This window comes from Trichomycterus rosablanca, chromosome 1 (genome assembly GCF_030014385.1).
Source record: "Trichomycterus rosablanca isolate fTriRos1 chromosome 1, fTriRos1.hap1, whole genome shotgun sequence".
Lineage (NCBI taxonomy): Eukaryota > Metazoa > Chordata > Actinopteri > Siluriformes > Trichomycteridae > Trichomycterus > Trichomycterus rosablanca.
This window is the reverse complement of record NC_085988.1, coordinates 63,483,005-63,729,356: the sequence shown is the minus strand read 5'-3', so window position 1 is coordinate 63,729,356 and position 246,352 is coordinate 63,483,005. Positions and strand designations below refer to the sequence as shown.

General features: G+C 40.3%; 3 protein-coding genes across 6 annotated transcripts; 1 reads left to right on the top strand and 2 right to left on the bottom strand.

Annotated features, from left to right (window-relative positions):
• Window positions 1-11,188: 11,188 nt before the first annotated feature.
• parp12b (poly (ADP-ribose) polymerase family, member 12b) lies at window positions 11,189-27,727 on the bottom strand. Its single transcript, XM_062994757.1, has 8 exons — window positions 27,267-27,727; window positions 22,335-22,470; window positions 16,809-17,070; window positions 15,843-15,938; window positions 15,610-15,736; window positions 14,361-14,535; window positions 14,092-14,212; window positions 11,189-11,774 (listed from the first exon to the last, which is right to left on the bottom strand). Exons 1-8 carry the CDS (start codon window positions 27,593-27,595, stop codon window positions 11,635-11,637), a joined length of 1,386 nt encoding a protein of 461 aa, XP_062850827.1. The 5' UTR covers window positions 27,596-27,727; the 3' UTR covers window positions 11,189-11,634.
• Window positions 27,728-32,831: 5,104 nt separating this feature from the next.
• Window positions 32,832-159,630, bottom strand: sbf1 (SET binding factor 1). Of its 4 annotated transcripts, none has more exons than XM_062994732.1 (43): window positions 159,377-159,630; window positions 106,888-106,973; window positions 99,357-99,494; window positions 97,884-98,003; window positions 97,679-97,789; window positions 93,043-93,096; window positions 86,976-87,081; window positions 83,817-83,949; window positions 82,155-82,263; window positions 78,350-78,463; window positions 72,676-72,753; window positions 72,414-72,527; window positions 70,953-71,081; window positions 70,751-70,849; window positions 68,647-68,851; window positions 67,318-67,430; window positions 67,033-67,182; window positions 66,326-66,394; window positions 64,788-64,940; window positions 64,125-64,381; window positions 63,228-63,400; window positions 61,164-61,237; window positions 58,843-59,035; window positions 58,551-58,678; window positions 58,269-58,444; window positions 57,312-57,448; window positions 56,818-57,025; window positions 56,526-56,722; window positions 56,154-56,291; window positions 55,624-55,719; window positions 54,050-54,124; window positions 52,514-52,683; window positions 51,191-51,367; window positions 49,697-49,798; window positions 49,423-49,608; window positions 48,947-49,073; window positions 41,743-41,873; window positions 41,415-41,645; window positions 41,220-41,327; window positions 39,559-39,764; window positions 39,350-39,437; window positions 37,258-37,389; window positions 32,832-37,164 (listed from the first exon to the last, which is right to left on the bottom strand). In XM_062994732.1, the coding sequence occupies exons 1-43, from the start codon at window positions 159,429-159,431 to the stop codon at window positions 37,066-37,068; spliced, it is 5,745 nt and encodes a 1,914-aa protein (XP_062850802.1). In that variant the 5' UTR covers window positions 159,432-159,630; the 3' UTR covers window positions 32,832-37,065. The 4 variants fall into 4 exon arrangements, with proteins under 4 accessions (XP_062850802.1, XP_062850803.1, XP_062850815.1 ...); XM_062994733.1 differs by lacking the exon at window positions 93,043-93,096 and adding an exon at window positions 89,781-89,810; XM_062994745.1 differs by lacking the exon at window positions 54,050-54,124.
• Window positions 159,631-193,711: 34,081 nt separating this feature from the next.
• On the top strand, window positions 193,712-201,999 carry adm2a (adrenomedullin 2a). Its single transcript, XM_063007837.1, has 2 exons — window positions 193,712-193,734; window positions 201,573-201,999. Exons 1-2 carry the CDS (start codon window positions 193,712-193,714, stop codon window positions 201,997-201,999), a joined length of 450 nt encoding a protein of 149 aa, XP_062863907.1.
• The last annotated feature ends 44,353 nt before the right edge of the window (window positions 202,000-246,352 follow it).

Sequence of the window (246,352 nt, the reverse complement as noted above, 5' to 3'; positions counted from 1 at the left end):
ATGAATGATTCAGTATAAAGAAACATGGTTTTGTTTACTCTCACAAACTCTACAAAAGATTTTTAGGAAGCTATTTGTTTTAGTCTTTTTGTAATAAGAAAAATGTATTAGCACACCCTCTCAATTGAGTGTCATATGCCAAGACCAATTACTGTGTTAGATTGATCTCTATTTATTAAAAGCAACTAGCTGCAGTTTGTTGCTGCTAGCAATAGCACAATGACTTTCACACTGGAAAATGGGACATTAAAATGGTTGAGTTTTGTTATGTTTTTCCTGCCTTGATTAAAAATCAAGATATCATCAAATACAGCATGCTATATTAAAACAAAGTTTACACCCTTATGTCAAATGTAGAGATGCATGAGAAACAAAAAAATATCCACACAGGCTTTATAAAGATCTGGGTGATGCCTCACAGCAAGAAGGTCCTGGATTTGGCAGGCTTTCTCATCCAACATTAGTACCTGATCTTACAAATGCTCTTTTAACTGAATGGGCACAAATTCACACAGACACACTTTACACTCTTGTGAAAAACCTTACTCAGAATACTAAAGGCTGTAATAACGTTAAAGGAGGGGGAAGGAAATCTGTGTAAATACATATAGTTTTGACATGGAATGTCCAACAACCTCAAAGTGTCCACATACTTTTGCACATATTATGAATTTCAGTGTAAGCAAAACATTAAGTATGTTTTAAGAAACATTTTAAAGCTATGTTTGTATGTAAAAGAAAAAGAAAAGATACATTTAAAAAATATGATGTGTGTATTCTCAATTCAATAAGAAAAGTCACCAGTTTAATGAACTAAAACTTGGGTCTGTGTAACACAGTCATAAGCATTTCAAGTCTTTAACAAAGCAAAGCTGTAGGATTTATAACAACCTAATGTTCAATATTGTGAAACTACGTTTTCTGTTGAATATGGCATAATGTTGGAAAAATTAAGCTGTTGTTCTTATGTTGAGTACATGGAAATTATTGAAAACATTAAAGCAGTCTGACTGAATTATGATGCACTTTTTCACTGTTACAGCTTTACACATGACTGAATGATTTTGATCCCCTTAAACTAAAGTAACCGTCATTACCTGCAAAACAAACTGTTGCTGTCAGTTAGCAGTCGTTTTTGTCAAATATTGTGTTATTATTAAAACAGTGCTTCAATGCATTTTGGTGGACCTGTGAGTTGAGGAATCTCATCTTATCTTTTTAACCACTACATACCATTAATGGCAAACTAGGCCTATTTAGCATGTTTTATAGTTTATATTTTAGAATGTGTGAGGATCATGCAATTAAGAATAATGGAGAAATCAGTAAAATCCCAAGAAAGAAAATCCCATATATCTACTATATAAGTGTATTTAGGTAAACTTTTAATTTTACCTGAATATGCTTTTATGTATTGCTTATAAATGCCCTGTTAAGCCCTGATCTGGGTTCCCATTATACAAAATGTTAATGAATGCAGCTCAGGTGGCACAGCAGAGCTGACATTTCAAACTCGTTGGATCGAAACTCGAAGCTCTGCCACCTGGCTGGGCTGGGTGGCTCCATGACCAATGATTGGCTTGTTGTTCATACAGGGGGACCTCATAACTGATGCAATTACGACCTCTGGTGGCTGATTGATGGCGCCTGCAGTCGAGGAATAATGCATTGATCAGCATATGAACTCGCCTCGTGCAGGTGAAAAGATGCAGTCGGCTACTGCACACGTGTCGGAGGGGGTGTGTGTCTCGCTCACCTCAATCAGAAGTGGGGATCAGCATCAGCAGAGAGGAAGCGTAATGCAATTGGGTAATTGCATTATTATTATTAATATTATTATTATTGTTATTATATTAGTAGTAATAGTAGTAGTGATTTGTACAACGGGTCAAATAAATTCTACAGAACAGGGCCAAACGTAGTTATATGAGCTGATTTTTTAATGTATGAAAGAACTCGAGCAGCAAGGCAGCAAAGACCAGTACATGATCCCATTTTCTAAAATAATTCAAATACAGATGCAAAACAAGTCATAGTAATCTACCAGTCTGGAAAGGTTTACAAAGCTATTGCTAATGCTAAAGTCGAGGAATAATGCGTTGATCAGCATATGAACTCGCCTCGTGCAGGTGAAAAGATGCAGTCAGCTACTGCACACGTGTCGGAGGGGGCGTGTGTCTTGCTCACCTCAACCTGAAGTGGGGATCAGCATCAGTAGAGAGGAGGCGTAATGCAATCGGGTAATTGGATACGACTAGATTGGGAAGAAAACTGGGGGGAAAATGCAAAAACATTGAATTAATTATAATAACAATAATTATTATTATTATCATTATTATTGTTGTTATCATATTAGTAGTAGTAGTAGTAGTAGTAGTAGTGATTTGGACAACGGGTCAAATAAATTCTACAGAACCGGGCCAAACGTAGTGATCAGGAGGTCTTAATTATGGTTGTTATCTCCATTTAGGTTGGGGTAGGATTAGAAATTATTGGTCAGACCTCGAGGCCACATCCCTCTCAGCAGAAATTTGGATTACTATAAGATGCAGGGTATGGACAGAAAAAAAGGGTGGAGAAGATGCTGATCCGCATACAGACAGACTGGATCAGAGACGCCTTTCATCAATGAATAAATCAGTAGCACAAAGCATGCACTGTGGAGCACCAGTGGGTAATAAAATCATTAGAAATAAACCAGTAGAGACCACCATAGTATTTCCGTTACCTGTCATTTGGAGATGCAGCTCATCACACACCCCTCATCACACCCCTCTCCTGGTCCATTCCCTCCACAGCGGAGGCCAGTGCATGTGTGAAAGCGGGTCGACGTAGATTTTACATCGAGCACACACAAATGAACAAAAATATATTAAATACACACTCCCCCAGCAGAAGAGTGAATAAATCCCAGTCTCTGTACACACGCGCTGTTGATTATTTTTGGAATCCGGGGACTGGCGCGCGCCGCTGTGATATATAAATAGATATATATATGCCGGTTCCAAATAAAAAACACATAACCACTTCCAAAATATTCAAACTCTCTCAGTCCGGTCCATTTTATCATCCGATCACAGCAAATTAAGAGCTGGCATCAATATTCCACCGCCTAGCTGTTTGACCCTGCCTCTCCATCTCATTCATAAGCCTGGCTATGATAAAGCTCGGCTTTGATTGGCTCACAGGAGCATCACTCAAAAATCCACTACATGCGTCCTGATTATTTTACGCTCATCCTTGGGGGGGAAACACAGCAATGTAGTACATTTTTAAGAGACCTTGCTTAATAAATAACAGATCTGATTGCTTTAACAGCGGATTCTCTCTAAATCTCTAAATCTCAGACTAGAATGCTGCTAGGAGCAGAGGTAGTAATGTACAGACAGCACTCTGTAAAGGTAGGTTACTATGCCAGTCACGGAATTCTTAACCCTTTCATTCATGCTCTTCAGGCTTTTTTTAAGATAACAGAAAACAAAATAAAAACAACCATATATTAATATCAAGGAGTTAAAAAAAAGTGGCAGCATACAAAGTTTTGTAGCAATTATTTTAGCAGGGCAGTTGTAGCCAAGTGGTTAAGGTACTGGTTCAGTAATCAGAAGGTTGCCGGTTCAAGCCCCATTACTGCCAGGTTGCCACTGTTGAACCCTTGAGCAAGGCCCTTAACCCTCAATTGCTTAGACTGTATACTGTCACAGTACTGTAAGTCGCTTTGGATAAAAGTGTCTGCTACTGTTTTTAAAATGCCACTTTGATGCGCATTTTTAAAACATTTATTGTCAACTTTTCTGACAAGTGTTTGGAAGAAAATATTCATTCACTCATTCATTGTCTATTTTACCACTGCTTTATCTGGGTCAGGGTCACGGTGGGTCTGATTCAATGGGCGAAAGGCAGGAAACACCCTGGACAGATCGCCAGTCCATCACAGGGCAGTAACTCAAAGCACCTTACCAAAGTAAGTCTGGCAGGTTTTACAAAAATTAACAAATTTATGTCATAAAGAGGTCCAGTCAGAGTTCTGATCCATCAAACATGTAAAAATACACTGCCTGGCCAAAAAAAAGGTCACCACCTGGATTTAACTAAGCAAATAGGTAAGAGCCTCCCATTGGATAATTACTGCATGGGTGACAAGTTATTTAACCCTAACTGATGCAGTGAGTAGCTTCTCATTTGTTAAACAACCATGTGGAAAGACACATCCTGTGGTCGTGGAAAAGATGTTAATCTGTTTCAGAAGGGTGAAATTATTGGCATGCATCAAGCAGAGAAAACATCTAAGGAGATTCTGAAACTACTAAAATCGGGTTAAGAACTGTCCAACGCATTATTAAAAAGTGGAAGGACAGTGGGGGAAACATCATCTTCGAGGAAGGAATGTGGTCGGAAAAAAATCTTAAACGTTTGGTGAAATCAAATGGTAGAAAAACTACAGTAGAACTCAGGGATATGTTTAATAGTGAAAGTAAGAGCATTTCCACACGCACAATGTGAAGGGAACTCAAGGGATTGGGACTAAACAGCTGTGTAGCCTTAAGAAAACCACTTGTCAGTGAGGCTAACCGGCAAAAACGGCTTCAATTTGCTAGGGAGCATAAAGAATGGACTCCGAAGCAATGGAAGAAGGTCATGTGGTCTGATGAGTCCAGATTTACCCTGTTCCAGAGTGATGGGCGCATCATGCCTAGTGCCTACCGTACAAGCCTGTGGGGGCAGTGCTATGATCTGGGGTTGCTGCAGTTGGTCAGGTCTAGGTTCAGCAACGTTATGTGCCCAAAGAATGAGGTCAGCTGACTACCTTAATATACTAAACGACCAGGTTATTCCATCAATGGATTTTTTCTTCCCTGATGGCACGGGCATATTCCAAAATGACAATTCCAGGATTCATCGGGCTCAAATTGTGAAAGAGTGGTTCAGGGAGCATGAGACATCATTTTCACACATGGATTGGCCACCACAGAGTCCAGACCTGAACCCCATTGAGAATCTTTGGGATGTGCTGGAGAAGATTTTGCGCAGTGGTCCAAATCTCCCATCATCAATACAAGATCTTGGGGAAAAATTAATGCAACTCTGGACAGAAATAAATGTTGTGACATTGCAGAAGCTTGTGGAAGCGAATGCGTGCCGTAATCAAAGCTAAAGGCGGTCCAACAAAATATTAGTGTGTGACCTTTTTTTTTGGACAGGCAGTGTAGTAACTACTAAATCAAATTAACTGAATTCAGTTCAATTTCACCAGCCACACTCAGGCATGATTACTGCCAAACCTGCTTAACCTAGAAAACACTTGAATAGGCAATGTAAAGCAAGCTAGAAGGTCTTAAATAATAATACGTTTTATTTACATAGCGCCTTTCTTACACCCAAGGTCACTTTACATGCATATCATATTACATATTCAATTAAGGAAAAACACTTAGGACAGATGTGAGAGAGGAAATATATTAAAAAGGTAGGTTTTAGCTGAGTTTTTAAAGAAGAAAATGAAGAGCAGAGGGTTTGTGGTAAGGCGTTCCATAGTTTTGGGGCCATGACATCGAATGATCTACCACCTCTTCTTCTTGTTCATCAGCCTTTGTCCCGTTTTTCGGTTACGGGGTCGGCATTTCCGGCTTCTTCCCGTTAGGGGTCGCCGGCGGGATTTGGCACAGTTTTACGCCGGATGCCCTTCCTGACACAACCCTCCCTATTTTATCCAGGCTTGGTCTGTGCATCCCAGTGGCTAGGTAACTATGTGACAATTCAGTGTCTCCAATTAACCTAGTGGCATGTCTTTGGACTGTGGGAGGAAACCGGAGCACCCGGAGGAAACCCAGGTAGACACAGGGAGAACATGCAAACTCCACACAGAAAGTACCCGGACCGCCCCACCTGGGGATCGAAGCCCAGGACCTTCTTGCTGTGAGGCGACAGTGCTACCCACTTAGCCACCGACTTGTCATAACTAATGGAATCATGAATTCTGCTCTCTATCAGAAAGTCCTGAAGGAGAATGTCCAAATGTTAGTTAGTATCCTGAAGCTCAAGTGCAGTTGGGTTATTCAGCAGGACAATAATCACAGGCGAGTACACAGGCAAGTCCTGAGCTGAATCTCATTGAGATGTCGTGGCATAACCTTAAATGGGCAGAGCTTTCAATGAAGCTGATTTAAAACAATTCTGAAAAATTTATTTACAGCGATGTCAAGGACATCACAAGTTATCGCAAACGTTTGATTGCACTTGTATCACATGGATGATATACACTGATCAGCCATAACATTAAAAGCACCTCCTTGTTTCTACACTCACATTTTATCAGCTCCACTTACCATATAGAAGCACTTTGTAGTTCTACAATTACTGACTGTAGTCCATCTATTTCTCTACATACTGTTTTAGCCTGCTTTCACCCTGTTCTTCAATGGTCAGGACCCCCACATGACCACCACAGAGTAGGTATTATTTAGGTGGTGGATCATTCTCAGCACTGCAGTGACACTGACATGATGGTGGTGTGTTAGTGTGTGTTGTGCTGGTATGGGTGGATGAGACACAGCAGCGCTGCTGGAGTTTTTAAATACCGTGTCCACTCACTGTCCACTCTATTAGACTCTCCTACCTAGTTGGTTCACCTTGTAGATGTCAAGTCAGAGACGATCGCTTATCTATTGCTGCTGTTTGAGTTGGTCATCTTCTAGACCTTCATCAGTGGTCACGTTGGCTGGATGTTTTTACTTGGACTATTCTCAGTCCAGCAGTGACAGTGAGGTGTTTAAAAACTCCATCAGCATTGCTGTGTCTGATCCACTCATACCAGCACAACACACACTAACACACCACCACCATGTCAGTGTCACTGCAGTGCTGAGAATGATCCACCACCTAAATAATACCTGCTCTGTAGTGGTCCTGGGAAAGTCCTAACCATTGAAGAACAGCATGAAAGGGGGCTAACAAAGCATGCAAAGAAACAGATGGACTACAGTCAGTAATTGTAGAACTACTAAGTGCTTGACAGTGAGTGTAGAAACAAGGAGGTGGTTTTAATGTTATGGCTGATCAGTGTAAGTTTTGAATAAATCTATAAATTTGAATAAATATAATGTGTCATAAATAACAACCGTTACAATATTTAAAGGGGTTATTATTGTCATTTTATTTAAATAAATATAACAGAAAATTAGAAAAGCAATATAACAGCAATATATTCAAAACAGAAGCAATATAAACATCAGAAAATAATCATGTACTAGCTTATGCTTAACAATGAAATTAAATATAAATAAGGTTTTCTAGGTTTAGTCATAAACAACAGGTGCAGCATATCTCCTTCTGATCATCAGTAACTGAATGTACTGAATGAATTGATGTTCCTTCACACTGCTGACCATTTCGTTTACACTGTACACTATTAAGACCATTAAGGAAATTTTCAAAATCTAGGTCAGGGTCACAGCAGGTCTAGTTTCACCAGAAAACACTGGGTGCAAAGCAAAAATACAACGGACAGGATGCCAATCTATCGTAGTGCTTCAGTCACCCACCCCCAGACATAGCCAATCAATGGCTGTGTATACCTGGCTTATTAATAGCACTGCTGAGAACATGAAACCCACTTGTGGTGGGCTAGTATAATAAACCACTGTGCCACCCGAGTGCCTCTCTTTCAATATTATTTTCCAAATAATTACATACCCAAAGATAAAATTACAATCTGGCATGTTTGACATTTTATGTTCTACTTTCAGATGCTTAACTCTATCATAACACATTTCTGGAACTAAATTACTCTTAGACCATAAACAATCTAAAATAATTCATGTCATTCAATGTATAATTCATTTTATGCATTTACTTTAGATGGGTTCAGCAGCCAGCTGGAAATGCTGAGGGCAAGACAGGAATACACCTTGGATAAAGCACCAATCAATTGCAGGTCACACACTCGCCCATTTGCTTTTTTTAATCACACCAAGAGGTCAGAGCTGGAACCCAGGTACTCAAAGAATGCCATGCGGACACTAAACTGTTCACAGACTGTGCACAGAAGGGAAGGTTAAAACCCCGGTCCCCAGGACTCCCACAAGGCCCTACAGTGCCACACCTCCCCCTTATTTAATTAATCTTGACATAATCCTTACTGTTTATGGGTCAATAATGTTATTAAATATTAATGAATAAAGGACTGTTCGTGGCAAAATCTTAAACACCAGAGCTACAGAGCACCGGTGTGTTCTATTTAATGTACTGGATGCTTAAAATGAAGAGAAAATCAATTGTGGCTTTAATGTAAGGATTTGTTTTACATGGATAGCTTGTGTTCGAACCAATGGAGAATCACCAACAAAGTGTTAACATGAAGAAATGCATATCAACAATATGTGGAACATGTTTAGGATCAAATTATTATATGGTTTCCTCTTTTTGGCTATCTGTGGTTAATAAACAGACAATTTACAACTAGGGCAGAACGGTGGCTCAGTAAGTAGTGCTGACGCCTCACAAATAGAAGGGCCTGGGTGTTCGATTCCCCACACAGGCTGACAGGGTCCGTTCTATGTGGAGATTGCATGTTCTCTCTGTGTCTGTGTGGGTTTTCTCCGGGTACTCTGGTTTCCTTTTAAAGACATCCAGTAATGCCAACTGGAGCTACTAAATATTGCCATAGGTGTGTGTGAATGTGTGTGCGCTGGTGTGTCTGCCCCTTGTTGTACTGGCAACCTGTCTGGGGTGTTTCCTGTCTTTCACACTATAAATTAGACCCACCACAACTCTGACCAAGACAAAGCGGTGGTAAAACAGACAATGAATAAATAAATGAATGTAGAATTACAGGTAATATTCACTGTGTTTAATTATTACTTAGGATGTGTACATGATTTAGTGCCACATGTAGAAGTTGCCCAGATCGTAATTATGCGATGCAAAGTTGGGCATGATTTTGGCCATTCACATTTGAATAAAGTCAAATCCATGCCACATCTAAGCAGCTTGTTTACTAATATAGACTTAGACATATATACATGCTCAATAATCAGTGCTTAAAAGCAAAACAGGAAGAATGTACAGACTGTAAGATTAGAGTCTACATAATTGACTTTAGTTAATTAAGACTTTCATAATAGCTCATGATAAGTTAATTTAACTGTACATATCCATAACCATTAAACCCCCCTACTAACTTATACTCAACCAGCACTTGTATCAGGTACAGCTGTTATGTACTGTACATTCATATATTACTTAATAAGCTACACCAATCATACAGATAAACTTTGTGTATATATAATTACTGACTGTAGGCCATATGTTGTTCATTAACCAATAAACCTTTGTAGGATCTTCCTACTGACCAGGTTCTGCTTGGGTGGTGGAGCATTCTCAGCACTGCAATAACACTAACATAATAACAACATGCTAGTGTGTGTTGTACTGGTAGGAGTGTATTAGGTGCAGCAGAGTTTTTAGGATTTTAAACCACCTGATCATCACTGTGCCCCAATGAAAAATGTGTTATTAGAAAGTATCCAGACTATCAAAAGACTAAAATAAATTAACACACAGTCAGTGGTGGTCCCTTTTAATTGATAAATTATGCTACAAGGGTTATAAAGTGTAAAGAGCAACACATGCGCTACAGCAGAGGTGTCTAAACTATGGCTTGCTACCATTTTTAAACGGCTATTTTAAAAATAAAATTAAAGTTGGCCCGCTATTAAACAGGTTTTAAAAACTGCTTAAACTCTGGGTGTCGTTATCGTATAAAACAAATTTAAAACGCTCCCCATATTTCCCTCAATTCAAAACATTAACGTTACACCTACCTTAATGTCTTTGAGTTTTTAGATAAACATGGCGGCTCCAAAGAAACGAAAACAAGACAGCGAATAGGAAAATTTCTACGACGGCGTATTAGGGCCACTGTAAAAAATATATATTTTTAATTTTAAGTTTTGATTTTGAGAACAAAGTCGTATAAGTTTCGATTTCGAGATTAAAGTCAAAATATTATGAGAATAAAGTCAAAATATTATGAGAATAAAGTCAAAATTATTATGAGAATAAAGTTAAAATATGAGAATAAAGTCAAAATGATTATGAGAATAAAGTCAAAATATTATGAGAATAAAGTCAAAATGATTATGAGAATAAAGTCGAAATATTATGAGAATAAAGTCGAAATGATTATGAGAATAAAGTCGAAATGATTATGAGAATAAAGTCAAAATATTATGAGAATAAAGTCAAAATGATTATGAGAATAAAGTCAAAATATTATGAGAATAAAGTCAAAATGATTATGAGAATAAAGTCGAAATATTATGAGAATAAAGTCGAAATGGTTATGAGAATAAAGTCAAAATATTATGAGAATAAAGTCAAAATGATTATGAGAATAAAGTCGAAATATTATGAGAATAAAGTCGAAATGATTATGAGAATAAAGTCAAAATGATTATGAGAATAAAGTCTAAATATTATGAGAATAAAGTCGAAATGATTATGAGAATAAAGTCAAAATATTATGAGAATAAAGTCAAAATGTTTATGAGAATAAAGTCGAAATATTATTGCCAAAGAATGTGCAGCTGTCGTAGGCTTGACAGTTCAGAGAAGCACGGGTCTCATTACCTGGATCGGCACACTTCGAGTGCTTACAATGAGTGCTATTGTGGTTATCCAATAACACAATTATTTTTGGGTGGCTGTTTGTATTGTACACTTCCATCCACATGACATGAAGACTATACATGTCAATGCAATCATTTATAGCGATGCCACACGGCTTTAGTTTATTGTACGAGTCCATAAGGCTCGGTTGAAGCACTGGCGAATAAACCCAGTTTATTGCAAAGCCGTTTCAGCATCCTTATACTAATAACAAACTGGTGCTGATGTGCAGGAGATTGGGGATTTCTTTATTTGTGAAACTGATATGAAAGTATAACAAATCATGAACATCCCTCATTTTAACACAAGGAGGTTGCTATAATATTTCGACTTTAATCTCGTAATTATTTTGACTTTAATTTCATAATTATTTCGGCTTTAATCTTGTAATTATTTCGACTTTAATCTCATAATATTTCGACTTTATTCTCATAATATTTTGACTTTAATCTCGAAATCGAAACTTATACGACTTTATTCTCAAATGTTTTTCTTTAAAGTGGCCCTAATACGCCGTCGTACGATTTTTAGTGCTGGGAAAACAAATATTCTCTCACCGAGTTCAGAGAAGTGTGTACGTTTAATGTAAAGAAATATAATAATCTTCCCATTAGGATTATAAACTGGTGAGTGAAATTGGCAAAATCTTAGTTTACACAACACTATCAAAGATAGATAATTAGTCACTAAAATGAAAAGGAAGTGTAATTGTTAGTAATCAAGTAGATCTATTATATTTTTATTGGCTTACAAAAGATTCTGTGGCTTGTGTTTTGTGTGCACATTTTTACTCCATCTGGCCCCCAACAAGAAAAGTTTGGACACCCCTTCTAAACCCCACAAAGTTTGTCTGTTTGGTAGGTGTAAATTATGAAAATAAATGAATGATAAGTGTGCTTGGTAAGTGTACAAGGACACACCATTCACTGTCAGTGCAATATTTAAATCTTCTGCTTTGTACAAAGCTCATCCGTGTGTAATTGTGTTTGTGTGTGTGTACATTTTCACTGCTTCTATTTTGCTTTCCACCTCCTGGACTGAAACGAACTGTGGTCGTCTGCGTACTTTTCTCTTAGTGTTGTGTTTGGGATTTCGCTGATACATATCTGGAAGAGAAGGTAGACATTGATTAGAAAGAATTGAATAATGAATAAAAACATCAAGACGATGCTGTTAGTGGTGATTGCTGTAAGAATGAAGCAAAGGGTATCGCCATATTTAGAGAATTGTTTTTTTCTTGTTTTTTTTCTTTAGCTATATGGAGCCTGTAGTTGTGTAATCCATAAACACATTACCTTACATTCAGATTTCGACATCAGATTTTTTGAAGACTTTACATGGAATTTAAGACAAAATTTATTATTTGGAAAATTACAACAATAATAGGTATAAAAATAATAATAATATTAATAATAATTGTCTGACAAAAATGATCTATTCTTGATTTTACACTAGTCTGTAAAAATCTTTCTTTAAAATAAGCATATTGCCACTCAGGTGGCGCAGCGGTAAAAAACACACGCTGTTCACCAGAGCTGAGATCTCGAATACATCATATCGAATCTCGGCTCTGCCTGCCGGCTGAGCAGCCACATGAACAACGATTGGCCTGTTGTTCAGATAGGGGCGGAATTAAGCCGGATTGGGACTTTCTCTCAGACTAGTGCGATTACGACCTCTGCAGGCTGGTTGGTGGCACATGCACGGAGATGGGGAAGGAGTGCGGTAGAGGGTGTGGCTCTCCGTACACAGCGCTGTACTGCACTGCACTCATCAAGTGTAGGTGATAAGATGTTCGATTGCTGTGCACGTGTCGGAGGGGGCGTGGAGCAGCCTCGTCCTCCCCAATCAGGAGCAGGGACCAGCATTAGTGAGAGGATGGGGCAAAGGGGGGCAAAATTAAATAAAAAAAAAAATAATAAATAAAAAATAAGCATATTAAAGACAGAAACAAACAAAAACAAAGAAAGCAAAAAACAAACTATTAGTACACCAAAGAATAAAATTTAAAAAAAGGAAAAAATGTACAAAAAAAAAGACAGAAAGAAAAGAATAAAATGTAGAGTGTAATGCTGGTAATCCTGTATTATGAAGTGGATCTGATGGAAAATAATACTAAATATTTTTCAAAATCAATTTATTTGTGTACGGAAAAATGTTACCAGCTAAAAACTGAGCCATAGCACCCAGGTGGCGCAGCGGGATATTCCACTAGCACACCAGCGCCGACATTCTGAACACCTCAGTTCGAAACTCAACTTACGACATCAAGTGGGCATAATTGGCAGTGCCTGCAGGGAGGGCTGGCCGGAATATGTGGGCGGGGTCTTCAAACCCCTGATTGGCGGATAGAGGTGCATGTGCAGAGTGCATGAGTGGAAAAGGGTTCCGTTAAGGGCTGCATGCGGGTCGGAGGAGGCATGAGCAGCAATATACCCTCCTCGACTGCAAAAAATCGGGGCTCCCCAGCAGCAGAAGACAAATTGACTACGTTAAATTGGGAGAAAGTGGGAGAAAAATGCATAATATATATATATATATATATATATATATATATATATATATATATATATATATATATATATATATATTAAAAAAACTTATATAGAATCATAAACCTTCAAGTTTATATGTTAGAATTTTATATTAAATTATAAGTCCTAAAATGCCACCATGGGTGGGGAAAAGATTTGGGATAAATGTTCTAAGGGGTTTCTGGGTTATTATTCTCAAGTTTTGAGCTTCCCATGTAGAAATATAGGCTACTGGTTTTGTTAAATTTACTTCTGCTAAAAAGAAATGTCAAGGTTTGGGGTAACGCCTCTAAATTATGGAACATCCTACTTAAGTGGGCTCTAAACCTTTATCTAATTACAGTTACAAAAAGAACTCATTTCAAACTGGTTGATGAAACACTGGGTGCAAGGCAGGAATACCCTGGACAGGATGCCAATTCATCTCAGGCCTCGATCACTGCCCCTCTTCAATCAAAGTCAATCATGTCTCTGTAGATGCCTGGTTGGCCAATAGCACTACTAATATTTGAACCTCAAGGTGGTGGACTAAAGTAATAGAATACTGCATAACCTGACTGGCAGCTAAAATGATATTAATAGTTTGTGACTGTGTTAGTATTTTGTTTGTTTTATTTTGTACATTTAAAAATACACATAGTCTAATACTGCCTCCTACATTATATTGCAACAGCAGTAAGAGTGTCATGCAGAATTCGGTGAACCAAAATTAATATTTTATTACTTTACTTTACTATAAACTTAAAGGTGATTTAAATGTAGTCGATGGTGGGAGGAGGGCTATCAGTTCAAAACAAATTACCAAAAAAAAAAAAAAGAACCCCAGCTACTGCACTGATGGAGTTCATTTCCATAAGTATATCAACACAAAGCCACTATATATATTTACCTCCAAAACTGACATAGTACTGTCGGTTGCCCTTGCTGACCATCACCTCTGATGTGCTGCCCAACAGATAAGCATTTTCAACGTCACAGGAATTCACAGACGTCACACGATGCTTATCATCCTGACAAACACACACACACACACACAGATTCATAAACACATGCCCACCTTGCACAACACTAGAACATCTGCATAGAACAAAATCACCACAAAATAAATTATGATTCCATTCATTAATTTTGTACAGCAGTACCGCTGTCTGATTTTACCGGCAGGCCGTACTCTATCCAGTTAGCATGATCTCCTTTGTAGTACCAAAGCCAGTGTGTTGTCAAGTTATAGTGACCGTAAAGAGGCTTGGTGACAGATGAGGCTGTGGAGAGACGACGCACTGGATGCCCTTGCCGAGTCATCGTCTCAAAGTCTACTGCTCGCGAGCCAGGACTGAACCAGTAGGGACAGAAAAACAGACAAAAGGAAGAGAGTTCAATAATTACAAAATTTCAGGCCAATTTCAGACTTGCGACTTTAAATAGCATGACACGAAAGTGGACAGTAATGCGGCCTTCAGATTTCTCCATAGACGTTTGATAGGTTTAAGTCTGAGCTGTGGCTTAGACTTGTACCAAAGCTCCAGTGTTAGTTTGGCTGTCTGATTCTTAACGCCATGTCAGCTTATCATGGCTGAATAATAGGTTCAGGCTTTAAACATTAAAGTAGGGAGTCAATTTGCTTACTTTACTTGTGTGTATAGTGGTTAGAGCGTTTGTGTGACTATGAGGGTGTACAGTTTGTTAAAGGTGAGGTAAAGATTTCTTTATAGTTGTTTGTATGGTAGAATTTTGCTCTGGTGGTGTTCATCATAGTGGGACAGTGGTAGCCTAGTGGGTAGGGTATTGGGCTATCAACCAAAAGGTTGGGGGTCCGAATGCCAGCTCTGCCATGCAGCTGCCATGAATAGAGGATGTGTTTGACAGAGGTTCTTGATCCACAGAGGGGGCAAATGGGGACCTGCCCTCCTTTTAGCAGGTAGGTATGACTGAGTTTGTCATGCTGAAAGGTGATCTGTAGGACAAATTTGCATGCTCTCTAAGGAAGGGTTGTTCCTGTATTTGGCTACATTAACCCATCCATCATTTTTTGTCCTTGCCACTCAGAAACATTATTTATGAGACTGGGTTTGTCTGTCTGACAGAAAAAAAATGCTAGCCATCACCTCTCAGGCTGTTAGCCTAATGGTTGAAATTGGCAACCAGCAAATTTGGAGAAATAGTAATGCATTGCTGTAATTTCACTGTCCCATTGTGCCATGTCCAATTTTGTGTGAAGTGTGTTTCCTTAACATCGTTTCACTTGTGGGCAGTAAATAAAAAGTCAAAGCAGGATTGTTTTTGAGAGACAGACATGTATAAATGCATAAATAATAAATTTGAAACCAACATGACAAAAAATGGTAATAATAAACAGTCCCATTCACCGAAAAGAAAAACCCAAAGATCATAATATCTATTCACTGACCCATGTGAGTTCTTGGGGTCACAGTAGGCTCTTTCAATGTTCTCCATACCTTGCAGCACCCTCCAGCCGTTGCCCTCATTCACCTCCCATTTATACGGCAGATTAAAATGAATCAGTTTGCACTGCCCTAAACACATGAGCATATTGGCAACTCACAACACATGACCGAAATATGACTTAAGGTCTTAATGACTGGACTAAACAAGGAATAAGATAGGAAGTCAGAGACAAACCTGAAAACTTGCAGGTCCTCCTGATGAAGTGAACACAGATCTCATTGTTCTCCTCTTCCTGTGTGTAGGCTTGGTTTACAGGCTCGGAGATCCTTTCTGAAATGAACACAAACATACTGTATATGGAGGCAGCTACAAGAATGAAACATGTTTGAGTAATTAATTAGTGGGAACTTATTATGATTATATATAAAAAGAAGACTATCTGAACTTTAACTAAATATAAGCTTCCTTCTAGTTTTGGAAAGATCATTTTATTGATCTGCATTTTAGACTCAAACTACTAATACAAAGTAGGGCTGGGCGGTGTGACAAAAATTTGTACCACAGTATTTTTTAAGATTCTGACGGTTTCACAGTATATCACAGCATGTTTTTTGTTTTGATTTTTTTTGTATGACTGGGACTTTTTATATGGCTGTGGCTTATTCTACTGTCATAAGTACATAGAATATAAAAACATATTTTACCATGTTTATACCAATTTCACCATGTATATAATGAAGGTTTTGAGTACTATAAGCTTTGCTTGGCCCCACAAAATGACACAATATATGATGGAATCAGTACGTGTGAAACTGTTGCAATAAATAACATTTTCATTGTTTATTTAATATTTAAGTTTTGTACAATTACCCATAGCTTTCTCTTTAACAATAAATCAATAAATTTAACAATAAAATGACATTTGCAAACTCCACTGTTGTAAAAAAGTGGACGACTTTAAATATCTCCACTTCCAGTTCCCTTATAATGTTGGTTTAGCAACTGACCTGAAATATTTTCTCCCTGTAAGACAGACCTGGAATCCAGTGTTTTAACTATTACTCTGAAAGCTTCTTTCTCGACTGTCTATAGAGGAATATTATATGATTTGCTGCCTACTAAACCCTACAGCTGTTGTATTAACTATGCTACGGTTTGGCGGTATATGAAAAATCCATATGGTATGAGGAATCAAATCACCTCTTTCCATGTCTTCTCTGCTGGACTTGATACGGTAGATATTTTGGTAGATGTAGGGCAGGTCCTGGATAAGGTCACCACTTAGACCCCGCTCCTCCAGCTTTCTGCGATTGCACTCATCTATGAAGTGTAACCGCTTACACTTGCTGCCGAAGATGCAGTCGTCCTGCACAAAGTGCTGACACAGGTGCAGTTTGATGCAGCTGCCCTCAAAGGTGCAGGACCCATAAACCCCTGCACCCTTATTGTAGTACGAGCACACCTGCACGTGGACATACCAAAGCAGCGTCATGATGTGAATAGAGAAAGACAGCAGAAAAGAAAATACGGACGGCGCATGCATAAATATGCACATACAACACACACAAGCACAATAATTGTGTATTTATTACACAGTTCTTTCCAAACCTCAAGTGTTTTACTTTACCTTAAAACTTACAGGCCTTTCTTCTTAAATACAGGAATTTTTGGTTCCATTTTTTCTTTTTTTTTTTCTTTCTTTCTTTTTTTTTTTTTTTTATTGCTTGGTGTGACATCTACACCTTGCCCAGGATAAGACTTTCCTTTACTTTCAAACATCCACCAACATCCGTACAGCTGCAACTCTTCATCCAAGTGGACAAGACATTTCACTTTTTTTTTTTTTTTTTTTAATGTATATTAATATAACACCATACTGTCACTTGATGCGATTGTAACTGGAACTGGAACCTTTCTAGTTCGTTGGAATAACTTCACCGGGTTGTACATCAGCACTCCAGGTCTCCAGAACACAGACAATGTACTAATTACTTTACTTTCATTCTAAACTGGCTAAATTTCTTCCTGAATTAAAACATTTTCTTATTTGAGAGTATTGACTTAAAATGCAGAGGCGTTTCAAACAGCAGGAGCGGTAACCTAGAATGCAGAAACACGTCTTAAAATAAATCCTAAATAATGTCCAAAGATGAGTCACACAGAAATCCACAGTCAATATTATTTAAATGTCTGGTGCACAGTCTTATGCAAAAGGTTGGACCAATTCCAACAACAAAAACAACTGTGCACATTTTTTATTCAACTGCTAAATTTAATGTGTCAGGGGATTAGATGATCAGTAGGACGAAAAAGTTTCTAGTTTATTAGGAGTAGGGATGGCTCGATACCACTTTTTTATGTCCGATACCGATACTGCAAATTGAGTATCTGCTGATACCGATACCAATCCGATACTGTCATTTCTCCTCTCAAACAACTAAGCAGTAATTATACATGTCTCTATGCACCATAGTTAAACTAGCTATCTAAATAACAATGCTCAGACTGTGAAACAAATATTCTAAAGGAATAAATACAGAACCTACAACAAGATATGGATGTTAATCAATCACGATGGACCAATTAGAATTGAGGCAGAGTTGACAAACCCAAGTATTAACAAACCCTGCTGGATTTTGAAGAAGATGTCTGTGGAAGCGGTGTAGTTTGTTTTATTTATATATACTAATGGATTAATTGTTGACGATGTGAGAGACGATGTGACGTTGACGATGTGAGAGATCTCCAAGTGTTATTTACATTAAGCAACTGTATCAGATCAGATTACACTTTTTTTTTTCTTCCGATATCCGATCCAGTGATTTGGGCCAATATCGGACCGATATCGATACAGAGTATCGGATCGGTGCCAGCCCTAATTAGGAGTATTCTTTTTCCAGTGTCAGTATCACCATTTACAGGAGATGACAGGTCACTAAATGGTTGATCTCAACCCAGCTGATCATGCAGAGTAGATTTTTAAGTCACATGATAAGATCGCACTTTTCACAATGTGTACAGTCACATAGCGCTTTTCCACCAAAAGAACCATGGTTCTTGAACCAGTTCTGTTCAGGTTTCTTCGAACCTTGGTGTTTTGTAGAGAACCGACCCGCGATTGCACCAGTTTTTGGGAACCAAGACTGCGTCATCAATGGTGGGCGTTACACAACGAAAGTAAAGAGTAGTAACATGATGACAGAGCGTGTAGATTACCTGTGAGCATTTGTGCTGTTGTTACAGATGTTCGTTTTTATGCTTATGTGTTTGTCACAGTTGTTGTTTTCTTTAGTTCATGGACGTCTCACGGCGCAAATAGCCGCTCTGCTCAGCGCTCGGCTTGAGCGATAAAACATCACTAAAGTTCCACAATATAGACATCCATTTGTGTGAAATAAGCATCAAATCCAGTCTACAAGCTCCACATGTATCTGTGTTTAGCTGGATTTACTTCACGTGTGGTGTTTATGCAGCTCGGGTTCTGAATCTGCACAAAGCTTTAACTAAATAAAGCATAACGTGGCTTAATGTACTAAAAGTACTACACATTAGGGTTGGGCGGTATGACGGTATACCACGGTATTTAAAAATGGTGACGGTATTCAAAAATGGTGACGGTGTTTTAAAAATGTGAAGCGCCAAATTTCTGCTTCAGGTCTACCTTGAAAACTGAGACTTTAGGACATTCGCGCATCCACAGTAAGGGAGGGGTGGGAGTGGTAGGCGTTTGGAGCTCACTTATTGGTTGTGGGGTGCTCACTGTGTAAGGTGATAACACAGAGAGACAAGTGAAGAGCCACACTGGCTAGCGTTAGCTGTGAGGTAACAAGCAGAAACTGAAAAACGGCTCGTATTTTAATTTTGAATCAGTTCAACCGGAAATTAACACAAGCGCGTGCATGCGCGGACATGTACGTACTTACTTAATATATATTCAGTGTAAATCGAGCACAAGTGTTGAGAATAAGGAGCAAACGGTAATAATAACGTTACGCCCGATCCCCTGTTCTGACTTTTGTGTCTGCCGTAGTTTTTCCTGCCCGTGTAAGAACTATTTTTCCTAAATAAAAGCGCTATTTTAAGAAAAAAGAATGTTGTTTTCTAACGTCTCACCTGTTGTGTAATGTGAATTATAAATATATTGTCTGGCCCTTTAAGAATGTTAAGTGTACTATGCTATGGCGTAGGGAGCAAGTGTGTAGGGAAGATATCGGAATTGACCATTTCCGGCTGTGCTTATGTTGTTTTGCACTGAGCTTGTGTGACTTTTAAAGTAGCGTTCTCGTTAAACCACTCGAATGTTTGGACTTTGAATTATTTTACATTATTTTACATTACAATTCTGTATTACAGGCATAACTAATCGTACACGTTCATACACTTTTAAGAAATAGCTATAACTGTAAATTAACTATATTGAACTGTTTAACCTGCGATTATTCTGTTTTGTGTGGGCAGTGGGAGATTACAATGGCTAATATTAGGGCTGTCGTTAATCGCGTTAATTAATGCGATTAACGCGTTAAAATTTTTATAGCGGTTAAAAAAATTAATCAAGATTAAAATTTTTAATCTAACTATTTGTATTTGGCTGTTTGTGCCACATACATGTGTGTCTCTGTGGTAATTAACTGTATTTCAGATGAATTAGGATGTAAAGCGCATGAACTGTCCGATGATAAACTACTTTTAGCAGTTTTCACTTTTTTACGTGTTGATGAAAAGATGAATGAAATCACACAAGCTTTGTAACGAGTATCTCCATTGGCTGCTAGAGCTGTCCATCAAAACCGTGTAGCTCCGCCTCCTCCCCCTCCGGTAAAAAGTGAAACTCTGCGTGATGTTTCATCTCTACAGTTTATTCAGCTTATTCTATCACATGGTTATAAACATGATTTGTATTTGTGATGTTTGTAGTTGTTTAAAAACACATTCGTATCTGATATTTATATGGACTAAGCGTTTACATGGACTGTTTTAATTAACACTTTTTTTTTATAGCTACAGTCAATTACTTATAGATAATGTCTGCTAACTTGACTGTTTCAGGTATTTATAGATGTTTAAATGGTCATTTAGAACAATATTTCCCAGTATTCTTTCTGCACAAACACAGTATTAAAAGGTTTTCTTAATAGATTTATGAAATAATCATATCTGTGTTTTGATGCTTTATTGATGCCTTATATTAGATCAAAACATTATGATTGGTGCACCTGTTTTCAGTGTCAGGGTCATGAACAGGAAAAGATCCTCACTTTTGTCAGATAATGTGCTTTCTACAATGAATTTAGATTTCATAATTTTATCATATCATGGTAAACACGTTCTTGCAATAACAATGTGCAAATTTTGCTTAATGATTAGTTTGCGATTAATTGAGATGAATACATATATATTAGGGCTGTCACACGATTAAAAATTTTAATCGAGATTAATCTCGATTAATTTTGTTCTTTAATCGCGATTAATCTCGATTACAATTTTTAATCGTGTGACAGCCCTAGTTAATATGTTTAAAAGTGTAATTGATACAAATGCATTTACACTTATTTATTATAGATCAGATAGGATAAGCAATATTTGACGTTCTGATTGTTTAATTTTTTTGTAATAAAACATTGAAATATTGTGATTACACTCTAAAGTGTGTACACTGTAAAGTTTGTTCCCCCCCCCCCCCCTCCCCCCGGCGCGGTAATACCGTATACCGCAGTATTTTCTGAAGACGGTATGACGATATGAAAATCGGCAATACCGCCCAACCCTACTACACATGAACACTAAATTTCTCTCAGTTATTACTGGTTATAAGGTACCTCTTTTTTCGGTACCGGTTCAAAATGAAGTTCGCAAACCGGAACGGAGACAGATCCGCGTCGGTGGAAAAGGGGTAACAGAGTCCTGTAGAATCTCTTTATCTCTGCGTGGCCCAACACCCTACTAAGATGCTTAATGGGGGTTTTCCATTAATGTGTCAACTGCCTACTTAGCATCACTGTTGAACTCAGCAGTTGCCTAGTTGTTGTTAGTCAAGCATAATGGGATGGCCTATTTATGGCAGAAACAACTCCCTTTCTGCACACACCTTTAAGAACTGAACTGGAACATTGTGTCCTCCTTGAGTCATTTTTTCCAAATGAAAGGCCACACATTTTCAAGGACACACTCCAAAATTGAGTATAATGGAACCTGCTACTAAAAGAAATGCTTGCCAATAACTATTATTTATTTTCTCATCTTAGGACTCCACACACCTAGTCACCTAGTCTGTTTTGTTTTAAGATTTTAAGACTAAGAAAAAAGGGTTCAAAACTTACCCTTCACACATTTACAAGCATCTTACTCCTATTTTACAACCACTTTATCTAATCTTACTCTTAATCAGTTGATGACCCCCTTTTCAGGACTAAAACATGTGGTTACATTTACAAAGTAAAGTAATGGGGACCAATAATCAGCTGGACATGCTAAACCAAGATCCCCAGTTGACACTTTTGCATTACACTAAATGTGGAATTTTATATTCTTTTCATATGCTTTTTTAGTCCCCTAAACACAGAGTCTGACCAGAAGAGTCCAGTCCTTTGCATAAGACTGTACATATTCTAATCTCCTCTTTCAGGTATGAATAAATACATGAGTTCCATGCATACTTAATTGAATCATCTAATTTCAACAGTAAACCTCAAAACGTATGAAGATTTGTGTCATGTATGTCCTCACCTTAGGCAGAAGTAAGGGGTCGTTCTGTAGCAGAAGGAGGAAGAGTTCATCCTCCTGAAGCAAATGAAGAGTGCACTCCCGGAGCAGCTTTTCGTTATGCTTTGAATGAATATCATGAGATAATCTGCACTGATTCCTGCAAAGCACCCCCCCACACACATAAAGAGAAATAATTCAACATGCTAAAAAACTAACAGGTTGTTAGGTGTAGCATAAAATGCTGTATTAAACACAGACTAGACAAATAGGTCAGATCAGGTGATGCTGGAGTATTTGTTTATTTCGGTGGTCTGCTCACAGTGTTTATGATCATCTTACTGTTTTACGTTACTACTACGTTTAAAGCAGTCGTAGCAGAGTGGTCAAGGTAATCAGAAGGTTGCCAGTTCAAGCCCCTCCACTGCCAAGTTGCCAATGTTGGGCCCCCATGCAAGACCCTTAACCCTCACTTGCTCAAATTGTTTTTAGTCATAATTGTAAGTCAATTTGAATAAAAGTGTCTGCTAAATGCTGCGAATGTAAATGTATGTTAATTTTTAATGTATTTTCTCCCTTTTTCTGCTGATTTTTTTAGCGCAATTGTGTTATGCTTCCTCTTTACTAATGCTGACCCCCGCCCCTGATTGAGGAGAGCAAACTGACACACGCCCCCTCCGACACGTGAGCAATAGCCGACTGCAATTTTTTTACCTGCATAAGGCGAGTTCATATGCAGATTAGATTTGTGTAAGGAGAGACACACCCTGATCAACGCATTATTCCACGACTCTGTGTAGACACCATCAACCAGCCAGCAGAGGTCGTAATTGCATCAGTTATGAGGTCCCTATCCGTCTCCATAACCCTGGGCCAAACGTTGTTCATATAGCCGCCCAGCCCAGACAGATGGCAGAGATGAGATTAGATACTATGTATTCGAAATCCCAGCTCTGATGTGTTAGCGTATTTTACCGCTGCGCCACCTGAGTGGCATGTTACACTATTTTTATTGAATAAATACGTTTTCTTTAAAAAATAATAATAATAATTTGATGAGCGTGTTTTATCAGTGAGTCCGCTAAGAGTTTTGCTTTAAACATGTGATCACCAGTGTGTCAATGAAATCATTTTTATTTTGCTTATTTATGTTGTGATTTTATGACAGGAATAACATTCTGCGGTTTAAAAGAAAGCAAATGTTTTTCTGTTGAAAATATTTCAAGGTAAGTAAAAATGTCAAAAAAACATTTAATGATGTTTTGTAGTGATTATTTGTAATTTCATAAGAATTTAAAGTGATTAAAGCTCATAAAAACAGCAAATACAAATAAGGTGCTTAAATGTGTTTAAAATGAATATAACTAAAAAAACATTGAGACAAAATCTTTGAGATCAACATAACTTTATTAATTTATTAATTAGACCTAAGGCCCTAACGGTGGATACACTCCTCGGCCAGAACTCCAGTAAAACAGGTTATTAGACACTCCAGAAACATGGAGAGAACATGCCAACTCTGTACAGTAACCGGGGGAGAGAATTAAGCCTGGCTCTCAAAAGCTGTACAGCATCAACACAACCACTAGACTGGTTTTAACTGGTAATATAAAATTGCTGTTTAGTTTCTAAAATGTCAAAATTGTTAACGATCAGGTAGTCATACCCACAACACCATTTTTGGCACAGGCACGCCCAGTCTCTTGAATTTCCACTAAATTGACGTATTTGGCAGAAGCTGTTTTTAAAACATTTAAAACTCTATGTAAAGCCCATGTAATCGTAAGTAGCCTACCAGGAAATACTATTAAGAGAAACTTATGTTCTGTTATTGCATAGAACAGAAGACACATTTAAAGTTACTCCAACCATTTGCAGCTATAACAGCTACCACTCTTCTGGGAAAGCCTTCCACAAGATAGTAAAGTGTATCTGTGGGTAGTTTTAGCCCATTTAGTTAAAAGAGCATTGATGGTGGACAAGAACAGCTGACAATGGAAGATCCACTTTGTCCTAAATGTGTTAAATGAAGCTGAGGTGAAAACATATTGCTAATGTATGGTCACAGTGTTTCACAGTTTTGTTCTACCTATTCTGTGCATACTTTGCAACTACACATCATGCACCATCTCAAGGTAAATATCCACTGGCTGTCTTTGTGACAAAAACTTTAGTGTTTTTAAGAAAATGTACATCATCATTATTCTTTACCCTTAACTAATAAGTGAAAAATAATTAATTCCTACCTATCCCGACTGCCACTTAATAACAATCCATTGCATTTGCATTGATGCTCATTTGATTTGTTAACCCACATAACATTAATTAAAATGTATCTATGAAGGTCAGTTGTTGGAACACGGAGACTGGCTGTCTAAAATACAGTAGACCCTTGAGTTACGAACCGTTTACCATACGAACATTTTGGGTTACGAGCGATCTTTTTCAACTTAACATACAAACAAATTTCGGATTACGAACCGAAATTCGCGAAACACGTGACGTCACGAACAAGTTGACTCTGACCGTCTCTCTCTCTCTATATATACACTGCCTGGCCAAAAAGAAAACAAGCTGAAACATGGACTCATCTGATCACAGCACATATGTTTAGTCTTTCAGTCCATCTGAGACGAGCTTGGGCCAAAGTAGACAGTATTTCAAGTAGCATTTCTTGATGCAGCGGTGGAGTGTGTTAAGTGAGAATGGTTTTCCAAAGTATTTTACATTCATCACAGTGCCATGACAGTTTCTCATGAAATGCTGTCTGAGAGCTCAAGGGTCACGCATGTTCAACAGTGGTTTCAAACTTTACCATGCACAGACTAAGATTTTTCCAGATTTCCAGAAATTTTTTACATTATGTACAGTAGATGGTGAAAGATCTAAATGATTGCAAATGCTCTATTTTTCTCCTGAAGTTTGGAACAAAATGGTAAGCCACTACCCATCATTGCTTATAAATACTGAGCCTTTGGTGGATCCTTTTTTTATACCCAAACATGATTCCTTCACCTGTTACTAATTCACCTGCTTATTGTGGAACTTTTCAAAACTACTTGAATATTCTATTAACGTTTTTGAACTTTTTTGAATGTTACAGCCATCAAATTGTTTATATTTCCAAAATACAATCAATTGACAATAAAAGTCATTTCTTTAAGAACTTTAAGAAAATTAGCAAATCGTGGAAACAAAAGAGATTTAGTCATGCATGTCATTTAATTCCATTACAGATATACATATTTAGGTATACAAAATACATGTTTTCTGTCTTTAGCTTTGATTACGGCACGCATTCGCTGTGGCATCGTTTCCACAAGCTTCTGCAATGTCACAACATTTATTTCTGTCCAGAGTTGCATTAATTTTTCCCCAAGATCTTGTATTGATGATGGGAGATTTGGACCACTGCACAAAATCTTCTCCAGCATATCCCAAAGATTCTCAATGGGGTTCAGGTCTGGACTCTTTTTTTCAATTTATGTGTGAAAATGATGTCTCATGCTCCCTGAACCACTCTTTCACAATTTGAGCCCGATGAATCCTGGAATTGTCATCTTGGAATATGCCCGTGCCATCAGGGAAGAAAAAATCCATTGATGGAATAACCTGGTGGTTCAGTATATTCGGGTAGTCAGCTGACCTCATTCTTTGGGCACATAACGTTGCTGAACCTAGACCTGACCAGAGAAGGTCAGTAACGCGTTACTTAGTAACGTGTTACTCTAATCTGACCGCATTTTTCAGTAACGAGTAATCTAACGAGTTACTATTTCCAATCCAGTAATCAGATTAAAGTTACTTATCCAAGTTACTGTGCGTTACTATTTTTGTCATTTTCCTTAGTAAAAAGATATATATTTGCTTTCTTCTTGCGTCTCGGGGAGTGACGTCTGGCCTATGCGACAGTTAAGTCACGGGCTGCGTCCGGAATCGGTTACTTACAGAGTGTGCACTAGATTGGAGGAAGTGTGCACTACTCGGCCAACGCCGAGTGATGACGTGGGGACGTGATGACGTAATATCACCATGGTTACAGACTCATTACAAATCCCACTCGCCAAAATGTAGGATATTTATCGTCTTTTTGTTATTTATTTGTCTTTAAAAAATTTTTATTTTATTTATCTTACTTACACTTGTGAACAGAGGACTCCGTTTTCCGCGTCTTTCTTGTTTCTTATTCCACTTCAATTGCAGCTCCAGTTGCATTATGGGATACATTAGCGGACCGCATTATATAACTAATAAAGTAACTTGTAATCTAACTAAGTTACTTTTTAAAGGAGTAATCAGTAATCAGATTACTTTTTCAAGGTAACTATGCCATCACTGGACCTGACCAACTGCAGCAACCCCAGATCATAGCACTGCCCCCACAGGCTTGTACGGTAGGCACTAGGCATGATGGGTGCATCACTTCAGCCTCTCTTCTTACCCTGATGCGCCTATCACTCTGGAACAGGGTAAATCTATACTCATCAGACCACATGACCTTCTTCCATTAGAGTCCAATCTTTATGTTCCCTAGAAAATTGAAGCCGTTTTTGCCGGTTAGCCTCACTGACAAGTGGTTTTCTTAAGGCTACACAGCTGTTTAGTCCCAATCCCTTGAGTTCCCTTCGCATTGTGCGTGTGGAAATGCTCTTACTGTCACTATTAAACATATCCCTGAGTTCTACTCACTGCATCAGTTAGGGTTGAATAACTTGTTGCCAGCTAAAACATAATCACCCATGCAGTAATTATCCAATGAGAGGCTCTTACCTATTTGCTTAGTTAAATCCAGGTGGTGTATATGAATGTATACTAATTGTTCCGCTCTATTCATGGTTGCATTGTTGTGGTTGTATGCTGAAATTCCTTCTGTGGGTGTGTTTAGTTACTATGTCATGACTAAACCCAGTTTGACAGGGATTTCTCGTCTCATGCTCATTACATGTCATGTCTTACCTTCTCTTCCCATAGCGGCAGTTTCCATACACGAAGAATTTACACAGATGCAGGTCCTGACAGCGAGAACATTCCTGTTCAGCGTAGTTCTTACACAAGCGCAGAGATGTTTTAGCCACCACTATGTAGTCGTCCTCTGCTCGTCCTGCACTGGGCTGCCTTGTGACTAAAGCGAATCGAGGACATTCCTTCAGGATGAACCAGAACTGTTCATCGCTGATCCTACAGCTCTCCTGCACCTTCATGTGCAGCCCCCATAACTCCATAGAGCCTTTATTCTCACACAACACACGCGTCGCATAATGGATAACCTCAGCGTTACTGCACATCTTCTCCTCAACTCACAACCGGAAATCACGACTGACTGACTTTCGTTTCACCCAAAACTAAAAAGAAACCTATGGCTGTGAAAGAGAAGACGGTGAATACATGGAAACATGGCCGCCAGCAGCGCCGTCATCTCTCCGCCTCTTCTAAACACTGTAGTACTGAACAGCTCAGGACTTTTCAATCCAAATTTTGGAGTCGACTCTGATGCTCACTGTGGGTGTATAGGGATTCAGGAGTCGATTCAAAGAGTCGATTGGACACATTTAATAATAATAATAATAATAATAATAGTTAGCAATGTTATCGTAGCTGTAGTTGTTACCATTTCATTTTCATAATTTACAGCTGCGCCATCCTGGTCAGGGTCGCAATGGGTCCAATCCTATTGAGATAAGACTTTGTTTTTTCAATCTTGTTACTGTCCAGTTTTGTTAAGCATGTGCTCACTGTAACTTTTGATTCCTGTTAATGTAGAGTGACCATATTTTGGTTTTTATTATATTTTGGGGTAGAGGTTTAAATAGTTGACAAATTAGTCAATAACCATCCAGCTGTGTTACTGAACTTTAATAAATGTACAGCTGCTCTTTAACAAGGGCCTTTATGGTCAGATATTCGTATTCCTTCACATTCAGCGTTAAGCCCTAAACAATAATAACAACAAATTAAAAAACAGTTGTCACCTATAAATAAAAATCCTTTTATTTTTTAGTTTCTTTGATGTATTGTACAATCGTATCAGCCGACTTATTAGGAGTGTTTTTAACTTTAATTTGATTGACTTTAATTACTTGCTCCCATCAGTAGAAACCCAGCAGTTAAGGTGTGTCTTCTAGTGCTTGCTGAGCAATTTCCACAGAATGCGGTGCCATCACGGTGTTGACAAGAGCCTCTGTGTTAGTACGTGCACGTGAAAATCAGGCTTATTTTAACAAAACAGATGCACTCCTAAAAAGACCTAATAACAAACCAATGCAAACCAATTCAAAAACATACACACAGAATAGCGAGTGCAGACTAGAAAAGCCGAATCCCGGGCATTTTTGGTGATTTAAAAATCTCGGCCGGACGCATTTTTTAGGTCTCAAAAAGAGGACACGTCCAGGAAAAAAAGGACGTATGGTCACCCTAGTTAATGTAGAAAAATCAGAATCTATAGGCCTGTGACTGACACCACACACCTCACCACCATCATGTATTTCACTGTGACATGGTCCGAAGTGTTGGAAAGAGCAGGAATCCAATGTGATATATTTAAAAAACGATAAAAAACCCACCTTTTTACTAAGTACTTAAGCTGACTTGTACTTATTTACTAACATTTTTCTTCAATTTCCAAAAAACAAAACAAAAAAAACCCACTTTGGTTCTAATAGGTTTCAGCAGATTTGTGTTCTTCGACTGTTGTTTACTAAAACTTGAGAAATGAAATATTTACTATGGAAGCACTTCTGTAAGTCACTCTGGATAAGTGCGTCTGCTAAATGCAGAAAATGTAAATATCTGGCAGCAACCCTGCCACAGTCAAAAAAGCTGTTACATGACTAGCTGATTGAATAATTCAATGCCCAAGTGAACAATTGTTTTAATAAAGTGATCAGTGAATGTTATGTCAAATTAAACATCTTTTGAAAATACAGTGTCCTATCCTAGGACAGTTGTGGCCTAGCGGTTAAGGTATTGGACTAGTAATCCAAAGGTTGCTGGTTCAAGCCCCACCACTGCCAGGCTGCCACTGTTGGGCGCTTGAGCAAGGCCCTTAACCCTCAATTGCTCAGACAACATACTGTAACTGTAATGTAAGTCTCTTTGGATAAAAGCGTCTGCTAAATGCTGAAAATGTAAATGTAAATATCCTTCTGAGACCCAGCAATTCATTTTTGTCCTCTGTGGTGGACATTTGTCTGAGATCTCTAACTCAAGCACTGTTTATGCAATCCATTTGAGTACTACTGTTCTATATAGAGTACCTTCTGGGCTTTTCAGTAATGTCACATTTGTGGGGGTGTGGCAAACATACTGCAGCACATGAACTTTCTTTTCAAAGTGGCTACAATTTCATATTCCACATTTTATGGCAACAAGCAAGCAGTTTTTTGCTGATATTATGTTTGTGTTGCTAATAATCTAATTGTTTCATCAGTATGAGAGTCTTAACTTCAATTTAGAAAGATTTCAGAAAAGTACAGCAATTTTACACCTTTAAAAACGCAATGTCCTTTGTAGTGGACAGTAGGACTTACTATCTCCTGTTTTTAGCCTATTTCTATACAAGAGGCAAAGGGCTGAGTAAGACATTTTTATTTAGAAATTATGCAGATTTAGAGCTGTCAGGAGATGTCATCAAACAAGACCTGATGTCCACTGCAAAGGACAGATGATAAAAAAAAAAAAGACCAAGTAAATAACATTGAAAAATAATTTTTTGTTCAATGTTTCTTTCATCCACAATACTTAAATTATCAACCAAAAAAAAAAAAAGTCAAAATATCTAAACCTTTTTTTTGTTTGGGTCTCAGGAGGATATTGCAGAATAGCAAACGCTGCACTACAACAATCAGACTTAGTGATAATTCCTAAATGGATTATGAGAATAGCTGGTTTAAATCTTTATGAGAGATTTATGAAAAGAACTAAAGGATCAAACTTGTTTTGTAGTTTCATCAATAGTATATAATATAGTGGTTTTCCCCCATTACTGGTAATTGGTACAGAAGACTGGAAATAACCTAAAATTATCAATGCAAACTATAGTCAAATATACTATGTTTCAATATGTACTTGTATATAGCTGAAATGACAATAAAACCTCTTTTGACTCTTGATCTGAGATGATCTTGACTGATGGTCAAATTGTTCATTTGTATGCCAGGTTTGTAGGCCAAACAGAAAAATGACAATTCTTACTTTCTGACAAATGCAATGTTCGAAAGGTGTGTAAATGCCAATGACATTTACAAGTGAACTTGTTTCAGCAAGAAAATGCCAAGCCACATTCAGCATGTATAACAACAGTATAGCTTTGTAGTAAGAGAGTGCAGGTGCTACACTGGTCTGCCTGCAACTGCCTACACTTGAGTCCTGAGAAGATGAGCATGTAGTGCAATATCAGTAAATATGGAGCCAAGACTGTTTAGCAGATTAAATGTTATATCACAGTTACGGAGTAGTAAACACACCCCTGTTGAAACTATTTCATTTAGAATGAGCATATATCTTTAAAAATACAATTACATTAGTAAGGTTAGCTAAATATTATAAATATTATGGTTTTGTAATACTTCTTAATAATTGCTGGTCAACAATTATTTGTGAATCATTCTTGTCTGCTTTTATTTACATTTTCGTATGGTCTTAGGTTTTTCAGCAATGGCTTTGTAACTGGATGGCTTTTGTTAGATAAAATATCAAGGTGTCTACAAATCTTTGGTAACTTGTACTTCTTTTCTGACCTCTGTGTTACAAACAACAGAGGTGCTCATTTCAGTAATAGTTAATTACAGAACCTGTCTCCCACATTAAATGTTAAACAACCCCAACACCCCAACAATTTCTTTAAGATCTCTTGCTGTTCTAACATATTTGAAGTCATATTGCGAGTTACAAAGGACATTTAAACTTACATATGCATGATGTGCAGGACTGTAGCTAGTGGGATAACAGGAGAGGGTGATACCAGGGGTCTTCAGATGGAGAAAGGCCCACCGACATCCATCTACTTTATTTTAGAAGTGGCAAATGGCATAATTCGAAGCAATGACAAATAGAAATTACAACCCCAAATCAGAAAAAGTTGGGACAGTATGGAAAATACAAATAAAATAAAAATACAGTGTTCCTTACATTTACTTGATTTTATTTGATTGCAGACAGTTTGAACTCAAGATATTTCATGTTTTGTCTGCTCAACTTCATTTCATTTGTTAATATACCTCCATTTCTGCATTTCAGGCCTGCAAAACATTTTTAAAAAAAGTTGGGACGGGGGCAATTTAGGGCTAGTAATGAGGTAAAAAAACTAAATAATGATGTGATTCCAAACAGGTGAAGTTAACAGGTGATTGTAATCATGGTTTGGTACAAAAGCAGCATCCAGAAAAGTCTTTGATAAGCAAAGATGATCAGAGGATCTCCAGTTTGTCAACAAATGTGTGAGAAAATGATTGAAATATTTAAAAACAATAAACCTCAATGAAAGATTGGAAGGGATTTGCATATTTCTCCCTCTACAGTGCATAATATCATTAAACCATTTAAGGAATCAGGAGGAATCTCAGTGCGTAAAGGTCAAGGGTGCAAGCTTAAGCTTCGATCCCTCAGACGGCACTACATCAGGAACCGCCACTCATCAATAGCTGATATTACCACATGGGTGAGGGATTACTTTGCCAAACCTTTGTTAAGCACTACAATACACAAATACAGTTACATGCACAAATGCCACTTAAAACTTTACTGTGCAAAAAAGAAGCCTTATGTTAACCATGTCCAGAAGCGGCGTCGACTTCTCTGGGCTCACAGGCATCTAGGATGGACCATCACACAGTGGAAACGTTTATTGTGGTCAAATGAATCAGCATTCCAGGTCTTCTTTTTTTTTTTTTTAAATGGACGCTGTGTGCTCCGGACCAAAGATGAAAAGGACCATCTAGACTGTTATCAGTAAAGCCAGGGTCTGTCATGGTATGGGGATGTGTCAGTGCCCTTGGCAAAGGTCATTTACACTTCGTGAATTTTAAAACAAAAAATGCGACAAAGACGACCCCGTACTGTTGCACATCTTAAGACGTGTTTGCAGGAAGAATGGGACAAAAAAAAAGCTGAAACACTAAATCACTTGGTATCATCGGTGCAAAACGTCTTTTAAGTGTGGTGAAAAGGAATGGCAACATTACAAAGTAGTAAATGCTTTACTGTCCCAACTTCTTTGGAATGTGTTGCAGGCCTGAAATGCAAGAATGGATTTTTATTAATAAATGAAAAGACGTTGACCAAATAAAACATGAAATATATCAGGTTCATACTGTCTGCAATCAAATAAAAGTCAAAGTAAATGTAAGAAACTCTGGCTCAGGATGAAAGGTTATAAAAAATAAACACTGTCGATAGCCTGCAAGTACTGTGCACTTCAAAAATGACATTTTTTGATCTGATTATGCACTAATCTGTCTCTGTAGAAACACACATTTCTCACTCAGTTCTCACACTTACACACATAATGCAAGGACCAGAATGTTAGAAAAAAAGACATTGAGGATTTATTTGTAGTTAAAAAAAAAAAAAAAAAAAAAATATCAGCATTAGTCACATTAATACAGAATTAAACAATGGCACGTATTGGAATTTCTAATTCAAGAGTTAAGTGGTGCTTGGAGGACTGTCTTATTCAGGAGACGACGTTAAATAAATAACTAACTAACATAGAAATCTGAAAATTATATACAAAGGGAGTTATCAGAACAAAATAAATCTACAATTCAAATTTGATGTTCAACAAGACAGCAAGCAGGATTACCCTATTTTACACTGTATGTGTGCGTGTGTGCGTGTGTGTTAGTTTGTGTATCCGGGGGAAAAAAAAGACTGAAGAGAAAAAAAGTGATACATCCAACGGAATAGACTTCCTCTTTCTTTCTCTCTCGCTGTCTCGCTAAAGAAATCTGACAAATATAAACTCCGCTATGTACAGAATTCAGAACACAAAGTAACAGAATCTAGCTAAAAACACTGCTTCTGATGACGATCAGTGTCCTAGGACCAGACTGGCAGTGACCCCGATCCTCCTAAAAGCAATTCTTAAAAAAGAGAAGCTATTTTATCTACACTAAAATACGGACACAAAGGTTGGAGTTTTTACACACCGAACCATCATGAGAACAAGAATGAAGGGTTAAATTGTCCTGTATAGTACATTTACTTAAAAATGCTATTTTATTCTTGGAGAGCCAGGTGTGATCGAAATGGGAATACACATCTGGAGAACCAGACATCCTTCTGTGTTCCGTTTTCAGTTTATAAGCAAATCCACTGTCTGTCATAAAAGTCACACTATACCAAAGTATGTTTTTTTTTTTATATATATATATGTATATATTTTTGTTTTATGCATTTTCTCCCTTTTTAGCGCGTCCAATTGCCCGATTGTGTCATGCTTCCTCTTCACCAATGCCGATCCCCGTTCTGATTGAAGAGAACGAAGCTAACACACGCCCCCTCCGACTCGTGGGCAGCTCAGCGTTGTGTACGGAGAGACACACCCTGAGAGCACTCCTTTCTCATCTCTGTGCAGGCTCCATCAATCAGCCAGCAGATTGGGAGAGAGACCCCATCCGGCTTAGTCCCGCCCATATCTGAACAACAGGCCAATCGTTGTTCATGTGGCCGCTCAGCCTTAGCCGGCAGGCAGAGCGGCCCAGTTGGGAAGGTTTTAATATAGCAATATTATAGCAAATCTAGGAAATTTAACGTTTGATTTTTAAAATACATTGGGCGCACAATGGATGCACAGATGTAAAGAAATCCAGCCAATTCACTTTGTGTAAATTGTAAAAACATTAAGTTCCATAACCTTTAAAAACCATCTGATTTACTGCATCACTGACTTCGACAGAAAGAGATATTGCCTGGTGTGTCCCATAGCATGTTCTATAGTACTAAACAGTGTGTCAAATTAGCACACCAACATCAGCTTCCTTACATACCATTTGGTATGTTGTATGCGATTTGGGACACAGCAAGTACATAGCTTGCATGCATTTGTGAATATTCACTGACCGACAACAAGCCTGTTACAATGGATATTATCTAGCATGCCTCAAAAGTCACAGACTAAGATGTAATTCAACATGTAGGTGTGCGGTTGGGACAGAGAACACATCACATGCAGTACAAGTGGTCTGGTGCAGGGTTACTCGGGTGGCACCAATGCTGAGATCTCAAGCTCTCAAGTTTGAATCTCAGCCGTGCTATCAACCTGGTTGGGTGTCCAACAGGCACGATTGGCTGTGTCTGAGGGAGGGAGGTCGATGGGGTTTCTCACTGCGAATTGCTGCCAATGCTTGTTGGACACCAAGCAAATCAGCGTGTGTGAGTGCTTCTGCTTCAGTGTGAAAAGAAGTAGATGGTGTCAGAGATAATTTCCTAAATTGGGAGGAATAATATAAAGATTCCTGGTGCCCAGGTGGAGCAGCAGGATATTCCGCTAGCACACCAGCGATGAGATTCTGAACTCCTGGGTTTGAAACTCTCTGAAACCATTTAGCGGGCATAATTGGCAGTGCCTGCAGGGAGGGATGACCGGATGAATATGTGGGTGGGGTCTTCAAACGCTGTGTAAGGACCCAGATTGGCGGATAGAGGCGTCTGTGCAGAGTGCATGGGTGGAAAAGGGTTCCCTTGGGAGTTACGCATGGGTCAGAGAAGGCGTGGGCAGCAATATACCCTCCTCAAGGGTATCGGGGATCCCCAGCAGCGGAAGACAGACTGACTACACTAAATTGGGAGAAATGGATTTAAAAATATATCTAAAAAATATATATATATAGATTTCTTGGTCCAGACTTTATTGGAGGATAATCAATTTCGTTGCTCTACAACAACATGGAGTTATACTGTACATTAATGTAGCCGGAACAGCAATGAATGTCATAATTCACACATTATTGTACATAGACTAAGCACCCAACTTCTAATCAAAACTGTGGTGAGGGCCGCTCAGGTGGCGCAACGGTAAAAACACACACTGTTCACCAGAGCTGAGATCTCGAATACATCGTATCGAACCTCGGCTCTGCCTGCCGGCTGAGGCTGAGAAACCACATGAAGAACGATTGGCCCGTTGTTCAGATAGGGGCGGGATTAAGCCGGATGGGGACTCTCTTTCAGGCTAGTGCGATTACGACCTCTGCTGGCTGGTTGGTGGCGCCTGCACGGAGATGGGAAAGGAGCGCGGTACAGGGTGTGGCTCTCCGTACACAGCGCTGTACTGCACTGCACTCGTCAAGTGTAGGTGATAAGATGTTCGATTGCTGTGCACGTGTCGGAGGGGGCGTGGAGCAGCCTCGTCCTTCCCAATCAGGAGCAGGGACCAGCATTAGTGAGAGGATGATTGAGGGTTATATTTATTTTAAATAAACTATGTTTAACAAGGCAATTCTGGAAACGACCACACCAAGCTACGCTTAAGTCCTAGACAACATATTTGTCATAAAATGTCTTCAGGACCACTAGCTGAACCATCATTTTAAAATATTCGTCCTCGGTTCTCCTTTGGAATGTACAAGCGCACAGACTAGTTTGCATTTGGCCTTGTTTACCTGCATTTCCTACCTACTCCAGATGTGTTTTCTCATTACGGGATCACAGGGTCTGACTCAGCACAATTTAGACCATTTAAAAAACGGCTACCATCTGAGATTCTCTTCATCTTGTGATCAGAATTTTGTTCATGTGGAAAGAATCATACAGGACTCAGAGCCAGCCTGGCGTAAACAGACACCCTCGTGTAAAATATCCACTAGTTTATGTAGATCTCGTTTAAAAATATGCATTTTGTATGCATAATATAACTGCTGCAAAATCTAGCCTTCCTTCCTTCAGCATCTCTTAACTTCAGAGGGTTCATAGTGGTTCTCATGAGTCGTATAGTTCTGTTTGTAAACAAGCTATTCTGAGAATGTTATTCCAACTGGCAGGGCGATTAACTGAAGGGATTAATAATAAACAATAAATCAAATTTAAAAACAAAAGGAAATGAGCGGCAAGTACTGATATTTCTTACTGTCCATGAAAGCAGTAAACAAAAGCAACAAAAGATCCTTCATGAACCATTGAAAAGACGTCTAGCTTCTGCATGCTCGTTGCTCGGAAAGTTCAAGTCAGAAGTTAAATGGCAGGGAAGTGGACGTGTAGTAAACAAAGCAAGGTCTCTAATTTGGTGACAGTGTCCAGCTGATTTGGTAGTAATGGTGTTTGATGATGTTTGAAAATGAAGCGTAAGCGCCTGCTTCGCTGTGGCTTTACTGGGCATGCTCCCCACACCCCATGCATAGCATTTTTTAACCTGGCAGTATTTTTGGAGGGATAGTGGGTGCCTTGCTCATGACTTATGAGAAGAGATGCAATCCATTAAAACTAGTACACGTTGCCATGTATCCACAAAACAACCATGTCTGTATAGTGGTATGACTACTGACGCTGATTCATGTCTTTGCGTGGATTCTCTGCTTGGATTTTCTTTTTTTTGCTTTTTAAACATTTTTTTAAACAAAAACACTGAAATGTGGTGAGGTGCAACATTTTCCATCAACATTAGACCATCAACGCCACCGACGCTTTCCTTACTCCGATTTCCTCACTCCTACAACCAGTAGGGAAGTCGTGCCACCGGTTGAGAGCTCAGTCCGCTGAAAGCCCAGCACACAACTTTTCAATCACAGTAGTTTTTTTTTGTAATCAGGTCCTCTTTCTTTTATGCGTCAGATAGGCAACTTTGAATACTATCCATCCACACTTGTGCATTATTGCTGTCCTGTGCACAGAAGTTGTACACTCTTTTGGTTGTTTTCAGCTACAAAAAGAAAAAGAAAAAAGGAGTCATTAAGTTCATTATGTAAAACTAAACAATGTTATTAATCACAGACATTAAAGTAGGGGTACTTACATCAAAGAAGGCTTTCTCCTCTGCAGCTTTTGGAGCTCCCATTGCAGGTGTGCCTGGAATGACGGACTCCACCTCGGCTAATTCGATAACCCCTTTGCATTCTTTATCCTGCCTTGAGTCGTAGTATCTCAACTGAGAACAAGAAAAAAAAATTACAAGATTCAAATAAACATGAGGCAGTCAAATTTCTACATTATCTTTTTCGCTTACAGTGGGGCCAAAAAGTATTTAGTCAGCCACTGATTGTGCAAGTTCTCCTACTTAGAAAGATGAGAGAGGTCTGTAATTTTCATCATAGGTACACTTCAACTATGAGAGACAAAATGAGAAAAAAAAATCCAGGAAATCACATTGTAGGATTTTTAAAGAATTTATTTGTAAATTATGGTGGAACATAAGTATTTGGTCACCCACAAACAAGCAAGATTTCTGGCTCTCACAGACCTGTAACTTCTTCTTTAAGAAGCTCTTCTGTCCTCCACTCGTTACCTGTATTAATGGCACCTGTTTGACCTCGTTATCTGTATAAAAGACACCTGTCCACAGCCTCAAACAGTCCGACTCCAAACTCAACCATGGCCAAGACCAAAGAGCTGTCGAAGAAAATTGTAGACCTGCACCAGGCTGGGAAGAGTGTTTGGAAGAAGAAAAATGCTGAGTTGCATCCCAAGAACACCATACCTACTGTGAAGCATGGGGGTGGAAACATCATGCTTTGGGGCTGTTTTTCTGCAAAGGGGACAGGACGACTGATCCGTGTTAAGGGAAGAATGAACGGGGCCATGTATCGTGAGATTTTAAGCCAAAACCTCCTTCCATCAGTGAGAGCATTGAAGATGGAACGTGGCTGGGTCTTCCAGCATGACAATGATCCCAAACACACCGCTCGGGCAACGAAGGAGTGGCTCCGTAAAAAGCATTTCAAGGTCCTGGAGTGGCCTAGCCAGTCTCCAGACCTCAACCCCATAGAAAATTTGTGGAGGGAGTTGAAAGTCCGTGTTGCCCAGCGACAGCCCCAAAACATCACTGCTCTAGAGGAGATCTGCATGGAGGAATGGGCCAAAATACCAGCTACAGTGTGTGCAAACCTGGTGAAGACTTACAGGAAACGTTTGACCTCTGTCATTGCCAACAAAGGTTATGTTACAAAGTATTGAGTTGAACTTTTGTTATTGACCAAATACTTATTTTCCACCATAATTTACAAATAAATTCTTTAAAAATCCTACAATGTGATTTCCTGGATTTTTTTTTCTCATTTTGTCTCTCATAGTTGAAGTGTACCTATGATGAAAATTACAGACCTCTCTCATCTTTCTAAGTAGGAGAACCTGCACAATCAGTGGCTGACTAAATACTTTTTGGCCCCACTGTACATTTTAAAAACTGATCTTAGCTTTTTGCTGTTCCCACATGTAGACATTTACCTCATTATATTTATTTTCTATTTATTTATGAATTTTTCTACCATTTTCTCCCGGTTTTAGCGTAGTCAATTTGTCTTCCACTACCGGTGACCCCTGATTGCCTTCGAGGAGGGTATGTTACTGCTCATGCCTCCACCGACACATGTGCAGTCCTAGCAGACCCCTTCTTTTCACCCATGCATTCTGCACAGACGCCTCTATCTGCTAATCAGGGTCCTTGCACAGCGTTTGAAGACCCCACCCACATAGTCCGGTCATCCCCCTAGCCAATTAGAGTCGCTGCAGGCACTGTCAATTATGTCCGCTAGATGGCGCCCAGCCGACCGGTGGCAAAGGAGTTCAGAATCTCGCCACTGGTGTGCTAGCGAAAAATCTTGCTGCGTCACCTGGGTGCTTATTAGGATTTTAACATCATGTTTTACACACTGGTTTTCTGTGGTTGTAGCCCAACCACTCTACAAGTTTGATGTAATCAACCGCCTCTAGTGCAGGCACCTCCACTAGCCAGCAGAGCATCAATATGGAACTCCCAGTGCAACCATTCCCTCTCCTACAAAAATTCAAACTTGGATCTCAGAGGTGCCCTGAAAGTACTAGCGTCCGTCAGCCAATTTTTGTTTTGGCTGTTTGTCTCAGAAGAATCTGGGTTTAGATGATTTACATACCTGGTGTTTGGTCTTGTCTAGCACAACCCAGCGTGGCTTCCAAGGTTTCAGCAATGCTCCTTTCTTAAATAAGATCCCTTCAAAGCTCCTAAAAACCAGTAAATGAAAAACATTAAACATACACATAATTTATACAACGAATGAGATAATGTTAACTAATAGGCAGGCCTTTCAGTGTGCTTATGCATTGAGGCCAGTGGGTTACATACCGGTTCTCGCTCTCTGTGCTCCTGAACTGGGAGTAGAGAGTGCTGGTGCTGGTGTGGCCAACGGAGGGAGTGGAGGTGGCACTGGCCTCGTGCTCCAGGGCCAGGTTGATGGAGGAGCCGACCCTACTTTCCTGCAGGTACACACCCTGAGAACGCCGGTGGTGGCTCAGGTTGGATGACATAAGCAGGGAGCTGGAGAACGAGGGCTGTTGGGAGATAAAAGATGATTTAGGATAAAGGCTGATTTAGGCTTTATTACTGCCACACGTGAACTAGAATTTTGTCTATAACAAAAAACTGAATAAATGCATTTCGAATGCGTTTCGTTTTTTCTTGTTTTTAACACTTGAGTTCTTATTTATTTATTTATTAGGATTTTAATGTCATGTTTTACACACTTTGGTTACATTCATGACAGAAATGGTAGTTACTCATTAACAAGGTTCATCAGTTCACAAGTTTTAATGTCAGACAGTTATGGATAATTTTGTATCTCCAATTCATCTCACTTGCATGTTTTTGGACACCCACACAGACACAGGCAGAACATGCAAACTCAAACACACAAAAAAGTCTAATCTAGTATAAACAAATGTGGAAATTACAAAGCAATTTCTTATCTTTAAAAAAACTACAAAAACATGACAGTTTTAATTTGTCATTGTTTTTTATATGTAAGCAATACAGCCACTTTAAGTGCTGTGTGCAAGAATGTTATCATAATTAACAGCATCTAAAAAGGAAACCTGCCGATTCTAATTATTTATAGAAATGCAAAGCATGCTGTAAAACAAGTCCAGACACGTCAGTGCTTATTTTTAAATATTACAGCCTTTGCTGAGAGAAAAGATTATGTTTAGATTAGGGCTGTCGTTAATTAACTGGCTTAAAGATGAGTAACTGTTAACAACTCTATATAGGCATTGGCTGGCCTTCTAAAAATAATTTAGATTTAATAATTATCATAATTTTATGAATTTTTTTATTGGTAAACATTTTCTGGCAGTAAAAATGTGCATAGCTGTTTAAATGTAAAAGTTGTTTTTACAGTCGATTTATCGTGATTAATTTGGTTCTTTAATCGCAATTAATCACGATTAAAATTTTTTATCATGTGACAGTCCTAGTTTAGATGTGATATACACAGGAGGTCTGATCATGGACACACTGAAGAAACCTCTAAATGATTTCAGTTTGTTTTTCAATTGAATTGAATTGAATTAAAAAAAATTTAATTATTATATCAACAGCCAATCTTTTGAGTCGGCTTCTCACAACACTTTAAAGTATGTCTGTGGGAATTTGTCTCCATTCAGTAAACAGTAAAATGAACATTTGTATTACCAGATACTGATGTTGGTCAAGAAAGCCTCAATTGATGTTCCAGTTCTGAGGTCAGGGCCACTGAAATTTCTTTAAACCAATCTAATCTTTATGTTTTTTTTATAGATCTTGCTTTATGCATAGGGCCAGAGTCATGCTGGAATAGAAAAGGGCCTTCCCTAAATGGTTGCTGCAAAGTTTGAGGCATATCATTTTCTTTATATATTGAATCTATTATACCTGTTAGCTATTGCTTTGGCTAAACAAACATCAATTTTAAAAAAAGAAGGGTTGTCCCAATACTTTTGTCTATATAGTGTATGCGTTTGTGTCTCTACCCGGCTCTCGAGTTTGGTCTCAGTGCGCTGTGTTGTTTTGATCTTGTCCCATGTGTCCTTCCATCTTTCAGAAACATGTCCCAGCTCAGCCTCAAGGTTCTGTACATCCTAAATATACACACATGCACAAAATGCATCAGTATATGAGTGCAGAAACATAGCATCCGTGAACACCTCCCTAACACCAACAGTCACCTGAAGCAGTTTGGTGATGGCGTCAGGTACCACTTTGCTCAGTCTGTCGTAGCAAGGCCAGACCACCCGCCTCTGAGATTTGGGTGCAGTCGTTTCTGCTCTCTCTTCCTCTGGTCCCTCTGTTTTCCCCCGCACCAGCTCCCAGTCAAACGACGGCCCCTCTGATAGCGTCTCCTCTGTGTAAAAGTCCCACACCTTCAGATTGGAAATGTTGCTGTAGGGTTTCAGGACCTTGTTAAAAAGGTAGGTGGAGATAGAGGGGGTTAGATCTGCTACCTAAAACACTCACAGTAATACACACAGCAAACATTTTAAGTGCCACACATACCTCGTCCTCTTCTGGAGAGAACATGTAGTTGTAGAAGGTGGGGGTCTTCTTGTGCAAACGGTCAATGTAATCCCACACAGACTTGCACACTTGAGGGTTCCGCCTCTCTCCCTTTTCCTCATATAGAACACCTACACAGATGCACAACATTTAAAAAAAAAAGAAGTTTTAAGTTCCCCTTTAGTAAAAAAAAAAAGACATTTAAAGACATGTGTGGATGTTACATATTTGATGAGACTTGTTAGAGCAGGGGTGGGCAATTCAATTTTCCAAAGGGCCACGTAAGAAACTGTTACTGTTGTGGAGGGCCGGACCAATAGGGTGAACTTCATTCTGCTCAATAATAATAAGATTTCTCTTTATTGCCTAAATTTTACAGTTCTGATAAGCTGTTACTGATAAGAGTAAGTGTTACAATCAGAAAATGAAAAGCAGGCAGAGTAAAAACATTATTTCACTATTTAATCAACTTTCTTAAAAACAAATGTGAACAAAATGTGCATTAATTTTACACAAATTGCTATTGCTATTTGGATATTCCAAAACTGATCTTAACTGCTCCAGTCCTGGATGTGTAAAACTTTATAAAAAGTCTGTGTTGGTTTGCAGTTTAGTTAGCGAAGCTTTAGATGTGACGCCAGGGCTCTAGAGTGCGACCAATTTGGTCGCACATGCGACCTAATTTCTCAATGGTGCGACTAAAAAAAATCTGAGGTCGCACCGGTGCGACCAGCCGTTAGAGGGGAAAAAAGTCTCCGCTACTCTGAAAGTCTCCCTGTGGTACAACAGACACACATCAGGCCCATATCATGGTCTAAATCAGGGGTGTCAAACTCATTTTCACCGAGGGCCACATCGGCATTATTGTGGCCCTCAAAGGGCCGATTGTAACGTATCCTGCTGTGATTGCAGTCTGTTGTTTTTCTTGGAGGCTAAATTCTGCATTTGTATTGTCCTACTTTACCACAGACACAGCCTCATAACATAAGAGACGCACCGGTTTCTCTTCCTGAAGCACAAATGTTTTTATTTTCATTAAATTTCCTCCTTCTGCTTAATTTTCTTACTTATCTTCTTGTACATTTTGGGATTATGTGTAAATATTTCTTAACATCATCTACTGGCGGGATGTGTCACTTTGCAGGTCACAAAATCAGCATGCATTTTGAGAGATGCAGTTAATGTAGGCTTTTACAGTGTATTTTAAGACAATTGTTCTGCCCTTACTAATAGTTTATCCCCCTTGCTCAGCTAGACAGACAGACAGACAGACAGACAGACAGCTCCCTTCAGAATACAGTCGGTTTATTTGCTTCCCAGCTGTGTGATACACTGTGTGCACCAGAATGAAGTAAAAATACAAACAATAAAAACAATAAAGAACTTAATACAGTAAAAGCACACAGCTGTAGTCAAGTGTTACATCTGGTACAATATGAGATTTAACCAAACGTAAAATAGCGCTAAGGAGTTAGCATTTTGTGTAAAGATACTAATTGCTATAGTAATGGTAACAATTGTATTTATTTACGGTAAATTTGTAACTAAAACGCTGTGATATACTCACTAAACATTTACAAACAACTGAGAATATAAACGCCACTACTTACAGACGATGCTTTGGTATTATACTGCAAGATAATTATTTATATTTATTATTATTGTTTACATTACTACCCCGCGTTCTTTTGCCGTAAAAGTCACATGGCTTCTCAGCGAAGGTCAAAGTTAGTTGCCATGACTACGATGTCACCGGTTGCCGTTTAAAGGTGCAGGACTCCCATTAAATTATAAGCGCGTCTCTGTAACGACTCGAACCATCACAACAATCGTACAGTCGCTTAAGCTCTCGCGGGCCACATGAAATGACGTGGCGAGTTTGACACCCCTGGGCTGCGTCCGGAATCGCATACTTCCATACTCAATAGTACGCGAAATGAGGACGCGAGAGCGGTTAGTATGTCCGAATACACAGTATACACAAATTATTGGGCAGCCATGTTTGAGTATGCAAGCGATGCACACTTGTGTGCCGCTAATGTATCCCATAATGCAACTGGAGCTGTGTAGGCGTTCAAAGCGGAATAAGAAACAAGAAAGATAGCGAAAAACGGAGAGTCCTTTGTTTACAGGTGTAAGTAAGATAAATAAAATACATTTTTTAAAGACGAATAAATAACAAAAAGACGATAAATATCCAAAATATTGATGAGTGGAGTTTGTAATGAGTCTGTAACTATGGTGATATACGTCATCACGTTCCCACGTCATCACTTGACGTTGGTAAGATGGCGGATGTAGTACGTAGCGGTGTTGTGTGCATACTGCACACTTCTGTACTGAAAGTATGTACTTTTTTTACCGGCCGAGTAGTGCATACTTCCTCCAGTCTAGTACATACTCTGTAAGTATGCGATTCCGGACGCAGCTCTGGTCTAAACCAATCAGAGACAGTGAAGGGCGGGACAATATTGTAGCGGCGATATGTGAGCGACATTCAGCTCAGCCAATCAGAATGCAGCACCAGGTTTATACATGTGCGTTTGGACGTTCAGTTGGTTTAGTTTTGTATATAAGACTCGCCGGACGGCCCCAGCATTAAAGTTCGGTTTCTGGAGCTAGACAGTGAAGTCTGCCTTGTCGTGTGCTTTTATTCCCACACCCATCACCACACAGCAAGAGACCTGTAACATCCCGGACAGTGGTGAGCCGACCCTCTAGTAGCAATAGGCTAATGCTAGCGGTAAAGTGCGGCGATAGCGAAAGTAAAAACACCACAATATTTTCGTTAAGTAAAATATAAAAATAACTAAAAGACAGTAAGACAGTGAAATATTAGAATACATGTAATCAAAATACACAGTAAGTGCACCGCAAGTGATTTTGGGAATCTGTGTAAAAGATCCAGTAAAGCCGATAATATAATGCACTGTATTTAAGATTACACTCTAACACTCTAGAGCCCCATACACACACACACACACACACACACACACACACACACACACACACACAAATATATATATATATATATATATATATTAGGGCTGTCAAACGATTAAAATTTTTAATCGCGATTAATCTCAGAATTTCATATAGTTAATCGCGATTAATCGCATTAAAAAAAATCTGTGTAAATGTTATAGAAAACAAGGATTTTTAAGTGAAATGTTACAATTAAAATGGTGAACACATTTTATGCTAAATGTACTGATGTTAAAAACTGCTGGGACAAGAGAAAACTGTAAGGGAGTTTTATTCACTCACATACTAGGCAGTAAATGTCAGATTGTAGGTTAGAATTTCTCCATCAGCAAACATTGTAGATCAGCGGTGCTTTAGGTGGGATAAGGCGTAGTTATTGTATCAGACTTGTCTGTGGTTGTATCGTGACGATGGTTTGATGGACGTTTCGACACGAAGTGAGTGTGTTTTGACCCTTTGGGGCTTCCATAGTGCATGAACTAACGTGCTCGACTCAGCTTTCCGGTATTCGGTACAGAAGAAGAAGTTAATTAAGTGTAATAAAGTGTTCTGCTCCCGACAACTTGTGAATATAGCGTGTATTTATTTCTTTATTATGCAAGTGCATCACTACCACGATCGGTTACATTATGTTAACAAACCGCAAATGAAAAACGGTGGCAAGTCCGACATTAAAACGTTTGTTCTACCAGTCAAGTGTCAACATGAACTAGAATTTGCGTTAATGGCACTAATTTTTTTAATCGCGTTAAATTGAGGTCGCGTTAATGCGTTATTATCGCGTTAACTTCGACAGCCCTAATATATATATATATATATATATATATATATATATATATATATATATATATATATATATATATATATATGTAATTTTAAATATACACACATATAAATAGATAGACACATACATACACACATTTAGTCTATTATTATTGTTAGAATTTTTATAATAGTGTACTATAATTAGATTATAATACTATAATTAACTGTAAAGAGCATGGGAAGACCATGGCCGGCAATAGTATATTTGTGACTGGTTCTAATACATTTCGAATTGAAAGGCTGAAAAGCACAATGCATGTATAAAACACATTACGTGCCCCAATAAATGCACTGCCCAAGTGTCCCCTCTCCCCACAGCCTTTCAGCGGCAGGCAGCAGCAAACAGATCATCAGACGAGGCCATGTTGACCATATTGTTAGTTAATCATTTACAAGTCAATATTGCCTATATGGACAGCGGGGAAAAAAAAGTGAACCTGTAAAACTGCGGTGTTAAATGCGATGCAGTCGAAAATTTAGGGTGCACCTAACTTTTGTGCTGGTGCACCTAAGAAAAAAAGTTAGGCGCACCAGTGCAAAAAGTTAGTCTAGAGCCCTGGACGCTCTGCTTCGATCACGTTCTTGCATTTCTCTGTGTTTAGTACCATAGCGGCGATATAAACCCTAGATTTAGATTGTGATCCTTAAACAGCTTTACATCTGACTTTTGAAGTACGTCTTGTTAAAAAACTCTATCGTCTCTGTCAGTCGCGCTCAGTTCTGTTCGCCGCCACATTATGGTGAAGCTGGATACACTTGTCTCGCACACACGTAAATCCAAACTTGCGGAAATGTAAAGAAATAAAAACAATCCTGTTATATGGCATGTGTGATGTACATTTATTTACGTCTGATTTTTAATTGCCACTGACCTCATATACTTTTTTGGATTTGTTTGCTGAATTTTAGATATTTGTGGGGAAAAATATTACAGTAAGAGCTCAAATATCTGAGTTTTTCTGGATGTTTTCCTTTTTATCTCCCAGTCTAATCCTTTCCAGTTCCCAATCAAGGAGAGCTGATCGTCAAATGCCTCCTCCAACACATGTCGAATCTGCTGCTATTTCTTATTACCCGCTAGTGTTGGGTTCCCACACAGAGCTCTATCACGTATGGATTGCCACACTAAACTCCTCCCCCCCCCCTTCATTTGCACAGGTGCCCAGACCAGTCCTGAAAATTGCATACTGCAGCGGCAGAGGGAAGAGACCTAGTCTGACCTTCTCTTCCTTAACTAGGACAATTGTGTTTGTGTCAATACCCAACAAGTATATGGCCCCCTTATGTTGAACTCATTAAAACCATGAACAATTAATATGAAGTTGGTCCTCCCACTGAGGTAGAATTTGGAACAGGAGTGCTTGGATTTCCACCAAACCAAAGCTGAGCATAAACCATCGGATACAAGTCTAGCCTCTTTTCTTCTGTCAGACTTTACTCTTGGTGCTATACATGTGACACACAGGTAACATTTCTCTAGGTAGGTAGTTTTGTCCAACTGGCAGGTAGAAAAACATGATTTATCGTTGCTTATAATAAAGAGCTCATTCCCATTGCTCCAGAGTCCAACAGTGATGGGTTTTTCACTTTTCCAGTGCTTGGCATTGCACTATCTAAAAAACATCATCTTAAAAAAGATACAATCCTATGATGCTGTCATGCTGAAAAGGACTGACCTTTGCAGTATAACCCAATCTGTTGCCTATGTGTCTACAGGGATTAATTAGTGGTCTCCACATATTTATGTGTATTGATTTTTATGTAGTATCTAGTATACCTTGTCCCGATTACTCAGACCCATTCTGAGTAAAATTGTATCATTCAGCCTTGTGAAAAGGACGAATAGGAGAGACCATGTAAAATCTTAGCAGCTTGTGCTAGTAAGGATGTGGTAGCATAGTTGTGCTAGTATAGTACCAATATAGCACAGAAACAAAATCAATATACATGTAATACTACAGTTGTAGTCTAATGTAGCATAGTTGTACTAGTATAGTGGATGGCACAGTGGCTGGGTGGGTAGCGCTGTCGCCTCACAGCAAGAAGGTCCTGGGTTTGATTCCCAGGTAAAGCGGTCCGGGTCTTTTCTGTGTGGATTTTGCATGTTCTCCCAGTGTCTGCATGGGTTTCCTCTGAAAGCTCTGGTTTCCTCCCACAGTCCAAAGACTTTCAAGTGAGGTGAACTGGTGAGGTGAACTGGAGATACAAAATTGTCCATGACTTGAGCTAATGAATCTTGAGTGACCAGTAACTACGTTTCCTGTCATGAATGTAACCAAAGTGTGTAAAACATGACGTTCAAATCCTAATAAATAAATGAATACTAGTAAAGTACCAATCTAACTGGAATAGTAGTCTAACGTAGCATAGTTGTACCAGTATAGTACCAGAGACAAACTGATGTACTAGTATACTACTAATAGCGTATTTGTACTAGTATAAGTACTTAAGTACAATTGTTTGTCGTGTTCGCTTATAGTACTAGAGTATTTGTACCCAATAAGTAGTTTCAGCATAGCTATGCTAGCCTATGTGCTGACAGTAATATTTCTTTATTCTCTGGCCCTAGCACTGGGTCAGAGGGCGAAAGTCATCTCCCTCTCTCAGCGTAAGGTTTCAGGCCAGGCCCGCAGTTCGACCAGAGGTACAGTAGAGTCTGCCCCACCCCCTCTTGAATCTAACCAATCAGATCTTTTTAACAGTGATGTGATGCTAGCCTGTCTGAGCTGGCGCCCGCCCAGCGTCGCTGTCCATTTTCCCGGGCTAACTGTACATGATTACCACATTTGTCGCTTATTGACTGTCTCTTTGTTGTTTGTCTAGCCCAGGGGTTTTCAACCTTTTTGGACATGCGCCCCCCTTCGTGTGCCAACCGTTAGAGCGTTAGTTCATACATTTGCAGTCATGGTTTATCTATTACAAATATATCCAACAAAATTCTAAAAATCACATAAATTCCTCAATTATTTACTCAAATTGTTAAATGCTGATATGATTTGTATGGAAAACCATATTTAACTGAAGACAAATGCAGAATCGAAGCCTTTTCACTGATGATGTATGACTTTTAATTGTCACTGTAAATAAAACATGCAAAATTTTTAAATTCTTATCACCTGAATAACATAACACATAAAGACCATATATAAAAGTCCATCAAAAACGTTTGACCTTCATATAGTCATAGAACATCCTATAATATTTAATAGTAAAGAAAAGGCCATGCATAAAAATGCTTGTAGTAATGCAATATCACATATAACATACAGTATGTATAGTCTGAAATTAAAAGGCTGCCTTATTGTGCCTTATTATGTGACCATGTGGTTTCTGCCCTTCTTTGACCAAATTCCTAGAAAATGTAAAGGGTTTATGATCTGGAAATTTCACTTACCCAATTCTATGCGTTCATAGTCGGAGTCCAGCAGGAAGGTCCGGAAGCGGTTGGACACATAATGATAGGCTAGGAACTTCAGATAGTACTGACTGAACTCAAACTCCATGGGGAACTGATGATGGATCTGTTCAGAAAAAAGAAGAATCCCATCCAGTACATATGAGGCATACAAAGCAAGGTGAAAACCATGTGGTAGCTGAATTAATCTGAAAGTGTCTGCAGTAACTTCTTATGATAATTTATTTAAAATGTTAACAAATCATGCTGAAATAATCATGATTTTGGCATGACCATCCCTGTCCCTTGACCTAAACCCTATAGAAAAGCTGTGGGTTCAGCTGAGAGGGAGAATCAACAAGCGTCTGAATGATCTGAAGATATTCTGTATGGAAAAATGCTCTCAGATGTTCTCTAGTCTCATTATATAGCTTTTCTCTTTAAGGTAACATGACAACATAAGGTTGACAACATACCTGGTGCACACAGTCGAGAAACTGCAGAAAGACAGGTGTGAAGCCGCTGCTTTGGCTTGCCAGCGTCTGGGCACCACGGTGGCTGAAACGATGACCAAATGACAGCCACTCTTTCTCTACGAGCAACCGGAAGCCGTCAAATGTGCGGTAGTATGGATCTGACAGCAGCTGCACCAGAGATACCACCTGTACACAGCAACAGACACAGCCATCAAGCTTGGATACAGCACTGATATCTGAAAATGCCAAGCTAGATGAAAACGTCCCACCATACCTGAGTTGTAACGTCCCAGCCGTCCTCCAGGCTGACCATGACTGAGGAGCCGTTGTCTAAAAGCTCCACCACCAGGACTGACACCTGCAGAAGCCTGTTCAGCTACAAGATAGATAAAAGCATTAAATCAGGCTATAGAAATGTAGATGCTTTGAAATAACATAAACACTGCTTTTTACACAAAATATGAGTCAGAGTCAAGTCACGAGTCTTTAGGCTAGAGTCCAAGTCAAGTCACGAGTCTTTAGGCTAGAGTCCAAGTCAGGTCACAAGTCTTTAGACTAGAGTCCGAGTCAAGTCACGAGTCAATATAATATACACAAAACATGTATTGGAAATGTAGCGTAGAAATAAACAAATAATATATAAGTTCAGATAAAAAAAACCAACAGATTAACAACTGTATTTTGCCGTTTTACTTAGTGCCTTTACTTTCCTAGTCATTGTGCAAATGAATGTAATTTCCGTAACAAGAAGGTACCAGTTAAAAGCTTAAACTGATACGTTTTGTTTTCATTGCAAAACAAAAGCGCGCAATAAATCACGGCACAGCGGCCAAAATCCAAAACACAGCAAAAAAATCATAACCTTTGCTTACCTTAGCTTATGTTCTTCTAGATGCTATTAAATTTATAACCGTGTGTTTTCCCATTGGGAGTATAATCCGTTATTTTGTAAATGTGTGCTTATAATTAAAAACCTGCAAACTTTTAAGTAAAACACTAACTCGTTATAAAGCCAATCAAGCGTTTCATTGACTCATCTGTGTGACGCAAACTGAATAAATGCAAATAACAGCATTTCTTACTAAAAAGTGGTCTTCCAACTATTAGCGCCAATTCTGTAGGAATGTTCCATTCACCCCAGTTGTTCCTGTGAAGTGCACTACGTAGGGTATATATATATATATATATATATATATGTCACACGTATCTAATGTTAACACATGCTGATACTAGGGACTCTTGTTGTTTATGAGTCATTTTTGTGCGAGTCATGAGTCATTTGAAACGAGTCCGAGTCGAGTCTGAAGTCGCTGTGTGTGCATATACCTCCTAGTCTATAGTTTCTATAGCTTCCTTATTTTTTTATTTTATTCTACTTATTTTATTTACTCTATTTACTGTACTTACACTGTACTGGAGCTGCTGTAACACTCGAATTTCCCCCATGGGGATCAATAAAGGAATCTTATCTTAGTCAGAGATGAAGCCAGCTCTATTTAAAACAAAGCTGTGCTCTGTGGTTCGTGTATGGACCACATCCGATACTGGTATAATTAATCATTACATTTTATAGAGAGATTCAGTAAACATTATGGACTGGTATCGCCAATGAAGGTGAATTCCTTGTCTCATCATTTTCATTTTTTTCTTCCCCTAAAGGGTTTATATGTTACAATTTTGTGCACTGACAGTATTCTGGCAACCTGTGTTTTTTTTTTCCTTTAATTTGACACACTTCATATTTCCCTTAAAGGAAAAAGTGGCCTACCAAATTCATCCATTCAGACTCCTCCAGGCAGCGATGGAAGGACATGTTTGGCTCGTTGGAGGCAGAGGAGGGTACGCAGGCCTTCATCAGCTTCTTGAAGCTGTTCTTGACTTGCCGCATGTCAAACATCTCGATGGGCACAACCTCCCACTGCTGGAACGCGTCCTGCTTTCCCCCCTGGACACAAACGGTCAAGCTCACAGTTACATTTACAGGGTTTATATGATAGAGGCACACACAGCAATAATACAGCAATGTTCACAACAGAATGACATGTGAGGAGGAAATATACGATCAGCCACAATAGTCTGGTGGTTATACTTTGGTAACATTCATGTAAGTCTTTAATATCAAACACTTTGATGTTTGTATCTCCAATTAACCTAACTGCATGCCTTTGGACTATGAGAGGACACCCACGCAGACACAGGGAGGACACGCAAACTCTAAATCAACCCCAGGACCTTCTTGCTGTGCTACCCACCGAGCCGCCCCCTATTTACTGTAGTCTCAGTGCATATAGTCACTTTAAATTCATGCACACACTACTACTTTTTTTCTATTACCTATCCCGTAAAGAAAACAGTTCTAATAACATGTATGGGTGCTAAGTCCACTTTCATTTCCTTTCATTTTCATCAATCGCTTTATTCAGGTCAGGGTCATGGCTGGTCCACTGGAAAACAAGGCAGGAATACCCTAGACAGGGCGCCATTCATTGCAGGGCATTGGACATCTCTCTACCCCTCAGACATAGCCAATTATGTCTGTGTAGACACCTGGCGGGCAAATACCACCCCTTATATTTGCCACTTATATTAGTCCATAATAGACCACAGAGCCACCCAAGTGCTTTTCTTTTTTTTATGCATTTTTTCTCCCAATTTAGAGTAGCCAATCTGCTGCTGGGGACCCCGATGGCACCTATGGAGGGTGTATATTCGCCTGATACACCCTTCGATGTGTGCAAAGTCCACCGATCTCTTCTTATTCTCCCATACTTTGGTGGATTTGCGTATGAACAGTCACGCCCGGATCTCTGCGCTCTTCCACTTTCTGTACTTACACAGCGTTGATAACCCCACCCCTTAATCCGGTCTTTCCCAACCAGCAGACTGGAGGCCAATTTTGTCTGCTGCAGCCACTAGCCAATTGTGCCTGCTAGAGGGCGCCCAGCCGACCAGTCCAAGTGCATTTCTAAGAAGTGTTAAAAGCTAAAATTTTCACTAAAAGTGGTTGAACCTGTATTCTCCCCTGCTAAATTTTAGAACTTGAGCAAAACCTGCTACTGAGTTCAGGCCAGAATTCATTCTTTTACAGTACCTTGAGCTGGTTCTTGTCTCCAATGATGTAGAGATATGCACGCTGCTGGCGGAGGAAGTATTGTTCGTTTGGGCCTCCATTGGTCTGAGGGGAGTCCTTCCCTGCCAGTCGGTTCCCCACATCTGGATTATAGCTGACACGCCCGCTGCCTCGAATGCTGCCCCACTTGCCTGAATTACACAAAGACACAAGGGTAGCACAATTCTTAATTCCATCGCTCATTCTCCATAAAAGTGAAAATTAATTCAAACAGAAGACCGACTAAAGATATCTGGAAAGAGTGGACATACATTTCAGCAACAAATAATTAATTTATCTTAAAGCAATCAAAGCATATGCACTCAATCAAACAAAAAACAGCAAGTCAGACAACGATGCACTGCCAGAATTCTAGAACTTGAGATGACGTGCAAAGAGATGGCAGGCTAGACCAGGGGTTTTCAACCTGTGGGGCGAGTACTTGTCTGGGGGAAGGCGAGTGCCTGACCGGGGGGCGTGGCATTACGAGATTTTTTTACTTCTAAAACTAAAGCAATTCATTTTTCACCCATGGGAGACATATTTCATTACTCTAACTGACCACGCTCACACGCACGTTTAATGTTATTCAGTTCCGTCTGAAAAAAATCTTCAAAATAGGGCTCACAGCGAAGATAACCGGTGTCAAAAGCAACGACCGCTGTTATAGGACGTGTTTGTGTCTTTAAGAGAGACGCTCTGTTCACAGTATCGATTATAAGTGGCTCGGGAGTCAATTCATTTTAAGCGCAGCGTAAGTTTCTTTTCTCAGTCATCTCTCCATGTTAACTGTTATAATGAATGTTGCGATTGTAAATAAACACCAACTACTACAGAACATTTTGTGTGACTCGCTTACCTTAAAAAGCTCAGGCTTAATTATACTGAGTATTACCTCAGAGTCGTTGAGCTGTGGAGCTAAACGTTTTCAGTCAGAGCAGATGATCCCGAACTAACCAACTTAGTAATTGATGAACTTTTGTCTATGCTCTGTGAAGTAACGTTTTCTGCTCTCATCTACATCAAAAAGCAAGAACCGCTTATGATTTACCAAAGTGAACCACGAATTTATATAATGTGCTGATAGAATCGGCTCAGATGGGGTTGGACTGTATTATCTTTTTAAAATAATATTTTCAATCAGCAAAATTATATAATGTGCACAACATTAATTACGTTCTTTTAGCTTGTCAGAAGCTTTTTCAATGATTTCTGTGCGGTGGTTGACGAAGGGGAGGGGGTGTGGCGCAAGTTGGGGGGGGGGGGGGGGGGGGGGGCGCAAGTTCACGGTTGGCACACGAAGGGGGGCACATGTCCAAAAAGGTTGAAAACCCCTGGGCTAGACAAACAACAAAGAGACAGTCAATAAGCGACAAATGTGGTAATCATGTACAGTTAGCCCGGGAAAATGGACAGCGACGCTGGGCGGGCGCCAGCTTAGACAGGCTAGCATCACATCACTGTTAAAAAGATCTGATTGGTTAGATTCAAGAGGGGGTGGGGCAGACTCTACTGTACCTCTGGTCGAACTGCGGGCCTGGCCTGAAACCTTACGCTGAGAGAGGGAGATGACTTTCGCCCTCTGACCCAGTGCTAGGGCCAGAGAATAAAGAAATATTACTGTCAGCACATAGGCTAGCATAGCTATGCTGAAACTACTTATTGGGTACAAATACTCTAGTACTATAAGCGAACACGACAATTGTGCTTAAGTACTTATACTAGTACAACTACGCTATTAGTAGTATACTAGTACATCAGTTTGTCTCTGGTACTATACTGGTACAACTATGCTACGTTAGACTACTATTCCAGTTAGATTGGTTCTTTACTAGTATTCATTTATTTATTAGGATTTGAACGTAATTTTTACACACTTTGGTTACATTCATGACAGGAAACATAGTTACTGGTCACTCAAGATTCATTAGCTCAAGTCATGGACAATTTTGTATCTCCAGTTCACCTCACTTGAAAGTCTTTGGACTGTGGGAGGAAACCAGAGCTTTCAGAGGAAACCCATGCAGACACTGGGAGAACATGCAAAATCCACACAGAAAAGACCCGGACCGCTTTACCTGGGAATCAAACCCAGGACCTTCTTGCTGTGAGGCGACAGCGCTACCCACCCAGCCACTGTGCCATCCACTATACTAGTACAACTATGCTACATTAGACTACAACTGTAGTATTACATGTATATTTATTTTGTTTCTGTGCTAGATTGGTACTATACTAGCACAACTATGCTACCACATCCTTACTAGCACAGGCTGCTAAGATTTTACATGGTCTCTCCTATTCGTCCTTTTCACAAGGCTGAATGATACAATTTTACTCAGAATGGGTCTGAGTAATCGGGACAAGGTATACTAGATACTACATAAAAATCAATACACATAAATATGTGGAGACCACTAATTAATCCCTGTAGACACATAGGCAACAGATTGGGTTATACTGCAAAGGTCAGTCCTTTTCAGCATGACAGCATCATAGGATTGTATCTTTTTTAAGATGTCAGTGTGTCCGATTTTTGCCCTGCCAATGCTTGGATGATTTATGCATTAAAATGCCTTTACTTGGTTGCAACGTCCGAAAGCAACGTCAGTATAGGAACTGTTATCTGGAGCTCAATGATTGATTCTCATAACCTAGCAGCCACATTTAAGGTTGGCTGGAGTAGTGAAAAACCCATCACTGTTGGACTCTGGAGCAATGGGAATGAGCTCTTTATTATAAGCAACGATAAATCATGTTTTTCTACCTGCCAGTTGGACAAAACTACCTACCTAGAGAAATGTTACCTGTGTGTCACATGTATAGCACCAAGAGTAAAGTCTGACAGAAGAAAAGAGGCTAGACTTGTATCCGATGGTTTATGCTCAGCTTTGGTTTGGTGGAAATCCAAGCACTCCTGTTCCAAATTCTACCTCAGTGGGAGGACCAACTTGATATTAATTGTTCATGGTTTTAATGAGTTCAACATAAGGGGGCCATATACTTTTGGCCATACAGAGTAATTTGAGAGGGCTGTAATAAGTGATGCAGGATTGAATACAGGTGTGCACATTTAGACAAAGCTTGCTTACCTCCTCGACTGAAGGTACCAGGCACATCCTCTTTGGTCCCCATGACTTGCTTCATAAGAGCACCAATTTTAGGTTGTCTCAGCTTGTCTGATGAGTCTAAAACACACAAACACATCAGTCTGATTAATTGTGACGGATAATAATCATTCAGATTGATATCTGGAGTTAGTTTTTTGTCTGCCAAGAACACGCTGTTAATTCTGAATTCATTTGGGGACAGAAATCATCACTGCAGGTTTGTCCTTTGAATGTTTGGCCTTCTGGGGTGAAACTGAACCTCGGTGGTAATTGGACTTTCCAGCAAGACACTGACTCCAAACACACTTCCAAGTCAACCAAAGCTTGGTTGGTTAAGTAAACAGTTATGGGTTCTGTACTTTACATATAACGGGTAGCTGGATAACAAGTCTCTACGGTGTAGTTATAAGAAATGAATGAATGAATGAATGAATGTGCAGAAGGTGTAGTTTCAAATGCAAAGATTCAAAGCTGGGTGTAGTTGGATCACAATACAGTAAGATGTTTCTGACCCGAGGTGCTCATCTGAGCAGATGTGAAGCCGCTGAGAGTGTTTCTTCCGCTGGCCTCGCTGTAGGAGGGCATGGAGCTGATGATGGCCTGCAGGTACTTCTCCTGCTCCAAACTGGCAGAGTCAGCCTGAGATGGACCTGAAACAAAGACAAAGTCAGATTGGGATGAGTTCTTCATTTCAACACAATGCCTCCACCAATTTGTCACTGCTTCATTGTTAGCTGTGTTAAAATAAACAAATGGTTAAATTCATGTATAGCATTTGAAATGCTTTTGGACCCCCATGGCTAGAGCAGCATGTGAGCAGTGGTTAAAGCACTGGACTTTTGATCAGAAGATAATTTGATATGGTGATCAAGAGTAGTTCAGACCTGCGCTGGGGGCATTGGGTGACTTGAAGAAGCCCACCACACCCTTGGTGTGCAGGCCGGCTGAGCGCAGGAGCACGGCTTTGGTGCGCGAATTCCTCCAACACACGACAGGAAATCGGCTCTGCCTGTAGCAGCGTGAGATGCGGTGAAGGGTGGTGTCTGGAATGCTCTGAGGCACAATCAGCAAGCCTGGGTAACTGCAACACCAACAAGAAAAAAAAACCATTAACAAGCCCAAATCAAGACAAATAACGTTAAGAAGCAGAGCACTGTTGTTTCATCTGGAACTTGCCTCCTACAGATGGTGTACATGCGGTTGACAGTGGAGATGCGGAATGGCTCGTTTTTGGAGCGCGTCAGGCTGTTACTCAGCGTGCCCAGGCCCATGCGCTGGTAGTCCCGACAACATGCACGCTCCACTACGTTGCTCATGGTCTGGCGGTCGGATGAGCGGATGGTGGAGGAAAGCGTGAGTGAGCTCTGCTCCACCTCCTCAGACACTGGCAATTAGAAAAGCACAGACAGGGGTCATTTTAAATGGGAAGGGGGGATGCAAAACAAGTAAACACAAATAATAAAAATAAAGTTTTATGGGTGGTGCCCAGGTTTAAATCCCACGGTTTTTTACATTTTTTCCACATAGGTGTGAATTTCCTCCAGGTCATTCGGTTACCTTCCAGCTTCCAAAAACATGTAGAAGGTGTACTGGCTGTTTAAATCACCCCTAGGTGTGAGCAAGTATTAGTGAATCATGTTATTATCTTCATGTGTAGGTGTGTGTGGCACCTGAGATCTCGTCCTCGTCTATTTCCGACTGCAGACTGCTGCGATTCTCCCAGGTCGGAGGAGTGTACTTCTTCCGGGTCACATACTGCCGCCCAATTGTCTTCTTAGCACTCTTTACCAGGTTTTTAGAGAGTGTTCTGAAAAAAAAAGATCAAATATTATTAGACAAAGATATTGATCTGATTTCATATTTTCCATCTGGCCCTATGTGAAAATGCATTGTCCTTTAACTACTAAATTCAATTAACAATTGGGTTCAATTTCAATAGCCAAACCCAGGCATGATTACTGCCAGATCTGTCCTCCGACACGTGTGCAGTAGCCGACTGCATCTTTTCACCTGCACGAGGCCAGTTCATATGCGGATCAGCCTTGTGTACGGAGAGCCACACCCTGATCAACACATTTTCCCCCGACTCTATGCAGGCGCCATCAATCAGCCAGCAGAGGTCGTAATTGCATCAGTTTATGAGGTCCCTCTCTGGCTTCCCACACTGTATAAACAACAAGCCAATCGTTGTTCATGTAGCCGCCCATGAATGTCTGCTCAAAGTGTCAGCTCTGATGCGCTAGCGTTTTTTACCGCTGCGCCACCTAAGCCGCGGCAGATCTGTTGATTCTAAACATCACTTAAGTAGAACCTGTCTGGCAATGTGAAAAAGGCTAGAAGGTCTCAAAAAGCAGCACACAATGCCACCTTTTAAAGAGAGTAAAATACAGACGCTGAACAAAATAATTGAAAACTACCAGTTTGGAAAGGGTTGCAAAACCATTGCTAATGCTCTGGGACTCCACAGTGGAGTAAATTAGAAACAGTGGGCCCTTGGACAGATGGTTAAACCAGTAAGGAACTACTAACAACATAGTCAACTCAAATTTGCATTGTTACTCTGTGTGAATGCAAATGTATTTTCTTTCTGCAATAGATGTGAATGTGTGTGGGTGCAAGAGACTTACTTTAAAGACTGGTTCTTGTCCTTGGTCTTGTGCTCCACCACCAGCTTGGCCGATTGACCCACGGTGAAAGCGAAGGTGCCATGTACATGCTGAGGGAAGCGAAGTTTATGTACATGTTTCCTAAAAACCTCAGCCAGGTCAGATGCCACCTCCTCATCGAATGCTACCTTCATCAGCTACAGTATTTGAAAGAGAGAGGAAGGAGAACATGAGCTAGTTAAGGCATACATAAAAAAAAAAAAAGAACAACAGTAGCATTGAGGCTTGGCTGATACTGGGTACCTGAAAGGTGCAGGAGCGGAGCTGCAGACCCTCCTGGATGAACTGGTCCATGGGTAAATTGACTGAAATCTTCTTCTCTTTAGTGAGGGAGGCGATGGGGAAGGAGCGAGTCACGATCTGCTCGGCAACTGCATACACAGAACAACATTATGAGGTGATGACTTTCACCTAATAATGCAATATTTTGGATAACCAATGAAATTTGGCTAAAACAAATGAATGGTCATGACCCATTTTAGGTCATATAGACAAGCACATGTTAGTATTAACAAAATAAGCACAGCTCTCATACCCAGGGGGTCGGTGGGGGTGCCCTTGAAAATGATGCGATAGGTGGTGAGAAAGATGGCACCCTCAGCAGGCAGGAGGGGCGGGCCGCCCATCACACCTGTGGCCTCTTCTCGCCCATCTGACATGAGGTGTACCCGCATGCCATCCATTACAAACTCCTCACCCGCTAACAGCGTCGGTCTCAGAAGCTTGGGCTGCACAGAAAGAGGAAAAAATAGATTTAGAATTTCTGAATATGACAGTGTTACATTAGCTTAATCCAAGCAAAGACGTGCACATAATTACCAACATCAACACCAGAAAAGCACTTCAAGTTTTGGGGCATTGAAGTGTGGCACAACATTAGTTACACTGTCAACAACTCTGTACCAGTGCTTGCTGGTGATTAAACATGCTATTTTGGGAAATAGCTATTTTGGGGAATTTATTAAGCATCATTAGTCTAATAACCTCTTAGTGAACCTCTCAGCCTTTCTTAATTCATTACATCCTGGTCAGGGTGGGTCCGGTTTACCCAGAATCATTGGGCACAATGCAGTAACACACACTGGACAAGAAGGCAATACATCATGGGCCCTCAGCCATCGCCTCTCAGACATAGGCAATCATGTCTGTATGTAGACGCCTGAATGGCCGATATGATTTGATATGATTTTGAAACCAGCGATAGTAAGCTAGCATAATTTACTGCTGCACTATCCAAGCGACCTCTTGTCAAATGGTTTAATCATGTTGTGACCCACTTTAGGTCATACAGACAAGCAGTAGTTTTTTTATATATATTTATTTTGTTTCTGCATTTTCGTGTTCAGTGGCCCGATTGCGCCATACTTCCTCTCCACTAATGCCGACCCCCGCTCTGATTTGAGGAGAACGAAGCTAACCCACGCCCCCTCCGACACGTGGGCAGCAGCCGTATGCATTTTGTCACCCACACTAGGCGAGTACATATATGCGAATCAGCCTTGTGTTCGGAGAGACACACCCTGATCCGCACACTTTCCCCGCCTCTGTGCTGGCGCCATCAATCAGCCAGCAGAGGTCGTAGTGCAACAGTTACGAGGAGTCCTTATACGGCTTAATACCTCCCCATATGAACAACAGGACAATCGTTGTTCATGTGGTCTCTCAGCACAGCCGGCAGAGCTGAGATTCGATACGATGTATTCGAAATCCCAGCTCTGGTCCGAGCCGACAAGCAATGATCATTTTAATGATCATAAATATTATGTAAACATGGCAGTATTAACAAAATGAGTACAGCTCTCATACCCAGGATGTAGATGGGGATTTGAACCCTGGATCCCAGCGATAGTGAGCTAGCATAATTTACTGCTGCTTCATCTGAGTGACATTTTGCTTTGTAGATAAACATTATACTGCATATTATTCATAAATAAAGTGTTAGTGAGGTACAATACATGCTAGATTTTTCTCTCCAGCTCTGGTTTCTCCAACAGTGCTGAGGGTTCTGTTATATATTATGTCCAATTAATTAATAACAGAACTATTGAGGGTATTCTATTCCATCTGGTCATTAGCTCATGATCTAAAGTGCAAGAATTATGCAAAAACACAAGCACAAGCATTCATGAGTACAAAAGCAGGTCCACCAAATTTATTTTCAGTAAAATGCACTTTTTGGCAGGGTTTATGCTTCAGGGTGAAGAAATTTTGAATTTAAATGCTGCTGATTTCATTAGTATATGAAATCAAACACAACATTTATAGCATTTATTAGATGTTTTTTATCCGAAGAGACTCACAGCTGTAAACAATACAATCTAAGCAACTTAGGGTTACGTGCCTTGCTTAAGAACCCATCAATAAAACTTGAACCAGCAACCTTCCAATTGCCAGTCCAGTACCTTAACCTCTGAGCTACCACTGCCCAGAATGAGGTGTATCATTACATCCCTAACACATACGAAAGCTACACTGTAGAGAATTCAGTCTACTGAGAGAGTGAGTTACAAACCAAGACCATGAGGTTATCTTATAATATGGAAAATATGGAGACGGACAAAAACAGAATCGGTTAGGAAAGTGTGCAAACAGGCTTCCATTACCATTAGTCAGATCAGAGCTCTTTAAAACGGTTCAATTCGGCAAGGTCCAATAGAGAGAAGGGAAACACCACGACACACAGCATGCACGCCTTAGAGTGCCCATCTGACAGACGTACCTGGCGTGACACTCTGTGGTAGTGGGGGTTCAATAGGTGGAGGTGGGTGTGGGCATGGGCGAGGGTGTAAGTTGGCTTGTCTGGGTTTCTAGCTTGCCTTCATAGTCCAACCCAGTGTAAAATATTGAGTTGGTTACCTTTTGGATGGGAGGCAGTCTCTTGCTCTCTCTGTGGACTGCGTCCAATGTCTCAATGTGCATCTGAACAATGTCTATAGAGAAACGCAGAGCAGAAGAAGAATGAAAGAGCAGCAATACACAAATTCATAAGCTATAAAAAGAGTCTCTGCTGCTAACAATTATCCAGGCTCCTACACACTTACTGGACATGCATTTGTGTCTTAAATCTTGTAATTTTCCTTATAAAAATGAATAATTGACATGCCGGTGGTTAGGCAGTTGGGCTGAAGAGTACTTTCTGAGAACCCTTGTCAACACAGTCCATCGCTGCAACAAGAACTACAATCTAAAACTTCATTCCCAAAGAGAAACATACAACTCAATGCAGAAATGCAAAGAATGTTTTCTCTGGCCTGGAGCTTATGGACTGAATGGACTAGATCATGGTTTTTCAAACACTGGGTTGCGACCCCTAGGTGGGCAAGTCAAAAGAAAACAGGTCACAGAGGGAAAAAAGAATAATTAAGTAAACAAATTTTAACAGCACAGAAACATGAAATGAACTGCCCCCTTGTGGAGGCTTCACTCTACATCTTGTAAACCACAGTGGGACCTGATTGTACAGACCATAACAGAGAGAGTAAGATGTATTGTTAGTGTTGCCTGGGTCATGTAAAAATCTAAGGACATAATGTGGGTCAACCCAGGACTAGATGAACTGAAAGACAGTGGAAACATGTGCTGTGGTCAGATGAGTCCACATTTCTTTTCAGGAAAAACAGACATTGAATCCTCCATGCCAAACATGCAAAACACCTTTGTTATTAACGAAAGGTGCAAAATCCAACATTGGGTCTTGGGTCCACCAGAGTCCACGCCATGAGTGACTTCATTATGTGTCAGGATCCCACTGATGCGGTAAGACAAAGCCAGTCCTCGTTCTGCACATGCATCAACAGTCTCCTACTGAATTTATGACTCATCAGACAATTGCGACCACAGACTGTTGAGCAGCTGAAGCCTTGTATCAAGAAAGAATGAGCTAAAAAATTCCACTTGTAAAACTGGAAGCATTAAAAAGTGTAATTACAGTCGACCCTTGAGTTACGAACGGTTTACCATACGAACATTTTGGGTTACGAACGATCTTTTTCAACTTAACGTACGAACAAATTTTGGGTTACGAACCGAAATTTGCGAAACACGTGACGTCACGAACGAGTTGACTCTGACCGTCTCTCTCTCTATATATATACAGTGAGCGGACGGTGTTTTTTCTGTGTTTTCTTAATATTTTGTAAAATTCTATATGAAAATGGCCTTCAAGAATGTGCAGAGAAAGCGTAGTGGTGAGAAAATAAAACAATCTATTACTATTCGTTGTTGTATAATTACTCCTGCCAGTAGCTGTCACTGTGTATCAGACAGCAGGGACAGTGAGTGAGAGAGAAGAAGGAAATCGCTGAGTAAAGTATTCTTTCTTTCGTGCAATTACACTTACAAAATACAACACTATTGAAATAAAGAAGGAAATAATAGAGAAATATGAGAGTTATTGTTGTTTCTGGTAGATACATTTTATAAAAAAAGAAGGAAATGTATTATGGTGTATGATACAGCACATGTACTGTACTGAATGTGTGTTTTTTATGTACTGTACTACTGTGTATTGTGGTTTATTATTGTTTATTACAGGAATGTCTATTCTATTATTTAAGATTTAAGGCAAAATAAACTTGTATTTATAACAAAAAAAGAGCATTTAAGACATTAGAGAGGTTAGGTAAGGGGGTGGTTTGGGAGGTCTGGCACGAATGAATTCTATTTACATTATTTCTTATGGGAAAAATAGGTTTAACTAACGAACATTTTGACTTAAGAGCAGCCCTTCGGAACCAATTAAATTCGTAAGTCAAGGGTCTACTGTAATAGGAAAGCTAATGTAACACTGTAGTAAACATACTGTCCTATTTTTGACTGTATTGCAGGCATCAAAAGCTAAATAAAAGAGTTTGTTGGTTTAGTTTATCTAGCTAAAATTCGACATATCTTGCAATGTGAAAGACCTGGTGCCATTTCTACCTGGTATCATAATGTGAAGAGCCTTCAAGTGTTCGTTGGTCACTCCACTTTCATTGCACACTTTGTCCACAAAGCGGTTGATGAAGCGAACCACCGAGTTGGCCACATCCGAGCTCTCAGCATCCTCAAAGCCACTTTCTGTATCGTAGCTTTCCGCCATACTGCCTGCGATACTTCATACAAACAGAAGACATGTCAGTAACAAAGGCTTATTAGGGGTTCTGTCCACAAGATGATTTTTTTTCTATTTATTTAAGCATTTTGCCCAATTTTTCTTCCAATTTATCGTAGCCAATTTGTCTTCCACTGCTGGGGATCCCCGATTGCATTCAAGGAGGGTATATTTCCTGCTCACGCCTCCTCTGACCCATGTCTTTTTATACCTATGCTTACTGCACAGGCGCATCTATCTGCTAATCGTGGTCCTTACACAGCATTAGAAGACCCCACCCACATAGTCCGGTCATCCCGCCCTAGCAGACATGGTAGCCATTAGTCTCTTCTGCAGGCACTGCCAATTATGCCCACTAGATGGCGCCCAGCCGACTGGATGCGACGCAGAGTTTCAAACCGAGAAGTTCAGAATCTCGGTGCGGGTGTGCTAGCAGAATATCCCGCTGTGCCACCTGGGCGCCACAAGATGATTTTTATGTTTAAATTGTTTTAAACTATTTATTAAACAATTATAATATTTTCTTCAATTTTGTTTATTAACAACAGCCACAACAAGTAATAAGTATTATTTTTCCCATTTCCCACCTCCATGCTACTATTAAATAGGTTTAACCCAGACGAAAGAATCACACAAACCACAGGAGTGCAGATCGTAACATCTAACCTACCAGTACACCATCTGTACCATTTTTACAGTTTCAACCCCCGTTCCTATGTGGATACCTGTTAGTGACAAAGCTGTTGCTGACACTCTCCACCTCTGCCAGGCCAGTGGTGCGCAGTAGTCGGTTCTTGCTGGTATCGAGCGGCAGCAGCAGGTAGCTCATGCGGTTGGCATAATGGATGGCTTGGCTGAACACGGTACTCTCCTCCTTCTGAACACGCTCCTGCTGGCCGTCCTTGCTTAGTGTGGGCCATAACCGAGTCTGCTCTGATGCTAGCTCCAGAGCACTCAACTGTCTACTCACCCCATCCTCATCCTCAAAAAAATAAAAATAATAATAGTCAAGACACGATAGAAAACACCAGTAATGAGTGGTGTCAAAAAAGTGGTGTAATCACTTCTGCTGCCTTAAAAGTACAAGCTCTTATAGACAGCATATGTATCGATGCCTGCAGTGCATTTATTTCAAGCTGAATTTTGCCGTCTTTTTTCTTCAAATTGCTTAATAAAATCTAGAATTGTGTCTGTCTTCTGAAAGTAAACACACCAGATTTTATGGTAATATGACCTTCTGACCAGAAGATACCACCACCCATTTTTTATTGAATAATGTTGGATTTGTACAGACAGTCCACTACCAGACAAGATGGCACAGTGTTGCATGAAGGTGATTACTGATGTGTGTATGAGTGAGAGGTTTATTAGTTTTAGTGGCCTCTTACAAGCGTGGCTTGGTCCTCTGTCTCCAGATAGAGCGCTCGGATATGATTCTGCACGTCGCTGTAAAACATGGCCTCCCAGAACTGCATGTTAGTCCACACCATGTGCTCCTGTACACAGCTGTAAGCAAACTGAGTGATCCCCCCACCGAGTTTCTGTAACACACAACACACACACTTCATTAGAAACAGATGCTTATGAGCCGTGAGAACATTTGCTGAGTTAAAAGTTATTAGACTGAAAAAGGCAGACAGTGCAATGGTGCTGTTTAGTAACAGCAAATACTATCCTGACCTGTGACTGTTTAAAACATATAAAAAAAACCTTTATAAATACTAATATTTGAATAAAGAGCTGGCTAGAAAGCCAAAATGCTGCCTAATTCAAGAACTGTGAGCTTTAATCACATTGATTACAAGACTTCATTTTGCTTGATTTGATCTTTGTGGCTGCACAGTTTGTTGTGTTTAAGACAGACCGACAGACAGACAGACAGAAAGAAAGAAACCCTCCTAGACAAGGTTCATGTTTAGCTGATTGTTTTAAAAAGAAATATTGTAACATTTTATACAGGGAATGTAATTATGAACAGGACGTTGAATTTCTCTCAAGGTTTCTTTCTTGTTATACACAGATCAGCCATAACATTAAAACCACCTCCTTGTTTCTACACTCACTGTCCATTTTATCAGCTCCACTTACCATATAGAAGCCCTTTGTAGTTCTACAATTACTGACTGTAGTCCATACTTTTTTTAGACTGCTTTCACCCTGTTCTTCAGTGGTCAGGACCCCCACAGGACCACCACAGAGCAGGTCTTATTTAGGTGGTGGGTCATTCTCAGCACTGCAGTGACACTGACATGGTGGTGGTGTGTTAGTGTGTGTTGTGCTGGTATGAGTGGATCAGACACAGCAGCGCTGCTGGAGTTTTAAAACACCTCACTGTCAATGCTGGACTGAAAATAGTCCACCAACCAAAAATATATCCAGCCAACAGCACCCCATTGCCAGCGTCCTGTGACCACTGATGAAGGTCTAGAAGATGACCAACTCAAACAGCAGCAATAGATGAGCGATCATCTCTGACTTTACATCTACAAGGTGGACCAACTAGGTAGGAGTGTCTAACAGAGTGGACAGTGAGTGGACATGGTATTTAAAAACTCCAGCAGCGCTGCTGTGTCTGATCCACTCATACCAGCACAACACACACTAACACACCACCACCATGTCAGTGTCACTGCAGTGCTGAGAATCATCCACCACCTAAATAATACCTGCTCTGTAGTGGTCCTGTGGGGGTCCTGACCATTGAAGAACAGGGTGAAAACAGGCTAAAAATGTATGTAGAGTAACAGATGGACTACAGTCAGTAATTGTAGAACTACAAAATGCTTCTATATAGTAAGTGGAGCTGATAAAATGGACCGTGAGTGTAGAAACAAGAAGGTGGTTTTAATGTTATGGCTGATCAGTGTATAACCAGCTGAGGTACAGTATTTACCATGACGTGCTGTGGTTGGTGTGCTTTACATACCCGACAGTAGGCAGTAACCAGGGGCAGAAGAGCTGCTGCAATGCCATGTTCATCCATGTGAGAGCAATCCTGTTCACATACACACATATTAACATTTACAGCACTATTATCAGTAAGTAACCTACAATTGTGTCTGTATACAATTTAAGCAACTAAGAGTTAAGAGCCACACTCAAGACCCCCACAATGGCAACCTGGCTGCAGTGAGGCTTGAACCAGCAACCTTCTAATTACTAATTTCATTTAATTTCAATTGCATGTTTTACCACTGCTTTATCCTGGTCCCCGGTATCACTGGGTGCAATGCAGTAACACACACCAATCCAGTGCAGGGCCTCCGCCATCCCCCTTCAGACACAGCCAAATGTCTGTATGTAGACGCCCAACGAGTTGATAGCACTGCTGGGGATTCGAACCCTGGATCCCAGTTTTAGTGGGCTAGTATGATTTACCACTGTGTCACTTGAGTGCTTCTTATGAAAGAAGTATGAATAAAAAATACAGCAGTTTTATCAGTTATTTGAAAAAGACAACAGACAAAAGGCTACATGCTGGTCACTAGTAGGCACTCTTGAGCTCAAGTTTACTGCTGGATGCTTGGCTTCATGAATAGGGTTGCCAGATAACAGCTAATGTTGTATCCTTCTGACTGGTTTGTCACATGGGTTCATTGCCGGTGTGAGCACAGTGTACGATTTGAGCAGTACCTGTAGAGTGCAGTTCATCATGCGGACGATGTAGTCAAACTGCTGGTCGTCCAGCACGGCTCTGTTCTGCAGCACATGCTGGTTCAGCTCCTGAGTCAAACACACACGTGCTGCCCGCCCTTTCAGCGCCCGTAATACTGCTGGCATCAACTAGGACAAACCAGCACAAACACAGACGTTAAAATGGTAAGACAGAGTAATCAGGGGTGCACTGAAACTATTGGTGTGCACACGTAGTCAGGTGGATTAGAATCAGGATTTGTAGGGTGGTGAAGCTTCACGTACCTTCTTAGCCTCCAGCATCTTGTTGTCGAAGATGTAAGTGATACAATTCCGGACCACCTCCAGTCTCCGAGCACTGTTAGCCAGGACGCTGCCGTTCTTGTCAATGATGTCAGCTGCAGGTAAAATGAGAATGGTTACTGAAGGGTAATGAACAGAAAGAGCATGACATTTAAACCATCGGTATAAGCAGGGCCCTACTAAATTCATGATAAAATGTGTTTAATTTCACAAACCTTGATTTCACGGATTCATTGATTAACACTTATAGATTTTATGGTAGAATCAATGGAAGCTACAATACACAGCACAGCCTACCTTAATGGTTAACTGTAAACCTAGAACACCCAGCAAACCCTCCCAGCCTCCATAAAATTGGTTGGGAGTTTTCCGAACTCAGTTACCTGAGTAAGCTGCATTACACTTCAACATCTCAGACAATTTGACTAAATCAATTGCTGGAGAATCGCTAGACTCGCCTCATAGTGCAGATTAACCAGTAAACATGAGGCATTTGAACTCTACGCAAATTAAAAATGTTAAATAGGAAATAAGATAAATGAAAAATATTCAGGCTACTTGGTACTATTTTTCTTGTAGTCAATAAGTACTGATACCAGTACCAACTCTCCTTTCTAATCTCTTGATACAGGAATAAGTCCATATATGGAAACCATTTCACTGCCCTATATATTTTCCTTTTCAAATGCCCAAGGTAAATTCTACATAAGGAGTAGGCTGCGTGTAGGATGTGCATCACAAATGATCACCTATTAGCTAGGCTAACATACTCTAAGTTTTTTAAACAGTTGGAGGAGATAAGGACATATGCTGCGAAATCACATACTTCCATACTGAACAGTATGTGAGAGCAGTTTGCGAGAGTGGGTAGTGTGTGTGAATATGTAGTATTCATCAAACAGTAAGCAAGAAGTACCCGGATGACCTAGCGGTCCGATAATCTATCCCATAATTCAACTGGAGCTGCAAAGGCGTTCGAAGCGGAAAAAGACATAAAGCGGAGAGCCGGCTGTTTACAGGTGTAAGTATAACGAAAATTACATATGTTATGATTGTGTACATCCCTGAATAACATTATGAATAGCCTTGAGGAGAACTAATTTATTTTGTCAGAATAGTGGGGCTTTTATTGTGGCGATGTGACGTCATGCATCATGTGACAATGGTAGGATGGCGGGCGTAGTACGTCTGAGGTTGCATGCATACTGCATACTAAAAAAGCGTACTGCGATTTCAGACACAACCAGAGTTTTGTCCTAGTGTAGCTCTAGTTCACATATTAGTTATTGTGGCTGGTGCACACACACTTACCCAGTGGGGGTCCTGAGGGCACCATCTCCTTAAGCTCAGATTTGACCACAGGTGGGGCTGTTTTGAGCTTGGCAGCTGCATGATCAACAAACAGCTGGACGGTCACCTCATCCAAGACTGGAAACTGAGCCCGAGAGACAGGAGCCTGAGAGCTGTTTGGTGAGCGCTGTGTTTTGTGCATAGCCACAGCTGGGTATGGGTTTTCCTGTCAGAGACAATCAAACAACAATGAGTTAGGAGAAAAGAAAGTCTGTTATATTCTGAGTTTCTCAAATGTTACAGCTGTGGTTACATTATTGGCAACATTGATTCTTTAGTATAAAATGTCAATATCTTCAGAAAAAAGTGGATATTTACAGACTTTGACATTTAACAAAACACTGACAGATGCCCTTCCCTTGGTTGCACACTTTTTGGCAGTAAAGACAGCCATCTGTGAGTTTCTTGCACGTCTCTGCTAATAATTTCTTTAACTGCAGTACTCGCAAGCTCTTGAATGTCTGCAGGATTATTTTCCCCAATAGCAGATCTTAGCTCTCTCCAAAGATTTTAACTGGACTGAGAGCAGGACTTATTGCTGGCCAGTTTAAAACACTCTTGGCAGCACACTTTGCCTTAAAATGCTCTGACAGTCCTCTGATTAAATTCTTCTTGTAACACATTCAAGGCCTTCAGTCCCAGAGGCAGCAAAGCAACCCCAAAACATTATGGTTTCTCCACCATGTTTCACTGGGTAAACCGTTTTTTTTTTTTACAGAATTCAGTTTATCTTTAGTATGCATTGCCAGAAGGCTCAGGTTTGGTTTCATCTGTCCATAGATCCATAGAACATTGTCCGAGAAGAACTGCAATTTGTCTATGTAAAGTATGACTTTTAGGAGTGGGTTCTCCTTGGGCTTCTCCCATAGTGCCCTTTTTTGTTCAGTGTGCTTATAGTACAGGTTGAAAACCATAATTCCAGATGTTTACAGCTCAGTCTGATTTTGAAAGAGGTGTCTGTGCCAAATTATGAACCACCTTTCCTGGGGTTCTTTTCATCATGTCCTGGAAAGTTCTTGACTGTTTCATGACTAAGCAAACTTGACGACATTTCCATCTGTTAAAGTCAGTTTGCCAAGGTCGTTGACCTAGTTGTGTACCCTTTACACTGCTTGTGTTTGTTAACAATAGTATTTGTAGTCTGCTCTCTTTGCCATTTTGAACATGAAATATGGACTAAAACTAATTAATGGGCTAATTAAAGTCATGTGAGCACTGAAAAGGTGGGAACATCTTAGTCTTTTAATAATCTATAATTAATCACAGGTTAGTCTGATTTTGTCCTTTGTTTCAAATTGAACAAAGAGTGCCATTAATCGTCTCAACTTTGTATGTTTATTTTTCTGTCTAGATTTTTATTTATTTTTTCTTCTTTTTGTCCGATTTTCCCCCCAATTTTCTCCCTCAATCTAGTCGTATCCAATTACCCTGGTTGGGTTACGCTTCACCTCTACTGATACAACCCTCCACTGCTGACTGAGGAGCTTCGCAACTGACACACGCCCCCTCCGACACGTGATCAGTACCGACTGCCTCTTTTCACCTGCACGAGGAGAGTTCATATACACATCAGCTCTGTGTATGGAGAGCCACACACAGATCAGCATTATTCCCCAACTCTGCGCAGGCGCCATCAATCAGCTAGCAGAGGTCGTAATTGCACCAGTTATGAGGAACCCTGGTCCGGATTTCCCATCCCTGCACAACAGCCGGTGTGCTACTGTATTTTACCGCTACCTGAGTGGCTAGATTTTTATTTTTGTGTTATGTGCTATACTGTATCAACCACGTGAGTTTATAAATCCAAGCAATTTCACTTAACACTTTATTTTATGTCACAAACACACAACAACAACAGATAAAATTATTTTTAGGGATTTTTTGTATGCTTGTATAATAATTTTACTTATTCAAATGTAACATATATTGTATTAAATTGTATCTTTAACTAAATCATGTTTCACTTTTATCTTAAAGTAACCTTAATTTACCTTGTGTATAAAATGTGTTATACACAGGTGTCTATCCTATAATTCAAGGGAAACAGAGAGTAAGGAGGACATACATTTTTGAAAAGCTGCTCAGCCAGCTCCGTTACATAGTTCATCACTTTGTGCAAGTCTCCTTGCTCCTGACGGATCCGCTCCACCTGGTTAGCAATAAGCTATAAAAGACCAAGATAAAAGACAATGAAATGAAACCAAAAGCTGAGGTGTTTCATCATACAGTGATTCGCACTAATGACCTCATGCTGAAGTCTGACTCACATCATCAAACAGGTCTGTGGCCCTGTAAGGCGGTCCTCTCTCTGACACGAAACCTGCAAACGCCATGCCGTCCAGCACCTTCATTAGGAAGTCGTCCTCATTCAGTGTTCGCTGGCCTAGGAAAGCAGCCTGGAGGAAAAGCAGAACAACAGGCAAATATTCACATAGGGCGCATTCACATGAGAAGTGGCAAAACCTTTTCTGCGCTTTTGCGCTGGCTGTGCTGTTACTTTCTATGGAGTGTGGCGATGCTGCTTAGCTTGCTGCTGCGCTTCCCTAAGCGGTACACATCGTGCACTTTCGCTGCTGATTTGTGCGCTTGGAGCGACTCTCAAAGTTCACCTGATTGAACTTTAAACCCGGTTTGCTGCTGAACTTTTCAAAGTGCCTCCAATGAGACGAACTGTTTAATATGATGCAGTACAAGCGACTCAGGCAGTACGAACAATGCTTATCATGACAAAGCTTAACGTGACTTATTGTACAAAGACAATGAGGGAGGAATTTCATTAGCGGAGAGAACTTATGAGCAGTAATGATTAAGAAAGGTTTAGAGTTCCTGTGTTGTTCTTTTAATACAATAAACCACAATAAGCGTTTTAGACTCTCTCGAAAAAGCTGATTCTCACAATTTCTCAGCACCCCGAGCTACAAAACAAGTTTAAAAGTGAAACAGTTTTTCAATGCAGCTTAACATAGATGTATGTAAACACGTTCAATGTGGATTTGACTGTTATTCCACAAAAATGTGTAGTCGTCTCATATTCGCACTTAACTTTTTAACTTTTTAACCCACCACTCCAGCCAAGCGCTGAGCAAAGTGACAGTTTGCGCTGAGGCGTTTCAGTAAAACAGTCCACACCCATTACCATAGCACTAAGTTACATTACACACTTTTAACTACAAGGGCAAAGAATTTCCACAGACACACTCCAAAATCCTGTGGAAGACCTTCACAGTCTTTTGTTTGTTTATTAGGATTTTAACGTCATGTTTTACACTTTGGTTACATTCATGACAGGAACGGTAGTTACTCATTACACAAGGTTCTTCATTTCACAAGGTTATATCGAACACAGTCTTGGATAATTTAGTGTCTCCAATTCACCTCACTTGCATGTCTTTGGACTGTGGGAGGAAACCAGGTAGAACATGCAAACTCCACACAGAAAGGACCCGGACCGCCCCACCTGGGGATCGAACCCAGGACCTTCTTGCTGTGAGGAGACAGTGCTACCCACTTAGCCACCGTGCCGCTCACAGTCTTTTGGTGTGTGTGAACGGGCAACAGTGGTTTAAGAATTGAATATCCAAAGTTCATGACCTGGTGTTCACTCCAATCTTATGCAATCTTATGCAAATCATCTACAACTCAGGCAACCCCCATGTGGGTGCCACTAGGTCCAACTATACAATAGAAATGACCCTATGGGCTTTTACTCTGGGGTGATGAAGCACTACCTTATGAAAGCGTATGGCAGGCTCTGGGTGGATGCGGATGATATGCAGACACCAGCGATAGCCTTGGAAGAGCTGGGCAAAGAGCCTCAGGAACACAGCACGGATCTCCTTATCCTGCACAACAGAACAGAAACATGACCGACCATCTGTACCCAACACTAAAAATAAAAAACTACTAGAACTAGGGCTTGTCATAACAAAGAGCTACTGTACATACACACATAATAGGCTTAGTAATAATGCTTTATGAGCGAGAACGTACCTGGATCTTGAGTGCAGAGGGCTGTGTTGAAGAAGGGGGAAAGGCGTGATCGGCCACCGCCAGCTCTGGATCCAGGACCTACACAACACGAGCACAAACACACGTCCAGGTCAAAATGGCCCATACGCACACACATACACCGACCAGGCATAACATAATGAGCACTGACAGGTGAAGTGAATAACACTGATTATCTCTTCATCACGGCACCTGTTAGTGGGTGGGATATATTAGGCAGCAAGTGAACATTTTATCCTCAAAGCTGATGTGTTAGAAGCAGGAAAAATGGGTAAGTGTAAGGATTTGAGCGAGTTTGACAAGGGCCAAATTGTGATGGCTAGATGACTGGGTCAGAGCATCTCCAAAACTGCAGCTCTTGTGGGGTGTTGCCGGTCTGCAGTGGTCAGTATCTATCAAAAGTGGTCCAAGGTAGGAACAGTGGTAAACCTGCGACAGGGTCATGGGCGACCAAGGCTCATTGTTGCACCTGGGGAGCGAAGGCTGGCCCGTGTGGTCTGTAGGGCTGCAACGATTAGTCGACATAATCGATAACATCGACTATAAAAATTTGTCGACGTGTAATTTCATTGTCGACACGTCGTTATTATTGCAACGCACTAAAGGAACTGTAGGGGGCGCAGCATCGCTTCCATGGCGCAGCGGGGAGTTTATGAAGACAGAGAAGCAAAGATAAAGAGACCGAAACTTTCTACAGTATTTCAGGAGCATTTCAGCCAAAATAAACCAAAGAAACGAGCTGAACGCAGACACTGCAGAGCAGAGTTGTGGTTTCACGCCAGCAACATGGTGATGCATGGGCATCTGAAACGTGAGCACCCTGCAGCCGTGGTCACCAGCGTTATCCAGGACAGGTAAGGTTTTACACCGCTTCATTCTTTAACCAATGTACTGTAGCTAATGTTTGTTAATGTTAGAGTACCTATCGCTATTTTTTAGGTTTGATAGCTAAGCTAACGCATTAAGTGCAATAGTTAATCAGTGATTTATTAGGAGTAACGTTATATAACTTAACGTTATAGCCTAACGTTATTATTTGCTCACGTTGATGAGAGCATTCATTCTAAATAATAAGCGTTCTCCACTTAATAGTAGCTAGTTAGCTCAGCAGATAATTCAGTTAAGATATTTAACCTGTTATGGTTTAGTTGGCATAGCCAGTACACTATTTGTAATAAACTATGATACATAGCCTTCAGTTTGTGATAATTAATACAGCTTTCTCTTTTGCTCTTTCTATTAATAGCACTAAGCAATGGAGTGTGGATGAGATGAGAAGAGAAGAGGTTCATGCACCCCTCAGATGGCTGAGGTCTTCACAGACAGCATTCACATGTTTCTCAACCACATGTTATATATGTTTTTGACTTCCAGAGTGATAACTTCTGAAACATAACAGCTTCTAATGCTGTCCAAAGCTTTCTTATTTAATATATTTTTTATTGTAATTGTGTATTAATGTTTCAGATATATTTGATTAAACTATCAAGCTTAAGTTTCAAATTCATGTTTCATGGGTCATTATTTTTATTTGATATTAGGGCCAGTGACAGCTCAGTGGTTAAAGTACTGGACTAGTAATCAGAAGGTTGCCGGTTCAAGCCTTGCCACCACTAAGTTGCCACTGTTGGGTCCCTGAGCAAGGCCCTTAACCCTCAGTTGCTCATTGTGTAAGGTGCTTTGGATAAAAGCTTCAGCTAAATGCTGAAAATGTAAATGATACTGGAACTTAAATAACATAACAGAGTTTTGTTATGTTAAAGCCGAAATGGAGGGTATGACATAAATAGTCGTTGACTAGTCGACTAATCGAAAAAAATAATCGTCAGATTAGTCGACTACTAAAATAATCGTTAGTTGCAGCCCATAGTGATCTGATCCAACAAGCTACTGTAGCTTGAATAAGTTAATGCTGGTTCTGATAGAAAGGTGTCAGAATACACAGTGCATACACAGTTTGTTGAATATGGGGCAGCAAAAGGGGGACCAACACAATATTAGGAAGGTGGTCATAATGTTATGCCTGATCGGTGTATAAGGAACAGACTAATGTCTAGTGTGAGTTGTTGTCTTGTGAGTGTAGCAGTGTGCACCCGATACGATCCTGCACAGCTAAGGCTAGCAAGGAAGTAAGCGCAAAACCTTCCGCCTACGCAAGATCGATGTGTGGTTGCATTTCAGATTGTTATAAGATGTTTTAGAATGCAACAGTGAGCACAGCAGTGAGGGATACTGGAGCAGCTGTATGCCAAGCTTTCCATTCAGAGTGTGAGGGTGTTTATCTCCGGCCTATAATGGCATTTCTGAATTTAAATAAAACATCAATAAAATAAAATGCTGGAAAGAAAATGGCAGTTTTCCACACAAGCTATTTTGTGGGTGGATTAACATCTGGGGTACTAATCTTTACATTCTTGAAAGTAACGTAAAAACTCATGTAGATATGTACAACAGGAATGCATTGCCATTTGCATTTATGTACTTAGGATGCTTGTACATATGCTTTGTCCTGGTAAGGGTTGTGTTGGGTCTGCTTCAATGCTGGGCAAACGCTGGGTGCAAGGCAAGAACACCCAGGTACCAATTTTTCTAATCATCTGCAAGTCATCTGCCGTGTGCACAACCCCCGATCTGATCAAGGAGAGGCGGATCACCACACACTTCCTCCGACATATGTCCAACCTGCAGGTGCTTATCACCTGCTAGTACTGGGTTCCCATACGGTGCCATATTGTGTACGGAGAGCCATGCTAGGCTTTCATGACACAGTCTTTCTTTGACATGAATAATAACTGTCTAAAAAATTCAAGCTAAATACACCGATCAGGCATAATATTATGACCACCTCCTTGTCCACTCACTGTCCATTTTATCAGCTCCACTTACCATATAGAAGCACTTTGTAGTTCTACAATTACTGACTGTAGTCCATCTGTTTCTCTACATACTTTTTTAGCCTGCTTTTACTCTGTTCTTCAATAGTCAGGACCCCCACAGGGCCACCACAGAGCAGGTACTATTTAGGTGGTGGATCATTCAGCACTGCAGTGACACTGACATGGTGGTGGTGTGTTAGTGTGTGTTGTGCTGGTATGAGTGGATAAGACACAGCAGCGCTGATGGAGTTTTTAAACACCTCACTGTCAATGCTGGACTGAGAATAGTCCACCAACCAAAAACATCCAGCCAACAGCTCCCTGTGGGCAGCGTCCTGTGACCACTGATGAAGGTCTAGAAGATGACCAACTCAAACAGCAGCAATAGATGAGTGTTCGTCTCTGACTTTACATCTACAAGGTGGACCAACTAGGTAGGAGTGTCTAATAGAGTGGACAGTGAGTGGACATGGTATTTAAAAACTCCAGCAGCGCTGCTGTGTCTGATCCACTCATACCAGCACAACACACACTAACACACCACCACCATGTCAGTGTCACTGCAGTGCTGAGAATGATCCACCACCTAAATAATGCCTGCTCTGTAGTGGTCCTGTATGGGGTCCTGACCATTGAAGAACAGGGTGAAAGCAGGCTAAAAAGTATGTAAAGAAATAGATGGACTACAGTCAGTAATTGTAGAACTACAGTATAAAGTGCTTCTATATGGTAAGTGGAGCTGATAAAATGAACAGTGAGTGCAGAAACAAGGAGGTGGTTTTAATGTTATGGCTGATCATTGTAAACTATATGGCCGAAAGTGTTTAAACACTTAACTTTGATAACGTTGGACGGTACGTGTTAAAAACAAATGGTATTAAAATACAGTGACCTCTATGTGATATATCAGCTGTAACAACATTTACATTTATGGCATTTGGCAGACACCTTCAGCCCATTCAGTCAAGGGAATTTGTGTAGCAGGGCACTGATGTTGGTCAAGAAATCCTCAACTGATGTTCCAGTTTATTCCAAAGCTGTTCACTGGGGCTGAGGTCAGGGCTCTGTGGAGGCCACTGAAGTTTCTTCAAGCTAAGCTTTTCTTCATGTCATGGCACAATAATACTGTAATAGATACTGTCTTCCTTAAACTGTTGCTGCAAAGTTTAAAGCATATATTGTCCTTTACATAATTGATTTACTACACCTTAGCAATTGTTGTTGCTGAAACACATGAATTGTAATAATTATAATGTCCCAATACCTTAGCTCATATAGTGTATTTGCAACAATAAGACATTACTGATGTGGATTGTAAGTATGCAAATACATACAAAGAATGGGCAAAACATGACAAATTATGGTGAAATGCTATATATCATAATTGCACCATGCTAAATTATAGTCAGTTTGCTCATAAACTCATTTATATCCTGAACCATTCCACTACTAAGTAATTTTGATAACAGAAGCTATATTATTTTTGATCGCTTAATTATGACAGATGTCATGTTACAGTGATACACATGAATTCAGATCATTTTGCTCAGACTGAGGTGGCATTGCCATGAATTACCTTATCCATTTAAAGTCTAACTCTTTATCTTGTACTGTTTATTTCTTAGGGCGGCACGGTGGCTCGGGGGGTAGCACTGTCACCTTACAGCAAGAAGGTCCGGGGTTAGTTCCCCAGGCGGGGCGGGCAGGTCCGTGTCCTTTCTGTGCGGAGTTTGCATGTTCTCCCCATGTCTGCGTGGGTTTCCTCCGGGAGCTCCGGTTTCCTCCCACAGTCCAAAAACATGTAGTCAGGTTAATTGGAGACATTGAATTGCCCTATAGGTGAATGGGTGTGGGTGTGTGTGTGTCTGCCCTGAGATGGACTGGCGCCCCCCAAGGTGTTAGTGTGTGCCTTGCGCCCATTGAAAAGCTGGGATAGGCTCCAGCACCCTTCCCCCCCGCACAACCCTAATTGGATAAGCGATTAAGAAAGTGAGTGAGCGTTTTATTCTTATTTGGTCTATTTCTGTTTAAAACTACTTATTAGCAAGCAGTATTAGCAACACACTGGAAATGAAAAGAGCATCAACTGACTAGCCTGCATGGTTTTGTTAAGCTAAAAACATCGTACGAGGTTCAGAGAAACAAACCGGCACTTGTTTCTCCAGAGAGAGAAATATCACTGCACTGACTGCTGTCACATAAACACAGTAAAGCCAGTCAGCAGGTCACTTGCTTCCACTGAGACATCAGTCACACACACACACACATTCTTCACTTTCACCCATATGGATATAGACCATGCTAGCACACACTCGGCTACACTGCGTTCTTTCACAGTTACGTTCTGAATCTGCAGATGGGAATTACATCAAGTCACTGTCAAAGCTCCCAGTTTGTTCCTCTACATTTCACTGGCCGAAGACAAGGACAGACGACCCTCTGCACAGCCATAAATTCTTTACCATGGTATGGATATTTATGGGTAAGAACTGTCACTTACAGAAATCATTACATTCACATTACTTCCAAGACTTGTCTGTCTACAACAAGTGTAGGTAAACATTTGAATTCAAATGTATTGTTTATAACATTTATAAGATGAATTTATTGGTTTGGTTGGTGGGGTGTTCAAATTATTTACCTATGAAATAAATCGATCTGTGATCTTGAGAGCATTAAGGCTACACAGGTAAAAAATACAGGTTCGGAGAATGGGTTTTATAGGACTGAGTAAAGTAGTATTACTGGTTTATAATAGTGAAAAGTTAATGATGGTTTACCATAGACAGAAGCGTCTGTGTTTGCTGCAAAAGTGGCTCAGGCAGCAAAGATATATGGACGCACTCAGGAATCGTCACTGTCCCTCCATCCAGATCTGCAATGATCACGTCCAACTATTTAAAAAACACAAATAATGACAAGTAATTAGCACACTAGCTGAAAGAAAATAAGGGGGTGCCTCAATGCAGAACATGACCCAGTCGGCACAGTCCAGAGTCCATCAGCGAAGCAAGCCTGAGTGTTAAATGGCAATGTACACCGTGGGGGGTGCTTCATCTGATCATATATTGTGAGAATATACACTGCCTGGCCAAAAAAAAGGTCACCACCTGGATTTAACTATGCAAATAGGTAAGAGCCTCCCATTGGATAATTACTGCATGGGTGATTATGTTTCAGCTGGCAACAAGTTATTTAACCCTAACTGATGCAGTGAGTAGCTTCTCATTTGTTAAACAACCATGTGGAAAGACACATCCTGTGGTCGTGGAAAAGATGTTAATCTGTTTCAGAAGGGTGAAATTATTGGCATGCATCAAGCAGAGAAAACATCTAAGGAGATTCTGAAACTACTAAAATCAGGTTAAGAACTGTCCAACGCATTATTAAAAAGTGGAAGGACAGTGAGGAAACATCATCTTCGAGGAAGGAATGTGGTCGGAAAAAAATCTTGAATAATGGTGATCGGCGATCACTTAAACGTTTGGTGAAATCAAATGGTAGAAAAACTCCAGTAGAACTCAGGGAGATGTTTAATAGTGAAAGTAAGAGCATTTCCACACGCACAATGTGAAGGGAACTCAAGGGATTGGGACTAAACAGCTGTGTAGCCTTAAGAAAACCACTTGTCAGTGAGGCTAAAACGGCTTCAATTTTCTAGGGAGCATAAAGATTGGACTCTGGAGCAATGGAAGAAGGTCATGTGGTCTGATGAGTCCAGATTTACCCTGTTCCAGAGTGATGGGCACATCAGGGTAAGAAGAGAGGCGGCTGAAGTGATGCACCCATCATGCCTAGTGCCTACCGTACAAACCTGTGGGGGCAGTGCTATGATCTGGGGTTGCTGCAGTTGGTCAGGTCTAGGTTCAGCAACGTTATGTGCCCAAAGAATGAGGTCAGCTGACTACCTGAATATACTGAACGACCAGGTTATTCCATCAATGGATTTTTCCTTCCCTGATGGCACGGGCATATTCCAAGATGACAATGGCAGGATTCATCGGGCTCAAATTGTGAAAGAGTGGTTCAGGGAGCATGAGACATCATTTTCACACATGGATTGGCCACAACAGAGTCCAGACCTGAACCCCATTGAGAATCTTTGGAATGTGCTGGAGAAGACTTTGCGCAGTGGTCCAAATCTCCCATCATCAATACAAGATCTTGGGGAAAAATTAATGCAACTCTGGACAGAAATAAATGTTGTAACATTGCAGAAGCTTGTGGAAGCGAATGCGTGCCGTAATCAAAGCTAAAGGTGGTCCAACAAAATATTACAGTGTGTGACCTTTTTTTTTGGCCAGGCAGTGTATAAAAAGTTATTATTTTATTATTATTGATACCTAAACTGTTTGTTGCCTAAACCTATTTAACTGACAAAAGTACAAAGAAATAACTTTTAATGTTTTGGCTGAACAGCCTGTCAAAACTTTGATTTCAAAACCTGCAACATGCTCAGTGGCATTTTTAGCTTTTCAGTTCTAATAAAAAAAAAACCACAGCTGTCTAACAGCTGTTTAAACATCAGCTATGTCAACACCTCCTCACTAAATATGAACAAGCTGCATCTGCCCTGCACTTTACATCTTCATTTTGTAAGACCTCTGGGGTATACAAACGTGGAGGCTAATACTGTATAGGACCCACCAAAGAAGAGCACATATGAACACATACACAGAGAAACTGACCCCAAAATCAGGGTGGGAGCTTAGTCACTGTTCAAACGATTTTCATTTCAATTAAAATCAAGTTTTTGAATGCAGCTTTAAACATTGCACATGTTCAAAAGCAAATTACTGATGATTTCATTATGACTCATTAATGAACTCCAGTATTTACATAGTAACCGTGTCTTAGGACTTGACAAATGATGTCACCTGAAGACTCAATGGTAAGGAAATAGGGGCAAAGAAAACTGGAAGAAATGATTAGAAAGCTAAGTGCCCAGAGAACTCAGACGTGTTTATGCATTAAATTGCTATATGGCTTTCTCCTTGCATAACAGAGTTTCATGTAACATTTCTTGATGCAGCTGTGGACTTGATAATGGTTTTCTGAAGTGCTACAGAGATCATGTGGCTATTTTTATCACAACAGCATGAAGGTTTCTTATACAAAGCTATCTGAGAACTCCAAGGTCACATACGTTCAACAATGATCTCTGACCTTTACTATTATTACAATTACTATGAATTATTATAATTACTATGAATCTTCTCACAATATTATGAACAGTAGATGGTGAAAGATTCAATTATTTGCAATTGTGCATTGAGAAATGCTTTATTTTTAATGGCAATTCGCTCACAAAGTGGTGAGCCACAACCCATGGTTGCTTGCAAAGACTGATCTTTTGTTTGATTTTCCTTTTATAGGCAACCATGATACCATCAGCTATTACCAATTCACCTGCTTATTGTAGAATGTTTCAAAATTGTGTAACTTTATTATTATTTAAATTTTCACTCTTGTTTTACCCCATCCTAATTTTTTTTTTTTTGGTATCAAATTTAAAATTTGTTTATATTTACAAAATCAGGTTGGCAAGCCAAAACATTAAAAGTAATTTCTTTGCAATATTGTCAATAAAATGAAAGCTAAACTGAATTACCAAATCACAGAGTTTTGTTTTATTTGCTCTATACAAAACGTCCCAACTCAAATGACCCAGGGTTCGTAAACAATGATGTGACAATGCTTTAATGAGCAGTTTTCCTGCCATGGATTAGCACCATGTCCAGGGAATGTTTCTTTCTTGCACCAGTGTTTCCAAAGTAGAACCAAGCCAATCGTAACCCTGACCAAGATTAAGCCTCTTGTGAAAGTATTTTTGTATCTGACTGTGTGTGTTTAGCTCAGTTTATCAGCTGAATAAATGACACAGAACAGCTGTTGGTAAGATGACGTCTTATTTTTTGGTTTCTATAATATGTTTGACTTTTCTTTTAAGATTATTTATTTATTTAATTAGGATTTTTACGTCATGTTTTACACACTTTGGATCCATTCATGACAATCACTGGTCACACAAGATTCATCAGTTCAAGTTTAATGTCAAACACAGTCATGGACAATTTTGTATCTCCAATTCACCTCACTTGTATGTCTTTGAACTGTGGGAAGAAACCCATACAGACACAGGGAGAACATGCAAACTCCAGACAAAAAAGACCTGGACTGCTGCACCTGGGAATCAAACCCAGGACCCTCTTGCTGTGAGGAGACAGTGCTACCCACCGAGCCACCATGCCGACCTATCTGTTAAGATGTTTGGGCATCATACTACACTGTGATGTGCATGTATTTACAAAGGCTGTGTTCCAAACAGCACCTTAATCACTGCACTCCTTCCCCTAGACTGTATTTGTTTATCATGTACAGTGATCAAACAAACAAGGGTGCATGTATTTTAATAAGATGATCAGAAAAAACATTACCAGATTAAGTACATTTTCATGTTTATTCGGAATGATTTTTTGCTGTGATCCCATTAGTGCTTTGCTCGTATTAAATGTTTCCATTACATTATCATCAATCTGAATGGTTAGAAGTTGATGAGAATAATGAGAAGATGCAGGCTCTTACCAGTTCCTGGGTTTCTACGCGGAAGAAGGAGTTGGCACCGATGATAAAGGGTGTTGGAGTGCAAAGGACTTCCAAGAGCTTCCCAGGCAGGATGGGGACATAGGTGAAACTACAAGAGATAAGCCCACAGTTAAAACAGTTATGAGAACACTGTGCCCAATATTTTATATATATAAATTAGGGCTGTCGAAGTTAACGCGATAATAACGCATTAACGCGATCTCAATTTAACGCGATAAAAAAAAATAGTGCCGTTAACGCAAATTTTATTTGGCTCTGCGAGTCATCCGTAGTTCATGTTGAGACTTGACCGTGCACGGCATCTCTCATTAAGACAGCGTTTCTCAAATGTAACCGAGCGTGGTAGTGATGCACTTTCTTAATAAAGAAATAAATACACGGTATTCACAAGTTGTCGGGAGCAGAACACTTTTATTACTTCTTCTGTTACGGTATAGAATAGTGGACAGCTAGAGTCGTTAGCCAAGCATGTTATTCCATGAACTATGGAAGCCCCAAAGGGTCAAAACACACTCACCGTGTAGAAACGTCCATCAAACCATTGTCACGATACAACCACAGAAAAGTCTGTTAAATTAACTACGCCTTATCCCACCTAAAGCACCGCTGATCTACAATGTTTGCTGATGAAGAAATTTTAACCTACAATCTGACATATATACGAAGTCAAGGGTCTCTGCTGGATAGTATTACTGCCTAGTATGTGAGTGAATAAAACTCCCTTACAGTTTTCTCTTGTCCCAGCAGTTTTTAACATCAGTACATTTAGCATAAAATGTGTTCACCATTTTAATTGTAACATTTCACTTAAAAATCCTTGTTTTCTATAACATTTACACAGATTTTTTTAAATGTGATTAATCGCGATTAACTATATAAAATTCTGAGATTAATCGCGATTAAAATCTTTAATCGTTTGACAGCCCTAATATAAATACAGTGTTAAAAAAATTTAAGGAGACACTTAAATTACACATCGGATCTTAATTAACAAAAAAACTTAAGTTTAAAATCTTTACTGATATAAACTGTGTAATTTTACACATAAGAATAAAATGACATAACGATCAGTGGAAACCAGAATCATCAACACCTTAAAGCCTGGATTCAAAAATCACACAGTGATGCAGATAGCAAAGCAAGTGTCATACAGCAACAACAAGATTTATCAGTTTTAGTCTTTAATGTCAAACACAGTCATGGACAATTTTGTATCTCCATTCACCTCACTTGCATGTCTTTGGACTGTGGGAGAAAACCGGAGCTCCCAGAGAAAACCCACATAGACACGTGAGAACATGCAAACTCCATACAGAAAGGACCCGGGCCGCTTCACCTGGGAATCGAACCCAGGACCTTCTTGCTAAGAGGTGACAGTGCTACCCACTGAACCACCATGCCACCCCTGCTAGGTGTATTAAAGTGAATAACGTAAATGTGTACATGTCTGATGCCTGACAGTGAACTGGCATCCAGTCAGTTATGTACACCTGTTTACACCCAGTATTTCAAGGTGGCACCACACCCACAGTGACCATGAAGAAGAAACATAAATGAATGGATAATGGTGAGTCTGTTTGACCAATGTAATGCAAAAAGTGTGACCCTAATTTCTCTACACACACAGAATTTTAGACACACCTGTATTTGAGTGGAAACATGATGGCTAGCAGAGCTCTGCATGAGTCAGTGAGCCGCTGATAGCTCTTCGACAGGAACAGGATCTTGTGCTCAGTCAGAGCAGCACAGAACAGATACAGAACGTTTACAATACCTGTAAACACAGAGACAGACATATTATCTACAAGATATGAAAATGGTCTGATTTATTGCAATATGAATGTTATAATGTGCAGTCGTTTGGACACTTTGGTCTAAAATAGCTTAAAGGTGCAGTCAGTGATTTTGATCTGTTAGCTTGTTGTTGTCTTTATCTAATAATAAAATGAGTTGAAAGATCTTAAACATTTAAATGAGACAAATTATCAAAAAAAGAAGAAATTGGGAAGGGGGCAAAAACTTATTCACAGCACACCTAGTGCGTGTGTTTAAATGAAACATACTGATGTCAAATGTATAAAAGCAAGGCCCGGACTCCTGAACGGCTTGGATTGTATTTGGATTGTAATTGTAAGTCGGTTTGGATAAAAGTGTCCAATAAATGCTATAAATGTAAATGTAGGCATTTCAATACCTAAAAGCAAACTGGTATGATTATTCTAACTAGGGATGCATCGATACAATTTTTTTCCAACCAAGTACGAGTACAAGTACATGTATTTTTGTACTTGCCGATACCGATACCGATACCAATACCTATTTAGAATACTGTTTTTTTTAAACAAAAACACACGTGAGAAGTGACGAGAAGTTTAATGATACCACGTCCAAAAATGCACGTCAACAAGTAGCGAGTGATCAAAGTGTTTGTGCGCTGACGTGATGAAATCAAGGAGGAAAAATACATTAATCTGAGTGGATTTGGCAACACGAATAGCATGGATTGTTCTGTAGTGATCAGGTCAGAAATACTGTAAAACGTGTGTGTGTGTGTGCCGGTGTATTCTGATATAAACTATATTATCCCCCTGTCCCACCTGTTTACACTCCTCTCCTGCGTTTCCCCTCACACCGTATCCTGCGTTCTCATTGGCTGTTCGACATGTCACTCATTCCCAGTCGCACATCTGAGATCAGATATCTGACGTGCTAGAAAACTCGAGCGCTCGGCGAGCCGGTCGGATCGAGTTGTTGGATAGTTCACACTTAGCGATCGAGAGCAGAGTTTTGATCGCCGAGCGAACGCCGAGTTGCTCCCGAGCCGGCAAATCTAGCGTCGACCAGACGGCGAGCGAAAATCAGGGCAAAAATCGTGTAGTGTGAACTAGGCATAACGCAGCAACGTGCACTAGGCACACGGTATCGGATGTTTAGTATCGGAGCCTCGTTTGCGAGTACGAGTACAAGTTAATGAGCGCGGTATCGGGCAAATACCCGATACCAGTATCGGTACTCATGCATCTCTAATTCTAACCGTATTTTCACTTTCCCTACAGCAGGAGCAGAATGCTGACGGCGGATTAAAAATACTATTATATTGCCAGCTCCAGGTACAAAGCCTTAGGGTGTGTTTACAATGGGAGTCTTTTCCCAGCCACCAGCACCTGTTACATACATATGTATACAGGGTGCATGTTTGCCAGGAGTCTTGTTGCTCCCTTCCTTTTTTTTCTGTGTCTTTGTGTGTGTCTGCAGCTGATGTTAACTTCCAGACAGGTAAGACGGGGGAGCCCATGCTGTATTCTGGCTCACACAGGTGAGACTTGAATATGGTTTTTTAAAACCCTGTTTCATGACCCTTGGGTGGGTTGCAAGCCAAAAAAATTGGGTCGCAGAGAAAATATTAATAGTTAAATAAACAAGGCCGCTCAGGTGGCGCAGCGGTAAAGTACGCTAGCACACCAGAGTTGGGGTTTCGAATACATCGTATCGAATCTCAGCTCTGTCTTCCGACTGGGCTGAGCGGCTGCATGAACAACGATTGGCTGTTGTTCATAGGGGGAAAAAGGCGGACCACAGGTCCTCATAACTGGTGCGACTGCGGCCCCTGCTGGCTGACTGATGGCGCCTGCACAGGGCTAAGGAACAATGCTGATGGGGGTGTGGCCCTCCGTACACAGTGCCCGTCAGTGTATGAACTCGACTCGTGCAGGTGAAAAATGCAGTCTGTACTGACTGTACGTGCCGGAGGGGGTGTATGTCAGTTGAGAGGCGTCCTCAGTCAGAGGTGAAGGGTCGAATCAGTATAGAGGACGCATTCAGGGTAATTGGACACGACTAGATTAGGGGAGAAAATTGGGGGGAAAAAGTGAAAAAAAAAAAATAATAATTAAAGTTAAACAGGTACATAAACACAAAATGAACTTGTACAAAAATGCCCTCTCGTGGAGGCTTTACATTACATCTTGTAAACCACAGTGGGACCAGATTGCCACCATTTTTATTAATTAAGTACAATGTAACCTCAATTTAACAGAACTCCATTTAACGCATTTTGGATTTAACAGACAAAATCTGGAAAACCAAATGTCCGGTCTGACTGTTTAAAATTCCCAGGAGAAGCGTACCAAGACTAGTAGTTCAGTGATTGTCCACTAGCCGGGCTTTATTTTGTCGGAAGACTCACTTTGTTCTCACCTTTTTCTTGGTATTTTATGCTTTATGCTAAAGTTCTAGTGCTCAGTTGTGCACCAGCACTGCTCCAAAAACCACCAGCAGTGCTTAAGACTCAGAATAATAGAGTATACTCCCACTATATGACCACAGCAAAAAAAAAAAAACATCTCCACCACACACGGTAAATGAAATTTCTCCCCAGTAGTACAGTACACCAATTTTAATATTTATTTACAGGTTGTACATTACATATTTATTTACATTGTTCATTTTACTGTTTATCATATGTGCATGTTTAGGACTTTTGTGGACCCTGGTGCTGTGTTTTCATACATTTTTGCACCTCCTGGGAAAAAAAACCTCGCGTTTCGGACAATCGCATTTTATGCTGCAGTTCTCCCCCCTTTCAGTCCGTTAAATCAAGGATCCTCTGTATGTTTCGTTTTTATGCATAGTTTGTATTGCCTGGGTCATGGTAAAAATCATGGAAAAAATGTGTATCGCTTGAAAAAAAACTTTGAACTTGAGTATACCGGCAGATTTTCTTTTGTACTGATTTTTTTTAACTGATTCCATTGTTGAGTAAAAACAAATGGGCAGGGTGAGGTGTGTGATGAGGCTTACCGAGCTGCCTGAAGAGCTGGGCCACACTGCAACCACTCACAGGAAGGGATTCATTGATGGGCGTCTGGATGACCTGTCTATCTCCTGCCCCCAATGTGATGGTCCTCTTTAAAGAGAAAGCGATGGAGTAGTAGTGGACAAACAAAGATATAAAGAATTAGACATGAGCACGCATGCTTAAACATAACCTAATAGTTTTCAATCATGTCTGTGATAGCACAGGAGCTGCAGGTTAACGTGCGGTAGTGAGAGTAAGTATACAGAAGAAATGGAAGTTGATTAAAAAATTAAGATAAGGCTGCCAATTATCGAAGCACCATTTAACACACTGTATGAAGCTTAAAAGACGAGGTCAGCCAAGCCTCTGGATTAAACTTCCCTATCTTTGGCACATAGCAGGTCCATGCAAGATTTGTTTACATTCTGATTACACGGATAACCAAAGACTTTCTGAGAAAGAATGTGCAAAGACGCAAGTAAAGACTGAGTGCGTCCTATCTGGTTGTTAGAAAGAAAGGATTAGAAGTGGTTCACAGAATAATGTTAGAATATACGTATATGATTCAAAATTACATCCAGCAGCTAAAAGAAAAAAAAAAACAGGACATAGTCAGAGTAGAAGTGCTTATCTTGAATTGTGCATGTTTAAATATAACACAGGTCTAGGACAAGAGTTTAAAAACATTCAGTGCTTAACAGTACACATGAAGGAAATAATACGGCTTAACATGAAGTATTAGTGTGATGCATTGCAATCGTTCAAGCAACACAAGAAACCAAAAAGAGCAGCAAGCCTGTAATCCTCTTTCCAATAAGCACTGGGTTAGGACAGGATGAAACAGGCTACAGAATTGGTTACTTAAAGCACGAGAGCTAAATATACTTCGAAACAAATTTACTTAAACCACTATGGAACATGTACACCTATAAGCATTAACATTAGGACCAACCCCAAAAATGTCCATTGCAATTCTTCATAACAATCGTGCATGTCCCAATCAAGGATCTGTCAGATCTTGGACTGATGGTCGTCACTTGAGTGACAAGTCTTAAGTCTTAAGCTTAAGTGGTTAAGGTACCGGACTAGTAATTAAAAATTTGTCGGTTCAATCCCCATTGTTGGGCCTACAATTGCTTAGATTGTATGTCGTCACAACTGTAAGTCGCTTTGGATAAAAGTGTCCGCTCAATGCCGAAAATGTAAATGTACAATGTAAGAAGTGACTTCAATGAGGGACAATGGTTATGGCAGGTGACTGGGTTGATCTGCTTTCGTATCTCTGAAAACAACAAGGGATGCTTACAGGCAGCCCTGTTGAGTACCCACAGACAGTGGTCTGAGGAGGGACAAGCCACAAATTGTAGACGAGTTGCTGATTGGCCGAGACTCAGGAATGCTAGAGAACATGAAGGCTATGGCATCTGGTACAGACTAACAGAAGAGCTACTCTGGTTTAAATTTCTGACCATCCAGTGTATTGGAAGAAGGTCGACTAGTCTGACAAATCCTGCACTGCAGCTGTAGACTCCCACACTGACCAGCGTTGCCTTTGAAATGTGTAAAATCACTGATCACTTCTTTTCACCAGCCAGAGACAGTAGTAGAGTCTCACAGAGAGCAGTATGGTGTACTGCTCTATCAGTTGTGAGTTCATCTCTTGTGCAGACGCCTCAGACGGCCAGGAAAATCTGCAATTGCTGTAGGAACAATCAGTTCCTCAAGACATAGTCAATCATGTCTGTGTGGGTGCCCTACCAGTTAATAACACTCCAAAGCTTGAAATCTCAGCAGAGTTGGGCTAGTGCATTAGATTTTTGTGTTATTTACATTTAGATTTACATTTTTGGCATTTAGCAGACGCTCTTATCCAGAGTGACTTACAGAAGAGCTTCCACTGTAAAACTTTACCCTACTCTAATTGAAGTAAACAACAGTCCAAGAACACAAATCTGCTGAAACCCTGTCAGAACCAATTTTTTACTTATTTATTTTAGAAAATAAGAAATGAATAAGAGCGTTAGTATGTACATGTTAGTTCTCAGCTTAAGTGTTAAGTAAAGAGGTGGGGTTTTTAATCGTCTTTTGAGGAGGGAGTTGCAGTAGTCCAGCCAAGAGATGACAAGTGATTGGACGAGAATCTAAGTGGCTTTTATAAAGAGAAATGACAGAATCTTTTTGATGTTGTAGAGGAGGAACCGGCACAATCTTGTCATGGTGGCTACATGAGAAGTGAAGGTCAGCTGGTTATCCAAGGTTTGGTGCCTTGTCAGATGGTTTGATCTGAAAGTCATCAAAAGAGGTGACTAGGTCTTGGGTTGGAGATTGATCTCCAGAAATAAGTATCAGCCCTGTCTGTGCCACCCGAGCGCCGTCCATCATGAACCATCATTAACTGGTGTGGTCGAACTAGCCTTATGTATCCAGGTATCCTACATTGTGCTGGCCTTCTAGTCCCTCCATCTCTACGTGCTGATGAAAATGTGGATGGATAAAAGCGAAAAGCGTGCCCATCTACTAGATGCAGCATTGTGGCTGTGAGCAGTTAGATGTGCTGCAGCAACAGCGCATGCAAGCAAAGCTACAGCAATGCAAACGGAATGTCTTCATCCAGTATTTGATCCAATCAGTGGAGATGTCAACAAGGGACCGTCTCAGAGATTGGATCAAAAAGCTCAATCGATCATGAATCTGACTGGTTTCCGCGGCTGCTGAGCGTGTGTACTGATCGGAGGAGTGAAAGCCAGAGAGGGACAGAAGCATTGGCAGTGGCAGGAAGAGCTAAAAAAGAACCAAGTTGGGCGTACCAAGCTCTCCTCTCTGTCCTCCTGGCCTGGCTAGAATAGCCACGCATGAGCACACAAAGAAAAACACCACAGTTAAGCACCAGTTTGACACAAGCACACACATTGAATGAAACAGAGCTAGATTCAACATAAAAATGAGGCAGAGACTGCAAAAACAGAAACAAAGACATATGGCATGAAAGAGACATGATGTTGGGATGGCTCAACAACACTGAGGGACGAGACATTAAGCACAGCTATAAAGATAAAAATCATATATATATTTTTTTACATATTTAAATAATTGTATGTACAGGGATGTCATTTTCTGGATGGGTAAACATTCCAAAATTGAAATAAGCCAAAGCGTTTTATTTTGCTTATTAAGAGTTATTTGCTTTGACCGGTGAGGGCTCTTTATGTACCAGCTTAGTGAACCAGATCTTTGCAGGGTTCTTTTCTCTCCAGACTGTTTGTTGAGCCAGTACTTAGGGTTTTAGGTCAAGTAGAGGACCTGCCTAGCTTCTCATGCCGGCATTCTATAATGCGTTTCCTTTTCCAGACCTTAAGTTGTCACTCTGGTGGATCGAGTAGCTGACACTAGTGGCAACCAAGCTCCTCTGTATTTCTTTTTCATTCTATCTCTATATTTCTTCTGTGGTTATATGTGATTATACCCCTCATTTCATTTTTGTTATGAATGTTCTCCTACTGCTTCAGGCTGCAGCTTATTATTTGGTTTCTTTTTTATTTATCGGGTGGTGCAGCAGTCTAATGCGCTAGGTCACCACCACCGAGATCTCCAGCTCAAATTTCAGCCGTGCTATTGACGTATTCGGGCATCCATCAGACAACTGCTTGTGTCTGGGATTCTTCATTGCTGATGCGAATAAGACTGCTAGTGGTCTGCTAGTGGTCTTCAAGTGTCACATTTAAAATAAAATGAAAAAAATCCATTTAAACACATTTGTTTTAATAAAAAAAATAATTTAAATGATTGTTGTGTAATTAATGTATGTAAACCCATGTTGGGCTCTGCCACCTTATCCAGATAATGACTAATAAAATAAATTGGTTTATTCAAAAGAACAGAACCCAGGAAACTCTGATTGCTGAATGATTGTTTTTAGGTTAAAACCATTTTTTGAGAAGAAGACCAACAGAAGAAGATTTCCCTGACATCATGCGGCCTGGCAAAAGAACAATAACAATGTCCTGCAGGATGCTGGAAATTCCAGTGGAGACTAAGTGGATTTGCAGACTCACAAGGCCAACAATTAGCACAGTTTCACTTTCTCTCAGAGACTCCCACACAGAGCCTTTTCTAAACTGTAATCGGCTAACAGCATCTCACAATTCCCCACCCCCACCTACTGCTGACTACTCCCTTAAAAAACACATTCACTTTCACTTACTCTATCTGATTTGTACTCAGAAGAGCTAGTAGGTAATGAGACAGGCAGACAATCCAGAGGGCCAGAATAAACAGCAATGTTTGCCAATAAGAACTGATTAATATTTTTGTAGGACCAGTCCACTATTTATGTAATATGAACAGCATATAAACTCAAATAACCAATCTTTGTTTATGAAATAAAATTTTTTTTTAAATATATATTAAAAATAATATGCATATGGACACAAACAAGTTTGGTATAAAGCATAGTATAAGCTCCAGTTTACAACTTTGGTGGATGGATGGATGAATGCATGAATAGATGTGTGTGTGTATAATAATAAAGATGTTGTTCACAGATAGTGCAGCCTGTTCAGACACCATCTGCCAAGCTGCCAGCACATTCACCAAGCACCAATGTCTTCCTGGCCTGGATAGATAGATGGATGGATGGATAAACAGATGGATGGATGGATGGATGGATGGATGGGTGGGAGTGTGTGTATGTACGTAGTATATTAATAAAGATATCGTTCACAGACAGTGCAGCCTGTGTAGATACCTTCTGTCAAGCTGCTAGCCCATTTATCAACTCCCAACATCTGACTGGACTGGACTGCACTGGATGGATGGGCGAATGGATGGATGGATGGGCGAATGGATGGATGGATGGTTGGGTGAATGGCGGATGGATGAATGGATGGATGGACAGATGAACGGATGGATGGACAAATAGATAGATGGATGGATGGGTGGGTTGGATAGATGGATGGATGGGTGGGTTGGATGGATGGATTGGATAGATGGGTAGGTGGGTGAATGGATGGATGAATGGATGGATGGATTGGTGAATTGGTGGGTTGGGATGGATGGGTGGATAGATGGATGAATGGGAGTGTGTGTATATATTATAATAAAGATATTGTTCACAGACAGTGCAGCCTGCTTAGATACAATCTGCCATGGTGCCAGCCCATCAACCCCCAACATCTGCCTAGACTGGACTGGACTGGACTGGACGGACGGACGAATGAATGAATGAATGTGTATGTATTTTAATAAAGCAATTGTTCACAGACAGTGCAGCCTGCTTAGATACAATCTGCCAAGGTGCCAGCCCATCAACCCCCAACATCTGCCTAGACTGGACTGGACTGGACTGGACGGACGGACGAATGAATGAATGAATGTGTATGTATTTTAATAAAGCAATTGTTCACAGACAGTGCAGCCTGCTTAGATACAATCTGCCAAGGTGCCAGCCCATCAACCCCCAACATCTGCCTAGACTGGACTGGACTGGACTGGACTGGACTGGACGAATGGATGGATGAATGGATGAATGAATGTGTATGTATTTTAATAAAGCAATTGTTCACAGACAGTGCAGCCTGCTTAGATACAATCTGCCAAGGTGCCAGCCCATCAACACCCAACATCTGCCTAGACTGGACTGGACTGGACTGGACTGGACTGGACTGGACGAATGGATGGATGAATGGATGAATGAATGTGTATGTATTTTAATAAAGCGATTGTTCACAGACAGTGCAGCCTGCTTAGATACCATCTGCCAAGCTGCCAGCCCATTCACCAAGCCCCAATGTTTGCCTCACCAACATTCAAACTGTGCCATCATAGTCCTGTGTTTGTGGAAACAATAATGGGACAATAGTCAACGAGATCAAACACAATTTGATGATGAAAAGAAATGAGTGTATCCACTGTAAAAGAAGATTAGAAACTGATTGGTTGGCTGAATTGGTTCAAAGCAAAAACTGCAAAAATGAAAAAGAATCACAAAGGGAAAAAAAAGCATCAGATTTGTAATCAATGACACACAGAATCACAGTGTGCTGATTGGCCAAAGGTGTTGAAAAAGGTTACCTGAAAACAACCCAGAAGCCAGTCAGATAAACTACAGACTGGTGGATCGTTTATCTGTAACACACAGGAGGGTTTAAACTTCACAGAGGAATAAGGGTAGCATTTTTTTAATCTAACACTGAGGAACGGCTTCTGCAAACTGTATCCATCTAGAAAAGTAGAGCCAATTAACAATGTCATATAGTTATGATATACACTCACTGGTCATTTTATTAGTAACACCCGTATACCTGCTTTTTCATGTAATTGTGAAAACGAAATGTCAACGAAGTCTTACACAGAATGGTGCAAAAAACAGAACATCCAGTGAGAAGCAGTTTTGCAAATGGAAACACCTTGTTGATGAGAGAAGCCAAAAAGAGATCATTCAAACTGACTCAAATAACTCAAAAAAACACTCCTTCCCACCAAGCTGAGTGGAAAGCATATTATGGCAGAATATTATTATTATTATTATGATTATTATTAGTATTGGACGCTCTTCTGTGTCATCTGTTTGCGTTCTTGTGCCTGCCCTCCCTCTGTCACTCTCCAATAGGATCAACCAATGGATCGCTGTTCCGCTTGGAGACTTGGCCGGATGCCAAGCTTCCGCAGCGGCATCTGTACCACCAACCAATCAGCGAGGTTAATACAGGAGCGGAGGCGGGCGTTAGGGTTTAAGAACTTATAGAATAGGTTTTACAAAATCGGGTTTAACACCAGTCGTCCAAGAACAGGAATTTAAGGCTACAATGGGCACATTCTCACTGAAACCGGACAGAAAATTATGACTATAGTGACTATACTGGGTGGCATGCACATGGCAAGATCTAATGATTCACCAGTTCACCAACAATGCACCATGTCCCTAAGTCATCTTAAACTGGTTTCAAGAACATGACTATAAATTCAGTGTACATTAATAGCCATCCCAGTCACCAGATTTCATTTTACCTTCAAAATGAGTTAAAGTAGGAGATTTGCTGCAATTACATAATGCAGTCATGTCACCATGGACCAAAATCTCAAAGGAACGTTTAGTCCCCCTATAGAATCCATCTGTGTTCCTAATATACTGACCAGTGGATGTACATAAGAGACATAATATAGCAGGCATGTTCTACAACTTTGTCTTTGAGAGTCTCTGTGCTTTTTTTTTTTTTTTTTTTTTTTTTTTTTTTTTTTAAATTTTTTTCCCCTTTTTCTCCCCCTTTAGCGCATCCAATTGTTCAATTTTTGCATCATGCTTCCTCTCTGTCTATGCCGAACCCTGCCCTGACCGAGGTGATCGAAGCTAACCCATATCCCCTCCGACACATGAGCAGCAAGCCATATGCATCTTTGCCACCCACACATTTATGAGTTTGGCGCCACCTAGCGTTGCATGCGGAGAGACACACCCTAAGGGCACCCTTTCCCATCCCTGTGCAGGCGCCTCTTAATCAGCCGACAGAGGTCGCAATCGCATTCTGACAGAGAGAGACCCACATCCGGTTCTTTGTCCCGCCCCCCAACTGAGCAACCGGCCAATCGTTGCTCATAGCCACCCAGCCTCGGACCGGTAAGGCAGAGCTGGATTCGATACGGTGTATCAGCGTGTGTCTTTTTACCGCTGCGCCACCTGAGCGGCAACGAGTCTTTGTGCTTTTATGAATAATGCACCACACCTATCTGCCTTTTAAGTAAATTCATTGAGTAAATTCGTTCATTGTCTTTTACCACTGCTTTATCCTGGTCAGGGTCACGGTGGGTGCAAATTCGTCACAGGGCAAATATACACACACACACACACATGGCAATTTTGTATCTAATATATATTTAATATTAGATATATTTAATATATATTTATATCTAATATGTATTTAATATTAGATATATTTAATATATATTTATATCTAATATGTATTTAATATTAGATATATTTAATATATATTTATATCTAATATTACATATATTTAATATATATTTATATCTAATATGTATTTAATACTAGATATATTTAATATATATTTATATCCAATATGTATTTAATATTAGATACATTTAATATATATTTATATCTAATATGTATTTAATATTAGATATATTTAATATATATTTACATCTAATATGTATTTACTATTAGATATATTTAATATATATATATATATATATATACAGTGTATCACAAAAGTGAGTACACCGCTCACATTTCTGCAGATATTTAAGTATATCTTTTCATGGGACAACACTGACAAAATGACACTTTGACACAATGAAAAGTAGTCTGTGTGCAGCTTATATAACAGTGTAAATTTATTCTTCCCTCAAAATAACTCAATATACAGCCATTAATGTCTAAACCACCGGCAACAAAAGTGAGTACACCCCTTAGTGAAAGTTCCTGAAGTGTCAATATTTTGTGTGGCCACCATTATTTCCCAGAACTGCCTTAACTCTCCTGGGCATGGAGTTTACCAGAGCTTCACAGGTTGCCACTGGAATGCTTTTCCACTCCTCCATGACGACATCACGGAGCTGGCGGATATTCGAGACTTTGCGCTCCTCCACCTTCCGCTTGAGGATGCCCCAAAGATGTTCTATTGGGTTTAGGTCTGGAGACATGCTTGGCCAGTCCATCACCTTTACCCTCAGCCTCTTCAATAAAGCAGTGGTCGTCTTAGAGGTGTGTTTGGGGTCATTATCATGCTGGAACACTGCCCTGCGACCCAGTTTCCAGAGGGAGGGGATCATGCTCTGCTTCAGTATTTCACAGTACATATTGGAGTTCATGTGTCCCTCAATGAAATGTAACTCCCCAACACCTGCTGCACTCATGCAGCCCCAGACCATGGCATTCCCACCACCATGCTTGACTGTAGGCATGACACACTTATCTTTGTACTCCTCACCTGATTGCCGCCACACATGCTTGAGACCATCTGAACCAAACAAATTAATCTTGGTCTCATCAGACCATAGGACATGGTTCCAGTAATCCATGTCCTTTGTTGACATGTCTTCAGCAAACTGTTTGCGGGCTTTCTTGTGTAGAGACTTCAGAAGAGGCTTCCTTCTGGGGTGACAGCCATGCAGACCAATTTGATGTAGTGTGCGGCGTATGGTCTGAGCACTGACAGGCTGACCCCCCACCTTTTCAATCTCTGCAGCAATGCTGACAGCACTCCTGCGCCTATCTTTCAAAGACAGCAGTTGGATGTGACGCTGAGCACGTGCACTCAGCTTCTTTGGACGACCGACGCGAGGTCTGTTCTGAGTGGACCCTGCTCTTTTAAAACGCTGGATGATCTTGGCCACTGTGCTGCAGCTCAGTTTCAGGGTGTTGGCAATCTTCTTGTAGCCTTCGCCATCTTCATGTAGCGCAACAATTCGTCTTTTAAGATCCTCAGAGAGTTCTTTGCCATGAGGTGCCATGTTGGAACTTTCAGTGACCAGTATGAGAGAGTGTGAGAGCTGTACTACTAAATTGAACACACCTGCTCCCTATGCACACCTGAGACCTAGTAACACTAACAAATCACATGACATTTTGGAGGGAAAATGACAAGCAGTGCTCAATTTGGACATTTAGGGGTGTAGTCTCTTAGGGGTGTACTCACTTTTGTTGCCGGTGGTTTAGACATTAATGGCTGTATATTGAGTTATTTTGAGTGAAGAATAAATGTACACTGTTATATAAGCTGCACACAGACTACTTTTCATTGTGTCAAAGTGTCATTTTGTCAGTGTTATCCCATGAAAAGATATACTTAAATATCTGCAGAAATGTGAGGGGTGTACTCACTTTTGTGATACACTGTATATATATATATATATATATATATATATATATATAATATGTATTTAATATTAGTTATATTTAATATATATTTACATCTAATATGTAATTAATATTAAATATGTTTAATATATATTTATATCTAATATGTATTTAATATTAGATATATTTAATATATATTTATATCCAATATGTATTTAATATTAGATATATTTAATATATATATTTATATCTAATATGTATTTAATATTAGATATATTTAATATATATTTATATCCAATATGTATTTAATATTTGATTACAGGTTTTACATTACATATTTACATATCTATTTCCGTTGCTAATTTAACTGTTTATGTGCATGAAACACATGCATGTTTAGCACTTTTGTGGACCTTAGTGCTGCATTTTCATATATTTTTGCACACCCTGGGAAAAAAAAATGCTATTTCGGACAATAACATTTTACAGACCAATGCCCGCCCCCCTTTAGTCCGTTAAATCGTGGTTCCACTGTACAGCTAAACATAGATGTATGTTAATGCTTTTAAAGTGGACTTGACGGTTATTCCACACAAATGCAGATTCGTCTCATATTCGCACCTTGATGTTTTACCACACCACTCAAGCCAATCGCTGAACAAGGCGTAGATTTGCATCGCAAAACACTTCTCATGAGAATGCACTCTAAGAGATCCCAGTTAAAATGTTTATCCTAACCTGTTAGCATGAAATCAGATCATCAGCTACTGGCTATGTTTTAGAGCTTTGATGTTGATGTGTGATGCCCTCCTGCTGACATGCTGAGAAAGCTGCATGGACCGGTACACACACCTCAAGTATGTGCATGTCTCACAGAGACAGAAAGATCCTCACCTGAGATCCTCCTGCTGTGGAAATGATGCAGGTCAGGAGGTTCCCGATAACTGTTTCCAGTGGCACGTTAAGGCTTTCCACATGCACCGTGTAGATGAGTCCCAGGCAGTTCTGCACAGAGCAATACAGTAAGAGTTCAGTTCCACCTTAAAAGGACCAGGTTGTGGTGAGATGTAGCGTGGTGTGATCTGATGTGCATGCTTACCCTGAAGACTTCTGTGTGGTCCAGTCGGGACACCACCACCAGGCTCTTGGGGGCATAGAGCTGAGCGGGCTGCACGAGTTCAGGGCTCTCGTCTTCATCGGCCTCTCTGGGATCTTTCTTCTGCAAATACGAAACAAACACACCATATTTAGCACAGCCTGATCCAGCCTGTAGTATTTTCTACTATTAGTAGAATATTTTCACCAGTGCTCTTGAATATTGGCCGAAATGACAAAAAAAAAAAAAAAAGTATAAATATATAAACTTATAAATATTAAATTATACGAATTAACGGCCGCTCAGGTGGCGCAGCGGTAAAAACACACGCTGGAACCAGAGCTGTGATCTCGAATACATCGTATCGAATCTCAGCTCTGCCTACCGGCTAAGGCTTAGCGGCCACATGAACAACGATTGGCCTGTTGTTCAGATATGGGCGGGACTAAGCCGGATGGAGTCTCTCTCACATGACTGGTGCAATTACGACCTCTGATTGATGGCGCCTGCACAGAGATGAGAAAAGAGTGCTCTCAGGGTGTGTCCTCTCCGTACACAACGCTGAGCTGCACTCGTCAAAGTGCAGGTGATAAAATGCATACAGCATGCTGCCCACATGTCGGAGGGGGCATGGGTTAGCTTCGTTCTCATCAATCAGAGCAGGGATCGGCATTGGTGGAGAGGAAGCATAATACAATTGGGTATTGGACGCGCTAAAAAGGGGAGAAAAAGCATAAAGAAAACAAAAACATTTTTAAAAAATTATACGAATTAAGAAATTTAATATCATTTTAATAACTTCAATTATTAATTTCATATGAATTAATAGATAATTTTATAAATGAATAAATATATATATATATATATATAGGGTTGTCACTTTTCCAGGAATTACTGGGAAAGAACATGCAAACTCCACACAGAGAGGACTCGGACCCCTCAACCTGGGAATCGAACCGAGGACCTTCATGCTGTGAAGCAACAGTGTTACCCACCAAGTCACTGTGCCAAGACTGTGTTACAAAATACGGGAATCTGAAAGTACTGACAGGAAAAGTGTATTATGGTATTAACAGCTTTGCGACTGTCATTTGTTGAAAAGGTAGGGTAAGCTAGAGAGGCCGTATTTTTAGCTGTTAAGCTACTGGGCTAGAGGTCCAAATGTTGTTTGTTCAGGCCCACCACCAGCAAGTTGCTACTGTTGGACCTTGAATTCCTCAACAGATCCCAAAATGTAATTAAACAATAGTGACTATAACGCTACATTTTGGGTTATTTAAAGTATCAACGTCTTCCTGGTCCTTCCTTAAGCCAGTCTGGCCATTCTACTCTGACCACTTCCAGCACCAAGGCTTTTTCTTCTGCAGAACTGCCACTCACTGGATGTTTTCTGGGTATTTTTCACCATTTGATTCTTTTAGCGCAAATTAAGACAATAATAAACAACCTTGCCTTCTGTATCGCTCTGTTGTTTACCTGAGGGTTTTCTACAGTCTCCCAGAAGGTGAAGCAGGCACAGTAATGGCGCTCTGAGTTGATGTCTGTTAAGACGGCCACAAAAAAAGAGGGGGGCAGTCGCTCTGGTACCAGTTCCCATCCGCTAGGCTGACAGAACTAAAAGAAAGAGAGAGGGGGAAAAAATAAAGCAACAAAAATTATATAGCAGGGTTAGCATAACAGAGCAATGTGACATGTAGGGGAAGTTCATTTGTTTTTTATATTCATCAAAAACTTTCTTCTGGTCAGGGTAACAGCAGGTCTGGTTCCACTGGGACTACCCTAAACAGGGTACCAATTTATTACAGGGCTTTGGACACCATCATCAGACACAGCCAGTCATGCATGTGTAAATGCCTAGACAGACGACAGCACAGCTGAGATTCAAACCCAAATCTTAGGGGTAATGGGCTAGCACAATAGACCGCTGTGCTACCTATACCACGGCTAAGTAAATATGACTTTCACCCCTTATTTGCCCCTGCATACACTCAAAACCCAAAATTTACGACAATTCCACAGATGAACGACACAAAACCAGACTGCATCTGTTTATTTTTTGCCTCTTGTCACGAAAAATCGATTCGTGTTCACACTGGAAGCATCATCACTGCCTGTGGCCGTTTGGTTGCCATGGTTTAACAGATGCCAAGCAAAAAAATTGGGAATGTGATGGCAGTACAGCAACTTTAATCAACTTTTAGTTGAACTTTGATCAACTTTTTTGCATCGCTAGCTCTGCCCACTTAGTGTCGCTAATGTTCGCTCCGCCTTTTGTCGCCAGAAATCACCAGCTGTAATTGAAAATAAATAACAGTCGGCCGCTTTGTCCTGTCGCGTTTCTGCCGGTCTGAACATAGGGTAATATTTTACTGTGAAAAGAACAAGATCTTTACGTTTCAGCAGTGCTACAGACCTGGATGGGCACTAAAAGGACACAGATTGCCGTGTCATTGGGACGGAGGTCGTATATATATATATATATATACAGTGTATCACAAAAGTGAGTACACCCCTCACATTTCTGCAAATATTTTATTATATCTTTTCATGGGACAACACTATAGAAATAAAACTTGGATATAACTTAGAGTAGTCAGTGTACAACTTGTATAGCAGTGTAGATTTACTGTCTTCTGAAAATAACTCAACACACAGCCATTAATGTCTAAATGGCTGGCAACATAAGTGAGTACACCCCACAGTGAACATGTCCAAATTGTGCCCAAAGTGTCAATATTTTGTGTGACCACCATTATTATCCAGCACTGCCTTAACCCTCCTGGGCATGGAATTCACCAGAGCTGCACAGGTTGCTACTGGAATCCTCTTCCACTCCTCCATGATGACATCACGGAGCTGGTGGATGTTAGACACCTTGAACTCCTCCACCTTCCACTTGAGGATGCCCCACAGGTGCTCAATTGGGTTTAGTCCATCACCTTTACCTTCAGCTTCCTCAGCAAGGCAGTTGTCATCTTGGAGGTTGTGTTTGGGGTTGTTATCCTGTTGGAAAACTGCCATGAGGCCCAGTTTTCGAAGGGAGGGGATCATGCTCTGTTTCAGAATGTCACAGTACATGTTGGAATTCATGTTTCCCTCAATGAACTGCAGCTCCCCAGTGCCAGCAACACTCATGCAGCCCAAGACCATGATGCTACCACCACCATGCTTGACTGTAGGCAAGATACAGTTGTCTTGGTACTTCTCACCAGGGCGCCGCCACACATGCTGGACACCATCTGAGCCAAACAAGTTTATCTTGGTCTTGTCAGACCACAGGGCATTCCAGTAATCCATGTTCTTGGACTGCTTGTTTTCAGCAAACTGTTTGCTGGCTTTCTTGTGCGTCAGCTTCTTTCTGGGATGACGACCATGCAGACCGAGTTGATGCAGTGTGCGGCGTATGGTCTGAGCACTGACAGGCTGACCTCCCACGTCTTCAACCTCTGCAGCAATGCTGGCAGCACTCATGTGTCTATTTTTTAAAGCCAACCTCTGGATATGACGCCGAATACGTGGACTCAACTTCTTTGGTCGACCCTGGCGAAGCCTGTTCTGAGTGGAACCTGTCCTGGAAAGCCGCTGTATGACCTTGGCCACCATGCTGTAGCTCAGTTTCAGGGTGTTAGCAATCTTCTTATAGCCCAGGCCATCTTTGTGGAGAGCAACAATTCTATTTCTCACATCCTCAGAGAGTTCTTTGCCATGAGGTGCCATGTTGAATATCCAGTGGCCAGTATGAGAGAGTTGTACCCAAAACACCAAATTTAACAGCCCTGCTCCCCATTTACACCTGGGACCTTGACACATGACACCAGGGAGGGACAACGACACATTTGGGCACAATTTGGACATGTTCACTGTGGGGTGTACTCACTTATGTTGCCAGCTATTTAGACATTAATGGCTGTGTGTTAAGTTATTTTCAGAAGACAGTAAATCTACACTGCTATACAAGCTGTACACTGACTACTCTAAGTTATATCCAAGTTTCATGTCTATAGTGTTGTCCCATGAAAAGATATAATGAAATATTTGCAGAAATGTGAGGGGTGTACTCACTTTTGTGATACACTGTATATATATATATAGTAGGGCTGGGTATCGGCACTAATTTCCTGGATCGATTCGATTCGATTCGATTCACAAGGTCCCGATTCGATTCCCGATTCGATTCCCGATTCGATTCAACACAGTTAGGCATATTTGAGTTACATTAACAGGTTTTGTTTAAATATGTACAGATGTTCAGAGAACGATCTGTACAAAGAACACTCATTATTAAAAATATTTGTGTATTTTGTTTACATAAATAATTAATCCAAAACAGAAAACAGTAACATTCATTTTTTATTATTATTTTATGTCTGACATGCTACAACAGTGTAAATGTAATGTAAACATACACCTGGCTGTTGAACAGCTTATGCCAAGTTTACACTACACGACACTCTGATTAACACCTGGTCGCTGTAATGTTCACACTACACGACTGATCGGCGATGGGGGGTTTTACACTACACCATCTATCACCAGGGGGAATCACAGGCGAGCTTCTCTGCTCTCCAAAACTACGTTTTGTCACGAAAACAAACGTGAGAAGTGATGAAAGGTTTAATGATACCAAGTCCAAACATGCACATCAACAAGTAGCGAGAGATCAAAGTTTGTGCGCTGATGAAATAAAGGAATCTGAGTGGATTTGGCAACACGAGCAGCATGGCTTGTTCTATAGTGAGTTGGAGGTTAATAAATATTTTGTTTTGTAGAGAACGATCAGGTCAGAAATACTGTAAAACTCGCGTGTGCTGATGTATTCTGATAGAAACTATATTGCGCTCCACCACCTGTTTACAACCTCCCCCCTGTGTTTCCCCTCGCTGTTTCACACATCGAGTTTTGATCGCAGAGCGAACCCTCCCGAACCCGTCGCCGAGCGAAAATCAGTGCAAAGAGTTGTGTAGTGGTCATAACTTGAGCTTCTGCCATGCTAAACTGATGTGCAGGTCAGATCTCGTTGCATGAAAAAACACTGGCTGGTCACGCGAAATTAAAGGGGGTAACAGATTTCCGTGTGCACCGTAAAAAGGGGCGTATTTAAAAGATCGATCTCGCGTTTATATGAATCGATAACGGATCGTTCAAATAAAGATCGATTCGAATCGAAAAATCGATTTTATAAACCCACCCCTAATATATAGACTCTGCAATGGATTGGTGCCCTGTCCAGCGTATTCCTGCCTTGTGCCCACTGTTTCCCGGTGAAACTGGACCCATAGTGACCCTGACCAGCATAAAGCAGTTGATGAAAATGAAATGGAAAAATGAAAAAGTAATAACATAAGTACATTTTTATTTCTACAACTTCATAGTAAGGCTGGTTTTTAATAGTGGTTTTGGAATTAATTGTCCATCAAGCTCACAGCCAGATGTTAACTTCTTTTTGCCCTTATAGTATATTTACGAATCATTACACTAGCCCAACATTACAGAGATTCAGGTTCCAATCTCCGCAGTGCTACTGACATGCTGCCTTGCAGGCACTAAAGAATAGTATGCCATTCATGATGCAGAAGTGTGCGACACTTTTTTCGAATCATGAGCCATAAGTGAGAACACTGAGAATCCGTCATACAGTCAAAAACACTGACTCATAAAAGCCAAAAATAAAATGAATTTTATTCATCAAAACTAAAACTGGCATGAACTGGTTCTTGCTTTGAAGTGGAAAATGCCTTCACAGACTGAGGAGCCATAGTGGGCCATGAGGCCATAGTGGCTGCACAATGCTGGCAATCATGAGTGAGTCAAGAGGTCAGATGATGATAAATAAAAACAGGCTTGGTGTGGCAAATGATTGACATTTTAATTTGTCATTTTGGATAGTATTAATTAATTAATCTTTTAATATGTAGGGCAGTGATAGCTCAGTGGTTAAGGTACTGGACTAGTAATCAGAAGGTTGCCGGTTCAAGCCCCACCCCTGAGCAAGGCCCTTAACCCTCAATTGCTCAAAATTGTGTTCAGTCATAAATGTAAGTCGCTTTGGATAAAGCGTCTGCTAAATGCTGAAAATGTAAATGTAATATACAGTACATACATAAATGTAATATACATGTAAAAAGATATTTGATGGGACAAACATTCTCAAAAATCCTTTTATACAGCCAACTGGAATAGTTTTAACCTATGAAGCTCTGATCTTTGTAGATTTAAGTACCACCGTGGATGCAGAAATTGTTCAGACTACACTTAATCACTTATAATGTGTTTTTAATTTGGCAGCAGTTAATACTTTCTGGATACGTCTTTACAAGCTTTGAACAACTGGATTTGGGCTGTTTATCCCATTCTTAATCGCAGATCTAGACCTCCCTTAGATTGAATGTTGAACATCTGATCTGTCACTTGACATCTTTAGGTCAGTACACTGATGCTAGAGGAGTTTAAGTCTGGACTCAAGAACATCTGGATCTTGCCCCAAAACAACTCCAGTGTTCTCGTCATGTTGAAACGTAATGGGTCACCCACGTCTGAGTTTGTGTGCGCTCTTGTGGAGGTTTTCTTTGAGGGTTTTCTAATATTTGGCTGCATTCATCCGTACCTCCATTCATACCAGTCTCCAGTCCCTGCCATTGAGAAACACCTCCATAGCACAATGCTGCCACCACTACGTTTCACAGTGGGAAAGATTTAAGGCAGATGATTAGAAGCATCTGTTTATGGATTTTGTCATGACACCAGAGACATCTTACACCTCATATTGCCAGAGTCCCGGGCTGTCATATGCCTTTTACTGAACAGTCGCTTCCGTCTCGTCTTTATGTAGTGATGCTCTATAAAGACTGTTGTCCATCCAACAGGTTCTCCCATCTCTGCACAGGAATTCTGGAGATCTTTTAGAGTGACCACTGTGGTCTTTCTAACCTCCCTGACCAAGGTTCTCTTTGCCCGGATACCAAATTTGTCTTGACAGCCAAGCCCGGAAGCATTCAAGGCTGTACAAACATTTCAAAATTATTGAGGTCAGTGTGGTCCTGGAAAGACTCAAAGTCTTAGATATTGTTTTATACCCTTGTTCTGTACTATGACTTGCCCCAGTGTGCTCATGAAATCCAAAGACAGTGGGTGTGTTCGAAAACCTAGTGAGCTCTCTACTTAAACAGCATTTTACATCATCCTATGCACGCTCCAGAAAAAGAGGCTGTTTGAATTCTTAGATGCCTTGAAATGCTGTCAAGTAATGCACCTTAAATCTGAACGCTATTTTGACAGAATAACAAGAGAGCATCCGATGCTGCTTTAGTGGTGAAGTCAATCCCAGCATTCAGTGCAGCACAATTTTTCCCACAGAAAAATAAAAAACGTGGCGGATGGTGTGGAGAAAAGAACAAGTTATTTTTAAACGTAAATAAATTATTATTGATTTTTAATTTGTATAAACTTGCACAAGTGTTTATATTTGCAAGTTCGGGCTTGTCAGCGAATTTAACGGTTTTCGGTACACGGATGTTAGTTGACATGCTAGTGCATTGTGCCACCCCATCCCATTGGTTTGAATGGCATGAGGCTAACTGTGTTAGCTTAGTAAGTGAAAACCGATGGAATCTCTGTCTAAGTAGTGCGTTCGGATAACCTGCCTCATAAGTCAATGACTTATTAGAATCCCTTCTACTGAGGCAGCTGCCCATGTAGGCAGTAAAACAGCAAGGCAGCTCACTAGGTTTTCGAACACACCCAGTTGGCCCAGATGGGCAGCTAAATGAACTTTCTTTATCCCCAGGGGGGAATCTGGAATATATGTGGATAACTAATTATTAAGTTCAGGTGTAAAGGGAACCAAAGGCAAGCAGGTGTGTAAATTATAATATTAATTATAACTGGCCCTTTTCTGTTCCTGGATAGACTGACATGTTTGGTGTAAAGAAAATCCAGTGGCCTGCACAGAGACATCATCTCATCCCCATTAAACACCTTTGAGATGAACTGGAACATCGTAACTGTGTGTGTGTGTAACTGCAATACATTAGAGCATGAACCTTAGGTGGGTCGTGAGCCAAAAAAACGGCTCACGGACAAAAATCATAATAATTAAATGAACTTATTTTAACAGTCACATAAAAAATGAACTTGTACATGAACACCCCCCTGTGGAGGCTTTACATTACACATTGTAAACCACAGTGGGACCAGATTGCCAAGCTTGATGTGTTGTCTAGGTCAGGGGTTTTCAACCTTTTCGGACATGCGCCCCCCTCCGTGTGCCGACCGCGCATCTGCTCTGACTGACGGAGAACTTTTAGCTCCACGGACAGAACGAGTCTGACTCGGTTACCGCTCTGTGGTAATAGCAGTTTAATTAAGCCTGAGCTTTTTAAAGTAAGCGAGTCACACAGAATGTTCCAGTAGCTGGTGTTTATTTAACACCACGACATTCATTAATAACAGTAAAAACGGAGGGATAACTGAGAAAAGAAACTTACGATTTGGTTCAAATGAATCGACTCATGACTCACTTCCAGCGATACTATACACACACGTACTGTAACGGTCATTGTTTTTGTCACTTATTTTCACTGTTCGCCCTATTTTTAAGGTTTTTTTCAGACTGGACTGGATAACATTAAACAAAATGAATTGCTTTAGTTTTAGCAGTAAAAAAATCTCGTAATGCCACGCCCCCTGGACAGGGACTCGCGCTCTCCCCTGGACAGGCGCCCCACAGGTTGAAGACCCCTGGTCTAGGTCACGGTAAAAAAACATGGACAAAATGTGGGTCACTTAAAAAAAAAACTTTGAAACACCCTGCATTAGTACAAGACTTCCCAAGTGGTGTTTTGACTGAATTAATTAAGTTTGAGGCTGGTTAAGGCTGGTATGGGTGAGAATGGAGGATCCACTCCAAACTAATGCTCATGCTTTGAGAATGGGATGTTCAAGAAATTCATAGTTAGGTGTCCACATACCTTTAGCCATATAATTTACATCATGCATGTTCTGTACTTACCAGCTCAATACCCTGAGGGAAGGGGTTATCCTCCCAATCTTTCTCTGGGAATCGCTGGAGAATCCGGCCTTGACCCTCACTTCCCCCTACACAAACACAAACACACACACACAGGGTTAATGCTGAAACTGTTATCTACACCAGAAATAAACAATGCTCTACAAATCTGACCTGTCTACAGGCAAACGCTGAACGGACTTGTACCGATAACACCAGCAAGTCAGACGTAAAAATGCTTCCTTTAGTAAAAACACAGTAATGATAATGTGGGGCGTCGTGTGCTTGTTGGGAAGAACAACAAGGCCATCGTAACAGATTTATATATCAATACATTAACAAGTACTTTATTAGGTACATCTATCTGCTACATATGTCTATTGCTTAGTTATGAATCTATACCTACCATACAGATGAAGTTTGGAGGGCCGTAGCCAAGCCTAGTGGTTAAGACACAGGACTAGTAATACAAAGGTTGCTGGTTCAAGCCTCACCACTGCTAGGTTGCTGATGTTGGGCCCTTGAGCAAGGCACTTAACCCTCAGTTGCTCAGACTGTATACTTTAATGTAGTGCTGGACAATAATTCGATATTGATATACAGTATATCGCGATAGAAAATGTTTCAATAACGGTGATATGATTTTTAAACAAATTCGAACGATATATATTACGTCAGCTTTGCCGGTGTTACTTTTTTGCGGAAGCATTTTTGCACGCAGGTGTTCCCACAGGGACGCAATTCAACAGCGCACCTTAAGTAGTTCTCCATCAAAACAGTGCAGTAATACACTCAACATAAATGTCAACCACCAACACAATTACAGAAGAAGTACTAGTACTGAGTACTAATGATACTTAGTAGTTATACTAAGTTATAATACTTATTAGTTGCGGCGCGCTAAGAGTAAAGGCACCAACGGGCTCTGCGTGTTCCACTGTTGCCAGATTGGGCGGTTTTCCTCTAAATTGGGCGGGGATTTTTTTCCAAAAAACAATTTAATGAAATTTAAATAACACTTCTATTTAACAGAAAATATTCAGTTTTAAGAAGCCCCAGCATTGTAGAAGGATATTAAAAGTAAAGTCAATTTTCAATGCTGATTTGGCTTAATAGTGCTGGTCAGTCTGTCATATTCTTGAAAGAAAATTAAAATTAGTTTTCCATGCATTCACACTGGCATGTTCTGGGGTTCAGATGAGTCTCATCAGTACACACAAGTTTGCAGTCAAATGATCAAGTATTGCAAAGGAATATCTTTGAAATTCTTCCTCGTAATGTTAAGGTTATAGGCTATATTTTAGTTTTTCACTTGTCAGGGAAAATGAGAAAAAAAAATAAAAAGTTTATTATGCTAGGCTTGATGTAATTCTACATTACATTCACTGCCTGTATAGGTAAACGAGTGAGTGACCAAAACACTACTAGATCAACAGCTACTAGCCACATACAAAAATAAGGTATCAGACATCCACAAAGTTGAATCAGTTCATCTGGACACAAGTTTGTTGTAGAGATACGTTTCGTCACTCAATCCGAATGACTTCTTCAGTCTGAAGAACTTTGAACTGATTCAACTTTGTGGATTTGTGTAGCTGGATTATTGAGCATGCATCAACAGAAGGTTTCTGTGCCACCCCTGTGTGAGCAATGGTCTCAGTCTGGCCACCCCTATGGAAATTGTCTGGCTTTGCCACTGTCCACAGTTGAAAAAGAAGCAGATGAAATAGCTGATAAGAGATGAAGGACTAATTCAGTGGTGTATTCAGCTTGTATTTCTTGCCAGAAACCAGAAAAGAGGTTTGCAGGTACCGCCATCCAATTTTGGTGTTTTTGGCAGTTTTTCTGACATTTGTATTATTCATATCGATATCGGAATTATATCGTATCGACCGAAAATAGGAGTTATATCGTGATATACATTTTAGCCATATCGTCCAGCCCTACTGTAATGTAAGTCGCTTTGGATAAAGGCGTCCGCTAAATGCCAAAAATGTAAATGGAGGGAGACAATTACTGACTGGAGCTGTTGCTTATGTTGTTAGTGCAGTGCTGAGAATAATCCACCACTCCAATAACATTTGGTCAGTGTGGGTCCTATAAGGATTCTATATTTATTTATTTTATTTATTCAGTAGGATTTTATGTCATGTTTTACACTTTGGTTACATTTGAGACAAGACAGGTAGTTTAATGTCAAACACAATTTTGTATCTCCAAGTCACCTCACTTGCATGTTTTTGGACTGTGGGAGGAAACCGGAGCTCCCGGAGGAAACTCACGCAGACACGGGGAGAACATGCTCCACACAGAAAGGACCCGGGCAGTGTATGTGTGTGTTTACGTATTGAGTGCCTTTGGGGATTCCATAATCAATGTAAAAGTGTGCTTCTCTACACATGTGATCATCTCTTTAAAGGCTGTGCTCAAAAGAGCAAGCCAGTAAGGTATTCTGCTCTCTGTAATTTGTCTATGTACAGTTTATCTCTTACTTTATAAACTCAGCAAACTCTAAAGACGCTCGGTTACACTAGCAATCGGTTATGTCCAAAATGTCCAAATCTTTTATGTTTGTACTTAAATATTTGAAATTAAGCAAATAAAAGAAAACCCCTTTCACCCCACAATGGAAGGTTATTACAGAGCGCACGCACACGCACACACAGTGCTGGACAGTGAACAGTACATGTAGTCTGAAAGGCTGACGTTGCGTACAGAGGAACAGTGAGGGTCAGTGTGTAGATCAGAGAGCTCGTTCCCAGCAAGCGCACAATCAAAAGCAAACGTTTAACCTGCTAAATCTCTCTGCTCGGTTCACTGATCCTAAAACTGGCAAAGCCTATCTGTCCCAACTCCTCTACAAGGCTGTAAAAAAGTATTTGCCCCCTCCTAAATGCCTTATTCTATTGTTGCACATTTGTCACACTACTTTTAATATTAAAACAACTCAATTAAACACAAAATGTTTTTTTAATGATCTCTTTTTCTCCGATTTATTCCCCCAATATTATCCCCTAATCTAGTCATATCCAATTACCCTGATTGGTTATGCTTCACCTCCACCAATACAACCCTCCACTGCTAACTGAGGAGCTTCGCAACTGACACACGCCCTCCGACACGTGAGCAGTACCGACTGCATATTTTCACCTGCACGAGGCGAGTTCATATGCGGATCAGCCTTGTGCACGGAGAGCCACACCCTGATCAGCATTATTCCCCAACTCTGCGCAGGCACCATCAATCAGCCAGCAGAGGTCGTAATTGCACCAGTTATGAGGAATCCTGGTCCGGCTCCTCCCACCCTGAACAACAGCCAATCCTTGTTCATGTGGCCGCAGATGTATTCGAAATCCCCGCTCTGGTGTGCCAGCATATTTTACCGCTGCGCCACCTGAGCGGTGATGATGATTTTATTTGTAGACGAAAAATGCTGTTTAGCTCTACCTGTCCCTATGTAAAAAAAAGTAAATGCCCCCTTAGCTACTAAATCAACTAGTTCATTAACAACCAAATTCAATTAAAATTGGGTTCAATCTCACTAGACACACCCAGGCATGATTACTGCCAAACCTGTTTTATCTGAACATCACTTAATTAGGACCTGTCTGGCAAAGTGAAGAAGGATAGAAGTAGGGATGTTCTGATCACGTTTTTTTTGTTCCCGATCCCGATCATTAATTTTGATCCCGATCCTATACCGAGTCTCAAACCGATACTTGTGTTTTCTAGATATTGTCTAGATAAGAACTAGATAATACTGTTCACACAGTGCACACTTCAAGTACATTACAGTTATTCAAATTAATCCAATGTACATGTTTAACAACTGAATAGCTCTGCAGTGCTGTAGGAAAAAAATTGCCTGCATCCAAGCTATTGCTTAATGTTCTTTTATTTTTACAAAATAAAAGTAAACAAAATTAGTGCAGCATTGTAGTAGTAAAACTAGAACACTCAAAATGTTGTGACAATGGTTTGATGGACGTTTCTACGCGAAGTGAGTGTGTTTTGACCCTTTGGGACTTCCATAGTGCATGGAATAGCGTGCTTGGCTAACGCGATGACTCTAGCTGTCCGCTATTCGGTACCGTAACAGAAGAAGTTAATAAAGTGTTCTGCTCCTGACAATTTGTGAATATACCGTGTATTTATTTCTTTATTAAGCAAGTGCATCGCTACGACGCTCGGTTACATAACTAAGCCAATCAGAGTGCTTGATACTGAGATGTCGTTCAGTCTTGTAACATGGTAACGCTGTATGTTATGGTCCTGAAGTTTTCATACGTGGATTAAAAGTTACTGTTTTGTAGACCAGTGTGATCCTCGACTCACACACCATATAAACAGTAAAATTCTACAGTAATGAACGCAGCTCTGCTCCCACCGCCTCGTGAAACGCTCGCATTACAGACATTACACTTCACTGTTGGACTTGTTTCACTTTCCAATTTAAAGTATTTCCACACAGCGGACATGAAGACGTAAAACAAAAGATCGGGATTATGATCGGCTTTAGTAAAGCCGATACCGATATATTAAAAAATGCCTTGATCGGCCCCGATTCCGATCTTTGAGATCGGATCGAGACCTCCCTAGATAGAAGGTTTCAATAAGCAGCACATAATGCCACATTGTAAAGAGATTCAAATATAATTCAAATACAGATGCCAAACAAAATCACTGAAATCTACCAGTCTGGAAAGGGTTATAAAGCCAGTAGAACTCTGAGACTCCAGCGAACCACAGTGAGAGCCATTATCCACAAATGGAGAGAACTTACAATAGTGATAAACCATTCCATTAGCGACTGACATTTCACCAAGAATGCCCTGACAGCTAAATAGTAAAATATCTCAGACATAATAACTATAATAATAGAACAGCGACAAACTGACATCTAATTTCTGTTTGCAGTTAGTCCAGAGTCAACAGAGCAGAGGTGAAAGTCATCGCTGGGCGGCAGAGAGGGTAAAACACGCCCATGCTTTAGTGCCAGTCTGCAATGCTGTATTACAGACTGCTGGTGAAAGTCAGCAGAAATAAAGACTGCAGATCCTGAAATCCTGAAGAAAATATTAGTAGGCAGAGTATAAAGCGCCCCACCCTGGTTCATTGAATCGTCCAGGTCATGTGGTGTGAACTGTTTGCTCAAGCATGATTCAGACACACTGTGCACCTGATCCACTGAGTCATGGTGCAAGTAAAGAAGGAAGTAAGGTGCAGACTGACCGTCACAATGTGTGTCACAGCATTCACTGCTGGTACAGTCAGAACTGGACACAAGCAATAAGGAAAAGAAAAAGCCTTTTTCTTTACTAATGTTATGCTTCTATAAACCCAATGTTCCGACTGGCAGCAATTTGGGCTATTTAATTCAAGCATATTCTCCCTTTTTCTCCTTTTTTAGGATATCCAGTTAGTCTTCCACGGCTGGGGACCCCAATCATGTCCAAGAAGGGTACTTACTTATTAGGAATTTAACATCAACAGGTAGTAGGGATGTCCCGATCCGATCTCAAAGATCGCAATCGGGCCCGATCAAGGCATTTTTTAACTGATCGGTATCGGCTTTACTAAACCTTTGTTTTACGTCAGCATGTCCGCTGTGTGGAAATACTTTCCAACAGTGAAGTGTAATGTCTGTAATGCGAGCGTTTCACGAGGCGGTGGGAGCAGAGCTGCGTTCATTACTGTAGAATTTTACTGTTTATATGGTGTGTGAGTCGAGGATCACTCTGGTTTACAAAACAATAACTTTTAATCCGAGTATCTAAACTTTAGGACCATAACATACAGCTTTTACGAGTTTACGTGTTTACAAGACTGAACGACATCTCAGTATCAAGCACTCTGATTGGCTTAGTTATGCAACCGAGCGTCGTAGTGATGCACTTGCTTAATAAAGTACACGGTATATTCACAAATTGTCGGGAGCAAAACACTTTATTAACTTCTTCTGTTACGGTACCGAATAGCGGACAGCTAGAGTCATCGCGTTAGCCAAGCACGCTATTCCATGCACTATGGAAGCCCCAAAGGGTCAAAACACACTCACTTCGCGTAGAAACGTTCATCAAACCATTGTCACAATACAACCACAGAAAAGTTTGTTACAGTTACAACAGGGCAGGCAATTTTTTTCCTACAGCACTGCAGAACTATTAAAGATCGGGATCGGGAACAAAAAACGTGATCGGGACATCCCTAACAGGTAGTTACTTGGTACACTATCAGTTCACAAGTTCAATGTCAAACACAGTCCTGTACAATTTTGTATGTACAATTCACCTCACTTGCATGTCTTTGGACTGTGGGAGGAAACCGGAGCACCCGGAGGAAACCCACGTAGACACGGGGAGAACATGCAAACTCCATACAGAAAGGACCCAAACCGCTCCACCTGCAAATCGAACTCAAGACCTTCTTGCTATGAGGCAACAGACCCACCGAGCTGCCATGCGAGAAGGGTACATCTGCCTGACACTTGCTCCCTCCGAAACATGCACAGTCCACCAACCACTTCTTATTTGTCCACACTGAGGTGGATTTGCGCATGATGCCAGTCTCACGCATGGAGAGTCCCACACTGATCTCCACGTTCCTCCACTTCTGTACAGACGTCACGGGCTACTAACCAGGGTCCTTATAGTGTCAAAGACCACATGCAATTTTTAGTCCAGTCTGCCAGTTGTGCCTGCTAGGGGTGCCCTGCCAATTGGTAGCAGAGCTGAGATTTAAACTTGGTGTGCTAGTGGATTTTTGGCTGATCGCTCATCACCCTATGTTCACACTGGCAGTGTCACCATCATTTGCAGCTGTTTGGCTGCCATGGTAAGCAAAAAAAAGCAAAAGCCATGGCAGTAAAGGGTACTTCACTGGCTAGTATCTACAGAGCATACAGAAAAAATTATCTATTTGATTACAAATCAGAAAAAAATCATATGTCCTCCCACCAAGTATTTTATTTTTTACCACAAACCATGTGTGTTCCTGCTATAAATAAACATCCTAAAGCAAAATGGCTCATCTATAAAGGAACTGTTATCAAGAAAACCAAACACGAAGCGTAGCGTTTTAGGATGGCAAAGATAATTAGCGTAGTACTCGGCTCAATGCTTAATTCCTGTTGATAATTGTCAAATCGCTTCGCTCCTGATTTGTATGAAGTAAAACTTTGCTCATCTGTTTTGATCAGCGATTCTGCCCACTTTACATAGTTAAGTTGGCCTGCGGTCACTGGAAATCGCCAGCTGTAATTAAAAATGAATGCAACTAGCCGCTTTGTCATGTTGCTTTGCTGTCGGTCTGAACGTAGGGTTACAAATCATTGATCGACAGTCCACCCATAACAGACAAGCTTATAGCATCCCATAGCATGGATGAATTCCCAGATGAGAATAGTGGTAATTAGGGATGTAACAATGCACCACAAGACAGTTAAAAATCGATTCACATGTGTAACGATTCAAATCGATATTCACTTTAAACAGCAGATGACGATATTCACCTCACCTGGTTGACGTCACTACAGGGTTGCCAGGTTTGAAATTTTCCAGCCAGATTTATTTATGTGAGAATACTTTCTTTATTTGTATTATTAATTTATTTATTTAATGTGAAATTTGTTTTCAAATTTCATTTCAGCTTTTTTTTTTTTACACAAAAAGGGAGATGTGCAGCATTGTTTTGCATAGTTTGTACCTACCTCAGAAATAAAAGTACATTCATTATTTAGATAAATAAAAGATTTTTTTGTATTTTTTTAAGAGAAATAATAAAAGTAAACTTTGTCATAATTTGTCTTCAATTTCATTTTGTTTTAAAAAAATCTGGAAAAAATCGTATCGTAAACCCAGAATCGTGAATCACATCGCATCGTGGGTAGAGTGTATCATTACATCCCTAGTCATAATAGAAAAAAGAGATTTTGTTTATACAGAACTTTATACAGTTGGTAATTTAAAAGCGTACTAGATCCATGTGTAAGGGTAAAATGCACCCGATGGAAAATGACAGAACCTACAAATTTGGGCTCTTGGTGACCTTTAAGGCTTTAACACTAAAACACATGACACTGACAGTCAGGCCTGAAATATCATTTACATGTCAGATTCTAAACATGAGCTCTTTTTCTGCAGTCGCTCCACTCACATCATGAAACTTGTTCCAAACTGAAATTACATTCATGAGCTATTGTGGGAGTCTACAAACACAGAAAAAGTGTAAAAATGCAACGCAAGCAGCTCCTGCTGAAAATCCATATTTTATTCACTTCCTCCTCTGTTCTTTACCCAAGCCAACCTCTCGGTCAGATGCTCCTGTTTATTACAAGCACATTTCTCTGTTCCGCCAACAAGCTATTGTCAGGTACATCTCCTTTTTACATTTTCACATTTGACAAACTTCCTAAAACACTGCCCTCTGGTATTTTTGACACAGCTTCATGTTATACATATATAACATAAATCTGTTTGTAATATATATATATATACAGTGTATCACGAAAGTGAGTACACCCCTCACATTTCTGCAAATATTTCATTATATCTTTTCATGGGACAACACTATAGACATGAAACTTGGATATAACTTAGAGTAGTCAGTGTACAACTTGTATAGCAGTGTAGATTTACTGTCTTCTGAAAATAACTCAACACACAGCCATTAATGTCTAAATAGCTGGCAACATAAGTGAGTACACCCCACAGTTAACATGTCGAAATTGTGCCTAAAGTGTCAATATTTTGTGTGACCACCATTATTATCACTGCCTTAACTCTCCTGGGCATGGAATTCACCAGAGCTGCACAGGTTGCTACTGGAATCCTCTTCCACTCCTCCGTGATGACATCACGGAGCTGGTGGATGTTAGACACCTTAAACTCCTCCACCTTCCACTTGAGGATGCGCCACAGGTGCTCAATTGGGTTTAGTCCATCACCTTTACCTTCAGCTTCCTCAGCAAGGCAGTTGTCATCTTGGAGGTTGTGTTTGGGGTCGTTATCCTGTTGGAAAACTGCCATGAGGCCCAGTTTTCGAAGGGAGGGGATCATGCTCTGTTTCAGAATGTCACAGTACATGTTGGAATTCATGTTCCCTCAATGAACTGCAGCTCCCCAGTGCCAGCAACACTCATGCAGCCCAAGACCATGATGCTACCACCACCATGCTTGACTGTAGGCAAGATACAGTTGTCTTGGTACTTCTCACCAGGGCGCCGCCACACATGCTGGACACCATCTGAGCCAAACAAGTTTATCTTGGTCTCGTCAGACCACAGGGCATTCCAGTAATCCATGTTCTTGGACTGCTTGTCTTCAGCAAACTGTTTGCTGGCTTTCTTGTGCGTCAGCTTCCTTCTGGGATGACGACCATGCAGACCGAGTTGATGCAGTGTGCGGCGTATGGTCTGAGCACTGACAGGCTGACCTCCCACGTCTTCAACCTCTGCAGCAATGCTGGCAGCACTCATGTGTCTATTTTTTAAAGCCAACCTCTGGATATGACGCCGAACACGTGGACTCAACTTCTTTGGTCGACCCTGGCGAAGCCTGTTCCGAGTGGAACCTGTCCTGGAAAACCGCTGTATGACCTTGGCCACCATGCTGTAGCTCAGTTTCAGGGTGTTAGCAATCTTCTTATAGCCCAGGCCATCTTTGTGGAGAGCAACAATTCTATTTCTCACATCCTCAGAGAGTTCTTTGCCATGAGGTGCCATGTTGAATATCCAGTGGCCAGTATGAGAGAATTGTACCCAAAACACCAAATGTAACAGCCCTGCTCCCCATTTACACCTGGGACCTTGACACATGGCACCAGGGAGGGACAACGACACATTTGGGCACAATTTGGACATGTTCACTGTGGGGTGTACTCACTTATGTTGCCAGCTATTTAGACATTAATGGCTGTGTGTTGAGTTATTTTCAGAAGACAGTAAATCTACACTGCTATACAAGCTGTACACTGACTACTCTAAGTTATATCCAAGTTTCATGTCTATAGTGTTGTCCCATGAAAAGATATAATGAAATATTTGCAGAAATGTGAGGGGTGTACTCACTTTCGTGATACACTGTATATATATATATATATATATACTGTATATATATAGTTTCTGCTTAAACTAATAACACACACATTATTCAATACATTGCATGGACTTATCATTTTCAGCCGTGATACAGTAGTAATGATCAACTGATAACCAACAAAGAAGTCATTGTTCGATTAACACAGTCTAAGTTAAATGCTATTTAAATTCATTTTTAGCAGCTGACAATTGATTTTTATGAGATTTAAGGCTTACCAATACAAGGTAGGTGTACAAACTCATTTAGAAACAGCCGCCTTTTTTATTTTGAAGTTTTTTAAAATACATTATTATTAATTATATCATGAATGACGGAACTATTGAACATTAAAACCACATACAATTGCTGTTTTTTGTACATGTGGATCTATCTGCTTGTTGCATTATAATTATTATTTTACAAAACATGGCGGCATTGTGGCTCGGTGGGTAGCACTGTCGCCTCACAGCAAGAAGGTCCTGGGTTTGATTTCCATGTAAAGGGGTTTGTGTCCTTTCTGTGTTTGCATGTTTTTCCCATGTCTGCGTGGGTTTTCTCCGGGAGCTCCGGTTTCCTCCCACAGTCCAAAGATGTGCAAGTGAGGTGAATTGGAGACACATAATTGTCTATGACCGTGTTTCACATTAAAGACTTAAACTGATGAGTCTTGTGTAAAAAGTGGCTCTCTGTCCTGTCATCAATGTAACCAAAGTGCGTAAAACATGACATTAAAATCCTAATAAATGAATAAATAAATACTTCGTAGCTCATCTTTATGCTGGTAAACTTCTCTAAATGTTTCCATTGCTATCCGGTATGTACCAGCATGCCTCTGAACGTTTGGGGGGGGAACGTTGAGGGAACGTTGGGGGGGTGGGGAGAGCGTTGAGGGGGAACGTCGAGGGAACGTTCGAGGGGAACATTGAGGGAACGTACGTGTGGAAACATTGGGGGAACGTTCGGGGGGTGAACGTTCGTGGGGAAACGGGGGTAACGTTCGGGGGGTGAACGTTGGGGGAACGTTTGTGAAGGAACGTTGGGCGAACGTTCGTGGGGGGACGTTAGGGGAACGTTCGGGGGGGGAACGCTGGGGGAACGTTCGTGTGGAAACGTTGAGGGAACGTTCGTGGGGGGACGTTAGGGGAACGTTCGGGGGGGAACGCTGGGGGAACGTTCGTGTGGAAACGTTGAGGGAACGTTCATGGGGGAACGTTCAGGGGGGAACGTTCAGGGGGGAACGTTGGGGGAATGTTCAGGGGGGAACGTTCGGGGGGAACGTTCGGGGAACGTTGGGGGACAGTTTGTGGGGGAACGTTCGTGGGGAACGTTGGGGGAACGTTCGGGGGGGAACGTTGGGGGAACAGTCGGGGGGGAACGTTGAGGGAACCACCCAAACGTTTTCTCAACAGTCCACCCAAACGTTTTCTCAACAGTCCACCCAACCATTCCCTCAACAATCCACCCAACCATTCCCTCTCAACAGTCCACCCAACCATTCCCTCTCAACAGTCCACACAACCATTCCCTCTCAACAGTCCACACAACCATTCCCTCTCAACAGTCCACCCAACCATTCCCTCAACAGTCCACCCAACCATTCCCTCTCAACAGTCCACATAACCATTCCCTCTCAACAGTCCACCCAACCATTCCCTCTCAACAGTCCACCCAACCATTCCCTCAACAGTCCACCCAACCATTCCCTCTCAACAGTCCACCCAACCATTCCCTCTCAACAGTCCACACAACCATTCCCTCTCAACAGTCCACACAACCATTCCCTCTCAACAGTCCACCCAACCATTCCCTCAACAGTCCACCCAACCATTCCCTCTCAACAGTCCACATAACCATTCCCTCTCAACAGTCCACCCAACCATTCCCTCTCAACAGTCCACCCAACCATTCCCTCTCAACAGTCCACCCAACCATTCCCTCAACAGTCCACCCAACCATTCCCTCTCAACAGTCCACCCAACCATTCCCTCTCAACAGTCCACACAACCATTCCCTCTCAACAGTCCACACAACCATTCCCTCTCAACAGTCCACACAACCATTCCCTCAACAGTCCACCCAACCATTCCCTCTCAACAGTCCACACAACCATTCCCTCAACAGTCCACCCAACCATTCCCTCTCAACAGTCCACACAACCATTCCCTCTCAACAGTCCACACAACCATTCCCTCAACAGTCCACCCAACCATTCCCTCTCAACAGTCCACCCAACCATTCCCTCTCAACAGTCCACACAACCATTCCCTCTCAACAGTCCACACAACCATTCCCTCTCAACAGTCCACACAACCATTCCCTCTCAACAGTCCACCCAACCATTCCCTCAACAGTCCACCCAACCATTCCCTCTCAACAGTCCACACAACCATTCCCTCTCAACAGTCCACACAACCATTCCCTCTCAACAGTCCACACAACCATTCCCTCTCAACAGTCCACACAACCATTCCCTCAACAGTCCACCCAACCATTCCCTCTCAACAGTCCACCCAACCATTCCCTCTCAACAGTCCACACAACCATTCCCTCTCAACAGTCCATCCAACCATTCCCTCAACAATCCACCCAACCATTCCCTCTCAACAGTCCACCCAACCATTCCCTCAACAGTCCACCCAACCATTCCCTCAACAATCCACCCAACCATTCCCTCAACAGTCCACCCAACCATTCCCTCTCAACAGTCCACCCAACCATTCCCTCAACAGTCCACCCAACCATTCCCTCTCAACAGTCCACCCAACCATTCCCTCAACAATCCACCCAACCATTCCCTCAACAATCCACCCAACCATTCCCTCTCAACAATCCACCCAACCATTCCCTCTCAACAGTCCACCCAACCATTCCCTCTCAACAGTCCACCCAACCATTCCCTCAACAATCCACCCAACCATTCCCTCAACAGTCCACCCAACCATTCCCTCAACAGTCCACCCAACCATTCCCTCTCAACAGTCCACCCAACCATTCCCTCTCAACAGTCCACCCAACCATTCCCTCTCAACAGTCCACCCAACCATTCCCTCTCAACAGTCCACCCAACCATTCCCTCTCAACAGTCCACCCAACCATTCCCTCTCAACAGTCCACCCAACCATTCCCTCTCAACAGTCCACCCAACCATTCCCTCTCAACAATCCACCCAACCATTCCCTCTCAACAGTCCACACAACCATTCCCTCAACAGTCCACCCAACCATTCCCTCTCAACAATCCACCCAACCATTCCCTCTCAACAGTCCACCCAACCATTCCCTCTCAACAATCCACCCAACCATTCCCTCTCAACAGTCCACCCAACCATTCCCTCTCAACAATCCACCCAACCATTCCCTCAACAGTCCACCCAACCATTCCCTCTCAACAATCCACCCAACCATTCCCTCTCAACAGTCCACCCAACCATTCCCTCTCAACAATCCACCCAACCATTCCCTCTCAACAGTCCACACAACCATTCCCTCAACAGTCCACCCAACCATTCCCTCTCAACAATCCACCCAACCATTCCCTCTCAACAGTCCACACAACCATTCCCTCTCAACAGTCCACACAACCATTCCCTCAACAGTCCACACAACCATTCCCTCAACAGTCCACCCAACCATTCCCTCAACAGTCCACCCAACCATTCCCTCAACAGTCCACCCAACCATTCCCTCAACAGTCCACCCAACCATTCCCTCTCAACAGTCCACACAACCATTCCCTCAACAGTCCACCCAACCATTCCCTCTCAACAGTCCACCCAACAATTCCCTCTCAACAGTCCATAGTATAGTTATAGTTTATAGTATTTCTTGTTGTCGGCCAATAAACAACCAAAAATTAATAAAATTGCATGAACTAACTCTGCAGTAAACAAGGAGCAAACAGCAATTAAACAACAAATAAAGCTGTTAAATAATAATAAAGTGCATGAAGCAGAACGCTGATTAAAATGCATTAAATGTTGTAATAGTTACACAGTAACATGAACGATTAAGTCAGGGCTCTAGAGTGCGACCAATTTGGTCGCATGTGCGACCTAATTTCTCAATGGTGCGACTAAAAAAAATCTGAGGTCGCACCAGTGCGACCAGCCGTTCGAGGGAAAAAAGTGTCCGCGACTCTGACATCTCACACATTATGCCCATATCGTGGTCTAAACCAGGGGTTTTCAACCTTTTTGGACATGCGCCCCGCTCCGTGTGCCGACCGCGGACTTGCACACACACACACATACACACACCCGCAAACTCGCTATCCGCCCCCTGGTGTTTATTTAAAACCGCAACCTTCATTATAACAGTAAAAAGGATAACTGTGAAAAGAAACTTATGACTCATGACTCACTTATAGCAACACTGTGAACAGAGCATCTCCGACACCTTTCTTAAAGACACACACACGTATTATAACAGCACTCATTGTTTATTCACCGATTTATCTTCACAGTTAGCCGTATTTTTAATCTAGATAACATTAAACGTGCGTTTGTGTGTGGTCAGCAAGACTAATCAAATGTGTCTCCTGTGGATGAAAAATGAATTGCTTTAGTTATAAAAGGAAAAAAAAAAAATCTCATAATGCCACGCCCCCTGGACAGGCACTCGCGCTCCCCCAGACAGGTATTGGCGCCCCCCCTTCTTGTTTGTTTGTTTGTTAAGATTTTAACGTCATGTTTTTTACACTGGTTACATTCATCACAAGAACAATAGTTATTCATTACACAAGGTTCATCATTTCACACAAGTTTATTTCAAACAGTCATGGACAATTTTGTATCTCCAATTCACCTCACTTGCACGTCTTTGGACTGTGGGAGGAAACTGGAGCATCCAGAGGAAACCCACACAGACGCGGGGAGAACATGCAAACTCCACACAGAAAGGACCCGGACCGCCCCACCTGGGGATCGAACCCAGGACCTTCTTGCTGTGAGATGACAGTGCTACCCACTTAGCCACTGTGCCTCCCCCTTTCTTGTAGACTTGTGCTTCAAATAAAGAACTTTATATTGACCAGATTGTTAGTTATTTACAAGTCAATATTGCCTATATGGACAGCGATTTAAAAAATAAAAGAAAAAAATTAAATTAAATGCGATGTGGTTGAAAATTTGGGTGCACCTAACTTTTGTGCTGGTGCACCTAAGAAAAAAAGTTAGGCGCACCAGTGCAACCAGTGCAAAAAGTTAGTCTAGAGCCCTGTTAGTTATACCTGTATTACAGAACTGAGTTCTATACAGTAAAAGAAAATATCAATGTAAATGTTGTGGCGACGGTGATGTAAAATAATTCAGTCCAAACATGTGAGGGGGGTTTAACGAGAACGCTACTTTTAATACCACACAAGCTCAGTGCAAAACAACAGAAGAACATGAGCACAGCCGGAAACGATAAATTCTGATACCTTCCCTACACACTCGCTCCCTGCGCCCTATAGTGCACTTAACATTCTTAAAGGGCCAGACAATATATTTGTAATTCACATTACACAACAGGAGATACCTTAGAAACAACTTTCTTTTTCTTAGAATAGCTTTTTTTTTTTTTTTTAAGTAAAAATAATTCTTGTGTGAAGCTTCCCCAGCATGAATTTTAATAAAAGTGCCTGTAAAAAATTTGGAACATGTAGCTTTGTCTCAGAAGTGTCTTTTAGTTATTACCTTATGGGATAAAAAAATATTGAGATATATATCGTATATCGCCGTACAGCGAAAAAATATCGAGATATTATTTTTGATCCATATCGCCCAGCCCTAATATATATATATATATATATATATATATATATATATATATATATATATATATATATATATATATATATAAATATATAAATCTGAGGCTTTTTGGATGGATGGGTAGATAGACAGACAGACAGACAGATCGACAGACCGATAGAAAGACAGACAGACATAGATAGACAGACATACAGACAGACAGATTGATTAGTCAGACAGATAAATAAATAAAAAAAGAGACAGACAGACAGATAGATAGACAGACAGACAAATAAACAGACAGACAGATGGATAGACAGATTAGACAGACAGACAAATTGCATAGACAGACAGATTAGACAGACTGAACAGACAGGCAGACAGATAGATTAGACAGACAGATTAGACACAGACAAACAGACAGAGAGATTAATTAGACAGATAAATAAATAAAAAAAAGACAGGCAGACAGACAGACAGAAAGGCAGACAGACAGATGAATAGGTAGACAGAAAGACAGACAGAGACAGAAGGATAGATAGACACAGACAGATAAATAGACAGACAGACAGATGGATAGATAGACAGATAGATTAGACAGACAGATAGATATAGACAGACAGATTGATTAGACAGACATACAGACAGGCAGATAGATTAAACAGACAGATTGATTAGACAGACATACAGACAGATTGATTAGACAAATAGATTAGACAGACAAACAGATAGACAGACAGAAAATTTGACAAATAGACAGACAGATGGATAGATAGACAGACAGATGGATAGATAGACAGACAGATGGACAGATAGATAGACAGACAGATGGAAAGATAGACAGACAGATGGACAGATAGATAGACAGACAGACAGATGGACAAATAGATTAGATAGATAGATAGATAGATAGATAGATAGATAGATAGATAGATAGATAGATAGATAGATAGATAGCAAATGAAGAAAAACAACAGCAGCTACTATTCACATGGTCTCTCATAAGTGCTGCAAAGCTGTGTGTACGACAGCAGGAGGAAATCCACTAGGGTGTTATTTTCAGGTCTGGACTAGTGCCAGAACCCAAAGGGAGGAAATTCCACTCAGTCGCAGCGTTAGGTCACTAACACAGAGGTCGCTCAGCCTTCAGTGAAGGAGAAAGTTAAAAACAATGTTGTTTTAACTAGGCCTTATTTTAAACTAGGGATTAAATTAGGGATGCTCATTTTGCCAATTTTATGTTTAACGACCGCCAACCGCAGAGCAAGAATTCTGAATCCCGTTTTGATTGACAGCTATTTTGAGATCTACACCATCACTTAATCACTGGGAGCTTCAGTCCCATCGCGGATTTTGCGAGTGAAGTCGAAAGACAAACTGCAACCCATTTCTTGGTATTTGCTTGGTGAAATTACTTGACCATTTCCATTGTTCATCATGTAAATAAAACACACTCATAGTCTTTGTTTCAGGACACTGGTCAAGTCCCTAGAAAAGACGCCTACTTGGTACGATAGGATCACAGTAGGGCTGGGCGATTTTCACGATTAATTCGGTTAATTCGAATGAACGTTTTCACCCGATGTTAGAAATGTGACAATCGCGATTGTTTACATACTTTATATTTTAATTAAAATACCAACATGTCACGAGGCAGAAACTGAGCAGCTCGCGGAATATAAATCAGGGAAAGTTTAATATCAAAAAGGCAAAAACAGTGTACAAAATCAGCGAAAACTAATACAGTAAACGGAAGACAACAATTGTCATACACGGTAACGGTTAGATTCAGTAATAAGGAGCGCAAACACGATCGGCAAAACGAGACACACGAACAGAAGAGTTTAATTAAGATTCACTGAATCGAACACAGCTGAAATGAATCAAAACTCTGGAGCCGATGAGCGCGATCAGGATTGGCTGACCGGGGACATGTGATAGTCACGTGACAGTCCGTGGGAGCATGGGAATTGTAGTCTATATTGTTAGAAGCAGATCTTAAGACCTCCATCCACCCCCCAATCACAAGAGGACAAAATCAAAGCTGAGCGATTACTTGATGCCCCCCAGTGTAGATACTGATACAGACTCACTTAGTGGTGGAAACAGTAAACAGGCTCGTGTTCCTTTTAAGAAAACTGTAAAGAACTGTTTGTGGTTGTGCACTTTTCTTAATGTAAGGAGGTTATGCTGCACAATATTTAAAGTGAGTTGTTTGTGAGTTATTCTTATAAAGGATATAGCTAATTAACATTTCTATTTTGTTTTAATTATTATTAATTATTGTTATGTTGTTATTGTTATAAAGTTTGAGTTCCTTAAAAGGATAATTATAGGTGGTGCTGTTACTATTTTTGCACTTCTGCCGTCTTTTAAATTAAAATGCAAAAAAAAAAGAAATTTGAGTCTTTTTTCAATTGCATTATACAAGAACAAAAAAAATCTAAATCTAAATCGAGAATTTTTTTTTTTTTGGCAAAATCGCCCAGCCCTAGATCACAGGCAATTTTCTTGAAAAGGAACGGAGGGCAGAATTTATGTATAAATAAATTGACAAATTTTATGATGTAAGCCGACAATGAGCTTCCCCTCTTTAAAAGACCAGCAGCCGCCACTGGTGTGGACTTAAACCGTGGTCCTGCACTGTAACCCTACGTTCAGACTGGCAGCGATGTGACATGATATAAAGCAAGCAGCTGTCATTTATTTTCTATTAGAGTTGGTGATTTCCGGCGACATAAGACAGCACAAACGTTGCTGATGCAAAGTGGGCGGAGACGGCACAGCAAAAAAGTTTAATTTGATGCAAATTAGGAGCAAAGCATGTGTTTTATAAATTTATAGACGAGCGAGTTCCCGCCAGGGAACACATCTGGGAACACATCTGATTTGAGGTAAAAACTGAATGAGAAAGAATCTGGTTTGTGATTCAATTGTAGATACTAGCCAATATTTATTTATTGATTTATTCATTTATGTTTTAATGCCATGTTTCAAACCTACACTGATCAGGCATAACATTAAAACCACCTCCTTGTTTCTACATTCACTGTCCCTTATATCAGCTCCACCTACCATATAGAAGCACTTTGTAGTTCTACAATTACTGACTGTAGTCCATCTGTTTCTCTGCATACTTTTTAAACCTGCTTTCACCCTGTTCTTCAATGATCAGGACCCCTTAGACAGTGTGTTGTGCTGGTATGAGTGGATCAGACACAGCAGTGCTGCTGGAGTTTTTAAATACCGTGTCCACTCACTGTCTACTCTATTAGACACTCCTACCTAGTTGGTCCACCTTGTAGATGTAAAGTCAGAGACGATCACTCATCTATTGCTGCTGTTTGAGTTGGTCATCTTGTAGACCTTCATCAGTGGTCACAGGACGCTGCTCACCGGGCGCTGTTGGCTGGATATTTTTAGTGTGTTTAAAAACTCCATCAGCATTGCTGTGTTTTATCCTCTCATACCAGCACAACACACACTAACACACCACCACCATGTCAGTGTCACTGCAGTGCTGAGAATGATCCACCACCCAAATAATACCTGCTCTGTGGAGGTCCTGGGAGAGTCCTGACCATTGAAGAACAAGGTGAAAGGGGGCTAACAAAGCATACAGAGAAACAGTCAGTAATTGTAGAACTACAAAGTGCTTCTATATGGTAAGTGGAGCTGATAAAATGGACAGTGAGTATAAAAACAAGGAGGTGGTTTTAATGTTATGGCTGATCAGTGTATGTGTCATTTAATGACAAGACAGGTATTAAGTTTCTGTTTGCTTATTTTATCTTGTCTTTATATTTCTGAACCATTTTATATTTTCATTTTGATTTTTATGGCTGTGAGGTAGGTCAAAATTCTTCTTGTGTTGGCTTGTGTAGGAATTTTGTTTATGGTTTCAGGTATGTGTACTTCCCTGGTGTCTTTCTCTGGTGTATTTGGGGCATTCTATTAGGATATGCTTTATGATACTAGCCAGTTAAGTATGCTGCACTGTCACGGTATTTGCTTTTTTGCTTGGTGTCAGTTAAACCATGGCAACCAAACGCCCACGTGCAAAGATGCCATCTTCAGTGTGAACACAGAGCGAAGAGTGATCAGCCATTCGAGCAACATTATTATATTATATTATTTATTAGGATTTTAACGTTATGTTTTACACACTTTGGTTACATTCATGACAGGACACGTAATTACTGGTTACACAAGATTCATCAGTTCAAGTCTTTAATGTCAAACACAATCATGGACAATTTTGTATCTCCAGTTAACCTAACTGCATTCCCTTTGGACTGTGGGAGGAAACCCACGCAGACATGAGGAGAACATGCAAACTTCACACAGAAAGGACTGCTCCACCTGGAAATTAAACTCAGGACCTTCTTGCCCTGAGGCAAGGGCATTCTATTTTGATACTAGCTAGTCTACCAGACTTTTTTGCTTGATGTCAGTTAAACCATGGCAACCGAACACCCACAGGCGATGATGACACTTCCGGTGTGAACACAGGGTGATGAGCGGTCGGTCAGCCATTCGAGTGGCGAGAGGTAAAAAAATCGCTGCCAGTAGAGCGTAGGGTACAGACGGGGGGCATTATGCCCTGTGCACTGCTTTTCTATGTTTATTATAAAAGTTACAAATAATGCAGGGGACCAAAACTTTAGTTTAAAGTCATCAAGTGAGAGCTGCTAGTTTCACATAGTAAACATAGTTTTACATAGTTATGCAGTAAGTACAGCCACCAAAGCACGGCTTCAATCTATTTAGTCTCTTCATAGAGGAGCGTTCTGCTAAACTAACGGTCCTATCTGTGGAAATATCAAGGCACTCAACTGCCCACTACAAACTCTGAACGGTCTTCTGAGTCCCATCTCCTTTCTGTCCCTTCCTGTAGGTTAAGTACTGTCTGTGATAGAGCTTTTACTGTTGCAGGGCCCAAACTGTGGAACTCCTTGCCACTGCACCTTCAGTCACCTCTTTCAAAACCCAACCTGTTCTTTCTGCTTTCCTGATGAGTAATTGTAATTATGTTTTGTTTATTACTATATATACACTGATCAGCCATAACATTAAAACCACCTCCTTGTTTCTACACTCACTGTCCATTTTATCAGCTCCACTTACCATATAGAAGCACTTTGTAGTTCTACAATTACTGACTGTAGTCCATCTGTTTCTCTGTATGCTTTGTTAGCCCCCTTTTACTCTGTTTTTCAATGGTCAGGACCCCCACAGGACCACTACAGAGCAGGTATTATTTAGGTGGTGGATTGTTCTCGGCACTGCAATGACACTGACATGGTGGTGGTGTGTTAGTGTGTGTTGTGCTGGTATGAGTGGATAAGACACAGCAGCGCTGCTGGAGTTTTTAAACACCTCACTATCACTGCTGGACTGAGAATAGTCCACCAACCGAAAATATCCAGCCAACAGCACCCTGTGGGCAGCATCTTGTGACCACTGATGAAGGTCTAGAAGATGACCAACTCAAACAGCAGCAATAGATGAGCGATCGTCTCTGACTTTACATCTACAGGTGGACCAACCAGGTAGGAGTGTCTAATAGAGTGGACAATGAGTGGACACGGTATTTAAAAACTCCATACCAGCACAACACACACTAACACACCACCACCATGTGTGTAAATCATCCACCACCTAAATAATACCTGCTCTGTGGGGGTCCTGACCACTGAAGAACAGGGTGAAAGCAGGCTAAAAAAGTATGTAGAGAAACAGATGGACTACAGTCAGTAATTGTAGAACTACAAAGTGCTTCTATATGGTAAGTGGAGCTGATAAAATAGACAGTGAGTGTAGAAACAAAGAGGTGGTTTTTATGTTGTGGCTGATCGGTGTATATATACATATTGTTATGTATTTATTAATGTTAATTAATTTCCATGCCGTTTTAGGCCTGTAGTTGTACAGTGTCCTTGAGTTTCTTGAAAGGCGCTTAGAAATAAAATGGTATTATTATTACTAGAGATGGAACGATCGATCGGCTATAAATCGATATCGGCCGATTTTTAATCAAAATATGCTATCGGCGATCGGCGATATTTCCCAAATGTAGCCGATCCGATCGTGTGATATATAAAAACCGTGTTAAGCTTAACAGCTCAGTGGATTGATCCAGACTTTGAGCTACAAAGCACCAACCATCACATCACCATTCATCAACCATCGTACAGAAACCATCGTGAAAGCTCTTCATGACCTAAAATAACATCATTAACGTTGTGCATCATACATAGTCCAGGATCATCTGCTCTGACTGACAGGAAACTTTTAGCTCCACAGACGGAACGAGTCTGACTCTGTTACCGCTCTGTGGTAATAGCAGTTTAATGAAGCTTTTTAATGTAAGAGTCACACAAAATGTTCTGTAGTAGCTGGTGTTTATTTAAAACCACGACATTAATTAATAACAGTAAACACGGAGAGATAACTGAGAAGAAAAACTTACGCTTCGCATAAAATGAATCGACTCATGAATCACTTATATCGATACTGTGAACAGAGCATCTCTCTTAAAGGCACACACACGTCAATGCTTCTGTCACCGGTTTATCTTCACTGTTCATCCTATTTTTAAGGTTTTTTCAGACTGAACTGTAGAACATCTAACGTGCGTGTGTGTGTGCGTGGTCAGTTAGACTAATGAGATTTGTCTTCCGTGGGTGAAAAATGAATTGCTTTAGTTTTAGAAGTAAAAAAATCTCGCAATGCCGCCACACCCCCTGGTCAGGCACTCGCGCCCCACAGGTTGAACACCCCCCACCCACCTCCACCCCCGCCCACAATCGGAATCGGCTAACGGCCGATCGTTCTGAAAAGAAATCGGAGATCGAAATCGGCGTCAAAAACCCAGATCGGTACATCTCTAATTATTACTACTGTTTTGGAACTACACTAGTGTTTGGGCTAAGTGCACCAAAACTGCTCTGCTCCTCACCTGTGAGTCATATGAGCTTTGAGGAACTTTCCACCACACAGAGATCTGAGAGAGACCAAGACCACAGAACAGTAAAACCCCACTTGTTTTACTACAGTGCAGCTGAAATGAAACTGGGAGCAGACAATGTGTGTTCATTAGCTATTGTGGGGCTGAAGGTCACAAGGTTCTTTAGGTTATTACCAGCAATGAGGAACCCAAGACACAAAGACACGAAAAAACGAAGTATTGAACCAGAACAAAACAACAGTCAGTCAGGTGTTCTTAGTAATTGAGTGTGCTGCTACAGAAGTATATTTAGTACCCAACTATATACCAAATCATTAGGACCACCCCCAGAAATGTCCCACTCAGGCAGCATAAAGACAGCAGAGGCCATGTGACCAGGTTGAAGTATCCCAGAGGGTCTGTCTGAAAACCTACTGGGCTCTCTACATAGACAGCATTCACGTTATCCTACAAGCTTTTGAGAAGAAGGCTGTCAAAATTCTCAGATACTAAATTAAAATGCTACCTACTGAGGTGCCTTAATTCTAAGTGATAATCTGACTGAAAAATGAGTGAGCATCCAGCATTACTATTGCCCCTGTGCCTGGTACGAACTAACAGAAGAGCTACAATGGCTTACATTTTGAATCATTTTAATGATGGTGATAAGCTGAATGTGTCACAACAATCAGTGCATCAAGACTCAAAAAGTTGGGACAGAGACCTGTTTACCACTGTTATGTCACCTCTCCTATTAACTACACTTTTAAGCATTTGGGGGGGAACTGGGGATACTAATTATCGCAGCTTTGCTAATGAAATTTTTGTCCAGTCTTGCTTGATACAAAACAGCTGCTCAGAAGTTCATAATCTTCTCTTCATGATAAACCATACATTTTTATTAGGAGAAAGATCTGGACTGCAGGCAGGCCAGTCAAGCACACACACTCTGGGTCAACAAAGCTACATTGTTGTAGTGCATGCAGAATGATGCCTGACATTGTCCTGCTGAATTAGCCATAGACTTTCCCAGTACATACCTCTGTGCCAGTGGTGTCTTCACATTAACGCAAGTCATCCATGATGTCAAATAGTCTGGATTGTATATGTTTTTCATATTTGGCATGGAGAACTTGATGCTCATTTCAAGCCAAGCTGAAACATGGGCTCATCTGACCACAACCTGTTTCCACTGTCTTTTGGTCCATCTGAGAAGCGCCTAGGCCTACAGAACTCTCAGGCAATTCTGCTTAGATGTATAATGTACGTTTTCTTTGCATTCTAGAGTTTTAGGTTCTGAATGCAGCAGTGTTTTTAAGTCACAACAGTTTTCTGAAGTACTCCGAACCCATCTGGCTATATTTATTACAGTAAAATAAAGGTTTCTCATGTAATGCTGTCTAAGGACTCAAAGGTTCTATACACTAAACAGTAGTTTCCAGTCTTGCCCTACACACTAGGGGTGGGTTTATAAAATCGATTTTTCGATTCGAATCGATCTTTATTTGACCGATCCGTTATCGATTCATATAAATGCGAGATCGATTTTTTAAATACGCCCCTTTTTACGGTGCACACGGAAATCTATTACTATTGTTACCCCCTTTAATTTCGCGTGACCAGCCAGTGTTTTTTCATGCAACGAGATCTGACCTGCACATCAGTTTAGCATGGCAGAAGCTCAAGTTATGACCATTACACAACTTTTTGCACTGATTTTCATCTCTCGCTACTTGTTGATGTGCATGTTTGGATGTGGTATCATTAAACCTTTCATCACTTCTCACGTGTGTTTTCGTGACAAAACGTAGTTTTGGAGAGCAGAGAAGCTCGCCTGTGATTCCCCCTGGTGATAGATGGTGTAGTGTAAAACCCCCCATCGCCGATCAGTCGTGTAGTGTGAACATTACAGCGACCAGGTGTTAATCAGAGTGTCATGTAGTGTAAACTTGGCATAAGCTGTTCAACAGCCAGGTGTATGTTTACATTACATTTACACTGTTGTAGCATGTCAGACATATAAAATAATAATAAAAAATGAATGTTACTGTTTTCTGTTTTGGATTAATTATTTATGTAAACAAAATACACAAATATTTTTAATAATGAGTGTTCTTTGTACAGATCATTCTCTGAACATCTGTACATATTTAAACAAAACCTGTTAATGTAACTCAAATATGCCTAACTGTGTTGAATCGAAATCGAATCGAAAATCGAATCGAAGATCGAAAATCGAAGATCGAAAATCGAAGATCGAAAATCGAAGATCGAAAATCGAAGATCGAAAATCGAAGATCGAATCGAAACCTTGTGAATCGGAATCGAATCGATCCAGGAAATTAGTGGCGATACCCAGCCCTACTACACACACTGAGATTTTTGCAGATTCCCTAAATCTTTTCACAATATTATGTACAGTAGATGATAAAAGATTATTATAGATAAAAAATAAAAAATATTTCGCTTATGTTTATGGCATTTAGCAGACACTTTTATTCAATTAACTGTCTAAGCAATTGAGGGTTAAGGGCCTTGCTCAAGGGTCCAACAGTTTGAACCAGCAACCATATGATTACTAGTCCAGTATCTTAACCGCCAGGCTACAACTGCCTATTTCCAATCCTGTATTGATAAATGTTCTTTTTAAACTGACTGGCAGTTCTCAAAGTTTGGTACAAAGTGTTGAGCTTTTGTTGGATTCTGCTTTTATGAGCAATCATCCCAGTTAACACTCACTCCCTTATTACCAATTAACCTGCTTTTCTTTGCATTTTCATTCAAGAAAATTAAAAATCACAGATGGCTTGATACGCTTCTTATGCATATGGTTCTTATGTCTATGTTCTCTTCACTGGGGTCCTGTAGCTGCACGCATTCAGTTTAAAACACTGATGCTCGCCTACAAAGCCAAAAATGGACCAGCCCCAAGTTAGCTTCGTGGTCTAATCAAACCAAATGTAAATATAAGACCCTACCTAATTCACGGCCATGAAAATCATGTCACGAGCCGTGAAATGAGCCGTTTCCTCTGTAATATGCAATTTGCAGTGAAATTCAAAATTAAATTCACATTTACTGGTTAATCTGCACTATAAGGCGGTCCTAGTGTAACCGAGCTCCTTCAGAGTTTATAAAGTAAGAAATAAACTGTACATAGACAAATAATCAGGAGCATAACACTGTATTACTGGTGCAGCACAGACTACAGAGAGATGATCACGTGTGTAGAGAAGCACACTTTCTCACTGATTATGGAATCCCCAAAGGGACAAAATGCACTCAATACGTAAACACATGCATCAAACATGGTCAGCACACTACACCTTAGAAGTCTGTTACATTAGCAATACTACGGCAATTCAGTTAGTAGTCAATAAGTCAAAACTTCCAAGATGTAACTGAGTTTGGGAAACTCCCAACTGATTCTGTGGACGTGGGGGGGGGTTAAAAACACGGACAAGCATTTTCGTATTTTGTAATAAGGATGTCAATATTGGATTAGTACTAATTAGTCGATACTTTAAGTTTTTGCTAATAATAACAAGTTAAAAAGTAAATATTAGAGATGGGACGATCGGGGTTTTTGGCACCGATTCCGATCTCCGATCTCCTTTGAGGGACATCGGCCGATAGCCGATTGCGATCGGGGGGGGTTTAGCAGTAAATAAAATAAATAAACTTAAAAAGAGCCTCACAGTGAAGATAAACCGGAGCAGCGCGCGCGCGCGCGCGCGTGTGTGTGCGCGCCTTTAGAAGAGACGCTTTGTTCACTGTATCGCTATAAGTGATTCATTGATTCACGAGTCATTTTTCGCGAAGCGTAAGTTTCTCTTCTCAGTTATCTCTCCGTGTTTACTGTTATTAATTAAATGTCGTGGTTTTAAATAAACACCAGCTACTACAGAACATTTTGTGTGACTCTCTTACATTAAAAAGCTTCATTAAAAAGCTTAATTAAACTGCTATTACCACAGATCTGTAACCGACCGTCAGACTCGTTCCGTCTAAGGAGCTAAAAGTTCAGCAGATGATCCTGAACTAACGAATTTGGTAATGAATAAACTTTTGCCTCTGATTGGCTCTGTAACGTTTTCTGTTCTCATCTACATCACAAGTAAGAACCGCTTACGATTTACCAAAGTGAACCAGGAGTTTATATAACGTGCTGATAGAATCGACTCAGATGTGACCGGGTTGAATTATCTTTTTAAAGTAAATATTTCAATCAGCAAAATTGCATCATATGTATGATGCACAACGTTAATGATGTTATTTTAGGTCATGAAGAGCTTTCACTGTGGTTTCTGTACGATGGTTGATGAATGGTGATGTGATGGTTGGCGCGTCGTAGCTCAAAGTCTGGATCAATCCACTGAGCTGTTAACTTAACGTGATCTTTATATATCACACGATCGGATCGGCTACTTTTAGGAAATATCGCCGATCGCCGATAGCATATTTTGATTAAAAATCGGCCGATACCGATTCATAGCCGATCGATCGTCCCATCTCTAGTAAATATAAATAAAATCAGGACTGCTCCAACACCAAGGTACAGATTTAGCTCCCACATGATCTCTTGACTTCTGCCGAAATGTCCTAAATGCAAGAAGCATACCACCGCCACACATACATATTCAAGATGCTATGAACACAATGAGAGCATTTTGAGAGGATATGCCTTCTCAATCTCCTTCTCAATTTCTAAAGAACTCGGAAGAGAGCGATTGTTCTGCTGGAACACTGAAAGCTGATGGCTCAGAATCTTCGATGATTAACAGCAAAGCCTGAGCCAGCTGGAAAAAGTCATGCAGAGCCAAGTGACCCAAACCCGGCCCCATCAGCTGAGGCAAGGACACTACTTGGCCTGGAAGTTCTGGGAGAGACTGCATCTGCCAAAAAATATTTCTGTTTCTAGGGGCAACCGTGAATGATTTTCTTTAGTGCAAAAAAAACTCACATCCTTCCTGGACAGTGACGAAATACAAATACAGACAGACTACACTGATCAGCCATAACATAAAAACCACCTCCTTGTTTCTACACTCACTGTCCATTTTATCAGCTCCACTTACCATATAGAAGCACTTTGTAGTTCTACAATTACTGACTGTAGTCCATCTGTTTCTCTACATACTGTTTTAGCCTGTTTTCACCCTGTTCTTCAATGGTCAGGACCCCCACAGGACCACCATAGAACAGGTATTATTTAGGTGGTGGATCATTCTCAGCGCTGCAGTGACACTGACATGGTGGTGGTGTGTTAGTGTGTGTTGTGCTGGTATGAGTGGGTAAGACACAGCAGCGCTGCTGGAGTTTTTAAATACCTCACTGTCACTGCTGCACTTAGAATAGTCCACCAACCAAAAATACATCCAGCCAACAGTGCCCTGTGGGCAGCGTCCTGTGACCACTGATGAAGGTCTAGAAGATGACCAACTCAAACAGCAGCAATAGATGAGCGATCGTCTCTGACTTTACATCTACAAGGTGGAACAACTAGGTAGGAGTGTCTAACAGAGTGGACAGTAAGTGGACACGGTATTTAACAACTCCAGCAGCGCTGCTGTGTCTGATCCACTCATACCAGCACAACACACACTAACACACCAGCACCATGTCAGTGTCACTGCAGTGCTGAGAATCATCCACCACCTAAATAATACCTGAACTGTGGTGGTCCTGTGGGGGTCCTGACCATTGAAGAACAGGGAGAAAGCAGGCTAAGAAAGTATGTAGAGAAACATATGGACTACAGTCAGTAATTGTAGAACTACAAAGTGCTTCTATATGGCAAGTGAAGCTGATAGGACTCGACGACAAATGTATTGGCTAATCTAAATTACTCCTTGTGTGATCCTGCACTGGATTAGCACCATGTGCAGGCTATATCACTGTGATTTCTGGGGCGTTGAACCCACCACATCCCTAAGACAAGTGTTTTCCGCTTTGTTCACCACAAGACTCGCTGAACCGCTTTCTGCTGGCTGTGCCACTGAGCAGCAAGCTTGAAGACAATCCAACATATTAACTGACAGTACTGACAGTTAATTCACATGCAGCTTTGTATAAAAAGTATTTCAGTTTAAAGAAAGTTCTGGAGTGCTCGACATTTGCAGACCTGAGAAGATGCAAAACAGAAAGTGGGTTCATGAAAATAAAATTTTAATACAGAGCTACGAAGCCACAACAAGCGATTTTAGAATGAGCAAACAGTGGATTGCTATCTAAAGTTACCCACTATTTAACCACACCCAGTTACCCACCATACAGGACATTTACTACAAACGGTGCGTGGGCAGAGCGAGGAACATTATCAAGGATGTTTCTCATCCTAACCGTGGACTTTTCACCCTGCTGACAGGCGTTACAGAAGCCTCCGCTCTCACACCAGTAGACACAGGAAGAGCTTATTTCCTGAAGCTGTAACATGTACATGCCTTTTTAACCTGCTTTCACCCTGTTCTTCAATGGTCAGGACCCCCACAGACCTATTATTTAGGTGGTGGATGATTCTCAGCACTGCAGTGACACTGACATGGTGGTGGTGTGTTAGTGTGTGTTGTGCTGGTATGAGTGGATCAGACACAGCAGCGCTGCTGGAGTTTTTAAATGCCGTGCCCAATCACTGTCCACTCTATTAGACACTCCTACCTAGTTGGTTCACCTTGTAGATGTAAAGTCAGAGACGATCGCTCATCTATTGCTGCTGTTTGAGTTGGTCATCTTCTAGACCTTCATCAGTGGTCACAGGACGCTGCCCATGGGGCGCTGTTGGCTGGATATTTTCGGTTGGTGGACTATTCTCAGTGCAGCAGTGACAGTGAGGTGTTTAAAAACTCCAGCAGCGCTGCTGTGTCTTATCCACTCATACCAGCACAACACACACTAACACACCACCACCATGTCAGTGTTACTGCAGTGCTGAGAATGATCCACCACCTAAATAATACCTGCTCTGTAGTGGTCCTGTGGGGGTCCTGACCATTGAAGAACAGCATGAAAGGGGGCTAACAAAGCATACAGAGAAACAGATGGACTACAGTCAATAATTGTAGAACTACAAAGTGCTTCTATATGGTAAGTGGAGCTGATAAAATGGACAGTGAGTGTAGAAACAAGGAGGTGGTTTTAATGTTATGGCTATACTTATATACTCTATTCTCATTCATTACTCATTCATTCAGCCACTGTTATTCACTTTTCATCACTCTGTAATTATATACTAGTCTATACACTGTACAATCAGCATTACCTGATTAATATTCTTTAACGTGTGTCTCCTCATTTCACTTATCTGGTCACTTCTACACTTTAACTGTATTATATGTAAATAATCTCTATCTTGCACTTCTGAAAAAAATTGCCAGCATCCAAGCTATTGCTTAATGTTCTTTTATTTTTACAAAATAAAAGTAAACAAACTTACTGCAGCATTGTAGTAGTAAAACTAGAACACTCAAAATGAAGTGAAGGTTCTTTCTGAGGAAAATCAGCATCTCTGCCATGTTAGCGGACAGCTGGTTCCTCTTCTCATCATATAATAATAAACTCGCTGTATTCGGCTGAGTGTTTATTTTTTAGGTGCCGTATCAAATTGGTAGTATTTGTAGATCGTTTGGTTAAATGATAACTGGTTTGTTTCTTATGAGCCACCGTACTTGTATGCGTGTTGTAACTGTAACAAACTTTTCTGTGCTTGTATTGTGACAATGGTTTGATGAACGTTTCTACGCGAAGTGAGTGTGTTTTGACCCTTTGGGGCTTCCATAGTGCATGGAATAGCGTGCTTGGCTAACGCGATGACTCTAGCTGTCCGCTATTCGGTACCGTAACAGAAGAAGTTAATAAAGTGTTCTGCTCCTGACAATTTGTGAATATACCGTGTACTTTATTAAGCAAGTGCATCACTACGACGCTCGGTTACATACCTAAGCCAATCAGAGTGCTTGATACTGAGATGTCGTTCAGTCTTGTAACATGGTAACGCTGTATGTTATGGTCCTGAAGTTTTCATACTCGGATTAAAAGTTACTGTTTTGTAGACCAGTGTGATCCTTGACTCACACACCATATTAACAGTAAAATTCTACAGTAATGAACGAAGCTCTGCTCCCACCGCCTCGTGAAACGCTCGCATTACAGACATTACACTTCACTGTTGGACTTGTTTCACTTTCCAGTTTAAAGTATTTCCACACAGCGGACATGCTGACGTAAAACAAAGGATCGGGCTTTAGGATCGGCCTTAGTAAAGCCGATACCGATCAGTTAAAAAATGCCTTGATCGGCCCCGATTCCGATCTTTGAGATCGGATCGGGACATCCCTAGTCAGCACGGGTGTCTTGTGAATGCCGCCTAATAAGCATTAACATAGGTCCTGTGATGCTAGGTTGTTAGACTACATCTTTTACTGCAGTAGCCCCCATGCTTTGGAACTCCTCGCTCCAAACTCTTCATGACTGTACATCTGGTTTCTTCATTAACGTCTCTTCTGAAGACATTCCTCTGAGGATGATCAGTATTTCTGTCCACTTTCTGTCTTACAATTTATCAGATACTATTTTACTATTTACTGTCCTGCTGTTAAAAAGCAACCTTGACTTTGTGAAAAGTGCTGTATGAATAAAACATAAATGCTACTAGAGAGGAGCTTGCTTCACAGTTGACACGTTTAGCTTTCTACTTTACAAAGCAATCAAGGTAACAATGTTGGTAGGAAAAATCCTTGAACATTATTATTATAGGAGATCTTTAGGAGGAGTTTGTTTCCAGAGCACTCAATTATAGAGTTTAAAGACTGTTTAAGTTACACAGTTCACAACTAGGGATGTAACGATTCACCACAATACAGTTAATAACCGATTCAAAAATTCCACGATTCAAATTAATTTGACATGTTAAATGAATCGATATTCACTTTAAACGGCAGAGGGCGCTGACGCTGTTTACCTCGCCTGGTTGACGTCACTGGCGCTATACACCTTGCCTTGATGACGTCACTGGCGTTATATGCCTGGTTGCCAAATTCGGGGTTTTTCAGCCAAATTGGGCTCAATTCAAAATTGTTTTCCATAGTTTGTACCTACCTCAGAACTAAAAGGGCATTCATTATTTACATAAACAAAAGATAAGCACAAATATAGTATTTCATTTTATTTTTTTAAGAGAAATAATAAAAGAAAACTTTGTCATCATTTGTCTTCAATTTCAGTAAAAAAAAAAAAATCGTATCGTGAACCCAGTATCGTGAATCGCATCGTATCGTGGGTAGAGTGTATCGTTACATCCCTATTCACAACAGGTTGGTACTGTAAATCAGTAGTCAATCGTGTGAGGTCAAGTGTGTTTTAAGCCAAGCTAAATGGCTTCAGTTCAATAAGTGTATAAGGACCGATCACAGACTGGGGAAGTATTAGTGTGTACACCACCGTGCAAAGCAGTTCTAATCAAGATCCTGCACTGATGCCGTACATACACAATCCACGTCCTCTTTCTTAAATAAATGACACCTCTGCCTCTAAGCATCTACTTCTATGTTCTAAATATAGCACCAGCTTCACAATCAGGTAGAAACACATCTCACTCACGTACACCAGAGGGGAGACGCCAAGTTATAAAAGCACTACTTGGAACTCAGCTGCTGAGAGTTCAGGCTGCTGATTTGAGATTTGAGAGTTTATTTTTGAGTAGACACCAGGCATCAGACTGGACAGCACAATATTCCCATAAACTTGTCCATGATGAGAACTGGACTGCACCAGAGTCTGCCCCAAGGGCTTTGGGGGAAGGGAAAGGGGAAGGCGCATTCTGCAAATTCCAGGAGAGACCATGAAAGCTTTCAGGCCGTGAGCAGTTCGCACTCGGTGCCCTGGTCTGGCCGGCTTCTGGTTCTTCTTGAGTCTGTCAACTGACCACAAGACTAATAGCAACCAGCCAACATGCGTATTGACGTTAGCAAAAGAGCTGGTGCATTACAGAATAAAGCGAATAATGGCGGGGCTAAATTGGATCTGAGCAAGCTCTCGGAAATACGAAGATGATGTATAGTGGAGATCATGTGATCTACAGAACATGAATCATACTATGTCTGATCTTTAGAAGGATAATAGGTCTGTACTCCAAGTGTCTACGCAGAATGTTTCTAATACTGTGTGTATGGGCCATTCCGCTGAATCGGTGCCATTTCTGTCACCAGGACATTATATCTCTATATATACAGTGTATCACAAAAGTGAGTACACCCCTCACATTTCTGCAAATATTTCATTATATCTTTTCATGGGACAACACTATAGAAAAAAAACTTGGATATAACTTAGAGTAGTCAGTGTACAACTTGTATAGCAGTGTAGATTTACTGTCTTCTGAAAATAACTCAACACACAGCCATTAATGTCTAAATAGCTGGCAACATAAGTGAGTACACCCCACAGTGAACATGTCCAAATTGTGCCCAAATGTGTCAATATTTTGTGTGACCACCATTATTATCCAGCACTGCCTTAACCCTCCTGGGCATGGAATTCACCAGAGCTGCACAGGTTGCTACTGGAATCCTCTTCCACTCCTCCATGATGACATCACGGAGCTGGTGGATGTTAGACACCTTGAACTCCTCCACCTTCCACTTGAGGATGCGCCACAGGTGCTCAATTGGGTTTAGTCCATCACCTTTACCTTCAGCTTCCTCAGCAAGGCAGTTTTCGAAGGGAGAGGATCATGCTCTGTTTCAGAATGTCACAGTACATGTTGGAATTCATGTTTCCCTCAATGAACTGCAGCTCCCCAGTGCCAGCAACACTCATGCAGCCCAAGACCATGATGCTACCACCACCATGCTTGACTGTAGGCAAGATACAGTTGTCTTGGTACTTCTCACCAGGGCGCCGCCACACATGCTGGACACCATCTGAGCCAAACAAGTTTATCTTGGTCTCGTCAGACCACAGGGCATTCCAGTAATCCATGTTCTTGGACTGCTTGTCTTCAGCAAACTGTTTGCTGGCTTTCTTGTGCGTCAGCTTCCTTCTGGGATGACGACCATGCAGACCGAGTTGATGCAGTGTGCGGCGTATGGTCTGAGCACTGACAGGCTGACCTCCCACGTCTTCAACCTCTGCAGCAATGCTGGCAGCACTCATGTGTCTATTTTTTAAAGCCAACCTCTGGATATGACGCCGAACACGTGGACTCAACTTCTTTGGTCGACCCTGGCGAAGCCTGTTCCGAGTGGAACCTGTCCTGGAAAACCGCTGTATGACCATGGCCACCATGCTGTAGCTCAGTTTCAGGGTGTTAGCAATCTTCTTATAGCCCAGGCCATCTTTGTGGAGAGCAACAATTCTATTTCTCACATCCTCAGAGAGTTCTTTGCCATGAGGTGCCATGTTGTATATCCAGTGGCCAGTATGAGAGAATTGTACCCAAAACACCAAATTTAACAGCCCTGCTCCCCATTTACACCTGGGACCTTGACACATGACACCAGGGAGGGACAACGACACATTTGGGCACAATTTGGACATGTTCACTGTGGGGTGTACTCACTTATGTTGCCAGCTATTTAGACATTAATGGCTGTGTGTTGAGTTATTTTCAGAAGACAGTAAATCTACACTGCTATACAAGTTGTACACTGACTACTCTAAGTTATATCCAAGTTTTATTTCTATAGTGTTGTCCCATGAAAAGATATAATGAAATATTTACAGAAATGTGAGGGGTGTACTCACTTTTGTGATACACTGTATATAAAAATCAACTTCAAAATGCATTTTTTGATTGAGCAAAGTGTCCTGCACATTGATCTAATTGCAAATTTAGGATATATAATTTAAAACATTCATAAAACCCCCTATAACACTGAACAAATAGTAGTTTTTCATGTCCCCACTCTCTAACACTTAATGAGATATAATGAGTAAAATCTTTCAGAAACCCTTTTTCCTTGCATTGTTTGATGACCCATATCCCATCTATGTTTTTAATATTTATTTTCCATAAGAAATTTATAATAATGTGGTTAAAATACATGTTTTGGTCATGTCCCCAAGTTTTCACATTTTCTACAGAATTTTACACAACAGTGGTACCTTGTAACTCAACTTCCCCTATACTCAAAGGATGTGTTCGAAAACCTAGTGAGCTGCCTCGCTATCTTACTGCCTACATAAGCAGCTGCCTCAGTAGAGAGGATTCTAATAAGTCAATGACTTATAGACCGTTTCAAATGAATATTCATGAGTCCCGGAAGTGACGTAGATGTTCCTAAGACGCTTCCGCTTGGTGGTAAACAGCGCTCAGAACAACAGCGATTGACCACAACTTCTTCAATTCTTTTGCGTTAGTTCAGGTGTGATTTATTGACAGTATGTCTAAATTAAAGTTAGGACCATGTTGTTCGGTTGGCGGATGTTCCCTCAGGCCAGGTACAAGCTTGCTTTCAGAAATTAAGGTGAACAGATTTCCAAAAGAACGCACAGTGAAACGCTTGGATTGCTGCTGTAAAGAGAGACGGCTGGATACCCACCATCAACTCATAATAAATGTAATATATATTATTTCATAATAAAATATTGTAAACAAATGTACTCACTTAAACGCTGTTCTCATGGTGTCTTGTCCCTGACGTAGCTTACGTGTATTGAAAATACGCAGGCGCTTAATATTTGTATTAATAGTACAGAATAAACATAAACCCAACATTAGCCTTAAAAAGTTTACATTTTCCTCAGAATACGGTGTAAAAGCCATAACTTTATAGGACTATATTTTGGGAAAATGTCACTATATGGAATTATATTAACAGCTTAATTAGCTGTAATAATTAGCTTAGCTTAATTATTAAATGACACACAGACCTGTAAAGAAACATGGTTCTACTTTTGTAATACAAAAAGTAAACATACTATTTATGAATTCATTGTGCTTACTGTAAAATATTTCATGTATTTCCAGTTAGGCTATAAAAAATTGTTTTAGCATTAGCTAATATGTTCTAATTCAGATGAGAAGTAATTCACTGTGGTTTGTCATATTTTTATCATATTATAATGGCTCTTAGCTCAACAGACACAAAAGGGGAGATGACACAATAATTATTTTAATAATTAATTGCATGCGTCCAAACTTCGGTATGCTTTCACTGCCTCTCTGGTGTAAACACACTCCGTTTCAACAAGGTAGTGATACACGGCTGGGTATGTTACCTCAGACAAACGTTTTAGGTCAGCGGAAAAACACTGAGTTCTTAAATTCTCCTCAAAAGGGGGCTGGTAAAGATACTTGATGATCTATCATTAATTTCTGCTAATATCGCGTCTGTTTTGCGTTCGGGAGACTCGCAAAGTACGAGCTCGTCATGTTGACAGCAGGATGGATGTTTAAAAATGGCGCTACCAGAAAGGCGGAAGGAACAGACATGCGCAGTAGAGTTGTTATTGTTTACCTCATTGAAACGGTCTATAAGTCAGGTTATTCAAACACGCTACTTAGACAGCGATTCCATCGGGTTTCGCATTTAGCATCTTGTCATTCAAACCAATGGGATGAGGTGGCACAGCGCGCTAGCATGTCACCTAACATCTTCCTTCGTGTACCGAAAACGGTTACATGCACTGACAAGCCCGAACTTGCAAATAAAAACACTTGTGCAAGTTTATACAAGTTAAAAATTAATAATAATTTATTTACGTTTGAAAATAACTCGTTTCTCCGAACTGTTCGTTTCTCCGCCCCGTCAGCCATGTTTTTATTTTTTTTCTGTGAGAGAAGAGCTGCCGCACTGAATGCTGGGATTGCCTTGATCGCTAAGGACGCTTCCGATGCTCACTCGTTCTTGAGTCAAAATAACATTGAAATTTTAAGATGCCTAACTAGACAGCTTATTAAGGCATCTAATATTTCGAACAGCCTCCTTCTCGGGAGCGGGCGTAAGATGACGTACAATGCTGTCTATGTAGAGAGCTCACTAGCTTTTCGAACACACCCAAAATATTTGAAACTCGATGCCCTTCACTGAGAAATTAGTAAATTCGTTGTGTGTGCGAGTGTCGGTTTGTTCAGTGCTTGGCTTGAGCGGTGTAGTAAAACATCATCAAAGTGCGAATATGAGACAAATCTGCATTTGGGTGGAATAACCATGAAATACAGTCTGAGATGCTTGATCATGGAATACCGTATTCCGCTCAGTAAAGGCGCATTTACATGAGAAGAGGCACAATAGCTTTTGCGCTGGCTGTGCCGGTATTTCCTATGGAGTGTTGAGGTGCACAAAGCTTAACGTGACTTATTGTACTAAAACAACAAGCGAGGAATTTCATTAGTGGAGAGAACTTGTAAGCAGTAATAATTAAGAGAAATTTAGTGTTTCTGTGTCATTTCTTTAATACATTAAGTCACATTAAGCTTTTTTTATATATATATATTTTTTTTTTTCCCAATTTTTATCCCCCAGTCTAGTTGTGTCCAACTACCCTGAATGCATCCTCTATACTGATTCAACCCTTCACCACTGACTGAGAACGCCTCTCAACTGACATACTGGTACGCACAGTCAGTACAGATCAGGGGTCATCAAACTACGGCCCGCTGCTTTAATTTGACCGGCCCCTTTAACCACAGCAGCAATACATGTTGTCTGGCCATCTTCGAACTCACAGTATTATAACGGGGAAAAAATAACAGAAGGAAACAAAAATGGCCACAGCGATCCAACGGGTGGCGCTCCGAGCATGAGGGGAGTGATTGGCGCATCAATAGAGAGATGAGTGACCGCAGCCACTGAACTGTGTTGTGGGATTTCGTTATGAAAATCCTCGTGTCCTGTGTTAATTTCATTAAAGCTAATGCTCTTAACTACAGGCAGTTTCAGGAATTCTTGTCTGAGCTGAAGATGTGCTTTACTGAGATCCGCTGGCTGAGTCGGGGCGAGTTTTGAAATGTTTTAACGTCCTGCTCCCGGAGATCAACGCATTTATGCATCCAAAATCAAAACTCAAGCACATTGTTTAATTTTTATGCTTCTCTTTCCATTGCTCCCCGATCTCAATAAAACATGCACTCAAAGTAACTACCGTTTTCGGGAGCATCTGTGTGCAGACTTTTTCGAAGTTGAAACACCTTAAATCTCCAACCAGATCCAGACTCACTGATCAACATTTATTAGCTATTATGACTGGCAGTAACAAATATGGAACCTGACGCTTACTGTCGTCAGGCAAAAGCAGGCTCACAGTTCACACTGATTTTTTTAAGGAAACACTGTACGAGGTAGGATAATGGAAATTATTAAAATAAATAACATTTCTGCATTATTATTATGAACTACAATTATACAAAGCACAGACAATACATCCAGTATACATAGTAAATAGCTTTTTTTGGGTGTGTTAACTATTTCACCTGCGGTCCGGCCCCCCGAAACACTGAAGAGCAGTAATCTGGCCCTTTGGTTAAAAAGTTTGAGGACCCCTGGTACAGATAGTGCATTTTTCACCTGCAGGAGTCGAGTTCATACACTTGACGGGCACTGTGTATGGAGGGCCACACCCCCATCAGCATTATTCCTCAGCCCTGTGCAGGCGCCATCAGTCATGAGGACCTATGATCCGACTTTCTTACCCTCTAACCCTGAACAACAGCCAATCGTTGTTCATGCAGCCGCTCAGCCTAGTCGGAGAGGCAGAGCTGAGATTCGATACGATGTATTCGAAACCCCAACTCTGGTGAGCTAGCGTACTTTACCGCTGCGCCACCTAAGCGGCCCTACATCAACCTTTTTTTAACAATAAGCGTTTTACACTCTCTTGAAAAAAGCAGATTCTCACAATTTCTCAGAACCCCAAGCTATGACACAAGTTTAAAAGTGAAACAGGAGGAAAATGCATCTAAACACAGATACATATGGACGCTTTCAGAGTGGAATTTACGGTTATTCCACACAAATGCAGATTCGTTATTTGCACTTTGATGACATTTTACCACACCGCTTAAGCCAAGCGCTAAGCAAAGCGGCAGTCACACACACATCAAGGTTAAGAGTGCAAATTTCTCGACGAAGGGCTTCGAGTTTTAAAGATTGAGTTTAGGGGACGTCGAGTTATAAGGTACCACTGTACAGTCATCTTCCACTTAAAAACCTTGTAAAAATGAAACTAAGTTGCCTGAGATAAACCAATACACACTCTAAGTAGTTAAGTATGTGTGCTACTAGATTCAGTGTTGAACAAAGATAAAAAATAAAGTTTAATTTCATCGAGTTACTACACACAAATGGCACCCGTTCGTATAGTGAGCACAGTCGGCTTTCGGAGCCCTGAAGGCCTGACGCTGCCACATGAATAAGAAGTATTCATTAAACAGACGGCCGGCAGCTGCAGTGAGCCTCGGCCGTGCGCTGCAGGCCAGGACGGGAGCCGTTACAGGGCCCTAAAAAGACGGCCAGAGAGTGTAGCGCCATGGCAACACAGCATGGACCCCATAATCATGCCATACACCCCTCCCCTTCATTCACCCGCTGTTCATCTTTATGAAAGGAAGTTCGAGTTCGGGGGGGTTGCGTGAAAGGAAGTCTGGATTTGGGGACGTGCCCAAATCTGTCGCTGAAATGAATGGGCACCATCAAGTAGATGTGGACAGTCACAGGCTCGCTGATGCATTGTGTCAAACTGCCTAAATATACCATGCAGAGTTGTGTACTAGCACTAAACCTGAGGTGCGCAGAACAGTACTGTAAGACACTTTCCATATTGTGCACCAACTGACACATGGGAATAAAAGACAGCCTGGAAGTATATTGTCCGGTGTATTTATCCAAGCCATTATGAAGGAAGCGAGAGAGAGAGAGAGAGAGAGGAGAGGAGAGGGTGGAGCAAGTGCTCGAAACCCCAAAAGGCTTTTCACACGCATTTTCAAACAAGGCTTGCAGCATTTTCAGGTCCCTCCCCACAAGGCCCGAGCATTTCATGGACAATCTGGATTCTTGCATCACTCTCTCCCTCCCCAGAGTCCACTCTTCCACTTCCTGTCAAACTGCACAGATCCCATTTGCTCTCGGTAAATTTTGACATACGCTTTCCGAACTCCACCCTGTTTGTGCATTCTTGTTACTCATAGTGTGTTGGGGTACTTAGAAACTGGACACTGTTACATAATCCTTAAGGCGTGTTTCTGACGGCTTGTTTCTGACATTTACTTTCTCTTTTATTTCATTACAGACAGTTCGAACCCAAGATTTCATGTTTTGTTTGGTCAACTTCATTTCATTTGTTAATATATCTGCATTCCTGCATTTCATTCCAAAAAAAAGTTGGGACGAGGGCAATTAAGGGCTGGTAATGAGGTGACAAAACAGGTGATGTCAACAGGTGATTGTAATCATGGTTTGGTACAAAAGCAGCATCCAGGAAAGGCTGAGTCTTTGATGAGCAAAGATGATCAGAGGATCTCCAGTATGTCCACAAATGTGTGAGAAAATGATTGAAATGTTTAAAAACAATGAACCTCAAAGAAAGATTGGAAGGGATTTGCATATTTCTCCCTCTACAGTGCATAATATCATTAAACCATTCAAGGAATCGGGAGGAATTTCAGTGCATAAAGGCCAAGGGTGCAAGCTTAAGCTGAACGCCTGTGATCTTCCATCCCTCAGACGGCACTGCATCAAGAACCGCCACTCAACAATAGCTGATAAAACCACATGGGTGAGGGATTACTTTGGCAAACCTTTGTCAAGCACTACAATACAGAGTTACATGCACAAATGCCACTTAAAACTTTACTGTGCAAAAAATAAGCCTTATGCTAATCATGTCCAGAAGCGGCGTCGACTTCTCTGGGCTCAGAGGCATCTAGGATGGACCATCACACTGTGGAAATGTGTATTGTGGTCAGATGAATCAGCATTCCAATTCATTTTTGGAAAAAATGGACACCGTGTGCTCTGGACCAAAGACGAAAAGGACCATCCAGACTGTTATCAGCAAGTCCAAAAGCCAGGGTCTGTCATGGTATGGGGCTGTGTCGGTGCCCTTGGCAAAGGTCATTTACACTTCTGTGATGGCAGCATTAATGCAGAAAAGTACATTGAGATCTTAGAGCAACATATGCTGCCTTCAAGACGTCATATTTTCCAGGGACGTCGATGCATTTTTCAACAAGACAATGCAAAACCACATACTGCACACATTACAAAGGCATGGCTGTGGATGAAGAAGGTACGGGTACTGGACTGGCCTGCCTGCAGTCCTAATCTGTCCTTAATAGAGAATGTGTGGAGAATTTTGAAACGAAAAAAGCGACAACGACGACCCCGTACTGTTGCACATCTTAAGACATTGTAAGAATGACCAAATGTACGCAGACACCATGGCTATATCATTCCAAAACAATGGGCAATCATGCAAACTCCACACCAAATGGACCCGGACCGCTCCACCTGGGAATCGAACCCAGGACCTTCTTGCCAACATGCCTCCCAAAATCGAGACAAAAGAATATTTGTGAGGTCAGACTTTGATGTTGGATGAGAAGGCCTACCTGAACCAACATTTCACTAAGGTTGGGTGTTAAGGTCAGGGCTCTGTGGAGGCCACTGTGGTTCCTGCATGCCAAACCTGTCAAACCACGTCTTTAAAAACCTGGCTTTGTGCACAGGAGCACAGTCTTGCTGAAACAGGAACACGCCTTTGCCAAAACATTCTCACTAAATTGAAAGCATACTGGTTTTAAGCACCTGTCAGCAACTGGTACATCTAAAACATCTGACTTTAATAACTACGGTGCCCTCTCATACTTTTGGCTGTTTAGCATCTTGGACCGTAGTGATAAATACAGGCCTATGAGGTGCCTGTTTAAACACAGACACATGCTTTACTTAGCCGAAACAACACGTCTGTCAAGATCTCAACTCGACACACATTCTTAGACAGTCAGAACAGATATAGCAACACTTCTGCAACTGGTCTGACAGCCAAACACTCTTCAGATACGTGACACAACCTATTTTTTTAAACATGCAGCACCCGAACTGCAGCACAAAGGAAACAAGGTGCCTGAGGAAAGAACCAACCACTTTTACCACCTATAAAGGAACTTGACAGCAATGCTGAAACTGGCAGCTCAGCAAGCGGCTTCTCAAGACCATGTGATAGGTCTGCTTTTCCTACAGAGGATGTGATTTCCCTACGCCACAGCTGCTATTCCGGGTCTGTACGTCAACAAGAAGTGCAACAGAGATTGCTTTTTTTGGTTCCTCGTAGCACCTTGGCTAACGATTCACGTCACCAAGAGTCTGCTGTGCAGATGATGTGATGTGGCCTGTCTGTAGACGAGGCAGCAGACTAGAAACAGGAAGGCAGGGCCATGTAACATCCTGCCTCATAGTTGGGCCATATACGACGCCGCAAGCTGTCTTTTATACAGAGGAAAAGCTATGAAACACCCAGTGCTGTACATTCAAGAAACATAAAAAAAGACCTTCAGACTGTTTGTTTGTTTATTACATTTACATTTTCAGCATTTAGCAGACGCTTTTATCCAAAGCGACTTACAGTACTGTGACAGTATACAGTCTGAGCAATTGAGGGTTAAGAGCCTTGCTCAAGGGCCCAACAGTGGCAACCTGGCAGTGGTGGGGCTTGAACTGGAAACCTTTCGATTACTAGTCCAGTATCTTAACCGCTAGGCTACAACTGCCCTATTATTAGGATTTTAACGTCATGTTTTACACTTTGGTTCCATTCATGACAGGAACGGTAGTAATTCATTACACAAGATTCATCAGTTCACAAGTTTATATCAAACACAGTCATGGACAATTTAGTATCTCCAATTCAACTCACTTGCATGTCTTTGGACTGTCGGAAGAAACCGGAGCACCCGGAGGAAACCCACGCGGACACGGGGAGAACATGCAAACTCCGCACAGAAAGGACCCGGACCGCCCCACCTGGGGATCGAACCCAGGACCTTCTTGCTGTGAGGCGACAGTGCTACCCATTTAGCCACCGTGAACCCCTCCCCCCCTTCAGACTTGTGGCTCAGGTCATGTCTTTTGGTTAAATGGTTCATGAATAAGATATAGACGCAAACCTTTCTAGAAACGCAGGGCACGTTAGGTTCCAGTTACATGCGTTCTCTGGATGACTGGTTTGTGAATAATTTAAGGCTTAATGGGATGTTATTTTGCTGGAATCTAGGCCGCAGACAGGCGTTATGGTTACAAACAATAACTCTCAACAATAGCAGGGAGAGACAAACAGGAATTAACTCCTCGACTGCAGTTAACAAAAAATCATTTATTATAAACGTTCACTCTTATTTGCATTCATATTTGTATTAGTATTATCGTTAACAAGCTGCCGGTCAGGTGGCAGAGATCCAGAGTTAGAATCTCAGCAGTGCTATTGACCGGTCAGTTAACCTCAATGCCAATCTTAAGCCCAGATAAAAAAAAAAACTGCAAGAATTTAAAGAAGGCATTTCCTGTTTCAGCATGACCTAGTACTATAAATGCATGGTCTGTCTTTAACACAAAAGTCTTGTGTGTATGAAATCCAGTGGTCTGTCCACAAATTCCCATAGAAAATCCCAGAATAGTTGAAACTGTTAAAGTTGCAGCTTTACACCGATCAGGCATAACATTATGACCACCTTTCTAATATTGTGTTGGTCCTCCTTTTGCTGCCCCATATGCAACAAACTGCGCTGCACTGTGTATTCTGACACCTTTCAGAATTAATTAACTTCATCAGCAATTTGAGCTGCAGTAGCTCGTCTGTTGGATGCAAAATATCCAGCCTTCGCTCACCATGTGCATCAATGAGCCTTGGCCGCCCATGACCCTGTCGCTGGTTTACCACTGTTCCTTCCTTGGACCACTTTTGATAGATACTGACCACTGCAGACTGGGAACACCCCACAGGAGCTGCAGTTTTGGAGATGCTCTGACCCAGTCGTCTAGCCATCACAATTTGGCCCTTGTCAAATTCGCCCATTTTACCTGCTTCTAACACATCAACTTTGAGGATAAAATGTTCACTTGCTGCCTAATATATCCCACCTACTAAAAGGTGCCGTGATGATTTCGGAATAAGATGGCTGTGGTCAGTGTATATCATTCTACCTTAAAAACAGGTAGCAATAAGGCATTGTTGGCAGTCATGTTAACAGTAGGTGTAGAGTCTACAGTACCATGTCCTCCACACTGAATGGTTTCCAACTGGAACAATGTTTCATACAGGGTGTTTGGGTAGTGTAGCTAATTGAGCTCTTGAGTTCAAACCCCAGCTGTACTATCGGCCTGCTCAAGCATCCAACAGGTGCAACTGGCTGTGCCTGAGTGAGGGAGGGAGGTTGACAGAGTTTCTCAATGGAAAGAAATACCATGAGTCAACCAGTGAATATGTGATTTTTTTTTTATAAATATGAATCAATTATTATCAATCAATAATTACTACAAAATTATTGTACTCATTTTATAATGATTCACCTCAAATTGTAGTGCGGATTATAAAGCAAAATAGAGTCATGTTCTGTAGTGGTCTCAGACTTCTGAAATCTAATGTATGACTAAATTTAATGATTTAATGTTTTCTGTTTATGTAATATGATACAGTGAAATGTAATTACTAGCAATGTCATAACCAGTACAGAAGTTAATTGTTTGACTAATTTTTCCAGTTAAAAATGTTATTTCAATTTATTTCCAACAGCTGACGCTTGAGTCCAATAAAAAAAATTACAGCCGCATTCTGAGTTTACATAATTTAAATCATAAACAGCGAAACATTACCGCATTAAAATCACAAACAGTGAAACTAGTTTGGTGTCAGTATGAATGTGGACTTCAAGTTGAACTCTGCACATGCTGATCTGTGTGATCTGGTGGGGATATTTTGCATCATGCTACAGTATAAATGTAAAACTCTGCTTGTCATCTTATAATATAATAATATATAAGGAAAAGCTTTAATATGCAGCCACTGTTGGGTCCTTAAACAAGACCTTTAACCCTGTCTGCTCCAGGGGTGCCGTACAACGGCTGACCTGCGCTCTGACCCCAGCTTTCAAACGAGCTGGGATATGCAGAAAAAGGATTTCATTGTACTGTACATCTGTATATGTATATATGACAAATAAAGACATTCTTCTTCTTCTAAACCACACCAAAACCTTCAAGATGAACTAATAGCAACCAAGGCCTTCTTGTACGAATCAGTATCAGTATCTTGAGGAAAGTCTAGAGCAAACACTGTTACAGCTACAAAGAGGAGGCCAACTTCATATCCGTGCCCATGGGTGTTAGATTAGAACGCCCATTAAGCTTATAGTCATTTACCTTTGGGTCTTAATAAGGTGTTAAGTCTACTATAGAGATTTTTTTAACGGGTTCTTGATACTGGTAAAAGTGACCTAAGCATTGAATCACCCAGTGGATATTGGCTTTTACTTCCAAATTTACAGGTCGGAATGGAAGAAATTAGGACACTTCACAAAATGTTTAAGACTACTAATGAAACAGACATCTGGCCCTGTGGGTGGAGTCATTGTGGCTTAAAAGGTAGGCTTTTACTAACAGAAGTACTGCTTTAGGCATCTTCTTCTTCCTCATTATGACTAACATGGTTAGTTAGTGCTTGTAATGAACTGTTCTCTACTGGCTACTGTATTAAATCTACATTCTGAAAGCTGAACTGGGTTTGCTCATGGTGTTTATGTTGAGCTTATAGTTCTACATTACTGCCATGTTCACTAGATTATAGGGATGTAACGATACACTCTCCCCACGATGCGATGCGATTCACGATACTGGGTTCACGATACAATTTTTTCCCGATTTTTTAAATAAAATGAAATTGAAGACAAATGATGACAGTTTCCTTTTATTATTTCTCTTTAAAAAATAATAAAATAAAATACTGTATTTGTAATTATCTTTTATTTATCTAAATAATGAATGCCCTTTTATTTCTGAGGTAGGTACAAACTATGCAAAACAATGCTGCACATTTCCCTTTTTGTGTAAAAAAAAACTGAAATGAAATAAATCCCACATTAAATAAATAAATGAATAATACAAATAAAGAAAGTATCCTCATATAAGTAATTTTGGCTGGAAAATTCCGAACCTGGCAAACCCTGTAGTGACGTCAACCAGGCGAGGTGAATAGCGCCAGTGCCCTCTGCTGTTTAAAGTGAATGTAAACCGATTTAAATCGTTACACATGTGAATCGATTTTTAACTGTCTTGTGGTGCATCGTTACATCCCTACTGCATTATGTTGTTTATTCATAAATAATACATGAGTGATATTATGATCAGTGATGTATTTAATATTTTGATGGGATGGTATAAGCTTGTTGGTTATCAGTTGTTAAAAATTGGTTTAATTTTATCCCTAGTAATTACGCCATGTGATTTGTTACACATTTGCAGTCAGACTGAAAGCGTAGGTTATATTTAAAGGTTACAGACTTTTTCCTTGTCGTATGGTTTCCTGTTACTAGTAACAGTGGTTCATAAACCAAATAAGGCAGCGTAGAAAAGCTTTTCTTTTCATGTGTCTGAAAGATATAGAATAATTCAGACAGATAACCTGAAGCTGTGATTCTACTCTAGGTTTGATTATTGAAAGTGCAATTGCTTAGCAGTGAAATAATAATCATATAATGTTGTATAATAGAAGCCTTACATTGTTTTACACATAAATGTTAATGTAAAGTGTAATGAAAGCGATTTGGTATTTCACTTTGCTTGTAATTACGGAGAACATACAACCAAGATGGTATTTAAATAAGGCTTTTCTTTTACATTTGACTACAGGAAACTGGCTTGAAAAGTACGCAAGACTTTACGGAAGCATTTGAGATCATTCATCCACGTGGTGGCTTTCAAACCAAAAAAGTGTGCAACATACAGAGAAACACGTGTACCAACACACCCTGATGCCCAGCACACCCTTCTCTCAATCTCTCAATCAACAAAAATCCACATCCTTCAGCTTCATTTCATTTAAGTAGGTACTAAAAAGAAACCTATGCATATTTACATTATAGCATTTATCCGAAGCGACTTACAACACAAGCAATAGGGGATTATGAGCCTTGCTCAAGGGATCAATAATGGCAGCCTGACAGTTAGGGCATAAACCAGCGACCTACAGACTACTAGTCCAGTATCTTCACCACTGAGCTACCACAATGATGCAATGATGACGATAGCAAGGATGAGCAATAGAAGCTTATGCTAGTTTAAATGTAGCTTTCTTTTCTTGTGGTTTCCGTTTACAATTAGCATAGGTCTATGCAGCCAGTCAGTCGGTCAGTTTACTTTCAGTTTGAACGGAACTTGTTGAGCAAACCAGAGCCTAAGATGCAGTGTTTAATGCAACTGGTTCTGTTGTTGTGTTGTCACACTAAAAAGTGTCAAGAGTCAAGAGTGTGTAAAACTAATTCCATAGGTATGCAGAAATACTGAATAGGGGTGTACATCATATATATGTTCTCTTCATGCTGTGAAAGTGCGGCCCAAAGTGCCTTTCCGTCCAGACCCATTACAACCTCGACCAGAAAGAAGCATTTGGTGAAAAACAAACAAACTATTTTGATTCTATAATTGACGTTGTAATTTGTGATATTATATTTCTCTCTCTTTTGGCTGCTCTGGTATTTAGGGCTCGAATCATTCTGGTCCGCATACCCAATTTGGCAGTATTTTAATGCCAGATGTCCTTCCTGACGCAACCCTCCTGATTTTATTCAGGCTTGGGACCAGCACTGAAGGACTGCACCTCCCAATGGCTAGGCTGTTTGACCATTCCCACCTTAGTCATTCATGTCTGTGTAGATGTCTGACTGGCTGATAGCACCGCTGAGATTTAAACGCAGATCTAAGCAGTAATGTGTCAGCCAATTTTACTGATGGGGCAGTTGTAGCCTACTGGTTAGGGTGCTGGACTAGTAAGCAGAAGGTCGCTGGTTAAAACCCCACCACTGCCAGGTTGCCATTGTTGAGCCCTGGAGCAAGGCCCTTAACCCTTTATTGCTTAGACTGTAAGTCGCTTTGGATAAAAGTGTATGCTAAATGCCGAAAATGTAAATGTACTGATGCAACCACCTGAGCGCATATATTTATGTTATTGAAAACCAGAAAAACAATGATCACTTGGGAGCCAATCTAACATTTTTATGTCATGGTTATGACCTCAAACACTATAAATACAATATTTATGTAATATACAACAATATATGCAAATATATATATATATACAGTGTATCACAAAAGTGAGTACACCCCTCACATTTCTGCAGATATTGAAGTATATCTTTTCATGGGACAACACTGACAAAATGAAACTTTGACACAATGAAAAGTAGTCTGTGTGCAGCTTATATAACAGTGTAAATTTATTCTTCCCTCAAAATAACTCAATATACAGCCATTAATGTCTAAACCACCGGCAACAAAAGTGAGTACACCCCTTATTGAAAGTTCCTGAAGTGTCAATATTTTGTGTGGCCACCATTATTTCCCAGAACTGCCTTAACTCTCCTGGGCATGGAGTTTACCAGAGCTTCACAGGTTGCCACTGGAATGCTTTTCCACTCCTCCATGACGACATCACGGAGCTGGCGGATATTCGAGACTTTGCGCTCCTCCACCTTCCGCTTGAGGATGCCCCAAAGATGTTCTATTGGGTTTAGGTCTGGAGACATGCTTGGCCAGTCCATCACCTTTACCCTCAGCCTCTTCAATAAAGCAGTGGTCGTCTTAGAGGTGTGTTTGGGGTCATTATCATGCTGGAACACTGCCCTGCGACCCAGTTTCCGGAGGGAGGGGATCATGCTCTGCTTCAGTATTTCACAGTACATATTGGAGTTCATGTGTCCCTCAATGAAATGTAACTCCCCAACACCTGCTGCACTCATGCAGCCCCAGACCATGGCATTCCCACCACCATGCTTGACTGTAGGCATGACACACTTATCTTTGTACTCCTCACCTGATTGCCGCCACACATGCTTGAGACCGTCTGAACCAAACAAATTAATCTTGGTCTCATCAGACCATAGGACATGGTTCCAGTAATCCATGTCCTTTGTTGACATGTCTTCAGCAAACTGTTTGCAGGCTTTCTTGTGTAGAGACTTCAGAAGAGGCTTCCTTCTGGGGTGAAAGCCATGCAGACCAATTTGATGTAGTGTGCGGCGTATGGTCTGAGCACTGACAGGCTGACCCCCCACCTTTTCAATCTCTGCAGCAATGCTGACGGCACTCCTGCGCCTATCTTTCAAAGACAGCAGTTGGATGTGACGCTGAGCACGTGCACTCAGCTTCTTTGGACGACCAACGCGAGGTCTGTTCTGAGTGGACCCTGCTCTTTTAAAACGCTGGATGATCTTGGCCACTGTGCTGCAGCTCAGTTTCAGGGTGTTGGCAATCTTCTTGTAGCCTTGGCCATCTTCATGTAGCGCAACAATTCGTCTTTTAAGATCCTCAGAGAGTTCTTTGCCATGAGGTGCCATGTTGGAACTTTCAGTGACCAGTATGAGAGAGTGTGAGAGCTGTACTACTAAATTGAACACACCTGCTCCCTATGCACACCTGAGACCTAGTAACACTAACAAATCACATGACATTTTGGAGGGAAAATGACAAGCAGTGCTCAATTTGGACATTTAGGGGTGTAGTCTCTTCGGGGTGTACTCACTTTTGTTGCCGGTGGTTTAGACATTAATGGCTGTATATTGAGTTATTTTGAGGGAAGAATAAATTTACACTGTTATATAAGCTGCACACAGACTACTTTTCATTGTGTCAAAGTGTCATTTTGTCAGTGTTGTCCCATGAAAAGATATACTTAAATATCTGCAGAAATGTGAGGGGTGTACTCACTTTTGTGATACACTGTATATATATATATATATATATATATATATATATATATATATATATACATATATATATACAGCACTCACTGTATATATATATATATATATATACAGTACAGGCCAAAAGTTTGGACACACCTTCTCATTCCTGTGGTTTTTCTTAATTTTTTTTAAATTTTCTACATTGTAGATTAATACTAAAGACGTCCAAACTATGAAGGAACACATATGGAATTATGTAGTAAACAAAAAAGTGTTAAACAAACCAGAATATGTTTTATATTTTAGATTCTTCAAAGTAGCCATCTTTTGCTTTAATGACAGATTTGCACACTCTTTGAAATTTTCTCAACCAGCTTTATTAGGTTTCCACCTGGAATGGTTTTCAATGAATGTTTGTGCCTTGTCTAGAGTGAATTTTTGGAATTTGTTGCTTTTTTAATGTGTTTGAGACCATCAGTTGGGTTGTGCAGAGGTAGAGTTGGTAAAATATAAAACATATTCTGGTTTGTTTAACACTTTTTGGTTCACTACATAATTCTTCATAGTTTGGATGTCTTCAGTATTAATCTACAATGTAGAAAATAAAAATAATCAAGAAAAAACATTGAAGAGAAGGTGTTTCCAAACTTTTGGCTGGTGTGTCCAAACTTTTGGCCTGTACTGTATATATATATATATATATATGAAGTATGTCTTTGGGAATACTTATATATTCCCATATATTCCCTTATATATATATATATATATATACTTATATATTCCCATATATATATATATATGAAGTATGTCTTTGGGAATTTGTGCCCACTTAATTAAAAGATTATTTTTTTGACCATTTGTTGGTCAAGTAAGCCTCAACTGATGTTCAGGTTCATGCCAAAGCTGAGAGGCTGAGGTCAGGGCTCTGTGCAGGCCATTAGAGTGTACTTAAAACAAACTTCTCTTCACGTCTTTATAATAAAATAAAAAAAAGGTTGCTGGTGTTCTGCTCCACATTGGATTTTTAAAAACTGAAGAAAGCCAGACTACTTGTGCCTCTAACTCTAAACTCTGTATGGGTTCTTTCCAAGTGCTGTATGAATGAAATCTCTCTCTCTCTCTCTCCTGTCAATTATTCAAAGCAGTTTTGCCAAGCTGATTTAAGATAAGCACCAGTGTTTCAGTACAGTTCAAACCACAAAATAAACAAAAGAGTAAAATCCTAACCGCTAGAAACATGTCTATATACAGACAGTGTGTATACTATATGCCCAAAAGTAGGTTAAAACTCCTCCTAATTGTTGAGCTCATTCCTAAGAGGTGTACAAAATTGATAGTTACGTCATTCATCTGGTTAAGTCTAGTCATGTGCGTTTCCTTGGAATCACTGGACGCAATGCAGTAACACACCCTGAACAGGACGCCAATCCATCACTGGGCCTCGGCTATCCTTCCCCACCCCCCGACACAGCCAATTTGTGGCAACTCCATTGGCCAAAACCTTCTAGATTAGGTGGAAAGTTACTGACAACCAAGGCCTTCTTGTCCAACATCCAAAAGACCAAATGTGGTTACAGCTACAAAGAGGAGGCCAACTCTATTTAAATGCCCATGATTTTGGAATAGAATGCCCATCAAGCTTATGGTTATGTATTCACATACTTTCAACCATAAAGTGTATCATAATGGCTAGTTTTAGAGAAAAGTGCAATGTCTGAAGTTACACATCTGCCTTTGGGTCTTAATAAAGTGTTAAATCTACTAAGGAGCATTGTTAAAGCTTTATGGGTTCCTGATACTGGTAAGAGTGACCCAGTAATTGAGTCAGCCAGTGGATATTGGCTTTTACTTCCAATTTTACAGGCCGGAATGGAAGAAATCGGGACTTTAGCTGTAGAGAAGAGCCTCCGCTGAGCGTTTAAGTCTACTAATGAAACAGACATCTGGCCCTGTGGATGGAGTCACTGTGGCTTGAAATGTAGGATTTAAAAGAAATACTACTTTAGGTTTATTGAGCACAATGCAAGCAAAAATTGACTGACTTGCACATTAATAATAATTCTGGTTGCAATAACAAGCAACAGATTATTATTATTATTATTCTTTTAGACAGATTGTTCATCTCTATATAACATGATGGGATGCTGAAATGTCTAATCCAGTCAAGCATGTGTATAAACAAAACAAATCTGAGCACACTGTTGAATTGCTTTGCACTACATAACCTGATCAAGCCAGATAAAGGAGGAAGCAGTAAGCTGGATTCATGTGAATACATTAGGTAAGGATCACTGTTACTTTGGGTCAATGTTCAGATGGAATGACCAGTATGTATTTAAACAGTCGTTATGGTGAATAGCGGCATAAGTGAGAGTGATCCACCCATATTAACCACATAGCACATTTCCGCTGTCTCAAACCTCTAGTCCTTGTCATTTCAAATCTTTCCCTATCAAAAAACCCACAATTCAACCTTTAATGCGAGTCGTGTCTCCTCAAAATGTATTTAAAGCTAAAAGGCCTGGAATATCCGCGGGCGAAAGTTGTTAAGGCAAGCCGAACATGAATCAGCTGGCCGTGGCCGCGGCTCTGTCCCGGGCCGCTCTGCCCGTCCCCGCCTCCAGCCTTCTAGCTCACTCCGCCTCCCGCGGCTGTGCTGCTAACACAGCGGCTTAATCCTAAACCGCGCCCTACGGTACACGAAGTGAGCTACAAAGAACACCTAGACCATCATAACACATCCTACGTGGTGCACTTCTAAAATCCGTACAAGGAAATTTAGGACGCAGCCCAGGCTAGACGCTAACCCAGCATAGCATACAGGGAGGAAAGGGGAAAACAGCCTCCTGCCTCACCTCTCTTATCGAGATCGTAACCGACCACGACGAAATAATCCGCAAGCCTGGCCATCCTGGAGCTCGCGGCTACAGTCCGTTATCGCTGTGGACGTTCCGTGCGAGGCTGCTAGTCCGTTCACATTCTGAGAGCAGAAGAAACAGCAGCCTGACAGACAGCAGCATCCTTCCAGCACCAGCTCGCCGCCATACTGTCGCTGAGCCGTGCCCTGACAGGCGAACAGCCTGCGCATGCGTACTAAACCCCCTAGAGGCCGTTTGACAGGACTGCTCATTGAAGAACCATATAAACAATTAAAAATAATATACGATAATATTAAAAAGTTTAGGCTTTTTCGAATTAAAATAAGTCACAAACATCTTTTTGTGCACGTTTGCTGTTTATTTGCTGTATTTAGCATATTAGAGGAAAATGTAAAAAAAATACGTGGCATGTTTAAATATTACGTCACAATTTTACGTTCAATTGCTTAAAGGACATACACTGATCAGCCATAACATTAAAACCACCTCCTTGTTTCTACACTCAGTCCATTTTATCAGCTCCACTTACCATATAGAAGCACTTTTGTTTCTCTGCATGCTTTATCTGCCCTTTCATGCGGTTCTTCGATGCTCAGGACCCCCACAAGACTACCACAGAGCAGGTATTATTTAGGTGGTGGATCATTCTCAGTACTGCAGTGACACTGACATGGTGGTGGTGTTTTAGTGTATGTTGTGCTGGTATGAGTTAGACACACACTAACACACCACCACCATGTCATTGTCACTGCAGTGCTGAGAATGACCCACCACCCAAATAATACCTGCTCTGTGGTGGTCCTGTGGTGGTCCTGTGGGGGTCCTGACCACTGAAGAACAGAGTAAAAGGAGGTTAAAAAGGTATGTAGAGAAATAAATGGACTTTCAGTCAGTAATTGTAGAACTACAAAGTGCTTCTATATGGTAAGTGGAGCTGATAAAATGGACAGTGAGTGTAGAAACAAGGAGGTGGTTTTAATGTTATATTTACATTTACATTTTCATTTTCAGCATTTAGCAGACGCTTTTATCCAAAGCGACTTACACAATGAGCAATTGAGGGTTAAGGGCCTTGCTCAGGGACCCAACAGTGGCAACTTGGTGGTGGCAGGGCTTGAACCGGCAACCTTCTGTTTACTAGTCCAGTACCTTAACCACTGAGCTATCACTGGCCATTGTTATTGTTATATGTTATATACTACACATATAATTAGATCAGGGGTACTCAAACGTTTTCATAAGGCTGTATAAATAACAAATAGTTTAAAGTACCGTTTACAATTTATTTATGAACTACCTAAAATAATTGAGGAATATTAAATAGATTTAAAATACCCCTGAACTTTTTTTTTTTTTATCCTGGTCAGGGTCACAGTGGGTCTAGTTTCTGTGGAATCACTGGCCATAATGCAGTAACACACCTAGACAGAGCATCAATCCAAACGTAGCCAATTATGTCTTAGGGCTGGGTGGTATGACCAAAAATTTGTTTGTTTGTTTGTTTATTAGGATTTTAACGTCATGTTTTACACTTTGGTTACGTTCATGACAGGAACAGTAGTTACTCATTACACAAGATTCATCACTTCAGGTTACATTGAACACAGTCATGGACAATTCACCTCACTTGCATGTCTTTAGACTGTGGGAAGAAACCGGAGCACCCGGAGGAAACCCATGCGGACACTGGGAGAACATGCAAACTCCACACAGAAAGGACCCAGACCGCCCCACCTGGGGATCGAACCCAGGATCTTCTTGCTGTGAGGCAACAGTGCTACCCACTTAGCCACCGTGCCGCCTGCAAAAATTAGCATCATGGTATTTTTAAAAATTCTGACGATTTCATGGTATATCACGGTATGTTTTGTTTTTTGTATGACTGGGACTTTTTATACGTCTGTGGCTTATTCTATTCTCATAAGTACATAGAATATAAAATGTTTTAACTTAACCATGTATATAATAAAGGTTTTGAGTACTTTAAGGTTTGCTTGGCCCCACAAAATGACATAATATATGATGGAATCAGTATGCGTAAAACAGGTGCAATATATACAATGTTTATTGTTAATATAATATTTAAGTATCATACAATTACCGTTAGCTCTCTCTTTAACAAATAAAACAATGTTTGCAGTCTCCCAATCACCACTAATGCAGTGCAGTTATACTGAGGTATGGCTCCACTAATTGTACAATTTGATCACAGGTCTGTTGTAGAAAAGTGGACGACTTCAGTGTTGTTGGTATAACGTTGGTATAGCAATTAAACTGAAGTATTTTTGCCCCGGTAGTAACGTTGCCTCACCGTTTGCTTTTTGGCAACAACCGTGCCCCAACAAACCGTACAGTATATAGTGTTTAATCTGTGTTGGAACAAAAAAAAACTTTTAAACTGATGACACAGCTTATTTCTGTGCTGTTTTTGTTTATTTTTTTCCAACATATCGAGAAAACCTCTCTCTGTTACACTGTTATGCTAACGCTAACTGGTTAACAAGTGAGTCGTATCTAATCTGCACAATGCTCCATAGTGCTTTTAGCGGCGAACAATATTATATGATTTGCTGCCTATTGAAGCTTACAGCTGTTGTATTAACTGTGCTACGGTATGGCGGTATATTAAAAATCCATACCGTACCGAATATGTGTGTATTCAGATGCCCGACTGGTCAATAGCACCACTAGGGATTCGAACCCTGAACACCAGCAGTAGTAGATTAGCATAATTTACCAGTGCGTAAACTGAACGACCCCCTAAACATTTATTTGTGTAAGCGTACCTATTAACAGATAGGCTACAGTCAGTAATTGTATATCTACACAATTTATCTGTACGGTAGGTGTAGCTTACAGGTAGGTACAGTATACACATGGTTCATCAGTTCAAATTCAATGTTTATCTCCAACTCACCTAACTGTGACTATAGATATGTGTACCAAATAAAGTGCTTACTGTGTGTATGAAGTCACATAACCTTGAAGTTAAAAGCATGACCCTTGGTTCCCTAAGCATTTAAAAAGAGTAATATGATTTGATAAGCCACTAAATTACCCTCATCTAAACAGAGTTGTGTTTGCAGGAAGTTAAAGACTCTCAGTTCCCAATGTGTGCTGTCAAAGTACATTGGGGGACCGAATATTGTATAGACAGCCATCTGGTCAAAGTCGTTATGAGCATTACTTGCTTGTTGTTAAACCTGGATATCCACCTTCTTAATCTCAAGATCCCGTCACAATTATTTAAGTTCCAAGAATGATAAAAACAGCCCCTGCATTTTTTAGTCTTTCCTAGCTCTGAGTATGGAAAGGCACACAATTATTACCAGTTGTATTGTATTGTGTTAAGTCTTGAAGAGTTACCTAAATATACACAAAAACAGCTTTTATTATGCCGTCTGTGTAAGACCTTCATTGTTAGAGTTTAACGTTTGCAGCTTATATTAAAAGGGAATCTAAGGTTATTATTGTTCATGGTAATCACCCATCACTACAGATGCAGTGGATAGAGATTAGGTTAATGAATACTTAATGAATGAACATGAAAGCCATATTATACACCTTATCCACTGGAGTAATATAAACCTACTTTACATTTTACACAACTACTTGAAGTCCTGCTGGCAGCTTATCTTACTATTGCGTAATAGTGCAAGCTCAAGGCAGACTTCTTATGTCAGCACATTTAGGGCAACCAGGAACCAGATAAGGCCAAACATCTGCAGGAACTCTTGGTAAGACTTGCTGTATATACAGGCAAAGCAAGGGCTACAAAAGTATTACTTTGGTGTGCCTACCTTGCCCTTGAACAGGAAAAAAAAGTTGAAACTTCCCTTTGAATATCCCCAAAACAGTGTCCTTCATCCTTGCTCAGACACTTTCCTGAAAGAATTCCAACTCTTCCCGTGTAGAAGGTTCTTTAATCAAATGTACTTGCTGCTGAGACATTTGAAGGCAACATTAGGCATGTTGTTTGTGTTCACAGGTATTTACTGTCACTTTGACAGTACATTAGCACAGTGCCTGGACCCATTTGTAAGCAGTCAGCTGTAAAGTAAGACCTGTAGTAATCCTGCAGTGAGCAAACACTGATTGTAGTACAAAGCAGCATAAATTGGCTGGATGTGTTTTAATGCTCCTGTGGTGGTCCAGTAAAAGAAAGAGGCATGTCCAATTTCATAAGGGTAACAACAGATCAACATACCCCTCTGCAGGTGCCTGAAAAGTTCTAAATCTTTTTAATTAAGTGTAAGCAAAGTAATTAGAGAAAGAGGGACAGGATGGATAAAGATGGATGATGTTTTTTCCAGTTTAACAATACACATAGTGATCAGGTTTCCAAAAATGGCTTGGGAAAAATTGTATTGGCAGTAGTAGTCTTACACACAGCTGGACAGGGTTCATATCAAGTTCCCCCTTTAGCAGCTTTCACTGGTGGGCTGCCAGGTCTTTCACCTGCACCAGTGAGTCTATTCATAACAGGCCAGTGTAATTTGTTTCACATAAAATGTTTGCCTATTGAAAGAGCACTAGTTAGTGGGCTGAATGTAACAGTCATATATTATACACACATTTATTGGTTTAAAATGTATACCTACCTTGTACCAACCCTTTTTGACCATTATATTATTACATTTACAATAATCGGGAAATGTTGTAGGTATATGCAAGTTGCCATCCGTTTCTAATAATATAGCTTGTTATAAATTAAAAATGACACTTCACACTGTCTAGAAATACTGCTAATAATAAGACCAGAGTGTTATTTATTTTATTAGGATTTTAATATCATGTATTATACACTTTGGTTACATTAATGACAGGACACACAATTCATCAGTTCAAGTTCAATATCAAACAGAGTCATGGACCATATTGGATCTCCAGTTTACCTCACTTGAATGTTTTTGGACTGTGGGAGAAAACCCAAACAGACACACAAAAAGGACCCGGACCACTCCACCTGGGAATCAAACCCAGGACCTTCTTGCTGTGAGGCAACAGTGCTACCCACTGAACCACCCCAAGAGTGTTACCACCATATTCAGACCTACACTACCTGGTATGACAAACCTTTTACTTTCTTAAGTGTTTACAATATGTGAACCAGTCGGATCTCATTAGAATCCCACTTGGTCCCCTCAGTCTGGCCATCAGTAAGAAGATACCTGTCACCAATCTCTGAACTATGCCTCTCCTAAAGCTTTCCTGACTTGACCGACCTTATTTCAGTCCTTATGTTCAGACCTGTGTTAAATTCAGCTCATTTATAATCCAAAGAATATGGTCAGCGGGGGACTTATGACTCTCTTTACTTATAAAAAAGCACTGCACAGACACCAGAAGTTCAAGACAACCGTGAACCACGATCATGGTTTAGGGCTTTATTACCCTCTTAGGGCCTGGGTAGCTTGTTTAACTTCAGGAAATACAAACCCAATTTCCAGAAAAGTTGGGACACTTTCTAAAAATGCCATAAAACTTAAAATATGTTATTTGTTAATTCATTTGACCTTTAATTAACACACAAAAGGGCAATAAAAAGAGTTTCAGTGTTTTCAGTGACAAACGTATTTCTGTTTGCTAAACATGTACAAATTTAGGAAATAATGCCTTCAACACACTTAAAAACGCTGGGAAAAGGGCATATTTTTGCTGGGCCACATAAACTTTTCGTTTAATTATACTTTTAAACATTTGGGAATCACAGATACTACTTAATGAAGCTTTGAAAGAGAATTTTTCACCTATTCTTGCTTTGTACAAAACTTGAGCTGCTCAACGGTACGTGGTCACTGTTGTTGCTGACTCTCCTCTTCATTATACACCATATATGTTCAATAGGAGACAAATCTGGACTGCAGGCAGACCAGTCAAACAAACATATGTCTATAAAGCCACGTTGCTACAACTCATGCAGAGTGAGACCTGGTATTGTCCTGGTGAAATACACATGGAGTTTCTTTGAAAAGACATCATTTTGACGGCAGCAAATGTCTCTCCAGGATACCAGTGTATGGTGCTGAGTGCTGATAGCAGAGCTGAGATTCAAACTCAAGCTTGAGATCTCAGCACTAGTTTTTATTTTCTTGCAAAATCATTAATACTACTTGTTTGTGAAAAAGACAATATAGTCTAAGTTTGTACCTGTGTACAAGGTGGATAAACATAGGATGTGTCTAGTGGCCAATAAGACAACACACTACTCAGGATATCCAGTGACACTGATATGCTGTATCTGATACACTTGTACAAGTACAATACCCATCAACATGCCATTATCAAGTCAGTGTCAGTGCTCTAATGAGAACAGTCCACCCACAAATTATTTTGGTACAGTGACAGTCAGTGGTTTCTTTGTGCTAGATTAAGACTGTGTTGACCAACCAACTTTACATACCAACAGATGAGCTTCATATAATACAGTGGATGCCATGGATTCAAGAAGTATTCAGACTCCTTGACTTTTTCCACAGTTTATTGTGTTGTGGATTTGATTTTGAATGGATGTAATTGGCATTTTTACACATCAATCCAGCAAGTGGAAAAACATGTTGTTTAAAAGTTCATTTCAAAATCAAATGCTTTGTAAAAGCCCCTTACAATTATAGCTACAAGTCTTCTTGACTACATCTCTTTAAGCATTGTGCACCTGGATTTAGTTAGTTTATCCCATTGTTTACGGTAGATCTTCTCAAACATCTGTGAAATGCTATCTTTATGTCTTTCCATGGATGTTTGATCCAGGCTTTGTCTAGGCCATTCAGAGACTTGCCCCAAAGCTACTCCAGTGATAATTTGCCTTTTGAAGCGTGAACTGTTGCCCCAGTCTGAGATTGCATGCACTTCAAGAGTGTTCCTGTATTTGGCTGCATTCATTTGTCCCTTCATTCTTATCAGTCTTTCTATCCTGACTGAGAAGCATACCATGATGTTGCCACCACCATGTTTCAATGTAGGGATGGTATTTTGCCAAACATAGTCCTGCCAATTAAGTTGCCATATGCCTTTTTACTCGACAGTGGCTTCCATCTTGCCATTCTAACCTAAAGTTCTCACTTAAGGAGTGCTGCAGAGCTTCAGAGTCCTAGAATTCTAGAAAGATTCAAATAATAATAATAATAATACATTTTATTTATATAGCGCTTTTCAAGATACTCAAAGACGCTTTACATAAGACAAATAATCAAAACAAATACGTACATACACCATACAAATCATAGTACAAAATCAAAATAGTACATCAACATCAAGAATAATTAAGATAAAAACAAAGAGAGCAGCATAAGACAGTTCATTAAAAATTAGCTAAATTATGAGAGAGAACAACAAATATAGAACAATTTCTTAAAATTAGACAGAAGCAGGACAGATTTACATGCAATCAGGAAACTGAAAACTTTACAAGTTTTAGGATCTAGGACTTCACATTTCTGTCGTGATCTAAGTATAAAAACTATTAAAAAGAATAGCAAAAATAAAAGCATTTATTTTGTGTTGTTACAAGTTAAATGCCACTCTGAATAGATGAGTTTTGAGAAGTGACTTGAATTTGGACAGGTCAGGACAATCTCGTAGGTGTTTGGGGAGAGCATTCCATAAAGATGGAGCAGCTATGGAAAAGGCCCTGTCACCCCAGGTCCGGTGCTTGGTCCTAGAGGGTATGGACAGTAGGTTAGCCTCAGAAGAGCGAAGGCTACAGGAGGGAATGTGCTGATGGAGCAGGTCGGTGAGGTAGGATGGGGCCTGATTATGGAGAGCTTTGTGAGTGAATAGAAGAATTTTGAATTGAATGCGTTGAGCAACGGGAAGCCAATGAAGTTTTTGTAGAACAGGTGTAATATGATCACGGGAGCGAGTATGAGTAAGGAGGCGAGCAGCTGAATTCTGGATATACTGAAGTTTTTTTAGGATTTTGTTAGATGTACCATAAAGGATGCTATTGCAATAATCAATTCTGGATGTAATAAAAGCATGAATCAAGGTTTCGGCGGCAGAAAAGGAGAGTGATGGACGTAGACGTGCTATGTTTTTTAGATGAAAGAAAGCAGTTTTGGTGATGTGATTTACATGGCGGTCAAAAGAGAGGTTGCTATCAAAAATTACACCAAGATTTCGGATGTTAGAAGACGGAGACAAAGTGTCATTATCAATGGTAATTTGAAAATTTTTTGTGGTTTTTGCCAGGGTTGTAGGACCTACGATGATCATATCTGATTTTTCACAGTTTAATTTGAGGAAATTAGCTTTCATCCACAATTTCATTTCAGTGATGCAATTTGTCAGAGTGGAGTGAAGTTCAGTATTAATGGATTTGGAGGAGATGTAAAGCTGAATATCATCAGCATAGCAGTGGAAATGTAAACCATGCCGACGTATGATGTCACCAAGGGGGAGCATATAAAGAATAAACAAAAGGGGACCTAACACTGAGCCTTGGGGAACGCCTTGGGACAGTGGAGCAATGGCAGAACTACAATTGTTGATATTAACAAACTGTTGTCTGTTTATGAGATATGACCTTAACCACAAAAGGGCAGTACCAGTGATGTTGACAGAGGATTCAAGGCGGGACAGAAGAATGGAGTGATTAATGGTGTCAAAAGCTGCAGTAAGATCAAGGAGGACGAGAATATTAATTTGTCCAGAGTCTGAGGAAAGAAGAAGGTCATTTGTGACTTTGAGGAGGGCTGACTCAGTGCTGTGCTGGGGGCGGAAACCAGACTGAAATGATTCAAATAGATTATTGGAATTTAGGTGATCTTTGAGCTGTGAGGCAACAACACGTTCCAGTATTTTCGACAGAAATGGAAGATTGGAAATGGGCCGAAAGTTACTCATAATGTTAGAGTCAAGTCCAGGTTTTTTAAGTATGGGAGTAACAGCAGCCAATTTGAGTGATTGAGGGACTGAGCCAGAACTAAGAGAGGAATTGATTATCTCTGTGATAAGTGATGAGATAACTGGAAAACAACCCTTAACAAGTTTTGATGGAGCAGGATCCAAAACACAAGTGGAGCTTCGCATCCCTGTTAAGATCTCAGATAGGTCCAAAAGAGACACAGGTGAGAACTGAGACAGAGGCTGGGTAATAAATTGAGATGAGATAGGCGGAGAAACAGAGATGACAGGGGAAACTGTCAGAAAATTGTGGATATTCTCAACTTTTGTTTGAAAAAATGAGAGGTAAGAGTTACACTTGTCAACTGTAAAGGAATTGGTAGTATTGTCAACTGGTTTGAGAAGTTTATTTATTGTGGAAAAGAGAGTCTTAGGATTTGTTGATCCAGCATGTATGAGTTCGGAATAGTAAGTGGATCGGGCTGCCGTAAGAGCGTCTTTGTAATGTTGAAGATAATCAGAATAAATCTGATAATGTACTGTTAGACCGGTTTTCTTATAAAGTCTTTCAAGCTGGCGTTTACGGGATTTCATTTGGTGAAGCTCAATTGTGTACCATGGTGCGGAATGACTAAAAGAAACAAATTTGGTTCTCAAAGGAGCCAGCTCATCAAGACATGAGGCGAGTATGTCATTATAGTAATCGACAAGGTCAGATGAATTACTAGACAGTACAGGACAGACAGACATCTTTTTAACAAGAGAATCTGAGAAAGCAGAGGGAGAGATATATTGAAGATTCCTGAAGGATATTTTACGTTTAGCTCTAGTGATGGGCCTAGTGACCTCAATGTCCATGATGATTGTCAAATGATCAGAGACAGTAAGGTCATGGCTGGACGGCTGATGAACTAGGACACCAGTAGAGCAGACAAGGTCAAGAGTATGACCTTTTTTATGAGTTGGAAAATGTATATGTTGTGTGAAATTAAAACACTGTAACAATTCCAAAAATTCCCTGGCAAATTTACAGTTGTTGTCATCAATATGGATGTTAAAATCACCCATAAGCAGTACAGAGGATGAGAGGGCACTAAGCTGGGTTAAAAAATCTGAAAAATCAGAGAGAAAGGAAGCGTTTGGCTTTGGCGGACGATAAACTACAGCAGTGACCAGAGGAGTAGGCCCTGACAACTTGAAAGCCAGGTGTTCAAAAGAAAGAGCAGCAGGAAAAGACAAAGTGGTTATTTTAATATCATCCCTATAGACTGCAGCAACACCACCACCTCGCCCTTCCATACGAGGTTCATCAATATACGAGTATCCCATTGGCGTGGTCTGATTTAACGTAAAATAATCCAAGGGTTTATGCCAAGTTTCAGTGAGACAGAAAAAGTCTAGTTCACTGTCAGATATAAATTCACTAAGTACAGTACTTTTTGTGTTGAGTGAACGAACATTAAGCAATGCCATTTTCAAGTGGTATTGTTGTGTAGTTGGCTGTGAGGAACGAGGAAGAGAACGGAGATTTGCTAAGTCCACTCCGCGTTTCCCATCCCACTCCGTGGACAGCGTTGTCATGGAGACTACACCGCTACTGGTGTGCAAGGCAGCAGCGCTCTGATGACGTGTTTGCGGAGCGACAGTGCGCACGGCTGACCAGAAGGATGGAATAGCGTTACCATTTCGAAGATAAACAAGCTTTCTCCGGGAGCCCCTGTGAATATAACGAGGCCGGCGAAGGAGTCCAAGCTGTTTGATGACTGAAATACACGATGGAGTAGTGCAGTTGTTGAACTTCCTCAGCTGGTCAACGGAATAGTTCAACATCGTGCCGATCCCAGGAAAACTCATCCACCGTTCACCACCGGCCGCAGACGCGATGTACAGTAGAAAGAACAAAAAGTATCAAAAGCACAAATAAAAGTATCAAAAGTAACATAAAAGAAATAGATCCACAAGGTGTGTAAAAAGATGAAAACGAAAAACGATAAAAATACAATAAAATACGGTAAAATACGGTAAAATACGGTAACGGTAGCGGCAGCCAAATGCGCCAGCGTCCACCATCACCATGGCAACTACACATATTCAAGGTTGTGCTCAGTCCATTTTCAAATGATACATGCCATTGTGGTCCTGAAAACACTCAGAGCTGTAGATATTGTTTTAGAGCCTTGCCTTGATCTATGCATTGCCACAGTTTGATCATGGAGCTCAATAGACAGTTCCTATTTTCAATTTGTCATTCTAGGTGATTAAGTGTAGATTGATGGATACAGATAGTAGTTACAAATAAAACACAACAGAGTGCAAAACATTAAAGGGTTATAAGGGAATAATTTCTGAATCCACTATGTATAAACTAAAATAACATTAAAACCACCTCCTTGTTCTACACTCACTGTCCATTTTATCAGCTCCACTTACCATATAGAAGCACTTTGTAGTTCTACAACTACTGACTGTAGTCCATCTGTTTCTCTGCATGCTTTGTTAGCCCCCTTTCATGCTGTTCTTCAATGGTCAGGACTCTACCAGGACCACCACAGAGCAGGTATTATTTGCGTGGTGGATCATTCTCAGCACTGCAGTGACACTGACATGGTGGTGGTGTGTTAGTGTGTGTTGTGCTGGTATGAGTGGATAAGATAGTTAGTGAGTGGACACGGTATTTAAAAACTCCAGCAGTGCTGCTGTGTCTAATCCACTCATACCAGCACAACACACACTAACACACCACCACCATGTCAGTGTCACTGCAGTGCTGAGAATGATCCACCACCTAAATAATACCTACTCTGTGGTGGTCCTGTGGGGGTCCTGACCATTGAAGAACAGGGTGAAAGCAGGCAAAAAAAAAGTATGTAGAGAAACAGATGGACTACAGTCAGTAATTGGAGAACTACAAAGTGCTCCTATATGGTAAGTGGAGCTGATAAAATGAACAGTAAGTGTAGAAACAAGGAGGTGGTTTTAATGTTATGGCTGATCGGTGTATAATATTTAAATATAATATGCTTTTATTTTTTGTCTTTATATCTGGAGGATAGTTTTGATTATGTTGAGATAACACCACAGGAAGAGTTGTGGTTGAGTGTGTGGGCTGTATGGGCAGTTGTTGGGGAGGAAGGGCAGATGTGTATGGCTTGTTACTAAGGTAAGTTGATAAGAGCATGTGAGAGTGAGTTTGCATGTCTGAACCTGGCATGCATGACATGCAGCATAACAGAAAGAGCGGTGCTGTCTGGCCGGATGTGAAAGTCATATGACATCCTGTCGATGTGCTTATAGACAGGATGAGGCCTGCTTGCAAGGTAAAAATACCACTTAATACCACTTTACCACTGAACCTAAATCAAAATCTTTATAAAGTCTTTATAAGAAGCAAATCAAAATATTTTATACTATTAAAGGTTCATTGTTTCAATTAGAAAAAGGAATACTGTACTATGTCAAAAATATGTGTACACCAAAACATCACAACTAAAAATCCAGGTGGAAGGTTTGGATGATTTAAAGAGTCCCCTAAATCTGTACCATCTAACTGTATCAAATATTTAATGTTAATATTTTATTTTTAATGCCATAATTTATGTTTCATTTTATCAACTCTAATAAATGAGGCAAATAAACACGAATTGTACATTAAAATATGCATAGGATTGTTTCCTGTAGAAGACGTACTATATATATATATTCCCCTAAAATGTCAAAAATTAAATGGTCAAATATGTACAGTTGTGTTAACATTTCATTGACTACAAATGCGAGTTCGTTCAGAATCAGCTACTTATCACAAATCGACTGACTCGAACTTCTCATACGTTCCCGTAGCGTCAATGCATTTGCCCGCAGAAGCTGAGTGTCTATTCACTTCTATGGGACTGCCTGGAAGGGTTTTTTTCATTGCTTCGAAACTCACCGGTCATTGGATAAATGCCACGATTTTGTCCCGCCCCCGGACGCTGAGCGTCTCTGGGGGTGAATGGAGCTGTGGGCGGGTCTGGACACTGAGCTTCTGCAAGATGATTGGAGGATCAGTCGAAAGGCTGAATCCCGTTTTGATTGACAGCTATTTTGATCTCTACACCATCACAATCACTGGGAGCTTCAGTCCCATCGCGGATTTTGCGAGTGAAGTCGAAAGACAAACTGCAACCCATTTCAGGCCATTTTCTTGAAAAGGAACGGAGGGCAGAAATTATGTATAAATAAATTGACAAGTTTTATGATGTAAGCCGACAATGAACTTCCCCTCTTTGAAAGACCAGCAGCCGCCACTGAGATATATATATATATATATATATATATATATGTTTATGAATTTTCTCCCTTTTTTCTCCCGACTTTTTAGCGTGTCCAATTGCCCGATTGCATCACGCTTCCTCTCCACTAATGTCGACCCCCGCTCTGATTTAAGAACGAAGCTAACCCACGCCTCCTCCGACACCTGGGCAGCAGCCATATGCATTTTGTCACCCACACTAGGAGAGCGCATATATGCGAATCAGCTTTGTGTACGGAGAGACACACCCTGATACGCACTCTTTCCCCTCCTCTGTGCAGGTGCCATCAATCAGCCAGCAGAGGTCGTAGTGCATCAGTTACGAGGAGTCCCTATCCGGCTTAATACCCCACCCCCATATGAACAACGGGCCAATCGTTGTTCATGTGGCCGCTCAGCCCAGCCAGATGGCAGAGCTGAGATTCCATTCCATGTTTTTACCGCTGAGACCACCTGAGCGGCCGAAGATGTGTTATTTATTTATCTAGGCATTTGTCTGTCTTTTTATTTGTCTGTCTGTCTATCTGGCTGTTTGGCAGTATGTCCATTTGACTCTGGTAATACCTGAAACACTAAGGACACTCAAGCCAAGAGCTAAACCCTCACACATTCACCACTTACTCACACCTAGACTTAATTAAGTTCAGGAAAATTACCTTTCACATATTCTTGGAAGGTGGCAGAAAACCAGAGTAGCTGGAAAACCAGGTATTCATGCAGGCGGGTAAAATCCCTTACAGAGAGTGACTGAAAGTAAGGATTAAACCCGTAATTGCTGTGTGGCACTCATTTTACTAGCTGTGGAAGTGTGATGTCATGTTCAATTTTACTAATTGCTTTTATCTGACTGTGTTAGGACTGTAGTGGGTCTGTAACCACCCGGAAACACTAAGCACAAAGCTAGAATAGCTTTGACAGGTCACACTTGACAGGTCTTAATCCATCACAGGGTTAAAAAAACACATACACTGATCAGCCATAACATTAAAACCACCTCCTTGTTTCTACACTCACTGTCCATTTTATCAGCTCCACTTACTATATAGAGGCACATTGTAGTTCTACAATTACTGACTGTAGTGCATCTGTTTCTCTTCATTCTTTTTTTAACCTCCTTTCACCCTGTTCTTCAATAGTCAGGACCCCCAAAGGACCACTACAAAGTAAGTATTATTTAGGTGGTGGATCATTCTCAACACTGCAGTGACAATGACATGGTGGTGGTGTGTTAGTGTGTGTTGTGCTGGTATGAGTGGATCAGACACAGCAGTGCTGCTGGAGTTTTTAAATACCGTGTCCACTCACTGTCCACTCTATTAGACACTCCTACCTAGTTGGTCCACCTTGTAGACGTAAAGTCAGAGACGATCCGAACGCTCATCTATTGCTGCTATTTCAGTTGGTCATCTTCTAGACCATCATCAGTGGCAGCCCCGGTTCTGGACTGCTTTGCTTGGGGGGGCAGCAAAACCTAATGAGGGGGCATGTTGATAGTCATGTTTTTGAAGCCAGAAATATATTCAAGGCTTGATTTGTGCATGAATGATGACAGCCAAGCTATTGATACTGGCTTAAAGTGATGTATGAGGTAAAGAAATAAAAATGCATGTTTTCGAACTTAAACTTAAAACCCAATGATTAAAAAATACATGTTGATTATGTAAATGGAGAAAAAAGATTATCTAATTGTATTTCATTTTAATACGCCCCCTTAATTAAATTGCCATTAGTTCATTAGCCTAACCGCTAACGGCTAATAAAATAATTTAAGCAACACCTATGTAAGAGGTAAGTAACATTAAAGCAACGAAAAACCACAGTTAAGCAAATATTACCATGTGGAAGTCAGTTTAAACTCAGAAGAGTGTTTACCAGTATACCTGCCTCTCGCTCACACTAACAGAACATATACTGCCGAACTGAACTGTTTGGGGCAGTCTGCCGATTTTTATATGACTCAAAGAGCCAATCAGGAATAAGCAAGGAAATATCTTCACACTGTAAAACAAAATGCATTTTTGTGATTGGTTCAGAGATAATTTTAAAAATAGCCGTTGCTTGCATTGTGCTTGGGGGGGCAAAGACACAATTTGGGGGGGCAATGCCCCCCTCAGCCCCCCCCTAGCGCCGGCCCTGATCAGTGGTCACAGGACGCTGCCCATGATGCACTGTTGGCTGGATATTTTTGGCTGGTGGACTATTCTCAGTCTAGCAGCGACAGTTAGGTGTTTAAAAACTCCAGCAGCGCTGCTGTGTCTGACCCACTCATACCAGCACAACACACACTAACACACCACCACCATGTCAGTGTCACTGCAGTGCTGAGAATGATCCACCACCCAAATAATACCTGCTCTGTAGTGGTCCTGACCATTGAGGAACAGAGTAAAAGAAGGTTTAAAAAGTATGCAGAGAAACAGATGGACTAGAGTCAGTAATTGTAGAACTACAAAGTGCTTCTATATGGTAAGTGGAGCTGATAATTTGGACAGTGTGTGTAGAAACAAGGAGGTGGTTTTAATGTTATGTCTGATCTGTGTATAACTCTGGTGAAAATGGAAAGGTAGACTAATGTACCTAAAATATACCAGGGCAAATGGTCCAGTGCATAAAACTTTCAGAGGCCCCAGCATTTGTAGTTGGTCTTTCTCTTTTGCTAGTCTTTACTTGGGAAAGGCTTTCTTTCTTTGTCATGCTGAAACAGAACAGGGCCTTTCCCAAACTGTTGCACACAAATACAAAGAAAACAATTGTATGATGTGGCTTTAATCTTTTTTCCGTTACTGGAATTAAGGTGTTCATTGTCCAGCCCAAACCTTGAATAAACTACACAACTGGTGCTCTACATTTGTAGAGTTGTCCTGGCATTACTTGGACCAGTTAAAATACATTACATATACTGTACATATACATTAATCGTATATCTTGTATATCAATTTGTATAGCTTAGATGCTTATCTTTATATAACCGTGACAGTAATGTTATTCATGTATTTACACTACTTTCTATCATAGTCATTGACTTGTGTCACCTGCTTTCCACACCCATTTCACAAGCCACAGTGTTAGAGAAATCATTTAAACACAACATAAACACACCCTGCCTAGACAATGATACTTTATGTTTTGGCTGCACACATAGAGTATCAGTGCTTGCCTGAGGGTATCTAACATTAGTGTAATCACTATAATAACATACAATAAAAGTGTACAAGTGCCATCATTCTTGGCAAGACAGGATAGCAGGAAGACAGAAGTCTTTTGTAAGGGTACCTGGATGGTGAATACTCAGCTTCTTAATCTGCTTTATTAACTAATATATACATATATATATATATATACATATATATATATATATATATATATATATACTTTGTAGTTCTACAATTACTGACTGTAGTCCATCTGTTTCTCTACATACCTTTTTTAGCCTGCTTTCACCCTGTTCTTCAGTGGTCAGGACCCCCACAGGACCACCACCTGCTGTATTATTTAGGTGGTGGATCATTCTGAGCATTGCAGTGACACTGACATGGTGGTGGTGTGTTAGTGTGTGTTGTGCTGGTATAAGTGGATATGACACAGCAATGCCTGGACTGAGAATAGTTGTAGGGTTGTAGGGGCTGCACAGTAACTGCTTGAGGTGCAATACTAGGAAGGTTGGATTGACCCTCTTATCCCAAGGCAGGGGCAATGTATATGTTACCAGATTCACTATTCTGATGACCTTGAATAGTTTCACATATACAGTATCAGGCTCAACATTCAAGACTCCAGAGGTAAAGGCAAGATTTGTTGCCTGGGTCTGAATGAAGGTCCCAAGTGCCTCTTGTGGTTGGTAATGGCTGTCCTGGACGTGGTGTTACGTGCCCTCCGCCAAGCTTGTTTGCAGTCTTTAACAAAGTGCAGGGCTGATGGGATTCCAACATTGGCTTCCTGCTCAGATAAGATGGGTGGTGGGTACCCGAACTGACACTTGAATGTGGATATGGCTATGGATGAGTGCCAGAGCGTGTTGTGGGTTTCTTCCGCCCAGAGAAGGTGTTTGGCCAAGCATTGAACAGTCTTCTCCACTAAGGGTGAAACCCTGAGGACAAGCCAAGGCCCCTAAAAGCTGGCAGAAGGCCTTTCAGAACTGGCAAGTGAACTGGGTTTCCCCATCTGAGACTAGATCTCTAGGCAGCCCATATACTCTAAACACCCTTTCCAGGAATATGCTGGTGGTACCTTTGGCCGAGGTGAGCCTGGGTGGAGCAACAGATTTGCTGGCCTTGGAAAATCTGTCTACAATCACCAAATCACTGTATTGCATTCTGAGGGCGGCAGACCTGTGATAAAATGGACAAATGGACAGGACAGAATTAGCAGGTTTCTTGTTTCTTGTGGGCATATATCTCACAGGAACTTACATATGCCCAGACATCCCTGTCCATGGATGGCCACCAAAGCAATTGCTGAATGAACTTGAAAGAGGAAATTGAGACCTCCCACTGCCTGGAGCAGGAGTCAGTCTTGGTGTTCCTTGACCCTGGCTGGTATGATAGAACAAAGTCAAGATGGACAAAGAACAGAGCCCATCTGGCCTGGCGAGGATTGAGATGCTGGGCATCTTGGATGTATGCCAAGTTCTTATTGTCTGTCTAGATCAGAAACTGATGTTTCACCCCCTCCAGCCAGTGTCACCATTCCTCTAGGGGAAACTTGACTGCCAGCAGCTTCTTGTTCCCATCATCATAATAATTTCTCTCAGTGGAGGACAGATGGTAAGATAAATAACCGCAGGGATGTAGTTGGTCATCTGGACCTGCACGGTGGGGCAAAACTGCTCTGACCCCTTCTTTGTCAAAAGGGAACTCTGGGTCTGGCAGTCGGACAGACAGAGCTGACATGAGGTACGCCTTGATGTTATCAAAAGCCTACTGGGTTCTGGGAGTCCACCTAAACTGACTGACTAGTAAGGGGTGATGCAATAATACCAAATATGCAATAATATCAGTGGTGCTAAGGTGGGACAAGGCCACTCTAAAATGCCCTTGGTTTTGAATGGTTCAATCTACAAACTTCTCCTGGAGACCACAAATCCCAGAAAAGAGACACTGGTCATGTAGAACTAAGATTTCACTAAGATGTTGTTCTCCAAGAGAAGATGTAAGATGCATCAGAGGTGAGCTACTTCCAGATCCTTACTATAATCTTGGATGTCGTCAATGTAGACAAACACTTTTCGCCACACTGCTTCCCGGAGTACCGTATTTATCATTCATTAAAAGACAGCAGGAGCATTCATAATGCTCAAGGCCTTCACTAGATAGTCACAGTGGCCCAATGAAGTGATCTCTTTGTCTAATCCTGATGAGATTGTAGGCACTGTGCTGGTCCAGTTTGGTAAAGACTGATACCTGCTGCAAAAACTCGAATGTGGTGTTTGTCAGAGGAAAGGGCTTATGATCCTTAACATTTATACTCTTCACTCCTCTGTAGTCATAAAGCCTAAGGCTAGGGTCTTCATGATTTTGTCATCCATCGCTTAATACTCGGGTGCCAAAAGCACTAACAACCTCCCCCTAGGTGGCGTCATACCTGGAAGAACATTGATCACGCAATTGAAGAAGCGATGGGCTTTTTTCATTACCAAGCAGCATACCACTTGGCATACCAGGTAAGTCAATTAGATTCAAAGACTCAGCACTGCATTGTTGTAAATAACGCTAATATAGTGCTGAATCAAGATGTTGGGAATACTCATTGATGAGTGCAGTGCTTAGTGGGAAACTTGTTATTATTTTTGACTGAGGCCTGTCGCTTGATGCTTTCTGTTTCCTCTCTAAAAATGTATAAAAGTAAAAGTAATGTCATCATGCTTTCACAACCCTTGAAAAGGTTAAACAATAGCCTGAAAACACAAACCTGGCTCTCAGATGCCATGTGATTTAACCGAATAAAAAAAAATTCAGGCCTAGGCAGTGAACAAAGAAGCAGGCCATGCAGGTTCCTGATTACTCCCTGATATACAGAACTCATTCTTATTCATTCACATTAATCTTTTATACCTGCTATTCATCTGATCACCTGCTTTTCAACAATGTACTGTGTCTCCATTCACTCCCAGTCACTTCTGGAAACACTGCCATTGTGCTCGGGAGGTCACACCCAGCACCAACTGCCCAACTAGATTAGTTTCTCTATGATTGATTCCTGAAAAGACCCAGAGTTGATCCTGTAGTAACATGAACCCTACATAAGAAACTTGAGTGCAGGGTAATAATGAAGAGTACAGGCGAATTTGGTTGTGAGCAAAGCTTGAAATTACCTTCAAAGGTCAGTGGTCATGGTTGGACAGGTGTTTTCCAAATCATAATTAAAATGCTTTACTTGGGGAATTGTACAGAAATAAATATTGGATGGAAAAAAGGAGCACAGCAAATATTTTTGGATCCAATTTTTAATGAATTTTTTTACAATATATTTTACCTTTATAAGAAGAAATCATATTTATCTTATTTGTTACTTTTTTTGCACGTTGTAACTCATACTAAATGCTCACAGTGGCACAGCTAGTGGTGTGGGTGCCACACATTTGTAAAGCATAATCTGTCCTGGGGACCTGGGTTCAATACTCTTACTTAAGACAGAAGAGCTTTATCCTGGTCAGTGGTGTGGCAAGTCCAGTTTCAATGGGAAATGCTGGATGCAAATTAGGAATGCTTTAAACAGGGTGCCAATCCATCGCAGGGCTTTTTTTTTTTTTAACTGAGAGCTACTTCAAGGGTACTGAGTAATATGAAGGGCTAATTGTTTGATACCATATACAGTGGGGGAAATAAGTATTTGATCCCCTGCTGATTTTGTAAGTTTACCCCCTTACAAAGACTTGAACAGTCTATAATTTTTATGGAAGGTTTATTTTAACAGAGAGAGACAGAATATCAACAAAAAATCCAGAAAAAAAACATTAAATAAAAGTTATAAATTATTTTGTATTTAATTAAGGGAAATAAGTATTTGATCCCCTACCAACCAGCAAGAATTCTGACCCCCACAGACCGGTTATGTGCCCATGAGGCACACAAATTAGTCCTGTCCCTGTATAAAAGACTCCTGTAACAGAATCAGTTTCTTCCGTTCAAATCTCTTGACCACCATGGGCAAGACCAAAGAGCTATCAAAGGACGTCAGGGACAAGATTGTAGACCTGCACAAGGCTGGAATGGGCTACAAGACCATCAGCAAGAAGCTTGGTAAGAAAGAGACCACTGTTGGTGCGATCATTCGAAAATGGAAGAAATACAAGATCACAGTCAAGCCCTCGCTCTGGAGCTCCATGCAAGATCTCACCTGGTGGGGTAAGAATGATTCTGAGAAAGGTGAGGTCAGACCAGAATTACACAGGAGGAGCTTGTCAATGATCTCAAGGGAGCTGGGAGCAGAGAAATGCTGGATATGACCCCAAGAACACCTGTACATGAGCCTTCTTGAGCAAAGGGACTTTGCGGGCACTGCAGGATCTCATTCTTGCTGGTTGGTAGGGGATCAAATACTTATTTCCCTTAATTAAATACTAATTAATTTATAACTTTTATTTAATGTTTTTTTTCTGGATTTTTTGTTGATATTCTGTCTCTCTCTGTTAAAATAAACCTTCCATAAAAATTATAGACTGTTCAAGTCTTTGTAAGGGGGTAAACTTACAAAATCAGCAGGAAATCAAATACTTATTTTCCCCACTGTATCATTTACTGTCACATCTTTAAATCATGTCTCATTTGTACTCATCACTACTTTTGTAAAATTTTTTGAACAAATCATGTTTGTACAAATTATCAGTTACATAAGATCTTTTTAAAAAAGCGGCGATGTACTGCTGCTGTCCACAGACGCGATGCACTGGATGCTAAACCACCTGCACGTAACCAGATCCCGGACATAGCCGACACTCTTCTAACCATCGTACTCATCGTAGAGAGTGGAGATGACATCAGGACCATTCTTCCCGTCTTTGGAAACAGTGTTTGCTATTATCATCATTGCTTCTTTCAGGACCTCCCCGACGAAAAAGACTTTCTTATTCTTTATAAAAAAAAACGCATCTTGCTCCCCATCGTAGCTGTGCTCGCTTGCTTGTCTCAGCAAAGAGTGAGATGGACAAGAATAGAGTTCATATAACATAAAACATTTTAGTTTTTAGACTTTTATATTCAGTATTGTCATGAATATATGTCAATGCAAGTATTAATGATTAAAAAAGAACAACACAAATACAATTTTAATATGGAGCTTTATAGTCACTAGTGCTATTTTTAGAACATGCCCTGTTGGTCACCCATGCTCTAGACCACATGTGTCAAACTCGAGGCCCGTGGGCCAAATCCGGCCCGCCACATAATTTTATGTGGCCCGTGAGAGCTTAAAAGACATACGATTGTCTTTAAATACAGTACATAAACTACATCTTCCACAATGCATGCCGATTTTGTGACCCACAAAGTGACCGCATCACGCCACTAGATGGCAGTGTTTCCACATTATCGTTTAACTGAGGCGGTTTGCCAACAAATGATGTTGAGAAATATTTACAAACAATCCCAAAATGTACAAGAAGAGACAATTGAAGCATAAGGAGGAAATTTTATGAATTTAAAAATTAAAAATTAATGTATTTTAAAGGGTCACTATTAAATGAAACTTTAATATTATATTATGATAATCAATACATTAATATAGAAAGTCTACTTGTAACTACAACAAATATGAGCTAATATAGTTGATTAGCAGTTAGCTAAAATGGCCGCTATTGTAGAATGTCAGGTGAACTATGAAGGCTTTTCTGAGTACATATTAATATTTATTACAAGATAAAACATGTAAAAATGTTCCTTGACCATAAAAACTGTATTAAACAATTAATTACTGTGGACATTATTCATTATTTTAACGGAATTGAACGACCTGTTTGGTGGTACTTTAAAGCACTTTAATAAACGTATAGCATGTTATGTATTAAGCTTCACTAGATGGCAGCACACAAGAGTCCAACATTTTCTTGTAACACAAAAACTTACCAGCAGGGATAACTCTTGAGTTAAATTTAAAAATATCTACAAAACCTGATCTCTCTTTACCTGAAGAGATCTTATAGTAAGCTCTCTCATAAAAGAAAGTTGTAAAACTACTACCAGAGTCATTTAAAATAAATATGTGCAGTACTAAATACATTCCTACTAATACTACCACTAAGTATTACTGCAGATGTGCAAATATCTGCCACAATATTGCTGATAAAGCTTTTTCGTTATCTCAAGGTAAATACATTTATGATACATTATCTTGATACTTTAAGCCTTAGCCTGCCTGTCATTAATGCATACTCCTGCTAAAACTGCACTTGACCTCTCTGAGTTCATTGTGTAATACAATTAGACTGAGTCCTATATGTTAGCCTAATGTATTCATTTACACAAGTTTTGATTGTGTTTTAGGTTATTTTCTTGCTGAACCAGTTAATTCTGTGCAAGATTTATATTAAAAAATTGAGGTTATTATCCTTCTTCATTATTTTGTTTACTTTTCATAATGCAGCAGTTACAGTGGCAGCAAAACAGCCCAAGACTGTAACACTACCACCACTCTTGGGGTGGGTAGCCTCACAGCAAGAAGGTCCTGGGTTCGATCCCCAGACGGGGTGGTCTGGGTCCATTCTGTGCCGAGTTTGCATGTTCTCCCAGTGTCTGCGTGGGTTTCCATCGGGAGCTCTGGTGTCCTCCCACAGTCCAAAAACTTGCAGTCAGGTTAATTAGAGACACTGCATTGCCCTATAGGTGAATGTGTTTGTGTATGTGTGTGTGTGTATGTGTGTCTGCCCTGCGATGGACTTACTGTGTGCCTCGTGCCCATTGAAGGGCTGGGATAGGCTCCAGCAACGCAAACCCCCACCCCTGCGCCCCTAATTGGATAAGCGATTAAGAAAGTGAGTTTTATTTTATCATAAAACTCATTTAAACCCTGTTATATATAATTCTGTATTCATATGGTCAAACTATTTCCTTCTTTATTCATTTTTTTTTCCATATTCTGGTGAGAGTCGCTGTAGGTCTGATATCACTCAGAAATACAGTGTAACAGGCACTAATACACATCAGAAATACAGGAGCCAATCAATCACAGGGTATGACACATTCACTCACTCACTCACTCACTCACTCACTCACTCACTCACTCACTCACTCACTCAACCAATCACTCACTCACCTAAGAGCCTAATGAGGAATTAGCAGACCACACCAAGTTAAATGACACTACATAAAAAGAGTTGCTTTATTATTTTGCACCAACAGAATTTGTAAATGTTTTCCTTTTGCCGCTCAGGTGGCGCAGCGATAAAACACGCTAGCACACCAGAGCTGACATTTCGAACTCATCGTTTTGAAACTCAGCTCTGCTATCCGGCTGGGCTGGGCAGCTACATGAACAAGGATTGGTTTGTTGTTAATACAGGGTGGGAAGCTCATAACTGCGACCATAATTACGACCTCTGCTGGCTGATTGATGGCGCCTGCACAGAGTCGGGAAATAATGTGTTGATCAGGGTGTGGTATATGAACTTGTCTTGTGCAGGTGAAAAGATGCAGTCGGCTACTGCACATGTGTCAGATGGGGCGTGTGTCAGTCTTGCTCTCCTCAATCAGAACTGGAGATTAGCATCAGTAGAGAGGAAGCGTAATGCAATCAGGTAATTGAATATGACTAGATTGGGAGGAAAATTGGAAAAAAAAAAAAAATAGAAAAAAAAAAACCAATCTTCTCTGGACAAAGAAGTATGTGTTTCAATTATTTAGTTAAGACGACAGAGACACGGAGACAACAGGTGGAGAATAGGTGGTCTGTCCAAGGTTTGATCTGCCTTGTGCACAGTGTTGCCTGCTAGACCACAAAAAACATGTAAAACATATAAAAGTTTTTAAATTTCCATAGTAAATTTATATAGTCTTTTTTTATGTGTTTTACTTAAAATTATCTAAAAGAAAAACCAAAGGCATAAAGTTTCTCAACAAATATAGGCTGTGGTTTAAATATTCTTAAGACACAGTGCTGTACCTTGGATCTCTTTACTGATATTTGGCTTTTGCAGTAGTCAGATGAACATAGTGAAACACCTTGGAGATATTCGGTAGCTGAGTGGGCGTGACTCATTTATTTACTTTCTCAGCTCAATGCAAACGTGAGGTTATGCACAGCTCTAGAACAAACTTGTTGAGACTATGTTCAGTGTAATTATTCACTATAGACTGCAGCTATTCATGTGAATTAATTTACTGCTGAATACAAAATGTGGGTATTAGATCAAAGGACCTGATTATTCTTTTTTGGCAACTAGCTGGTATAGCCTGCTTTTCTGATGTCATATGATTTCCTGTGGTTATGTAAACTGATCAGAATGTCAGTAAACTGGTTAGGAATGTATTGATCTTATATTATTTACAAGTTGCTCACCATAGTTATCAAAACAGTGTAATTGCCTTAAGCACTATTGTTATTAAGCATTGATTTTCAGACAAGATATGTCAATTAAGTGGACTATTGCAATAAATCTTTCTTTTATGCTCTAATTTCAGTGCTTACAGTATGTGAGAGCTTGTGAAGAGACCAGAGACTCACAGGAGACCAGATTTCATACAGCATGTCAATCGCAGCCAGCTTGTGCTTTTCCACAGCTTTATAAAAAGAGTGTGTGTGTGTGTTTGTGTGTCTGTGTGTGTGGCAGTTCAAACTGTTCTGTTTAAATTGTATTGTTGACCTTTTTTTTTTGTGCAATAATTGGTAATAATATGTGGTGTAATGTTCCCTCAAATGCTAGTAACACACAAACAATTATAATTTACCTTCAGTATTGACCTAAATTAAATAAATAATTATTAAATAAAACAATAAATAAAAATATATAAAACTCTAATATTTTAATTTAAACTGAATTTTTTTAATTAGAATTTTTTTGGGGGCAGCACTGTTGCTTCAGTGCAAGAAGGGCCTGGGTTCAATTTTCCAGCTGGGTGGCAAGGGTGCTTTCTGTGTGTTTGTAAGTTCTCCCTGTGTCTGCACGGGTTTCCACTGGTTGGTCTGGTTTTCTTTCAGTCCAAAAACAAGCAGCCCGGTAAATCGGAGCAAGTGTGTGTGTATGTGACTGAGGTAGAGAGTGTGTGTGTGTGTGTATCTGTGTGTGTGTGACTTGTAATGGACTGGCGACCTGTTTGGGGTGTTTCCTGCCTTTCTACCAGTAAAACTGACCCACTGCAACCTTGACCAGGATAAAGCTTTGGTAAAACAGATAATGAGTAAATGAATGAATGAAGTTAGTCTGTGTTATCATTATACTGATTCTACTGTACATACAAATTCTGTAGGTTCGTAAAAGGAGGGGTGGCACGGTGGCTCAGTGGGTAGCATTGTCACCTCATAGCATCCCCAGGTGGGGGGGGGGTTTGCATGTTCTCCTCGTGTCTGTATGGGTTTCCTCCGGGAGCTCCGGTTTCCTCCCACAGTCCAAAGACATGCAAGTGAGGGTAATTGGAGATACAAAATTGTCCATGACTGTGTTCAACATTAAGGAACTGAACTGATAAATCTTGTGTATCCAGTAATTACCTGTCCTGTTGTGAATCTAACCAAAGTGTGTAAAACATGACGTTAATAATAACAAGTTTGAATATCTAAAAATTAAGTCAGAAGTTTAACAGTTGGACAGAAATTTAAAGGACTGGAGGAAAATGATTATGTATCTAAGATTGGTGAAGGAAACAACAATACCCACCAAAAAACTGTTTTTTAGCTTTGGTTTGCTGTGGTGCTTTATGAATGTTAAAGTGGGACACAAAGTATATAGAGTACTTTGGACGAACAAAATGATCCTCACAATTTACTTGAAGCCCAAACTAAAGCTCAGTTATTGTAGACATATTATTATATGAAACAATTCATTTAAAAAGACAATTATGTGTGTAACCGTTAAAGGTAAACGAGGAAGGACACTGCCAACTACGTAAATGAATACAATCAGCGAAATCATAAACATGTCATTAGAAACAAAATAGACCCAAACAGAAGGCAGGACACTCTGGAGAAACAGTATTTATATGGTCAAAAAGTGACACTGTACACCAAAACAGTGTTTTTTCGAGTCCTGTTTCTGGCTGCAGCTTATGGTTTGGTTTTATTGTATTTATTTCATAAGATTAGTATTGTTTGACAACTGATTGTTGTTAGTTATTGTTTTTTGGCTTTTATATAAGTTTCCTACATTTGGGTTCATCTTCTAATATTTTAGGTGTGGGGTTACACTTCTAAACCAAGGAGCTCTAAAACAAGGAGCTCACCACCCATTAACCATGGAACAAGGCAAACAGAAAGGTTAAAAAGAGGACAAAACACATTTTGGATTGATCAAGCCAGTATCTAGACTCTAATCCAGACATTATAAGAACTGTTCAAGTTTACATTTCCATTAAAAGTCTTAAATTTCTCTTCCTATGAAATGTTATTGCTGCTAATGTAGGCTCTACTATATATTACATACAATATCCATGCTTTTATCCAGGACTGTGAATAATTAATCAGTGTGTGTTTGTGTGTTATTAGTTTGGGCAGAATTTGTTTAATATTCATATAACTTGAATCAAGATAATGCATGGGCTTAAGGACACTTCTGCTTCACTTGTCCTTGTGATGAGCGACAAACTTCAGATGAGTTTCAAGGTACAAATTTAAAAGCAAGGATTTCTTTTTGTATAGCAGCCTTTAAGACTGTGGTGATGTAACGCTCAATTGACAGTGTCAGGCATGTTCCCGAAGCTTTATATTAATGACAGACCTGTTTTTGTTGGACAAATGACTCAGTGGTGCCTTCCCTCTTTGACTTTCCAAAACTACCCCTGCCAGTTGCACTTTGAATAATGTATTTAAATGTTTTCTAAATGTATTTTAGAAACAGTGCTTTTTTTGGACGCAATGGCCCTTATGGACTTGTATCCTCCTCACTTACTTAATTACTTACTATCTATCTAAGGGACAGTGGTAGCCTAGTGGGTTGGGGTTTGGGCTATCAACTGAAAGGTTGAGAGTTCGAATCCCGGCTCTGTCATGCAGCCACTGTTGGGCCCTTGAGCAAGACCCTTAACTCTCTCTGCTCCATACAAAGTGTCGTACAATGGCCGACCCTGCGCTCTGACCCCAGCTTTCAAACAAGCTGAGATATGGGAAGAAATAATTTTGTTGTACTGTACATAAATGACAAATAAAGGCATTCTATCTATCTATCTATCTATCTATCTATCTATCTATCTATCTATCTATCTATCTATCTATCTATCTATCTATCTATCTATCTATCTATCTATCTATCTATCTATCTATCTATCTATACTGTATTTACTGTTAAAATAAGATAAGATAATATTCCTTTATTGATCCCCATGGGGAAAATTCGAGTGTTACAGCAGCTCCAGTACAGTGTAAGTACAGTAAATACCTACAAGCCACCGCACTGCAATTTAAGCAGAAAAGGGAAACTAATGATAGTGGTTACAGTTTTCTAGAAATAAAGAAATTAAATATTATATTTATATAATAATAAAAAATACATGAATATAATTATAAATGGAATTAAGGACCAATCCACAGAAAAAGATGTGATATTCAGCATGGGAGGTAAATAAATATACACAGTCGCATTTTGAAACCTGTTTATGCCAGTTACCTGTCAGTTCTAACAAGTCTGTCATGAGAAAGTGAGATGACTTAACTTGTATGAATCATACATTTTATTAGGATCCCAGCCTCTGCAAAAGTTTTAATAAGCTAGAACGCAGTGTCTTTGCAACGTTCATATGGCACCGTGCCACATACTCATATTCCACACATTAATAACAGATAAGGTGGCTGTATAATGGACTGTACCTTGATATAAACTAAACGACTTCCTGATATCTGGCCCAAATTCTTTGAAAGACATACTACTGTACTGTAACAAAAAAGACAAACAACCTAATGAAAAAGAGGTAACTAAATGTTGTAATACTAATTCAACTAAGGTAACTAAAATGTATCGTACTTATTCATAAAAATGTATTTCCATTATTCTAAACTGTCTGGTGATCAGTATGGGTGTGTCTTGTCCTGTTGTACTTAAATCAGCATGGTCCACCAGTTGGTTTTTATTTGAACTTACTTTTTATTCAATTTTTATTTGAACTTACTTAATACATGTAGTAGTCATGTTTAGTGTAGCGCATGACTAGATCTGGTCTGGAAATTTTTTATTTAGATGTCAAGCTTTACATAAATGCTCTACATTTTTTTAACTGTGTCTCAGTGTGGTGTGTCAGAAGGTTAAATGGGCTATTATACTACTGTCAGTAGTTTCATCAGTACTTCTTATACGGAGAGAAGAACTAAAACACTGTTGACTTATTCATAAGAGAAGTCTAGTAGCTAAATCCACTTTAAACACATTTAATGTTTTGTAGAACGTTCATAATAAAAGGTATTTTAGAATTAAACAGAACTGAGTGTCTGTTTTTATAATAAATTATGCTTATTGGTCAAAACTATTCACAGTGCTTGTGTCATTAATAAAGCCTACTAAAATAGTAATGTACGGTTATGTACAGTATTAACTGTATTTGATTTGGTGTTTGGTGACTGTGATTGTGATTGTGACTGTGAATATGTTGATTGATTACTTTATTATTTTAATGTTGATTGTTTATTACGTGTTTACTGCTGATTGTGTAATGTAAGGTGACCTTGAGTGTCATGAAAGGCGCCTATAAATAAAATCTATTATTATTATTATAAATAATAATAATTAAATTGAATTAAATGGTTTAGATATGTTGGTATTACAGAAACATTATACTCGTACACAGCTTTTGTTATTAGGACTTTTCATTTTTAAACATTTCCTAACACACTTCAGTGGCTTAATATTTTTCAACAAATAATATAGAAGAATAAATGTCTACACATCATGTAATGTTTTATATAAAATCAAAAATGAGATTATTTGGCTTGCTAATTAAAACCTAGTAATTATTTGATTAGCTTCACTAACCATTTCAATCTGGTCAGGTTCTGGTTCCACCTGGAAACACTATGCTGGGCACCATACACTTACACAATCAATTACTCAACTCTAAAGGTGATTTAGAGCCAGTCTGTCTTCTGTATATGATTTTGGAAGGTGGAAGGTGGAAGAAAACTAATGTAACTGGAAGAATCCCACCAGCAAAGGGAGTACATATTATATTATACAGGCTACAAGTATATATAATAATATCTGGTGGGCGGCACGCTGGCTCAGTGTGTAGCACTGTCGCCTCACAGCAAGAAGGTCCTGGGTTCGCTCCCCAGGTGGGGGCAGTCCGGGTCCTTTCTGTGTGGAGTTTGCATGTTCTCCCCGTGTCTGCGTGGGTTTCCTCCGGGAGCTCCGGTTTCCTCCCACAATCCAAAGACGTGCAGTCAGGGAAATTGGAGATAAAAAATTGTCCATGACTGTGTTTGACATTAAACTTGTGAACTGATGAATCTCGTGTAACGAGTAACTACCTGTTTTGTCGTTAATGTAACCAACGTGTGTAAAACATGACCTTAAAAACCTAATAAATAAATCAATCAATTATATCTTGCGAATAATCTTGTGTATATTATTTAGTACAGGCTGTGTGTACAGATGAAGCTAAAGAACTTATGAAGACTGCCCCAACTCAGTACACAAAGTTGGGCCCCTGATCCAGATATGCAAGGCGCTCTCAATGAAGATCAGTGAATCAGTGAATGAATTATGAATTGAATCGATTTTGATCTGGATGAATCGGTTACCGAATATGAATTAGGCCTGTCGAATAAAGGGATAAATGGTTGACTGACAGACTGACTTTAAACACTTAAAACACTTTACTAAACCATAGGCCAGTTCTTTGTGCCCAGACTAAAAGAAAAATACCAACTAGATTGGTACTGTTTAAAAAGAAAGCCAGTTTATAACTGTATCTGTAATTGCAGCTTTGTCCTGCATCACTGATTCAGAATCAACCTAATCAGCACCTCTGAACTGGCACGAGCGCTCCAAAATAAACTCCGCCCACCGGCTATTTAACCGGGCCAATGTCATCCTGCCGGCTCATTCAACGCTACTCACATTGAAGAGAACTAGAGGGAACAAACACTTTTATTCACACATTCTTTGGCAGCGGTGAACAGTAATATACACTCACCTGTGATAAAGGTAAGCTTTAAACCTTCCTTTTAATGTAGTTACATTTATTATAACGAGTTGTATAAAGGATATAATCGGTGAAATGTTTAATTTAGGGGAAGGTTTTATTAGGCCTATTTGCTCTATTATTATTATTTACTGAGTACTGATTGACTTACTGCTTGTTTTATGTTTGTAATAAACTTTTACAAGTCATTTACCAGCAGAATAAACTTTACAGAACTTGAATACATGCCAAAGTCCAATTGTTAGGATGTATTTAACGTATTTAACCAAGTTCATTCAACTGTACTGCAACTTTTCAGCAGTCAAAGCGTCTGCAGGTCTTCAGTGAATGTTTTATACAGCGTGAATTCTGCTTCTTTGCTGTGTAAAATAACAAATTCGTTGTGAAAAATACATATGTTAATATATTATCATTTTTATTTTTAAACAGGTTGACATAGCAGCTGAGAATCTTTTAAGGTACATCTTGACATCTTGCTGTTCTTCAGAATTATCCAGGTGATTTGGAAGCCACCCACGATGCGTTCACTTCTCCCGCTCAACCTGTATTGCATCAGCCTTCTGCTCGTCTTCCAAATAAATGCTCTCCCAGTGGGAAACAGGTATGAAACTTACTCAAACTTCATTTGTACGAATTCTTTTTTGTAAAGGAGTTATAACTTGTACGTACAGGCACAGTACGCAAGCAACAGTAAAAATTGCAAGTGAAAATTTGCATATCATCATACCTTAGAAAAAAAGTCAAAATCCCAGTGTTCCATGCAATAGCATTTATTTGATATGAATTGTTAACAATTAGTAAAACAGAACTGAAACTGTATTTTTGTGCTGTGTATCACTCAAATTGGAATCAGTGCATGGAAAGAATTTTAAAATGGAACTCTGAGGTGAAGGAGCACTGTGTGGATTTCTCTTAACACAGCATTTTCAAGTCAAACTTGAAATATTGGCTTTTACTTTGTCAGTTGACTGGTTAAATTGGAACACTTAGGGTATGAGACATAGCTAAGGTGACTGACCCCTGAAAAAAATGTGTTGCCTTATGGACACGCACTAGGGGACCAAGATTTTAACCTGAGCTATGAAATTCTTATGAAATGATTGTTAATTTAGCTTACTATGAATACAGGGTGCTCGGGTGGTGCGGTGGTCTATTGTGCTACCCACTACTGCTGAGATCCAGGTTCCAATGTTAGCAGTGCTATCAGCTGGGGTGGGGATGACCGAAGCCCTGCGATTGATTGCCGCTTTGTCTTTGGTATTTGTGCCTTTTTTACGCCCACTGTTTTTTGGTGTAACTGGACCCACCAGCACCCTGACCAGGAAAAAGCAGTCGATGAAAAAGTAATAAAGTGAAAAAAAAACTACTAATATGAAAGTCTTTTGTGAAAGGTGATAGACAGCTATCATAAGGGACATAGGAACCACTTTTTTCTGCTTATATTTAAATTAGTTTTAAATTAATATTTAAATTAGTTCCCCCCCCCCCCCCCCCCCCCCCCCCCTCCACAGAACAAAATTTATATGTATTTCTTTGAGTTGTGTTGTTATATGTTGGAAGTAGTGGTTTAAATTTGTGAGTAAAGATGATAAAGTGAAGATCTCTTGGGGTTGGGTCTAAAACTTGATTAGTAGGGGGAATATAAAAAAAGCCACAATTGGCACCTAAAATCTGTTGGGAAATAATTTAATAACCGTTTTGGTCTGTGTGTTTCTTGTACAGAATAGCTATGACTCCTGGTTTAAGGAAAACTTTAGTTATTAGTCAGTAGAGTTTGTGCTGTGATAGTGCAGATAGCAGCTGCTGAGAACAAGGTCAGAGAATGAGGCAGACGTGCCTCAGGAAACGCATACATCGTGTGCGCCAAACCTCACTTCAGTCCCAAACAGCCTCCCACTCCCTACAGAAGTGCACTAAATAGGGCAAGGACAGTTTAGGGCACTTGAAAAAGGAATTTATGAGTTTTTTAAACAGACTTTTGACTGGGGTGAACACCAAGCTTAAAACCTTGTAAGATTATTTTTCATTTATTCATTTGTTTTCACTAGCTTCTTTATCATGGTCAGGGTCACAGTGGACCTTGAACCACATTGTACTAAGCCCTGCATTAAGTTACTGTTCAGCCATGAATATTTATAAACATTTGATTCTACACTTCATTAGAGTAATACAGACTGCATGTTTGGTCATCTGGTAAGAAGCAACAGGCTTGATATAAAAACTTGTGAAAAAAGCACAAATTAATGCATTTAATGCAAGCAAATAAAAAGCAGACGTGTCATTCATGCTAGGCATTGCATCATGCTTTCTCACGCTCAAGTAGAGAAGGTGTGTCTTTTTTATTTTGAGTTTAAATGTTCAGGACAAATTATAACAATAGCAACAATAATTATAATATTAATAATAATAACAAAGAAAAATAGTAACAATAATAAAATGAAATAGACGAGATATAACAATAATAGTAATATGAATAAGAGTAGTAAAACACTAATAATATTAAGAGTAGTAATAATAATAGGATTAATAACAACAACAATAACAACAATAAGGATAAGAATAATCCACAAACAATAAGATAATAAGAATAGTAAAACACTTAATTGTATTAAAAGTAGTAATTATAATAAGATTATTAACAACAATAATAATAAGGATAAGAATAATCCACAAACAATAAGAAAATAAGAATAGTAAAACACTTAATTGTATTAGGAGTAGTAATTATAATAGGATTATTAACAACAATAATATTAACAATAATAGTAATAATAGGAAGAAGGATAAGAATAATCCACAGACAATGAGGAAATCACTTTAATTAAACCCAGGACAAATAATTTTTTTCCATCATCATTAACTTCTTTATCCTGGTCAGGGTTGCAGTGGGGTTGGTTTCGCCAGGAAACACTTCAAAAGAAAAATCATCAAAAGTAAAGTATTGAAAAAGCTAAAGAAAAAAGTCTTTAATGTCAGAAAAACTGGAAACTGGACCAACAAAGTCTTAAAAATGGAGACTGCGTCTGTATTAACCTTGGACAGAGCTAAACTATCTTTACATTATCTATTTGGGTGTACACTTGTAACACTGTAAGTTAGGTAAGGTTTTAATATGGATTTAAAACACCTCTAGATCACATTAAGTGAATGTTATAATCTGTGTTTAATGCTGCTGATAGTAGGCTAGTCTAGTCGTTCACATCAGTCATTATAATAGCAAAGTACAAGAATGAGCCTAGTGCTGATTTGGGAAATTTTTTTATCCATTAGTCAAGCGATGAGTGCCAAGCTTATTAACAATGTAAATCTTCTTCTCCGTTACTTAAGTGCACAGACCAGTTTTATTAGGGGGCTGCTTTGACAAGTTTGGATTGCTTCATGCTCTTGAGCACAAATGCAGTGTTTTACACTCTTGAACTTGTCACTTCTGTGTAGACACCCAGCTGGCTGATAGCACCTCTGAGATTGAAACCCAGATTTCAGAGGTGGTGGGCTAGAGTAATAGCCTGATTTGCCACCTGGCATCAAAGTTGTCTTAAACAATTATGCAAAATCCTACAAAAGTCTACAGGTCATGTATGGGAACCTGTATTTTATTTATAAGTATTACTGGCAATCAAATGAACACGCAAGAATTTAACAGTTTATGCGTGCCCCCTTCTGGCTACAGAATATTTTGGCCAAATGCCTGGATTCAGTTTCTCTGCCGTTGAAGGACAAATTAAGGCCAGTCTAAGCAACTTGCATAGGCTTTAAATGTTTGTGTGTTGGCACTGACTGGTGATGAGTCAATATTTTTTTGTTTTATTTGGAATAAGATGCATGGGTGGTTTTCATTCCCAGTGCTCAATATTGCACATGCTGCGTAGTTAATTTATGTCTTTGCTCAAGATGAGGTCATTATGAATTATGACTATTACACCTGAGAAAAGGTGAGTAGAGTAAGTAGCAATGTAAATAACTACTTGAATATGAGTTAGAAAGTATCAAGTGAACAAAAGGACTAGCAGTTAAAATTTATTTTCAAGTATAATTTAATAAAAAAAAACTGAATTGCCCTGGGTTAATGTTGGTTTAGAGTACCTTTTGATTTTGAATAGATGTAACTGCCATTTTTATACCCATCATGCCAAAGTAAAAACATGTTGTAAGAGTTTTTCGAAAAGGGAATAAAACCCCTTACAGGGCTCCAGAGTGCGACCAATTTGGTCGCACATGCGACCTAATTTCTCAATGGTGCGACTAAAAAAAATCTCAGGTCGCACCGGTGCGACCAGGCGTCCGAGGGAAAAAAAAAACAACAGATACACATTAGGCCAATATCATGGTCTAAACCAATCAGAGATAGTGAAGGGCGGGACAATATTGTAGCGGTGATATGTGAGCGACATTCAGCTCAGCCAATCAGAATGCAGCACCAGGTTTATACACGTGCGTTCGGACGTTCTGCTGTAAGTTTAGTTTTGTATATGAGACTCGCCGGATGTCCCTAGAATGGAAGTTCGGGTTCTGGAGCTCGGCGGTGTAAAGTGTTGTAACGCTCACTTAAGTCCTGACTAAACAGTTAAAGTGACTCGACCCTGTCATGTGCCTTTATTCCCACACCTCCACCACCGCACAGCAAAAGACCCGCAGCATCCCCACCGGACAGCGGCTAGGTGAGCCGACCCTCTACAGTAGCGAGGGGCTAATGCTAGCGGTAAAGTGCCGCGATAGTGAAAGTAAAAACATGACAATATTTTCGTTAAGTAAAATATAAAAATAACTAAAAGACCAAAATATATTAGAATACATGTAGTCAAAATACGCAGTGAGTGCACCGCAAGCGATTTTGGGAATCTGTGTAAAAGATTCAGTAAAGCCGATAATATAATGCACTGCATTTAAGATTACACTCTAACACTCTAGAGCCCCATACACACACACACACACACACACACACACAAACATATACATATCATTTTAAATATACACACACACATAAATAGATATACACACATACATACACATTTACTCTATTATTTTTATAATTTTTATAAGTGTGCTATAATTAGTCTGTAATACTATAATTAACTGTAAAGAAGACCATGGCCGGCAATAGTATATTTGTGACTGGTTCTAATACATTTCGAATTGAAAGGCTGAAAAAGCCCAATGCATCTATAAAACACATTACATGCCGCGATAAATGCACTGCCCAAGTGTCCCCTCTCCCCACTGCCCTTCATTGTCAGGCAGCAGCAAACAGATCATCAGACGAGGCCATGTTGACCAGATTGTGAGTTATTTCCAAGTCAATATTGCCTGTATGGACAGTGATTTAAAAAAAAAAAAAAAAGTGAACCTGTAAAACTGCGGTGTTAAATGCGATGCGGTAGAAAATTTGGGTGCACCTAACTTTTGTGCTGGTGCACCTAAGAAAAAAAGTTAGGTGCACCAGTGCAACCAGTGCAAAACGTTAGTCTAGAGCCCTGCCTTACATACAAAAGTATGCAGACCCTTTATTCAACACTTTGTTGAAGCCATTCTGGCAGCAGTTACATCTTCAAGTCTGTCAGCATACAAGCTTTGATCACCTGGATTTGGGTAGTTTATCCTATTTATCCTTCATGGCAGATCCTCTCAAGCTCTGTCTGATTGTATGGCAGTCCTTGGCTCATTGTTGTGTTAAAAGGTGAACTGTCATCCTATACCGAGTTTGCATGAGCTCTGGAGGAGGTTTTCTTCAAGAATATTTTTGTATTTGGTTGCATTCATCCATCCCTGTACTGTACGTGTCACTGATATCTCTTTTCCACCAACAAAGTGCTGGTGCCAGAGCTAGACCAGTTCCTGTGCATATCTAAATGTCCAAAATGAACTTTTTCAGTGTCTGCGCAGCACGAAGGAAATGTAATGCTCAAAGATTAGGCAAGTACTTTGTTTGCATAATCTATTATGATTGTGTGCAGTTATTACACAGCATGTTGCACCAACGTCTGTGACCATCAAATGATGTGACCTCAGTAGGCACCTTGTGTCATTTCTATTCAGGTTATGGGGCTACACTGTTTCTTAGTTTATCTTGAATTCTATGTGAGAACCATATCACAACTAATGTGTTTGTTTCTTTGGCAAACCAATGCGAATTCATTACTGCTGTTTTTGCTGCAGTTCTCTTGCATTTAGTTGTAAATGGTGGAAAAGCGGGTACACAACACCCATCCAGCCCCCGTTGGCAGTCGGCTGCTTGCGTCACATTGTGTCACAAGATTATGGGGCCAGAATAGCACCAATTTGGCTCTCTTTCACCCAACATAGTGCTGGCCATTTATCTAATGATCTAATGATATGGTTTTATCTTTAACTTTAATTTGAGTTTATCACAGATGGTTGCCAAATTTACAGTAAAGGATTACACCACTTTATTTCAAAAGCAAAAACTTACCATTTGAAGGTAACTATAGAGATAATTGTAGACATAATTGCATCTCTATAACCATGTAATTGCAGATGTGCTGAACACTGTCCCATCCACTTTCTATACAACCTTAGTTTCAAAAGCCTTGTTTAAATATCTGGCAAGCAAAAGATGCTAAAATAATGGAAACTAAGAACATAAAGTAAAAACAATATCATATTAAACACATGTAAATGTTAACATAAACATTTGTACACTGTATTTATAAATTACAAACCACTAACTTGTTAGAGAACAATTCTTGTCCAAAAATCTTTTTTTATCGACATAATGATAAACTAATGATTCATCTGGTTTCTGATTGGCTCTAAACCGGGCAGTAATGCATGTACTAGTGTTGCATACAATAATGTCAGAGGGCAACCAGAGCCAATATTTACTACCAGAGGTCAGTGTCTGTTCTGTAGGCTTAGATATCTAGAAGATAAACTAGAATTGAATGGATAATCAGAGCACTGACTAGCATTTAGCCACCCAGACAATGAACTGGTTACAGACTTAACATGGATTTAAACAAAAAGTTCCATTCTTTCATTTTTAATAATCCTCGGGCTGTTACACCCTGGTAGATGGAATATTCCGTTGTGGATAAGCGGCTGAGACCGACATTCCTCACTCCCCACTGGTGGACAGGTTTCCATTCAGCACATTAACCAAGGGGATGGTTTAGTATGCCAGTCATTCAGACATATTAATAGTGACACTTGTTGCTAATAAAAGTGAAACATTTTCGGGCATTGACTGCACATTTGCATTGTTTCTTGGTACATTTCCAATGGACTTTAAAGTGACTATTGCATGTTTTGTAGCTGATGTTTTACCCATTTACCCATTGGGTGACCAGTACTTAAATAGCTAAACAAAACGCAGCAGGAAGTTTTAATTTAAATAAAGTTGAGGTTTGGCAAAATATCATGTACATTGGGGATCCAGTAAAGCTGGGCAAAAAATGCAGGTGGACATGTTTGGTTATGGTTATTTTATGCTTTTTTTGTTTTATTATTAGAAAGAGTTGAAAATGCATAATTGTATTTGCGTGTGTGACTAGTCTGAAGGAATGGGCTTAATTCTGTGTTCAAACAGTCTTGTAAACTATAGAAGTATCAGTTGTCTGACTGGAAAGTTGCACTCAAACAGCTACCCTGGAACACAAAATTCTGATGTTGTGTTGTCGAAATGTGACGTAGTACTTTGTTATGCAAACTTAAGAATGATAATTATAAAGCATAGAACTAATGCAATTGTTTTCTGGGTACTGTTGGAGAAAAGCAGAGGGGTCGCCGCCTTTGTATAGATAGAGGCTTCTGTTGCATTGTGGATTGGGATGCACGACTGGGGGATCTAAACAATATTTTGGGTTCCAGTATATTTAAAGGTTAGAGGTTTTTGGCTATTGTCAGATTGACTGTGAGTTTAAATTGGGTAAATTGCTCCTGCTTTAATGTTGAATGCCATCAGTCAACTATGGTTCTCTATTCACATTGTACAACACACGTGTCAGCCCTCTCCCTCCATGTAATGGGAGACATGGCTGTGATTAAACTGGCTACAAAACATACGTTTCAATAAGAGTAAACTTGGTTTTTGCATGGGGCAGGTATACATATATTCTCTGATTCAAAGCATGTGTGACTTTATCTCTCATTTCACTTCCCTTGCAGCTGATTCACTTACCCAGGACAATAGTACTTCCTTACATAGTTTCTTAAAAACCTGAGTCTTATTTTGCAAGAAATTCACCTTTCACCAATTTATTTCTGCCTACTTTTAAACAATAAGTACACTGTTAACTGGCAGGTCTGTGTGGCTCGCCATATTTAGATGGATTAAACTGGCTTCCCTAAGCTGTTCTTTCCTTTTGGGCTGTCGGGTAACACATGCCTAGTGTCTGATTCTGACTCTTGAGCCCAGAGAATTACAAATGAGAGTGGCAGAGTTTCAGGTTTCAGGTTTTCAGTCTGTTTGGTAGATGTCCAGGCCTGGATCAGCTTATTGTCTGAAAAACTTGAAACTGACAATCCTTTACGGTTAAGTTGTTGGTCACCAAGCAAATGTAAACAATCCATTTATGACAGATGCCAACCTGTTGGAAAATGCTAACAGATATTTATACAAGCTTCCTTTTCCTACTGCAGCTCATGTAAGATCGAAGGCCAAATCAGTGCACCTGAAGTAGGGCGAGAACTACTTCAGTTATCACCGTAGCCTAGCGGTTTAGGTACTGGACTAGTAATCAGAAGGTTGCTGGTTCAAGCCCCACCACTGCCAGGTTGCTGCTGTTGGACCCTTGAGCAAGGCCCTTAACCCTCAATTGCTCAAACTGTATACTGTAACAGTACTGTAAGTTGCTTTGGATAAAGGCGTCTGCTAAATGCCGAAAATGTAAATGTAAACGTAAATAACTACGACAAACACCCACTATTTTCTAGTGTCACTTTGATTGACCAGAGAAAGTGGACAACATTCGCAAGTGTTTCCATCCCCTTATAGCATCAACATGTAACTAGAGAAGGCCTTTAGCTTGCTGAGTCATGGTCATATCTCTGGTCAAAGACCACAATGTACACTATTAGGAGCTGAATTGCTCAAATATAACCAGCGTTCGGACATAAACAGGCAGGTGACACAGTTCAGCTGCAGATCTTGTCTAAAGCAGCCATAGAAAGACTAATTAAATACCAGACAATGCTTATATTTTTAACTTGGGTGAGTAATTCTCTCATCATTCTCCCATTATTGATATTGGCAACAATGAAAACTGTGTTGCATTAGATTTAATGCTCACTTCTAAAGACTGGGAGAACTGTCCAATGAAAGTTTGCACCTACTCATAGGAGGTCTGAGAAAAGAATAAAATCTGCTACAAAAGCTGGTCACTATGATTCAGCAAAGATTTGGTACATCCAAGACCAGTATTTTGTTACATTAGTTATGCTTTAAAGGACACACAATTAAGATTTCTACATTAGGGGTCCTATAATGCTCTGGGTTTCCTGATCCAGGTGGTAATTTTCTCTCCTAAATGCCCTACACAAAGCTTAAATGTACTAAAACCAGTGATCATATTACATTGTGGGTTGCAGCTGGTAATTGGGAGTTGTATGGTGTGGAAAAACATGCTTATTAAAGGTAGACTGATACCATACTAAAGCTAATCCAGCTGTCACAACCGTGCTAATGGCAAATGGATTTGAAACAGCTCTTGCTAAGAGGCATCTGGTTTACTAAATTCTAGAATGGCCCAGGGAAGCCTGGTCTTTTTACTTTTCTTCTCCAAAAGTGGCTTATTGACATAGCTGATACTAAAAGCGGATCAAAGCCTGAAGATGAAAGGCCGACAAGTTAATGTCTCTCCTCTTTGTCCACACTCAGGGTAGACAAATTTCAGGCTAAGTGAATGGTTTACTTGGACCATTGTCTATTTGTGCCCCTGAATGATCCTTAGCTTACTTCCATCTTTACTACACTCCTGCATAACTTTATTTTTTAACAGTAGAAAGTAGTCTACATCCTAGGTTTTTAATTTAGGATAACATGGAGGATCTTGTTAAAGTTTTTTTGGGATTTGTCAAACATTGGTGAGTGCTGATGGCACTCTGGGTGAAAGGGCAGTGAGATTAGGTTTTAAACTAGCAGACTAGAGGGTGTTTGGATTAAGCTCAGAGAAACTAAGGACAGAGACATGACCTTTGTGATCATTTAAAGCTAAATGCCTAAAGTAAAAAGGAAACAATAAAATGTAAGCTAATTAAAATGTCAATAAAATACAAGTTTCAGGGTAAGTAAACTTTGATTGACAATTCAGACCCACTGAGTTATTTTAAAACATTGTTGTGTTATTCTTTTTATTTTTTATTCATAGTGCAGTCATCTTGTTGTCCAAAAAAGTGTGGGCCAACACTATACTTGTCCATGTGTTTAAAATGGGATGTCCAACTAGCTTATGGTTATGTGTTCACATACCTTTAGCCATATAGTGTAATTGGCCAAAAGTGTGTTTACTAGGGATGTAACGATTCATCACAATACAGTTAATAACCGATTCAAAAATTCCACGATTCAAATCGATTTGACATGTAAAATGAATCGATATTCACTTTAAACAGCAGAGGGCGCTGGCGCTATTTACCTCGCCTGGTTGACGTCACTGGCGCTATACACCTCACCTTGTTGCCAAATTCGGGTTTTTTCAGCCAAATTGGGCTTAATTCAAAGCTGTTTTGCATAGTTTGTACCTACCTCAGAAATAAAAGGGCATTCATTATTTAGATAAATAAAAGATAAGCACAAATACAGTATTTTATTTTATTTTTTAAAGACAAATAATAAAAGGAAAGTTTGTCATAATTTGTCTTCAATTTCAGTTGAAAAAAATCGTATCGTGAACCCAGTATCGTGAATCGCATCGCATCGTGGGTAGAGTGTATCATTACATCCCTAGTGTGGACACATAACCTAGTGTCTGACTGGCTGAATTCCCATAATAGATTGGAGCCCACTCTACAGTGTGTTCATAGCATGTTCCCAATGATTCCAGATGGAACCGGACTAGAATAAAGCGGTTGATTAGAATGAAAAATAATGCCAATTTCATATAGAGAATGTTAACATGCATCATGTAGCTATCCACGAACGGTTTAACCATCAAAGCGTTTTGGAGATAGGGAGCCAATTTGTATCCAAAAGGGCTGTAAGCCTAAAGCACCATTGTGATGAACCACTGGGATTAACATGGCTAGTGCCTTAGCATGCACCTACCAGGTGTCAGCTATTTGAACTATGTGTCCGTTGCCAATCTCCAGTTCAAGAGCAAGACCTAAACTAGAATCAAGTGCAAACACACCATATTTGTGACAGGTTAATTGCAGTGCCTGTCTTTAAACCTGATGTTACTGTCAAACAGAGAGCAGATGGTGGGAATAATTAAAGTGTTTGCTGTACTCACTGTTCTAGAAAGTCATACCTCTGCTTAGCGGATGAGGAACATCAGCTATTTTAAGAGTTTGTTCCTGGTAGATGCACTGTTTTTTCTAAAGTACCTTTAGTGGCCATTTGGATTTTATAGATATTCCATTATCATGTAATCAAGACTGGTAAACATGATCTGACTTTACATAGGGCAATGAACCATTCATTGTCTAAATATTACACAAATGTTGCTTAACTGCCTGGTGACCTTGAAGGACTTACATAGAAAGGGGGAAGGTTGAGAAGATCCAGTGCGCATAGGAGGAAATCTTTCGTAGAAACTGTCTATGAGGAAAGAAATACTTGTTGGTATTCACCTTTTTTTATTTTTATGCTCTGCAGGTTGGACTTCATGACAAAGCTGCATGAGCTGAGAACCCAAAGTCCTGCCTCCCCAGACGCTGACTCCTCGAATGGTCTTACCACTGACTCAGCTGTATCTCTGGACAAAACGACTTTGTGGAGAGCCTTACTTCTGCGAAACCCAACTTCGTCATTTGAGAAGCCACCAAGCACTCTTGACGTTTCCCCCTCCACTTCGTCCGCAGATGGGGAATTCGTCGAAAACCCAAGAAGCCCTCGCCGCCGTCGCAGTGCCCATACACGGAATCATCACCACAATAAACACGGCCAGCTGATGCGTGTCGGGTGCATACTGGGTACGTGCCAAGTGCAGAACCTCAGCCATCGACTTTACCAGCTGGTTGGCCAGACCGGAAGGGAAGACTCCTCCCCTATGAATCCGAACAGTCCTCACAGTTACGGATGAGACCACGGCCTCATGGTGAAACAGCCATGTTTTTCTTTAGTCACTATTAGTCTTAGATATGTGTAGAATTAGGTGTTTTCTGAGCTCTCTGCTTTGCTCCTGGCCTCATGGAGCGTACACAGTGCCTTTTCTGAGATGGAACGATACTGACCCTGACATGTCTGCTTTTCTGCCTACTCCCTTCAATTGGATATCTTTCGAGATCATCAAAACTTTGTGACTTTTTGACTTTACATTCCTTCAACATCAGAACTAAGTCTCATGTCTGTTTAAGGTGGACTGTAAGCTCATCTATGGTTCTGAATTACCTCATAATGGAAAAACAACAGCCTTATGTTACTGAGATGTTACCATTTTTGGCCCTTCTAACAAATTATTGCACTTTGTTCCCACCTGGTTCATCTGGGGACCCTGTTTCCTCAGATCCCTTGGAATCATCTCTAACTTCTTCACAAGACCCCAGGCTCTCACTGTTTCTTTGCTCCTAAAAAGTCTGAGACTTATCTGAATGACATCTCAGATCTGGACTGTAATCAGATGTTCAATTTTTTCCAAAGAGACTTGCATTTGGATTTAAAATGGATTGGTCCTAAGACCAAGTTGAAGACTGACATGGTAACCCCTTTAATCTGAAAATGCTATAATGTGACTGTTTGGACTGTAATCTCTAGCATCTACGATGCAAAATGACTTTGCAGTGTCTTCAAACAGAAGAATCTTTTTAAGCCTTTAATAGGGATTTAGGATTTCTGTCAGATCAATACCAGTTGACTCTTAAAACTGGTGTGAACTCGTTCACCTATTCTTTAGGCATAGAGTCAGAACTTCTTGAGAAAATATTGCCCACTGTGATTAAAACAGACAGGTCTTGTGCACCTGAGGTAAATGATACCAGCTGATCCTTCTGATCACTGCAGGCCCTCTTGGTCATTATTTGTTTTCTTCATACGCCAGGTCAAAGTTTGTCTCGGTTCTGTTTCATTGAGTCAGTTTTGATAAGCAGACTTTTATGGCAGTACATGGAAGCAAACTGTCCAGCCTTACATTTTACATATAGATTTTTTAGGTTTAATCCAATGTAATGCATGTTTTTCTGAGCTATAGATTCTTAAAATTTAAGGGATTCATTTGATGGGGAATCCACTGATGCTGGGTCAACCCCAGATCTAATCAAGGATTATTAAGGATCATGGATCCACCTGGACTGTTTTATGAGACGGTTGTAATTGTTTCTCTCAAGAATCCTGCTGGGGTTGTCATCATAACACATGCTTGGACCAAAAAAGTAAAATAAATACACTATTTTAGGTGTTAGTTTAAATAATCACAGTTACATCATCACAGTACATCATTACAATTTAACCAGTTCTAAGTTGGAGGGTTAGATTTGCTCCCATTGTTCCAAGCCGCACATGCTCAAAATGTCCCAACTGTTTAATTCAGAGCCTCATTTTGCTCAGAATGATTGTTTGCTCATGCCTGCCCCAAACTGAGACCGTCTGTGGTTTTAGACATGAAGAGAAGAAAGTAGAATTTTCCTAGCTGCTGATGTTGTGGCTTTTTTTGTTTAGAACAACACAATGAGGAATGAGAAAAGCCACGTTAAGTGCAGGCTTAATGCTTAAAATAACCAAAGTAATCCTGAAATCCAAGTGAGTCATCAAATGTGCTGTTACTCACTGACCCTAAAGATCTTTAAACATCTTAATGCGTTATTTCAACAAAACATACCACGTTTTTTTAGTTTAGTTATATCCCTGGTATTCAGAGCAGAGGTGCCATATTGGGGAAAGAACCTGTGACTTACAAGAGCTCAAAATTTATTACACCATTAGATGTTTTTTACCTCTATATCAAATATTTAAATTATTATAATTAAGGTATATTTAATATTTAACTTAACATCTTTCACTTTTTTTTTGTTTGGCAAGCTTCCACCCTTTATTTACATGAAATAATTCAGACCGTCTCCTACCAGAAGCAAATGGTACTTGCTGTACCTGCTAGTAAACTGAGTGAAAAGTGACTTATTTTAAAGAAAAACAGTTGCCAAAAACAGAAAGAAAAAAAAATTACATTTAGCCGCTCAGGTGGCGCAGCAGTAAAAACACACACTGGAACCAGATATGGGATCTCGAATACATCGTATCGAATCTCAGCTCTGTCTGCCGGCTAGGCTGAGCGGCCACATGAACAACGATTGGCCTGTTGTTCAGATGTGAGTGGGATTAAGCAGGATAGGGTCTCTCTCAACTAATGCAATTACGCTCTCTGCTGGCTGATTGATAGAAAAGAGTGCTCTCGGGGTGTGTCTCTCCGTACACAGTGCTGAGCTACACTGCACTCGTCAAAGTGTGGGTGACAAGATGCGTACGGCATGCTGCCCACGTGTCGGAGGGGGCGTGGGTTAGCTTCGTTCTCCTCAATCAGAGCGGGGATCGGCATCGGTGAAGAGAAAGCATGACGCAATTGGACACGCTTAAAAACTAACTATATATAAAAAACTACATGTAAACTGTTGAAGGCGCCTTCAGCACTTTTGTCTTCAGTCCAACGTGATTTCCTTTCATTGGGGCCAAAATCCCTTGCAGTGCCCCTGATTCAGACTGTTATTGCATTTAGGTTGATTAGTTGTTTTAAAGTTACAACAAATTCAGATTCCCTTTATTACACAGTTTTAGCGGATTTTTCCTAATCATTCCATAAAGCAGACAATGGACACAGACCTGATGATACTTGACGTCTTTAATCTTTTAATCTGCATCATAATGTAATTCACTTTTTTTTTAGCACTAGTCAATACTGCTTAATATCTACATGTATCAAGGAAAATGAGGTTGGGTGGTTGCACTTTTTATGCATGTGTAGCTATTTAATATTCCTTTGGGCTTTGTAGCTGTAATTCTGTCACTGCGATTTAAAGCTGATCTATTGAAAGGCTCTTTGAACTCAAACACCATTCCCTCTGCTGTAATCGATCCTACTCGTGTCTGGTGACTGCTCATTAAAATGCTTTTAAATGCTCAGAACCTGGTGAATCTCTGTACTTGTCTTTGAAAAGAGGCAGTTTTGAAAAGCTTTGATTACAAATCTGTTCCTCGAACCTGTTTTCTTTTTTTTCACTACTGGTGACGTGTTTATTTATTTACTTTGGATGACTAGCTGACAAATAACATGAGTCACTGCGTCACTCCAGGACTCCAGCATTCCCAGTGTACACCAGAGTCTGGGTGACGACTTCTTTTCAGGACCTTTGTCCTTGTTTTTACTCTGACCTTACCCGAGTGAATCTGTAGGACTTTTGAAGGCTGTCAGTAACGTCTCTCAGAACGTGACTGTGCTATAGTCATGCTAGAATCAATCACACTGGCCGTGACTGCAATCCTAAATGCCGGATGTGAGTTCCAGCTTATTACTAAAGGTCACTTGGTATTTTGGACCCAACACAAAGCACTTTATAGGAGGACAATGTTTTGATGTTTGAACTTGAACCTCAAATGACCTATGAAACTTGAACTGATGTATAACTGTGTTTTACATATTGTTTGATGGAAAGTTATTATATATCTTTACACTTTGTTAATATTATTAGTGGTATTATTTAAATCATGTATTTATGCCTTTGTATGTTGAGACATTATTTATCTTAAACTATTTTGGTAGCATCTTGCGGGTGCCTGATCTGTAGGATTGTCGTGCATTTTCAAAGAAAGGCCTTTCTTTGGTTACAGTATGTTTTACTTGTTTTTTTTTGTGAAATAAAAATAATTGTGCTGTAGATGACATGCCACGTCTCAGTCTTTTTAAGTGCCTATCTGAAAGGATATACACAAATAATACACAGGATTTATTTATATTTCAGTAGTTCCAGGTTCAGGTGGAATGGTGGCTAAGTGGGTAGCACTGTCGCCTCACAGCAAGAAGGTCCTGGGTTCGATCCTCAGGCGGGGAGGTCCGGGTCCTTTCTGTGCAGAGTTTGCATGTTCTCCATGTGTCTGCGTGGGTTTCCTCCGGGAGCTCCTGTTTCCTCCCACAGTCCAAAAACATGCAGTCAAATTTAATTGGAGACACTGAATTGCCCTATAGATGAATGGGATAGGCTGCAGCACACACACACCCCCATGCGCCCCCAATTGGATAAGCGGTTAAGACAATGAGAGTGAGTAGTTCCAGGTTCAAATGCTGCAGTAAAAGCTGTTGGATGAACCAGTACTTTCATTTTCAAAGGTCAAGCCAAGTAAATTTGATTTGTGTAGCATTTTTTTACAATGGATATTGTCTTAAAGCAACTTTACAGACTCCAGGACCAACAGACTAAAAAACCCTGTTGGGCAAGCCGAGGGCGACGGTGGCAAGGAAAAACCTTGAGAGGAACCTGACTGAGCAGGGACCCAACCTCCTTGGGTGGTCTGGAGGATACTTTAATAATTTGATACTGAGTGATCGGACAAGAGAGGCAGAACGACAACTTTCCATGACCAAGAACCCCCAAGCTCTGCTCCTGTCTATAGTCGGGGTGGGCAGCTCAAGGCAAAGTTGGGTGCAAGGAAAGAAAATACACCCTGGACAGAGCACCAGCCCATTTCAGGGTCCTAAACTCAGAATGTACTACTGGGCAGCTGGACATCAGCTGGACACAGACTTGATTGGCTGTGTCTGGAAATGGGGGGAGGTTCTTGGTCAACAGCTTAGCCATTGCACTTTCAGTGCTGATCTTAAGCTTTCCAGCAAGGGCATCCAGCATAAAAGGGGCAGGGCAATAGTAGCTCAGTGGTTAGGGTATTGGACTAGTAATCTGAAGTTTGCTGGTTCAAGTCCCACAACGTACATTGTTAGGCTCTTAAGCAAGGCATTTAAACCTTAATTGCTTGGACTGTAATTAGTTTTGATGCTGTAACTGTGATGCACTGTGTATTCTGACACCTTTCTATCAGAACCAGCATTAACCTCTTCAGCAATTTGAGCTGCAGTAGCTCATCTTTTGGATCAAACCATACAGGCCAGCCTTCGCTCCCCACGTGCATCAATGAGCCTTGGCTGCCCATGACCCTGTCACCGGTTTACCACTGTTTCACTGCAGACCGGGAACACCCCACAGGAGCTGCAGTTTTGGAGATGCTCTGACCCAGTCGTCTAGCCATCACAATCTGGCCCTTGTCAAACTCGCTCAAATCCTCACACTTGCTCATTTTCCCTGCTTCTAACACATCAACTTTGAGGATAAAATGTTCACTTGCTGCCTAATATATCCCACCTACTAACAGGTGCCGTAATGAAGAGATAATCAGTGTTATTCACTTCACCCGTCAGTGCTCCTAATGTTATGCCTGGTCATTGTATACTGGACAAGGTTGCTGTAGGCTCAGTGTCACAAGTTCTTTTAATCATATAAATCTGAGGTAAATTTTGACAGACCAAGTCTTTATAAAACAGACGTGATAAGTCTGAGACTGGGAGTTGTGGTGTAGTTAACAATTAATTCATGTTATTTTGCTATGGTTAACGATGAATAGTGACTCATATTGACTTTCTGTTTCTATTTCTAATTCACAGATTTATAAATTTGGAGTTTTGGCAATCTGCCTCACATATCCTTGTGGGCTGTTAATACATTAAGCTACCTGAAGCATCCATAAATAATAAAAAATAAAGCACCAACATGAAAACTTTAACACAATCTTATACATTTAATTCCAGCATCTGAACTGCAACTTATATCTTTATTTTCTGTTGAGTTGTGTTGGGTAAAAATGTATTCAATATATTCAATAACTAAATTGTAAAACATGTTTATACAGCGGTACCTTAAAACTCAACGTCAGTTGTTTCTGGGAGTGGCGTTGAGTTTAAAAGGCGTTGAGTTTTAAGGTATTTTTTCCCATTAGGATGTATGGGAAACCTGTTAATGTGTTTTGTGGTCCCGTGGAACTGCATATATTTTAGGCTTATGTAAAATAATGGGGTTGTTTTTGACACTTATACACTGACAATAACACAAATATAATATAAAAACACTGAAATACAATTGAAAACAGTTAAAAATCAATAGAAAATACAATAAAACCTGCACTGTACATTTATTTCTTTATTGTTTTCTTATGCTTCTTAATCGTAAGGATGCTTGATCCTAGCTTTTGCGCTGCTTTTAACGATAAGCATTTTAGTCTCTTGAAAAAAAGCAGATTCTCACAATTTTTTAGAACCCCAAGCTATAACACAAGTTTAAAAGTGAAACAGTGAGAAAAATCCAGCTAAACACAGATACATGTGGAGCTTTCATAGTTATTCCACACAAATGCATATTCCTCTCATATGCAGACTTTGATGACGTGCAGCTGGTTATTGTTAATTTAAAATGAAATAAATATGTTTTTTAAAGAAACTGAACATGTTGAGTTTGAGGGAAACATTAATCAGAATCAGAATAACTTTATTTTACCAGGTATGTTACACATACGAGGAATTTGCTTTGGTGATGCACATGATAGTACACATAGTAGTACACACAATACACATAATAGTACAGATAATTACACATGTATGACATGTAACATAGAACATATTTAACAGACCCGACAGCACACGGACTGTTAACCAGTATTTACCAACATTTACCCAAGAGAACAACTTTGGTTAAAAAGTGTTACAGCTCTGGGGAAAAAGCTGTTAGCGCGTCTTGATGTGTTTGTTTTTATTGTCCTGAGTCTTCTGCCAGATGGAAGAGTTTGAAAAAGGTGATGTCCAGGATGAGAGGGGTCTGCTGTAATTTTGCCGGCACGCTTCAGCACTCAAACCAGATGGTGATAGATGATGTGAGGATGGACTCGATGATTGCTGTGTAGAACTGGATCAGCAGACTCTGTGGCAGGTTGAATTTCCTCAGCTGTCTCAGGAACAATTTCTGCTGAGCCCTCTTGGTGATGGAGAGTGTGTTCCTTTCTCACTTTAGGTCCCTGGATAAGGTGGTGCCCAGGAACTTAAGTGACTCCACCACTAAGGGTGCAAATTTCTTGACAAAGGGAGATTTTGAGTTTAGGGGATGTCGAGTTACCAGTTACCACTGTAGTTGGTGCTTCCAACATTTTGAATCTACTGTGTGCAACGAAGCATGGCATGTCCTCAGGTCAACTCAACAAAGAGGTTCTGCTACCGATCAACACATCATGCTAATATGAACTTCACATCCAGGTCTCTGAGAAGTTCTGTCAGGTTTGTGTGCAAATGTTATTCACAGCAAAGGTTTGTGATGTGAAAATGCTAATAATTGCTAATCTCAATATAGTGAGCGATCAAAATGTAATATCTGTACTATTATAGGGCAGAGATGTTCACAAGTCACAAAATACGAGTCTGAGTCATTAGGCTAGAGTCCGAGTCAAATCACGAGTCTTTAGGCTAGAGTCTGAGTCAAGTCACGAGTCAATATAATATACACAAAACATATATTGGAAATGTAGCATAGAAATAAACATAATAATATGTAAGTTCAGATAAAAAAAACAACAGATTAGCGACTGTATTTTGTCGTTTTACTTAGTGCCTTTACATTCCTAGGTACCAGTTAAAAGCTTAAACTGTCGTTTTGTTTTCATCGCAAATTACGGCACAGCGGCCAAAATCCAAAACACAGCAAAATATCCATAACCACTGCTTACCTTAGCTTATGTTGTTCCAGATGCTATTGAATTTATAACCGTGTGTCCTATTAGGAATATAATCCGTTATTTTGTAAATGTGCTTATAATTAAAAACCTCCAAACTTTTCCCGGTTGTGAAGTAAAACACCAACTCATTACAATCAGAAGGTCTGATTGGTTCAGAAAGCGTTTTTTTATCATTAGTGCCAATTCTGTAGGAGCGTTTCATTCACATTATCTGTTACTGTGAAGTGCACTACGTAGGGTATTCCACCATTTTAAGTGAGATTCATAATCAAAGGAGGAAGTAGGGAGAAACGCTTCATCACTACACCGGAAGCTGGCTGGAACATTTAGCCATTGTGTACGTTGCAGGTTAAGACGGCTGGAGCATTATTAGAGAGCAGAAAATGACACGATCAGAATGTCGGATCATATATACAGGGGTTGGACAAAATAACTGAAACACCTGTCATTTTAGTGTGGGAGGTTTCATGGCTAAATTGGACCAGTCTGGTGGCCAATCTACATTAATTGCACATTGCACCAGTAAGAGCAGAGTGTGAAGGTTCAATTAGCAGGGTAAGAGCACAGTTTTGCTCAAAATATTGCAATGCACACAACATTATGGGTGACATACCAGAGTTCAAAAGAGGACAAATTGTTGGTGCACGTGTTGCTGGCGCATCTGTGACCAAGACAGCAAGTCTTTGTGATGTATCAAGAGCCACGGTATCCAGGGTAATGTCAGCATACCACCAAGAAGGACAAACCACATCCAACAGGATTAACTGTGGACGCAAGAGGAAGCTGTCTGAAAGGGATGTTCGGGTGCTAACCCAAATTGTATCCAAAAAACATAAAACCACGGCTGCCCAAATCACGGCAGAATTAAATGTGCACCTCAACTCTCCTGTTTCCACCAGAACTGTCCGTCGGGAGCTCCACAGGGTCAATATACACGGCCGGGCTGCTATAGACAAACCTTTGGTCACTCGTGCCAATGCCAAACGTCGATTTCAATGGTGCAAGGAGCGCAAATCTTGGGCTGTGGACAATGTGAAACATGTATTGTTCTCTGATGAGTCCACCTTTACTGTTTTCCCCACATCCGAGAGAGTTACGGTGTGGAGAAGCCCCAAAGAAGCGTACCACCCAGACTGTTGCATGCCCAGAGTGAAGCATGGGGGTGGATCAGTGATGGTTTGGGCTGCCATATCATGGCATTCCCTTAGCCCAATACTTGTGCTAGATGGGCGCGTCACTGCCAAGGACTACCGAACCATTCTGGAGGACCATGTGCATCCAATGGCGGTGCCGTGTATCAGGATGACAATGCACCAATACACACAGCAAGACTGGTGAAAGATTGGTTTGATGAACATGAAAGTGAAGTTGAACATCTCCCATGGCCTGCACAGTCACCAGATCTAAATATTATTGAGCCACTTTGGGGTGTTTTGGAGAAGCGAGTCAGGAAACATTTTCCTCCACCAGCATCACGTAGTGACCTGGCCACTATCCTGCAAGAAGAATGGCTTAAAATCCCTCTGACCACTGTGCAGGACTTGTATATGTCATTTCCAAGACGAATTGACGCTGTATTGGCCGCAAAAGGAGGCCCTACACCATACTAATAAATTATTGTGGTCTAAAACCAGGTGTTTCAGTTATTTTGTCCAACCCCTGTATATATATATATAAATTTTTTGCGAGTCACAAGTCGAGTCCGAGTCATTTGAAACGAGTCCGAGTCGAGTCTGAAGTCGCTGTGTGTGCGACTTACGTGCGACTTTGAGTCCCCATCTCTGCTATAGGGTAGGATGTGGGGCTTTTCTTTGACAAGGAAACAATTTGCTGTTATTAGTATTTATTTTGTTTTATTTTTTGAAAGTATTCAGTGTTAATGATGAATAGCAGTAAATGGCAGCGCTGTTTCTTTGAGAGATGTCTTCATGGAAAAAAAAACTAAAGAAAGGAAGTGTTATTGAAGGATCAACTGTTTATAGCTTCTATAATAAGTGTGTAGCAGGAACTACTTTGTTTGCACAGCCATGAAATAATAAGGGCAATATAAATAAAAATTATGACCCTACTGAGTTGTTAGCATAAACGTATCTTCATGATAGTTACACAAAACAACATAATCACTGACTATTTTTGTGCCTTGTCATGCCTCATCAAAAGTTTACTTTCATTTATACATAGACATCATGGAGTCTTGTCATTTTATGATTGAATGATTGAAACACAAACATCATTAACTCAGGAAAAGGAATACTATGTAATAAAAACAATACATTTAACTTCCTTAAAAGGACAGTTGTATTTCAAGAACCAACAAAAAATAGCTCTGCCATGTACAACCCCAAATCAGAAGAAGTTGGGACAGCATGGAAAATGCAAATAATAAAAAACACAGAGTTTCTTACATTTACTTTGACTTTTATATTTGATTGCAGACAGTATAAACCTGAGATATTTCATGTTTTATCTGCTCAACTTCATTTCATCTATTAATAAACATCCATTCCTGCATTTCAGACCTGCAACATGTTCCAAAAAAAGTTGGGACAGTAAAGCATTTACAACTTTGTAATGTTGCCCTTCCTTTTCACCACACTTAAAAGACGTTTTGGCACAGAGGATACCAAGTGATTTAGTGTTTCAGGTTTTATTTTGTCTCATTCTTCCTGCAAACACGTCTTAAGATGTGCAACAGTACGGGGTCGTTGTTGTCGCATTTTTTGTTTCAAAATTCTCCACACATTCTCTATTGGGGACAGGTCAGGACTGCAGGCAGGCCAGTCCAGTACCCGTACCCTGTTCTTCCACAGCCATGCCTTTGTAATGTGTGCAGCATGTGGTTTTGCATTGTCTTGTTGAAAACTGCATGGGCGTCCATACCATGACAGACCCTGGCTTTTGGACCTGTTGCTGATAACAGTCTGGATGGTCCTTTTTGTCTTTGGTCCGGAGCCCACGGTGTCCATTTTTTTTCCAAAAAAGACCTGGAATGCTGATTCATCTGACCACAATACATGTTTCCACTGTGTGATGGTCCATGCTAGATGCCTCTGAGCCCAGAGAAGTCGACGCTGCTTCTGGACATGGTTAACATAAGGCTTCTTTTTTGCACAGTAAAGTTTTAAGTGCCATTTGTGCATGTAACTCTGTATTGTAGTGCTTGACAAAGGTTTGCCAAAGTAATCCCTCACCCATGTGGTTATATCAGCTATTGTTGAGTGGTGGTTCTTGATGCAGTGCCGTTTGAGGGATCGAAGATCACAGGCGTTCAGCTTAAGCTTGCGTCCTTGGCCTTTAAGCAAAGAAATTCCTCCCGATTCCTTGAATCGTTTAATGATATTATCCACTGTAGAGGGTGATATATGCAAAACCCTTTCAATCTTTCTTTGAGGTTCATTGTTTTTAAACATTTCAATAATTTTCTCACACATTTGCTGACAAACTGGAGATTCTCTGATCATCTTTGCTCATCAAAGACTCAGCCTTTCCTGGATGCTGCTTTTGTACCAAACCATGATTACAATCACCTGTTTAATATCACATCATTATGTAGGTAGGTTTATACATGGAAACTCAATATCTGGGAGAAGATACATATTTACATGCTTTTGGAAATATAGTGCTTATAAAAACTTTAGATCAGCTCATTTTCACAATCTATTTACATTTCATGAGGCACAAATTTCCAGTGGGAAAAGTTTGAATCTAACCTTTGAAATCCATGTGTGTGGATGGTGAGAGAGGTCATGACTCAGCCAGTTTACTGTATTAATAAGTGACCAGCAGTCACACGATCATGCGACTTTTCCACAGCCACTATGGAAATAGCAGTGACGAGTGAAAGGAGGGGGAAGTATTGCCTGGTTGGGATGGCGGGGTGACTTGTGGGTGAAATACAATATCACACATTGATGGCTTTGAATGAATTTACATGGATTATGTAAAGGAAGGTTCTGAATGTTCACCCCCAAAAAAGCAGATCTCCAAATCACTGATGTCACCCACTTAGAAAAGATCTGCATAATAAGAGCCGTGTAATTAGATCACATTTTGTCATTGTTTCATGATCCCAGAGGATAAATTAGCTCTGGATTTTCCTGACCACATCATATGGTCAATAGTATGTGGACACCTGACTATGAAGTTGGTCCCCTTTCCTGTAGCTATAGCAGCCTTTATGCTTCCCATATGGCTTTCCAGAAGCCTTCTGTGGACATTTTTGCCAGTTCAGTCAAGAAACCATGTGTAAGGTGAGATACTGATGTTGAACAGTAAGGTCTGGCCTGCAGTCCTTGTTCTATTTCATCTCAAAGGGGTTTAATAGGGTAGAGGTCAGAGGTCTGTACAGGCCACTGGTGTTCCTTCACACCTAACTAGTCTAACTATTTAATAGGCTCACATTGTGCCCAGGAGCACAGTCATGCTGGAACAGAAATGGTTGCTACAAAGTTAGTTTATATAAGTGATTTTATATGCCTGGGGTGTCCACATACTTTTGGTCATATAATTTATACAAAAACCAAGATCAACTTGGACAAAACTTTCCTCTACTAGAGTGGAGGAAACACTGCTGCTGCATGCTTCATCTCACTTTGTATAAAGTAGAACCACAGACACACCGCCTAAGCAACAGCTTAAGTGTCACTGTAACATTTGAAAAATGATACAGGCAAGTCGCTAAGGCATCTGACACGGTGTGTCAGCTCTGATCAGCTGACTTAGTTTGAGCAAAATGAGGGAGATTAGTCAAGATGATGACAATATCAAGACTGTCAAGCCTCATCACTAAGGTGGCAGGTGTAGCCCTGTATTTGTGAGAACTGGGAGTGCAGAAATCCAAAATGTACGATTATACTGTTGCTAAACAAAATGCTGCCACAAACTAAAGTAAAACTACAAAATAAAGAATTGTCAAAATAACAGAAAAAATGTAGAAAAAGAAAGAAAAGGACAAAATAAAATCCACAGCCCAAAGCAAAAACACAATCGTCCACATCCAATTTGGAGTTGTCTGTGGGGTGGCCAAAATGGTGTGACCACACCACTTCTGGCGGCTCATCTGTCCAGGGCAGTTATACCTTGACTACAAAAGGGCAAAGACACTGTCTGATTTAGAAAAAAAATTGCCACAAAGTTAGTTTATATCAATGATTTTATATGCTCACTGGCAAAAGGTTTGGGTAACACACTTAAACTCAATATTAGAAAAGGTGTCCACATACTTTTGGTCATTTAATTTATCCGAAAACCAAGATCAATGCAAACTTTTCCTCTGCTAGAGCAGCAAAAGGTTTGGCTAACACACCCAAACTCAGTATTAGAAGGGGTGTCCACATACTTTTGGTCATTTAATTTATCCGAAAACCAAGATCAATGCAAACTTTTCCTCTGCTAGAGCAGCAAAAGGTTTGGCTAACACACCCAAACTCAGTATTAGAAAGGGTGTCCACATACTTTTGGTCATTTAATTTATCCAAAAACCAAGATCAATACAAACTTTTCCTCTGCTAGAGCAGCAAAAGGTTTGGCTAACACACCCAAACTCAGTATTAGAAAGGGTGTCCACATACTTTTGGTCATTTAATTGATCCAAAAACCAAGATCAATACAAACTTTTCCTCTGCTAGAGCAGCAAAAGGTTTGGCTAACACACCCAAACTCAGTATTAGAAGGGGTGTCCACATACTTTTGGTCATTTAATTTATCCAAAAACCAAGATCAATACAAACTTTTCCTCTGCTAGAGCAGCAAAAGGTTTGGCTAACACACCCAAACTCAGTATTAGAAAGGGTGTCCACATACTTTTGGTCATTTAATTTATCCAAAAACCAAGATCAATACAAACTTTTCTTCTGCTAGAGCGGCAACTGGTTTGGCTAACACACCCAAACTCAGTATTAGAAGAAGTGTCCACATACTTTTGGTCATGTAATTTATCCAAAAACCAAGATCAATACAAACGTTTCCTCTGCTAGAGCGGCAATTCAGTTTAAGTGATGATCATGTCAAGACTGCATCTTTTTAAAAAGAAAAACACCAAAACAAAACAAACAAAAGTAGCCATTATACTGTTCAGTTTTATCAAGCTCCTGCATTAGTATGCTAGTTAATCACACAGTGTGTAAAGACAAACTATTGTAATTATACATGAAGAATTAAAAAATGTAATGAATCATATATTTAGACATATTTAGACACCAGGTGATTCCAACACTGATCACACTTTCGGTGCAGAAGTTTGGGTTTTTATCCTGACCTTGGCATTGTTTGCTATACTACGTTTATTATAAACAATTACATTCGGCTGCTCCAATATTTTTTTTTTGGATCATTCTGGTCCTCATACCTGATTTGGTGGTGGTTTACACCCTTACTGACACAACCTTTCCTATTTTATCCAGGCTTAGGACCAGCACTGTGAGTGCACTGACAATTGCATCTCCCAATAGCTAGGCTGTTTGGCCATCACTCCCCCCTCAGACATAGCCAATCATGTCTGTGTTGATGCCCAACCGACCAATTCTTTATACAAGTTACCTCGGGACTTGAAGTAGCTTAAAAATTGCTACAGACCCCTACCCTGATCAAGGAGGGCAGCAGTCAACTGCCTCTTTTCACCTCCATGTGGCGGGTTTAGACAAATATCAGTATCAACTACGGAGAGTCACATTGCCAAAATAATTAATAAAAAAAATAAAAAAACGTCGGATATTTAACTTATATATTTATTTTTGTTAACGCAATCAATACACATCTAATCAAATAACTTACAGTGGGGCCAAAAAGTATTTAGCCACTGATTGTGCAAGTTCTCCTACTTAGAAAGATGAGAGAGGTCTGTAATTTTCATCATAGGTACACTTCAACTACGAGAGACAAAATGAGAAAAAAAAATCCAAGAAAACACATTGTAGGATTTTTAAAGAATTTATTTGTAAATTATGGTGGAAAATAAGTATTTGGTCACCCACAAACAAGCAAGATTTCTGGCTCTCACAGACCTGTAACTTCTTCTTTAAGAAGCTCTTCTGTCCTCCACTCGTTACCTGTATTAATGGCACCTGTTTGACCTCGTTATCTGTATAAAAGACACCTGTCCACAGCCTCAAACAGTCAGACTCCAAACTCAACCATGGCCAAGACCAAAGAGCTGTCGAAGGACACCAGGAAGAAAATTGTAGACCTGCACCAGGCTGGGAAGAGTGAATCTACAATAGGCAAGCAGGTTGGTGTGAATAAATCAACTGTGGGAGCAATTGTAAGAAAATGGAAGACATACAAGACCATTGATAATCTCCCTCGATCTGGGGCCCCACGCAAGATCTCATCCCGTGGGGTCAAAATGATCATGAGAACGGTGAGAAAAAATCCCAGAACTACACAGAGGGACCTGATGAATGACCTGCAGAGAGCTGGGACCAAAGTAACAAAGGCTACCATCAGTAACACACTACGCCGAGAGGGACTCAAATCCTGCAGTGCCAGGCGTGTTCCCCTGCTTAAGCCAGTACATGTCCAGGCCCGTCTGAAGTTTGCCAGAGAGCATATGGATGATCCAGAAGAGGATTGGGAGAATATCATGTGGTCAGATGAAACCAAAATGGAACTTTTTGGTAAAAACTCAACTCGTCGTGTTTGGAGGAAGAAGAATGCTGAGTTGCATCCCAAGAACACCATACCTACTGTGAAGCATGGGGGTGGAAACATCATGCTTTGGGGCTGTTTTTCTGCAAAGGGGACAGGACGACTGATCCGTGTTAAGGGAAGAATGAACGGGGCCATGTATCGTGAGATTTTAAGCCAAAACCTCCTTCCATCAGTGAGAGCATTAAAGATGGAACGTGGCTGGGTCTTCCAGCATGACAATGATCCCAAACACACCGTTCGGGCAATGAAGGAGTGGCTCCGTAATAAGCATTTCAAGGTCCTGGAGTGGCCTAGCCAGTCTCCAGACCTCAACCCCATAGAAAATTTGTGGAGGGAGTTGAAAGTCCGTGTTGCCCAGCGACAGCCCCAAAACATCACTGCTCTAGAGGAGATCTGCATGGAGGAATGAGCCAAAATACCAGCTACAGTGTGTGCAAACCTGGTGAAGACTTACAGGAAACGTTTGACCTCTGTCACTGCCAACAAAGGTTATGTTACAAAGTATTGAGTTGAACTTTTGTTATTGACCAAATACTTATTTTCCACCATAATTTACAAATAAATTCAGACCTCTCTCATCTTTCTAAGTAGGAGAACCTGCACAATCAGTGGCTGACTAAATACTTTTTGGCCCCACTGTAAATTATCAAATTGCATAAATAAATGAAAAACAGGCAAAAACAAGGCCATATTGTGCGTGCTTTTTAATAACCAAACAACTGATACTGATCCATCTCCCTCATTTGATTTACTGGTAGATTTGCCTAATCCAGGATAAAAGAGAGCTGCTACCCTGAGCTGCTTGCTGTAGTTCCTTTTCTTTCTGCTTTTGTAACCTTTCTCTTCTTGGCATTGTGCTGCAAAATTTGTCAATGAGATAAATCAATGTTGTGCATAATAAACAAGAGTGACTTACTGAATCTCCATAAAGGGGAAAACACAATATACATATTTTCTGACAGAGTTGAAGCATTACACTAATAATATACCATTACTAGTATCAATTTACCTCACCAGACTGTCATGTAGCTCAACTTAAGACCTACCTTTGATTTCAAATCAGAAACCCACTTTGGGTAGTTAATGTTAACAATGGGCCTATTATTATGCCAATAAAAATAAATTGACAGCTAAATAACATTTTCCTATTTATTCATCATTTTTGTATGCTGTTCTGTATCATAGAGCATTATGTTTAGCCTTCTACATGTTTGTATCTATTTTCAACACTTTACTGTGAGCGCTACTTGACATTCTCCTGCAAAATGTTTGTGCTCATGCTTTTTTTCCCCAGGCTTTCACATCAAAATAAGTAAGATTTTAAATGAAACAAAACTAGTGAACTTGTCTAATTTGTAAAACAGTAAAACTGTATTTAAATTCTCTGTCTGTCTGTCTGTCTGTCTGTCTGTCTGTCTGTCTGTCTGCTGCAGTTTGTCCCCCTCCCCCTTCATTAAACATGACAAGCGTCAGTAAACAGCTGGACAAGGCTTTGAAATCACGTATTTCATGACTCGAGTACAAAACGTGTAGGCTATGCGTTATGCATGGATGCTCTTTGTATGAAACACTGATGCTGCGGGTCAGAGGAGAAGTGTGTAGCAGCGGTTTGGCCTGGCGCTCAGCACTGCATGAAAGGGTAATTTTTATTTTTAAATATTGATAAATGTAACAAATTGGGCTCCAGCAGAAAGGGCACTTTTCTCATCCAGGGCAAAAGGGCAGGTGCTTGAGCACCACTAGGGGTCTATCTGTGCACGTGCCTGATCACAAACCACAATTACGACAGCCATGTCACAACATTTCAATAATATTAAAGAACTTTCACCACCATTCATTTTGGTCAGGGAGGGACCGGCGCTACCTAAAAACACATAGACGGACCAGAGTACACCCTAGACAGGCCACCAGTGCATTGCATGGCATCACACCAGTGGCGGCTGCTGGTCTTTCAAAGAGGGGAAGCTCATTGTCGGCTTACATCATAAAATTTGTCAATTTATTTATACATAAATTCTGCCCTCCGTTCCTTTTCAAGAAAATGTACAACAGTACATTTTCTTTGTCACAGCACTTCCAGTCAGCCAGCTAACTTTGTCATACCAGGAGAGCTGAAAAGACCTGTTACCTTTCCCTACTTTTTGCACCAAATCAATGCCCTGCTGTTTAATTCAAATTTTTTCCTCGTAAGGAAGACTATCAAATGGCTTTGCCAAAATCAGGTCGACAATATTAGCATTGTCTGCCATCGTGTGCACCTTGCTAGCTGGCTTGTTCACTCCGACCTAGCCAACAGTATGAATGATTGATTGAACGAACTAACGAAATGATATTAAACTCAAACAAGGAAATGTTGAAATTATGTTAAACTGAAACAAATACTATGAGTGTGTTTTATTTACACAATGAACAATGGAAATGGTCAAGTAATTACACCAAGCAAATACCAAGAAATGGGTTGCAGTTTGTCTTTCGACTTCACTCGCAAAATCCGCAATGGGACTGAAGCTCCCAGTGTGTAGATCTCAAAATAGCTGTCAGTCAAAACGGGATTTAGCCTTTCGACTGATCCTCCAATCATCTTGCAGAAGCTCCGCGTCCAGACCCGCCCACAGCGTCCGGGGCGGGACAAAATCGTGGCATTTATCCAATGACCGGCGAGTTTCGAAGCAATGAAAAAAAAACGTTCCCGTTGAAGTGAATAGACGCTCAGCTTCTACGGGCAAATGCATTGATGCTGCAGGAATGGATGAGAAGTTAACAAAATCGAGTCAGTCGATTTGTGATAAGTAGCTGATTCTGAACGAACTCGTCTTCGAGATGAACGTGTTCTAACGCATTTGTTGTCAATGAAATGTTAACACAACTGTACTTATTTGACCATTTAATTTTTGACATTTTAGGGGAAGCTGAGCTTCCCTTGCAGTCTTAGAGAAATCGCCACTGCATCACACACTTGCATATTCACTCACTAGGGTTAATTTAAAATTGCAAATCCTTTCTCATTGTCTTTAGTAGGTGTAAGAAAATCTGAGGAAACCCACGCATACAAAGTATGAAGATATAAACCTCCTTTTACACAGTAACAGCAGGCAAAGATTGAAGCCCAACCGGGGCAGCTGTAGCCTAGTGGTTAAGGTACTCAGAAGGTTGCCGGTTTAAGCCCCACCTCTGCCAGGTTGCCACTGTTGGGCCCTTCAGCAAGGCTCTTAATCCTCAATTGCTTAGATTGTATACTGTCACAACTGTAAGTCACTTTGGATAAAAGTGTCTGCTAAATGCCGAAAATGTAAATGTAAGCCAGGTCTCCATGGCCCATGTTGCTGCGTGGCACCAGCTACATCGCCCTGTTCATATTAATAAGCAAAGTAACTGTCTGAATAGTAACCAAGCAAATAATTTTGAAAAGGTCAGAGTCTGTAGTGACCATTTCAGCAGAAGCATCTACTCCTGTGAACTGTTAAGCATTGCAACACAAACACTTACAGTAATTTTAGTCTGCATGGGCAGAGATTTTCTGCACCAGTGTCACCAGTTTTCATCCACCCTGAAATTTCTGCTTGTCTGCTGGCTCATTCAGTGTCTCTCTTGCTCTCCCATTCTTCTGGCCACAATTCGTCATCTCTAAATTTAAATTCAAATGGATGAATCTTTGGGTCAGATGGAAAATAACTGCCCTTGCACTGCCCTACCATTTTTAGAGAAAGAAGGTATCATCAAAATGTATTTGCAATCTTTTGTGCATCAACAAAGGTTACAGACTTTCTTACCAAACAGACGAGAGCTACATTTGATGCAACTGACTGGTCATTTAAAGTTCAAGCTTGAGCTGTTTAATCAGGTGAACACAGATTTTTTAATGCTTGGTTAGTCTGAAAACTTACAGCCACACCAACCCTTTTGTGAAAATGTTTAGACAGCACTGTTTTCTTACTGGAGCTCATTTAGTTCCATTACTAAAGTTTGCTTAGTTTCCTAATGAAAACCTGTCATAGAACAAAGTAATGGCACTCGGGAGACGCAACGGTCTATTATGCTAGCCCACCACCGTTGAGATCCGGGTTAAAATGTATTGGCCAACTGGGCATCTACACTAGGGTGGCCACATTCATAGTCACAAAAAGGAGGACATTACCCCCCCCAAAAGGAGGACGTCATACCAGGAACAGGGGGACATGATACTGCAACACACAAAATGAAACCATAACCCATATAACAGAGTTTTTGACCAATTTAAGCAAGACTTCTATAACAAATTACTGTTTTACTCACCAAATGTTGTCTACTTTTGATATATTTGGCATTTTCACAGTGCTCCTGAGCATGAGAGCTGACTAATTGACTCAGGTAGAAGTGTATGCAGAACAGAGCGAGCGGGCGAAATTCACCCACCCAATCACAGACTAGCATTTAGAGGGCGGACCTTCTGCGAATCGTGGCTCCGCCCACGATAGGTAGCACTATAAGCAATCAAATGAGGCTGTTAAACCAATGAAATACAAAGCATTTGTTTTGACATGTACCTGAGCCAATGACAGATAATATTGATCAAAAATGTAACCAGTTCACTCCAAAAGGAGGATTTTTAAGTGTCCGTCCTAGTGTTGCATAGGCGGAGGACTGGCAGCTGAAAAACCGGACTGTCCAACCTAAAGCCGGACGGCTGGCCACCCTAATCTACACAGACATGATTGGCTATGTCTAATCCTGCATTTACACTCGAAGCAAAGCGACGTGGCGAAGTGGCCAAATGTCATTCATTTTCAGTAAGAGGTTTGGCTAACACACTCAAACTCAATATTAGATGATTAGGTGTCCACATATTTTTGGTCATCTTGGACAACTTGAACAAACTTTTTCTCTACTAGAGTGGCAAGAACAAAGGAAACACTGCTGCTGCATGCTTCATCTCACTTTGTATAAAGTAGAACCACAGACACACTGCCCAATCAACAGCTTAAGTGTCACTGTAACATTTGAAAAATGATACAGGCAAGTTGCTAAGGCATCTGACACGGTGTGTCAGCTCTGATCAGCTGACTTAGTTTGAGCAAAATGAGGGAGATTAGTCAAGATGATGACAATATCAAGACTGCATCTTTCGAAAAAAGATAACAAAAGCTTCTGGAACATGATTGGGTCAATACTCACCACTGAGGTGGCAGGTGTAGCCCCATACTTGCGAGAACTGGGAGTGCAGAAATCCAAAATGCAGAACTATATTGTTGCTAAACAAAATGCGGCCACACACTAAAATAAAACTACAAAATAAAGAATGGACAAAACAACAGAAAAAAATGTAGTGAAAGAAACAAAGGACCAAATAAAATCCACAGCCAAAGCAAAAACACAATCGTCCACATCCAGTCTGGAGTTGTCTGTGGGGCACCGGTCAAAAGTGTCTGGCTACGCCACCTCTGGTGGCTCATCCGTCCAGGGCAGTTATACCTTGACTACAAAAGGGCAAAGACACTGTCTGATTTACAAAAATGGTTGCCACAAAGTTAGTTTATATCCAGTGGCGACTCTCTGTGGCGAAATCTCATTAACATGAGAGTCTATGAGAGCAATCCGGGACGAATTTCAGTTAGACTGAAATCGCCCCAAAAGGGGCAGTACTGTATGGAACACAACTCGATGCTGATTGGACTACGAGGCAAGACAGACTATCCAGAACAGTCACAACTGTGATAGAAAAATTTCTTCCCTTTCGCCCTTTGGTGGTGCGTCGCCCGATCGCCCTAAGGAACGAGCTGCCCCTGTTTATATCATTGATTTTTAAATGCTCACTAGCAAAAGGTTTGGCTAACACACCCAAACTCAATATCAAAAAGGGTGTCCACATACTTTTGGTCATTTAATTTATCCAAAAACCAAGATCAATACAAACTGTTCCTCTGCTAGAGCGGCAACTCAGTTGCTGGTGATGTTCATTTACAGGAGGTGTGCAAACTTTGGCAGCGTGAAGTCGGGGGAGTGTGCCATGCAGCGAAGTTCAGCAAAGTTTAATTGAATGCAAACTAGAAGTGAAGCAATATGGTAATTACCAACAGGAACTAAGCGTTGAGCTTTCTGGTTGAGCTGTATCTCCGTACCACTGGTCCTAGATAATAGTTCCTACTGGAGATAAAAGAGAAACTCGGTTTCTACTTGTGTCTAACTTCTGCAAATAGACAAAAAACATGCACTTTCCTTATGATGCATCACGCAGAGATGAAATTTACAGATGAGCAATTTCCCTTCAGGATTTGTAATTTTAGCAGGAACACATCTGTAGTAATACCTGTATGGGAAGGCTGATGAATACATGGTTTGGCAAGTTTAGTGTGGAGAAACTCCAGTGGCCTGCACAGAGCCATGACCTCAACCCGACTGAACAGCTTGATAGTGAGCCAGCACTTGCCATCCAATATCAGTGCCAGACCTCAGCCTTCTTAAATAAGTACACAACACTATATTAATTAATGCTGACAGTTGTAGAATTAAATGTCTAACAAACTTATTTTCAGATGTTCACATACTTTTGGTCATGTAGTGTACATTATAATGCTATCCTGCCTTATGATTGTCATACTTTAGATTATAAATACAGTGTATCACAAAAGTGAGTACACCCCTATATATCTTTTCATGGGACAACACTGACAAAATGACACTTTGACACAATGAAAAGTAGTCTGTGTGCAGCTTATATAACAGTGTAAATTTATTCTTCCCTCAAAATAACTCAATATACAGCCATTAATGTCTAAACCACTGGCAACAAAAGTGAGTACACCCCTAAGAGACTACACCCCTAAATGTCCAAATTGAGCACTGCTTGTCATTTTCCCTCCAAAATGTCATGTGACTCGTTAGTGTTACTAGGTCTCAGGTGTGCATAGGGAGCAGGTGTGTTCAATTTAGTAGTACAGCTCTCACACTCTCTCATACTGGTCACTGAAAGTTCCAACATGGAACCTCATGGCAAAGAACTCTCTGAGGATCTTAAAAGACGAATTGTTGCGCTACATGAAGATGGCCAAGGCTACAAAAAGATTGCCCACACCCTGAAACTGAGCTGCAGCACAGTGGCCAAGATCATCCAGCGTTTTAAAAGAGAAGGGTCCACTCAGAACAGACCTCGCGTTGGTCGTCCAAAGAAGCTGAGTGCACGTGCTCAGCGTCACATCCAACTGCTGTCTTTGAAAGATAGGCGCAGGAGTGCTGTCAGCATTGCTGCAGAGATTGAAAAGGTGGGGGGTCAGCCTGTCAGTGCTCGGACCATACGCCACACACTACATCAAATTGGTCTGCATGGCTGTCACCCCAGAAGGAAGCCTCTTCTGAAGTCTCTACACAAGAAAGCCCGCAAACAGTTTGCTGAAGACATGTCAACAAAGGACATGGATTACTGGAACCATGTCCTATGGTCTGATGAGACCAAGATTAATTTGTTTGGTTCAGATGGTCTCAAGCATGTGTGGTGGCAATCAGGTGAGGAGTACAAAGATAAGTGTGTCATGCCTACAGTCAAGCATGGTGGTGGGAATGCCATGGTCTGGGGCTGCATGAGTGCAGCAGGTGTTGGGGAGTTACATTTCATTGAGGGACACATGAACTCCAATATGTACTGTGAAATACTGAAGCAGAGCATGATCCCCTCCCTCCGGAAACTGGGTCGCAGGGCACTGTTCCAGCATGATAATGACCCCAAACACACCTCTAAGACGACCACTGCTTTATTGAAGAGGCTGAGGGTAAAGGTGATGGACTGGCCAAGCATGTCTCCAGACCTAAACCCAATAGAACATCTTTGGGGCATCCTCATGCGGAAGGTGGAGGAGCGCAAAGTCTCGAATATCCGCCAGCTCCGTGATGTCGTCATGGAGGAGTGGAAAAGCATTCCAGTGGCAACCTGTGAAGCTCTGGTAAACTCCATGCCCAGGAGAGTTAAGGCAGTTCTGGGAAATAATGGTGGCCACACAAAATATTGACACTTCAGGACCTTTCACTAAGGGGTGTACTCACTTTTGTTGCCGGTGGTTTAGACATTAATGGCTGTATATTGAGTTATTTTGAGGGAAGAATAAATTTACACTGTTATATAAGCTGCACACAGACTACTTTTCATTGTGTCAAAGTGTCATTTTGTCAGTGTTGTCCCATGAAAAGATATACTTAAATATCTGCAGAAATGTGAGGGGTGTACTCACTTTTGTGATACACTGTATCTGTTTGCTTCACATTTCACAAATCCAAAATGTTTTTGAGTCTCACATCATGTAGTTATTTACGGTAACCACTTCATCCTGATCAGGCTTGCCATGGGAGTGCAATCGCAGGGCACTATTTACTCTCCCAATCACTAACTTACACCAAGGGCTAATTTAAAGCAGGTAGTCCACTATGTGTTTTTTACATTCAGATGCAAAAACATAACAAACTTATTATGTACGGTAATCAGAGGTGCGATTTGAACACATTTTGCTACATAATGCAGTTTTCTCTGTGAGAGTCTGTAACATTGGCTTCAATCTCTGCAGAGAGCTTTGGGCTATCAACTAAAAGGTTGAGAGTTTGAATCCCAGCTCTGCCATGCAATCACTGTTGGGTCCTTGAGCAAGGCACTTAACCCTCCGTACAAGGCCTGACCCTGCGCTCTGACCGCAGCTTCCAAACAAGCTGGGATATGTGAAGAAAGAATTTTGTTGTACTGTACAACTGTATATGTATATATGACAAATAAAGGCCTTCTATTCCTCTTTCAAGTGTAAACATGAATAAACCATATTGCTTCTTTGTAAAGATTGCACTAGCAAATCTTCCTGGTTTATAAAATAGGCAATAAACATTGATTAATCAATTGCTGAATGTATTACAGAAAGGATTTCAATGCAAGATACAACATAATGACAGACTGCACATGCAACCTTGGTCATATAAAACAGATCTCAGTCAGTTTTATAGGTTTCCTTTTAGAGTAACTTCTAGGGTAAGTCACGTGTTTACCTGGTTAGACGTTATCAGGCACGCTACTTTTTTGTATACATGCTATAACTGATAAGAGGGGTGTAAAACAGTCATGGCTGTGGTAAAGTTGTAGGGCAGTTGTGGTCTAGTGGTTAAGGTACTGGACCAGTAATCGAAAGTAATCGTTGGTTCAAGCCCCACCACTGCCAGGTTGCAACTGTTGGGCCTTAACCGTAAATTGCTTAGACTGTAAATACCTAAAATTTAAAGTTTAAACATCATGTGGGACATTAACAAGGGATATAAGGTGGCATGGCTAGTGACAATATGTTTTATTGGGGGGAAACATGTACAGTCTTGCCCAGTGCACCTGGCTGGCATGATCTGGCTCTGTCTTATACTCAGAGTTCAAGTCTCAATGGTGCCACTGGCCTGAACGAGCGTTCTTCAGACACAGTTGGGCACTGGTATGGTTTAGGCTCTGGGCTATCAATCAAAAGCTTGTCAGATCAAATCCCAGCTCTGCTTGGCAGACTGTTGGGCACTTCAGAATGGCTCTTACTGCTCTTGGCTCCAAGGGTGCCATATAATGTCTGACCTTGCACTCTGATCCTAAGCCTCAAAACAAGCTAGAAAACGTGGCAAAAGAATTTCATTGTACATTGTGACAAATAAAGGCATTCTATTCATTCAATTGGCAGAGCTGGCAGTTGGAGGAAAGGTCATATGGCTAATCACCTGCTTGCCTCTGCAACAACAAACCTTACTGTCTGCTTAAGGTGCCAGCATGGGTGATGGAGGAATTCAGAAAGTGTGAACTGTAAGTGTTGTGAACTCTCCACAATTGATTTCTAGTGCCAGAAATAATAGAAATCAATCTCCATTCATGACTTACAGCATGTATGCAAAACTTATACATTACATTTACATTTTTTACATTTAGCAGCCCCCTTTTATCCAAAGCGACTTACATTACATTTACAGTACAGTTTGAGCAATTGAGGGTTAAGGGCCTTGCTCAAGGGCCCAACAGTGGCAACCTGGCAGTGGTGAGGCTTGAACCAGCGACCTTCTAATTACTAGTCCAGTACCTTAACCACTAGGCTACGACTTATACAATTGTTTCCTTGAGCAGGAAATATCAAGTCGAAAAGGATTTACATGTTTTCTGTCGATTTCCTACTGTCCCAACTTTTTGGGAAATTTGGATTGTATTTGTACTGTGATTCTGACAACATGGCAAACAACCAGAGTGTGACATCACATTCCCAAGCCTTGTACAATGAGAGACAGTGGAAACATACCAAACCTTTACATAACATGCCTTACACAATCACTGTCAGCCTTCGATTTGTTACCTTTTATTCAGCGGACGGCTTTGACAGTTGACAGGAGGATCAATATCACCACCCACAGAGACTTCTGACCCTGTAGCTGCCCTTTATTGTATAATCACTTTTACTCTTCACCTTGGATCAAAAAGATGCAGCCACACATTTCTGTTAGACAGGAAATGACTAGCTGGGACTTGCTGAAGAGAAGTGCTTATGAGATGCCTTACTGATAGGTTTACAGTGGTTTGATAGTACACTGTCACATTATGACATCATAACATAACAGCTAAACACAAAAAACTGTAGGTCATGTGTTTTTATTCAATAACATGACATAACGACATGAAATTATTAACGCTCCTAGAAATTTGTTTAAAGCAAATGGAATGTCCGGTCTGTCACAAATCCAGCCACTTTGTGCTCCTGGAGTGCACCTATGTGCCACGCGACTCTCTCCGGGAGCACATGTTAGACGAGTGTTTCACTCTCCAGCCAACACTCTTAATATAATTGATCTCCTGCTAATAATCCACAGCTGCACCTTGTTTAGGGGTAATGCTTAGGGCATTTAAGTAGGCAAGTGGATCATTCGGCAGAGGCTATTTTGGTTTGGTTTGTTTTATTGTTCAGTTTGTCAGGTTTAGCTCTAGTTCATGTCCTTGTTCATGCTCTTTGTCCATGCTCCTGCTAAGAAGTCTTGTTTAGTGTTTAGTCTTGTTCATGTCTTGTGTTAGTCTTGTTTATGTTTAGCTTTAGCATTGTTAGCTTAGGGTTTAGGTTTGATTAGGTTTATTGTTCATGTGTGTTTAGATTAGCATTAGCATTTATCCTAGGGCATTTGTTAATGTGTCTTGTGTACCCCTGTCTTGCCTTTTGTTATTATAAAATCATGTTAAAACATCTCTCTGTGTGTCCACCCACTCTTGTCCTGTTAGCCCATTTATTACATAATAGCCTTCACTTGCCTGGTGCAGCTGTGGATCATTGGCAGGAGACCAATTATAATAAGGGGTGTTGGCTTGAGAGTGAAAGCAAACCCTCCTCTAACATGTGCTCCCAGAGAGAGTGGATTCATGACACAGTCGTAGCCAGGACAGGTATTCACATATTTTGGTCACACAGTGTAAATAGTTGGTTGCATTGTTTTATAACAAATCCTGTAGGTTCATGGTATCTTCAATTTTCATTTAATCAGGCAGTTATATTTTGTATTATATAACATAGTTTTCTTTCTTCTTGACCTCTTGACTTTTTGTGCAATATAGTGTTGTGGATTTGATTTGAATTGATATAATTGCTGTTTTCAGCCATAAAATTACACTTAATCACCCATTGTGATGAAATGAAAACATGTTTTTAGAGCTTTTTAAAAATGTATTAAAAGTCAAAAACTGTTACTCTTATTCACAATAGTATTCAGACTTTTTGTTTGTCTTTGTAAAACTCCCTTTGGCACTTTGGCAGCAGGTACAGCAACAAGACTGCTTGAATACACCTCTTCAAGCTTAGTATGAGCGTCTGTGAACCGTCATCTACAGTTTCTCTACAAATATGTTTAATGGGGTATAATAAAGTCTGGGCTTTGACTGGGCCACTCAAGGACATTGCCTCGAAAGCACTGGAGTGTTGATTCATAGTGCAAAAAAATATAATCATAATGATTTCCTAATGACAAATAATAATTCTTAGGATTGTTGGCATTTCCCATGAACTTCCTCTTAAAGGTAAAAGTAGATCCTAGTAACAAAGAGGTGCAACCCCGAATCAGAAAAAGTTGGGACAGCAAGGAAAATGCAAATAATAAAAAAACACAGAATTTCTTACATTTACTTTGACTTTTATTTGATTGCAGGCAGTATGAACCTGAGATATTTCATGTTTTATCTGCTCAACTTCATTTCATTTATTAATAATCATCCATTCCTGCATTTCAGACCTGCAACACATTCCAAAGAAGTTGGGACAGTAAAGCATTTACCACTTTGTAATGTTGCCATTCCTTTTCACCACACTTAAAAGACGTTTTGGCACCGAGGATACCGAGTGATTTAGTGTTTCAGCTTTTATTTTGTCCCATTCTTTCTGCAAACACGTCTTAAGATGTGTAACAGTACGGGGTCGTAGTTGGCGCATTTTTGGTTTAAAATTCTCCACACATTCTCTATTGGGGACAGGTCAGGACTGCAGGCAGGTCAGTCCAGTACCCGTACCCTCGTCTTCTGCAGCCATGCCTTTGTAATGTGTGCAGCATGTGGTTTTGCATTGTCTTGTAAAAAATGCATGGACGTCCCTGGAAAAGATGACGTCTTGAAGGCAGCATATGTTGCTCTAAGATCTCAATGTACTTTTCTGCATTATTGCTGCCATCACAGAAGTGTAAATGACCTTTGCCAAGGGCACTGACACAGCCCCATACCATGACAGACCCTGGCTTTTGGACTTGTCGCTGATAATAGTCTGGACGGTCCTTTTTGTGTTTGGTCTGGAGCACACGGCATCCATTTTTTCCAAAATAGACCTGGAATGCTGATTCATCTGACCACAATACACCTTTCCACTAAGTGATTGTACATCCTAGATGCCTCCGAGCCCAGAGATGTTGACATCACTTCTGGACATAGTTAACATAAGGCTTCTTTACTGCGCAGTAAAGTTTGACACTGAGTTATTAAATGCTACAGATTAGATTGTGCAAAAATAAAGTTTGTGGTTAAACTTTTTAGAGATGCGCTTACATCTTTTACTCATGGCAAAAATGCCATGATTTATTGATTGGTTGGTTGGTTGGTTGATTCATTCATTCATTGTCAGTTTTACCACCGCTTTATCCTGGTCAAGGTACAAAACATATTAAGTGCAAAATAACAGCATGGTCAATAAACAGCTAAAAATAAAATGAAGCAAATAAATATGTGTTTGTAATTAGGGTAAAATAGGCTTAAAGTATAAAACAAATAAGAGCACTTTTGTTTGTGTGTGTGTGTGTGGGGAGGGTGACAACCAATCACTGTCTTTAAAAGAATGTGTCATACCTAGCAGCGGGGTCGGCCCTGCCTCCTCACTGAGATAAAAAATATTCCTTGCTCAGGGTTGTTTGTTTGTTGATTAGGATTTTGGTTACACTTTGGTTACATTCATGACAGGAACGGTAGTTACTCATTACACAAGGTTCATCAGGTCACACAAGGTTTTATCAAACACAGTCATGGACAATTTAGTATCTCCAATTTACCTCACTTGCATGTCTTTGGACTGTTTCTTAGCTGATTTCCTGGCTGGATAGGATGGACAGAATATTGTGGTTTACTGTGTCGAAAGCCGCTGATGAGTCAAGTAGAATCAGGTAGAATCAGGACAGATGATAAATTGGTCACTCTATAGCAGAACAGAGCTTATCAGTTACAGCCTCAAAAAGAGTTCCTTATTTCAAATGATCCTAGAGGTCACTCAGGATATTAAGAAACACTACAAGGAAAGGTATGATCAAGGTCTGTTATTATTCAGGTCTGGGGTGTCCTGACAGAAGTAATTACTCTGTCTTGCTGTCTTGAAAGCCATAGGGATGTTACCAGATTTGAAAGAGCTGTTGATGATGGATGCCACAAAACATCTGGGGTCTTTGGAGAGCATCTGAAGCATTGTTCATGACCCATTCAGGATTCATGGATGGGTAGCAAGGAGTAAACCAACGTTATCCAAGAGAAACATCAGTGCTTGTCTGGCATTTATACAAAAAGCACATGGATTATTCCCTAACCTTAACAAAACACTGTTCCATGAACAATTTCAATGGGAAAGTATGAAACAGCAAATGACTAATTATGTTTGGCAAGAAGCAAACTATACATCATAGTAAGAACATTATATCACCAGTCACACATGGTAATGATATTGTGATGGTATGGGGATGTTCTGCTGCCTCATGGGCTGTATATCTCATCATTTTTAAGGGAACAATACACTCCACTTGGTTGTAATTGGATTACACAGGCAATAAATAAAATAATATACTTAAAAGATATTATATAAAAATAATATACAGTGATACCAGTGGCGGCTCCTGCCAAATCTCTCAGGGGTGGCAATTGTTGCGATGATGGCCAAGGTGACCCGTTCAATGGGTAAATTAAAGCTAAAATAATTAACATCTTGAGTCATCTGTCAGTTTGCCCTCACAAATAACTTTGAACATGGAGAGAGACCAGTTTTACTACTGATCATAAAATTAAAGCCTTCACACTAACAGTTTCATCAGATAGCATTTTATTTTAGGTGCAGCAGATCCAGAATAAACATTGGCATCGGGGCTGATGTGCAATGAATAGAGAAGTACAATTAAACAATTGGGGAGATACAATACAAGATATCTGTTGGGGAAATACGCAATTCACAATTTAAAAATTACATTATTTGTATTGAAGTTTTGCTCGTCTCTCTTTCAAAGCAGCAAAGTGATCAATTACCCTCTCATTGAAGGCAAGGTAGCAAAATGTGCATGATTGTTCATCACTGATATTAACATCGGGGCTGTCTTATAGTTTACCCAGTAGCGCCACCTGAAGAATGAAGAGTCATTTTTTTGAACTGTACGGAACACAACTCCACGCTGATTGGACTACAATATTCAGAGGCAATTTTGTCCCTTTCGCCCTTTGGTGGTGTGTCGCCCGATCGCCCTAATGAACGAGCCGCCCCTGAGTGATACCTTGAAACTCAACGTCAATTGGTTTAAAAGACGTTGAGTTTCAAGGTATTTTTTTCCATAAGGATGTATGGGAAACCTGTTATTGCGTTCCATGGACTCGTGGAACTGCATATATTTTAGGCTAATGTAAAATAATGGGGTCATTTTTGACACTTAAACACTGAAAATAACACAAATATAATATAAAAACACTGAAATACAATATAAAAACAGTTAAAAATCAATAAAAAATACAATAAAACCTTGTGAAAAAATTGTGAGCCTTGTGAAAATATTTTGAGTTTAGGGGACGTCGAGTTTCAAGGTATGACTGTACTGTAAAAGATGTTTAACGCCGCTCAGGTGGCGCAGCGGTAAAAAGACACACGCTGCAACCAGGGCTGGATTTCGAAGGAGCGTCGTTTCGAATCCAGCTCTGCCTTTACGGTCAAGGCTGGGCGGCTATGGACAACGATTGGCCTGTTGTCCGGGTGGGGGGCGGGACTTGAGACCGTAGGGGATGCTTTCTCAGGAACGGGGCGGTCGCGCCCTCTGCTGGCTGGTTGGTGGCGCCTGTATGGAGACAGGAGGGGGTGTGGCGGAGTGTGTGATCCTCCGTGCACAGTACTCTGCCACGCTACACTCGTCAAGTGTGGGTGATAAGACGATCGATTGGCTGTGCACGTTTCGGAGGAGGCGTGGAACGGCCTCGTCAGCCCCAATCAGGAGCAGGAATCCGCACTAATAAGAGGATGATAGATGGGATGAAATTGAACGCGCTAAATTCTTTAAAAAAATAATAATAATAAAATAAAAAACATTTTCAACAAAAGCTCATTTGTGTAATATAATGTTTGTGTTGCAAATACACCAATCAGCCATAACATTAAAACCACCTCCTTGTTTCTACACTCACTGTCCATTTTATCAGCTCCACTTACCATATAGGAGCACTTTGTAGTTCTACAATTACTGACTGTAGCCCATCTATTTCTCTACATACCTTTTTAGCTTGCTTTCACCCTGTTCTTCAATGGTCAGGACCCCCACAGGACCACCACAGAGCAGGTACTATTTAGGTGGTAGATCATTCTCAGCACTGCAGTGACAATGACATGATGGTGGTGTGTTAGTGTGTGTTAAGCATTACCGCCACACTCCATAGGAAACAACAGCACTATCAGCGAAAGAGTGGTTTTGCCGCTTTTCATGTAAATGCGCTCTAACGTTTACCCTTTGTTTACATCGCACACATGTCAAGTTAAGGGAAACGTCGAGTTTAAGGGTACAAATTTCTCAATGAAGGGCGTCAAGTTTTAAAGATTTTGAGTTTAGGGGACATCGAGTTACAAGGTAACACTGGGGTTCGATCCCCAGGTGGTGCGGTCTGGGTCCTTTCCGTGTGGAGTTTGCATGTTCTTCCAATGTCTGTGTGGGTTTACTCCGGGTGCTCCGGTTTCCTCCCACAGTCCAACACATGCAAGTGAGGTGAACTGGAGACACTAAATTGTCCAAGACTGTGTTTAATATAATCTTGTGTGAACTGATGAATCTTGTGTAATGAGTAACTACCGTTTCTGTCATGAATGTAACCAAAGTGTAAAACATGATGTTAAAATCCTCAACAAACAAAACAAGGTACCACTGTGCTTAAAAGTTGTTTAACTAAAAAATATTTGTGTAATATAATGTTAGTGTTGCAAATATGTAATAACAGAAGCAATAAGAAATTTTAGTGTATGTTGCAGAGGCCTATTTAAAAAACCTAGTGTCATACAGACCCCCAGTTAGTCCCAGTATTAAAACATTAAACAAAAACAGAGGGCTGTACAGTAAGAGTGTACGTAAGGGAAAGAAAGATGTAGATTTGAATGATAATGTGTTAGATTTGAATGCAGAACCCTGTACATGAGGAGACACGTCTTCTATTCATTTTTAATAGGACAGTCAAGAGAAACATCAGTCTGAGCTGAGTCAGACTGAACACGAACTCATACAGCAACGGTAAGCTGAGTAAACGCAGCAGTGAGTCTGCATACGTGCAGCTTCACATGGACACACCTATTCAGAGTCTCTCCAACACAGCCAGTGAGGGAAAAAAATACAATAAATTACAAACCATCTGTGAAGCTGCTAATATGTAATTCCCCTCTCTAAGTGCATGGGACTGGATGGAAGGTTCGTTTCAAACAGGAAGTGACCAAATTACCAAAACAATATAGTGGGGGGTAGAGTAGACTGAGATCTCTATAAAAATATATTTTTTATTATGAATCATACACCAGCCATAACATTAAAACCACCTCCTTGTTTCTACACTCACTGTCCATTTTATCAGCTCCACTTACTATATAGAAGCACTTTGTAGTTCTACAATTACTGACTGTAGTCCATCTGTTTCTCTATATACCTTTTTAACCTTCTTTTACTCTGTTCTTCAATGGTCAGGACCACCACAGAACAGGTATTATTTGGGCGGTGTATCATTCTCAGCACTGCAGTGACACTGACATGGTGGTGGTGTGTTAGTGTGTGTTGTGCTGGTATGAGTGGATCAGACACAGCAATGCTGCTGGAGTTTTTAAACACCTCACTGAAGATGACCAACTCAACAGCAATAGATGAGCGATCGTCTCTGACTTTACATCTACAAGGTGGCCCAACTAGGTAGGAGTGTCTAACAGAGTGGACAGTGAGTGGACACGATATTTAAAAACTCCAGCAGCACTGCTTTGTCTGATCCACTTATACCAGCACAACATACACTAACACACCACCACCATGTCAGTGTCACTGCAGTGCTGAGAATTATCCACCACTTAAATAATACCTACTCTGTAGTGGTCCTGTGGGGGTCCTGACCATTGAAGAACAGAGTAAAAGGAGGTTCAAAAATTATGTACGTAGAGAAACAGATGGACTACAGTCAGTAATTGTAGAACTACAAAGTGCTTCTATATGGTAAGTGGAGCTGATAAAATGGACAGTGCGTGTAGAAACAAGGTGGTGGTGGTTTTAATGTTATGGCTGATCAGTGTATCGAAACAGTTTGATTGAAATGTTGACTCTTTAAAAATCATTCATTCATTCATTGTCTTTTTTTAACCACAGCTTTATCCTATTCAGGGTTGTGGTGGACAAATCACTGGGTGAAAGGCAGGAAACACCTGGACAGGTCACCAGTCTATCACAGGGAAATCACACACACACATTCACACCTAGGGCAATTTTAGTATCTCCAGTTAACCTGACTGCATGTCTTTGAACTGTGAGAGGAAACCCATGCAGACATGGGGAGAACAAATTCCCCACAGAAAGGACCCGAACCGTTCCACTTGGAAAGCAAACCCAGGACCTTCTTGCTATGAGGCGACAGTGCCGCCCTTTTAAGTACAAAGGAATCGACATGTTCAATTTCACAAACATGCTTACCTAATTTTTATTAGTGCTAGAAATTCTACAACCATATGAATTCTTTCAAGATTCAACTTTTCACTCAAATTGTTGTACTGATTATAGAATGCCCCCAGGGAGAGGAGAATACCAGAGCATCTTCTGTGATGAGACATCTCTTCACTGATCAACAAGACACAGTCATGACAGAAAACAGACTGGTTCCACATTGGTAAAGGAGTTGCACAAGACCTCTGTCATCATTCCTGTTCAACCTGTATGATGAAGATAACAAAAAAGCAGGACTGGAGGATGATCAAGGATTCAAGATTGGTGGTAGAAACATCAGTAACTTTCGATATGAGGAAGATGTAACACAGCAGAAGATTGGGAAGATCTGAAGGTCCTTATCAAGAAGTTTAAAGAACAGAATAAAGATGGGACTTAAGCCCAATATGAAGAAGACAAATGTTCTCTGTCAATTGCTCTTTACCATTGAAGATGTTGATGTGGTGTCCAGCTTTTGCCAATTATTAGCAGCAATTGATCCAGTAGTCAGAAAATACAACAAAATGACTTAAAAATAGACTACTAGACTTTTCTGTGGTTCTCTATCAGTGTGAAAGCTAAACAATAAAAAATTATTAGTTTTTTGTTAGTTTATTGCTGCCTTTGAACCCAGTGTTTCCTGGTGGAACCAGACCCACACAACCCTGACCAGTATAAAGCGCTTGATGAAAATGAAATAAAACGTAATTATAAGTTACAGTCCACAAAATTATTGGTACCTCCTGATAAATTTAATAAAAAAATGAAAAACACAAAAGACTTACACAGCCGGCCGCTTAGGTGGCACAGTGGTAAAACCCACTAACACACCAGAGCTGACATTTCGAACTCGTCGGTTTGAAACTTAGCTCTGCCATCCGGCCGGGCTGGGTGGCTATATAAACAACGATTGGCTGTTGTTCATACAGGGTGGGACAAGCTGGATGGGGACCTCATAACTAATGCAATTACAACCTCTGCTGTCTGGTTGATGGCGCCTGCACAGAGTCGGGGGAGAATGCGTTGATCAGGGTGTGGCTCTCTGTACACAAAGCTGATCCGCACATGAACTCACCTCGAGCAGGTGAAAAGATGCAGTTGGCTACTGAACACGTGTCGGAGGGGGTGTGTGACAGTCTCGCTCACCTCAATCAGCAGTAGGGATCAGCATTAGTAGAGAGGAAGCAAAATGCAATCTGGTAATTGGATATGACTAGATTTGGAGGAAAATTAGGGAAAAAATTCAAAACAAAAAACAAAAAAAAAAAGACTTGGTGTGGGTGCCACAAAGTAACACTGATTACCTGGGCTCGATCCTTCCCTCTAGTAGTACTCAGCAAGATGTCTTGCATGTTTTCCCTTGTGTCCACAAGGGTTTTCCCTGATTCTCCCAACAATTTTATTTTCACTTTCCATAAACATACAAAAGGTGAATTATTTATTTTGTAATTGCCCCTAGGTGTGTGCATGAGTGGGTGTATTTTGCCCTGTGATTGATTGGCACCTTTTACTGGGTGTATTCCTGGCTTACACCCAGTTTTTCTGGGTGGTGTCAGTATCAGGAAAGTACCAGGAGATTTATAATAAAAAGCCACTGACCCAAAACTTTTTGCTTTACTTACATGAAATGTAAGATTATGGTAATTAACTGAAGGTGCCCCAATTCTGGAGCCAACTTTTAATACAATATGCTTTTATTACAGAGCAGAACTAAGGTCAAACCTCGCCTCTGGTCACTGTCTGTTAGCAATTTGGGATGTGTCCATGTGGGTTTCCATTGGGTACTTTGGTGTCATCCCACCTGCCCAAAAATCAGTATGGGTAGCTGCTCTAAAATGCTAAAATGTTGCTAAAGTGCAAGTGAGTGAAAGGGTAAGTGTGTGATGCAATCCCACTATGATCTGACCTTGGATAAAGTGGTTACAGAAGATAAAAGGAGAAATAAAAAGTAGGTCATGAGCAAGGGATAATGCAGGTATTTAAATACTTCAGAAAAGTTGCTGTTGTTGTTGTGTTGTGTGTATTAAAAAGGATATAAATACACTGTGAGGCATTAAAGGGACCTCTGTACCTTTGCCCATAACGGTTCCATTAACAATTACATTTGCAACAAAGTGATTATTGTATTGCCAACCACACCTTAAGCATGTAGGTCAATTTATGACCACTGAATATTTGTTTTTGCAACTGCAAGTTACACTGACTCTCCCAGGACCCACATAGAATAGGTATTATCTGGGTGGTGGATCATTCTCAGCACTGCAGTGACACTGACATGGTGGTGGTGTGTTAGTGTGTGTTGTGCTGGTATAAGTGGATATGACACAGCAATGCTGCTGGAGTTTTTAAACACCTCACTGTCACTGCTGGACAGCGCATCATGGGCAGCATCCTGTGACCACAGATGAAGGTCTAGAAGATGACCAACTCAAACAGCAGCAACAGATGAGCGATCGTCTCTGACTTTACATCTACAAGGTGGACCAACTAGGTAGGAGTGTCTAATAGAGTGGACAGTGAGTGGACACGGTATTTAAAAACTCCAGCAGTGCTGCTGTGTCTGATCCTACCAGCACAACACACACTAACACACCACCACCATGTCAGTGTCACTGCAGTGCTGAGAATGATCCACCACCCAAATAATACCTGCTCTGTGGGGATCCTGAGCATTGAAGAACAGGGTGAAAGCAGGCTAAAACAGTATGTAGAGAAACAGAAGTACTACAGCCAGTAATTGTAGAACTACAAAGTGCTCCTATATGTTAAGTGGAGCTGATAAAATGGACAGTAAGTGTAGAAACAATGATGTGGTTTAATGTTATGGCTGATCAGTGTACTATGTTTAAAATGCCCCCCTTTCACACAAAGGCACAAAGTGGCAAACAGCACTGCTGATAAAAGAATTTTGAAAATTGATTCTCATTTGCCAATGTTATGGGCAAAAGTACAAAGGTCCCTTTTTGACTCACATTGTAGTACAGTAACTCATTTGTGTTCCTGAAAAGGAAGAACAACTGCCAAGAAGGAGTTGTTCTTCCTTTTCCCTAAATGAATGGGGTTCTTCCTTTTCCTTCCTAAATGAATGGGGTTTTTGGCCTCCTCTTTCTGTTACTACCGTAAGATGATGATTACTGTTTGGCTTCAGTGACTGTTGTGTTTGTAATCAAAAACAAAAAGATACGGTAAATACTGGAGTCATGCTAGTAATTCTCATTACTTTCTCATCGACTCAGCATGATTAGGTTTTATTTGTTTTGATGTTTTACAAAGAAGAGATGAAAAAGAAAGTAAAAGTTGTAGGTTATCATTACTGGCATCAGTATTGCAAAAAAAACAAAACACTGAGGGCAACTCTCCTAATGACTGGAATCAGGTTTTTATTGACACCCATTGCTAAGAAGTGTGTAAAATAATTAACTTTGTGGTAACAGTCTGGGGAAAGTCATTTTCTCTTCCAGCATGACTGTGACTAATAAAGTGTGAGTTTGTTGTTATGTATAAAACATAGCATTTAAATAGCTAAAAAGAGCATGTACAGGTTGCGTCTGTACAGGGTTGCATGTGTACAGGACAACAGTGATGGTATACTTGATTAGAGATTTGATTTTGTGGCGCTACTCGATTGACCCTCAGCCATTGCCTTCTGGATGTTCTCAGGCAACCTAAAATGACTAATCTGGGAACCTTTAGGGCATGGTTGACCAGCCAATTGATTGAAATGGACCTCTCCTTTCTATGTGAAGCATCATAGCAACCACCTAGCAACCACAAATGAAACACCATAGCAACACTTCACTTGTCACCTGGGAGTAGGGTTGCCAGCCGTCCGGCTTTAGGTCGGACAGTCCGGTTTTTCAGCTGCCAGCCCTCCGCCCATGCAATACTAGGATGGACACTTAAAAATCCTCCTTTTGGAGTGAACTGGTTACATTTTTGATCAATATTATCTGTCATTGGCTCAGGTACATGTCAAAACGCCCACCACTGGCCAATCGCAGAAGGTCCGCCCTCTAAATGCTAGTTGAATTTCGCCCGCTCGCTCTGTTCTGCATACACCTCTACCTGAGTCAATTAGTAAACTTTTGGAGGCAGCGAGGAACAGACTTAAATATCAAAAGTAGACAACATTTGGTGAGTAAAACAGTAATTTGTTATAGAATTCTTGCTTAAATTGGTCAAAAACTCTGTTATATGGGTTATGGTTTCATTCTGTGTGTTGCAGTATCATGTCCCCATGTTCCTGGTATGACGTCCTCCTTTTGGGGGTGTAATGTCCTCCTTTTTGTGACTATGACCATTGCAATCATCTAGCAACACCCTGGCAACCATGTAAGGTAACATAACAATTGCTTAGCAAAACTCTGACAAGCACCTTGGACCACATAGAAAACACATAGGAACACTCTGTTAACCACCTGGAACACCAAAAACAGCATCTAGCAGCATCTTAGAAACCACAAGGCACAAAAAATAGCAATAATCTAGCAACACCCTTGGAATACCAAAGATTTGCTTTGATTATATTTTTATTTTTTCACGATGCAATGATACAGCAATTTATATGAGGAAATGAAAGTAAGCGGGAAAGGAGAACCAGTTAATGTTTAAATCAAACATTACAATAGGGAACAATCAATCTGAGTGACTGACTGTGACAAAGCTGTTTTTGCCAGACAGGCTGATATGAGTGTGTCAGAAACCCCGGAATATGCTGGGCAGTTTTAGTTGGAAAAACATTGCCTGGTATGATATTGATTTCTCCTAAGATATGTAGACTTTAGGGTCAGAATTGTATTTAAACAGCTTGAATCCATGGACCCAGTGAATAGGACCATAGTACAGTTGTTACTGTAATGTTTTAAAGGCACACACCAAGTAAAAGTCACTTCCTATCTGATCACCGTTGTTGACCATGTGCATTCCACAATCCACAATCTACCCACCTAAAAATTAACTGATTCCATGAACATATAATAGTTAATTGTACCCAGGTCACCAGGCAGTCATGAATCCAGGTCTAGTGGCTACCCTGGTCACCAAGCAGTCATGAATCCAATACAACAGTGAACCTCAACCAGGGGGCTCAACCTGTTGCATTTAATTGAGAGTTAAAATAAAAATCACATGTGATGGGATGGGAAAATCAATTGGCTACTGGCATATAGAAGATTTCTTTTGATGTTATAATACTGTATTTTAAACTGCCTATAGCCAACATTGGGTCTTTGAGAATGGACACATATTTGATTTGCCCCCCACAAAAGTGCAATGGTCAACAGGCCACGACTACGAAAGATTCCGATTCAGTTGTTGATGCAGTTCCCACTGAAGTACACCTAGGTGATGTGGCTCCCACCACCAGCTCACCAGAAGTTATTCCACTACATCAACCAAAATCTGAAAATACCAAGATTTATAGCCTTATTGTGGATTCATCAAATTTTTATGAGCAAGAAGAAAGTATCTTTTGTCATTCTTGCTGAAAGCATAAGAATAATATCATACATAACCCGTGTCAAGGGGGTCCCGTAAAAGATTTAAATAAAGGGGTGTCTAAGAGAAAATAGAACACCTTCAGAATGTGCTAAAACGTGAGATTTATGGCATGAATGTGCAGCTGACAAATCTACAGCATTAATGCAAAGCTATAATGTCAACATGGACCAGTCTAAGTAGGTTTATAATAATGTGACCTGTCTATGTCCAGTGAGGCCCAGTGTTGCCAACTTAGCAACTTTGTCGCTATATTTAGCGAGTTTTCAGACCTCTCTAGCGACTTTTTCTGGTGTCATTGGAGACTTTTGGAGACTCGGACGTGAAAGCTTATATTGTTCTGCAGTTGCTGTCCTCGACGAGCAGCGGGTTCTGCTGTTGTTCTGTTGATTTATCCTAGTACCCATTGATTTGTCCTACCGAGCATGTGCACATCTGTTTTGGACTTGTTGAGTGGAACGCCTATAATTCTTTCTGTGCTACCTTTGCCTGATTTATTTCTGCTAGCGGTTAGTAATGTATGGTTTTAGTTATAATTCCTTTTAAAGTTTAAAGTTTAAGTGTATGTAATGCCGTTATTATGTGAGTTATTTTTTATTCTGTTTCAGAACTATGCAAGGTGATCAAATTAGCTATACTTGATTGCATACAGTTGATGCTATGTGTTAACGTTTTATTTAACCACGTTTATACATGCGTTCAGTGATTTTAGAGCGTTTTTCATACATCTAGAAAAGCCAATCATTTTTAAATAACCATCTGCGACCTTAACATTACGACAACACAAAATGCTTTCTTAGCAGTTCATCTGGTACAGTAAAGGTTGTGTCTAATAAAGTTAATTACTGAGTGAATATGTTGAGCATTTATTACGTTATCTTGTACTTAGCTGTTTGTATATATAAAACAATTTTGTTGCTTTTCCCTTGTCAGTTCAGTTCTAATTATTTGTTCTTTATTACATGTTTTTGTAGCTATAGATACGATCTGTGTGACCTATAGTTTTCTCACTGGGATCTTATCCAACAGGGTATGATAAATGACTGAGGCAAAACCTTAGAAGATATTCCTCATAGAGGGTTAGCATATTATTTACTACAAAATGTTTTGTATACTGGCTAATATAAAATTTAATTTAATTTAATTAAAATCCTAATAAATAAATTTAAGATATATGTCTGAGATACATATCAATGGATCTATCGAGATGTGCTTCCTATAGTTTATAATAATATTTATAAAACGGATAGTTCCGGTCCTAAAATCTGATTGGCTGAGCCGCGTTCAAAGCCGTTGTAAAATCCCCGATATACGCACACTTATGACCACCTCACATCATTCCATATTAATACGCCACTGAAAAGAAAAAGTACAAACTTGGTTGAACACTATTTTAAGTCATGTACTATACATGGAAACGTCCAGATTAATATAAACAATAATCCTAATCATTAAACGGGTGTTTTGTTTCGTCCAAGAAATAGTGTAATAGTGTTTTTGGAGGAATGTTTATTGCGAATGTGGATGACTCCAGAGGTGAGTGCACTGCTGAGGGCCCGAGACTCCGCTTTTAAAGCAGGTGACCAGCCGGCTCTGAGAACAGCGAGAGCCAGACTGTCCCGGGCAATCCGAGAAGCAAAGCGCGCACACGGCCAGAACATCCACAGCCACTTCCAGAACAGCGGTGACACACGGCGCTTGTGGCAGGGCATCCAGGCCATCACCAACTACAGGACAACTCCACCCGTCTGTGACAGTGATGCCTCCCTTCCAGATGCGCTGAATGACTTCTACGCTCGGTTCGAGGTGCAGAACAACATGTTGGCGAGGAAGATGATCCCACCTTGTGACGAGCAGGTGCTTCGTCTCACCACAGCGGACGTGAGGAGAACTCTGCACAGAGTCAACCCACGGAAGGCTTCTGGACCAGACAACATTCCTGGCCGAGTACTCAAAGGATGTGCAGACCAGCTGGCAGATGTATTCACTAACATCTTCAACATCTCCCTGAGCAGCACCATCGTTCCAACGTGCCTCAAGACGACCACCATCGTACCCGTGCCAAAGAAGTCATCTGTGCCATGCTTCAACGACTATCGTCCCGTAGCACTTCGAGAAACTAGTCATGAGGCATATTAAGACACTACTGCCTCCCACCATGGACCCACTGCAGTTTGCGTACCGTCCTAACCGCTCAACGGATGACGCCATATCCACTACACTGGCTTCTACACACCTGGACAGAAAGAACACTTACGTCAGGATGCTGTTCATAGACTTTAGCTCAGCATTCAACACCATCATTCCTCAGCATCTAATTGGAAAGCTGAGCACGCTGGGCCTGAACACCTCTCTCTGCAACTGGATCCTGGATTTCTTGACTGAGAGACCTCAGTCCGTCCGGATCGGTAAGAACACCTCCAGCACCACCACACTGAGCACCGGCGCTCCCCAAGGCTGTGTGATCAGTCCACTGCTGTTTACTCTGCTTACGCACGACTGTACAGCAATGCACAGCTCGAATTCCATCGTTAAGTTTGCAGACGACACAACTGTGGTGGGACTCATCAGCAACAACGATGAGTCAGCGTACAGAGAGGAGATACAACATCTAACGGACTGGTGCCAAGTCAACAACCTGTCTCTGAATGTGGATAAAACCAAAGAGATGGTCATTGACTTTAGAAAGACACTAAGGGACCACTCCCCACTGCACATCGACGGCTCATCTGTTGAGATCGTCAAGAGCACCAAATTTCTCGGTGTTCATCTGGAAGAGAATCTCACCTGGACCCTCAACACCAGTTCCATCACCAAGAAAGCCCAGCAGCGTCTCTACTTTTTGAGAAGACTGAGGAAAGCTCATCTGCCACAGTTCTACAGAGGAACAATCGAGAGCATCCTGAGCGGCTGCATCACTGTCTGGTTCGGAAATTGTACTGCGTCGGACCGCAGGACTCTCCAGCGAGTAGTGAGGACAGCTGAAAAGATCATCGGGGTCGCTCTTCCATCTCTAACGGACATTTTTAACACCCGCTGCATCCGCAAAGCTCTAAGCATTGTGGACGATCCAACCCATCCATCACATGGACTTTTTACTCTGCTCCCGTCTGGGAGACGATACCGCAGCATCCGGACTAACACAACCAGACTGTGTAACAGTTTTATCCCACAAGCAATCAGACTCCTTAACTCAGTACTGTAACAATTTCCTCCAGAAATTTTTCTGCTGCCACACACTGAACTATATTCAAATATTGAAAAAGTCTTTTTGTATTTTTGCACCTTATTTACTTCTTAGGCACCTTATCTCCATTGCCAATTTCACTGTTTATTCAAATATTGAAAAGTCTTTTTGTATTTTTGCACCTTATTTACTTTTAGGCTCCATTGCCAATTCTTACGCTGCTAATGTACAACATGTCACTACCTCATGAACCATTGTACCATCTATTCACCATCATGTACTAACACTTGTCTTTAGTCCTGTCTTCTAATTACTTGTTTAGATTAGGGATAATTAGGAATATCTTTTGTAGTTATTTATTATAGGATTTTTTTGTATTTATTGTTGTATTTACACTGTTTTGTCTTGCACTTTTTGTACCGTGTTACACCGTGATCCTAGAGGAACGCTGTTTCGTTTCAATATGTACTTGTACGTAGCTGAAATGACAATAAAACCTCTCTGACTCTGACTCTGACTCTGAATGTTATGTTCGCCCTCATGTTGCCTAGCAACACTGTTAACGGACTACCTGATTTCACGTAAGAATGCTTTTTGTAAGTGTTTTTGTATAAAACATTTAAACATTTATAAAACCTTGTTGTATTTTATTATATTTTATGTTGACCGCCAATTTATAAAAGCAACAAGCCACTCGAGACCGTGCATTACTGCTATGATTTTATCACGGGGAAAGACGTTTTAGGCTTTGCGTCGTGCCAAAACATCCTTCCCCGTGATAAAATCACAGTAACGCACGGTCTCTTGTGGCTTATTGCTTTAATAAACCTATCGAGATGTAGACCTATGGACATGTGCTAACGCCTATGCAAATTAGGCGATGACGTCATTTAGCGACTTTTAGGACAGCCAATAGCTACTTTCCTTACTGAGGAGTTGAGCCTGAACACTGGTCAGACCACTGTGTAGGATCACCATTCTATAGACCGTTTCAATGAGGGTAAACAATAACAACGCTACTGCGCATGTCTGTTCCTTTCGCCTTTCCGGTAGCGCCATTTTTAAACATCCATCCAGCTGTCAACATGACGAGCTCGTACTTTGCGAGTCTCCCGAACCCGAAACAAACGCGATATAAGCAGAAATGAATGATAGATCATCAAGTATCTTTACCAGCCCCTTTTGAGGAGAATTTAATAAGTCAGTGTTTTTCCGCTGACCTAAAACGTTTGCCTGAGGTAACATACCCAGACGTGTATCACTACCTTGTTGAAACGGAGTGTGTTTACACCAGAGGCAGTGAAAGCACACCGCAGTTTGGACGCATACAATTAATTATTAAAATCATTATTGTGTCATCTCCCCTTTTGTGTCTGTTGAGCTAAGAGCCATTATAATATGATAAAAATATGACAAACCACAGTGAATTACTTCTCATCTGAATTAGAACATATTAGCTAATGCTAAAACTATTTTTTATAGCCTAACTGGAAATACATGAAATATTTTACAGTAAGCACAACGTATTCATAAATAGTTTATTTACTTTTTGTATTACAAAAGTAGAACCATGTTTCTTTACATGTCATTTAATAATGAAGCTAAGCTAATTAAGCTGTTAATATAATTCCATATAGTGACATTTCCCCAAAATATAGTCCTATACAGTTATGGCTTTTACACAGTATTATAAGGGGAATGTAAACTTTTTAAGGCTTATGTTGGTTTATGTTTATTCTGTACTATTAATACAAATATTAAGCGCCTGCGTATTTTAATACACGTAAGCTAAACGTCAGGGACAAGACACCATGAGAACAGCGTTCAACTGAGTACATTTGTTCACAATATTTATTATGAAATAATATACAGTATATTACATTTATTATAAGAGTTGATGGTGGGTATCCAGCCGTCTCTATTTATAGCAGCAATCCAAGCGTTTCAC

What these genes read in the sequence shown, in the direction of transcription:
- parp12b (XM_062994757.1), bottom strand. Translation starts at nt 27,595, where the DNA reads ATGTGCAGTAACGCTGAGGTTATCCATTATGCGACGCGTGTGTTGTGT. An exon ending in CAGAGAAGACATGGAAAGAG is followed by an intron (nt 15,939 to 16,808) that starts GTGATTTGATTC and finishes TGTTCATTTCAG; the next exon opens with AAAGGATCTCCGAGCCTGTA. An exon ending in GTACTATGTCAGTTTTGGAG is followed by an intron (nt 11,775 to 14,091) that starts GTAAATATATAT and finishes CTTCTCTTCCAG; the next exon opens with ATATGTATCAGCGAAATCCC.
- sbf1 (XM_062994732.1), bottom strand. Translation starts at nt 159,431, where the DNA reads ATGGCCAGGCTTGCGGATTATTTCGTCGTGGTCGGTTACGATCTCGAT. An exon ending in TGGTTACTGCCTACTGTCGG is followed by an intron (nt 64,941 to 66,325) that starts GTATGTAAAGCA and finishes TGTGTGTTACAG; the next exon opens with AAACTCGGTGGGGGGATCAC. An exon ending in ATGTACACCATCTGTAGGAG is followed by an intron (nt 56,723 to 56,817) that starts GCAAGTTCCAGA and finishes TTGGTGTTGCAG; the next exon opens with TTACCCAGGCTTGCTGATTG.
- adm2a (XM_063007837.1), top strand. Translation starts at nt 193,712, where the DNA reads ATGACTATTACACCTGAGAAAAG. An exon ending in ACTATTACACCTGAGAAAAG is followed by an intron (nt 193,735 to 201,572) that starts GTGAGTAGAGTA and finishes TATGCTCTGCAG; the next exon opens with GTTGGACTTCATGACAAAGC.